This window comes from Bombus vancouverensis, chromosome 13 (assembly GCF_051014615.1).
Source record: "Bombus vancouverensis nearcticus chromosome 13, iyBomVanc1_principal, whole genome shotgun sequence".
NCBI classification, from domain to species: domain Eukaryota; kingdom Metazoa; phylum Arthropoda; class Insecta; order Hymenoptera; family Apidae; genus Bombus; species Bombus vancouverensis.
The window spans coordinates 6890661-7179018 of record NC_134923.1 but is presented as its reverse complement, the minus strand read 5'-3'; the positions used below and the strand labels follow the sequence as shown (position 1 = coordinate 7179018).

General features: G+C 39.7%; 10 protein-coding genes and 1 pseudogene across 15 annotated transcripts; 5 read left to right on the top strand and 6 right to left on the bottom strand.

Annotated features, from left to right (window-relative positions):
- The first annotated feature begins 58004 nt into the window (after window positions 1-58004).
- Window positions 58005-240570, top strand: LOC117160837 (uncharacterized). Of its 4 annotated transcripts, none has more exons than XM_076623746.1 (6): window positions 58005-58283; window positions 188546-188631; window positions 233799-234174; window positions 234508-237600; window positions 237984-238321; window positions 238649-240570. In XM_076623746.1, the coding sequence occupies exons 3-6, from the start codon at window positions 233883-233885 to the stop codon at window positions 239210-239212; spliced, it is 4287 nt and encodes a 1428-aa protein (XP_076479861.1). In that variant the 5' UTR covers window positions 58005-58283; window positions 188546-188631; window positions 233799-233882; the 3' UTR covers window positions 239213-240570. The 4 variants fall into 4 exon arrangements, with proteins under 4 accessions (XP_076479861.1, XP_076479862.1, XP_076479863.1 ...); XM_076623747.1 differs by lacking the exon at window positions 58005-58283 and adding an exon at window positions 150128-150398; XM_076623748.1 differs by lacking the exon at window positions 58005-58283 and adding an exon at window positions 150128-150419.
- On the bottom strand, window positions 191379-193252 carry LOC117161994 (maltase A1 pseudogene; annotated as a pseudogene).
- Window positions 198120-199988, bottom strand: LOC117161970 (maltase A1-like). Its single transcript, XM_033343760.2, has one exon. It carries the CDS (start codon window positions 199942-199944, stop codon window positions 198226-198228), a length of 1719 nt encoding a protein of 572 aa, XP_033199651.1. The 5' UTR covers window positions 199945-199988; the 3' UTR covers window positions 198120-198225.
- Window positions 240571-251731: 11161 nt separating the features above from the next.
- On the bottom strand, window positions 251732-268957 carry LOC117162546 (uncharacterized). 2 transcript variants are annotated; one of them, XM_033344407.2, is made up of 7 exons: window positions 268714-268957; window positions 266637-266881; window positions 264299-264430; window positions 259088-259190; window positions 258822-259014; window positions 254718-254799; window positions 251732-254491 (listed from the first exon to the last, which is right to left on the bottom strand). In XM_033344407.2, the coding sequence occupies exons 2-7, from the start codon at window positions 266787-266789 to the stop codon at window positions 254345-254347; spliced, it is 810 nt and encodes a 269-aa protein (XP_033200298.1). In that variant the 5' UTR covers window positions 266790-266881; window positions 268714-268957; the 3' UTR covers window positions 251732-254344. The 2 variants fall into 2 exon arrangements, with proteins under 2 accessions (XP_033200298.1, XP_076479920.1); XM_076623805.1 differs by having other exon boundaries at window positions 268826-268957.
- Window positions 268958-270270: 1313 nt separating this feature from the next.
- LOC117158699 (thioredoxin domain-containing protein) lies at window positions 270271-272071 on the top strand. Its single transcript, XM_033337885.2, has 6 exons — window positions 270271-270486; window positions 270812-271000; window positions 271087-271225; window positions 271314-271475; window positions 271590-271715; window positions 271807-272071. The coding sequence occupies exons 1-6, from the start codon at window positions 270357-270359 to the stop codon at window positions 271943-271945; spliced, it is 885 nt and encodes a 294-aa protein (XP_033193776.1). The 5' UTR covers window positions 270271-270356; the 3' UTR covers window positions 271946-272071.
- Window positions 271717-274221, bottom strand: LOC117158696 (ELMO domain-containing protein 2). Its single transcript, XM_033337870.2, has one exon. The coding sequence runs from the start codon at window positions 273774-273776 to the stop codon at window positions 272838-272840; it is 939 nt and encodes a 312-aa protein (XP_033193761.2). The 5' UTR covers window positions 273777-274221; the 3' UTR covers window positions 271717-272837.
- A 51-nt stretch (window positions 274222-274272) lies between these two features.
- LOC117158708 (uncharacterized) lies at window positions 274273-275802 on the top strand. Its single transcript, XM_033337914.2, has 3 exons — window positions 274273-274906; window positions 275000-275214; window positions 275291-275802. Exons 1-3 carry the CDS (start codon window positions 274602-274604, stop codon window positions 275752-275754), a joined length of 984 nt encoding a protein of 327 aa, XP_033193805.1. The 5' UTR covers window positions 274273-274601; the 3' UTR covers window positions 275755-275802.
- Window positions 275803-276318: 516 nt separating this feature from the next.
- On the top strand, window positions 276319-277620 carry twr (signal peptidase complex catalytic subunit SEC11 homolog C twr). Its single transcript, XM_033337900.2, has 4 exons — window positions 276319-276497; window positions 276595-276704; window positions 277031-277180; window positions 277267-277620. Exons 1-4 carry the CDS (start codon window positions 276450-276452, stop codon window positions 277499-277501), a joined length of 543 nt encoding a protein of 180 aa, XP_033193791.1. The 5' UTR covers window positions 276319-276449; the 3' UTR covers window positions 277502-277620.
- A 486-nt stretch (window positions 277621-278106) lies between these two features.
- Window positions 278107-280673, bottom strand: Cyp304a1 (Probable cytochrome P450 304a1). The gene is made up of 7 exons (XM_033337809.2): window positions 280520-280673; window positions 280173-280424; window positions 279912-280084; window positions 279567-279836; window positions 279197-279483; window positions 278868-279124; window positions 278107-278797 (listed from the first exon to the last, which is right to left on the bottom strand). Exons 1-7 carry the CDS (start codon window positions 280605-280607, stop codon window positions 278613-278615), a joined length of 1512 nt encoding a protein of 503 aa, XP_033193700.1. The 5' UTR covers window positions 280608-280673; the 3' UTR covers window positions 278107-278612.
- Window positions 280674-281042: 369 nt separating this feature from the next.
- LOC117158688 (TELO2-interacting protein 2) lies at window positions 281043-282853 on the bottom strand. Its single transcript, XM_033337857.2, has 5 exons — window positions 282317-282853; window positions 282111-282239; window positions 281872-282033; window positions 281593-281799; window positions 281043-281520 (listed from the first exon to the last, which is right to left on the bottom strand). The coding sequence occupies exons 1-5, from the start codon at window positions 282851-282853 to the stop codon at window positions 281251-281253; spliced, it is 1305 nt and encodes a 434-aa protein (XP_033193748.1). The 3' UTR covers window positions 281043-281250.
- Window positions 282854-283521: 668 nt separating this feature from the next.
- Window positions 283522-286907, top strand: Abi (tyrosine kinase Abl). 2 transcript variants are annotated; one of them, XM_033337832.2, is made up of 5 exons: window positions 283522-283662; window positions 284105-284770; window positions 284856-285185; window positions 285262-285519; window positions 285593-286907. In XM_033337832.2, exons 1-5 carry the CDS (start codon window positions 283650-283652, stop codon window positions 285754-285756), a joined length of 1431 nt encoding a protein of 476 aa, XP_033193723.1. In that variant the 5' UTR covers window positions 283522-283649; the 3' UTR covers window positions 285757-286907. The 2 variants fall into 2 exon arrangements, with proteins under 2 accessions (XP_033193723.1, XP_033193732.1); XM_033337841.2 differs by having other exon boundaries at window positions 283526-283662; window positions 284132-284770.
- Window positions 286908-288358: the final 1451 nt, after the last annotated feature.

Below are 288358 nucleotides of genomic sequence, written 5' to 3'. Positions count from 1 at the left end.
CGTCTTGAATTTTTCAGATGCCTTTTAGGTGGTCGGTTTTATGCACGTAACGTGACTCTGAAAAGCGTAGCCTCCATTACGAGGAAGCAACCGGAATCCTCTTAACCGTAACGGTAAGTCAAATTAGAATATTTCAACGATATCGACGATTTTCAGAATGGATGCTAATAGATGTTTAACGCTTGATACTAGGTAGACCAGGGTCCCTGCGAATTAATGTTAATACAGTCACGCTAATGGCGTGGTTATCATATGAATATGTGTCACAAAGACTAGGTCACTCCCGATTCCTGGCCTATAGTATATAATACCGGCCATCCCGGTACATACGGATTACTGTTAGAATGGAATTGCATTTGCGTAACACAGCCGCGTGTCAGAAAGCACCGGATGTGTCACTTCTGCAATGAGATTCTCCTACAAAGGACATTATCGTGATCACAATGTGATTTATATTAATTGTAACAAGATACGATCATCTTGCTATTGTTAAACCGAGCTTGCAACTTCCGATTATGCGGTGTTTCTAATTATTATCAATTTATATCAGCAACTTAGACTCCAGAATGAATTTTAAACCGTGGCATTAATTCAAACATATGGCGACTTGTTATAATTATTTCTTCTGGTTGTTGTGAACGCTGTTCTTTATCGTAATTTGGGCATGTCGTGAATCTTACGTCCTGGTTTCTATTTTTCTCTATTCACGTGTGACACAAAACGCGTATCAAAAATCTGAAAAATATTTAAGAAATTACGCTCTCATCGTTAATATGGCATGTTTTAATTATTCCTGACACTTATGTCGCTTAAATTGCAATAAATATGGAATTACAAATTGCTTCGTTAAAATTCAAAGGCTCCAGAGATCCATTGAAAACGCAAGGAGATTGATTTTGTATTACCCGTGTACAACATTCATGTACGAAAGAGCAGTAGGAATGGCAGACATCGAGGCAGAAACGCAGGTAGAATGTGTCCGCGCTCGGACTCGGAATTATAAGGACGGCCTATAGATAAATTTCCACAGAAGATCGCCTCATCTTGAAGATGTCCTAGTCAGTGAGCATGTTCAATCAGGATAATATAATACAATTTATTTAGACTCGAGACATGAATCGCGAAGTCTTAACGATACAAATGAGACAATTCTAGCGGTGCATACATACCAAACCGAGAAACTCTATTCCACGAAGTTCACGTTATCCATTGTTTCAGAACGAAAGGAGAGGACAGAGTTGAGAATTTTTCGAAGGTCAGGGCGATCATCGTAATAGGTAGCTTGCAAATGAGGACAAACGCAAAGAAAACTTTGTTAGCAACCTGGTTATTAAATTTAACTTCCACCAATTTACTGGCTAATCGCATAAATAACGGAGCAATTTCAAAAAAAAGAAAAGAAGGAAAACGAATCTGATGGCATTTTAAAATTGTCCCAGTATTATATATCCTATTTTATATCTCGAAATAACTTTTGAGGCAATTACTTCAAGAAAAACTACATCTTTCCTTTTGTATACCCGTAACCTGGACACCGCTGTTATGATGAAAATAGAATTTAGTGAAGCAAAAAGTTGAAAACAAGGACAGGTCCATATTACTGTACCATTGAATATAAATGTTATTTTGGGTTACAAAGTCTAGAAACAAAAAAGCTATAAGTAGATTGTTATTGCTGTTTCTTGTAGCCTTCAGCTAGAGTTGCACACCACGGTTACCTTTTTTTGGTCATGTCGTTTGCTATAAATGTATGAACGTGCTCCCTATCATATTCTATTGTATTGTAACATTGAGAGAGTGAGGATCAGCATACACTATACCTGTACTTACACGTATATCTATACTTATTTCAATATATTTTTCTATTACAAATTCATCCACTCGTTCCTCTATCAGTCAACCTCAGCAATAACTATAAAATGTAGAGTAAAATTTGTTCGTTTAAGGCTCGAAGAAATTTTTATTTCCACGACTGCCTGCGAGCATTACGAACGCAAACAGTGGAAAGTCCTGCTATTTCATCACGAGTAAAACTTTGGTGCTCCAGATTCAAGAATAGGAGAGCGTCGTGGAGGCAAGTTCCCGCGGGATGGAAAGCTTTGTGTTAGCCCGTACAAACTTACGCACCGCGTGAAATTACATAGCGCTAGCAAACGCCTTGTGTCGGGCTTATAGAGTGCAGAAAACAGCCGCGCTTTGATGTTTCTTCCCTTTGACTTATTTCTCCGTCGACCTTTCGTCTTTTCGTGATGAATCGATGTTCGTCTTTGGAAACGCGGTCGAGAGAAAAAGAGACGACAGATTAGACAAGGTCGAGCGCAATTGCCGAAGGAAAGAAAATTCTCGCCGTGACGAACGACAAGAACGGGGCAAGTTTTCCGCTCACGATTCCCACAGACTTCATTCCGATCTCTTTGGTCAGAAAATGCGTTCCAACCTGGTTCAAGGAGCTTCGAGATTGCTGTTACCTTCCTCGTGGATTGGCTCTCTGACGAATTAGATTGGTAAGTACCTTTCATTCCTGTCACGAGCTGCTTCTCCTCGCTCCTCCGCGTCGCTCTACACACTCCCATGGCGAGACAATCGCGGTCAACGCCACCGACATTCCCGGAAAAAATATAATAAACTCGCGTCGAGAGTGCCGTTGCTCGGATCTATCTCGTGCCAGTGTTCCTTGCCGGATATATCGCCGATTTGACCACGTGAATGTTGGTATTTTCCTCGCGAGACAAGCATTGTCGTGGGAATTGTACCTCCTTTCGTTTGTTTGATCGCGCAAGTTCATTAAAAGCGAGTAATGCAAGGGAAGCACGTGACTTTTTTACAGGGGAGAAATTTCAAAACTTAGTACGTCGTCGGTACCAAAATTTGCGAGCCGTTTCAAACTTTCGAGTTTTATCGAGACTGTGTTATTATTTTGTTAAAAAATTATTTGATAAGCTGCACTGGAAAATTTCTCAGTAGACTTAGACTATATGTGGTCAGACAATCATGGTCAATGAATTATTAACCAACAATACTGAGAGCGTGGAAATTTCTAAGTAAATATAGACAGTATGTAGCCAGGCGAGTGTCAATGATCTATTAAGCAATACTACTTGAATTTTATACAAATTTAATAGAAATAGATACTATATATTCAAACAAGCGCGATTAGCAATTTATTACTGAACGATTTGTTTCAACTTCTAAATGGAAATAGACAATATATATCCAAACGGCGATTAAAGTAAAAGAATCAGTAAAAATGTATTTCTGTCGTCGATCGCGTAAATGTTAATTTGAACTTTAAAATTTAGAAGTTTGGTTGGTTGAAACGTAGCAGCGAGAACAGAGATTCTGTAATTCATTCCTCGCTGTAACTATACAGCGTTGCACGCGTCGGTTGAATAATTAAGCGCGTACAATTCATTTCGCTCTAAGTCCACGGCCGTGATATTTTCAATTATTTATAATAATTATTTGTCAATTTTAACGTTGCAATAGCAGAACATCTCTCGGTAATCGAGATTCATTAGCGCTGGTGCAACCGTACACAGAGTTGTACATGTCGTTTGAATAATTAAATATATGTAATTCGTTTCGGCGTGCGCTTGCGACCACATTATCTGGAGGTTGTTATCGCGCGCACGCGTGCGTACGACAGAGCGAACGGTACACACGAATTTTTCCTTGGTATTTATGCACATGGGTACAAAATGAAGCAACCAGACGGCATGGTATAATGAGTAAAAAGTGCTGTTGAAGATGAGACATTAAAAATACTGCTGGCCGACGGTGACCCACTCGGACCGTATTTGAAAAGGGCGACAGATATTTCGTTCGAGAAAAGTACGGGCGGATGAAGCGCAATTAAGCGTATTTAATTACGATCGATGCGTTTGTCTAGCGTGAAAATATCACCGGGGAAAACTCTATTTCGGTTTAATTTCCCGACACCGAGTCGCGAAAGTAGACGCGTTCTCGGCGATCGCTGGCGGCCGCGTTAATTAACTCGTACTCATACGCGTACTAAAAATAATTCGTTTTGTCGCGACGAAACTCGAAGTTAATCAAACGATATTAGATCGAAGCACGCCGAGAGATTAAACGGATCAGCGCTGTGAAAACGGGCGCGAATGAAAATTACGCGGAAATTATGTAAAATAATGGGAAAGTACACGAGGAGGTAAAATTCTCGTCATCCGTCCGACTAATTTCGATTCGTGCTACCCGCTCGACAAAGCGACTCTTTGAGGAACACGAAGAAAAAAAGAGGAGAATTCCTTTCACACTTATTCTATCGTCTTTTGATAGCCTACGGTTATTCACTAAAGACACTTTCGTCTTTCGTTCTTCAAATACCGGAAAGAGCTACATGAAAAACATTTCGCTCTTTCAATCTTCTCAACATTATTAAAAAACTGATTTCACGTCGACGACGACGCCGACGACGGTGGATACGAGCAAGAAAACGAGCGATACTCGAGAGTGGAGTCAAGATGACGAGACAGCCGCATTATCTCGCGGCACGAACGTAAACATTGACACGAATTTTTGCAAGCTTCGCCGTGGTGAACGAAGGAAAATCGTGAGCGTGAACGAGGCGATGCAAGACGCAAGGGCTGCGGTACGTAAGTAACTCGGTTATGAGCCATCCATTACCTTGTTCAACTCCACCGGCAATGCTCTTACCCCTGGTTGGCTGGCCAAGACCCTCGCCTCCGTTACCGTCCCAACCCCCGCGTCGCATAACTCTCTGATGCCCTAAGTGCACCGGCGTGAAGGTCCCGCATACACTGTTTGCAGAGTTACCCTTCAACGGCGTCAAAGCAGCCTCTTCACCAGCCGACACGATGCCCACGTCCAACGGTGTAATTCCACGAATAACCAGAAACAGCGCGGTGTCCTTTTTGGCTTTTAACTACAGTAATCAGAACAACAAGGTTTTATGGAAGAAGGTTGAGAGAAACACTTTCAGTTCGTGTCATTTCTGGATTATGTCTATCGTTCCTGAATATTACACGTGTCATTTAATCGCTTTGTCGGATTTGTTATTAATTCGAAGAATTATTTCAAACGATAGAGACTTGGAATTGTGGAGAACTAACGAGTATTGGTAATCGATAGATGATCGTTCCTTGACTATACATAGTATTAGATATGTTCTACCTGTTACTCCGTAACAGTAAAGTTAAATTTAAGTTAACAGTTAAGTTTAAGTTTACATGAATAGTTGGTAAAAAATCTCCGCTACTCTGATTATGGGCGTTTGACCTAGAAACTGTCGAAGGCTATAGGTGAGAGAAATGCTAAAATCCTCGGAAAAGATTAAAGGGCGTGAAGAAGATCTTTAGCCGATCAATTTAAGCGATACCTTTCGTGTCAACGTTCGTGTAATCAAGCTTGAAGCAACGAGCTGTGCAAGTTTCATGGAGCAACGGACTAGCGTGAAATATTCATGCGATACCCGGAGAATAGATCGGACATTCCGTGGGGAGATAAATTCAAGTCGAACAGCGCAAGTCGCGGTCAGGTTGCCCTCGGTGCCCTCGGGGAGTTGGCTCATAAATCAAGATAACAAGCTGATTGATCAAGTAAATATAACGCGTCATTGATGAGAAGTGAAACCAAGAAATATTTCAGAAAAACAGCAACACTTTTCAATTATTTTCCGTACCATCTCGCTTTTTCCAAAATCTTTTCTTATTTTTTAGATTTACAACGTTTTATAACCGCTGATTGTTTCATCTGGAAAAATTCAAACAATATTTGCTGTCGACCCTGCAGTGCTCTTACATCATTGATCGTAATTATTTTCAGTCGTTTAATTTTTCATCGCGTTTATTGCCCTTCGAAAAACAAATTGCAGAGAGTTTACGTTTTAATGCGTTTAATTAGTTTCAGTTTAGAATTTATTCGGTTTCTCTAGGAGCTAATAGGTCGTTATTATTCCATTAAAGTAAGTTTCAGGCAACTTTGACGGGTCCCATTCTTTAGCCGTGATTTGTTTCACAGCCGGGTCCTCGCCGATATATTTCCGCGGAATCGGAGTTTTTCACGCGCAACAGTAATCGCACAGTGGCTGAAAGCTACAGAATTGCAACAGTTCGATTTTTCCTAACTACTGAACGTTCCCAAATCGAGCGATCCGCTTCCCATTAAAAGTTGCTGACCCCCAAACTATTCTCTTTAACCCTTTGCACTTCTATATCGAGTGTGACTCGACATCAGTTTTTATCTCGGGGGCTCCTTTGTCGAGTCCTACTCGACATTCTTTCATGTCCACTTTTTTTTGTGAAACGTGCGAAAGAAAACGAGGATTGCATCCTGAAAATTGCTTCGAGGTACATCATACAGTTAAAAATTACAAAATACAACAATAGTGTGAATAAAATTGGCATTTAAGTGAATTTGTTTCTTCCTTTATTTATTTAAATTGTCTCATTTTTTAGTTAAAGTAAATTTCAAATAAAACATTTAAAAGCGTTGGAAGCTGCTGGTAACGAAATTGAAATAAAATTCGGATTGCAAAGGGTTAACGGTGATCCGTTGCGCTTTGAATATTTCGCGAATCTCTTACGAAAGATTCTGAACTACAACGATTTTCCAAATATTGAAATAATTCCAGGTATTTCAACATTAACAATAAACATCGGACTAGTGAAAAATATTGCAAATTCGAAAGTGGAATAATTTCTGCAATGTCACAAAAACAAAACTACAGATTAAATCTCAAAATATAATACCCAGAAGTGTGCAAACTTATAACACAACTGATAGTGAATATTTTTATTTCGTGGAGAATCTATGAAAGATAAGAACTCGAAATATTTGCATAATTCGCGAGTACAATTCACCGAGTTAATGCACGGCTTTCCATTGTATCGCGGTGTGAATTACATTCCCCGCAAAACTCAGCTAACTTTCGTCCGACAGATTACTCGAAAAATTTCGCTCGCGCGAGTTAAAGTGTAAGCTTTTCGGCAGACATTGTGCAACTCGATATTAATTCCTTTCAAAACGCGAAGTATATAAAAATAGCCTGTTCACGTGGTGAAATGCTATTCTGTCGCGGCGATTCGATGTATTTGATTCAAAAACTTGTTGTTTCACATGTTGCGTAGCTACAAGCTTTGCCACACAGTGTATGAAAGCGTGTGACAGGGTCGATATTATCCTGGCCACGACACGGCTAACAATTTTCTGCGAGAGTAATGGAAAACATCGACACTTATTGGTCATTTCAGCAACGATTCCCCCGTTTTTCACCGGTTGCAACCTGTTTTTCATATGGCCAAAACTGTCGTGTTACGCGACGACGAGCCATCGAAACGCGTGAAACGCTGGTTGTGCTTTTTTCCGTACCCTATTGACATTAATTCTGGAAACGCTTTGTAGGATGCTAAACGTTGATCGGGAAAACAATACTGTATCAATGTATCGTTTATTGAAATGTAGCAACGTATTATGATTAGACTGCGGATTTTTACGTATTTTAGAGGCGCATAGAACGCACATAACATCCAAAAATGTATATAATATGTAAATATTTAGATGCTGAATAAGTGAGACAAATCTTTGCCTAAGTCTTACCTTTTTAACTGCTTGTATAAAAATATGAATTTGCGTGAATATCCGTAGACTATTTATGATATAATCGAAAATTTAAACAAATAATCGTATTGAATGATTACAAAGATACGAATACTTCTATGGTCCACTATATGGACATTTATCACGATGGAGCTTCGAAAAATACTGGCCAATGGATATGTGCAAATCTCTACAGGTTGAAACTATTAATCAAACTCGCCCATAAGATACAACCAGGAACCTTGGAAGAACGAAGAAACCAGGACAGAATAGAAGAGTATCGAAGAGGAACAAAACGACGATGGAAATGGAAATGGGGAGGAAAGTGACTGGGAATTGAACCAAGTGCGGAAAATGGATTACGCGTCACATGAAGAACCAGCTGCGAACGAGTAGAGGAATGAAAGGGTGACAAGACAAGTTAGAACGCGAGACACAACGAATCGCAGATGCAACGTGGAGAAAATTTGTGATACCGTCCCGTGTTAGAAAATTGGACGAAGCAAGAAGGCGAAGATCCCGAAAGACGAGATATAGATTTAGAAAGGTGCGAAAGAGAGAAGGAAAAATGACAGGAAGAGGCAGAGGGTAACTGTATAGGACCTTAAAAGGTTGCAAAGGAAAGGGTAACGACGAGAACGAGGGATGAGGTAAAGAAGTAACAGAAGGGGTTAAGAAGGGGTTAAAGCGTGGTGCGCTGGGAAAAAGAGAACCCCGAGAGAAGAGGACAGAGGACGACGGATAGCTAGAAAAAGGGTGAAGGGCAAGAATTACGATGGAAAAAGGATAGAAAGCTGTAGATGGTGGAAAAGGGGGAATAGGTACAAAGAGAAAGGTGAGCGATTGGTACGAGAGAAAGGAAAGATTGAAAGAGAGGAGGAAGGGGTGGTGGAAAGGGGTTAGGTTAGGTAGGAAAGAGGAAAGTGACAGCGCGTCGGAAGAAATAAGCGGAAAATAGAGAAAAGCGGAGAGAGGTCGTGATGGCCGTAGTATAAGTCGGCAATTTCTCGGACGCAGGAGCAAGAACTTTTAGCCCGTTAATTTTATGCAGACGGAGCTTCCTCTGGTTCTTCCTCCGTTATTCCTCCGTTCAATTCGACAAGGGTTCAGAGCACGGGAAGGGTAGAACGGAACAGGAAAGAGCATGCTACGTGGAAAATGGCTGTGACCGCTAATCCAATCGGCTTTCGCGAGAATTAAGGCTGCTCTTTTCTAGCGTCGCGTGTGGATCCAATTTGGCACTTAGGTAATTAACGTTGCCTACGAGGCGGCCTGACAACGAACTTACGCGCGTAATTAACGCAGTCGCGTAGGCTTAAAGCGACATTGCATTAACGTACGGGTTCGACCTGTTCGACCCGATGGATGCTGGATCTCGTGGATAGATGACGTGTTAGGATCTGTCTGAAAGGGTGACAACTGCGAAACTTACGACAGGGTATTATCTATCGACGTATGAAAACGTGAATGCTAAAATTTCTTTAAGTCAGCGTACTCCATTCGACTCTTAGCACGTAGAAGATAAAATTCGTTTGTCAAAAATAGGAATTTTGTGTATCATGCAACATCGGGGGAAAAATTCAAGGGACCCGGTAAAAATTTGTCTTCGCTTACGATGCGCACATACTCGCACGCCTGCCGCGAATTTCCCGCGGATTATTCCGGATTAAGCGACCAACTTTTAATTGCATTGTATTTTGCGATGGAATGTTTAATCAGCGGCGGAAAACGCGGAACAACGGCACACTTTTCATCGACGCTCGGTAATGCGCTTAGCCGAAAGTAATCAGAAAGCAGGACGTGCGTTTTCGTCGGCTTTTTCGCCGGTTGCTTGCAACTGAACACTGTATAAAGCAGTGTGCAAACTGGCGCCGAACCACCGAATTTTTTATGAAGAATCCCAATGAAAAAAGAAAGCCAGGTATTTGATGAGGTACCACTGGCTGTTATTGTTCATAACTAACTGGTGAATTGCTGTTGAATACCGGGATTGGGAGAAATTATAAACCGTGTGGATATTAATTACGTGCAAAATTGCTTGCACAATGATTTCTGGTAATCCGAGACGGAGGAATAATCCGTAAATATAAGTTGAATTTATATGCACCGTTGTTCGTAAGTATTAGCATATCTGCATTTTATACGCGTGACAACAGGTTCAAATAATGGAAATAATTCTTATGGCAAATACATTGTTCCCAAATAATTCTCTAATGTAAACCTCGTTAAAAAAATGTTGAACAATTTAAATACAAAAATCCAGAGAAGTTTGTATATCCAAAATTTGAAATTAAATAACAGCAAATACGATAGAAGCATTAATAATTTGAATGTCAGAATTGGTTAAGATAATGGTCGAAAAACGCAATAAATATAAACAAGAAAAATGTAATTAAATCTTATTACCATAAAGATAAGATTTATTATAAAACGTTCAATATATGGATTCTTTGCTTACGTAAGATTATATTCATAATCTCTGTTTGATCTGGGATTACAAGAGAGGCTATAATTCAAGCTTTTACCAACTCCCTAACAATATTTCAAGTTTATCTTATTTTCTGTAAACGCGCCACTGTGATACTTATGAAGAGAGGTGTACGCGTATTCTCATGCATCAGTGTTGTACGCAGAAAGGTAATTCGTTTCTAGAGAAGAAACTTTTTGACAAGCTACCGATATGTTGTATCCGCCAGTGATTCTGTTATTGACCTAAGAGGAGCATCGTGCTTCTTGTTTGCTCTAAGGATTCCTGCCGGTGTATGTTATAGGAAAGGACACAAAAGAGAACGTCAAACTGACTAAAATATTTCTCCAACTTCCTGTCGATAGTCGAATCTTTCTACTTTTCTTTCAACTTGAATTTCCACGAGTCAAGTTATACCCTCTTACTGTCACATTTTCAAAACGATCACAAAGACATCGACATTGAATGGAGACAGCTTTCCTTGCCGATATAAATTCTTCTCGAATAAACTCGTAATTTTGTTTAGATCCTGTTACGTCGCGTGAAATGGTCCGTGCGATGTCCTCCATTGTCTGACCATCAAGTCCCAAGCCTTATTAGAAAGACCCTCAGTAAACCTAAGGCCCCATCATAAACCGAATCCTATTAGCTTGCAAGAACCTCTAATCCTGCAAGTATTTTCGGTTTATAGCTGGCATTTAAAACAATACTTAGGTCTACCACGTTGGTAGGAGGCTTCCTCCGCATACCCTCAGGCATGAACGTGGGTCATAACCAATCGGCATCGCGGATCGTTACCCTCACTTTTACTAACGAAAAGTGTGAACAACGAATCCGCGTTCCTCGTGCAAAGGGCACACCCACACCGAGCTTTCTTCCATCATAACATAGGAGCGACAAGTCAGTTTAAATCCAATTTTTACACCAAGTTAAAGTCCAGTCAAGTCTAAGTTTACAGCGAGTTACATCCAGTGTTACATCGAGTGTACATCGGGTCTAGATCGAGTCTATATCTTGCGCTCTAGTCTATCTTCAGTCAAATCGCAGTCAGTCTAACTCAAGAACTAGTTACAGCACGACTCAAACTTCTGGACTACGTCATTCACGTTGCGCCATGGACTAAATGTAACGTAATAACACGCACTTTCTGTACATCACAATTAGCCAGTTTATCGAAATCGGTTCGAAGTTTTAACAACGTTTATCATACTTCAGTTTGGACATTGATTTACTCGAAGATTCTAAGACTCTAGCAAGAAGAAGAAGAATCTGACGAACTCAATACATCGCAGTAACGAAGTTCTTGTGGGTGTACGTATTGCAGTCTTCGAATAATTCATTGGAATACGCATCCAGAGCAACTATAACCTAAACATTGATCGATCGTCGCTTTACGCTTTGATCTTTACGCTTGAAACAACCAACCGATCTGAGAACGGAGATTGTATAAGGCGTAACAGGAGCGACGCAGTTCGGTCTCGGTCCGGTCGGACGTCGCGACGCTGCATAATTAAGATTTCTTTATCATCGCATTTGAATGCAAGAATACCCGACCGCTGGGCCCTTTTGTTCGTACACACGGCCAGAGAGTGGCGTTATCTCGCGGCCTCTAAATTTTCCTGAGTTACAATCGCGAATTCAGTCGGGCCCCTCGTTAATTAGCGACCGAAAGAAGAATTGCCGGAGGACTCGTAAATCAAGAACAATGCCGGGAAATAGCACAGTCGACAGGAATGGCTGCGAGCCTCCGCCAACGCCAGAATATCCCCGCTGTCTCCAACCCTCTTTTTCTCGCAGTTTCTCTAACTCCGACTCCTTTGACTCTCTCTTCCTCACCTTGGCAACTGGTGACGCGAGTTTAGCCAAGAGAAAAAAATTCCTCTCCCGTAAAAACGCGGCCAACACATCAGCAACCAAGACATTGGAGTGTCGCGGAGCATTTTTGGGTTCGCATAAAATTTAACGGGAGCTTTCATTTCCACGTAATCGGCCGATTCGATTCTTCCATTCGTCCAGATCCCTCTGATCAACCAGAATAATCCGGCCGGACAATGACGGGGATTTTACGAACTGGAAAGCAGCCGGAAACCGTGGGTCAAACGAAAATCTACCGATTTCTAACCGAATCTAGTGAAAACGCGAAACAAGTGATTTTTTCCAGAATATTTCGCGTGTGCGGTTAGAGTGACACGGTGCAGCGTTGAAACGGTCATCTGAAGTACGAAGAGTGTTCAATTTTTCGCCTCCTTCCAAAAATAACTGGCCATTCTCTCCTTTTTTTGTATTTTGCAAGTGAGGAGATTTTTACCTTTAGGATTGTATTTGTTAGGACAAAGTTAGTTCAGAGAAGATATATGAATTTTCTAAATTCAAAAAATGGAAGACGTAAAATATTGTACAAAAAATTTTAAATTCACTCAGTGGGATTTTCTATTCGGCAAGAGAAATGTATTTTTACTGTACGCGAATTTTAATTCATTTCTGTATTTCTGAATAAAACTCTATCGAGAATGCCTGTTTAGTGAGAACACTGTGATACACCGATCAAGTTATTTATTATTTATAAGCCTCGAACAAAATTTTTGTACCTAAATCCTTCTTATTTCTTTTGAGTTAAAAATTGAACTGCATAAGAAGCGTCCATATATTTTTCAAATTCCGAAGTGTAACTTTCTTTTGTACGATTCGAGAACTTGATAAACATTGCGTTTCGAACTTTCACAGAAGTTGGAAGAATTATACAGAATCGCAATGGTTTCGTTCATTCTCTCGATATTCTTTCCGACCAATGCACGAAAACTCGTTTCCAGGGACATTTTACAATACACGTTTACAGCACCGGACTGGTCGGTTATGATTCAACGTATTCGGTTCAGTCATCAAAACGAACTCGATTTCCCGCGTAATCGAAATTCCATTTTTTGTTCGAGAAAAATTCAAAACGTTAATGAACAGTGCATGTACATTTCCATTTCATTCCTTTTTTCTCTTCGAAAGATACGTTTGAAGATCGCACAGAAAAAACGGGACAAATCAAGTTTTATTTTTGTTTTTACAGAGAAACAGTTTAAAAATCTAATAAGTTATAATAGAAATTAACGTTAATCCCGTGTTACCAAAATTGTTCTTTTATTTGATCAAACACAGTATACTTTCCTACATTCTTCATACTTTTAAGAACATCACTCGTAAAATATTAGAATAGCGAAAATATTCAAATCTTGTATATCCGAACAGCTATACATTGGCTTCTACAAAATTCGTCAAAATATATTCCTTCTTGGTCATAAAGTGACATCAAAATAGAAAAATTAACCAGGACGTTCTTATTATTTTTTTCACCTACGGTTTTCAAATGTCACTATATTTTTCTGTGAACATTCTTTACTTCGTTTTAAATATTGGAGTCAATTTAATTATTTAATTAATATAATGTGGAGAAATGGAACGCGCAAATAGCCGCGAGATGTTCGCACGAAACGGTGTTCGAGCAACGTTGTTCAAGCGCCACTTATACTGCGCAAGATTGATGACTGCTTTGGGATTCAATTTGCGTGTCGTTTAATTACGGGGAAGTTCAGGAGATGTGTTGCTGCAGCAGCGATCGTGGAATTCCGTGGTACGTTTTAAACTACCTTTTGCGTCATTGAATTAACGTGTACCTCGGTGCCACCTTTAAAATTATTTTCTTCAATTTACAAAGTCCGCCAACACTCTATTACATTGTTGAGGTTTTTATTTGGAAACTCCGCATTATCTCTCAAAGAGTTACGAACTTCCTATCAAAATGTCGGAAACTGATGACAAATCTTTTTACTCAATTTGCAAAATATTATCCTTAAGATCGAAGAACCGAGACCCTCTTGAAACATTGCATTAATATTATTAGTGAAATTTTACGAGCCGGGAAATATAATCAGGAAGAAAAGAATCCTGATCAAATATCGAACAAACTGAAACCTCTTACATAATTCCATTAACAATGTTCATGGAATTTTTCATGTTACAAATTGTTAATTTTGATAAATACTCTTACACAACGATACCAAATTTGCTAAATAAATCAAACGAAGTTTCACAACCAAATTTTACAATCAAGCTATCTGAGAAGGGTACATTGACAATTTAATATGCAACCACGTATTAAAAACTACTGTGCAGATCATCCGATTACCCTGTTCAACGAAAAATTGTAAAATTATAATAGCGAAATTTATAACCTGTAACCTGTCACTTGTCAGTTCACCAATATTATTAGTTGGCAAATTATCGCGCAGGAAGACCCTGGACGTTACAAGAGCACGAAGTTAATTTGGCCGACGTAATTCCCGGTAGATCTCGAACAAGTCGAACAGTGGACGATCAAGAGTCGGAGATACGCGCAATTAGCATCGCGCCTAGAATGCCCAGACGGTACTGCATTATTTGTACCGTACGGAAGAAGAGGATATTGGGAGTAAAGGACAAGTAGGGTTCATGGTGAAATGCACATCGATCCGACCGCAGTTGGATTGCCAAACCGCCGACTGCATTGCAGCCCGTCCATCGGGTAGTCCGCGTCGACGCTCGTGCCGTGCTCGCGCCATGGGAAATTTAATTTCCCAGGCTACGGCTCTCGGATACACAAGCGCTGCCGGCTATGATCGCCCCCTCCTCTCGCTCTGCTGCGGCCTGCGCGCGCCAATATTCCACCGAAACACGCGAAAAGCGCACAGCCCGTGATTTCGGCCGAGACCGCTCGGTTTCGCCCCGCGAAAAACTCTCTAATGGATAACCGGCCCGTTTCAAAGCTACGGTTACATTGTTTGCGTGGGGGATGATCGCGTGTAATTGTCCGAAAATGAGATCTACGATTCCGTTTCGTGTTACATTGAGACTGAAAGTAACTAAATATTTGGTTAAGAGAACAAACGAGAAACGATCGTATGAAAATACATAGTGGTTCCGTATGGGAACATGAAATTGTATGATCAATGTTGCTTTTCTCCGTTTTCTATTACGTGTTGTCTTTTTTCTACTTTTGGTCAATTGAAAAATAAAAAATGTATTGAAGAGTAGGATAGCAGTGCGAGGTTGCCAGGAAGCAGACTGCAACGCCCTTTTGTATCGGCTGCCTGTAACAAGCAGCGAAACGCGCGTCGAATGTCACGTACGGTGAATTTGCAAAAGCAACGAGGACACGGTTGATCCTGTGAAGCCGTTGATAACGCAGATTCTGGAACGAGCTTGCGAAGCTACCCTCACAGAGGGCGAGGTGTTCACGTTTCGTTAGGGGTGGTTTCGCCTGTTGGATCGATAGAAACTGTGTTTGAATTTCGCGCGGAACTTCGTCCACTCTTGGCTGTAGCCGATTAAACATTTATCTTGGAATATTGTATCGCTTTTGCTTTTCCAACTTATTGTTGGACAAGTATGTTTCGAACAAGCACATCGAACGAGATTAAGTTTGTACAGTATGCAAGAAAATCGAAGCTAACAGAAGTGGTTATCGATTTTTCACACGTACATAAGTAAGTACATAATAACTAAGTTTGTACGCGTCAAAATAACTATTAACAATTGATCTTTTCCCCGTGGAAACTCGTAGACAGTGGAAAAATGGGAAACATGAGAGAACCGGTTAATTTAATGAAGGCCGCGGAAAAGAGAGGGATTAATGAACTTCACCAGAATTTTACGATCGCGGTGGCTCGACCCTACAAATGAATTAAATTACAATTACCATCCCCTCCCAACCTAACCCTCTTTCCGTGGTCCCTTATCGACTCGGTTCTTAATTCAATTGCGAGAAGTGGCCCAGATGAAAAACGACGAACCGAGCCGCGTTAAAATAACCATCTATCCCTCGCTGGCCCTTGGTAATTGCGTTCCACTCGGTGTATTATGCAATACGATCGCGTCACTCCACGATGGAATCCAGGAGATAATTCGATTTTTGTGGTCCTTGCGTCACAAAAGAGGCCTGATGTTTCATATCGTTGAAATTACTTTGACCTCTTTGATAGAAGGCCTTCCCTGGAAACTTTCGAATACCGAGATATGAGCGATTTTTTCTCCTAGTTAAAACAGATGTTAGTTAATGGCAAGTTTATCAAAGATTTCTTGTTAATTGATTTGATAAATACTATTATCTCGCTTGTGCAAAAATTCAGCCCTGAAAAAATTAAACCGGGTTCAACTAAATTACGGTTATCTGAAAGAAGAGAAAGGAAATGTTCAGTTTATATTTCTTTGAATAGAATTCATGTAACCAAATGAAAGGAAACAGCCGTCAGTTGGCCATGTCAGAAAGGAAACGCAGGGTGTACGGTATAAAGAAGCTAGCGGAGAATATAAAATGTACGAGAGGATAGTTATATACCAGTGGATATTCAGATTGCAGAGACAGGATGACGAAGCAACTTTCATGATTAAAAATACACACGAAATATGCAGCTTGCAAATACACAGCTTGCAAATTAATACCTGCATCGTGTAAATTAATTCGTTTTACCAATATTATCATGTATTAATATCGCAGCGCTCATCATGGAAAATACAGAAATCCTTGTTTTATAAAATAGATACATGTACTCTCAAAATACCCTCAAGATATACCTTGGATGTGTTGCAACTTTAATATCTCCATTTCGAAAGGAAATATTGCGATGAAATATAAATTTTGAACACACCGCGATCAAATATTAGTATTACAGAATATTACGAAATAGTCAGACATTAGAGTAATTTTTGCCAAATTGCATATATTATACGTATACATATCTCAAAGACAACCAAGATGGAGTGATATTGCAGTGTTGTTAAAATACTCGATAGAATTCAGTTGCGTATTTCGTTAACGTAATACGTAGAAACTGACGGTAGAATCATGATTGTCTTTTCATAAAACTCTGACGTCCAATTACATCTCTGGATAAAAAGTGGAAGCGTTATTACTATCGAGAGTTCGGAAGAAACTTAAAAACTGCTCATCGGTTACCGATCCGCCTGTTAACGAGACTTCGTCCACCGTTGAAGAAAAAGCGCTTCGTCGGTCTTTGATACGACTGTGACGGGAACTAGCTGGAACATTCGATAACTTACGTCAGCGACTCGATCCCTCGTTGGTTACTTTCGGCTATCCTGTGTATAAGATTGCCGCTGTCCAAGCGGCGAACTCGATTCTTGACAGATTGCTCTTTTCCAGCTTCGAGATTACACCTATGACATCGAAGGAAGCGTAAGTCGTCGAAGAACGGCTGATGACCTGAAGTTTTTCCAAAGAAACCGACGATGCTGCACATAGGCTCTGTCTACCGAGGTGAAATACGAACTGGAGAGTTCTAAAATTGCTACGTCGGTAAGTCTAAATTAAGTTTGTTAATAATAAATGAAATTTATTAATAAACTTGTTTATTAGTTTAAAACAAAAGCAGATTTTAGCGTAATGTGCTTTGGGCATACAATTTATTCATTGTATTCGCAATAAAATTGGCGCGATTATTAGTTTAATCATCTCATAACTGTAAATATATAAGCATATCGAATTTTGAGGTGAATTAAATTTGTATAGTTGGCAAAATACCTCATTAGTCGGAATTAACAGTATTATTTTGTAGAAACAACATCGTCGTTAGCGTTAATTTATGAATGAGTTGAAATAATAACTCACTTAAGTGACTTTATGGTATTAAAAATATTATAATGGTCCGAATTTGAAACGGAGTGAATCCATATGATTAATAAAATAATTCGTGTAATTGACATAAAATCACTTTCAAAATCAAAGCGTTGAGAAAATTTTTAATGCAAAAGAAAATTTCAATTGCGGAAGAGCGAAAAATTCTTCTGAATTGATAAATCTAATATTAAAAATATTATCCTTAAGGATATCCGCAGAACTAAGCAAAGATAAAGGAGTTCAAAAGAAGTAGTGAAAAAGGGACTTCCAAAGAAAATCCTCAAAATAGTTGAAAAAGGGAACGAAAAGACTAAAAGGGAATTTGAAGTGTAAAAAAGGTACACAAAATCCAAAAAAAAAAAATAAAAAATAAAAAAATCAAGTATGAAAGCGAGAGAGAGAGAAACCAACTTCAAAGAGAAAAAGTTGACCCCAAAAAAATGTAAAAGTGAAAAAATGAACGTGTATAAAAAATCTAACAAAGTTTCACTGTTCTGGCATAATAGGTTTAGTAGAAATTACTAATGCATGAGTGTTGTACCGAACAAGGCAAAAGTGTAGAAACAATACGTATGTAGTGTAAGACAAAACACCAACACGAATAGTTGAAACCTTTCCAGAATCGTAACAATGGAAGTTGCGAACCAAACAATTCAATGTACGAGTGCGAGATTCTCTTGACTGGCGTAATTAACGTGATCAACTTGTTGGAACAAACGCATCCATGATTTTTTAATGACGGTTCTAGTCACATACTACGTACACGAGACACCGATACCATTGATTCGAAGAGTATAACAATGTTCAATAACGTTTAATGTCCACTTCGCTCTGACCGATCTGGTGATAAAGTTGCCATTAATAATAGACAAATAGAATGGAATTTTAACGAAATCGTTCATTATTTGTATATCGTTCAGATATCGGATCTATATACGTATATACAATATATATTAGAGATTTTGTAATTTTTCAATAAAGAATATTTTCCAACGAATGATGAGAATCAATTTGAAAATAATGATGATATCGTCGATTTGATACAGCCGTGACATTTTAAGAAGCGTTAATATTGAGAAATTTACGGGAATGAATTATAAAGAAGAATTAAATTTGCGAAAGTTGATTATACAGTAGAAGAATTGTTAATTTCAGAATGTCAATTATAATAAAGAAAAATTTGCGAAAATTAATTATCAGGAGGACAGAATTATTAATTCGAAAAAATTAATTACAAAGGAGAGGAATTATCATTATCGCCTTTCTAATCCATCAATAATATAATATTTCCAAATTCGTATAAAAGTCTCAGAGTATTATTGCGAATGTAAGTCAAGTCGGGAAATGAAACTGCTTAAAATGGACGGCCGATCGCGGAAGGACAATATTTCGCTGCGAAGGAGGCGTTGTTACCATCGGGCCGAACTTCTTCCATTAATTGCCGAACTGGTCACTTGGCAAAATTAAAGGGCCATTAAACGTACACGTAGCACTTACACGGACACTCCTTCTGACCGACTGCCGCGAGTATTTCTGCTTGGCTGTGCCTTACATTCTTTCCAAATGCATTTGGAACGTGACCAGTATCAAATTGCTGGACACGAAGGTGCTTGAATCACAGCCTTGCGGCACGAACCTTGGCCATTGTAAGCGCCACGGAACGAGAAAATCTCCTCCGCCAAGAAAAGGGAAATTAATACCAATCATTATCGTGTTTTCCCGCGATATAATGCGCGATGCAACGCGCGCAGACCAAGCAGATATTCATCAACGAGCAAAGAAGTTTCCGTTTTGCTCGGCCATGCAATTACGTGGACGACCAAACGTGCGAATATACGTCATTAACTGTAACGACTTCACAGAAAAGGCTTTCTCTGCGAAGAAACAAAAAAAATGTCGAGCTTATGCATTCTAATTGTCGACAAATGTAATACGCAAAATTTTCATATTATGAAATTTCATTGTATAGAGGATACAGCATGTTGATTAGATACCTGGATATTTCGTTATTTTTACTGGAGTTTGTTGACCTATAATAAAGCCAGAAAACCGTAGAACTACATCATCTTAGCAGACATTTTGTCTCCATCACGAGATTGACGTTATTCCCGGCAGCACAGAGCTTAAAACTGGGTCACCGTGATATGTCCATTACTTATTCCATAAGTAGCTTACCGAGATGCAGCGTGGTTCGACGTCAAACTTGAAATTTTGTTAGTAACCAGTACTTCCATCAACTTTGATGCGCGACTATCTTACCGTGCTGGAACTTTTACCCCTCGCAGACATCTTTTAAATTAAGTCCGAGCAGGTATCTAGCGCGGAAAAAATCTTTTTCGACCAAGAGCTGCATACGGACATTTCGTGGTTCAATTTTTACTGTTGAAAGTGTACGAAGTAAAATGTGTATGTATGTGTGTGTATACATACAGAGAGGTGGGCCTAGGTTTATAATGCTCATTTAATGGCCGAGGTATAGGAACAATCGAGAAAAAACTAAAACCAATCGATCGCTTGGAATTACCAAATCAAAATAATCAATCTAGGCCTAGTACCAAATAATTGGTGGTTATTGACATACTTTTCCCTCGTATTCATGGTATAGCAGGATTTACCAGCAAGCTACGTGACGATCAAAATAGTTAGCCTGCATAAAAAGGATTGCGGTACAATATGAGTTTAGGTTCTTTTTCCCAAGTGACTAATACCAAGCGAACACGAATGACTAACTAGACTTTGTCATCCAGATATCTACACGCAATTTTGTTTTTACGTAGTGATAGATAAATAGATTCCCGAGGAACACAGTGCCTATAAAACAAAATTATTAAAATCACCTTTTGATCAGTTTCTTCGTGCAAATAGTCCACTATATGACGCGATACGTCAACAACTTTCACTCTGGTCTCGAAGAAGCCAAAATTCTGTCATGTTTGACGCTAGAGTATGTAGCATGTAAAGACGCGAGAGACGCTATGTAACGAGTCAATGCAAAACCGCGAAAGCTGGAAACGTCGCTAAAGAAGCAATAAGTCGGGCCATCGACTCCACAGATATACGTAGGTAAATGTTCACAGAAGGTTGCACTTACAGCGACGGCATAGTGAAACGAAGATAGTCGGACGAGGAAGAAAGTACATACACGCGGGGAAAGACGCCATTCTCTCGATTACTCGGTGCGTCAACGTGACATTTAATCTCGCGCAAGAGCTATTGACATTTCGATGGCCGACCTACCGGGGTATCTGGTATTTGCGTTTCCGGCGTGCATGCCGCGCTCGAGAGGATCGTCCCGGCAGAACGAACGCGCACAATGAATCGCGTGAATCACTTCCGAGTATTTAATTATTCAGTTCACGTGTTGGCAAACAGAACCGGCCGGTTTACAGCAATCTCCGTGATCGTTTTTCACCAGCATTGTCGAGGCAGAGGGGATTTGTCCGTTGGTAGTTATCAATTGGCCGAGTCTGGTTACGCGTGTTATTGTTCGATTTCACGCTCGGTGGGAAATTATGCCCGGTTGAAATATGCTACCACGGTTCCAGCGCCGCGTTGCAAACCACGATTCTTCGTCGTCGAGTTTATCTCGCCGGAAAGAATCGGTGTAATTGCTCGGCCGAGTTTTCACCTTCTTTGGCGCAGTCCGCCTGAACTTGATGTTGAAATGTTTAATGTAGCGGCTAAGTAGGAAAACTGAATTGCAAATGTCAGACAGGCCAGATGTCGCCTTTGGCGTTTGTTGTTGAATACCGCGTCGACATTGCAAGATATTTTCAAAAGAAAATATAGCGAAATTTCTTACTTCCGATTGTCTGTGTATTGTTCACGCACGTAATTCTCTACTAGTAACAAATAACTTATACTATTACAAATATGTGTAAATTTAAATATCGAGTTGGTAGGGAAGATTCGTCTTTTGACAGCCGATTTATTTTGTTACATTCTATATGTTGTACGGTTAATTGGATTCGAAGAGAATTATTTATTACGTACTTTTTCAAAATATTGTTTGACAAATATTTTTTCCTCTTGATCATTAAAAGTATCTACACACGATTGATAAAGTCAAGCGATCCAAAATAGATGAAGATGTTATTTGGTAGACAGATATCTGGATTTGTGACACATTTTTTTCATTTCAATATTTAAGTGTATGTATTAAAAATCCGGTTGTTACAATATCCGACGAATCCATTATATATCCAGACATTTTTGTCTCCCTATTAGTTCGGATATGGAGGGCTCAGCTGTACTTTGTCCTTTGTCTAGCTCGTTTGATCTTTAGAAACGTGCCAGTAGTAAATAAAAATGTCATTCGTCTGTCGAGACACGAGCGAAAATCACGATGAAACGGGGCAGAAACGAGCTCCTTTTTCCGGCCATCTTCCAGCACCCGTCAAGCCAAACTTTTCATCGGCGGAGGAACGTGCACGCGTAGCTACAGGTTCCCGATTAATCGGAGCGTCGAGCAAATACTCCCCCGGGTGCTCTTTCGTTCTCCGTTGAGTGTTCCGCGTCGCGATCGAGTATAAAACGGTGGGTTTCACGAGCTTCGAAGCTCCGCTTCTGCCGCGTTGGTTTCATTTCTCACGCCAACGGTTGTCCCCGTTTTTCGTTTCCAAGTAGTCTAGACCCAGCGGCGGTAGGAATATTCTCGCGGATCTCGAATTAATGGGGAAAAATCGCGGTCTGCTACTCGTAAATCACCCCTGAACCTGGTAGATTTGTAATTTTCGACGTTACGATTCCAGAATAGACTGTGAAAATTTCATAAGACATCAGGCCGAGTCACGCTCGTAGCCACGAGTTTTAAAAGATGTTTAAGCGTTAGATCTCGTGATTAAGTTTTGTGCGATTGGAATTCCCGAAGGAATTTCATTTGCTATCTGGAGTCGGCACCTTCCGCCTCAAGGGTACGTTAATTCTTGATTGGATTCCCTTGGTTCCATTCGTTCCTTGTTTCGTACTCTCAGAAACATTTCTTTCAACGAAATAATGTCCACGAAGAGCATTGACAAAGTTTTGATCTTCGGATCCAATGAAGCCATGCGACAAAATACTTAATTGAATAATAGTACATTTCAATTGTACGTTACTGCAGCTCTTTTATCAACCACACAGTACTTTTATAGACTTTGTAGACTTTTATAGACAACACTAAATCGTTCTTCATCCATCCTCGATCATATATTATTCGTAACTCTATCACACTCAAGTTTACAGTCACTTGATATATCATAATTTCATCTAACTCACTCTTGCTATTATAAAATTACATTGTTTCTAAATTAAAAGATTAAATCCAAAATTCTTCGACCATTAAAAAGAAGAAAGAGTTTCCTTCCTTTTAAATTCAAGCTCTATTCAGATACTCACCATCTATTCATTATATGGGTTCGTGAGAAATTAGGTAAAAAGAAATGGTTAATAGGCATCGTTCGTGCTCGTCTTTTTTCAGACATTGTCTTGCCGCGGCTTGCTGCTTCTTCTTTCTACGTCAGTGAACGATGAAACACATCGGAGAAGTGGCTGGCTCGGACCAAGGGGAGAGTTTGCAGGCGAAGTTCTTCGCAATTAAGCCGATTACGCCGGGACACCGATTGACTAGATAAAGCTCGGTGTCGAACTTTTTCTCGTACTGTTTCCGGGAGCTGATTGTTACGGAAACGATCACTTTCCTCTTTGCCTTTAATACGATCGAAACGATCTCACACCTTTTTTCTTTCTTCTTTCCAGCGTCGCCTTTGATATTTAATCCATTTAGGTTACTGTCTGATTCGATACATTATACTATATACAGGATATTCCAGGGTTGACGACACCTAAATTTCGTCAGTACAGTCTATGGGTGTAGTGAAACAAAGAAAGTCATGTATACATAGATTATTAGATAAATTCACGTATAATCGGTAAGTGTTCAAACTCGATTTTCTCGAGGATCAACTCTCCGATACAATTTCGTTATTCTCGAATTTCCTCTTATTTGAAACCAGGTAGATTCTCTCTAACCACGAATGTACTACAAATTTAGGACCACGATGAATATAATTTGTACACGTATCTCCATCTTCTTTTACATCGCATAATCTGCCGCTCACGTTATGAAACACATACATGCAGTCACGCACGATCCTTTCACGACCTTCCATTGTCAGTGATAATTTAATTGATACCTTGTGCGCGATTTCTTTCAGCCGCACGGCTCATTCACTGTATCCATACATTGAAGGCGCATCCAAGTTGCCGGTTGCTCGCTCGCGCGAGTGCAGCACGCTAGGCACACGCACCTTCGTCTTCCGTGCCTTTCATTAGCGGTGAAAAGCATCCGCCGTCGACGCCATAGAGGATTCTGCAATTACTCTTAGATGGTAAGTGCTCGGTGCAATAACGAGTACTTATCCCATATATACGCGTGTAAAGACCCACGGAGAAAGCAAAGTTCAGAGGGGCTGCTTTGAAGCGACGCAGCTCGTCGACGACGGCAAAGGAAAAATACCACGACAATTCTTCGCTTTGACGAGTTCTCCTGTGGTCGATTCTCTCTCTCTCTCTCTTTCTCGCGTAAGACTCGCTCCGGCGAAAGTGGTCTGTCTTCCGAAAATGTTGAATCATACGGATCGCGAGCTACCACTCCGCCCTAAGACTACTTCCTTTCCTTCGTTTTTCGCTAGTTCGCCTTCCGTTTGATCAGCCACGGCTTTTTGTGGGTTTTGCGCGCGGGGATAAACAACATGGTATACGTTTGTGCTTCAATTACACAGGATTCCTCTTCATTACTTAACGAGGCAGTCAATCAGCGAAATGAAACAACCTTGTACTCTCTGGCTTATTATACCACAGACACGTCGTAGCTCTTGACATGATTCCTATCTTTCACTTTTTAAATCCTGAATTATCTTAGCGTTGCTGATTTTCATTTCATGTTTACTCTATATACTTCAGAGTTATTCAAGCTTTGCATCTTCCAGGTAGAAATATTTTTACTGTCATTATGATAGAACTGCATATAGCGGTATAGCGATAGGTAGTCATGGTTCTAGGAAACATGAAACCCAAATAATTCATTTCACTGTACAGTATATTGTAGAAAATTAATTATGGCAGTACGTACAGAACTGTAATGTAATTTGAGTAATTATAATATGATATCAATGATTAGTGGTACCAAATTATAGTATTTTGGAGGATTTAAAAGTAACAATGTCTATACATTTTAATCGAATTTTAAACACATTTGGTTCAGTGGAAATAGTATATTCCATTGTGCATAATAAAAGTAGTATTTGAACGTAAGTGGTTCTGTAAAGTACCAAGACATAACAAGTTAAAAAACTTGATTGTAAAATAAATATTATTCGGTAGGGAAAGAGGTAGTCAAAGGCGTACAAAGAGGTACAAAGACATCCATGTCTAAGGGATACAATTTAATTGCAAAGTATAATTAAAAAACGAGAAGGCTGTGACGGTAAGGTGAGTATTCATAGGTAGAAAGGAAGTAGAAACGATGAATTAAAGGGGGAAGTTGGAACAGGTTATCGGGTAAGCGGTTTTTACGCTCACAGATCCTTTCGGATGGTATTCAGAAAGAATGGTAATTAAACTAGGTTTCGCGGCCTTTATAAACCTGTAGACCAGCTCATAAGCACCGTTCTAGTCAGGTCAAAAGTTTTGATTTCATTCTGTGCATCAAGGGGGACTGGAAATGTCAACAATCCTCCTACTTTCATCTAGATCGATCAAATATCTTTTTTAAATGGAAATTTAATTAACCTAAAAAATTTGAATAACCTATTATTAAAGTATTTTACACATTATTAAATTTCATATGAGGTATCAACTCTATCGATTTACGAATATATTCGATTTTATTCGCTATGGCTGCCGTTGAGGCTTGAATTACAGATCGCCGGCCTGTCTGACCACGAACGTCTATTACCACTGATGCCCCGACCTCGAATATATAACACACGCTTATAATTCCCATCGTCATTATTATCTCATTCCCAAATAATATTAAACAAGATTTGTTAAATTGAATTAAACATACTTCTAAACAACTATTAACCATATCAAGGAGTGCAGAAAAATAAAACAAATGTGGGCAAATAATTCTTGGGTGATGAAAATCTGAGCGGTTGGTAAAGGAAGAGCGAGATTTAAGCGTTTGAGAGAAACATCGAGCGAATGGAACAGCTCGATGAGCTTCGAACTTAGGGAAATGAAAACCTACTGTGCGAGGCGAGACGAACTCAAAGGCCATGGAAATCTCGCGGATGGAAAGAACCGTTCTCGAACTTCTGCCCTACTCCTCTTCGGTCGTGCGAACGAGATGGCGAAATGTGAAGTTTTCCATGGAAGTTTACTGGAAAGGAGGGCTATGAAATCCATAAACTTGCGATTCTTCGTGACACGTGTTCGAGAAATGGCTGTTATTCCGTTATTATCGTGCAAGGAAGGAGGGAAAGGATTTGCAGAGGTGTTTGTTCTTCGACTGTACAGTAGAAAGGGAAACAGAAGTGATACTAGTCTCCCGAAGTTCATCGAACAAAAGAAAGGAGCAGCGAAGAAACAGTCACTGTAAAACTACCGTAATTGAAAGAGTTCCTCCTGGTAATTATTTGAGAAAACGTCCCAGAGATCGTGGAAAGAAGGAAAGCCCGTGAACTCTGTCGCTTTGTGGATACTTTAGCCAATTTGTATTAATGATAAGCATGAATCTGGAATGGATTCTTATAAAATTATCAGATACATACAAATATTATTATATTCGCATCAATTTTTATCGATACTATATTAAAATTGAGCGAATGACTCGTCGAATCGGTTTTAAATTCCCCTGGCAGAAGCAATTACAACTCGATCAATTTCTATTAATTTGGGATATCTTAATAACCGAACGATTACGAATAATGAACTTTTTAAATAATAAAACTTCTGCATATTGTACGACATCTACAAACGCTCTGATCTTTTTGTAGTATACTCATCTTGAAAGAGAAATTTTAAATCATCCTACGACAACTCTGATTGAAACAAGGATTTCTCGTTTAAATTCTATGCCACGAGTTGAGAGGGCTGCTGCAATATGAATGCAGCTTCGCATTCCACTTATTTCAATAAATTTAGTGAAACAAACTAACACGATAAAATTGTATTCTGACTAAATTACATTCTGTCAAAAAGGGGTAACTGTCCGCGTACTATTGCCAGTTTATATCACAGAAACCAATGAACTCCCTTCTATTCTGGTACGAAAGATCCTATATGATCTATAGATCGAGGAATATTCGGGAGCATTATCGCAATTTTCCCGTAGATTGAGCGATAATGATTCCGCTTGCGATAATATTATATTAAACTGTACTCGAGACATTTATCGAGGATGATCAATCCTCGAACGTTCATCAAGGAGATCGTGGATTTTCTAGTGTTCCCGGAAGCCTTGCACGTGGTTATCTATGTAACTACTTGCCGGGAAGTGGAGCGTGTGCCGGATATACAAAGTTTGACGTTCGCGGATGCGCTAATGGCTTGGCTGAAACGAGTCCCTCCCGCGATGATAACACCGCGCCACTTCGCTTCGCCTTGCGCCGGATCATATCTCGCTGAAGGATCTTTCACGATACGACACTTAGCACACCTTAAGCATCTCTACGCGCTTGGAAACCCGGCGCGAAAGCTGCGCTCGCGTACCTTCCAGGAACAACCGGAAGCTGCGAAACGACTGTTGATTCAATTACGAGTTAAGCGGTAACGAGTTTCTTCTTGTCATCCAAACGCTTTTTTATTTCTTGATCTTAATTTTCTTCGGACTAAGGAATGGCAATTGAAATAGTGAAAGGAAGTAACTCCACGGTCCAGTAATTTGAATAATTCAATGAAAGACAATTCCAAAGCAATCAAAATCAAATGATTTTTTCGAACGTGCTACAAATTCATAATCGACTAATGTTTATCGCGATAAACTTTTGCGCGTTTGAACATGAAACACTTTAACCGTCAACATAAAACTACAAATCGATACCACCAGTGAGCCAAGTTAGATAAAACGTTGAGAATCTAATTGATGGACTTATGATGGTAAAAAGATAACGAATACTAATGGTTGTTCAGCGATTGCTTACAGATACTGTCCCCTATTCCATGTAATTCTGTTAATACTGTGAATGGTATTTGGAAACTTGCAACTATGTTCTATCTACAGTACTATTCAAACTCTCTAACTATAGTATTCCGAATATTGATTTGAAACTTTCTGTGTTATGTATGTACTGTGCTTCTACGATTCTATTCACAACTCTATTTAATCTTAAGCATCGAATGTTTTTAAGATCTCGTATTCCCATTCCTACTATCATCACGGTATGAGTGTTGAAGCTGAACGACAGGAAAGCTAGAATTTACTTCTCAAACTTATCTCAATCGCGCCTGAGCTAACAGCAAATTCTAGCAAATCGTAATTATTTGTTATACAAATAAGATTTCAAGCTTCGGAAATGATAGTAATATCAATTTGTCAATTTGAAAAATGACGGCCAAAAGCCAGAGTCCCGTTAACGTATCGCACAGATGTATCTCTCCAAAGGAAGCGAAAATCTTTCACGGTATCTTAGACCTCTTTACGACACAGTAAAGGAAATACAGGAGAATTCCAAGACCGTGGTCATTACCTTGGAATTTTCGAGTCGTCCCTCTGACGTTAATTAAGCAACCGACGTCTCTTCGTCTCGAAAATAGCTAGACATCCGTAACATCTGCAGCTGCCATTATCGTCTAATATTACAACGAGCGTAGAGTTCTTGTTGCGGTTGTCGAACAATCTGGGGGCGTGCACATGGAAATCACTTGCACGAATGTGTGTGGCAATTTACTGATGTAGCCCGGAATATGGCTGATACTCTTGGAAGTTACTTCTCGCTCGTCCAAGGAAATAGAAGTAAAAGACTCCCGAGATCTCGAAGGATTTGGTAAAGAAGACCAGGGCACATCTTAGACATCCGTCCCAGGATGCTTTTCCGAGTATTTGATTTTCATTGTTTCCAGTGTGTTTCCAATTCGGAATTTCTGTAGCGTACCGTTGTATCGCGGCTCCCGGCGTAACCCTCTGGTTTTCTATCGATTCAACTTCAAAGGGCAAACACGAGGGACGTGGCTAAAGGATAACGGCCAGGATTCGTTCGTGAGCTTCCTTCTTTCCTCCTGCTGCAGAATCTATTTCCTACCTTTCTTTATGGGAAGCACTTTCGAGTCTAGGACCATAAAGGTTGAACACCGCATGATATTCGTAGGATTCTGAACACATCTGGACAATGTATCCCTGGTAACGTCTGCGGTGCACCCACGCTCAATTGTTCTGCTTCCAATATCGCCACAATCTCTACGTGGAAGTGCCGTTTTTGCGGCGGACATTCTATGCCATCGTATCGAGAACGATGTCCAAACACGTTATCCAACCTACGATATCGGCTCTTTATTCCTCGCTTACCATACATTTAACAAATCACCACGACCAAACTTTACATACTAAGTTTCACGTTATTGGTAGATTTTCAATCCATTTATTTAGCTCTTAACTGGCATCGATGTATTATTGGTCATCTTAAATATATTCGATAGTAAACGGTATCGGTAAAAGAGATTAAAATATTAACAAGTGCAAGGTAAACGAAACACTTTGTACATTACCTTCCTTCGTGAACACTCATGGCCATGAGGCTCTAGCAGGCTCTATTCTATGCTTCTCTGCTCTTGCCAACATTGAAATTTCAATACTTTTGCGCAGCGCATGCCATGCCATCATCGCATTCTCAACAGTTAAAACACAAGATTAAAACACGTAGAAATAACAATTAAACTCTACCGACCAAATTAACGTTCCTCCGTAACCCTAGCTTTCTCTGTAGCTCAAAATGTTACCCAAAGCAATGTGCGGTCGTCGGCTAGCATCGTGTCGGACAATTCCCGAGAAACATCCGGGGAAACCTGCGCAAACGATTCAAAGCGGTCGGAGGTTGGGCTTACTTTCGGGCAAACGACCCGTTGTTAGCACAAACTACCCCCGAAACACCTCCATGCGCGTCTTGATTCAGTCCTGGCCAGATCCTGGGTCGCTTGCGAGCTACCAGATAAGAGGAATTAAATAGATAACAGGTGTATCGTTGGTGGGGTCGAGAGAATTCCTGGAAAGTCGATGCAGCTGCTCTGCCATCGGCCGATTGCCAATCCGGCCATTGATTTCTGGTCTCGCGACAATTACAGTTCATTAGGCGACGGTTTCAATCGAAGCCGCCCTGGCTATCCCCACTCTCCCTTCGATCGTAATTTAACTTCGCTGGCCGTGTCTTCTTGAGTGGCGCGCATTGCGATTTGCATCTCAAGGAAAGTTTCACCAGAAGCACTTAACCAAGGTCCGTGGTTCTCGCCTTTGCTCGGCAGAGGGAAGGAGGGAGAGGGGAGGATGGACCAGCTCCCGCATACTTTCGCCCCGTTCGACGAATATAAATCACGAGAATCCGAAATTTCGGCCCGATCAACCAGACTGTAGAAACTCTGACGGGCTTTTCTGCCTTTAATAACTTGCTAAGTGGACCAGCCAGACGGAGAAAAGGCCGATCCCTTCGCCCGGCTTTATTGCGTCGTTGAATCCGACCCAGTGAGGCTCGATACTTTGCATAAAGCTGCCTTTTAGAAGCTCAGTTGCTTTCGATGCGACGCTCGGATAAGGCACCGATGCTATACTTTCTACTGTAAAAGTGTTTTTGCAATAACTATATATTATCTAGTTACGGAATTACTACACACACGACTAGATGGTAGCTATAAGAATGTGAAAAATCAGTTTCTTTGTGTTTCAAATGGTTGTGGTTATCATTCGTGTTGACTTACAGTTATTGCAAAGTTGCACTTGAGTATAATATTTTATTTAAAGGATCAGTAATGTATTATTCGTGGATAAAGCGTATTAAAAATGGCAATAACTTTATATTATTATTAATCTTGCATTTTGATATATTATCGTTTAAACTGATAACGGAGTCATGATGTGAAAGTAAAATGAGTTGTAAAGAGAGATGACGTGAGAAAGGTTGGAGGGGGCGTTATAGAAAGAATAACGTAGAAGAAAAGGCGAGGAAGTTAGAAAGAAGACGAGAAGGTTAGAAAAGGCGAAGCTCGGCTAACTGACGGATAAAGTACAAAATATTTTAAGGAAGAAATATATATTCGATCCTCTGTAATTTGTAAGATTAAATTAGATTTGATTTTTATGGACATACCTGGATAGAGATCTCGACGGAATTGTATTAATTGAAATCGGATTACAAGTTAACGTCATCGTTTTAAGTTGTCAAGCAACTCTAAATAAAGTTGGGAACACGGTATGTCCCGAGTATCCTAAAATAGTAGGCAAAAGTAAGTGACGTATAATGTTTAATTCTTTCATCTTTTAATTGATGTAACGAGGATAACGAGAATAACGTTGCCAAATAGTGGATGAGATCTAAATTAATTGAGACACCGAGAAGACAGAGACAGTTATCCATAGTGCGCATCGTTACATCGTGTTCGAATTGTCAATAGAAAGTTTGCGTTCATTGCACAGGTCTGCTGGAATCAATTGAACAAACCGATTCTATTGGCAGCGTTGACGGTGAAAATGGTTCTCCACTGTATCGAGTTGTTCCCATTAATTTCTAGCTTTTCCCCGGCCGTTTCAATTGGTCTTATACGAAGCCAGTTCTAAAACGTGGATCGCGGCGTAGGATTGAACAGATTTTGAAGCAGAAGTGGTTTCGATCATCGATGCACAGTGCATCTCGACTCCGTGTCTTCCTTTCTTTTTTTTTATATTCGCCGTTATAGTCAAACTATTATTCGACGAACGTAAAATGCGCTTTAAAAATACCTATAATAAGAGATAACGGAAGCATCAATATTTGTGTTCCATTGTATTTGTTGCAGGATTTCGTATAACGTGTAAATAGAAGAGCAGTTCTTTTGGCATTCGATCATGGGGAATTTTCCACGAATATTACTATTCAAAATTCCATTTGTATTCCCTTTGTGCGCAAAATATAGAGCAAGATAGGATGAAATTATGCAAATTTGTCTAATAAGTGGTCTTTAGTTAAGAACAATTTTGTGAGTATTCTACATTTTCTCCTCTTAACAATCAAACTGGTCAAATCTATTTTGTCTGGAGTTCTCAATTCCATTAGTCAAATATACAATTAGTATTCAGCATCCCAGAAGAAATGTTTATTTCTTAAGGGAAAACAGTAGAAATAATTGTGAATTTCAAAGTAAATTTTGAAAAACATTGTACACATTTCTGTCGGAAAAGCCATGCATCCTAGAATCGAGGATTCAGCGTTCTATTTCATCGATCCGTCACGATGACAGCGCGATAAAGACACATTGGCGGAAGAGAGCGTCGCTGAAGAGGCCAGTTCATAAACCGATCTTCGGTTTACAGCGTTTCTCCTGTTCGATTGCTCGTTTTACCAACTTCTAGCTCTTCTCTTTCTTCACTGAAGGAGACGAGGAAGAAACCGATAGAAGCAATGTCTTCGTTCGTTCGTCACCGATTCTTTTTCCTCCCGAAGATATCGCTATAGTTGTAGCTTGTCACCGGCTCTCTACGTGACGAGCATCCAATTCACCGCCTCTACCTCCACTTCTAACCGACAGCCTCCATTCTCCAGTTTGAAACCGAAGCTCCTGAATCGGCACGATGCGGCGCTCATCCAAACTCCTTCGTGAACCCGCCATTGGATACGAAGCTGAAGAGAAAGAAAAAAAACTGAAAGCAGGAGAGTTGCTCGTCTCTCGCGATTAATCCGAGATCGGCTTCCGGAAGTTTCCGTTGAACTGAGTTCGAGAGGAAGCGAGAACAATACGAGCCGATCAGGCGCCGGAAGAAGATTTTTGTTTTCCTTTTAATTAGCCCCGGCAGAAGGAAATCGACACCGACGGACACGCGTTTTAATTGAGAAAGTTTCGTTCATTTACTGGGCTGAGACCTCGGGATTACTGGGGATACGGTGTAACGCGAGTGGCCGAGGAATCTCTGAGAAGGGGACGACGTTCCTGTTAAAATCGGGAATAGATTTTCTCGCAGAAACTTTATTTCTTTAAAAAATGATGGAAGGTTTCGATGTTGTGAGGATTTTATTTGTGACTTTTATTATATTATGAGCTTTATTACTTAGATCCGTAGTTAGTGTTTAACACGATCCTCTTTTTCACCTTGATCTTTAAGCACTTGGATCTATCTTTACCATCGAAACTCAATCATTTCCTATAAAAGATCGTCTAAACTTAGTATCTCAAACTCAGTACTAATATGTAGAAGATCGACAATATTTCAAGCTATGCTATTAATAACCTTACGAAGAGGAAATTGATCTCTGTGTAGACAATAAACATCATTCCTGTGGCTATAGCTGTTGGGGGACCGATAAAGCGAGGCGACTTATTCCATAATTTCAATCTTAAACAAAAAGTTCGTTATGGACAGAGTCTTAGGAAGTCAGTTAAGAATCGTGAGTACACACCAGGAACTTAATAACGTTTGGGCGAAAAAAGGAGCTACGTTTAAGAATTGCGTGAATAATTTATCAAGCTGACGGTCCATTAAACGAAGCAAAAAGGAAAAAAGAAAAAAGGAAGAAAATTTGTTGAATATTGATTAATGCCGGTCGAAAGCTGCACACGTTCGACATTATCAGCGACGATATTGAATGCAAAGTAGCTGAATATTTTCGGGCGTCGTAACACCGTCACCGGAGCAAGTGATGGCACCAAAAGGTGATGCAAACTCTTTGATGAAATACGTAACGTGCAATCTCCCCGAAAAGCAGCCTTTGACAGGCGTTTAGTGTCACTCGGCGCAATACGCTGTGATATTGATTCAATTCTCGTCTCGGACCCTTTCATCCGCTTGCTAATTTCGCGCCGCCGGATTACACAAGACGAACGAGCCTCGACGTTCTTTGAAACCAAATATCTTGCTTGCCAGAAACTGTGCCCCCCCCCCCCATCGAACGAAAAGCGTCGTGAAAGAACCGTTTTTCGCGTCGAACGAAATACTCGATAGACCCCTAGCTTTCTCTCGGTTGATCTAAAGCGTGTTGCTTTGCCATAAAAAGTTGTTCAATCTCACTAGTCTCCAGCGATACGCCGTAGATTTCACGGAAGAACGGAAAAAGAATGATTTATTTTACGAATTTACTGTCAATTGAAAATCTCTCCGAATAAGATAAAATAACGATCCGAATAAACTGGGAGGTTATTATTATTTGAATCGTCTTATTAAAATCGCATCGTAGGTTCATCATTCATGATTTGGTAGACGTGTACGTTCCTTTCTAGACAAATTTCAAATTTATTCATTACTTCGTGTAAAGATCATCATGAAGAATTAATGGATTAATATATTACAACGAATTTTAACGACCTGGGTTATTTATTATTATTGGTTTAATAGGTAGCAAGAAGTCCGATCAATAAACTGTCGATCGTGGCAGAAAGGAATATTTGTCGCTAGCTATTAGATAGCTGAGTCTGACTAGGTGGTCTTTTTCTAATGTTGCGTTACAAACTAAGGAACGAACCAATAGACGTTTAATTTTATTAAGAAAATTCTACCTAATTAATATATAATACGATCACGTGGACGAGTAAAAGTTTCTATGTAAAATAAATAGCGGTAGAGCGTTAAGACCGCGTCGAAAACCAGTCGATTTAATTGGAGCAGGGAATTTGCACATCTGGAGTTAATGAACGTTTCAACCCCGGAATATCGGTTATATATACATCTATATTCGCTCACAAAGTACTAGGATTTTTAGACCGGATCGATCTCGTGCCATTCACCTCCAGAGGATTCGACGTGTCTGAAAATAATTCAACTCATATTTTTTATAGCTTAATAAAAACGTGCCTTCTAAATTTGCCGGATCGCCGGCGAATAGTTCTTTTTACAGCCGTGTCTTATGCTTCATTTACACAGATCTAACTTGGTTCCTCTTTTCTTATTTACATATCATTTCTTATGCCCTCTGTCAGAGTTCTTTCCTCCTTCTTTTTCTTTTTTCGTCTTTGTGTTGCATCTTCTTTGTGTCTGCTCTATTTTATCCGTGGATCAAGAATTTGATAGAACAGACTTTTAAACAAATAATAGCCTACGGTGATATGTATGATTTCTCGGAACCTGGTATTACAATGCGAGAGGAAATAATGTAGTAGTTTTTAAACATTATTTTTAAATTAACATTTTCAACCATCACTTGAGGATTCATATTTCCGCTATTATTAACGCAACCTATTTTTTTAATTCTTCTTTCAGAACTAACCAGTTTTCATAGCGTTACAAACCTTTTATCTCTTCTTCCTAATAGTGCAGGTCGCGCGTCATAATGCATCATAGCTATCTCTTAACAACGTTATCGTATCTCCGAATTTACCAGAATTCGACTCTTGCCAAAATTAGATAATTCGATTTAAAATTAGTTGCACCGTAACACAGGTTACGGAATTCTTATCGTGGATTTCCACAAAGTGGAGCACCGTAAATTGGCCATGCGCGCCACAATGTCTCCGAACCATTTCCCGCATTCGCCGCTGATATAGGATTTATGGTATACGAGCGTCTCCTCCACAGAACAATACCGCACCCTTTGTCCCAACTTTTCTTCGCACGCGACTTCCTAAGGTAATTGAAACGAAGCGAATTTACAGTACAAAGGAATTGATTTAGCAACGACTTATTGAAAACGCCGTCCCAGATTTCGAGAAAGAAAATTTGCCTTTCGTTCAACGGAAACGTTTATTATTTACAGGAGGAATACCCTGTGCTGGTTGTTGTCTCGCGCAGAGACGAGTCGAACGAGCAATATCGCGGAACATCATAAGCAACCTGAGTTCGTTTTATTCCTGTTTCTTTCGTACCTTCAAGTGCATACGTAATTCCTCGATGCATATTTTGCGCTTTTATTTGAAAACGTAGTTTGCTCGTGCCCGTTTCCGTTTCATTCACGTGAGGCAAAGTAGGTCCTCCGAATTTAAACAAACGAGACAGCATGCCTACTCTTTCCAGAATCGTTTAATATATTCGAAGCTAGGATCATAAAAAATATCAGGGCTGTGTAATAAAATGTGTACTTTCTTTCGTATTACCTGTATGGGATATTGAATTACAAAATTTCGGGGCTGTGGTAACAATTTAGTTGGATGATTTTTATTAGATTTACAAACAAGGAGGAACACGAACAATCGGTAAACACCTCTCTCTCTCGATCCAGACAGAAGTTATCCGAGGCGACTAGTGACGCTGTTCTGGCATTTTAATTAATCTCCTCAAATCCTTTCATTAAAAATTTCTTTCGTACGCTCCAATTACTGGCCGCAAGAACTTCTAAATTTTAAGCTTCTGAAATTCTACGCTCTCCACCGGGCGTTCCGCTATCCCAAATTTCAGACGTTATTTAAGAGGCTAGCCATTTCCTGCAGCGAATTTTGAAAAGATTCTACACACTCCCAGGCACAATTGGATCAGAATTCCCTTGGTCCCTATATTTTGCTTTTCCACGAATCCCAGGCCAATTTCTCGAAGACACGGCAGTGTCCCACTCGCAAATTTAAATCCTACAGGTTACACGCTTTCGACAATTATCAATATTCATATCTCGCCATCTAGGGATATGAGGAAGCACTCGGTCAATTCTACGGTCCAACTCTCGACGACTTGAAGATCCATTCGTTGGCTTTGACGTGGCTCGAGTAGACAGAGAGAAAAAGTGAGAGAGATTTTTCAGACATTGAAAAACAGCCGGCATACGATCGTTGGCCATCGGACGCGGATTTTTATTTTCGCGGCCGTCAGCCGTCCACGGAACAATGGCGCTTCCTTCCCTGTCTTTGCCGCGCTCGCTTTCCAGACGAAGGGTTCACCGGGATTTATTTCTGGCCCTGGCTAGATCGCGCGAAAAAACTTGGACGTACAGATATCCTGACGGCGTACGGAACCGCAAACTTTGACGGAACTTTTTCCGACGTCCTTTCCCCTCACTCACTCTTCTGTCTCTGCGGGTTCTCTGTCCCTTTGGAACATTGTGCACGGCTATTAAGCGCTCGAGCGACAGGTGAATGTTATAAATCCTCTCGTCTTTCGTTCACGGCCGGCGCGGAGTTGATAAATGTCTCTTCGTGAACGAAAAGACGTTATCTTCTTTCGTTGTGGAAACTACGAGAATCGGATACCAGACACCTTGCTCCTATCCGACTTCTATGAATTATTTTCGTGGGTGAAAAATGTTATTCACGTGGAAGAGTATGATACTAAATATTGTATTTTCTATGTAATGTATAAAGTGAAGCATATGATGGCTAACACAACGTTTCTTTTCAAAGTTCTTCAAATATCGGTGTTTTTCTTTTAAATTAAACGAGTTTGAAAAGAATTCTTGCTTCTGAGAATTTAGAGCGGTGAAAGATTGTTCGATCTTCATCTGTAATTTCTTTCTTCCCTCGACGAGAATAGGAAATGTTTAAAACCCGATATATAGTAGCGCGTGCGCTACCAATTACTGTTTTCAGATTTATCGATTACAGAAATATTAAATATTGCTCTGGATAAGGTAAAGTAAGGCAGAATGTAAGATAAGTAGGAAAATTAGCTTTCCAATATATCCTCGTGGGATTTCCTAATATCGAATATTGGCGAATAATTTAATTGTTTGAGAATGTGGTTAGAATAGTAAAATTAGGATTACGGAGACTTAAGTGGAATGGACGTATATTCCAATACCTGCAAATAAAACAATCGTAAGACATTCCATTAAAGTCCATAGAAAAAAGCCAAGGATAAGAAAATTTCATCAACTTTTTTTATTAAATATAATGATCAAGGTAATTTATCAAATTTCTTACTATTATTCGAGGATATTTATTGGTTCTAGTAACGTGTAACTTATGATTTGTAAAAAGTCACTAAAATAGTATTAATTCCATTGTGAACGAGGATGCAGCTGTCGATCAAATTCTTTGCTGATTAATTTATTTACTTATTGATCATTAAGGATCTAATACGCGTCGTATCAGTAGAGATAGTGCGAGAAGAGTAGTTTTCCTAGTTGTATAAACCTTCGTCGAACTGTAGACGCGAAATTTCCAAATAGAGCAGGAACGACACCGGATTTTCGTGATGTTCCTTAATTTTCGTTCGCCCATTCCGGGCTGTTCGAGACTGTTTCTGAATCGATACGTCGTGCTTGGGAACGATACATAAATAATCGGTGGAACGCGATCCCGGTACTATGTAGGGCCGCGCGCACGAAGAGGCACGGGAAAGAGGGAAAGAACAGTCGATGCACGACAATAAACTTGCACGATGGCCCGTCTACCATGGTAAAAGGGGAAAAGAATGAAAAGAGTAAAATTAATGTCCATGACATGTATATCGCTGCTTCTGTGTCTTTCGAAGTTGGTTCCTTGTATGTGCGACACACGTATTCTGTGAGTATGCAGACCTTTTTCAATCAAGTAATAAAACGGGAGAAACGAATTGGAGGAGATATTTCTTCGAACGACGTAGAAATCGTTATTTCGCGGAATTTGCTTCCGTTCCACTTACAACGTACGATCCGAATGGGAAAGAGCCTGCCGTATGCCAATCGTTGAATGATTATCGATCGTACCGCATGAATTACGTTTTACAGCTATTATGCTGATAAGAATGAAATTTTATCAAAATATTCTTTCTCGGAGATAATAAGTACACATTGTCTAGGTAGATTAGGGAATGTTTGTTTTTTAGCTTTTTCTAAATGCACTTTTCTAGCAATTTTCATGAAACTTTTTCCAGATATTCTTAAGAAAAATCACACGAATATTCTGATTATTCACGATTGCCAAATAACGAATTATGGTATTCTATTATAAATTTTCTTAACATTGAACATATGGCATACTTCTTCTTGAATCCGATCGTTAATCGACGGCAGGACAAAAGTTAATAGATGCTATTACCTCGTCAAGTTTAAACTTGGAAAAAATGTTTATTTCATCAAACTAATATTTATGAATGGAAGTGTAAATTTGACTGAATTTTCTAAAAAGAGAAAGCAAGATTCGACGGAATACATTCGATCGTTTGACCGGATGAAAGCAAGGAACTGCCAAAGACAGTAACTGAACGCGAAATACAATCCTTATCCCTGGTTTCACAGAAACGAGACCTCTCGTCTTAGAAGCCTTTCAAGGATCAAGGGGATAAATTAGGATACGTATCTTTTAGAACGGAGAAGGATATCAAGCGCATTTACCACCACAGACATTGCTGTTCATCCTCTATATTCTAGACTGTTGTTAATCCGTGAAACAATAGCTGCTGAAATTCCTCTTGCTTTCCAGTACAGGATGCAACTAATTTGATTCCTTGCGTCCAATTTTTAACGAATCGCTAGTTTAGTGTTTTTGAGAAATACACTCGAGAGAATCAATTTTTCATTAAACTTTTATTATCGATGGAAGTCTTATACTCTCCTACGAACATTCCCCCATGGTTTTATTATCCCTTATGCCGAAGGCAAATCGTCCATACTGCCATAAATTTCATTGTTTCTAGAGGCAGAGATTGCGAAACGCTGCTATCATAAATCCACTGAACCCATGAAAAGAACCTGCTGACAGTGACAAGAGTCATCCGTCTTCTGCAGTGACATATCACGAAGTTTCGCTCTTTATTCGTGTTATCGGATCGTAAACACACGGCACGTCCCTTAACTTGATCTAGCAATTTATTTAGAAAGCTTATCGCTAAATCTGATACATTTCTACTTTCATACTCGATTACACCATTTCTGGCACATATGTTGCGTCGATTCAATTTTTTTTTTTTTTTTTTTTTTAGCTGAAAGTACCTTTACAAATTGTTGCATTTCGGTTCTTGCGTATTTCGTCAAAATAATTTCCGATAGCAGTAGAGCATTGAACAGTTCTGGAATAAACATTGTTGCACTAGAAACTCGTTTCCATTCGAAATCCGGCCAGATCATGGGACAAGCATTTTCGACAAGCTAGCAACTGCGACGATAAAGGTTATAAACAAATTGCGAATAACCAAAGTTCGTAGTCGCATTTCAGCGAAACTACCACATTTCTCTGAAATTCCCTAAAATTTCGAGAAATTCTCCAATGGTCAATTAATCTTCGGTGCAGGTTTCAAGCAAGTGTAATCCATTTTTATTGTACGTGTCTCGCGAAGCATCGGTGCAACGAGCTTCTGATATGACAGGACAGACGTAAAAAGGGCGAGATTTGAAGGAGCAGACAATTCATGAAAGAATTATACGTGAAACTTTCTATTTATAGCAGCGGCAAGTGGTGGCAGGGTAAGAATTAGGCAGGAGAAAATATTGTCTAGGAGGTGTGCTCCGCGAAAACTGTATGGCTTCGACTAGATTTCCCCGGGGTGAGCTTGATAAGCTTTTCCGGAAGTTGAACGTCACGGCATAAGTCTTGACCGCTTAAGCAAAGAGCTCACGAGAATTTTTGGCAGAACTTTTAACACACGATCGACGCGCAATTGAAAGAGATCTCTCGATCGAAAGTCCGACAAACGAAACCATTCGGCCACCGAAACGAAAAACGGTTCGATTGTTCCCCGTCGCGGTTCGCTGAACGCTTTCCGCGCTCATCTTAATCCGATTACAGAAGTGTGCATGGAAAATATTTCGGCCGCCTGCGTCCTCCGTAAATAATGCAATTTCGCGGGACAATTCATCACGCCGTGAAACCAATAAACCACCAGCTAATTCCCAGCGTTAATTACTCTTTGTCCTCTTTCTTCTTTTTTCGTTGGGCCGTCCTTTTACTGTTTGCTCATACTCCCACGTCTGCCGCTCTTTCTATCGAGCTTCAATCATGGAACACCGAATCGAGTCTCTGCAGCCGAACGATGCCCCCGGCCAATTTCCTAACATTCTCCTCGTAAAAGATATAAGGAGCTTCAACTTTTCTCGAATCGTCGTTTCATGCGATGTAATTGCTCGAACATTATCCGTAACACGTTGACTGCTACGCAAATATTATATATTTTTCCCTGGGATCCACAATAGATCGAGATACACTAATTAACATTTTGCAAAACGTTATACCGCATTTAGGTACTTTTTCTCCGACAATATTATTTAAGTCAGTCACGTTGTTGCATATTTGTTAGTCCATGGAATTTATCTGATTTCAATCAATTTAAAAACTTTAGCAAAACCTGCGTCACTGATGGTAGACAACGAATTAAAAATGTTTACATTTCTTGGAATACTCTCAGTTATCTCATCTCATAAATGAATCTTTTGAGGCAATAATATTCTTGAGAATTGAATATTAATCGTGTGCTTGCGTAACGAAATTAAAAAATGGATAATGAATGGTTTCTGGAAGAAATCTAAATAACATTCGCAATCCGCGCTGTAACGATTCTGGATAAAATGGACGATGTACGGAAAGCTAGGAGAGAAAGTATTGAAACATATTTCTGACATTCGATTGACACGTAGAATACGAACGCATCGAATATGCGCGAAAGCTTCTCAGGATTTGCTGGGATTAACGGAAGGGGACGGGGAGGACAGGAAAATTGTAACGGAGCAGCGAGAGTCGACAATTTTCATCTTCCAACTAATTTTCAGGCGCTTATCGAGCTCTTTAGCTTGGCAGAAAATAACAGACCTTTAATCCCTGCGGCACGAAGACTTCGATCGTTGAAGGCTTTGAACGTAGAACGTTGATTGCATTCGTTGAACTTCTGCACATATCCGTTTACAGCTTGCACGGTACAAATACTTGGGGTAGGATAAACTTTTGCAACGTCACGTGAAGGATAGGTAACGACAAAATATTGCTTCTACGATAACTTTTATACTTAGAAACTTGAAGCTTTAATACCCGCTCCGATCCATACCCTTTAATTATTGAAAAATCACGTTGAAATTTATTCGCCAAACTTTTCTTCTATAGAATAATTTATTCGATAATATTGGAATATTCAAACATAACCATAACTCAGCTAACAGACTTGATCGACGCGTAAACAAAATTAAAGGGAAGATATTCATCGTCTAATCCAGTGCTTAAAATTAGACGAACTCCAAGGGGATTAACATTGAGATCCGCTTGGCGTAAATCGGGGGAGGCCGTAGCTAGGTTGCCATGGCGAAACGTGGAGCGTGCAGCATGGCCAGCAGGCTCAGTCTTCCAGTAATATTTGATGTACGGGATCGTGGGTGTACGGTTGCCATATTTCTGCCGACTTTGCGAACCGTTTTAGTTTTTCGTGCTGGTTGGAAGCCTTCCAGTAGCAGGACGCGGCGAGAGAACACTCCCGCTCCCGTTAAAATATACTTCGGTTCAATATGTGTGAAAACGTACGGCTGGCCCGTATGTTGCTACGTGCTCTGCTGAGGCCATTCTACGCGTACATACGTATACACATACCCACACATGCGCTACAAGTAGCATCTGTATACCGAACCTGTATATAAGCACGATCGTGGTCAGGAGGTTGCGCTCGCGAGCACAAGCACACATATTTGTCCACGTAGTGACCTCATGCGAGGGTACGTGACGTTAAGTCCCTGCCAAAACTTGTTTCCTCGTACTTTTCGTGGCACTGGCCTGCTACCTTGCTAAACAGTTTTCCCCATAGCGCTCCATCGACTTCCATCCACCCTACGAGGGTGGGGGTTAAGTTCATTTGGAGACCGACGCCGAAGACTCGAGAGTAACTTCCTTTCTTAATGCCCCTGAAATTTGTTTCTCGTTTTTTGCTACTCGCCACTAGTCCGGCTGCCTGGACTCTCTACCAGAGACCGTATTATGGAACCCTTCCAATTGCTGCTGTTCGCGTTTGTCTTTTTTCCTACTCGGGTCCGGCCAAGGGAAAGTTTGCTCCGCGGTATTAGGTGTTTCGCATCGAGATGGAGGTTGGACGATCGCTTTACGTAAGCTCTAACCATCCTCTTCTTTAAAAAGGAATAATAGTAGCAACGATAAAAGTTCCTTAGGGAGCAACAATTTCAGATTCGATATTCTGTTAATCTATTCCATGTCCAAATTTTCAAAAATATTGTTGATCGTTACAACTATAATATCGAAGATGTTAAAATATCGGCTGTCTTATAACTATATCGTTCAAATATACATGTATCTACTTTCTCGTAATTTTACAAATAAGCTTTATTTTCAAATTGGAGAAGATCTGTCTTGAACTATTGAACAAATATTAATATTAAACAGAGGGAGAACATTTCAATAAAGATTTATTTTTCTAATCATTCTACCAAAATATCGCCATAAATTTTCCGATGTTCTGTTAATGAAGGTTGAGTAATACTATTCACCGCTCAATTCCAGGAATCGTTAAAGCAACATGGTCGACTCTAATAAGTTAAGCAACAAGATATCCTCGGTGTCGCTCGGCATTTACATTGTCGATCTGCATATCGCGTTAGCATCAAAGGCACGTCTTGCGTACGTACCCGCGAGCTTATCACCGGCTAATAACGGCCGGCCCATTATCATCGACTCTTTCCTCTCTCGACAAGTTACAGCCCCTCGAGTTCCCTTCGATTTTCTCGTGTTTCATGGCAGTTAGCGGCAACTCGCTTCCGCAACAGGCACGGGCAGAGTAATCGTGCCGCAGGCCTCGTTTTTCTCGAGTCACCAGCCATCGATCCGAGCTCTGCAACCCCGAGTACGTTCAATCCTGTCAGGATCGTGCATCGTCGATGAGGACAACCACGTCGCAGATCCACCATCGGAGGATTGGTCGTCGCGATGTTCCACCAACAGTCTGCTATTCACTCCCACCACCGATAACTCTTCAGGAATTTATTGAGACGCATTGCACGGACAAACATTTCCAGCTGTTTGCTTCGCATTGCTGCGTCGTTACCGACGACGAAAGGATTTTCACTTGCTTCTGCCCTCGTCGTTCTTTCGGAAAATCAATCTACATCCGTTCAGATTCCATAGACAATTTTATTTTGACTCAAGTTAAACGAGAAACTTTCGGAGTGGATAAACACTAAGCTGTTGAAAGTTTCACTTTCAAATATTGAAAGTGTCGCAAATTAATTTCGGTATTGGATCTGCGTCTCGGGAACGTTACCACGAAGATGTAATTAATAGCAAACATTTACTTCCAACGATAGATTCAGTTTTTCGAAATATATGACTGAGAAGGGTCGCGAAGGTAGCAGTTGGAAACACTTTGATTCCTTACTAAGTTTGTTTGATTGGTAAACTCCGAGGAAAAAGTAAACCGGCAAACATAAAGAGAGAAAGTCGAGCGTATCCCAATGCGCGCGTATATCAAACACCTTCTAAAACATACGTACAGCATTCGTAACCAAAGTTTCGACTGGTAAGAACTGACCAGACGTTGTTATTTCATCCTATAAACTATATTCTTATCTATTATCTCGTAAGCTAGAATTCAGTCGTCGGCGAGTCGATGTGTGACGTGATAAACAATGAAATATATCGTGTAAATATATTGAAAGATTATACTCTTCGGAGAGAGATACTTTTCGGAAAGAAAGTTTGTTCTAGCTAACCAGTTGTACTTATCACAATTCAGTATCTTGTGCATATCAGTTTATTTGTGGTAGTTATTTTATTATTTTGTGCAGTTTCTTTATGTCATTAGTTAATTATTCTCCCTTGTTAAATTCAAATTAAACGATATTGTCATGTTCTTTCGTTGTTACGTCAAGACGATGAATGGTGTCTGGTAATCGACAAGTTTAACTGTTCTTCGGAAAGTCACATTTTTAATTTTAAGATATCAAAGTTCGGCTGACTCGCACAGTCCTACCTATCGTACTTATGAAGAAAAGGGTGTACACGTAGATATGTAAAATCAAACGTACACGTGGATTCGAATGCTGCTCGCGAAAGCAGAAATTTCATGGCTATAGTCGATTGGTTTGCTGGAGTATGGCGGAATGCAGGCTGCATCTATTATGGGTACACGTTTCGGACGATAGTTCGACTGGTTGGGAAACGAGAGCAGGCAAGAAGCAGCAGCGTCTAGCCTTAAACTTACGAAGCCAGGAGGTGGCCTGGTTCCACACGGAGGCATCTTTGCGCGCGGCACGTTCCCGAACGTTCACTGCCACCCCTCTCGTTTTCCAGGTACCGCGCGCCGCACCGAGGAGAGCTCCAATTGTCTATCGGAATTTGATAATGGTTCGTCGCGGTCATGTAAAATTCATGAGGCGACTCCATCGCTGTAACGACCAAATATCCCCGCGGCTTACGCGGCTGAACTTGAGCTTTGTCGTTCGACTATCGCGTCGTGTGGGTGCTTTCGATCGTTCGTCTATCGATGGATTTAAGTTTCAAACCATCCTCGTTATCAGTCCTGGTAGATAGACCGTAGTCGTTGATTCTGTTTCGAATTTAGTTTGACCGTTGATCAATCGCCATTTCGCTTTAATAGATTGTCACGTCGTGTTTAATCGATAGCGATGTTAATGAGGAAGCGATGTGTGGTTGCTACAGATGGATGGAGGAAACCATCGCGACTGTGAACAGAGATGGGACCGGCTGTGGTCGAGGGATCGGTCGAACACCGGGGCTTCAGCCTCTGAAACGGTGTCGTTTGCGGTTGTCTCGGTTGATAGAGACAAAGTTTCGCTCGTTGGCGAAATATTGTTGCCTTTATATCAGAGGAAACTGTTACCTTTATTCGGCTTGAATCTATATACCGAGAAATTCCAAAAGGGGAGATCATGGTGTAGACGAACGAGTTTTGTCACGTGAATACGTCGGGAGTATGTCGAATTATACGGAGAAAAATACACAGGAGCGAGCACATCTGTGACGAATAAAAAATACATTACATTACAAAAAATACAGTACATTTGTATATATTATATTTACTCTTGTAATATTTATACAGAGTAATGAAAGAATGTTTCAGAATTTTAAGGCTAAGTAATACTGGAATATTGATAAAGTAGTATTTTCAAAGTTATAAATAATTTCTCGTTTTCTGTTTAAAGCTTCCTCGATCTCTTAATTTAAATCTGTACTATATTGTTTGCGATGTTATAAAAATACGAATTGCTTCAGAAAATATGTAATGAAATAGTTGTAGTACTGTTAGAAGTTGCTGAAGAAATAGTCTGTTCTCGACATTAATTCTGAAACCTTATTTTATATATATCATTTTTGATATCGTTTTAAAATTAAGAATATCTTTCTTCGTGCATGATATGCATCAACCTATCCTTTTCAGAATTCGGTGAAATATTTTTACCTTTTTATGGATCATTTCATACATTATTTAAAAATTATGAATGTTCTTTTTAATTTACTTTTTCTAGGATCTAATGAAATATGAATCGTTAAATATTAGAAGTTTAAAAATTAGAAGAACAAATTATTTTGTCATTATGCGCGAAAGAAATCGCTCGTCTGCAACAAACCTTAACGTACTCCGCTTCGTAGAAACTGCTTTGGTCTCCTATATCCCGAACATACTACTTCTAAAGCTGATTTTACAATTTCCTTACGCCTCGATAACAGTTTATTCGAAGGACGTCGAATCGCCTTCATACGACAGAAACCAAGATACTCCGGACTTTCGAACATAGTTTCCCGATTATCTTAACAATCTGGCGATCATAGTTTTTTAGCAGATCAACTTGTCACGGGAAATCTCGTTTTATTAGACGATTGACCCAAATGTCGATTAAGGTCCTTCTTCGATCGTCGGAGATTGAACGAGCGAGGAAAGTTTTCGAGAAAAGGAGTTCGATTGACGTCTTATTCCGCGTTATTGCATCGGTATCTCGAAAGTTATAAGAGGAAAAGTTTGTCATTTTCCCTGCATTTTCTTTTATCTTCATCTATTCTCTCTTTCACCGATCTCTTCTCTTTTTTGCTTACATATTCATTCTCGATAAATTAATTTCATTCCCAAATAAAATTAGTGAAATTTTGTTACATATGCACGAAACTAAATTAATAGGAAATACACGCAGCACGGATGGGAATATAAGAAAGAAATATCGAATAAATTACAAATTTCGCGAAATATACGTACATGGTGAAGTGTGATTCGCTCGAAGAGATCGTTCAATACGAATGTTTACGCTTCCGATTTTATTCCGATGGATTATCAGTTGTACAATATTCATCACAACATGATAGCCATGTATCGTTAATAAGATTGTATAAATTTGATCGAAATCCGCATACGACGTATCATGCGCGCAGTCTCACGTTTTATGCCGCGTCACAATGCGAAACGACGAATTAATCATTTTTATGTATAAAAATCAGCCGGTCCGATAATTTTTATATCTGCCGGACGGTGTAATCTGCTTTCCCTTTATCGAACGGTAATTCCAATATTCACAACGGCGTCACGCGTATAAAATCGAGCGTATATTACTCGTTGGGAATAGCAACAGCTACTTTATAACATGCAAATGTAAATGTTCAAACTTGAAAAACGTCACGGTGTATATCAACGGGGGACGGTTTCTCATAAGACAGAAAAATTCCCACTTTGCCTGGGCGCACGTTTCGCTCGTAGCTTGAAAAAATTTCATAAGTAGCAGGTCGTCAGCTACGCGAAATTCAATTATCTTCCGCCGGAAGCTCTTTGCTCCGGATGCTTTATTTCTTTCCTTAATTACCAGCCACGTGCGTGGCATGGCATATAATGGAACCAGCGCGCAATAGAGGTGCACCCTGTTCACGGCACGGAAGTTATCCCGATTGTTGTGCCGCCGTTAGTGGAAGAAGCCTCGAAAACCACGCCCGGCTTCTCTCCGCTAACCAGAAGAAGCCGACCAGAATCGAAGTCGCCGGAAGAACGAAAATGCAGCTCGAAGCGAGAGAGGATCAGGAAACGCGGGGAAATTGCGGCCAGCCAGAGGAGAAACCAAGAGGAGACCTACACCCCGTGGTGTTAGCAACCTGGAAATAGTGGGAATACCAATGTGCAAAGCAGCGGGGAACCGGAACATCGGTCTCGAAGACGAGGATGAGACGTTGTACAGGCATTCGAGACACGTAGAGAGTCGAAGCAATAGTCCGCTGCCAACGAAACGAGGAATTTGACCGGCACCCAAGTCGTCCCGCGACAGGGTGCATTCTTCTTCCTACCGCAGCGATATCTCGCCCATTCTATTCGTCCTTTGATCGCTCACCTGTGGATCATCGCTGTTCCGGTTATCCTGTGAAATATTCGTTTCAGGCTTTACCATCACGCGCCATTCACAGAATAAATTACAACACAGATCTCTCGTTAAAAATGATCGATAAAATTGCCTCAAAATTTCAGTTGAACATGCTCCGCTTGAATACACAAAGCGCTAAAGAGTAAATCGAATGACACACGATTGGATGGAAAGTTACACGCGAGCGGCGTCGATCGTGCTCGTATCCCCGCGAAATTCAGTCGCACACCGATTCCAGGCATCGAAGGTCTCGTTTACAGGATCAGTATAAGTAATATTGGAACCATTTGCATCGTGTTGCGCGTATCGGTCCGCGATGCAATTAGCGCTTCATCGAGGCATCGCAATCCATTGTACACGGATTGTTCGAATCGAATCTACGCGGCCGGAAGGGCAACGGGGGTAGCGCAAATGGAGAGGACGCGGTGTTACGCTTCGATTGATCGATGGACGGCCAAGTGGCCGAAGGGTTTCGCGCACATTTTAAATTGCCTGCATTATCGGAAGGGGGATGGTTGGCACTCGAGTGCGTTTACACAGCGGCTGGTCCGCGATACGATTAATCAGGTTACTTGTCGCTTTTTTTTTTCATCGGGATCCGACCGCGCAGCAAATGGACTTTGAACGACACGGAATTAAAGTCTCGTAAAAGTGTCGTAACCAGCGTGCGTGTTGCTGGAATCCGCGTAGAATCTAGGAGAGCGTGGGTAGTTGATTTACACAACACGGCCAATAAAATAGGTGAGTGTGCAGCGAGGCACGGGGTTTGCAATTTACACGTGGTCAAACTATCGGTATCAGACCTCATTTAAATGACATCGTTCGAGAGCATAATGCGATTAATGTATCGCACAGTATCGTTATTATTGCCGTGCTAATTACACAAATCATATTCGTTTGGCGCAACCGTTACTTCATCGTCTATGGTGCAATTTGTCGTACGGTTCGTTTGAATGTAGCTCGGCACATCGATCCGCGATCCTGTCCCACCGCAACCGGAAATCGAGCTCGTCCATTGTTTAGAATAATGATTTCAATACAATAAAATGCGATAATAAATGCCGCGATTCCATTGAAATTACGGACATCCCGTTCTTGGCTGACCAACACCCGATTTATACTACTTAATTCTCTCGCGGGGACCAGCCAACAAATTAATCAACGGTATCATGACGTGACGTCCCGTTTCGATCGCTCGTATTATCGAAACCATTCTCGCCGATGAAGCCACACACAGGAACAATACTCCCGAGGATATTACTTGAATTCTGTGTTTCGCTATCGCCACGCCATACCGGGGGATCTATACAGTGCGAAAACCGGTTGCAGCCGCCCAAAACGGATCATCCCAGTCTGGAAACAAAGGTTGCCACCTCTGCCATCCGATCATGAGGGGCATTACTGTGCTTCGAGGACACCGGTTACATGAGAGGGAAATACGCGTCCATTAATCCCGCATAATTGTTGCCTTGTGTCCGCGTGTGTGCGCCAGTCAGATATCGCGATCGACCAGAATTTGCCCTTTGAAACGTTCGCTCGAGCGAGTGCAAAGGGAGCCGTTCTCGTCTCTTTAGCTAAGTCCACCTTCGAAGGATAAGACCACTGTTTTCGGCGCGTGCCGAATATCACCGGACCGTTCACTGATCCACCCGTAATCAGTGTTCCAATTCTCTCTGCTAGCAACTCGGAGAAGTTCCTCGAGGATTACAAGCATAGCACGAGATTAGAGATACCGTGCAAGATATATTGGTTACGTCATAAGTCCTGGATATAGACGGTGGAACACGCGAATCCCTAATTTTGAGAAATTTCGGTTTGATTAAATGGAAGATATAAGAATATAAGAGTCGAAAATTGTTTCCAGGAAAATTAAAGACTTTCGGATATTTGCCTTACTCAGTCATCAAGAGTTTATCGATCTTGCGCATGTTGAGAAGGCGAGATTTCTAACCCATTAAAATCCTCATTCTGTGTAGAAGTTTCGTGGTATCAAAATAATTCATGGATTGTCTCGAAATATACAAATAAAATTGTTATCATTCGAAGAGAAATAATTGATAATAGCGTTAGTTTCGTTGAACTTCGTAGAATTGTAAAATTCGATTCTAGGAAGAGGAAATAACGTTGAAAAAGGTAATTAAAAAAATCCGTAGAATCGTCTTTCATGGCCTCGATGTTAAAAGAGACAGAATCAATAATGTAAATGGACTAAAATAAATCGAAAACGAAATGTTAGCGTAATGTTGTTTACTCTTAATGGGTAAAGTAGCAATTTGGGTGCAGTTCAACGATTCTCGTTATCCGACCTTACTGCCCAACAAATTAAATCGAACTCGAGACATACGGACGGACGTTGTAAATCAGCAGGAAATTTATCACTCGCGAGTCGAAGAATTTAGGCCGGCAGTAACGTCCCGAACAGAAGGGACAACGGTAATGGGAATTTTATGTAGGAATCCGACGATGTTTACTGTATCTTTAATTAAGCCGCGCCGCAACAGTAAGAGGAATTGCTCGATTTATCGCGTGGGTGAAAAGTTTCTACGATAGTGTAATAGCACTGCGGGCTAGTTAAACACCGAGAATACTCTTAATTTGATCTTTTTGCCCATCAAACTTCGCGCTACCGGCTTTATAAAGATTCAACGAGGTTAAGATTGTTATTAACGATCCTCTGCTAGTAATTGACCTGCTGTCGACACTGATTAATGTTCTTCATTGGCAACTCTTCGATGTTCGAGGAACGAGGTGAGATGAATCTGATCGGTGCGGATTAAATTCCGATGATTTCCGTATTACACTGAAATTGACTTATCCAATTGGACCGAACAAGAATCGATCTGCTATTTTACGATCGCTTCGTTATATACTTTTCTCTTTCTTGAAACCAGTATTTTCTTCATCGCTTCGTCTCGATAACTAATAGTCCTCGATATATACTTTCAGATTGATATCAAATTTGTTCGATATGATCATGAGAATCGTCTCATCGCTGCGCTAGTTTCAAAATATTTCATATAACACACACACAAAGTATATATATAAACGTTTTCTACGGTAAGTGTTTAAATATTTCAATGAGCCAGAGCATTTTGCTCGAATTAGAAACACGACTTTTTGTGGCAACGTTTCGATCGAGAAAGGATCGATAACTCTGAGGATAGTAAGACGGGGATATTTTTAAGAAAAACTGGAGAGTAAGGAAACTCAAAGGCGGTTGAAATTCGTTAGGTCCCGTGTCGAGTAAAACGTTTGGGAGAATTCTGACGTGTCACGGCGAGGAGTAGCTCGCCGGGCACAGTAGGTGGCATGAAAGGCATACCGTCTGATCAAATCCAAGACACCATTCTCCGTAATGGACTCGGCGAAGGAAATAGAAAAGAAACGAAGGAGAAGGAGACCTCGAGTCGATTCGACTCCGTGTGGAGATCGTGTGAAAATAAAGGATCACCGATTGCGTTTACGGCGGGCAAAGAAGTGGAGAGAGACCGTGTAATTTTTCGATACCAATCGCACAGCTACGTGGAAACGGTCATACGTGTCAGTGGCCGACGATGGATGCGAATGAGGTTAGCCTTTGCAATTCAATTTGAAGGGTAATTCCAAGAGCGCCGGCAGCAGTCACTTAGATGAAAGGATCGTATTCGCCCTTCTTCATTCTTGACACGCCGTCGAACGAGCCGCTTCCTCAGAAAAGCTCGTCGTTTTGTCGAGATCGGGGCACACGCGACGGGTCGGGACAAATGTTTGTTTCATGTAATCAACAGGGAACTTTTACGTGAGAGTATGTGGAACGAGGCAAGCGGAGGCCAGCAGAGGCCAGCAGAGGAATTTATCGAACAGAGGGAAAGATGGAATTGCAACCGGAACTATTGATATTTCCCTATTTTCATCCAGTGGTTTCGTGATTGTATCGGACGCTTCGAATTTAATTTTAGAATTTCAATGTTATTTCTGTGGACAGGGGAAAATATTTGCTGCAAATAAGCCTGTCTCGAATAAATCCAACTGATCGATGCGATTATTACGATTTAAAAAGATATGTAGTATAATTTTCATTTACAGCAAACTGCGAAGAAATTTATTCTCGCGAGTCAATAGCACGTTTGCAAGAAATTAACGTACGTGCTTGATAAGCATGAAAAATAATACAAAGCAGCGATTTATTAAAACGTTTCACCTACGGCTAAAAATTGTTTTTAAAATTCGGCATAATTGCAAAGGGCAATGTGTCAACTTAATATTATGCCGAAAAAGAAAAATTATTAAAGTAGAAGTATTTTTTGCACTGATATTTCTTCGAAACTTGGGAGTATTATATAGATTTATCTTATCTGAAAGCACAGATCCAAGCGTGACGAATCATAATGCGATTACTAACACACAGGATGCGTATGAATTATTCCAGTTATATTATAATTACGAACGTCGTGGCTGCACTTGGATCGCGAGTAGCGTAATCCGCCTTCATTACAGGTGCACCCGATAATTGCAACGTTAAAATTATTACGCGTTCGCGCGACGTATAGTGACATCAACACGCTTCAGGCAAGACTATTGCTGATCGATGATACTAACCGGCACCTAATTGACAGCATTATTAAATGCCATGCACGGGGAAATGGATTTAAATGCACTTATACGATTCAGATCATACCGCACCCGTTACAGTTTTGGAGATCTGTACGTATTAAACAAATATTAGGTTATTTAAAAAGTTAAATCTAAGTAAAAATCTGAAGGAAATTGTATTTTTATAAAATCCACATTCGCCAAATTCGATTATGAATAATTTTCGAGCGATCTACGTTTGAAGAGAAACTGTTCGGTTAGAAAAAATTATGTTCAAACTTAATAAAGTTGGAAAAGTATCTACCACGTGATGAAATTCATAACGTAACTTGATCCTCTTTTACCTCCATATATACGGTACTGTACGTTAACTGTAAAAATACCTTACAAACTTTCTAAATAATCTAGTACGCAGTTGTAATAAAATAGCAAATATTGCACTCACATAAATTTTCAAACGAAGCAACACATGTTCGTTTAATTTGTACAAACAAAATTGGAATATAATTACTCGTAAAAAGTGTATAAGCAGATAGAAGGCTAAAATTGTTACTCTATAATCTGCCTGTTTTGTTGCGCTCGATGAAAATACGCAAACATAATCTCGTCGGTATATACGATATCTCACTTTGAATCGCGGAGTATAACCACATCAGTGCACTGTGAGCGGAGCTTCTAAAGCTCGGTTTCAATACGGAATTCACTAAGCGTTGCCTCTGTTTAAATCTGCTTAAATTTCCGTCTGGATTATCAGATCAAAGGTAACCCTACATCTCAGTTGACTTCGACCTACTCTCCAACGCCTTCGTTGTTACTCCATACTTTCATTAACGATTTTCTTCGTATAGTTCTGGCTCCGTAATTCTTCGCGTCAAAGGACCCTATAGAATAATTGTCATTCCTTTTCTCTTTCTCTCTTTCTCACACTCTTTCCTTACTTCAAGATTATTTCATTAAATGCGTAAAATAAACTGGAGCCGTCTGATGCAGCGATTTGAGAGACTGTGGAAGCCGATAGTCTGGTCCAGGATAAAACATGGGGTGAAAGGTTCCCTTTTCCCATCGCATCGGGACGAAAGGATCACTTTTACGATCATGGAAGTAATTTGGTCGGTGGTCGTGGGCAAACGTCCGACAACAAAAGACGGTTTCCAATGAAATATCGGGCTGGTAGCCGGCGGAAAATGCCTTCGAAAATTGTGCACGCGGCAGACCGAACCGGGACGGCGGTATAATTAGCCGGCAGGAAAACTTTCACTGCTAGAAATCTAATCTAGAGCGCGGACGAGACCTGGTAGAAACAAAAACCACCAATTTAGATGAAAACCGCTGAAAGAGCAGCCCTGCCGACCTAGCCTCCACTTTGCCCCTTTTCTCCTTGAGTAACGCGAGAACCGTGTGTATTATGCGGATGAAGCCTCGGAGAAAGAGGACCTAGACGAATGGAAGGTTTTGCACCAGTTCAAGGTATACGCAGCTTTTTTCCACCATTCATTCGTTCCACCGTGAAACTCTGTTATTCCGTATTGCGAATTTTTCATGTAATTTTTGTCTCGCGGCTATCATCGCTTGTTCTCTACATTGTTCTTGGAGAAAAAGCTTCTCTGTTCTATTACTGAACAAATATCCACGGAGATACAATATCAGCGCTAACCCGTTAGTCGGATTATTCGGCAATTAGTAGTTTCTATGATCGAGGAATTAAACGTTGTAAAAACAGATCAGGCTCTTGGAAGTCTGAATACGATGTGATTCATTTCAAATAAAAATAGGAAATCTTTAAATGAAGATATTCTAATGTTAGTTCTTTTTTTCACTTCCTAATCTTCAATTCTAATTTTAAAAAATTCGAATTTCTAGGATAATTGAAATGATACGCGAAAAAAGATGGGGAGTCCCAAGTCAATTTAAGTAAATCGTCCTACCAATTAATAGATTAACACCTGGTTCCTAATTTTTAAAAAATTCCACTTCTCTAAAGACCACTGAAAAATTGTTCATAAAAATTGTTAAACCACCAGTCACCTCTAGGCTATTTTAGTCGAAACTCGCGAAAAATACGTATTCGTCAGACATTTCGAGTGAATTTCTCATTCCCGAGCAACAGTTCGTAGTAGGAGAGAACAGGCAAAAGACGACATCTTGCAGTTGCGGCACTTCCACCCTCACTCCCTTCCGGTTTCTCGATCCTCCGGCGCGGCTCACTTTCCGTTTCTCGCTTCCTTCGTTTCCGTTCTCTTAAAAATTATCCCCTATTCCTTTCCTGTTTCATTCGCCGTTTGCCACCAGTCTCCTCGCTTTAATTAGGAGCAAGCCCGGCTCGTAATCGCGTCCCTGTATTCGCGTGCGCCGCACCGATGTTTTTCGTTTTACCACACACGAAAGGAAAGAGAAGGCCGGTGCTCGCCTTGCTAATTTCGTTCACGGCGAAATGATGCGTGCGAGTTGTCGCAAATTGCCGGAGGCAAGCTGAAAATTGCAAGGGGAAAGGCAACATGCGCTTTAACGCACCGCCCCGCGGACTCAACCCTCTTCGTCGCTTTCCACCGGTTTTTCCACCAGTCGATTAATTATGGTAATTGCGTGAACGCGTCCACCTAATGTTACGATGATTGTATGGACCAGTGGTTCTCAGTTCGGACAGAATTACGAAAGGAGAATTTTTTAACAGAAGTTTAATGAGTTTAACTGCGGAAAGTGTAGAGACGAATGTGGATTTAGTGGCTATAAAAAGTATTAGCAGAGCATTTATTATAGCAGTTTCGTACTAATTTTCTGTGAATTATGACGTTCTTATTATACGATTAAGTAATAACTTAATTAGCTATTGTTCTGGGGAGTAACTTGCAGTAACTTGTATTAGATAGTAACATATATTCGTCCCGTTTTTTCTGTCTATATAATATAAAAGCTGGACGAAAGTTTATTTTACGCGCAAGTAAATAATTTACCGTTTCAGCAGATATATATTTAATATAATAATTTTTGCAGATATTTTAAAACATAAAATTTTCGAACCATATCGAGATCGAAAGATACTGTCAACATATTATATTTTATCTTGATTTTACAGTAAAGCCGATTACTAAATTGTAAATTATTTTCTCCTGGAAACATTTGAAAGGTATCCGCTTTTTCCTCTCTTCTCGATACGCTCTTTCAAACTTTTCCATAAAATACGCCAGGTTCGAGACTTTAAGTGGATATTATTTATGCTGGTTTTTAATCAAGAATGAGCGAGATTTCTGGTTTTTGTTTTCGAGGAAAGGAGTGAAAGATGAAACGTCACGGAAATTTAATCGTTCCGAGAACGAAATAACACACCGGAGAAAAATTTTATGATTCTTTTTGCCCAAGAATCCCGAGGCTTTTCTGCAGAATTCCTTACGTGCTCCGGGCAGTTGGAGACTTAACGGAGGTCGCAGTTTCTCTGAAAATCCGTGAAATTGAGCGATCGGTCGGATTAAACTCATCAGAGGGCTTGACAGCCGTGCTTCCAACGTGGAAAAGATTTCCATTGGATCGGTGTTGCTCCCGTGGCTACGGAAACTACATGAAAAACAATTTATCATAGTCTCGGAATAGAAGTCGAGAAGAAGGAAACTTCTCATGACTGCTCTCGTGTTCCGGAACGTTACACACAATCGTGCGGAATCTTCGTACCTACGCAAGTCCTTCTGTATGCGGGGACGTCGAACAAACTTTCAGGCAAGAAAACGTTACACGAGAAGGAACGAAACGAACACAAAAGGTCCTCGAACGGGCCGTTTGATAAATCGCGTTACTAGCGAAATTATTCGACCGGTACGCGTCCCCACGAGTGGTCTTAAGGATTTTTCGCTGTTACGGAACAAATCGGTTTCGTTGACATGACAAATACCCTCGGGAGAAATATTAATTAAGCGTAAATATCAGCGATACTCGTCAACACTTTGTTTCGGTAAATTTATCCCCGACGCGTCGTTCTCTGTACATACTTTGAACACGAAGGTACACTGGGCTAGTATATTCTTAATTAAGGATTAATCTCATCCTGTTGTTCCGATATAATCCCAGGCGTGTAAATAAGTTTCCACCGCCGGTATATCAGCTCCATTTCCTCTCGAGTATTTCCGGAACATAAAGAGACGTCGTCTAGAAAATGGATAACTAATTAAATGTAATTTTCGAATAGGATGCATGATTCGGTTAATTTTACGGACTACTTACAACAAGAGGGTAGATACGACGGCTCATTGTTGAAAGATCCGGCGATTCGAGTTGTTAAATTTGTGCCGAGGTGAAGACACGGCTTTAAATTTACATTTTGAGAAATCTCTGTCGCGCGAAACGGAAGCCAAACGGCGGAGCACGTCGGCTAACTTTTCCACCACAGTGACAGCCCCGACGTTTGAATCCCAGAAAATCCTGTGTAAACCCACCGACTGCTTTTCCCTGAAGAACTCTAATACCCGAAAGGCGGCGAACTGCTAAACTGACTGTATACTATAATGAACCTCGCTAGACTTACGGCTGGCTTCAATTCAGATTACCTTTCCCGACCGCCCGGCCTCGCGCCCGTGATACAATATCAAACTACCAACGTAAATGCATGGTTATTAAACCTTGCTGACTCTTAATTGGCTGGCAACGGAATTTTAACGAATTTTCCAGGATTTTCGACTCGACCTCTTGAAAAGTGGCGACGTTCGAGACTTATCTCGAGGACAAGAAATAGCAAGAGAGTGGAAAGGGCAAGAAACGGTACTTCGATTAAATAATTTCGTAATCTTTTTCCCCTCGCATTTTCTGTACAAATTAACATCGTGTAATGCAGTCTAATCGTAAAAAAAGAAAAAAATATATAAAGAGATGTTCGACTTCTGACGTACGAACTCACATATTGAGTCTATCGTCGGAACTATTACCGAACATAACGTATGAAATGGAATAGCAATATGATGTACGGACTTAGCGTACTTTGTCTCTCGATCCAGAAATCCTTCTCAGATCGTTATATTTTCAAAAAGAGTTACGAAAAACATCATGCACACCCCGAATGAGTTTCCACCCCCTCCCTTCAACGGAAGCTATATCATCGACCGCCGAACGCAGGCTTCCAACAGTCTCCGTCGCGCGACCGAACAGTAAACAAAAACTCGAATAAAATTCGTACTCGCGTTTCACGTGTGAACGTGCCCTTAATGTAACGTATTACACGTGCATACATCAAGATTACGTGTCAACTTGAGCGATCATCGAGATGAACTGAGAAAGATATTTGGTTGGGAAATCGAATGGTATGCGGTGGTTGCGTGAGACCACAAACAACGAGGATACGACAGCAAAACAAGTAACGTGGTTCCATTAACTGACCGTTCGGAGAACGGTGTCCAGGGTGTCGTTGCTACTTAGTCGTTCTCGTCCCTGCTCGCTACCTTTCGACTGCGCAAAGCAATTGCGCGTTGTAAGCACCAGTCGCGTGGTCGAACTCTCAAGTTAGTCGTCGCCACGGGCACGGATCGCGAGATACTCTTATTGCCAGGTCACCGAGTTCCGATTTCGCCGATTTCACCGATTGTACCGGCAACGAGGCGATTGTTCACGCGCCCAGGACAGTGTGCTAAATGTGGTGACCATGTGGTGACCATGAGGTGCGGATTTTTGCTCGAATTTCTTGTTTCGTTCGGACGATGATCGGTAGATTGGTATGAATCGAGGGTGTAAGAAGGATTTCTTTCTGTAGTGTAAGGACTACGCTTCAATTAACGTGAGTACACTTAAACAGAATATATAGAAATATATTGTCGCAGAAGCGAAGAAGACTTGGAATGAAAGACACGTCATGTGCCTTGGCGAGAAACTCGATAATTTGTATCGATTCAATTTCACAGCTAAGATAATATTTAACGAGAACTTCGGTTTATTCTTCGACGAAGTGTGTCTGTTAGAAATTCCACGGGGGATAGTCGTACGAGTAGATTCAATTTACGTAACAAAAGAGTGTTACGAGTTCCTAAAGCGATTTTCTAATGGGAATTGCCGGATCCCTTTCATCTTGATTCTTTGCTACGATCGTTCTTCCGTGTGTCTTGTTCGCGTGTAGATACTTGCCGAAAAGACAAACGAATTATTTGTAATCGCATTTTCAAAGTCGTGCTAACGTTCGTCGATGCTGCGAATTAAATATATTTACGTTGTATTTAAACAAACTTATATAATCGTAATTATAAGATGACAGAAATAGAAGGGATTAAGGATAGAATAGAACAAAGGAAGGGAATTAAGCATATTGACATTATATTTTGAGGAATAGATAATTCCAAATGCAGAGTTATATTGAGAACAGCGGTGGACAAGGAGATAAGGAGATTGCGAAATTCGACCAGTTCAAGAGACATTGTTCGTCGACATGCGTTTGACATGGTTTCACGGTGTCCTCTATAACCCGTTCCATACTGTCAGCTCGTGTTAACCCCTCGAGAACGTCCTGTGTAACGTCGTCGCGCTGTCGCTAGGGATTCCAGGATATATGTAGTGAGATGTGTAATGGAAACGCGACCGGAGAAAACGCGGAGGCAGGTGGAGAAAAGAGGCTGACGTGTATAGGCAGAAGATGATGGAAAGAGGGCGATTGATAGGTTGGCAAGAGTGGGACAAAAAGAGAATCGTTTGGGACAGGATGAATGAACGAATGAATAGTGGATGAGGGTTTGAATAAGTTACCGAATTAGCGGATGAGCGAGTAGCTACGCGAAGTTTATGGTGAGTTGGGAAACGAATGAACACGATGATATGAATAGAGGGTTCAGCTAACGAGTAGTACGCGAGAAACGAATAATAGTACTGAATAAAAAAAAAATAAGAATAAAAAAAAAGAAAGATGTGGAAGCGTGTGTGTAGAGAGAAAGGGGATGAATGGATTTGCGTAAATCGAGAAATACGAATTCAGAAGGGTCGGATAACTATATGCGAGTATAAATAAGGACAAAATGGGCAAATGAACGAAAAAGAAAGAAAATCAATAATACGAGCTGAATGAAACGGGGAACAAAAGAGTTAGCAGGCGTACAAATGGGAGACAGAGAGGCAAGACTAGATAGAGGAGTCTCATTCTAGTATTGACAATACCTATTAACAGGAATATTCCGCTTCCGCATCCAAATTGCGAAACTTTCGACGAATCGCTTTGTCTTCGTCCAGTAGCTCGTGATCAACGTGTACCTATATGGGGCAGCATGCAATTTCGAAAACAATCATCAGATTTAGCATTGCTTTTCAACGATGCCGTATATTACATCTATTATTTTTTGCTCGATAATCGATGACGATAATTCAAGCATGCTGTTCTCCGAAATTTCGCTTCATTCAAAACAATTTTGTCAATAATGAAAGTAATTAGAACTTCTCGCCCGCCGTGACGTTTCCCCTCGTTACATTTAATATTCCAATTTGCGAAGGGGGTGGAAGGTAGTTGATTGAAACAGTTCTCGAACTAGCCAATCAGGTATCGTTGAAGATTTTCTTTGGACGATCGATTAATCGATTCACCCTCATAGAATGGTCGTGTACGGCGTCTTAATACGACCGCGGAAAACCAAATGTCCGAGAAATCGATTTCCCTGTTTAAAGAGCGCCGCGAAGTGAAATATTAACTTGCAATCCGAACTGTTTGACGAATGAAATTGTAATCCAACGATCGAAATTGCAAGAACACGAATCTCGCTGTCTAAATTACTCCAAACGTAAAGCGAATATGCTATACTTTTTAAATATTCATGTATAATGACGATATTTCGTGTCGCGACAGTAATTTAGAGATTCATGGCATGTCGCATAAAATTTTTTATTCACGAATGAATTGCCATTTTAAAAATAAATATTTCTACGCGTACAAGTGTCGGTGAGTTTCCTTATAATTGTTCAAAGAATTTGAAATGTTAGCAATAGAAAGAACCAATGAACGAAAAAGAACAGGAAGCCTGATAGTACAATAAGTACAGTAAACATGTATAAAAATACTTTATACTAACTTGACTTTACGAAATGTTAAATTTCTCTTTGCACAGTACCTCTATTAAGCTCGCAGATTAAAAAGCTGTCCTTCCCTTTAATAAATCGCGTGTTAAATCTCTGGATATATCAGCGTATTCGAACAAGAAGAAGAAAATTGCTGAAGAAAAGTAATTTCTTCGTGAAATCTCTCCGCGTAGAAACAAAATCCATCGAATATATAAGTAGACGCGATCTATTCTTGACACAGTTCGTTAACTCGACACTCGTTAAGTCAGCCTGCATTCTAACGAAGTAATTACTCGAACCAGGTGCTATTTCTTGAGTGTTGGCTGCATCGTCTGCCACGGAGTGGCGTCATTAAAAACCGTAGATCGATTCCTCGTTATTTTAGGGGCCTTAACGAGCGAAAATCGCGGCACGTTCGACGTATCGAGTTCGATCTAGACGACGGGAAATATTCCGCGACCGGAAGTGTTACGTGTTGAGAAACGCGTTATCGATATAAGTGGAAGCGAGACACGGAATCGAGATCCACTTTGACGCGACAATTATCAGCGGTGGAGACGCGCGGGAAAGTTGCTGAAATGCACGTTCTCGTTCCAGTGTTTCTCTATTTTCTTCTTTTTTAATTCCATACGCCATAAAACACGACTCACCAGACTGCATGAATTTTCGTAACTGGAAACTATGGAAACTGTGAACTAGGAAAAGTTAAGCTCGCTCGAACAAACTTCCAAGAGGCCGTAAACGCCAACGACAGACATGATACGGTTGTAACACCGTCAAAGAATTTTCCAGATATTCCCTTACGCCGGGTCATCCGGCGAACTTACATAGAATTCGAATTTCAAATCGATGAGTCGTACACAGCTCTGATCTGGCGTCTCATGAATTTATTCAACCGCTACCTTATAAAACCGGGTTTCTTGGAAACAGAGAAATTTCACTTTTTGACAAGTAAGTCGGCTCTGGTTTCGTATCGTGTAAATAGTCCTTAGATTCCTCGGCTTTCTCGTGGATTTTCGAATAAACTATTCATGTATGTTTAAGAGCGTCCATGAAATACGTGAGTGACTTAAAATCAATGGCTACTGATGTAGTGGTCAAGAACTACGGTGGAAGTACAACGAGTAGTAGCTACCCAGTGGAGCAAAAGTTTTATCGAGGAAAATGGACGATCCGTGGGCGCGAACGTGCAGTATGCAAAGCACCGTTGATCGAGTTACTATATGTAACTTTGTTCTTCCTTAGTAAGTCATTATTCGGTTCTAGCACATGATACGTCCATTGAAAGCTTCAGTTTCTTTGTCTACATTTAGCAAGAAGTATGTCATTTATTTGTACAATGATTCGTATGAAATTGACTGTGAATTTATGCTCTTTTGCTTGAAATAAAGTTCCAAGTTTTTCAATGCTATCTGTACAATAGAACAATGAACACTCATGAAAGTCGAGTCGTCTTCCTTTATGATATTACATTCAATTATTTTACGGCTAAAGACGTATATTATATTATCATATACAGGGTGGTTGGTAACTGGCGGTACAAGCGGAAAGAGGGTAATTCTACGCGAAAAAAGAAGTCGAAAATATAGAATAAAATTTAAAAAAAAATTTTTTTTTTTTAATTTTTCCATCGAGACAACGATCTACAGTGAGATCCTTTATAACGTACCGCACGCGTACCGAGCGAAAATTCAACGTCGATTTTCTCGAAAACAAAGCCTCAAACGAAAAATTGTTATTCTATATTTTCGACTTCTTTTTTCGCGTAGAATCGCCCCCTTTCCGCTTGTACCACCAGTTACCAACCATCCTGTATATTGTTTTTGAAGAGAAACGTACCAGTAAATACAATCTATCGCTGGTCTTTCAAATTTTTATAAAATGATAATCTTATAAAATTCAAAACAATGATATTTTTCGAAAATAGAATTGGGATACGATTTCGATTCAACTCCTGAACTTACTTCGATGAAAGATAGAAGTATAATTATTTTAATCACGAAAAGCAGACGATTTGTAAGTTACAGTCTTTTATCTTGAAATAATTTTTCTTCGCTATTCGTGTTTCATACAGCGTTTTAATCTCTTCTTTGTTTCTCGATCCACATCCTTCGATTTTCAACATATGAATTCTTCTTTTCAAAATCGCTCGCTCGTCCCTCGTGAATACGTCAAGCATCTAGAGTGCGCAGTTGTAGGGAAGATTTCCTTTCCATCGCGGTGTTCCGATTTCCATCAGAGCTATCGACATCGGCGCGACGCCACTTTGCAGCACCATGAATAATAGACGCAGAACTATTCTCGCGCGTGACTGTGAAAATAAAAGAAGAAGCGAAACGAAAAGATCCGACGTTGTGTCTTCGATGAGGCGTCTGAGAAATCTCGGTGAATTTCTGGAAATACGTGTCGTCCTCACTTTTTTTCCTTTTTTCTTCGTTTCTTTTGTTCGCGAGAAGACACGCAATTCGCGTCACGACATCGTGAATCGTTTGCGAAGAAAAAAAAAATAAATAAAAATAAAAAGATCGTAAAGAAAAGATCGAGGAGGTTAACGCACTCGAACGGCGATTGAGAGTAGAGTCCTGGCAATGGATTGCCTGCAGGATTTCTGGTTGGACTGTTGGCTGGGGCGTGATAGCGTAGCACGGAAATGGGGAAACTTTTAAGGCGTCTCGAAACACAAAGTGCTACTTGAATTCCGTGCGGCTTACGCAGCAGGTGAACGCGCTCTTTCCAGCCGCCATTTCGATTGGTAATCCCTCGATCGAACTGCATGAAACTCAAACGAAATGGCTGACTGAAGAAATCGTGCGTCAGGTGCTTCATCGAGACGGCCGAGTTGAATTTTTTTCGGATAGAATACAAATGAAACGAGATAGAATTCTTTTTATTTTCGCATCGTGAAGAAATATTTCCATTTGGAGGTATCTTTAGATCTTTTAAGATGAAAAATTAGTGGCTAAGTGGCATACCAATGTGCTTAGAATTTTTTTTATGGACGAAAGGAAATAGGAGGAATGCCAATTTTAACGAATCTTGAGTTTAACATTTTTTCGTATGCTCCTATGTGTTCTTCATGAGTGACTATGTCGCATAAATTTGAGTAAAAATTTTCTGAATTTTGTAGTGCTTATAAGAAATTAAGACATACTTAACACCATAAAAGTTGAAAATGACGCAGTATAAAATGACAAATCAAATGTTTTATTTTGATATAATATCTATGAGACAATACGAAGTTGTGACATTATACATTGAAAAATAAATTTTCCTTTTCTGAGAAATGTTGAAACTTGTTCCCTCTTTTTCCGTGGGTGCTTCATATGTTTCGCTATTCTTTAGGAATATGCAGTACGAGTTTCATGTAATTATCGTTATTATTACATAAGTCGTTACATGTTTCCTGTTATCTTCGTTGATTCACATTGTTGTATTCGTAACTACACATAAGTTACCTAAAAAAAGATTTTTATGAAAATAGGCTATACATAGTAACTTCGTCTTCTTTAATTCATTTGTTCTACTCGAGCTACAGGTACCTACCCACCACGAAGTTTCTTCGTTAGTTATCGATACACGAGCAGTTTGGCCTCGGTGATCTTGTTAATCCGCCGAACATCGTTGTCCCGATTTTTGCAAAGCAAATGTATCGGTGGAAATTTCCGCAGCGTATTTATCGAAGTCACGACGCAACCATAAGTATCAATATATGAATAATGGAAGCCGAATGATCCATATTGAGATGCATGAATAATGGAAAGGAATGTAACTCGATTAAAAATTTAAAGCCGCGAATCGGGGGCGAGAAGTTTGGATAACGAGCGGTAAACGAAAGAATACACGACGAGAAAAAAGCCGATCAATAATTAACGAGCACTCTTTCGAAGGCTCTTAACGTACATTCACATCTTTCTAGTGCCCTCGTACGTCTGGATGAGACCAAACAAGTGTAGACACAGCTTAGGTATCTACATACTCTAGATTGAATCATGTTCTTGTTGAAGACAATCTTGAACGAGTATGATAAAATAATAAAAATCATCAATCGTTATTCTGATAACTACACTCGCTATCAGAAGCATTATCTTTGAAAACAGCTCTCGCTACTTTCGGTTTCGAGTCTCTCGGAAGCCAATAAACTGCTTAACTTCGATTTTTATTCATTTCTTAGTTCTATAACATAATCGTTGCAAGGAGATGACATACATAATGGCAGATTCCAAGATCAATCTAACAAATACTGTTTGTATCATCAACACTTCCTTCTACTTTTTAGTTTACGAAGACGATCAATGTGGCTTCTGAATAGCTTAAACGATCTAATTAGGGTCAGTGGCAAATTTAAATTTAAACATAAGCAAAGAATAAAAGAATCTTTCTAGAACCTTTAAGAAGAATAGGCGAGTCTCCGCGGTATGAAACGGTCGTGTGACAAATAGGAAGTCGGTGAAAGCCACCGACGACTTGTTGGCGATCGGATGAAAATGTACTCTAAATATATCGATGTTGTGGCTGACTGAAAGGAAAAAGAGAGAAAGAGAAAGAGATAAAAGCAGAAAGAGAAAGAAATAAAGACAGAGAGAGAGAGAGATAGAGAGAGAGGGAGAGAGAGAGGAGGCTTTCGTAGCGGCGGAAAAGTTTTCACGAGCTGGCCGTTTCATTACCTTTCACCTAGGTACAAGCAAAAGCACGAGTACGAAGACATTATTACGCGCGTATTTTAACGAACATGTACTGCACCTGTGTACAGAGTGTGGCCAACTCATTGGCGGTGAATTCAGTCTGCGAGAGAGGGAATCAAAGGCCTCCCACTTGCGAGCTTCCCTCGTCCTCCCTGTTCTCTTATTTTGCCTCTTCGCTGCTTGCCCTCCGCCCATTCCGTCTGTAACATCGCCAAGTGATCCTCGCCAACTCACTCAAGCTTGTAACGCGTGATTTGTTACTGGTACTTTTTCGCCTCGACCTGTTTTCCAGTTATGCGCTTTTAAATCGGAGAGGGCGAGTTTCGAGCGACACGTAGAATTTGACAACGATCGTCTGATCAGAAAAAAAATTGTAATTTTGATTATTTTCTATCGCCCAATTCTTTTTCTGGTTTTTAAATCTCTCAATCATTAAGGATCCTTGCAAACATCATCGAAATAGAGTAACGCGTAGGGAGAAGTCACGAATGATCTTCTTCGTCTAAAGATTTCTGCTTTGAATTTGATGACGTTTCCGAGGATATGTACAGGTTAATTTTCATATAGAGATGATCCTATATGAATAAATAACTACAGTAGGACAAATATTTTAGCGCCAAACGATGTTAGTCTGCATAGTGTCAAATGACATTTTGACATTTAGACAGTCGTTCGGAACACTGTGCGATACGCTGCTACAATCGCGATCTTTGTGGAATTCGTCGATTCCAGCCCCTTCCAGCCAGATCGTTTCTCGCTCGTATGTCGGGAATCCATCGATCGGAACGAAATTCGCGCGAATCTAGACATCAAAGGAAATTCGGAAGAGATATAGAAATAGAAAGTTTTATTCGATCGTATGCTGAAACGCTGGATAGATGGAATTTCGGGGTCGTTTTGTTTGAGCGCCGCTTTTCGAGCCACTCGGTTTCCACCGTTTCCGACAAATTTTTTACCCTATACTCTCTTTCCGGCTGTTTTCTTTTTTTTCCTCTACCTCTCGCCGCTCGAACAATACGAACGAAATTGTTAATAGGTTCGGTGGCCGTCGGTTAAACCTGAATCGAACGTCACTGGCAATTTCGCGGCTCCGTGCTGTTATCCGACGAATTCGATTTCAAACGATTCACGACCGACAATGTTTCGAAAAACCTACTTTCGATTTTTTTCGCCATTTTCTTCTATTTTTGTAGTTCGGAAACCATGCGTTTCCAATCAAATTCTGGCGTCCCCTGCCAGTGGCCTAGCGTTCTGTCGTTCTTCCTATTCTGAAGAGTCGCCAGCTCTATAGTCGTAGTTTATGTTTCTGACAGACCGAGTGTTGGTGTTTCTCCAAACTTTACATTCTTTTAGTATTGCGACTTGTAATTGATAGCGACAACTATATAAATAGAAAAGTAAAAGAGTAAATAGAAAATTTCGATAGGTCGTTTTAATGCAAATTAAAAATCTAGCACCTGGTAAATTTAGTTCTACATTACGTGTTTCAATTTATGTAACATTCATGTAATATTAAACGAATCGTGTACTCACGTAACACTAAAAATGTCAAGACCAGAAATAAACGCGTACGAGCTTGGCAACCGTAAAAAGGGAAACAATTACTTATAGACGAGCAGAATGTTTCATCAAGTAAGTATTTTTGGCGTGAAAGATGACTAAATAAATTCCTAAATGATACCTCAATATGTATTGAGAATACACACGTTCTCCTTCATGATGCAGACGTCGTATCACTCGTATACGTCTTCCGTTCGAGAGAACGTGGAACAATTTCCTTCTCGCGTGTATTCCAAGTTCAATTTCTATCCTGTTCGACTTCACGCTTGACATGGAACTCGTAACAGAGGCTGTATATTTTGTACTTGGATGCGCGTGCTTTCACAAGAAAGTTTCGATGAGCCTAGATACAGAACGTTAGAATTCCTACGACTATGACGAGATCTTTAAAAACAGTAGAATATACGACAAAAGCAATTTTCTTTAAAATTTAATATCTAAGAAGCTCCGCAAAGTAAAAAAATACATCATTGATCTTCTTCTAATAATATTGCGCTAAATCAAGATGAAAAATGTTCACAGCTAGTCAAAGGTAAAAGAGAAACTTTCATTATTCCCTTGCTTCATACTTTGGCAGATCATCTTCGGTGAGTTTGTAGATCAAAAAACGTCTACGTGTTCCAGGAGATACACTCTAAGAGTAAAATTATGCGACGTGTAGTGATTCTGGTTGGTAAAGAAAATGTGTGTGATTCGAGTTGCGAGTGATTCGAATTTACATCAGAGTGACTAGAAAATAAACGTCGGTGATACCGAACCGCGGCTGCAAAAGATTGAACCCTGACGAGAAATAAAAAACATCTAGTAGGTGAGCAGGGGTTGAATCGCGGTGTGTGTGCTTTTTACACACGTAAATAGCGGCCTGTGCTTGAGTCGCGCTTCATCTCTGGCGACCGGCGTGCATTGTTTTGCAGGCAGAGAAAAATGGTTTATGCTCGACGGTAAAATGCCGCCACGCTTGCCCCTCGTTGAACGACACACTTTTTCGCCTGAATTATGCACGTCCGCGCGGCAGACACGGCGACGAAATCCGACACCCTTTTACAAGGATCGAATGCACGCGATATAAAATCGTTTCGTGCGAGACCATTCTCGCGGCTCGCATCATTTGCACCGCGCGTCACAGTTACGATCAAACAGATCGCTTGTTCCTCTATTTACATCTCTTATCGTCTCAGATCTAGATACATGTAAAAATATACACGAGCTTAATTTATTCTTGGAAAAAACCTAGTCGACGACACTGCGAACAGAAATTTAATTTATTAAATAATAATACGTTTTGGTATTCGGAAGCGAAATTCATAATATAATGAAATCATTAAATGGAAATTAACTGGTTCCACGAGAATAACTTTTGTCACGAGATCCACGAGTTCATCGTTTAATTAAATCATTGTTCTTCCATCGTATAAGCGTGAATACATTCATAGCAGTCATGTAATAAATGATATATTATAATTATAATATAACGAATGTTTTAATAAAAATGATTGAAATCCGTCAATAAGAAATTAAAGACACTAGGGTATCCTTTTACTTTTCTTTTACTTCTCTGTAAAAAGACAAGACAGGGACTGTATCTATTACTATCTTTGAACATAGTCCATTTTTCTTGGATTATTATCAAAATTATGAAACGGTGACAATGTCCATGAGAAAGAGTAAATATTTTTAAACGACAAATAAGTCGTATAAACGATATTTATAGCTGGCGGCTCAATCTTGCAAGAGATTATTCATCCGGATGCAACCTGCAAACGGTGGGATTGAATTTTCAGTTCCATTTTCATTAATACAGGAAAATTTGCGCTCGAAACGAAACTGCATTCTGCTGAAATTTCACCAGATGAACGGTTACTCGCTAATTCTCAGGAGAGAAGATTGTCGAGCATTTACGCAATGAAAATTCTTGGAGTAATTGGCTTGTGTACTTGGCTCCGGAAGAACGTAATTCCCACGATTGTAGTATCTCCTCGGAGATAGAAACGCGACTTACAATTTTGACGCGCTTTCAGCCTCATAATTCATGAAAAACTGACACCGTATATCAGTGTTATGTAAAAGATATCGTTGCGACGCTAGTGGTAACTTTTCATCGTTTAAAGATCGTTTCTCGTCGTTGGCCGCGATCCAGATTGCTCCTTAAGCGAGACGTTTCTTACGACGAAACTGCCCATCGAGACCAAAGTGGCCTCTTGATTTTGCGTGAAATGTTTGCCCAACTCGATCGACCGTGTCGTCCCACATGTAGCCATTGTTTGAGCAATCAACGTGTCCCGTAACACTAGAAGTAGATTAGAGTAGAAGCATCTCCCACAGTCTCATTGGCATAGAACACGTTAACTTTCCAGTGAAATTTTCTACCATTTTATCTCAATAAACACGACATCTTATAGTGTCATATAAATAGACAGCTGACTATAAATGGGTAGCCTAAAATATATGAATGAACGGTAGAAAGATATAGTTTCAAATAACTTCGCTCTTTGCAAAATTAATACCAGAATCGCGATGCCAGCGTATTAAATGAGTATCTTGATTCAAAGCAACGTTATAAGGGAATTAAACGTAATTAAATCGAAAGTCTCTCAAACGATTATGTGAACGTCGTAAACACGGCATTAGATCTCGTTATATTCCTTTCGTGTCGTGTACTTCGAGTAAAACGCTTTAGCTAGTGTCTCTGGGGCTAATGAACATCGAAACCATTTTCTTTAAACGGAGCAATCATTACATCCCATAAGAACCCTTTGGTTTCATTCAAGAATCGCCGTCAGATTCCCAGATGAGCCATTGGGAGGTGTTCGTGTAACATAAAGACGATGATGTCGCTTTTCGTTCCCTGATCCGGAAAAGCGTGGCGTCGGGACGCTCGATCAGAAACCCGATCGCGCGTGTCGACGGGCGTTTGTCAACTCGCGGAAGCGTCCCGATTTGCGCTCTCCCGTCGGTTTAAAGCGGACCTAGTGACAGGACCATCATCGACGCGGTTCGCTTTACAAAGATAGATCGAGAACGCCATAGCTAACCGAGGGGATGATCGACGATCGGAATGATGTTCCTGTATATCCTCGACCAAGTTTCTCTGACGTATATCGCGCGTAGAGTCCACCAGAGGAAAACGAGATCAAACGGAGAAACGGGGACGAGAATCCTGATTCTGTATGACGGATGCTCGCCTTAAACGGGACAACGATTCGCGTATCACTCTTTTCGCGCGAATAATGGTTGTCTCGATACGTCCAACAACGGTTGACGAATGTTCGATCAAGTCTCTCGGCGGAAACAAAGCATTGAAAGGATCTGTTCGAGCGACCCTCCGGGTTAACTCGATGCTTTACTAGATACCGTTCTTTGTGAGAGGAACGAACGCGTAGCCGCCGCTGATTGCGTCATTGTTTTCCACGACTAGCTACGGAGTTATCGAAATCGTCGCTATTTTTTGGCCATCGGCGCTCTTTTGTCCGCGAATCGGTCAATTCTTTCCCAAACTTTTCTAGCGAACGCTGAAAAAACTACAGGTGTTTGACGATATCCAGGATTTTACGCACTTTGTCAACGCCATTGGCGGAATTTTGTGTTGAAGCTTTTAACTACCCCTTGTCGCGTGACTCGTAATCTTTCGAATGCCTCGTTGCTTTACACGTATTGTACTTCGCACGATTTTCATCAAAGTCGAGAGATAGGATCAAGATCTATAGTACGTACAACATTTTTAATTACATATTAATTATATATTAATATTTGTTCAGTAGATTCGCGTAAGACACGAGTATTAAATTGAGACTATTTTCCGAAACTTCGAACACGAAACTGTGTGCAACCGTGCGTCGTTCGATCAATGGGAAACTTGATCGGATCTGTTCGTTGCCCTCTGGGAAGTTAATTGGAATTCTTGCAATGCGAGAGAGTGACAATTTCTTGGTGGTGTTCACGAAAGCCAAATCATCGTCGTTTCGTCCGAATTCACTCCAGCAATTCAGCGGATTCAACTCTTTAAGTGGTCACCAAGCTGTTTAAAGAGCTTGCCAATTTCCGGCCGGTTGTACCTCAACGTGCGACCGCGGAAGTTATCGCGTTACACAGCCGGAACAAAGAGCTTCGAAGTAAACCGTAGAACAAGTTTAACTAACTAACCGCGTCGGTACAGTCGAATAAAATATCTCTTATCTAGGTGTATGACTTTAATCGGCCATTTCTTTTACGTAACTTTTTATTTTTTAACACCGGACTCTGCCATAACTCGATTATTTGCCATAACTAGCCATATTTTCTACATACTTTTTGACTATAAAAACTATGTGTGAGCATATTCTTGTTTTTTAATGAAGCGCTTTTGTATCGGATTCTACATTTCATTTTTATGGTATCAAATTTCTGTAATCGTGTAAGCGTACTATCATTCATATTCATTGATATCACGTAATTAAATATAATGAATACAGCGGTATGCAGTTACTTGTTTCAACGATTGTATATGGCTTTTAATTATGCAGGATAACATACGAAACACAGAGGTAAATTTATTCGGTTTTCTTCTGGGATACCGTGTATGTTGATTTTTAGATGCGATGCTTTATCTTACTCTCGAGGATTGTTAATAATTCTTCCTTGTATCCCAACGAGACGCGAAAATTACGAAATTAACGCGTGATCCTTAGGGATGGAGGTTGTTCCAGCTAAGAGATTCACTTTCAAGTTCTTTGAAAATCTAGTTTCATGCAAGATTCAACTCGCCCCGTCTCATTTTGTATGCCTTTTAGCAAATTTCCACGAGAATTCCAGGCACAAGATGATCAGATTTCATGTTTCATCGGATTTGCTGCAACTTTCTTCCCAGGTTAAGATTTACCTTCGATATCTGAAACTTCCTCCGCCCCTCCCTCTTTCTTTCTTTAGTTTCGAATTTTCTTTCCTTAGAAAAACCATCAGCGACACGCGCCCGCTTCCTCCGTAGAAAACGAATCCAAGAAAATTCGCTACCGTTGCAAACTCATAGCCAAAGGGAAAATCTCTCTCGCGATATTCGCTGAGACTCTCATTTTTTACACTCTGTGCTGATATTATATTTTGCCCTTCGAAATTTGGTTTTTTTTATTCCTGTGAACTACAGAGTACACGAAAGTCGCGGAACTCGTTTCAATATTTCAACGAAAGGATTCGAAATGATAAAATTTGGACGAATTTAACACTGGCTCTATGTCCGTGATATCTAGCGGTGGAAATTGACAGAGCCGATTTGACAGACTACATGAAAATTTCGTTATCGACTAAAAGTGTCATATTTATAAATCAGGACAAAGAGTGACGAAGAAAAGAAAATGGAAATAGGATACACCGAGATGAAATTTAGGTCTTTGACCATGGGAAAGATTCAAATTGTATAATAACTGAATGTCCAAGAGAACATTAGCGGGACCACAAATTTTAATTTTCCAAATCAAAAGCACGAAATGAAAAACTAACATGATAAAGGATTATATTTGTAATATATTCGGGAGGGTGGAAAAATTAAAAGAAATTAAACCGTGTGGAAAGCAGGATAAAATAAAAATTGAGTATATTAAAACCACGAAAGTACGACGAAATGCAACGCAACATAGTATTACAGAACGAAATTATAACGCAATGCGATACCAGACAACGAAATACAGCGCAATGAAATACGATACAACTTGGACGTGTATTTTCCCTGCAATATCCTAATATCAGTGGATTCTTTCTCTCTTTCTCTATTCTACCATCTCTTTCATCTTAATGATATTTAAGCATTTTCCCTTCTGTCTAAGGTCACACATTTTCAAAAGATATTCGATTACCCCAAATTTTCGATAATTATCCTTTCTTTTTATCTTAATCTCAAACACTCGTTCCATCCATCCGCACCTCTATCGCTTAAAATTTAATCACACCGTAACGCAAACAATTGTCCAAAAATTCTCGTTTGCCCAGAGATTTTGGTCTACTACCAGGCTGTACTTTTAATTTCGAACATTCGCGCGTCCACTTAGCCAAAAATTCTTCAACGAAAGAAGCAAACACTCGCTGACAGACACAATGACCGAGGCTGGCAGCGCTGTAAAGCGGAAGTTGGCGAGTTAGCGGTGGAGAACTCGCGCAGCGCGATTAGAATACTCGAGGATATTGCGTATAAGCCGAGTGAAAATGCTTGCAACTGAAGATATGCATCACCGGAGTCGGGTTGGAGTGCGTACTCCATCGGTCTGAAAGCAGGCGCTGCTGCGAGAGCCTCTTGACGGAAGGTAGAGCGGTCCTTCGAAAGTTTCGCGAGCACGTAGTCGGCGCGCTCGCGTGCTTCCGCGCCTCGCCTCTCGCTTTCGTTCTAAATTTTATTCGCGGGTGATCTCTCTGGAGATTTCTCCGGTCATCTGTATCCGGTCCATTCGTAAAAAAGCGACACCCTGTCACTGACTAGAATAACTACGGGATTCATGGTTGCATAAGAACAACGAGCCAACACTAGCTGATGAGCAACGCCACGTAAAACTTGGCTTCCAGAGATCGTAAACCGCCCCGTAAATCGTCTCTTACTTCGCTTGAACCGCGACAACTCAACAAATTTTCTCATGGGACTGAACGAGAATTCTGCGAACCCCGGCGGCGCTATAAAAATGGCACGAGTTCTGCCGGATGCTATTCGATTTCGAATTTTCGCGTTTTCCTACGGAATTTATATACGTATGCAGATTCCAGCGTTTGCACGGCCACTGGGGGAATTTTTTCGTTCGATGCGATAACGCGAATACTTGGGATATATTTCCGGAATCCTCCTAGTCATACTATACCGTGTAGAGAATTCGAAATCGTTCCTTAAAGGCAGTTCCGTTTGGCTAGGCAAGAAGCACGCCACTTTCTCTTCGGTCTATCGATCACCGTTGACCATTCAACCGCGATAAAATGGCCAGTTACTCGCGTGGCAAACCGCATGGTTGTTATTTACGAGGGCCATTAAGAAGCATCCGACGCGACGGTGGGTGAATGAAGGGTCAGCCAGTGCACCGGCGACAAGAAATTGAATCGTTCTTCGAAGGAAGCTCGTTCGTGACCATAATCGTCCGCTCGGCTTCGATCGGAACAAATGCAACACACAAAACACGAAACGTTTTCGACGGGCCAGAGTTTCCTCCCGTGGAAATACGTGGAAACTTCTCATTCACGAATTCGAGCGAACCTTCTTCCAGATGGTGAAAGATGTAATTTACAGTTAGCACTCGGGGCCAAAATGAACGTCAGCAGTTTGTCTGCGAATCTACTGCTCGCGGAACTTGTAAAAGTGGATTCTACTTTTCGTCGACGCCCCTCAATTATAACTCTGAAACATGTTTTCCGGAACGATAGTAAGACGCAAAGATCGCATGTTTGCTCCTCTTTCTACCGTATCATTTCTTCCCTGCATGATTTAACACCGCCTTGTTTCTTTTTCTTCCTTTTCTTTTCGACAAGTGAGACGATAAACGAATCGTTGCACTAGAAAGGGACGCGTGGTTTATTTTAAAACAACGAACACGTCGGTTCTGATATGAATTCGATTGCGTATGAAGATCACGGGATCTGATAAGATCGTTTTTGTCGACGCTTTTATTATTCTTAAATTTTGGGGTATTTTGTTCATGAAAAATCGCGCGAAGATTTATCGTGTTCTTGTTCCGCAGTCTTGATATGAATTTGATCTCATAGTAAAGAAATAAAGGGTACAAAAAAAGCCATTAATTTTAAAACGAACGTTTCGTTTATTCTTCGATAAGCACAGAACAGTCGGTTGAACTATCTAGGGGAATAAGATTGCACAACGTATAATTTCTCCGATCGATACGAACAGTGATACGAAAGTATACAATTTGTGGATAAAAGATATAACAGCACTTTCGTCGGTGATTGAACGGATAACCGAGGATGATAGATGAACTTAAAAATTAGATTTTTCTATTTTCTGAAAAAGCAAAAATAGACGTGGAATCCGGCGGCTGATCCATGTAATCCATCGGTGTTATTACCAGGCTGCAAATAGACTGGCTTAGCGTAGGTTAGTCTGCGATACACTGGCAGCAGTAGTGGTCGTTATAAATCAGCCCTGACGAGCGGGGATCGATTTCCCGGTATATAAGATACAAGAAAAATCGGTTAATATATTCTCCAGTTTCGGTTATCGATTCAATTCACCGTGTAAAAGTTCTATTTCCATCATCGCGATAACGAATTTTAATCTTACCAGATGGAATTACCGAAACTTGGGAGCAATTACGACGCATCCGAGGATATGACAAATTGTTCCACTTCGAGTTCGCCCAATAGCTTATAGTTCTCTGCTCTAACTCCATTAATAAACCAGATTAGAAGATTACAAGTTTAACTCTCTGGTAGCACGCCGATTTGATACCGGGTTTCACGCGGAATCTGAAATTTATGGACGAAAGCATAAACCAAAGTGTTCGATCAAAGGAACGCTAAACGGGCAAGCTGCATACCGGTGACGAGAAAAGCTGGAATGTTTCGTTCGTGTATACGCCGTGTACTGTACAACGAACGAACGTGTGCTCGAAAACGAGAAGAATAAAAAGTATACGAGTCGATATAAATGTACGAAGTCAACCCCACGCTCCTGTAGGACAGAATCACACGAAGCAATCGCAACAGACATTTTCCGCGCGACAGGTCGCTCGACGGGCTGCGCGACATTAATTATCGAGTAATGCAGTGTGACACATTAGCGCGTAAAGGGGGAAATTATGGGCATAAAACGGCAGGGACAAAAGCGACGAAGGCGACAAAGGGACAGCCACCAAATATTTTCCGAGTTGGGAAACTCTCTGATGGACCAGATACAGCCGAACGACATGACGGTTTTAATGAAACCCGATGATCGACTTCCGGTCCAACGATTTCGCGGTGAACGTTGAATAAATATCCAACAAAACGAGAATGTCTGCTTTTCCCACTCTTCCTACCTCTCTCTCTCTCTCTCTTTAAAATTTGTCTTTCTGTTTCATTTCCTCTCTTTCTGTTCGGAAAAACAAACGAAGTGAAAGAGAGGGCAGCTGTGGGGACAAATATTATAATTCATTCACCATGAAATACCGTGTGCAATGGCGCATTCGTCAAACCATTTCCGTTAATGAGTCACGTGATGTTATCAGGTAAAGGGTGGTCATGTGTCGTGTGATTTTATCAGGTTCAAAGTGCCTTCGCAGAATTAGAGTGATCCCAGATAATTAAATGGATACGACCAGTGCTGTGACGAGTTTCGTATCTTTCGAGTTAGGTTAATGACCGTGTCTATACGATTTTGTTTAATAAAGCTCAACCGTAAGGCGATTTAACTTGTCAGACGGATTGTCGATATAATACTGTCTTTATTTAACGACCATATAGTTCGCCATATATCGTTTTATGTTCTAATAAAATAATCAGAATTTCTCATAAGTCAAAACATATACCAAACTGCGAATGTTTGTACAAATTCATATTTTTATGGATTATATCTTCTTTTACGCATTAAATATTATAACGAATATTAAATATATCTTTCATGACGAGAAGGATCGACCCAATTCACGGTCTAATGCTGCCTTAAAAACTCCATTGAAAACATGAAAAAGCGGAATTGCAGTGGGCGTTGCAATACTTTGCAAAATACACCGCAGGTATTATAACATTTTTCTACTCCCATGCATTACCAATGCTCGAATTAAACGTTGTCAAACGCATCGGTGTGCTTCATCGCGAAGGTAAAAGTTTGATTACTCGTAACGGGAGGTGTGTCAGATTGTTCTACAAAGATAATCTACCGATAGAAGGGTTAACGGGCTCGTTTAATGTTTCATAAAGCGGTAAACGGTGCGCTGGGTGCAAAGATACGGAGAAAGATACGTTTCAACGCGATTGTCCGTATCGAGTTCGTAACGACGAACGTTAACAATGTTTCGTCCTCTTAAATCGCAAGTGTCAAGCGTTAAATTAGATAATGCGACATCCCGTGCGCGTTCCCATCGAAACGACGCAACAATGATTCCAATTGTCCCTTTAAATCGATGACAATCGCGGTGATATCGCGCTCGTACGGATACGTAGGATCGCAGAAAATACAATTGGAACGAACCTATCCACCACGCATCGACAGGGTATTATTATTCCAGTAACAAGCGACGCCGAGCAAGCGCGTCGTCCACCGATCGGGAACGGGAGGCGGCTGGTTGGAAATAGTAGGCGGCAGTGGCGCATAAATACATCGATAACCCACAAAACTCACCGCGTTGCAATTTGACCGGAACGCTATATCGGAACGGTGCAGTTGTCAGATGCAGGACGTTTAATCGTGGCATGCGAATGCGCTCACGATGATCGATAAATTATCGATACTGTATTTGACTTTTTTATCCGGTACTAGAGAAAGCATTCGTCCGGTCCCTAAAGAAACTTCAGGAAAGTAGGTCTATAAGAATTTCAGGCCAGACGAAATTTACGACAGGATCAGATTGCTATTTCTATGTGATAAATGATAGTTTTTTTTAATTATCTGGATATCAACTATCAGATGGTAGACAACGTAGCTGTGACTCGGCAAATAGCATGCATTTTCAACTTTTACTGTTTTCATCTTTTCTTTGCCGTAATAGCAAATATCGTGTCATAAGTTTCATCAGGTTTTTATCACTTTCTACAGTATTACACGCGACGTTCGTACCGATGAGTGGACAGCAAAATTGATCAGGTGAAAGAAAGTGCAGACCGTCATATGTTTGGGTTTTGCGATGGACGCGTAACCGGTAGCAGTTTCTTCAGAAGTATGTTTGAACCTGTCAAAAGCTAAAAAGATCACTTCCAGTTTTCGTAATTTTATTACGTAAGTAATGCAATTAATATTCGACTCTCGAAAAAGCAAACGATTTACTTCGATAAATTTACTTATCAATGTATATTTTCGATACATTGAGTCGATCAACGCTATGACTTCCGAACGGTTCGTTTATTATAGTCATTTTCGTGGAAATAAGTAACACGATAATCCAAAATGTATTCGTCATGTGGAAGCTCGGTACAGGTCTAGTGTACGCGCCGAAGTATATTTTTTTCCATTCTCTGTAGGCGCGACGTTCGATCGCAAAGGCATGTCGTTCACCCTCGCGGCACTTTCTTTATTGCGATACAATTTCACCTTATCTTGATCGATTGCTTCCTTCCATTATGCGCGTGTGCATGTGAGCTATGAAATACGTTTTCCTGAGAAACGCGGTTAGCCGAGCGAGTTATAGGCGCATTCCGGCGCGATTACGAGCAGGCGCAGACGACCGCCGCGTTACATAGAAATCGGCGCCGGTCTTCCGACCGAACTTCGACCGAACGCGTGTGCATAAACACAGCAGAAATTACGAGTGCGCGCGATAAAATGTCGATGGGATTTTCTTCGATTCCGCAACGCTTGTCGCTCTATTCCGACATCGCCATTCAACCTACGACTTCCACCTTATGTATAGTAGTTGCTCGATTTCCAGCTTTCACGTACGTTTCTTTTCACTTTATTTTTATCAAGCAATCTCTCTCGATCGAATACAATCGAATGCCACGCGGAAAGAATATGATAAGTCTGTTTTTCTTAGCTTTTCTCTTAGCTTTTCTAGTTTTTGTTTTCTTACCTTTGTGTCAGTCGATGATTAAAAAATAGTAGTTTGATGTAAAACAATTGCAGGAGAGAACATCCTAATAGATTCGACGTGTTGTAAGAAACGAGTAACGTTACGAACAGTTTGCAAGTGTTCGAAAAACTTGCAAGAACAAATATTAAACTCGAAAGACAGATGAGAAAGTGGCAACGTATCGAATTTTAACATTGCTCTTCTATTGTAAAAGATGAGAAATGCGACTCGCTATATCTCTCATCCGCGTTCCTCGATTTTTCAAACCATCTAACATCCGATAAAATCTTTAATTGTGAAACGAACACAGAAGTACAATTTTGTTTTTATCCCACCTTGGAACGACATTTTCTCAAGCACTAGCGCTCGACAGAGATTAATTTAGATTCGGGTGAAATATCGTTGCGCAAAATACGATGGCAGAACAGTATGATTCGAGCAGCTGCGTTCAAAAAAACGTTAAAGAATCCTCACTTTTTTCTTTCGTTTCTTGTCTAACAAGGGCGCTGGTTGGATATCGTGATAATTTAATACTGCGAGCACCGAGACGAGAATAAATAAATCAACGTGTGAGCGAATTTCGTCGGGAATTCCCCGCGGCAACAAAACCGTTCTAATAGCCGGTGCATGGTCACGTAGCCAAAACGTACTGCCTTATCACTGCCACCATGCTCCGCGGTTTACCGTGCTTTATTTAAAAGGGTTAGCAGAAATTTTTGCCGAATAAAAATTTTACGCGGCATTTATAACACCGTCCGTGAAATTGCCACCTCTTTTAACTCTTTCTTCTTCTATCTTCCACTTTCTTCCGTTTTATTCTGCGTAATTCAAGATAGTAATGAAACAGTTTTATATCATAGCGTTATAAAGTACTCCGATTTTTCCAAATTTAATAAAACTGTAACATCTAGATGGAGAGGGAAATAGATCTGTGTGAAATGTATGCGTCTAATAAATAATCCCGACGAATACTTTCAAACTTTAACAATATTATCATGATGGCCGTATCGCGTCGTACGACACACTATATCATTTGTACAACAGTAGAATTTTCTATATAAATATAAAAATATACTTTCGTGAGTCGTTACATCTATTTTCATATCCGAGTAAATAGAGCTCAAAATGGTTGAAATGATTAAATATGTTTATGCAGTTCATGCTAGTCACGATCTTTTCAAATAGCCAAAATCGATCCGTTCTTCGCGAAGTATAAAGTTCAAAGATCACGCAAACCGTTTCTAATATCTAGAATACGCTAATAAATGATTCGATCGCGTTGTTAAAGAATAATTTTAGAATGGAGCCGATTCAGGGATTGTAATTACCAAAATCTTCACACAGAGCGAAGAGCGTTTCAACAGCTGGAGCGGCGCAAGGCTTTCAGAGATTAATGTTAGATTTACAAAGTGATGAATTCCGTGTAAATTTCCCAAGAGGTGTATGACCCAGTTTAACCAAAACTTTCATCAGATGGTTCAGCGATAACGATTTTATGTGATCTAATTGTCGAGGAATTGAAGAACGATTCGCGGGACGAATTTGTTAATTGAGTCCCAGCTGCTGCACAGAAGTAATTAATGGATCAAAAGTAATTATAAACCGCATCGTAGTTAAGATACGTGCGTATGAGAAGGTTAACGATACATCCAAAATGTTGCGCGTGTCCCATCGAATGAAATGTTGAATTTTACTCGTTTTATCAGGCTTAACAATTCAAATAGACCGTACATTAAATGACGTTTATAAATAACCATGCTGTACGCGTTTGAAGCTTTTTGAAAAAATAACAAACAAATATAAAATAATTTCGTATTGTTTGTGTAAATACAAAAAAAAATATTTTTCATGCGAAAATAGCAGAAATAACAGTGTAACAGATTTTTCATTGTTATGAAATACACAATTCAATTCGAAATATATGTTAGAGGAATAAAAAGTAATCGTAGAGTTATTACATATTTAGAATTTCTCTTTAATGGTAAATAAAATCAGACTTAACGCACACCCTTGTCGCAGTACCTCCCTCGTCCAGAATTTCCCTGTTACATCACATTATTTGTTCCTTCATAGATTTTCCTCTTTAATAGCATAAATATACTGTATATAAAATTTTATTTTATATAAAAACATACACTGCCTTTCAAACCAGAAGTTTATAACTTCTGAGTTTCGAAGGTGTCTGATTCACAAATGCATCACCGGATGTATGATTATGAGTGAGGCAGTAAACATAAAATTCTAATAATTTATTCTGACACATAGCAGTTTCAGGAATTACGTAACTAATTGGTGCACAGACTTGGACGATAAATTTTTGAGAAATTTTCGGTGCAACGAGATTTGGAGCAGAACAACGGCACACAATTGTTACGTCATTGCAAAGGAGCGAATAACACGGCTCTAACTAGTTTACTAAATTAACTAGTTTGCAGTAATTAGTTAGTTTGCATTGTATTCTCTAATACATTATCCAGTAATTAAGCGTTTCACGGTTGACAGATTCTTTTTGCCAATAAATTCTTTACTCTCAAAACAGAGTTGGCTTTCGAATCGTATTTCGGTAATGTGTAATGTCACCTGGAACTCTGCATAACGAGGCAACATTTGTCCCGATAACGCAATGAAATTCCTTATTCGAACGCCGGTAAAATTAATTATCATGTCAGTTTAATACGGAAGAATTGTATTTGCGTCTGATTCGTCATGCGTTCGAACAAAGGGATAAATTTCATTTCTAAATGCATAAAACCGGTTTATCGTTCTTTGTTCCATTCTATTATATCGTATCGAAAAGAGAAAAAGAAGAGAAGGATGTAGCCCAACGATATGCACGAGCATTCGATCCACGCGTTCTAGCGATTCCTACGACAACGATAACGATAAAGAATCGAGTTACCTCGACAGAAATAATGATCGCTCGAGTACACGTGTGTCACGTTAGCCGTGGTTCTCGTGGTCATTTGTTTCGCAGTGAAATAACACGGTCACCGGACGATCGTAAATCGAGCGCGTAACCTGGGACAATAATCAGAAGTCGAAGCATGGTTATTAGGTGTGTTGAAATGGGGTCGCGGCCGTGTTCACCTTATCGCATCAATTCGCAAATCGAATCCTCTTTGCAAGCTAACTACGTTCGGCCAAATCGCTACGCGACACGATGCACGTCCTTTTTCGCCCAGCTACAATTGTAATATATGTTTACGAGCTAGCTAGCTCGTATTCTGCTCCACGAAATCCTAGGATTTCACGGTGTTAAATTGTACGACCTTCGTCGCGACTGATATTCGACCCAAGTTCAGACCAGTAAAGCTTTTCTAAAAAAAATTGGTCCGAATTGTTGACCGCTTGAAATGGAACTCACGATGGCTCATAAATTGTATCTAGGATTCATGTAGCAGCGCTGGTAATGATAATTGACGTGACGCCTCGAGATTAACCATGATTGTTACATGAAACTATATCAAGAACCGAAGACGATATAAATTGTTTCAATATTTTCCTGCAGCCTCTTAACATACAAATTTTTCTTTGGTTCACTAATGGAAACGAATTTTGTTTGTTACATAAAATATAGAATAACAGATTCATACGTTGTTTTGAAACACGCGAACGTGTTATTATCCTCGACAATGTATTAACGTATCGTTAAAATAACAACTAATCTGGTTATCCACTAGGTGGTTACTTCTTGACGATTTAACGAAACATATAATTCTATTTAATTTCACAGTGAAATTATCGCTGCATTTCGAAGGTTCACATTTTAGATAAGTTGACACAAAGAAAGTAAAATTCGAAGGGAGCTTGAAGACCGGCGATTTAGGCTTTCGGTGAAGGATAAAGAATGCGAACAATTGTTCGGAACAGATTCCGTTACAATGGATCTCGGATATTGTTCGATTCGCTTGAACATCTGGTTCGCGAGCTTTCGTTGGAGAGCGCGGTCTCTGTTTCGGCTCTGGCAATCCGCCGGACACGAAAGTACAATTGATTTCCAGGGCTCGTACCAGCCACCGTGTGCACTTGACAGCTTCGGAGCTTTCGTTTATTTTGGAAATTTAACGCCACGCGGTTACACAGGGGTTGCTCGGTTTCTGGCCTTACGCTTTTTCGCGGTAACTGTCGAAGGTTGATTCGAGACCGTGTTAAACGCTATGGCTAGCCGTCACTTCCGCTCTGAAGGAAGCACGAGCAACTTCCGCTCAGGCGAGCTTCTCTTCGTTAATCGAAACTAGATAAGAGCAGATAAACTCCACACCGCTGTTTGAAAAAGTTGCCTTGTTTGTTCCATCTTGTACAGGGTATCATGAAATATATTTATAGCATCGATTTTAAACATCGAAATCATAAAGAAGGTTCGTATACAAGAAGATAGATTTAATTGTCAAGTTATAAGGAATTTAATTCAGTAGTAGTCCAAGTCAATGAATTAACCGAAAAACCTATTTATTTCACTTACGCTTCATATTTCTTATTCTAAGATCCACAGACCGAAACGAAGGACATAATCTCTATTGTTATATCGACCTACTCAAGGGCCTTCGACTTCGATGATTGAAAAGTATAAAAAGTAATGATTTTAGAAACATTCATTTCGAAATAGCTTAGAATATCCACTTGCTTTTTCATTTTCCTCCAACGAACGAACTTATGAAAGTAGCTTGTTTCTTTCTTGAGAATTTAGTATTAATCGTGTACTTACGTAATGAAATTGAAAAATTAATAAAAAAATCGTATCGATCAGTTCGGTTGATTGAAATTGTTCATAGCTTAAAAAGAAATAAACCTGATACCATATTTTGGTATATGAACATTCCTCATCGTGTCTATTCTTATAAATGTCTCTCACATATTTTGTGACGCCCTGAACGCTTATTTGTATAAAATCTGTTCGAGTGAATTTTCTCGAAATATTTAAACGCCGCTGTACCGAGAAATGTCTTAGTAAGAAACACGTTAGATGAAGAAAAATCGATGCCATGCCCCTTTGAATTTCACGAACTCACTTTTTGGATGGAGAAGGAAGCAAGTTTACTAAGTTCTGGCTCGTAACGTGGAACCAGTTTGCGAAAATAACAGAGCGCAGTATTAAATGCGCGTTTCGTTCCCTCGAAGAACAATCTCGTGGGTTTCTTGCAAATCCCGCGAACGTTTTATCGAGAAAAGAAGTTTTAAAGGATCCGTCGAGTGGCGAAATCGCAACGCAAAAGTATTAAACGGCTGACATTCCGCTCCTAATACGCTATCTAAATGCTGATTCTTTCAAAGGTTCATTATTTGTTGTAATTCTTCGCTTAAATTGTGCTTAGAGGAGAAGTTGGATCCTACCCAAGCCGCGGGACACCACTTATCTTCGGTTTGCCTCGTTCCCGGGTGAACCACGGTCTCGAGTGGACCAAGAAGAAAGGTATGGGTGCTCGAGACCATGTGAGGAAACCGGGCAATCAGTATCACTGACTTTTGATTAAGGTTTCCCGGTTGAAAATTCCGAGGAAAGAATATCAGTATATTCGCGGAGAAAATACACTACAGTCCATGGTTTGGATACTTTGTACAATTCTGTAAAAAGGTTGATATTTTTACTGTATTTTCGACGTTGTTATAGAATAAGGCTTCTTTACTGTTTTTTACCTATCGTAAATTCAATTAAACGGTCTACGTTTAAATATGAAAAAATAGGAGAGAAATTTCGAAATAATTTCTGGCTACACGCTATACTAGGATCTCTTGCATATTTAATTCGGATAAATCTGTATTTAACGCTATTATACATTCAACAAATATTACTCTTAATTGGGCATTGAATAGGGTAATGAGAGGGAAAGATTCGGAAATTATCGATAAAAAAGATTTCGTCTGTAAAGAAAACGATATGAGACAGAAAAGTGTCGGACTATTTTTGACACATTCTACTTGGATATCGATCCAATGACGGAAGGAATTCTGGTCGTTCGTTCACGTTCGCAAGGAACGGCAAAGAAAATTATGCAATCGTCGCGAGCAAACACAATGACTGATTGAAACTGCATCGGTAAATACGAAAGAGGCGCAACGCGAAAAACGTGAGAAATCAAATCCTCCGGATGGAAAAATGGGGTAAATTTTCGTCACTTTTTCCACGGTTATTCTCAGGGGTATCGTAGAAGTGCCAATAATTGTATTTACCGGTTACCAAATAAAAGTAGAGCAACGATCGCGAGTAATTAAAACGAGAATTAATCGAAACGTCAGGTACGCCGACCTGCTATTGATCACGATGACGATACCGTTTATCGGTTACAGAACGGAAACAAAGCGAGTCGCGATCAACCTCCAAAGCCAGATTAAATTGTTCTACAAATGCCACTCTTTATTTTACCCTCTCGTAATTTCACGTATCCTGTTGTTTGAAAATATCTTTTATCATTCGCTGACGTCTGATCGTTTCTTCATTTCATATTTAAGAAATTTATCCACATACAAAAATATTGTAATAATTGTAGATATCTTTCATGAATATATTATATGCGTTATACGAAACATATTGAAATTTCATTAGCACCGTTACGAGTATGCTGTGGATATTTATGCAAATTGATATTTTTATGAATTCTATTAAAGAAATGAAACTTAAACAGAAATTTGATTTAGTTATTTAGTTGCAAATACTTTACTTTTAATATTTTATATATTTCTGCATTTGACCTGCGTTGTATGCATTTTTGGGTCTTTAAGTTTCTCGACTAGTTATAATATTCGACTATCGTGATTCTATCGGTGAAATTCAAACTAATCTGAAAAAAAAGAAAAAATACGTTTATATAAATTACGAGATATTAATATACATTTCGCAGAGAGGATAAAATTATTTAAATAGTCGATTATCCATTATGTCCATTAATAAACTTCAAAATTCGGTGGCGCAGTGCGTGGTAATCGCGAAAGAAGGCGAGGAATGCGAATACCGTTATCAATCGCCAACGCGAGTTACCTCGCAATATTAGCTTCGTGCGACTTTTAACGATTTGCATTCCTCGACGCGCTGGCAAATTCTTCTAGTCGACTTGGAAACGAAGTTTAACTTGCCTGAAATGAAAATTAATGTCCGTTGAACATCGCGTTCGCCCTTCAGTTATAAAACGCGCGTCCAGTTCCGGCTGATAAAACGGCGCGGCTATTTCGCTAAAGGAACTTCATCCTCATTAAATATTTTTTCCCCGACAATGGCCGTGAATCAGCATTTCACAAAGCAGCATTAACCACTGACAATGCGAAATCTAACTCAGTTCAAAGGGTCAACGAATGGAATCTCTCGATAACCGTAGCGTGAAAGTGAGCCTTTTGTAGATGACAGATTATAAAGATGCGGAGTACAAGATTTCTATTAATATGCAAGAAGAATTGAATTGCCAGAAATCCATAATTAATTACAACAGCAGAACTTTAACGAGACACATATACATTTCCATGTATATATAAATACATAGAAATTTCTATGTACCTGACAAGATTGTACGCTGTGTGCATGAAGTCTCTAACACGCAACACGATCGATAAAACGATAGAACTTCGTGAGAAACGAAAGATTGAAAAAATCATATGGGAATTCAGAGATGGAGTTTAAGAGAATCGAATCCACCTGATTTTTGTTATTTTATTGTATATTCAATAAGTGAAAACCTGCCAACATTCCTACAACAGTTCCCAGAAGTTGGTCCGAAATCGAGTTTCTCCATTATATACCGAAATCTCTCTGGAGATATACGTGCACAATAGGTTTTCCATGACCAACTTCTAGTTGGAACGTGTTAAATGCTGATCGCTGGACACGATACCCACCTTGGACCACGTCGTTGTATCAAGAGCCTTTGATATTAAGCGGGCAGAACTTAGAAAGCTATTAAGGCCCGTTTAATTCATCGTCCTTTCGGCTTTCGAATTTCGTCACCGGTGACGAGTGACGTCAATTTTCAGATATTATCGTGATACTAAATACCGCGTTACTTAGCGTTCCTTATCAAGACCAGGACGAAGGGCGTTAGATAATAACGTTTAACACTAATTAACGATATCTGTCGTACGAGGAACCATTTCCAGGGAAATGAAATATGCAACGACGAATCGAAACGTACACGCGCGTTGAAACGCTTATCGCTAGTAGCTTTGGTAAGTCACGTATTCGGTAACAATGAAACAAGTAGCTTAAGAGGTTGAAAGCTCCGTTCCCATTATTATGGGATAAACTAGCAATCTGCTTACTGTTCAAGGTAGCTTTCTGACACAATGAGACGACGGATGGTTTATGGACTATTCCACGAATAAATTTCTTCGTTTCCTTTATTGTCGCATTCGTGTCATTAATTAGCTAATTAGTTAATTACTAGGCACCAACGCGAGATTCACCAAGCATTCCGTTTGACCTGTATTAGTATAAAGGAATAACATTTATTTCAACGTATGTTTTACTCTAACGTTCCTTTTGGCCTCGATCATTACGAACTTACTCTGCATGAATTTTAATTCGAACGTTAATTGCTCGCAGTAGTAACAGTAAGCTTGTTGCTCTCTACTCTTCTATATACTTATTAATGTTTTAACGATAACAAGCATTTGCTTAATTGCCAACTAGGCCAACCGATTGAATATTAATAAGGCTCTATTCAACGCTATTATTTTATCACTGTACCATAATGTGTAGTAATTATCCTATAACAAACGTATCGTTACGAACACCAAGTAAATTTCACATAGAAGTTAATCTTGATCGAAATGCACTGCAGTAAAGGAAAAAATAGTAATTAAACTCTTTCGCTACCACGCGGCATACATATGTAACGCATCCTAAAAACTGCTTGGATTGTGAACTTGTCATTTTTATTATTATTATTATTATTATTATTATTATTATATATCTTACGCTAAATAACATGTTGATAATTTGAAACTTGGATTGTGGATAGCGACTTTTTTCTTAAACGGCCGCAGCGAAAGGGTTAATGAAGGAAGTATCCACTGTTTCTTCAGATTTTCTAAGAATATACAGGGTGTAATTATACAACGTATGGCCTTCATTTAGAAGCATGCTGCAGGTAACTTTTCTACGCGAAAAATATGTTGGAAATGCAGGAAAAAATTTTTCATTTGACGCTTCGCTGTAGGGAGAATCGAGTTAAAACATATTTAATCTACAGTTGGTTTAGTAGACGTGTACTCGACGAATTTTCAAACTCAATTTTCTCGAAAACAAGGATCGGTGAAAAAAAGCAACCATCCTAACAATATATTCTTCTTTTTATATCAAAAATAAAGTACGGCATATTAACTCTCAGAGAAACTGAATTTTTGCGTGCAGTACTCTATTTAGGATGCACATTCTTGCATTTACTCTCCGCAAGATGCCGCTGGTAAAACCAAGAGGGGGCCGCGTCGCATTGTCCCGAGCGAAATCACAAACCCGTATATTTCATCATGCTTATTACTAACGTCGCTGCATCCACGATGAGCCGACTGATATCGCGTTTTCATGGGAGTCCAGATAGATCCTGATTGTGTACGCTTGTCTAAAAGTCGCCAAGCTCGAGCGGAAACGAGATAAGCCGACACTCCGGGAAATAGAAGGTTCGTCGATGCCTCGAACAGCAAGAGGAGACAGGATTTTCGTCATTTATAATATCGTGGCGTCGTTGGGAGACGTATTCGTTCGGAGATCTCGATCCGGAGTTTCTCGTGCGAACGATCTCTCTCGAATAACGATCAACGCTGCTCTTTCGACACGGCGCGATATGCATTTCGATCAGCGTGTATTTTGAAACGCGAATCGACGTCGCGTTCTCTGGAATGAAGAAAAGCAACGGATTTCGTTGTATGGAAATCGCATCGTCACGATGCTCCTATCCATTCTCGAATTCTCGCAACTCGAGTTTTCACTCGTCCCGATAGCGTTTCTTGTTGGTTTCCGGTAAAATCTAAACTTAATTTAGTGTCTAAGGTTTTGATGATACGTTCGCTGGCGTTATCAAATGTCTTGATACTTGAACCCTTCTGAAGACATATCGATCGGGCTTTATAAACTGCGAAGCAGAAAATACGATGATGCTGCGAAGGTTAGATATCATTTTTCATTCATCTTGGAATTTGCCATTATTCGTATCGTTGTCTTGTAACAAAATAAACTCGTGGGAGTAAGAAATCGAGAAGAGTGAACAGAAGGTGGAGTTGATCAGCTTGATTTCTGAGAAATTCGCGCTTATGTTACAGTTTACTACGAATTCACCATAATAATCATATAAGAGTGAGAGATATGATCGTTCTTTTAAATGCTAAAGAAATCTATAGAAAGAGAGAGAGAGAGAGAGAGAGAAAGAGAGAGAGTAACGAGCACTTCTGCATCGGAGACCCGTTCTAAATTAATTTTTCTTGGGAAAATGCTGCCAAGTTTCATTGTTTCGTTCCACCTTCAGCTAGTATCAATCACTTACGAATACACTAGCCTGTCGTATACCAGAGACTTTTCTTATCCACGAAATTAGAACTGCGAAGGATCATAAATTACTCGACAACGTAGTTTGGCCTGGCAGCCACCGATTCTTCTTCCTGTTTATCTCCTTACTTCTTATACTACAGCCGCCGGTTTTAAAACATACGATAGATTCCAAATGCCAAACCTCTGGCAAATCTATCGATTATGTTTCTTTTTGTTTTTTTTTTTTTTTTTTTAATCAAATTCAATTCTATCTACGTTTATCCAGTCTCGCTGACAAAGCATATGAATATCAGAGTTCTCCAGAATACCAGAGTGCGATAACAAAGTAAATCTCCGTCAAAAATTCATCAAGTGCATCAAGTCGATGTTTACAATAGGCCGCTGCACCATGACGCATGTACTATTAACGAGTTAGCCCAAGTTTCAGCGAAATCATGTTTATCCAGTATCACCAGCAACTTCTCTCCGGCCAGAATTGTGCACAGGCTCGTTTGTATTCGCGGACACGAAAAAATAGAGGCGCGAGTATGCTGCAGGGCGTGCTACTTTCGCGGCATTCACTCGGCCTGATCGATACGTCGGAGGCCGTGACACTTGCCGTGCCGTGCAAAACCTCCCGTCGAGAATCGTTTCGCGTTTGCCCTCAGGCACGCTGTTGGACGCTCTTTAAAGCGTTTTCCAGCCATCCGAAAGTTTCACGAATTAAAATTTGATCGTTTTCGTTTTTAAATGACTTCCTTCTTCTTAGATGCTATTAAGTCTACAATTGAGAAGTTGAAAAGGTAAACGATGCAAATGTCAGAAGCAAAGATTCTTTTATTAGTTTTGGCCTTGCCATTTGAGCAGTTTGAAATTTTCTGCGTTCGCCACGTTTACAAATTTAGAAGAAGAATAAGTAGTTGAATTTACTTATTTATCTACAATCTCGCAGGAACGTTTGGAGCGTATTAATATTTCAGATTAACGGTAGCTTAAATTTATTTAAAAAAAGATAGCGAGTTTTGCTTATAATTATTAATTCGTCATTAATTTGTACATTTTGCTCGAATTGAGATATTATTAGTACGCGATGATGACATATCATATATCAAATAGACGAATAATCGATAGTATAGAAATATAGTACAGATCGAAGTGTCCGAATAAACTCTACTATTCCAACGGCCTGAATTTTCACCCGTAATGATATTTTTTTGCGAGCGCACGTCAAAATGGGGACATGTGTGGTGGATTGCGGTTGAAAATGCGGCTGCACGCAACAAACGAGCGATCGCGGTCGCGCTTCTTGTCTGGCTATAATAATTAAATAGTGAGAATGACGGGAGGTGCGAATGGGCGCGATCGTGCAAAATAAATTGATCAGTCGATGGCTGAATTCTCGCGGAGATTAACAAGGTTACCGAAGTCCGTCGATTAAACCTAATTTGCGATAAAACAGGCTCGTCCCTCGGTAATTTTACGTGCTCCTATGCACCGACAAAATTGCCACATTGCTCGTGGAAAATTTGGCTCGAGGACGCAAACCGAATTACCATTCCTTCCGTGTAACGATCTGATGGAAGATTAGGGGAGTCTTTCAATTTTTAACTTTGCACGTATTGATAAAACTCGGAAATGATATATGCAAAGCTTATTTTATACAAACATTGCGTGACATCAAGGCTAAACTGTAAGCCTGGCTATATAATTATTATAATACATCTATAACTGAGTCTGCTATGTAATTTTCAAGTAGCGTTAGTTGCATAGTCTAGATCACGGTAAATTCCCAAGTGTGTCTATACTTAGCATTAGCAGTTAGTCGTTATTCGATAAGGCAACCTACACACTGGTCCATAAGTACTATATACATTAACTTTATACGAGATGTTGGTAATTGTGTCAAATTATCAAGGAAATGATAAATGGGGTAAAATTTTGTATTCATGCGAGATAACGATCCAAAAATTTTGTAAAAGCCACTTGAGACAGTCATAACGAAGAGTTACGAACATTAAAAGTTAAGAATTACGCGTCGTTCTCGAGAATTCTCTCCATCTAAACCTCACCGAACAAATTTTACGGAGCTAAAGCCTAAAGCTAAGTAGACGACAAATCCAAAATATAATAACCAGTACTTTAGAAACCACTATTTTTCATGTCAATACTCTACAAGAAAACTCCATAACTAAACTCACTGGAAGAACGATTAGTTGAGAAGATATTGGATTTCGAACAAAAAGAAGAACACGATTCATCTAGTCTTTCTTCTACGATCTTCAATTCTTAGAAGTTTTATTAACCTCCTAATAATATTTCAAGTTTTTCTCATTCTCTGTAAGCGATCTAACACTTATGGGCGAGGAGTAACGTGTTTCTTCTAACCCGCATACATCCAAAACTTTCATTTAATCTCTCGCATACACGCGCAAATAGGGTGCGATTCGCAGACGCTCGAATTCCGCGCCAATTAATTCCAAGCATCCAGAGGGTCTCGAGGAACATAGTCCGATACGAGGCAACAAAACAAACCGAGGAACATTTACGAGCACGTACACCAGCTGCGAACTGGCAAAAGACACGCGGACGTTCCAGGCTCCATTAAATACCGCGAACAGGTCGTAAACTTGAATACGGCCTTTTCATCTTGCCTGCACGGCTGCGGCGAAAAGAGGGTGGCAGGTGCCGTTCCCGAGCTTTCTTCACCTCCTAGCCGCCCCTTCAGTTTACAGATAAGGTTCAAAAGCCGCTTGTCATCGGCATTGTCGAGATATTTTTCCGACGTCATCTGCTATAAGATACGAACCAACAATGTCGTTCCATTCTTATCGTCCTGTGTCGCCTTAGGAGTTGCTTCCCCGCGGAATCCTTTAGCTGTAGGTGTCCCATTTTCTGTCCCAAACACCCATAAAATTTAGTGCGATATTCGATACCGAATAGTCTTTAAAAATCTGATAGTAGTGGAAGCATTATCGAGTAACCTCATGGAAAACATATTAACATACACAGGGCGCGTAGTAAAATTGCACAGCAGATGATTCTTTATGTGAAAGTAAGCCGAAAATGTAGAATAAATCTTTCTTTAAAGGCTCGTGTTTGAGATAGTGGATAAGTTAATCGACAGTTGGTGTGCTATGTATTTTTGACGAGTTTTTAAACACGAGATTTAGATTTTCATGGCCGATCATCTCCAAGAATTTGCGATTACGTTTCCAGTAATGCGATTTTCATTTGCCTTGATAAATGCTCGTGAATTTCTTCCAGTAAATCGCATCCCACACAATAATTTCGCCGTCTGTCGATATCCGACAATGATCAAAGACGAGACTGCAGTTTGCAAATCGTCGATTCAAAGGAGCCGAAGACAATCGCCGTGTCACGGCTCAGTTCGAGATAAACTCGTAAACATATACACGCAGATCTCATCGTCTCGAGTTCGTGGCGAATCGCGAGACAAACTTACCTAAGATTTACTTCTCGCTGGCTAAGTCGGAATTAAAGTGCGGTTAATCTTAGCTAGGGCTAATATCTGTCAGCGCGCTTACCGATCTTCGATGACTTTAAGGACTTCTACAGATCCATCGACCCGATGCGAAGCCATCAAAGGAGAACTGTGTTCTTACCGAGAGATTACGATTTACGATCGCCGTGGATCTCGCTCTGGCTGACGATGGATCAGGATTTTTCCTCGGTTTACTCCAGTTGCTCAGTTTAGTTTACGTCCCATTGAAGGTGGAAGCGTTTCCGAATTTACGGTGACTGCTACAGCGAGGCTCTTTGTTACTCCCTGCTGTTGCATGTGTTCGATGCAACGAGAGTATCGTATCGAGATCGATCCAAACTGTATCCATTGGGATAGTGTTTTGGAGAAAGAGGATTTTTGATCAAACGGACAAAATTTTAAGTAATTTGACAGGTACAAGAAGTGAATTATTCTCCGCCTCGCGTTCTGTAACAACGATATCACCTGTAAGTAATATTTGTTCCGTTTACAGGGAAACAAAGTGTTTAATCATCGTACAAACTGTCTTGATAGGTTTCAAAGATAGAATTGCAATCTTGAAGATCAGCTATTTATAACGGTCTTTTGTGGAACATGTATTGTATAAAAGTGGTGATCCGTTACATGAAACAGGCAGTTTGTCGGTACAATCGATGCTTAAATTCTATCGTCCATTGATATATATGTACAAAGAAATAAGAATAAAACGAAGCTAAAAGAGATAGAAACGATATCTAAATAAGAGAAAAATAAACGACACGAACTTAGTGGACGAGCTAATACATTTATGTAAAAAAAAAAGTAGAGACAAAATTCGAAGGAGCGTTTCATTGGGTGTTTTCCACGAGAAAGCGTTTCGATAGAGGCAACATCGCGTTTGATCGGCCATTTCTCCCCAGTGCGTATGTTTCAATAGTTAAAGGTAGTGCGCGAGTGTCGCATTGCAGTGCTCTCATCCCTAAAATTGGAACTTGTATGTAGCCAGAACGACACGGTAGACGCAGTGAGTTGCCATTGTAAGGCGATGTCGTGATAATTTATCGCATTTCGAGCGCAAAATCAATTCGTTTCCACAGCGAAATAGCTCATCACTGGTTTGAACCACGGTAGAAACCATACGGGCCGAGATTCAATAACGAAAATGATCTCGCGATTATCCGTCTGGGGGCAATTACGAAAAGCAAATTCGAGGCTTGCCACGGTTTATTCGAGCAGGAACTTTAAGGGGAACAAATAACGTTTTAACGAGACGTTTAGCACGTGTTCTTCGAGAGGGAATATCATTCGAGAAATTACTCTTTGTGCAAATGAAAACGTATTCATTCGTGGCAGGAGAAACGCGGAGGAGTCTGGAATTAGAGCACGAAGAAAGAAAGAAATGACACGGACACGAGAAAAAATATTAATTAGGAATAGAAATTAGAAATATATATGTCGGAGATGAAAGAACATCGAAGCCTTCCCTTTGGAACTTCGGGAAAATCCCTTAACACCGTAATCTAGATTCTATCATAGGCGTAATTAAACAATTGTCGTCTTTCGATCCGATTGTATTTGTTCGAGATTTGTGATAATGAGCTTGAGCTCGAGGCGACAGGCAGTCGCTGAACGTAGTTACGGTCAGGGGATGAACGCTTTATCTAACAAAGATATGGAGTAATTCTATAGCTCTCCTTAAAAGAAATATTTGTGGCGGCACGCGACAGTAAACATTCCAATGGTTTCTGTTCCGTGGCTTGCCTATTCTTTTGCCTTTCCCTATTCTTCGATGAATCCTAAGATGATTGCCAGATGTCAATGCGTCTCCGCAGTACATGTTCAGCTAGCCTGAGGACCCGTTATAAATCTTAAGATTTAGCTAACTAAAGTTCTTCAAACAAACAGTCTTTGTCCCAACTACGAGAAGATAGAGGAGACCTATTTTTCAACGAACGACGTCTCCCACTAGCAACTTTCCCTCGAGGGCGGCTAGCATCTTTTTCTAACCACCGATGTGGGGATTGACCAATTAGCAGCAACGCCAATTTCCCTTACTTTCTGAACGAAGGCTATCCTCGACGAATCCGATGATCTCGTGTCCTTAGACACACCCCATTATAGTTTTCCTCTGTGGCATCATCGGGACGGAAATTCATTCCTTCTCGCGACCTCATCGACGAATAGAGTAACATCTTACGATCAGTGAAGATTACGCGTCCGACTTAGATTTTGTGAGCACGTTCATCTATCATCCCATCGACCGCGGATTCGTTATTGAACCTAGGATCATTGTCATTAGTTTCTCGAGTATCTAATTACCACGGCCACTTGTCCGATTCTATAATAATCGCATTTGCACTAGTCAGTGTCTTCCCTATTGCATAACGACAATGTGTATTCTAAATGAAGATTTGTTCTACGCACCCTAAACCTAATTCTAATGTTAACCCGACAATCCCATATTTCTTACTTCCACCTTTCATCCACCTTACCTCACGTAAATTGGCATTAAGAAACCAGGACAAATCGAAAGATAGTCGTCGTCCATCAATCTTCATTTTATATCCATCAATCGTTTCGTTAATATGTAACTGAAAGCAAGGAACGGCCGAAGCCAATATAATAAATAGGTCTGCCAGTGACGCGATTTTTCTTCCATGATATTGAATAATCGATGTTCAACAGCGTTCGGAATAATCTTTCATCAAGCAGAAAAGCGTTGTCCCCTTTTATTCTTTTAAACGAGGGGGTTTACCTTCCGTGTGCACCGCAAACCGAATGGAGAAGAGGTTCGCGTGATTCACAAACGAAGCCAATTACACAACTTAGCACGTAGGTTTGCACCATGCTTCGTTCGGCGAATGGCCGAATGTGAAATTTCGATGGCGCAGAGAAATTATCTTGTCTTTCCATCAGAGTTCAACTAGACGAGGATAAAGATCTGGTTTTATCGATTGTTTAGAGGAAACCACAATTTCCAAGAGCTTGTTTAAGCATTTCGAGGCTTTAGACTTCTCGGCTTCTTTTTGGATAGTTGATGTTTGAGTAGCTGTACGTTCAAAGTCGCTACAAAGTTGGAGATAAAGTTGCTCCGACGAAACAAGTTTCTTTGGACCAATATTCCTCGATGGCGATCGGTGTTTGATTGGACAATTTTCTATCAAACTTGCAGTAACTTTTCTCACTTATATTATATATACATATATATATATATATATATATATATATATATATATATATATCGTAACTGCTCTAACTTGTGGGCGAATTTGGGACGGTTTGCAAAACGCTCAAGCGCGGTTTATGGTATCGAGACGGTGCCAGGCCAAGATGGAAGCTTTTCTCGCGAAAGCTTAGAAAATGATGAATCGAGTAAATTTTGGAAGGAGCGAACGTATTAAAAAATACATTATACGAGGTATATATATTTATCATAGATTTATAGAACTTTCTCAGGTGAAACTTAATTATTAATAATGCAAGTATTCTCATTTACCCCTTTGATAAAATAGATCGTTTCCTCTCTTGCTCGTCTCTGTATATCAACTATTCATTCCTCCTTTATGAAAGCGTCGATGTCAGTGGTGGTTAACGATGATACGTTGTAATTTTGGAAATTTCAATTAACGTGACGGATTCGAAACATCCGCATAGTGGTGAACGTCATTATATAGTATAGAAAGTAATTAATATTGATCCAGCGAATATTGCCAGACTTAAACTAAGTTGATAGTAATTCACTAGACAAACAAATTATTCATATAAGCTCTCTAATATTCCGATAACGAGCTGCATATTGTTCAAATTTCCAAACTAATCCAATATAGATATCGATTTTCCTTGGTATTATTTCTTTTTCTGCTGTAAGCTTGCACGTGCATAGTAATTCGATAATAATTATCACTGATACTTTTAAGTCGATAAATTGCAACGTGAAATTCATGGACCCCGTAGGATATATATATTCGAGTCATATGCAATAAAACTATTTACATAATAATGTAGAGTGTTGTATATGAAACGCAACATTGTTGGTGTTTCAAAGTTAAAAAGAAAGGATAATGAGCCTATCATTTTTTGTAATTTTCCAGCATTGAGAAAACGAGACGCATTTGCATGCTTCTTGCTCGATTAAAAATAATTTTGCTCGTACACGAAAATGCTGGAAAACGTAGTCCGATAAATTCGAGAAAACTCCTTTCAAGTCTCTGATGCAACTCGTCTGTTCGAGTAAGAGGATTTGCAAGAGTGAATTTTCGTATTTGTAGAATTTCGCATTTCTTAAACGCAACTTGTAGTTCGTCTACGACAGCAAGAAGTCTCGTTGAGAGTAAATCCGTCTGCAAATCCGCACTTGGATGAATGAAGCGACTTAATCCCACTCGCGAAAACGCGGTACGACGTTCGCTACTTTGTAAACATGTCGTTGCACTGCGCTCACAAAAGTTGCACAGCCGAAGCGAGCACAGCGAGCAAAGCGTTAGCGAAATCGAAACGGTAGTAAAGTTTTTAACGTGGTCGAAGGTTCAGGATCTCTTTCGTTTCGAACGTTCCCGGTTTATTTTCATGTAACGGCTGAACGTACTTCAACAGGAACGCGACTTGTGCAGCTGCTCGTAACGGGACATAAGGCGGAATGTACTAGCTGATGTGTAACAGGACGAAAATACACAAGACGCGCTCGAAAGTTCGAGAGCTCGACGTCCTCTTTATTATTGCCGCGAATCGCCGAGTGAAACTTATCGAAGCGAATGAAACTACAGTGGTTTACAAAAGTATTTAAATTTAGAAATATTCAGACTTAATAATATAATGAATAACTAAAAGACATACTTGCAGTAAATATCTTAGAGTTTCCAAACTTTAGCGTTAAAACCATGACAGTTGGGGCTCGTTACAGCGATAGTGAAATTTCAGAATAGTTCGCATAATACGCATAATATATAGAGAAAAGGTTTCTACAAGTGTTTCTACAGTAGTTTCAAAAACTGTATATAGATTCTCATCATAGGCAATGTAGCAGAAAATATTGAAGTAAAATCCCTAGACGTCGATTAACGCGTTTAATTTCTACTGGAGGCACGAAGCAATTAATTCTTCATCCACTTTCATGAGATAGCATCCTCTCTCACGGTCGTAATTGAAATTCGATGGTTTATTAAAGGGTAGCTCGAGCAGCCAGCAACGACGCTGGAATTTTTATTAGCAATGTTAGCGCATACGGCTGCTACTGAAAACCGCGGATCATAATACTCCAACATCGCACCATAAAAAATTGATAATCCCACGTTCCGATATTCCGAAGGATATTTTTGAAAGCATCCGGTGGCTTCGAAAGGACGTCGTAAAGACGCCGTTGGAACGAATCATTACGTGAAAAGTTTTCTAAGAGCGCGGATCCCGGGGATGTAAATTAATTTCATCGCTTGAGCTTTCCGCTCTTTCCACCGACGAACTTGCCCCGTTTATTTGGAAATTTTCTGGCCGTAAATCACGGGAACGGGGAAATTAAGAATGTTTTTTGCGAGATCGTCTTTGCGTCGTCGACGAGAGCTTTCGCTATGACGATAATCGCCGAGTCTGTAATATTCCCGCCTACAGAATCTTCGCTCGCAGCGAGAAATCGAACACCAATTACGGATTCAGTTTGCTTATTAATTTTCACGCAGATGAATTCAATGTCGCAACAAATAAGGGATAAATTGGCGGAACATTAATTAATATTCATAGGTAACACAGAGCGCGGGCTCGAAATTACTGGCACGGATCTTGAATCCATTCGATTGTTTACGTGTAATGGCCGGTGCAACAATAGGGATATCTTCCACTCGGTGATCGCGCGCGCTGGTCTTCGAATAATGCTGCGAGCAATTAATTTTTTCTTTCCCCATTGTCTCCGCCTCTGCTTCGAAGAGTATCATTATCCGTGCCGTCTTTTCTCCGCTATCCGGAATGGAATATGCTTTCTTCCACTCAAGCCAGCCTCCTTCTACGGACAGTTCCATGGTGAAAAGCAATTTTTCGCCATTAGACGTCCCGTTTGACATGTGGGGAGCGGCAGGAAAAGGACATTTCCTTCTGAATTTCAATCCTTCTGTCAGTTCTTCCGCCTAGTTTTTACTTCGTCGAACGTCCAACCGGCGTTTCATCAGCAGAGTCATTTGATACTCCGATTTCACTAGCCGTCTTCCCCGTAATTCGATTAACATCGTTTGGTAACGAGAGCTGACCATCGTCATGGAAAAGTAATCCAGAAGACTCGAGAAAAGTAGATGCGCGAGTATCTTCGATCGAATCTCAGTAGTGCATATCGATGATATATCATACGAGAGCAAAAAAGTTTCAATTTCACGAATATTTCTCGCTTCGCGCAAACATAATGGATCGCCATATTTTCCAGGCGAATTGTCCCCTCGACAGCTTGAAATTTCTGTTTCGTAAAATCATCCTTTATTCCCCGGGCACACACGGTTGAAAATACCTTTCGCGCCCATGAATTATTACGACCGAATGCGTGCACTCTATGATCGATTTCCGGTTTCTTCCTCACATTTTCCAATCAACGTACAGTTCCATATTTTTCAAGGAGTTACCACCCCAAAGTGCCACGATTTTACGAGCGTTCATTTTCTGGCCCAAATAACCGGAACATTCCGATTCCTGCATATTCACAGACGATTTCCTTGAAATTACCCACTCCGCGAATTTATAGTTACTCGAAATTTCTCCTTCGGTTAAACGACCCTTTTATCCGCCTAATCCAATCGACCGAATAATTCGAGACTCGCTACAAAGAAAAAGAAAGATATCTAGAGATATACGATCGTTCAATATTCGTGTTGCTTGCGATTAATTCCGAAGAATCGATCGAGCTTGTAAAAATTTGTACGTACAATGACTCACGAGAGTATTTGAACGCTTATACTAGAAACATTTTACGGATGTATTATTCAAAAGATTTTGACATTTTATTGGCAATCTAACGAAACACGGCTGTCATTATTATGTTGGAACAATTTAAAAGCTATATGAAAATGTACATACAAGTTACAAGATATTTCGAAAATCCTGAGATTGATCACGTAATATCTACTAATAAGTAGATCGCGGATTATGCATTTTTAAATATCCACGAATGCAATTAAAGAAACAGGACCTAAAACGAAACTTGTTTCATCTACTAAATATTATAATCAAGACTTAACTACATATTTTATGTATTTTTGCATATTCCATGTACTTTACCAATTATGCGCCTTTGAATTTTCCAAAAATCTATAAATATCTGTAGTCCAATAAATATCTTGCAAGTCGCGTACCATTCAAGTTGCAAGGGAAGGCGAAATTTCTTTGAGAAACAGCAAGAATTGTCCAAATCGTGTCATAAATCATGCAACCCTTAACGATTCATATTTAGATACTTCTGTTTGAATCGTTTCATCCTTCGTCAAAGTCATCGTGCATCTTGTTGAAGATTTCGCTGTGGCAAAATCATTGGCCTCCTGTGCATCGCGTTACAATCGTGCCCTCTGCTGTGAATCAAGGCATTGGCGGAAGAAAACAGGTTTTCCCAGGCGACGCTGGGTTTCGTAGGCAACAAAGCCACGTACACGGGCTTCGCGTAATTGTTCGGGAGAGAGCGTGGCGTCGCTTGTTCGCGCTTGATTTATTTGACTTCCGCGCTCGAACGGGAGCGCTCGGTCACAGCACAAAGCTCTTCCAGATGAGCTCGAGCTACTTTCATTTCAATCGACGGCCTCGTTAATTTGCGATCGCGAGCTTCAACGCTCGGCTATCGATATTAAAGCTCTTCTCCAAACCACGACAAAAGTTGTGACGTGTGAACGCCACGCCGCCAATCGACGACTTTATTAATTAACTACGTTTTCACGAGCGAATGGGCCACGCAGCCATTGTTCGACAACGTTTGATTGATTAGACGTGTCGAAGATAACTGGATTACTAAATCGTGGAATATTTACGCGTCTAATGGATTCCGACGATATCGATCGTTAATCGAATTGAAATGTTTTTTTGATTAGGGTGTCTTTGCCAGGGGGTTTAAAGTGAGGGAAATAAATCGCCACAGGACTACAGACGGTGTACAGAATATTCATTGGTAATTTTGCCAGGTTTTCGAATAATTTCCGAAGCAATCAACGAGGAACCGTTTTACAATTGGGAACCTCGTCGGGGATGAAATCGTTCTCCGCTCGATATAATTTATTTGATCATTAAAGCGATTGTAGAAGTTGTCTTCCTGGCCGGTGCATTATCGTGCCGGCTGTATCGAAGGACGATAATTAATTGAGTTCGATTTTAATCTCCCGCCATAAATGGATTAGCGGTGCTTCATTTGTTACGGTAAATAAATTTTTCACCCTGCTTGTAATAAATAAACGCTCGATGCGTGAACGCGCCAGCATGAAATGCAATAACGGCCGGTTCGTTGTTCGTTACCTATTCGCGGTGTAGAATAATCCAATGGTAGACATTTTCAATTAAAAATTTCGAGATATTTACGAGCGCGAATTTTCATATGTTCGAGACTTTCCCCTAAAATTCGTTAATTCCGAAAGTTTCGAATAAAATGCAACGCTGTCGACGCATCCGAGCGAAATGTGGAACGTTTGGAAAAGGGGAAGCTCCGCGTACGCAATAAAAATCGTACGATTCGAAGAAATCACAAACGCGGAGCACGCAATCCTTGGGTCGTGATTGCAACGCAAACTTCGCTCAGAGAAACTTCGTTTATCGTTAGGAGAAACATCAATACAGTTCAGACCGAGTACTTTACTCGTCCAACAGCTTTGTTTTCCATCGTCTAGCTTCAGCGAATGGTAGACGGAGAACGAAACAAAGGGGCCAATAACAATCCTTCTTAAAAGTTTGCGAGACGCGAACCTAGCGTCCAGCGACACGTTCAAAGTTTTCGGGGTTACGGATGCGTGTTAATTGTCGTTCGTCTGACTGGCTCTCAACTTCGAAGCCTTCCTCAAAGAACACGAAACTCGGCTGCAAACTCACGCCAATTACCTAAAGTCTCGGTCAAAAGGTGTTTCTCTCTATAGATGACCGCGAGTCTCCTTCCATTGCGGTTCTCTGTACATTCTAGTATAATAATGAACTTTCGTCTATGCCCGTTCAGCTCCTATTCACTGAATTGCAGATATTAAACGCGACCAATTTCGCGGATCTATGCGACCTTCATTTTTCTCCGGCTTCTACCGAGTGAAAAATAAAATCGCAAAAAAGGGTCGCGAAAATTTTGCGGGCAGTTGCAAGCTTTGTAGTTTCCGATGAATCGAAATCTGTTAAGGTATTATTTTCATCGAAATATTCCTGACTTGATCGCTTTGAGGGATTAAAAAGAATTTTATTTTTCAAGTAAAGTTGAACGTTTCTTTCTTTTTTTCAAAGGATATAAAAGAAATCGTTTTGGAACGACCATTTCGGTTCGGATATATATTCCGTGCTTTGACGCTTGAATAAAATTAAAAAAAAAATTGTAATTTTGAAAAGAGCAAAGGGATCTTTGTTTTTTCAGAGAATAGAAAAGCAATCGTTTTGATTATTTTGGTTTAAGTCGAAAAAATAGAATCGCTAGTTCGATTTCAAAAGAAATAATCGAACAAAGGGAACCAACAGGAACCGATGGTTACAGAGAGGATGAATTCTGGCTCGTACAAATGGATCGTTCCACATCATTTACTGAATTCTATATTACACAACATAATGTCGATGCCTTGGCTGGCTATGCCACGGCGTGAGTATCCAATACTTGTCTACGCTTGAGTTACCATCCAATTTTACTGTGAGTACAATATCGACATTATTTATCGCTATGTGATGTACTTAGAACCGATCCTTTGTGGAGTGATTGACGCCACACCATAACCACGTACGATCGATCGCCAAACACCTTTGCGAGTCGAATCATGTTCGACGATTAATCGTGTCATTGAGAAGACAGTAATTTGTAAATTCATATTACATGGAACTAAAATTCTGATTTATCAGGACTCTGAATTTAGATGTGCAGTCTATGCAAATGATTTTGTGTGAAAATCGATTAATATTTTTATAAAGAGACTTGACTGAAAGGTTCTGTTTTTGTCTCTCGAATTTCGGGGCTGTTCTCGCCTCTAAATGTGAACGAGTGCCGATAAAAGAGATACATGCGTGGGATATTTTTGGCTGCTCCATGAATCTTTTAATTTTTGTCAAAATTGGCCTGTCACTCCTAGGGGATGTGCCTTATAAAATATATCGAATTTTCAGCTTTCTGTATAAATATTGTTAACATTTTCTATTGACAATTAAATCCACGAACATTGTCCAAGCTAACAACGTCCAATGGGAAAAAATAGTTTTCATCAAAATGGGTGGGACAACCTTTCATTTTTCAGCAGTTAAACGAGTTTTGCAAAATTCTCATGTGTCGTTCGATTCCCTCCATTCAATAACTCAATGAAATTCCACGTTATCATTCAATCGACATTTTGCTGGTGCAATTTTGTTTTCCATCTCTTTACCGCGGATCTTACAAGAGAATCTCGGTTACATGTCCGCCGCAAAAGTCGGCCGATTATGCTGTCTCGGGCGAATTCCCGCAGCTTCGGATATAGCGATAATCCGACGACTTAATCAGATTTTCGGTAATCGAATTATAGAGTCGGCGAGAAGGAAGATTAATCGAATGATTCATAGAAGCTGCGAGCGTTCATCGCGAACTGATTCTCCGCGTATCCGCTCTATGACCTGCTGGCTCGAGCCGTAATAATCGTCGAAATGAATTCTCGCGGAGTTTGGTTACGTAGATTCTTGCATCGGCATTAAGAATTCCGCAGGAAATTTTAGGTCACTCCTGGATTACGTATTTATCGACCTGAGTTCGAAGGTACTGCAACGAACAAATTTCCATTTGTGCGAGTTTTTCGAGCGAAGCTTCGTTCCTCTTAATGACATCCCGCTGATTCGAGAGAAGTCACGAAGAAGTATGATCTTCTATAACATCGAAAACGTCGTAAACGTCATAGAATATTCATAAAATTGGAAGACATTCTGAAATCTTGGCTCGCTTTTCGTCGTAATTATCGAGAGGAAGAAACTCAAATTGCGAAGAAGTAATACGTCTATAGTTTCACGGAGTGGCTTTCGTATTACGGAAACAGGACGAGTCACACGATAGCGTTTAACCGACTGTAAACCTTCGAAGTGTAATGTCTATCCGAAAGATAACAACGATCTTTCGAGGTTTTGGTTTGGGTTAGGTTAACCAACCGTTGGCCTTGCGCCAGAAACAAGGAAGCGCCAGGAAAGAATTTACTTCGATTTAAACTCTTGGCATATTTTATATCCACCGGCAACTATTTTCAATCGTGAAATACTTAATTGCGGATTAGTTAATTATTCGTCATTCTATTTCTATCGCTTGCTCGAACGAGTTCCGTTTCGACGCTTATTTTTATCATTGCCCGATGTTGGTGCTATCTCCTAGTACACGTGATTTAGAATTCACCGGCGAGCCAGACTGGTACACGGGCAAACAACGCCAAGTAAGGGCTTGTTCGGCGCTTTTTAACGCGTATGAATACTTATAACGAAGCACGAAATTGCTGTGTTCGCACGTGACGCTTCCCCCAGGTTCAACAAGGGGTTTCCGAAGTTGCGCGATTTTGCATAACTCTGTTAAGCAAATGACCAGAATAATAACTCGCTGCCAGGCATATGTGACAGTCGCGGGGGTGAGCGCGAGAGAGGGCGAACCAAACGAAACTCGGTTTCGCAGTTTACACGGTGATAGCGGAATAATTGTGGCCGGATGAACGTCTACGTGCAACTTTCCTACCGTAGCCCTCATCCGCTACGTCCCTCCTTTCCGATGAAACTGCTTTACGAATCAGTAGTAATCGAACGAGTTGAGCGAGTTGCGTGCAAGCGAATCGCGAGCGCTTGTTTGAACTATCAATCGGCCAGCTGGTGTTCCCCAGTTATGCAACAAGATCAATTTGCCTCTGACGAGAAGAGCAGTTAGAAACCGCGACGTAAAGCGAATTTAAAACGGCGGATACAGGGGTGGCGGAGTTTTATAGACAGGCACGAGGCTCGCGAGATCCTCGAAATGTAAAAGCATGGAAAATGAGTGAAATGTGCGAACCGTGAAAGATGTTAGAGATACGGAAGTGCAAAAAGATATGGTAAGAACGTGGAGTTTTTACGAGGTGTTTGGAAGCGTAGAAAGCATAACGAGAATGTACGTAGCGCGTCTGGTCGTGGAGATGTGCCGAGGAACGCGAAGTAACGCGAACAAGTATGGAAAATGTGAAACCGTGATAAACGTTACACGTAGGGTACAAAATGGAGAAGATTTTTGGAAATTCGAGTTTGGTCGAGAGATAAATACAAAGGCGATACCTGTTGTGGATACTATACGTCTACGAAAACGTCGACCAATGGACTGTGTCGCGTTCATTAAAATTTGTTTATGAAATTCAATTAGTCAGAATAACGACGACTGTAAAGCAGTCGTGAGACGAACGCTCCCACGGTTTTAAAATTCATCTCGCGAAATATTTATCGAAGCGAGAAACGTTCCAAGTGCGCAAATTAATAAAGCATGTTGTCGATGGAACACTTTACGATTTCCTCCGGTCTCGTTGATATCTGAAAATTATATTATATTATCGACTGACATCGATCACGCTACTGTACAAACAGATCGGCATGAATAAAAAAATACCGTCTACTTTGTCATATTTATACAATGTTCTGAGTAGCTATCCCTGTTTATAGAGTTCAATAAATATTGATGAATCGCTCGTGCAATTTTCCTTTGGAAACGTCGAATATTATACAAACCTTCACAGTGAACGGGTCAATAAAATAAACCATTGGACTTGTACTATTTGCCAACGGCGTTTTAAAATTGCAACGTACCGAACCAATTATATCGCGGAAAGTGACCAAACTATTTTCTACGTGCTCTATTACGCGACAGTTTCCATTGTCAATGGAAATGTTTGATCCATTCTACTGACCTATATATAGGGATTCGAATAGAAACACGCAAAATGATTGCTGTTTTAATTTCCGCCTACGAAAATTTTACTTCCAAATCCAGTGATAGTTATCCTGTAACTGAATGAATTTCTTGATACGATGCATATACAGAATGTTTCGCTCACATTGAATTTTCTGCTTCTACTAGTTGAACTTTCTATTTCAATTTATATTATTTTTTATAAAACAATAGTGAAAAAATGTCGACGATATTGGAATGACTTTTAAAACCTGGATAGAAAACTGTTTCACCTATTAAATATTATAACGTGTATTGTCTTTTGAATATTCTATATATTTTCCCGTATTACGTGTATTCTGTGCATTTTTGTAGCTTCAAGTTTCCCATAAATGCGTAAAACTCTATAATCCAATCGTTAGATCTCATATTCGTTTATCCTAGCTGCAGAGATAATTTAGGCGATCAGTTTAGCAGCGCGGATAATTTGGGCGACTAATTTAAGTTAGACACTCTATTATATGATACGACGATATAAAAAGCCGAAGCTAATTTTTCCACGGTTTAAATTTTCATTAAACTAGAACGAAACATCAGCACGAGTGGAGGCATAAATATTGATTAATTTGCAACCTCGTGAGCGAAGTTGCAACATTCATCCAGTTTAATCACGACAGTATTGAAGTTCGCAGAGTAGGTATTATTGCTACTTTTGCGAGTTTTCGTTGGCCAGCTTTCAAAGACAGCATGGCGCCAGAAAACTCGGCGAAACTTTCGATGCTTGATCAGAAAGAAAACTTTTTATCGTACATAGCTGGCGAATAACTTAAGAGGAAGAAATATCGCGGGAATGGGAATTCCTGTGGATGACGAGCGATATAGAACCGAACGAATGTTTATGCCAAAGTACGGTTTGCGAGCGAAAAGCGATTTGGAGAGTGCAAGAGTAGATTTGGATGCATAATGCCACGTGGAAAGGCTGCGCGTGACAAGAATATTTATTGTGCGTATGGAATTTTAAAAACTAAGAGAATTCTGTTTGAGTCGTTGAAGGATCGAGAGAAGCACTTGGAAGTCCAAATAGGAAGAGATAGTTTCTCTTCTCAAATAACAGTAACAGTTATTACTGTTTAATTCCTATCTCAGCGTTAACAGTAGAGCCAATGAACCAGTCAAAATGCTTATTATCGAATTTTTATGTCATGCGTTTTTGTTTTGTTGTTTCAATTCCAATTTACCGTTTATAGCATATTTAACTACATATTAAAGGTCGATAGTTGCAGCGTCAAATATAGTTACATTTGTTTTATTTGTAACGAGTAATCTGCTTGTAATCTGACATTCCTACAATATCTGGAGCCATATTGAACATAATGAATTATCTTTGGTCTTGTCCAAGGAAGGAGCTGTTCGTCTTCAATCTACGAACAACTCGATTCCATGCTTAGTGAAACACGTTAAACGTATGCGTTTGAAAATCACGGAGATTAGAAGGAAGTCAAACAATAGAGCAACTTGAAATCAAATGGTATGCTACATACTTCTCTGCTATCTAAAGAGAAGTGTCCCTTCCAAAGGAGTCTTTGACGCGTTTTCCGCGACTAGTGGAAATGTGCGATTTCTCCGTGGAAAATTCGGTCGATATGCATCGTTCGTTCACCGTAATCTAGCTGCTGCTGCTACGACTTTCAGAAGTTACCAGGAAGGGGATTTCTCGTCATCGGGACAGATTCGAAGTTACAACTCCGTTTAATTGCTCGATTCCTTAGACTACGATTATAAGACCCATCCACGATCCTTCGCCCCGAAACTTTCTTCCAGATTTGAAACGGAGAATGCGTATCATCGTTTCCATCGTTTTACTCTCTTTTTCTCCCCTTTCTTTTCACGACTCGTTCCTGGAGATCTCTAGGCTCGGAATTCAATCTAATTAAGCATTCGTATTTTAACGAATTCGAGATTTAACGCATCGTTGCAACACATTGACTCAAGTGAAGCGAGAATCGAGTGAAAAGTTTTCTTCGGTGTTTTGTCGGAAGTATTAAAGTAACAACAGTTATCCGAGCACTTTCTTTGCAATATCTGGTTCTAATATCCAACAATTTTATCATTCTACTTTCGATATTCTAATATCGTACTATCATGCTATTCTACTATTTTACTACTTCGCTGTTTTGATATCCTAAAGTTTCATATTCTAATATCCTAGAACCTCGCACTTCTACGCTTTTAAACATTTTAAGCTTGTGAAATTGCAAAATTTGTTAGTTCGGAAATTCTAAAATTCTGTTGTCCCATCCAATCTCTTAATGCATCAATAATTTTGACACATTCAAAACAATATGCAAACATTTAACAATCATCATTGCCTTTCCTAGTTTTCGGCGGTAATTAAATGTTGCTCCTATTAACGCTCTCTAAAGCATCCTGAAGGAGAACAGACGAAATCATCGCACAATGCAACGAAGCTACGAAAGAAACATTAACCTTTGGCGTTACACTTTGTTTGAACGTTTAATTAATGACGCTTTCCGCTCATTCTCTGAATCGTTCTTCTCGCTGAACAAAGAAGCTGCAAACGAAGATGAACGTCTTCAGCTTGACAATTACTGCATTATGCACAGACGACGAACAAGGGAAAGACGAATACGCACCTTTCAACTTGCTCCGTCTTTCGTCACGAATAATTCTAAGTTTCATAGCAAACAATTTCAATAGCCGATTGGATCGTGAAATCGATTAAATATCATTCGTATAGGACGAACGTTTACACATTCCTCGATTATTTTCAAGTCCAAACACCTCAGGCAATATTCGGATTGTTAAATGTTTGATTAAATTCTTCATTCGCGAACTGCGGCAAATGTGACAGAAGCAGAGAATGATCCACGCTCTATAGTTAACTCAAAGCCAGTGCCGTTAACCACATACATTTTCAGTTTACAGATTACACATAGCTGTCTATTTTCTAATACAGAAACGATTGTACAAATAGTGAGATATTTGCCACATGAAATTTCTCTAATTTTTTTGCTTTTCATATGAGAACAACTCTCAATCCCGATATCTTGACAACGAACCGTATATTTCTGGAATTTTTCTTTCATTAAATTTGGTTATACGGTTCCTTCCACAAATATTTATATCGAAAATATTGATTTTTCGAAAGTATTGGTCATCACATTGAACATAATAGGAACAAAATTTCAAAATGTTTCTCATAACACAATAATATATTCGTAGAAGGGTTCCTAGAAAGCGTTTTAATACTTTCATCAACTACCGTACTTTAAAGTTGAAATCGTTGGTTGGAAACCATCAGCCTCTGTTAGGGGGTAAAATCCTGACGAGCGTGGAATCAGCCCGATCATCGATTCAGGCAAACAACCCTCGCGCCGATACAATTAGTTATCGGTAAAGTAGGCGGCATAAAGGGTAGGAAGCGTGGATGCGCGAAGGGAAGGCTGAATTCCAACCAGGCGTTTCTTATCCGATGAACAGTCCCGATGGAGTGTGAAGTCGCTTGTTCGCAGACGCGTCGAGTCGTCCCTTCCTGGTCGTTCGCACTTTAACGAACCGAGGCCTGGTATTACGAGCGTGGAAAGTCCAGGTAGTGTGCATGCAGCGGTGCAGGTAGGTATGCGTCAGAGCTTGGCCTACATGTCGAGGTCGGGCCGCTCATTATAGCAACCCCTTGTGTCGCCGTAGCTGGGTGGTCTGCCTATATCATTCCACCGCGGCAAGTACAATGTACACGTTTCTAACATGGGCTCGTTCCACTTTTGCCCTGGTCTGGGCCAAATATCCACACGCGAAACATACCCGCCAACATTCTGGGAAATTTGTTGACCGACACTTGCTGCTGCTGACGAAGATGCTATACCGCACTGCATCTTTCACATCATCTTCCACGCATCTTATCTTTCTCTGTTTGAAGACTTCTTGTGTTGATAAGTGGAAATGTCTTAAAGATATCACGAAGTTGGTTTCATTGGTAGATAAGATAGATGACAGTCGATAGACGAAGTTATACGCTGCTGAGAATAATAGAAGGATCGTTTTCTGTGTCGCCTTTGTAGTTTTATATTGTCTCGTCGTGTTCGTACATTTTTAATTATAATCCTACTTCGTCTTCATGCTACTTTTTAATTCCTAGCGAAAGTAGCACAAAATCGATCTGCACTTCCATCTTTTGAATATTTTCACGCCGAACTTTATGTAGAAGTTATGAATATTTAAGCTTCGAATCTACTTATACAATTTTGAATAACCGCAGCATTATGATCGCTTGAAAGAACCTTTATTGCAATATCATACAATCAGCATGTCGATTTCTATTAATCCAATCAACATTTCTAGTTTAACATTGTTCTGGTAGAATACAAATGAATTAAAAAATCAACCACTTAATGTTATAACCAGCGTTTCATCCACACTTTTGTACGTATTCGTAGGTTGCATTGAAAAATATCCAGGAGAATAAGAGGAACAGAATACGAATGGTCGTTCGTGCGATGGAATACGCGGCTAAATGATGCGCGATATTTTATTCATACGGTAAGGAAAACGATAAAGAAGATTGGAGACGTCGATCGCTTCTCGTGTGACGTATCTATGAAAATTCAATAGCCGCCAGAGGGGAGGAAGACGCTTCTCGTTTTCCTCGCGTGCTTTTTCGACACGCGGAACACGTAAGGTAATAACACGTCGCGATTTCGAACGATACACAGACGGAGGCTGCGCCTCTCCTCGCGCAGATTTCTTTCTATGCTGTAACTCGGTTACACGTTGAAGAGACGCAGCCTCGTGTTACGCGCTTTTGCTCCATACGGACCGCGGAAATTTCGTGACGACCGCCCTCGTTGTCGTTCGACGATCGATCGTCGGGTAGGCTGCCGCGTTGCGAAACAACGAAACCACCGATTCCCCGTCCTCTTCTCCCTCGTGCGCCGCTTTTCATCGTAGGATCGTCCGGTGAATCATTCTGCGTGCCGGGAGATCGTCCATTCAACGTAGCGAAGGTACTCTTGTTATTATTTATCTTTTAATAAAGGAAATTTCTAAGGGAACGCTTCTTACCTTTTAAAACTTAGGGAATTAATATCGTTGGTTTGGTGGAAAAGTGGTGCACAATCGAGATAAGAGAATTATTTTGAAATAGTTGAAGTAGGAAATTATTAATTGATTATTTAACAATGAAAACTACCTTTCTTCTTTTGCAACTATTGGGTTTTATTATTTTGCAAATGAGATTAAAATGGAGAAAGTTTGAAATGGGAAATCACTCATTAATCAGTTATCTAGCGACGAGAAAAGATTGTGTTTTCCCCACTCTGGGTTTTAATGATCATCGAGGTAGAGTTGAACAATAGTTTTTGTGAATTGTACCATTCTTCTTGACAAATGTGATCTTATTAAGGTAATTCTGATACTTTTATTCTAGTAAATAGAGTTCATTTTTAGACATTAATCAATAAAATACTATTAATGAAACTTTCGTGCGTACATTCTTGCTTTCTTCATTTACATTCTAGATTTATTTATTTACATCTTTCGGTTAAATAGCCTGCTTTTAACGTTCTAAGTACGGTTGAACGCGTAGGGGTAATTTTGGAGGATTAGGATCAACAAATGTATCTCACCTCCGATGCACCAGCACATCGAGGGTGAAACGTTGGAAAATAGGGGCTCGGAGTTAGGGAGAGTTTCATAGCCGAGTTGCCTTAGGAGAAAACTCAAACCGCGCTGTGAACTAAAGTTCGACGTTTTCTCTTTCCTTTCTTTTTTTACCGTGCTACGAGGTTGAAAGAGACTATAATTAACGCCAGTCGATAACTCCTATATGAATATATCACACACATTACATAGATGAAGCCTATTTACGCGGAAAATCCCATTATATTTATCGAATCGATCGAATCTTCTCTCTATTATGCCTCTTATATAAATATTAAAACAACAACTAACATGCTTACGAGGAGTAAATGACAAAACCATTTTGTCACTTAGTAGATAATGATCGGGAAAATTACTCCTCTGATAAGATCTTTTCGTCGACAATTCGTATACCGGCCCGTAATTTATTGAAAGCTAGATCAGATAACGTGTTTATATTCAATTTCGTGATAAATCTGTAGAATCCCAGACATCTTCGCTAAAATCTCTCAGACCAATTAATCTTCAATGAAATTTAATAATAGAGAAATACTTGCTAAAAGTATACATCTTTTATCGCGGTGCAGCAGATCGTAGATTGATGTAAGGGAATATTATAAACAACAATTCGTTGATTGTTACTAGTGTATTGTTTGGACGTTCGATCTTTCTCTAATTCGTGGCGCAGTATCCAGAATGACCTAATTTAATTCAAGCTCTCGCGGCTATTGCTTCCTCTTCCTAGATTGGAAAACCGAACGACCGTTGAAAGTGCTTGAACCTTCGCGTTTTCTTACAGTTGTAACCATAAAAATTTATAATTGCAACCGCGGTTATTTCCTCGGTGGTTACTTTCTTTTCGCGTTCCAGGCATTTCGAGAAGCAGAAAATATTTCCTAATATAAATTCCCCATCAAACGATCGAGAACAGATTTTATTTAATTGCAACCATGAAAATTTTCATTATTTTCTCGATAGCCATATTCTTCAATTGGAAGAAAGTAATATCGATTGGAAAGCAATGGCAACAGTGATATTTTACAGGAGGACGGTTTCGTGTGGCTGCGAAAGGCACGTGGTCGCTATAAATACGACGTAAACACTATCAGGGGAGAACGCGAAATGATTAGAGCGAGCTCCGTTCAATTTGCGGTATATGTTCGAAGACGATGAACTCGATTTGGATGATGCGGCTAAGAATCAGTTACCATCTGAAGAAGTCAAGATTCGTTGAGCGAACGAAGCCGTGACTCGCAATAATACGAATTCTGTTTAGCGTGCGTGGATCAGAATCGACAAAAGATAGTCGAAAACCGTATGGTACCTCGTACGAAAATTATCGCGATTAAACGTCGAAACAAACACGATCGAGCTCACAATACGATAAATATTTTTTTCTGGCTAAACTTTTTAAATACGCGAGATAATATCGTTTACCATGAGACTCATACAAAGGTTTGACCCAAATTATCATCCGAGCATGCCGCGCGATTACCGAATCGTTATTCCACCGCTCAACAAATTCAAGCCCGTACACTTGAAAAGTTCCACTTCGCTCCACCCTCTTCCAAAAGAGAGCTTTCGAGAACTCGCCTACTTTACCCTCGTTACGCTTTAATATCACGTACAATTTCGTCCGCCGTTTCGGAACACCGAAAACAGCTTAGCTTAGATCGTGATTAGACAACTGCGGCCTGATAGAACAGAGGTTTCTCGTCTGTTACCGGTACAAACTAAATATCATCCCCTACGTCGACAGATGAGAACATGTAACGGATACGTGTAACTTTCATCGCGGATTAATTCTAATGAAAATATGAGCCAGGGACTGAGATTAGCGCGACACGGGCTATAAATCACTTCAAAACACTTTGAAAGGGGTACGTGGCCGGTTGCTGAGTGGTCTCAAACACGCTGGAGAGTCGTTCAAATTAATTTAAACCTTAAACCCGTCGTTCGTGAAAAACGGAGCCACCGAAACGTTGGACGCCGTCTTTTTGCGCGGCAACTTTCCCCTGCTGTGTTTTTCGATCTGGTTGCCACGCCACGACCAGGGGGAATGAAAAATGAGAGAAACGCGAGCACGAGAATTAATTTTGTCGTGGACGCGGAACATGAATTTACCAGAACATTAGCTCTTAATGCGACCACCGGTCGCAATTGCATTTCTGCGACAAAGAGGGACGATATCATTATTTTTGTAAGGACGCGTGGAGCTTCGGGCGTTCGATGTAGTCACTCAGTTTCTGTCATCGTGAGTTCTAAGAAGAGAAAGTGAAAACACTTAAATTACGCTTTTCGTGGTACTGCATTGTGAGCTAAACACTCATTCCTTGTAGAGTTGGACGAACTTCAATGCAGTCGTAAATATTAGGACACTTACTCGTTACATTTATTTACAAATTCTAAAAGATTTTATGTATAGGAGTCTTTTAGAAATGTTTAGATACTTTCGTACGAACCAGTGTATATAATTTACGATACAACCTCTAGTAAACATTTGAACATTTCTGTCTACGTGATAAAATGACAAGTTACCAGTTAAAGGTACAAACAAGAGCAGACAAGACTCCTACAAACTCGACGTATCCTTGCGATCTTTCCACGCCGAGTGGTTTCCATCGGAGTAAACGAGAATCGGGATCGAAATTCCGATGTGTTCGTGGCTTGAAAACACTCCCGTTCCGTCCACTAATTTTCGCGCTGGATTCTTAAAAGGCGCGTTACCCATCCGCCTCTATTCAGCATCGATCCCCTTTACGGATAACGAGTCACGTTCGACGCTGCCGCAGCCTTGGTTCACACACGACACTTTCCGAAGCGGCGAGATCGGCTTACGTGTCGTAACTTTGAAGCAGTTTAGTATCGCAAACCACCGGATAGGTGGATCGCTTGTACATGGAGGAAAGACGTCACGGGACGTACACGGACGAAGACACGTTCGGTTCCGGCAGTGGAAACTTTTCACCAGAGAAACTATTACCCTTTGAATATAAAGTGTATCGGGGGCTACCTTAAAACCGGGGAAAACGTAGCGCTTTCTAACACGCTGTCAAATTTCGACCAAGTTTCGTATTCGTCAAACTAGAGAACACGAGATTCTTGTTGCCCGCTTAATCGGTCCCTTAATCGATATTTTCCCCTTATGAAATCTGCAGCTATTCTTTAAAGGAATAGTTTCTGCGCGAGATAAATTTACATTGAACGTAGATTTTCTTAAATTTACCATTTCTAGTAAGCACATATACGTATACGACATACGTATGACGCGACGTTCGAAAGCAGATCAACTTCACATGCTTCAAACAGTATTTATTCATGTCCTGGCCTTTTATAGGCAAACGCTCGAAGTTTTACACGGGTCTCCTGTGAAGCCACAGAAATGGCATTGCAAATGGATGGAATGAAATCATAGAGTATAAAAAGAAATAGCGTCGCGAGGTAAATGAAGCTCCGCAACGCAAGTAACGAGAATTTTCGTCGACGTCGTTCAAGCAACTTTAATTTCGTCATTAGCAGGCTCGCGATTCCGCTTCTCGCTCCACCCTGAGAATCGTACGAGTTTCAACGAACCCGAACGTAATGAGTTCCATAGAACCCTTCAGAATCGAGTCGAACGGGGTTGAAAATAAGTGGTCCGAAGGGGGTCTCGGTTCATTTCATTACCGGTAATTGAAAAGTATCGTGATTTGGTGTTTCTCGATGATCTCGCGAGTCTATAATTGGATGTTTTGTAGAACAAGTCCCGGGGAAAAAAGTTTAGCGCAGGTAGGCTAATATTAGCATCGCTAAATTAAAATGATAAAGGTCGGTGAGCTCGAGAAACCTTATACTGTCGTTAAAATATTTTGTATAGATGGGTTGCAGCCAGATTTTCGTTCAAATGTAGAAAAATAATAAATAAAATTGTATTTCACAATGGACTCTAATTTTTCGTTTTTCAATCAATCAAACTCCTACGTACATCAGTCATACGTTATCAAACCAGTGGTTTACGAAAGTATTGGTTTCAAACTTTATCAGCATAATCATGAAAATCGAATCTCGTTCTAGTGACAAGAAAATTCCAAAAATTTTCACATTCGCATAAAATATTTCTCCAAGTGTTCGAATACATTTGTAAGTTACTGTAAATAGCGCCATGTATCCTAATTTATTCGTATATTCTTTGAATCACTCTTCCACCACTATCGATACTTTAATACGAACATTCGTTGCAAAAGGTATACCAAAAAACTTGGCTCAGCAGTAGATAAATCGCAGTATTAAACTTTTAGTTACGTGAGGCTGGAATCGCCAGGCTGCAGCTCCATTCCAGCCCGATTTCACCGACAAGCGAGGAAAAAGAGTCGACCGAGATTTTCGTCATCAAAGGGTGGAATAATGAAAGTACAGAGCCAGCACGCGTCGATCCGATGTAGCTACGATCAGGAGGTCCACCCTTTCCCTCCGCCCCCTCATTCGCAACACGAACAATTTCTCTTTCTCCGTGTTTCCGTGCATTTTATTTTATTCCAGCGTTCCTCCGCCCCCACGGAAAATCGCTTTTCCGGCCACTCGCGCCCATAAAACCGAAAGCGTGTTGCGCCTGGGTTTCAACTCCCATGGGACGAGGTTCGCGCGGCCATTTCGATCCCACCAATTGTCTAAATCCTCGCGCATTGTTTGCGAAGCTTTGTACCGTTCCGCGAAACCTCTCGCTGTCTGTCAATCCCCCTCCCTTCAACCATTCCCAGCTTTCGTTTAACCCGCAACTTTCGTCCTCTTTTCCGTGCATGTCCTTTTTTTATGGTTCGCAGTGTCGATTCGCAGTTTTCCTTGTCTCGCAGCGCGGCCGAAACGATGTGATGAAAGAGGAAGGCGGAAAACAAGGGGTGAATCGTTGACTAACGAGGGAGAAGTTGGGACAAAAAAACAAAAAAGGAACGAGATGGGAGAAAGAGAAAAAGTGGGTAGTGGCATTTCGGACAATTTCGCAGCTGGATAATCACGCTTCGCATGTTCTTTGTTACAGCTAGCATTCCTCTTATCCTTGCACTCTGCAACCTTCGTCTGGAAAATCCTCTAGCGTTGCGGATTCGTGGAATATCTTGAAACCACTGGGGGATAAGTTTATACATTCGAGCGATTATAGAGGACGGAATATATGGGGCAGTTTCTCGAGGGTTGGTTCAGCCGAAATGAGAAAATACGTCGACAGGAATAATTGCGATATCGAGGATACTAGCCGTTTGATACTTTTCAGAGACGTTTGTTTCGATATAATCGAGATATATTAGTCACGTTTAATTTCAATGGTTGGTTAAAGCTGAAAGTTAGTTGGAGGAGTAAGTTTTCGGCGTTTGTCCGAAACAGGATCGATATAGCTCTGTATACTAATTAAGGATCGGAAGATGGATGCGTGGAAACGCCGAAGAATAATTAATCACGGCTCGGTACGCCGGAAGTTTCCGTTTAATGACGAATTTGCCAATTCATGAACGCATTCCGGCTTAATTCGTTGTTTCTAATTACCGCGTCTATTCACCGCGTCTATCTTAATATCGATCGATAATTAATAAACGTTCTATTTGCATTCGATTGACAGTGTATGATCTGCGCCTGGGAAGATTGAACAACAGTAGCGTTTCGGTAATACGTGGTCCAATCAGTTTGTCCATATTTGGACGCTCGTGTCACCGTGTCAAAATACTCTTGCAGGATATAAGATAAGAAGGCCGTGAATTTTTCTATCACGCGAGCCATACTGACTCATTTCAGATTGATCTCCAACCAAAAGACAACCCCACTATTATTTCCAAGTCCTGATGACTCTGTTTCTGAACTGTTACTATTTCCTGTCTCTCGAGATCAATAAATATCATCTCTTCTTACGCGATCTTATTTCTTCGATTAGTTTTCCAGTACTAATTATTGATAGCACATATAACATAAATTCCCTCGCATAACGCATATAGCGCGTCGTCGTTAAAAAATCATAGGGGAGAAACATAGCAAGTACGGTTTTATTGATTTAGTAATTTCTATTAAACCAGAGGTTTCTAATATGATATAAAAAATAAAACTAATCTGACAAAAATAGTTGATATGCTAACAAATTTATGAAGCTGCAGCAGCCAATTAAATCAGGATCAAGCTAATAATAAAAATAAAAATCAACAGAAATAGGCTTATTTTATTTCTGACTATTGTCTTTATTTATGAGCAAAAAAAGATTGTTAAAGCAAGATTGTTAAATCGATCGAACTGTCTTGAGCCTGTTGTCTTGGCAGGCGAATCGTGGTTTCGCACGTTTCGAGGGAAATCTTGATTCAGCGTCATGGACACGAGGAAACGAGCACCAATTTGTTACAGACCCGCCTACTATAATGATCGATAGCGATTAGGCGCACCGATCGGAACGAGCATTCTGGTCGCTGCCGATGAACGCTGTACCAGCAGAAGGGCAACACTGCTCATCTTGTCGAGTGCAACGCACCAGCGACCCGTGTATACTTATACGAACATCGGCCTCCGCATGATTGATGACGCTTCCCTCGGTGCCCTATCGACGATGCGGCTGCAACCACTCCGCATTATTATTGCGAACCACTTTGGGACCATCGTACGATGCATACGGTCGCCTTGGGAAATTGGGACCATGCTGAACGGCTCTCAAGTGACTCGCATTCCTACGATCTTGCCACGTTTTAGAATAAATTCCCTGCTGTTGAGTATAGTCAACATTAAGAAACTCCTAAGAGTCGAATTTAAAGGATGTCGCGTAGCACGTGGAAGATATTTACAGGGTCGATACTGGACATTAAAACGATGGAGGAAAAGACGAAAATTCGTTTGAGGCTTAGTTTTCAAGTTACGAATAATTTAAGTAGTGCGCGTCAATAAATCAGCCGACAGTCCTCCCAATCTCTCTCACACGTCGTATGCTTCACTGTCCCTTGCGAGGAAAATGATTGAATGTGGCTGATTGATCGACTTGCTCTATTATCAGATTAAGAATCGATTCTATTAATATTCTCGCATATTTTGTGATACTTTGTATAGAAAAAACGATGGCTGAAAAATTCCTGCGATATTTCAAAATTGTAATTATGAAAACGTTATGGATGTAATATGGCGAGTTACAGAGTAACGTTTGCACGAGTAAGGGGTTCAAAAGGGCTCGAAGGAAGTTATGATCGTGCACTCGCGAACATTATCGTCGACGATTCCCCTGCGTACTCGTTTCACAGCACGGTTCGCGAAATTGTGTTACCAGTTCCACTGCATCCTGAAGAGGACTTATGGTTCGACGTAATATCTTCAGTTCGGGGGATCAGGCAAGCATCGTTAAACATACTGGGCCCAATAACTCGTCGTACGATGAGTATTAGCACGAAATGAGAATCGCATACCTTCGAGAGTACGTAATACGCCTGAACGACAATCCTTCCATTCACGTTCGCGTTCGGAGATTAATCAAACGTTAATATTCGATGAGAAATTCTTAATATCCCAATTCGTCTAATTGATCATAATTTAGGAATACAAGCTGGTTGATTGTTTGATGTTTCTCATAAGGTTCGAAAATCTGTTCGAAGATTTCCAGACATCAAATGTAACGACAGCTACAACAATTCTAAGAAACAATGAATATATTTGTGCCTGTGATAAATATTAAGAATTGCAAGGATTCGCATAATTTTCAATTAACATTACAAAGTTTCCGGTTACTTTTGCATCATTTATTTCAACCTGAATGTAAGAATTATTATTGACAGCCATGTTTTAAATCACCATCGTGTTCACCGACGTAAAAGTTCCCATCCAAGAAATCTGAAATATTTATCTTTGGTCTGTAGCAACTTCTCGAGTTAACGATCATTTAAGTAAGAAGATCCTACACAGTAAAAGCCATTTGGTCGTCGTCGTTCCCTAAACAATTCTATTTGTTAAATCTTACGAGGTTGTCGAGACGCCTGCAGGTATATGGTGGAACCGCCGAAAGTAAAATAAATTCAAGGTACACGGAAGGGAGCCGGCGAATGCCGAGGTATTTTTTTTCCGAGCCGGTGTCAAGTAATCAGGTGTAGCTGGTGGAATAATTTGAAATTGGCCAAAGTCTACGAATGTTTCCCCGCGGAGGCTGGAACGGCGGATTTACTCTCCGGCTAACTATTCTACCGGAACTAGACTCCACTTCCGAGCTATCTATCCAAGTTGACCCTCGGCCCTTAATTTAGATTCGCACGGATTAACTTCAATCTCTCTTCTCTGCTATTTTCCCTCTCGACGCACTTCTTGCCCCTTTCCCATCTACCCCACACTTGAAGATAACGCGACACAGACGTCGGATATTTTCCCTTCTACGATGTTTTTGCCTTTTCCTTTTATTTTGTTAGATTCGAAATGGTCGAGAGGACGTGGAATTGCTGCTGGAAATCGAAATACCTTACATTAGATTGAAACGTTATACTTGGAAAAATCTTTCGACCGTGGATATTGTATCGAAGTCGATATCGAAGTCGATGTTCTGTTGGAAAATCGAGAAGGTCAAACGGTAAACTATGTATAATACATGAATATCGGAAGTGAATATTCACAATGAAAATGAAAAAAGTATTCCTGTTTATTCTACTTTATATATACCGCCTTAATTTACATTATCATTACATTTACGTTAGATCTAGAAGCTAAAATAAATTATTTCAGAATGAAACCTGCTGAAGATAATAAACATTGAATTGCGTTATTCTCTAATTTATTTCCTTTAAACCGTAAATATCTAAAAAATAATTTTAATGCTTTTAAATAGTAATCTACATCGTTCGACATTTAAATCTCTCAGTCGATTTTTATTTTTCTCTTCTCATGGAAATTGTCGATAAAAGAGCACGTGATTTAAAAGGGCGAAGGATTAAAAAGATTCTACGATACAATTCGAATCTTTAGCCATCTCGTTCGACCGTGCGCAAAAACAGAATACGGAAGAGGTACACGTTCTGGTTTGATGTGGAAAAATCGTAGCTGGGTTGAAACGCGGGATCGATCATGCAAATTGGTTAATTAACTCGGGAATGGTCGCGTGCGTTTCGTCCTGCAAATGGTCGCGTTGATGATAACAGTCATTCGCTGTAAGTTTTATCGCTTTGTCGATAACGAAATGATTCGGTACATCGAACGAGTGTACTTTTTATGCAGGAATCCTGTTGAATGTCTTCCTTCGTTACTCGAACGGTTTCCGCAATTAATCAAGAGAGAATGAGCCCATTAAACTGGCTAATAAAGTGGCTTGCAAATTTCCTAGGACGCGGTAATTTTAAACGGCGTTGTTCCATGTCGAATGTTTCTCCGATCTATATCCTATTTCGTGCAGTAGCAAATCTCCTCGTGGCTCGAACTAAATCTGAACGATGGTAATTTAGCAAGTTATACCATCTTTCTACGATAAAATCTCGAATATCTACGGATATAGTAACGAACTTTGATGAAAGTTTCCCCTATATAGTAATAGATAACGATGAAGCGTGATTTCGAGACTAATAAATGGAACGGACTTCGTAAGACAATTCGTTAACGATTCAATTCGAATGCCGAGTTTCGTGGTGCCAGGTGACTAGAGAATATTCCTGGATCATGAAGAGATTTAGCTACGTTGTGTAATCGAACAGCGCACTCCGTATCGATATTCGCATCGAGTCACGCAGAACAAATTACAAGTTGTTTGAGTTTATCAGTGGTCAATTTCCACAGAAATTTCATATTCTATTAAACTGTTGAATCGGAATTTCAGCCGGTACCGCCCTGTCAAAGACACCAAACAAGTCCGCACACCCATTTCGCAAGTTATTGCCAATTTTCAATTTCTAACGAAACTATATTACGGGAATCAATGAAATCATTGAATATTCTATTCTTCGTTTGACTTTCGTGCGTACGATCTATTTTGCATCTACTTGATATTTATTCATATCCAGCCGTATTTTTGGCAACACTGACTCGGTACATAGAATCCATTTCAAACAAAAACATGTCGATGGAAATACAGAGTAGTTTACATGGAAGACCGTCATAAATTAACAAAGCTACGCAGTGAGTTACTCATTGCGCGCTTTTCGCCCCGGCCCGATAAGCGTGCTATAATATTCGTACGTCGCTCGCATGATCGAAAGGCTATTAAATGTAATTATCGATAATGGCTGCGCGATCTTTATATTCAAATTGATCAACATCTATGAGACAAGTACGAAGTTATGAAAGATTATACCGAACAACGAAAGTTCGTGTCTCCTACCTATCCTTCGTTCAGTCTTTGCGCTGTCTAACAACGTTGCGTTAACTATATAAGCCGTATTAATTAATTAATTCGTCGTTAAACGCGCGACGAAAACTGAACTCTTATACAATAAACTAATAAAAGTTCGTTAAACAAAGTTTCCTCTAAACTGTAACGTCTTTGGATCGCTTGAATTCTTAACGAAATATCCAAAACTGATATTCTTCGAATTAGAAACTTGCTCGACGCATTTGCATTCGACACTTTGGTACTTTTGGTTTGGTACTTTTAAAAACCACTTGCTTCATAGTTCGGCTTACTGAATAATAATCAACAACTATGCTTAGAATACCGCAGGCTGCTTCTGCTTATATTTTACCATCGAATAAGCTCGATATGCAAGTCGAAACTCGTCCACTTTGTACAAGGGGGTACCACGATTCTCTTAAACTTCTTCTATTTTTGAGAAAATATCATAGTTTAGAGTTTTAGAGCATAGACTATACACGGTTTACGGAACAATCTCACCGAGAAAGTTTGCGAACATCCAGCCACGCCGAGGGAACAAATTAACGAACCAGAATCTGGCACGTGAGCTTTGGCAATGCGTCGATCTTCTCGATTTTCTACCGGTTCATCGGATCGTGTTTGCCAGGCGATCGGCGCGTGCACATTGTACATCGAGATCGAACGCCAAAAGACTGGCTTGGAAATGGTATTAAAGAGCCTGAGGCGTCAGGTGGAAAGTCGCGTACACAGAAGCGGCGCCGCTCGAATCAGCGACGAAACCATCATGGAAACGCTCTGCTGGACGCAGAGAGCTCCGGTATTTATGGAGACGTCGCAATCAAGCGATCGTCGACGTGGCGACGATTACTTCGACCGAGGTCGACGAGATTTCTCGTCTGCCCCGCGGACATTTCGTGAATTAAACGCGCGTTCGTCTTTAGGCTCAATGCAGACTGACCCATATACGGGATCACGCAGGGATTCCGTGGTTTGCTGGAGAGTTTTGTTTGAAAAGAAATGAGTCCGGTTAATTGAACGCATTGTAAAAGGTTCGATCATATAGTCGATACGAATCACAGTGACTCAAAAATATTGAAAAATTTGTACAGTAAAACTCCATTTATCCGATACTTGCTCCAGACAAACAGGTTGCGTAATTGAAGTTCGCGTAATAGAGGATCACCGATATTCCCCGTTATCTATTATTTTTCGTTTATATAATAGGAGCTCGTATTGAGATAAGTAAGTTTGCAAGTTCAGTTAGTCGAACATTAACTAAAATTTCGTTCCAATAAATAGAGTTCCACTGTAGAAACTTTGTATGAATATATTATGTGTGTTATACGTCTCCAAATGGGAAACGTACATTGTGATTATATTAATAAAATTTGGAACCAATCTAAAAGTGTACATGGATGTTAGAAAGTATTTAAGTGGAAATTTATACTTGCATTAAATATCTTGTGGCTTGTACGTACATTTCCAAATTTGTTCCAAACTTTGCCGATGTAATAATGATAGTCGGGTTTCGTCGCAGTTTCGATGAAATTTTGAGAAATGTTCCATATAACACGCATGATAAGTATAGAAATGTTCGAGTACTTACGTAAGTCATATAGAATATGTTTCATGGAATATGTTATTTTTCTTCTAGATGTAATTACAGATTAGAGGCAGGGACTTTGTTTCTTTCATTTTTGTTATATTTTCAATTATAAACTGTTTTTATATTTACATGACACGCACAGAAACCATAGTTCATGGCAATAAATATCAAAAACGTTCGTTTAAAGGCCACTTCGTGTATACGAAACAATAAAATATATTGTGTATTTTTGCGCCAGCGAGACGGTGTACTTTTTTTCTTGTTTATTCATTGCCCATTTGCGTCCGCAATTTATATACATTGCAGAAAAAAATCCGTGCGGCAATGCGTTTTAAAAAAATCCTATAAATAACCAATGTCCGATGAAGCGGCGTAAAACAGAAGCCACGAGGAACAATCGGCCAAGAGTATACAAAAATGTTATGTACGCGCTGGGAAGCAACGAATTGCATGAAAGATTGAAGCTGCCTCGTGAACAGCGGAAACCAGACGAATAACACGAAAGAAAGGCGTGTAACCAACGATCCTAATTTCGTATACCTCGCTATACACGCGTATATCTTGAAAATTGAAAGAAAGGAAAGATCAAAGTATGTAAAAACTGATGTGAAAAATGAAACAAACTACAGGAAGAATTTGTTGCATCAGAGATCAGTTGTTTGAAGCGTCCTTGTAATTTGTATGGTCCGGAGATTTCTTTGACACCTTTCGTAACGTTACTCTTGGTGGAATGTAAACTCCTAATCAGCAGCGTCACAGAGATAACGCAGAGGGTGAGATTCTCGTGTAAATCCTTTGCCGATAATCACTGAAATTCCTCAAGTAAATAGAAGCTGGACAGGGTTTCTGGCAACTGGGCATCTTGCCAAAGCCTCGCCGCCGACGCAAATCTTTCCGTGGCGTGAATTGGTCAGGCACACGAGACACGAAAACATCCGTGAATACGGTGAATCTGTGTCCGTGAATCCGAATAATTCTAGGCTATCGATGTTCTGGATTATCCTCCGATTGAAACCAAATATGCTAAATCGACTATGGAAGTATTAAGTACTATTCTAGCTCGACGGCTATTATGTGTGAATTTAGTTAAGGTCTGCGCGTTTCATTTTTAATTACGCTGGTGAAAACTTCAAATTTTCTTGTGTTCTTACCGTTGCTATTTTAACTAATCTTTCTTTTCATTACTGTCATTGTTCTTAATTGCTGGAATAAAATCTAGAATAATTAATTCCACTGTATTATCGAGATTATTATACATTAGACTAAAGGAATGGATACATCACTTGCGTTGATTGAAATTACTCGAATCTCTTTTCCATATGATTAATTTAGAATTTTACTATATCATGACTGTTATACGCTAGTGTAGTGGGTAGATAGGGATTTCGCAGAGAAGATTCGCTGTCGTGACGGTTGTTCCATGGAAGGATCGTTAGTGATTCGCAAGGGACCTATCCAGCGAATGATGAAAATTCAGTAGATGAGATGTGTCATTCACTTGCGAAGCAAAGCTTAATAAACCGCTTCCTCCGTTCGTATCCTTCTTCTTAAAGACAAATCCTAGATAATTTTCAGATTCACCAACTTTGACATTCAAGTTTATTCGAAAGTACCCAGAAACTTCGTTAATTGTCCCTGATATATCTGAGATTTTTCCATATTATAAGCATTTTACATTAACAGTTTTGTGCTTGTAAATCTCGCATAAATGCATAAAAATCCACAATGTACTACTATCTCGTCAGAGTAAAAGATATATGGAATTGGGTAACCGACAAAGGAGAACCCTAACTTAAAAATCGTTTTGCCTTGCCAATAAGGACCTAACGGGCTCTAAAAGGTCGCTGTACGATTGTGAAGCTCGTAGGATAGTTGGCAGAAAATTGAAACGTCATGTTGAGCAGTCAGACCCGGCAAGAATAGAAACAAAGAGGATCGTGAAAGGGTGTTGCGTCTTTGAAGCATCTCGAAGCTGCATGTTTTCAAGATGGAACCATGCTCGGTTGATGTGGCCGAGCATGTATTGATGGAAGAGGGAAATGCCGAGACCAGCACGAGGAATGTTTCATGAAGCAAGCGGAATTGCACGCCTCATGTAGCTTGAAGGCGGAAGCGATCCATGGGAAAAAGAAAAGGGAAACAGCTTGAAAGGTTAACTTACCCGTACATTTTGATTCTGGCTACGTTTCGATGTTGGAAACGATATTGGATGATGCACACGGAAAAGTGAATTACTTTTATAGCGTGTATTATGGTTGGGCCATGGTTTTTCTTTTAGCAAGAGCAGCCTCTTGCGCTGGTGTTTGCTCCTCGCTTCCCGTAAACACCGTTCCGAGAATCCCGAAAGAGTTACGCGCCAACCTGAAGCCAGTTTCACCTCGTACGAACACGAATTGCTACGAACCTGGTTTTAGCTTCTGTCTCCTAACTCTGATCGTGTAATTTTCGAAATAGGAGACAGCGTAATGTTTCGTTCGTTCCGTACCGCGAAAGTCGTTCATTCTCGGGACCGAAACTTTAGATGCAAATTTGCTTCGATTTATAGACGAGGTTAATTAATGAATTGGGAAGTTGAGAATAATATCGAAGGCTGTATCATATGAGATAAATCGTATCTCCTAATTTTTACAGAGATGTTTTAGAATTCGGTACGTTGCCAATTTGTTTCTTGGACAAATTGTCTTTTGGGGTGAATTATCTTCTGATTTGGTTTCTCAGTTAAACACGCGTTTTTGTAAACTAAGATCGTTTTCAGTTTCAATTGTGTCACGTTAAAATTATTGGCCTGTTCAATCATAAGATGGCATTAAAAAATCAGAGTGTGCAAATATTCTCGTGAGTCTGCGAAGCATTGCTCGACTTATGAAGCAAAACCATCGAATAGATTCAAGAAGACACCGTGTACATACAACTACGAGCAAACCCGTTACACGTTAATTATATCAAACTCACGGGTTTTCCTATTATATATACCGATAGCATGTTCTATGCATAGCTCATGAATATTTCAGCTCGATTCTGTTCGAGTACGTACGTTCCGCGACGTTTTGGTATTATTCCAATCATCAAAGTTATTGCATGTAAATATAATTTGCCACTGTTTTCGGTAATGAAGATGTATAAGGTAATCGAGAGAAAGCACTCTCCGTTGATGTAACCGATATATCAAAACTTTGACAATCGGGTCATACGGTAGGAAACGAAGCTACGTAATTTCAATTGTATACTGTTAAACATACGTGCTAAATCAACAGTGAAGTTGACGATGCATCGAAAGAACAATGTTGCTTTTGGAGGAAGTTACTTAGAAAGTCTAAGGATTGTATACGTTACAGAACACTCTTCTTTCACTTTACAGTCACAACAATCTCAAGCAATGAATATTACGATATTACCATATATTCAGGATGGAACTTAGAGTGAATCCATAAATTGGTTCTTTTAAGGACAATTCCAAAGATAGACTTTCTGTGCGATACTTTCTCAAAGTCTAAATGCAAGAATTTTCTTTTAGAAAACATTTCAATTGTTACGTCTGATAAAGTATACAAAATATCATATAAAGAATAATAATTTAAACATTGGTCTAACTGTGCTAATATTTGATAGCCGTCTAAAGCTAACACACGCGTACATACTCGAAAGAAGATATAGTGGATTTCTTAGAGCCATGCGGTTTCCTAGACAAAGAGGTTCGGTCGATGGTGAGCTGCACGTCCAATTGGTCACATCTTGGTGGCACGATGACAAGCATACCGGCAAGCTGCAGTTACCGTGAAGCAAATCCATTCTGTTAAACGGAGAGATCTCTTGTATTTGGATTACAAAAACTTTAATCGGTTTACCGAACAGACCAGGTAAACTGATGGTAGATAATTGAAATCCACGCGGAAAGCTAGGGGCCTCCGGAGATTGCCATTAATTAGAGCCATAGATCACTCGAGGTGCTTTGTGACAACCGGCCAGATCCTCGACCCTCTCACACGCTAACCTGCTCCCTGGCTCGTCTTTACCGTGACGCTGCTTATGCAACCAGTATCTCCAGTCCGCGTTTACGCCATTCCGACCACCACCGATAGCGTATCTGCCAGGATTGCATAACCTATCCGCGATATCGTCTGAAATGGATCTCGAACTAGAGGCTGCGTCGGTCATAGAACCTCTATGACAAATCACCAAATCAACGATTGACCGACTTGTATATTACCTTGTCAGTCTCTACAAACAAGATCATCCAAACTATCGAAGGAAAGGTTATGCTCGATGGGTCAATTTTTACCCTCCGATGTATAGCGTTAGAACGTCTGTAGATCCTCAAAGATGAAATATCAATGGCAAAGTGGAAGTTATGCCTGCATAAATACGAAAAGTTCTCGAAGTTACATCTTAATACAAAAATATTTTTTTATATTCACGAGTATAAAAATCTCTGTGATACTTGACAATTATATAGAAGACCAGAGGCAATCTCTGTAATGGCGCTACGGAACATGGTAAATGATTATTAGAGCACATTCGTCATTAACGCTGCGCCATTCGACGTAATAGTCTGACCAGCCGGCCGAGAAGCCCGATACCGTATGTCTTCCTTCAACCAAAACGGACCCTTCCCGCGAATTACTACGTCCAGACCAGATATCGACAACTATTATCCCTATCAATGAGAGTTCACAGAGATTTTCCTATTCATAGGTCGACCCTCTGATCGATAACGTGAATTCATACAGGTCAATCTTGTATACGTTAATCCATCTGACGTTTGAGATTCGTTTTGAGAGACAGGAGCATTCGTTCGTTGATCGAATGACGTCTGAAAGGATCGAGTATCTTTGACACGTCGCATTATCAAACATACCTTTGATCATCGTACGCCGCGCGGTCGCGACAAGCAATTTGTACGCCGTACGATCAGGTCTGATCACTTTCAACTTAGAGTTTCTGCAGGAAATATGTATTCCGAAGCATTTTTACCAGACTGGAAATTTGTTATCAAAGTTTCTTCGCTACGAACTGGAAAGTTTCCCGTGCCGATTGTCGCTGAAACAGCTTCCTCATTGTTTCTCGTCGGCCGCTATCGGTAGACTACTTTTTCACTGGCGAGCGTGGAGAGGTGACAGGAAAAAAGTTGGCAAAACAGAGAGCGAAGCTGATACGGCTGAAGTTGCGTGGCTCGCGATTGCCAGGGGTATCAAAAGATGCCAGGACTCTGAATTCAAGATGAATCTTATATAAAAATCGTGAAGATATTGCTAGGTGTTCCGAACATTAGAGAAGTTCTTTCAGTCGTGGGAAGAGCGTATCAGAAAATCTGAGTACATTCATCAGCCACTGCAAATAGAAAGGAAAGTATAGAATGCAGGAAGGTGACATAAGACGAGAAAGCGCGGTTGGGAATGGAAAGAGCGATAAGAATGGAGACGAAGCGGGTTTATTTCACCTGCAGCAGGATATACAAATAGAAGGAAGCGCGGGGAGCAAAAGAGCAAACGGGAACAGAGAAAAAGCCCCAAGGAGAGAGGAGGAGTTGCGAATAAAGAAACGAAGGGAACAATCGACAGAGAAATGGGGGATTATAGAAGAATGTACGAAGAACGTAGACGCCGAGAACGAAGAATTCAGGAAGATCCTCCTCTTCCTTAATTTTCTCTGTGGGAACAAAGGATAGAACAGGTCAAACGTGGAAACATGTGGGAAACAAAAAGAAAAAAAGGAGAAGAGATATAGCGAGAGAAGGAAATCATCGTGAAGATACAATACAGAGAATGCAGAGAAACAAAGTCAAGTTACAGAGAGTAAAGGGAGAGGCAGGAGAAATCGGTGAAAGGATAGCGGAAGGTCGATGTTGAGAAAAGAAAATAAAAGTAACTGAAAGAAGAGACAAAAGAAAGAGGAAGAAAGAACGGAGGAAGAGGAAGAGGTCACGGAAGAGAAGATGGTGTCTCGAGTAGCGGCGGCCCTATGGAAAAGCTTTTTTCATTAAAGTACAGAAAATCTTTTTAAGGGATATAAAAGACCGACTCACGGAATTCCTTTGGTCGACCCGAGTCGAGACAGTGAAATTGCCGGCGCGATTCGAGGGAAGGAAGCGACTTGATAAAGGGAGAAACAAAGCCGAGCGAACGGTCCGAGGTGGGAAGGGGTGTAGCGTGAAGTGGCGACGACCGATGAGGCTAGGAGCTAGGTGGTAAGTGGGCAGAAAGGAGAAATAAGAGTGAAGTTTCATCGTGCCGGCGAAATTCTGTGATTATGTCATTTACGGTCGATCGCTGCCACGAAAGTCAGCACCGAAGCGTTGTGCTCTCAGAACGTCCTGCAACGTGTTCGTCTTTGCGTAATTTCGACCCATTGCATGTCCAATTACATCTTTTCAGTTTCCTGGCTTTCTCATTGGAAAAACGTCATCAGAAATTCTTTGCATTATTTGCTGTTCTGCGTGAATTAAAAATTAGAATAATGAAATTGGTAAAAGCTGTCTGCATTTACAGCGATTCATCGAAGTATTTGCACATTTTTAAAATACATTACACAAAACATTCTGTGATTTTATTAGCACCAATAACGAGACACGAGCATCATAATTATATCGGTAAAATTTTAAATGAATCTAAAAAAATATGTATATTTTTTTATGCAAATATACTGCAGATATAGCTATGATCACATCGTTACAGTACTAATGGAATTTAAAAAGATTTCGTATAACGCACGTAATGTATTCTTACAAATTGTCTGTGGTAATTGTTCGAATACTTTCGCCAGCCACTGTAGCTTGATTCCTCTCGTTAAATTTTATTGAGAAGCTTTTTGCAGCCATATTTTCTATAATTCGCTATGTTTTTTAGTAAACTTTCACCCGCTATAATCCTCTTTTTACGTTCACGTCGCGTTTTATCTCATTCCGTTGCAAATTTCCAACGTCTGGCCGTGTTTCGCGTGCATTAGGTCGCAGGATGACAGCGAGTCTCAGTTACCAGAAATTCGTCTCGACGTCTGCTGTCGTTCATCGACGTTCCCCGTGAAGCCTCGAATTTGTACTTCGTGTACGGAATGGCTGCTCCTCTTTAATTTTATTTCCAAAGTTCCTTCAATGACGGAGTCTACTCTACTGCCGCGAAGAATTCTACTGCTCCGCTGTTAGATAGTACAATAAATCGTACAATAAAACCGTACAATAGATCGTACACGATCTGTTTTTGAAATCTCGAATATTTGAATATCGTGGAATGAAAATAATAAATGAAAGATGAATAGAATGAATCAGTCAGCCAGGTCTAAGGAGACGAATAAGATAAGAAAGGGGATCGAGTACCTCGTAATTCGTCGCTAAGGTATTCTCAGCTTCACTACAACCACTATCACAGATTCGTCTCTTAAACAGCTCGCGATTACGATTTGCTTGGAATTCCATCTGCAAAGGTGGACGTTTGAGATACTTTGAAATGTCTACACTTTCATTTCGCTGGCTAATCAAAGTTAATGGCAATTACGATCCCGACAAATAGCTGAAGAAACCTAACGACAAATCTATTTCCGCTAAAAATTTTCTACGAACTCTCTCGTCCTGATTTATTTATTACTTCCTTACAAGCTATAAAATGGACTTGGTTAACGGGTCACAACCCTGTAATATCTGAAATTATTACGTCAGAAGCAAATTATCGGTGCAATATCGAAGCAAAAAGCTTAAATATAAAAATGATTAAATTGATTAGAGTTCATTCGTCATGAAAACTAATTACCTGTATCTAGAGATGAAAACCCAGAGAAGATCTATGTATATGATTGGTAATTGGACGATTTGCATAGTTACAAATCCTAATTCCTGTCGTAGAACGGCAAGGTACAATGGAAACTTTTTTAATGTCATATCACAAAGTAAAAGGCTGAGGCAATTAAAATTCTCGATACGTCCACGGCGCAAAGCAGCTTGAAACTCGACGATTCGATTTACGGATAGTGAAAAACTATTGATTGGCGACTGGACAGAATATGCACGGTTCTGTCACGGGAGCCATAAATCTCGATGGTCACGGTTAAAGGGTGTCTGAATTTAATTAATAGCGTCTCGCCCGGCAATCGGGGTAACGACGTAATTTGACGAGGTAATCGATATCGATGCAATACGCGTCAACGGAAACAGCATAATTCGCCGCGTCGGAAGCTGCGTTTTATCGATACTTCCCTCGTCTTCCGACCCCTCGTCCCGACCTATCGACAGCCGCGAAAGATGTATTGACTGGCACGAAACGAAACGAACAATGGATTGCCGTTCCGATCCGAAGCTCTGGTTTCTTTGTTGCGCGCGACGTACGAGGTTAAAAATTAATAAAACGGAGAAGAAATTCACAAAGGGCAGACGGGATGGTTATAAAGGAACAGATTGATAAAGAGAGACGATGTACCGAAAAAAGAAAGACTCGAATTGCATTCTCTTACAGCGGATTTCCACGGGCATCTTAACGTTTCAATTTCCTCGCATAAAAGCGACTAAGGATCCCTCTTCTTTCTGAGACCGCATTTTCTTCAAAGCCATCGCGTCGAACGTGCTGTTCGATTCCCAAGAATCGCGAAGGAGAAGCATTCGCGAACACGCGCACGGATCGCGAGACATCGAGACGAGATTTCCTTTTTTCCGGAGTGTGAGAAGGATCGCGAAGGTCGAACCAGGCGACGCGTCGCGACGTCGAGAAATTGAATCGTCCAGATGGAAATTCGCGTTCGTGTGGGTGGTTCTTTCAGCCGACGTATCCTGGCCCCGTGGCCTTGTGTCCGTACCAACCTATATCGTTTTCCATACACAAGTGCCACGAAAGTTATAGGAGTCCGATGAATACCATTCGAATCGCAAAGCTTCTGGACATCGAAAATGGGATCTGACGGATGACGGACCGGGCGAGTTTCGACCTTGTTCCGAGACAACGATCCGAATCTCTCCTTCTCTGTTTCATCTATTGAGCGTCCTTAGAATCGACAATTGCGTCCTTTCGTCGCTTTTCTTTCGCAGCAGAGTCCGACTTACAAACGAACGTTCGATTAATTTTGTACTTATCGCTGTTAGTGAAACGAAAATACGCATATAGGTCAAAAAGTTAGAACAGAAGGTGTTCAAAAAGATATCACTCTGATTCGTTTGATAAATGTTAATTGCAGTCGGCACGAGCAAATAATTTACAGAAACGTTTAGGAAAGCACAGCGTGTCTACCCTGAAGAGGAGGTAGAGCATGTTGGAATCTGACATGCAGACAGTCTGGCTGCAGGATCGCGGGGATTTACAAAGCGTAAAAATAGTGTAAATAGCGTACAGAGACGCGAAGTGCAAAAAATGCAGAAGCGAGGGCATTTCATGAATAGCTGTGCAAACGAGGAGTTAGCAAGATTCAGAGCTGTTTAGACGGGCTTTGGAATGGAATATATTTTTATGGGAGCCGACACTCTTCGGTTCTTTCGCAGAAATTTAAAACCGGTTGGGTAGCAGCATCCCTCGAAACTAACGTGCGTACACATATAGCAGGGACGCCGCGTCGTTCGAAACACGTATTTCCATGGCGTCTCTAAGGAGTATACAACAAACGCGTATATGAAAGCAGCGCGGGAAAATTAATCGAAAATGCCATGATCACGATGTAGTGATAATTTTCATAAAGCGTTTCAATTTTGTGTGCTAACGAAGCGGCAAATTATTATATTAAATAGCATACTGTTCTCAATTTAATTATATGTTCCCACATAGTCTTGACAGAGGTTTACGATTGATATAGTTTTTATAGTGATTTATTTATTCTAGTATATAGTATCTTAAAATAGTTAAAAATTTAAAATCTATGTTTTAATGGAATGAATTTTTATACACATTTATGTATAATGTATATATACAATTTATAATAAATATGAATTTGAACAAATATCCGCCGTTTAATTATAACAATTGTGTCATAGTTTTTGCAAAAGACACGTTTTATTTGCCATCTTCGGGAGCTAGATCACGGAATAGTTTTCTTTCTTTCCGAGAAATAAATGTTCGCGGATGCCCAGAAACGTGACAGCGCGGCACGAAGCAAAAAGCACGTGAACCGCGTAACTTTCGTGACACGTGTCACGCAACCCTTTAGGAATCTCGAGCAAAAATTCATTTAACAGTACAGTTTTATACGGGGATTCACGCGTTTTAAGCATTTCGCCGTGGCTTTTGAGAACTGAGCAAAGACATTCGAAGAACGAACGACCGTCCAAGTTTTTACCGAGTTCTGGTTCGCGTTAAAGACGCAGATCGCACTGACGAGATATCCAGGCCGTGTCGTAAAAATTACTCCGCTCCTATTAGTTATCTAAATGCGATCTTTACGAATGGTAAACGCTTTTTAAGGATCACGGCAGAAATAAGCCGTGGAAAAATCTCGGGATCCAGAACGTTTTAGAGTCGATTGAAATGGCAGTAGGATTTAATTTACCGTGGGAATTGAATTCCGAGAGAGAGGGAGGGAGAGAGAGAGAGAGAGAGATGTTTCGATGTTAACGGCGATTACTTTGTTTTTATGGCGAGGGTCTGAAAGTTTGCTCGTTACGTTAATTATAAGCCAAAGCTTGGCGGACAGAGAGCTGGATTAAGGCCTGCAGTGGAAAAATATGGTGAAACGGAAGAGGAGACGACGCGATGACGCGTGTAAGTAGCTACTCTTAACGAAGTGCCCTGAGATAATATTGAAGCAAAACTAGAAAAGTTGCTTTGTGTCGACGTTCAAAGTAGAATGCAAATTAGAAGTAATTGTCAAGTAGTTCTATATATACTGGCGGTCAAGGGTTTGTGATATGTGCTCCATAGAAATACAAAATTTAATCCTTCTACAATTTTCTTTCATCGACATAGTAGAAACGCAAGAAACTTTGGCAACAATGAAACTGTTATTTCTCAGCTTGTTCATTACAATGTCAAAGGGTTGACTTTGGAATTCTATTATTTTAAAAAATCTTTTCATAAACAATCTATCGAATTACTATCGATAACTATAACATTAATTCTGAGTCACCAACAACATTGATGGATAAATCGATATAGGTATAGAGATGATTAGAAATTTGTTAGAAACCGAAACATACTTTGTTACGTTTACGAATGCTTAAATGGCTAAAGACCACAACCATTCTTCACGTATGAGCGAATCGTCGTTATCTACGACCGGAAAGAACATGTAGTCATAATTGCTTCCTGTAATGCACCGAAAGCGCCGAGGGAGACGTCGAGTTTCCCCGGTCTCCGCGCAAAAGCAATCGTAGATTCTCCTACATCACGCACCCAGTGTTCGGAATGCAATCTTACCGAGGTACACGCTTGAGAAGATCGTATCAAGTTTTCTGAATAATTTCGCACTTAACGCGGAGGCCGCGAAATTTCGAGCTTTCCATAGAGGAAAGTAACGTTAGGGTAGTTTGCGGTATGGAAAAATAGTATCACGAGAGTACTCGATGCGGTGAAACAAGGTTGGAATGGTTTCCTGTTATTCGAAGCATCGTTTCAGAACAGGTTCTTCGCGGAAACGCAGAGTCTGATGAGTTTGGAAAAGAAATGGAATCGAAGAAACTTAAAGAGAAATTGTATCTTAAAAATGTATTGCAAAAAGAAATTCTATCGTTGTAGAATGATGTCTTAATTTAAATTAAACGTGTTCTTTTATATGCTGGTAAAATGATATATAATATTACAGAAAAAGAACACATTTCCATTCGCAGAGGTATAATTGTAAGGAAGACGTAATAATCTCCGTGGTTCAGTGAATAAAACATTTGTTCCGAGTTCGTTAAAGGAAAAGAAGAATTCCACTTTTAACTACTCACTATTAAATCGATTGAAATAATATTGCATTAGGTGGGTGTATGCACGAAATGTCGTTTATTCGAACGAAACTTTAACAGCGCGTCATTTCTTTAAAAGTCCGATTGAAACTACCCCTATTATTCCAGATTCGTAAGAATCCTCAATTGCTGCAATTAAAAAATTCATGGAACGAAAGTACGTTTCTGCTGATTTTCTTCTTCTTTGATCTTTGAAAATTTTGAAGACTACGAGAACCTGCGTTTACCTTCTAAATTAGATGAAAAGATAATTTTGATACTGGCAAAGTACTGAATTTTAAAACTATTTGCCTGCTATAGAAATAGAAAATTTCACTTATCATGTTCTTCCCCCATTGTAGGTCGTATGGTTCGTGGTCATATGCGTTGTACGATGTTAGAGCGATACAACAGCAGAATGGACGCAAGAATGGCCTAATCCAGTGACACGCGATCACACATATTCACGCACGCAGTGCATTGTATAACGTAAGATGTCGGTCAACCTTGCACCTAAGCCTGCATCAGAATAGAGAGACACGTAGACGCGCGGAACGCGTCTTACATCGTCACGCGTACCGAGTTTACGTACGTGTGTGCAATTTGGCGCGTGTGTGCATGGAAGGCATATATGCATATATCAAAGACCAGCGTGGAGCTCAGTCGACCAACCAACCACGTAGCAATGCATCAAGCCTGGTAATTTATAGCGGGGCGATTAACCCCTTCGCGTTTGCCGCCTCTCCCTTCCCCGGAGAAGATCTGAAAGTCAGATCTGCTAGCTTACTCCCTAATATACACGCGTCAAGATACACTTGACAAGCCGCATGACGAGTCCTTCGATACATTCCACTGTATCGAGCTTATTCCTCTATACTTCCTTCGATTTTGTACATAGTTTGACACAGAGTATAACCGTCATGCCATAGAAGGGGTTTCTTCTGTTAAAAGACGTAGGTTGTAACATCGAGACTATCGTATTTGTCAAAACGATCAGCTTTCAGACTCTTTGCTTTTGCAAATTACCAAAAGTACGCAGGTGTTTTCGGTAATACTATTGGAACATAAAATTTCCGTGTACTCGTGATATTGAATCGAGAACCTTCAAGATCGAGTTCTCCTCAAGCTCGCGAGAGAAATGATTTTTTATTAATTATCAAACTCCGCTAAATACAGCGTTGACTTTTATTGCGACAGAAATACGGTTATATACCTATTATATACCAAAACACAATGCATTTGAATACATTTAAATACATTCAGAGATCGATAAAATTTCACAAGCAAATCGTGAAAATAGCTGGAGTGAAAGAGTTCGTCGGATATTTTCATTCTACGGTCAGTATGGAACGATAATAGCATATTTTTAAATAAACTGCAAACATCATGCAAATCGACCGTTTACCAACGAACAGATTAGAGAAGAAATTGCAGTACTAAAGCGTGAAATCACTCCGGTAATTATATCTTCGGTTTTACGAGTTTAGCCAAGCATTTCGATCGAATGGAAAATAAGGGGCAGTAAAACCGACTTTCTACGTCGATAAAGTACGCCGTAGCGGTAAACCGGCTGTGTTATGCGTGAAATAATTCATTCGAAGCATTCGATCTTCAAAATTTCTTTGATAAATACAAACACGCATACTTTTATGTTAATTTTCTCTTCGCGTCACGAATACGCAGTCGCTTTCCATGAATATTGATTATCGTTATTGTTATATTCATGCCAGTGGAAAGCGGATGCATTACCAAAAAGAGGTTTCGCGGATGACCGCATTCTTCGCTCTTCTCCTAAAGCTGTTCTTAACTTAGGTAACTGATAACGATGCGAAGCCGTGCTTTGCGAAGACCTTCTTACAGCTTCGTCGAGAATCGCTTCTTAGGAAGCTAATATTCCTTTACACGTCATGATTTCCACTACGATAATTATTCAAAATAAACGACAAGATTTTTAGTAACATTTCGCTGTACGTTTAAACCGTCTGTTTCAATAACTCACGAAAGTATTAGGTTGTCCGAAAAATTCCTTTCGTTTCATAAGGCGATAATAGATGAACAACAATTTCTGTTTTATATTATTTTATTGAATTAGGTATGGTCCGTTTCGTTTTATTTCTATTATTATATTCGTGCATAATTCAATAAACTAATAAAAATAAAAAACATTGTGCGTCTATTATTTCCTTATAAAACGAAAGAAACCTTTCGGACAACCTGATATTTGTGAACCCTCACCATAAACAATTCCTATGAACATATCATCCGTATCAAATAAAATATCAAATAATCAGATCATACGATAATTCAGACTTCATACATCGCGTGTAACCGTGATCTGAAAGAGCAAAACATCTTATAATGCGAGCTACTGGCACCTAGATTGGCATGTTTTTCCTTGGCTTTCCTTCGGGACTCGTGACCCTGCGTTTGCCTGGTCGCTGTCGTCTCTAGGCGAGATACGAAATTTTACGAGGGAAAGTCCGCGTGCCGGTTCTGTTGCGAAAGCCGAGGTTGCGTTACCGGATGTCGTGGCACGACTCAGGCGCGATAAGGATACGCGCATGTTTGCCTTGTTACGTTGAGCGTTGGTGGCTTTACGTGAGACATCATCCCGGGCTACGTGCATCCTGAATGGAGAACGGAACGCACGCCGGTCGGATGCGAAATTCGGAGATGAAAATTATATCCGAGTCACCGATATGTTTCCTCCGAGCGTGCATTAGCCAACCCTCTTCTTTTTTTATCCCCCATTCGTCCTGACAAATCATCCCCGCTTTGTCGCGTTTTCCTTTTTTCCACTCTGGGGAATTTCATTTGCTCCGGCGAAAGGAACGGATTGGATGCTCTCTTTCACCGTAGATAAATGGTTCTTAATGCGTCACTTTCCACGTCCGCGATGGGCTACCGACGAATTTAAAAAATGGATCCGTTCCCAAGGAGTCTTGATTAAAGCCTGATTAAAACATCCATTCGTCTAGTAAAGTGATCGATCATTGGAAAGAATTGGAGGATAATTTTCGAGCTCTTTTGTAAACAGAAACGACGATAATTAGTCCAAATACAAGACAATTGTTCGATTTCTATGGCCTTGAAATGTGATATTAAGCTCGACATTCTAAGTAATTTTCGAACTGTACGTATGACTAGGCTTTAGTTTCCGGCATATTCGCAAAAAGAGCTTCGCTTAGATTTGGGTTAAGATTAGGCTACATTGTAGCGTTGGCGGTCTAAGTTTTACATAACGCGATCTAAATTTAACTCATTGATGATAATCAACTATAACGTAAATGATCGATTATGACTTGTCGTGTTTTTCAGCTGCCATCTCCACATTTTGTCAAACTTGTGTGTACAATCTATAGATCCTATTACATTGATCAAAGAAAAGCTCGTCACGAAGGGTTCAGAAACAGAAAAGTAGATTGAATCGGGAATGACCAAACACAGCACAGATAAGTAGTTCGTATAATCTGTGTTTGGAAGAAGGTTAGAGGAAGCTTTTCATTAAATATCTGAGATCAGTGAATAAACTCGCAGCATTGATAACCGGGCCAGTTGATACGTTATCAAGCCGGATGGTTCATTGCAAAGCAAGTTCTGAAAGAAGTGCCACCTCATAGAGCTAGTCGCTTCTTGCGACCGGTTTCCTTTCACTAGCTACGAACGTGCATAAAGCGAGGCTCATATATTTTCATTTGACACAGTTCTTCACGCGATATCAAGTAATGGAAGTTCTTCCGCAATGGGCTTTCTAGCACATCTGCCTAAACGATGCCGCTCGATGTCCAACAACGAGCTAGCGATCTTGGGATATTCGTTGAAAATGAGTACCGCGTATATGCAGCCATCGGAGTTTTTCACAATGTATCGGTGAAAAACAAAACGTGCTGCCTTGTTTCAGGCACATCGCTCCCTTGCTGTGTGCCAGCAACTTTTTAAATAATAAAAATGTCAGAGATTCGACGTATTCCAGACAGAAACAACGAGGCCGAAAGTTAAAAACCTAAGCTTAGATGTTTTCTAAATGACGAAACGAGTACTATGTCGTAATTTTGAGCAAAAGCGGCAGAGACGATCCGCGTGGAAGATTTGCGTGAAGCGATAGCGAAGTAAGTAATTCGTAAGTAGTAAAATAATACGTGTGGTGTTTATATTGAGCTATTGATCAAAATTGAGAATTTATTGAGAAAATACGTGAATTGATTTGGATGCAGGTTGCCACGTGAAGACTTGATAACAAAAATACAGTTTGTGTAAAGAAACTACTCACTGGTGTTATCGATTTCGACCGCCTTCCGGCTAAGAATATATTTTTACTCTGCGTAATTGAATCGAAGAACTTTGAATAATTTACGTCCCATCTTCAACTTTCGATTATCGGCGAATCTCGACAGATGCTGTACGCGAGATGAAAAATTCGAAACACGCTCTCCACTCGGAATTTTTTATTCGGAAGTCGCGTTGACATCTTTGCAGTTTCAGTCGAGAGTCATCTAATAAAGCGTCCGGGCCGTAAAAGCGGGGACAGAGCGAACGAAGTTGGACAAATATTCGTACGCGATATCGTATTCTTTTTCATCGTCGCGATTTCAAATACGCTGCTGGCCTCCCAAAACTGGAAGTTTAGTTGACTCGTTTAACGGCAGCGAAAGTTTCCGCTCGCGTCTGCAAAAGTATTCGCCACAGAAAGAGACGAAAAGGCTCGACTACTGTCCGTTGGGATTTGATTTTCCAGCATGGCAGTGCGGTCAGGGTAAATTCGTGGCCGGCATTTCCAAGAAGTTGTCGAATCCCCTCGACGTTCGGCCGTCACTTCTCTCTTTCTTAGACGTTTCCTCTCCGAAAGGAACAATCCAGTATTTCTACTTTCTTTCGTTTTTCTAACCTAGTTGGCTTTTGAGACCTTTGATCTGTCGTTACTCGATTCGATATACATCTTTTATTTCTTCCACCTAAGAAACTTCAATTGTATAGGAAGATAGTTTCAGCGTGGCATAGTAAAGAATTAACAGTTGCACAACACATAGAGACGTAGATTCACACAACGAGTGACTCTTACTCATATTCCAACACTACTAAAAGTACGATAAAAATTTAACGAGCCGTATCATTATTTACGTGTTATTCTCTTTGACGTTAATACGTACACGTGGCGAAGTGAATTGGTTTCGGGAAAATTTCAACGGTATTCGTTTAAAATGCGACGATTGCTGGTCAATATAAATCAAAAATTCCTTCCTCGTTGAATCGGTTATTCGATAACAACGGTGTCCCGATTGAATTTTCAAGGCTTTCGCTCACCTCTCAGCTATAAAACCTATACCATTACAGATCTCTTGAAGAATACTTGCAGAATACACGGTACATTTACTCGTCCCGTCGCGTCCTAGCCAAGAAACACAATGTAGACAACTATTCTCTTCCCTCTGAGCGTCTTCAGCTTCTCCGGATTCGAAGATTGCACTTTTCGGACGAGAATCGCCGCGAGCGAGCGCGGAATAAAGCGACTCACGAAATGCAGAACTTCACGGTGGATCTCGAGGAAATATCGGACGCGCGTGGTACGGAGCGATTACCATCGGCAGAGGGAAAGCTTCTCTAGCTTTCGAGTATAAGCTCGTGTAGCAGCTGGTTCATTTAATTCGCCCGATGCTTTTGTTTCCTACCGTACACGGTGTAATTCAATTATTGCCCCGGCTGGTACTTCGATTCAGCTGATGGGAGCAATAAGCCGAGCCGTTCGTTTGCTTAATTCTTCTCTTCTACCGATACTATCGGTGCAATTCCGAGATTGCTCGTGGTTGCTTCTAAGCTCACCGCTTTGTGTCATACGGTTGCTCGATCGGCGATCCTTTTTTCAATTACTATCGCTATTGTTAGCCTGTATAACAATATTGTTTATTATTCTTGGCCAATGAAGCTTTGGAGTGACGTTTTTTTTTTTTTTTTGTAAAAACAGTTCAGTGTTGGCCTCATTCAATGGTCAATTAAGTTGAAGCCTGTAAATGAGAGCCATACTGATTTATAATTTTAGTTTGTAAAACAGGAAAACGACGATACGAATATGTATGTATCAGCTATACGTTTGGTATTGTGTGTTATTTATGCTTGTGTTTTCGAACGATTACGAGTTTTATATTATAGAAAATGACAGATATGCTTCGATGGATTTATCGGTAAAACGGTACTACGGCTTATCGACAGAAGTTCAAAAGATTATTTTGAATAAACACGGTGCTTGGCTCTCGGTAGCAGCCGGCACGAAACACCCTAATTGCCGGCTACATGGTCATAATCGTTCCTTCGATCGTATCCTTCTAGCAATTTTTCTCGTTAGACTCACAAGATATTAAATTATTCTCCCATCGCGTGCACCTTACCATTTACTTATTCTCAACATTTTCAAATTCGAAAGAAAAAAAGGATAGGTCGAAAGAAAAGCCAATGATCTGTGAATTCGCGTGTCTCGCTACGAATGTCAGTCAAATTTCGAACTGTTTTTAACGCATACACATTCGCATTATATATTCGAGAAACTATGAACGAGCAACCAATCGAAAACGCAAACGACGAAGCCGCTTGCCATCGGATTACAGAAACAAGTTCCCAGGCGAAGTACCTTGAACGTGGAATGTTTGAAAGTCACGAACGAAGAAGTCAGCTTTCTGTGCTTTTTCCGCGCGGTGTTCCACGATTCTGTAAATATAATAGGAACAAAAAGCTGCAAGGTTGAGAGATCGAGCGTGGAAATAAGACAGTCGATGCAATTTCAAGGGTGGTCGTACACGTGTCCTTGACGTTGTACTCGGAACTCGCGAGCGCTTCAAGTTTAGCCAAAATTTCGCCTCGATCCTTCATGCATATCCACGAGAGAGGCCGGCTTGCGTCGGATGCCAGATGCAAATGCGTATGCAATGGCCGTGCATACGTGTGTACGTATGTTATCGGCGTCCAGATTTCGGTCGTTTACCGGCCCCGTTCTGTATATCCGTGCGGTGGAACGCATTATATATGATCCGACTACCGAGTACGCGTTAGATTGTTGCGATGACGTATGCGCCAGCCTGACGCGTATCCTTGACATCGATGCCGCCGAAAGCGCTAGCGGCGAACTTGCGAGAATATCGCACCTTTCGCCTTTCACCTTTCACCTTTCATCCTGTATCTTTAATTTTGAAGTGAATGGTTTTTAAAGAGGAAAGCGTCTACGAGAAGAGTCTCGTGTTTGCTGCGGTAAATTTAGGATTCAGGACTGTGGAACATACTTATATTTGGACGTCTCGGAATTCTGGTAGCGTTAGGAGTTAAAAGGGATGGGTTCGACGTTAAGAAATTGGATTTTATAGCACGTTGATGCGATGAAGTAAAGTTTAATAATTTGCTGAGATAAAATGGATTAAAGTGTACAGTTTCTTGCGAGTTGAAATCAAATTTGGGGTTTCTTGTGTTAGGCAACTGGATCCTGCGGTTTCCTGCGTTACGACCATTTTCAAGCGTACAGTCGATTGTTTAACAAGACTTAGGTGATTCATTTGAAGGCTCGTTAACACGTTTCTAGATGTTTTACATAAATTATCGATTTATTTAATTGCGAATGAAATCAGGCATATCCCAATTTTCTGTATCATTTCCTACTATATAGAACGTTGAAATATTATTATCCATTCCATCTCTCTTGACTCGCTGGCCACTAAGTCAGCTAACTGGCTGCGAATTCTCAGTAGTAAGATGCGTAGCTTTTAAGTAACACTATAATATATGAAAATAAGGAAATATAAATGTTTCATTATTTTAAACTACTGATGAAATGACATAACTTCATGCTCGTTTAGTAAATAGTCTGTTTGATATAACGTTGCAAATTAACAAAACAATTTACCTGTTTGACAATTCACTAAATTAATTTAATAAATTATTATGCAGAAGGAGTCAGATGTATAGAAAATATATCTTCGAATTTCAAACACGAAGAAGAACATAATTCGGACGTGTAGTTCACCTGATAACGTTGTTGATAACGGCGTCGTTATAATCGAGCTTCATCAAGGTGTCTACTGACAAACTAATATCCATCATACGTTGTCAAAGTGGTGCGACGTGCTGCGTGACTTCATGGAACAGGGTTCATTTGAGATACAATTAGGAAGGATTAAATTGATCAAGCAATCTCATCCTCAAAATATCGTCGCGCCTCTGAGTTTTCCCTCAAACATTGAAAATCTGAATGAAATTAAATCGATGTCATTGCCGTTATATTTGGAGGCTCCAATGGAATTTAACGATGTAATATAATCTCGAAACGATTTCCGATAGAAAACGAAAACGTATCCGATCAGTTGCAACGATCGAACTGAAAAATTGTAATCTTTGAAATGTTTTCCTAAATTCGTTCATTCCGAGGTATTATGCAAATAAAATATCGAGCTTGGCCGCACTCGATATATCGAACGATACGCATGGCGAAACGGGAACGCAAATAGAAAAACTACCTGGACCAAAAATATCCATCCATTGCCGAATTTGGAGTTGTAGTGAATTTAAACTGTCGCTTTTACTATTTTATATTCGCTCGTCCTGTCGTCCTCTTTTTCAAACATATTTTTTTCACGCGTTTTTGTATCTTCCCAATTGCCACATCATTTTGCTAAACGTGATTTAGCGTAAAAATGTTCACCACACCTTTTATGCGAATGTGGAAATCTTCGCGTCTAACAAATAGCGGCTATAGAAGAGAGAGAGAAAAATATACAGGAAGCTAAATGGAACGATAAAATACAATTCTCAGTAGGTATCGAGGTTATCGTGATTCGCTATATATTTTTTCGTCACGTTGCGAATCATTCCGCGAGTTTACCTTATGTCGCGGCAATTTATCTGTAAAGTGTCGCCGTGTCTGCTGAAAGCATGCTAAATTAAACACGAATCTTCAAGCAGATCGAGTCGTGAAATTCACCGTTAGCTAAATTTCCCAAGTGTTTTCGACGCAGTTATTCCCCGAATCCGTTGCCGTTACGACGAAATTTCGCGAGGGGCAATCCGTGTTTCCCGATATTTGGCGCATTAAAATTAAACTTCATCCGGGGATACAAGCCTACCGCGTTTAATGTACTTTATCGGCGCATATTCCCATGGAAAGTAAGGGAACTCGAAGAAGTTTCGTCGAGGAAGTTGTGCGCGGCGTTGGCAAACGAAATTTCATGGGCGCCAAGTCGGTGAATTTATATTTATAGACGATAAAACGAAAGAAAGAATCGGAGGAAGGAGAATGAAAAAGAAAGAATCGGCCAGAAAATTAAAATCGTTTCATTGTCTGGGTGTAGAGATAATTAAGCTACGTGAAGATTTAAGTAGAAGCTTTGGGGACGCGAGAAGACGCGAACGCAAACGATTCCCCTGTTTGTTAAGGATTAAGCTGTTCCAGTCCCGTAGCATCTTACGTAATGAGACGACGATTAAACCCTGCTGTTTGTATCCACATCGTAAGAATTCACCCGTTTACGACGTTAATTTGGCGAATGAAGATTTCAACAAAACTATTCAATTTGCCTTGATCTAACTAGGAAGTCCACGTATCATCCGTTTTTGTAGTACGATTCACTATATCTGGCCAATTTTTTGGATTTTCTCGTTAGAGAAGAACACAGCTTGGAATGCAACAGTTTACGCTTGGAAAATTGAAGGTCGAACAGTGTCGCGCAAAGGCATAACGATAAAATAACAATGCCGTAAATATTTATCGTTCACCGAGAGTAAATAAATACGTGCAACGGCCATTTCATATCCACAATAATCCTCAAATATTGATTAAACTCCGAGGCGCGTCAATTTTACATGGTAATGGTGCTAAATTGATTAGCTTTAAACAATGTAGCCAGCTGCACCCAGTTAACGAAAAATTGCATGCGACGCCAACATAAACGACGAACAGTGTGACATTTTTTTCAATACAGCCATCGGGGGACGGTAATTCCAATACGGAACAAGCACAAGTTCCTGTAGTTCTCGTACGAAGAAGGAAAAGAAAACGAGAGGAGGAGAAAGAAAGAGGCAACTAGCTTGAATCAACTTTTAAACGAGTCTCGTTGCGCGATCCAGTTCCAGCGGTGGAACTAATCAAGAGAAGGCGGTCTGGAGATTGCCTTAAAACCCGTGCTCTCCAGTTACAAATCCTTCTTAGGCTGGTTGTTTCACGCCTTGAGAAACAACCGCCAGCGGAGCGGTGCTACGGTAATCGATATAAGCCATAGGATTATCGCAAAGTTCTGCAGAGCGCATTCATTGGCCAGTGAATAGCGAGATGCGAGCAGCTGTTTGATCATGATCCCGATGTGGCCGTGTATTTACCGCTTTCAGGTTGTTTTTTCCGTGGCTTTCAGAGATACGCTGCTTTGAACCTTAAAGCCTGGCAAGGGAACGGTACACCAGCAGTGGCTGCACCGCCAGTTCCAACACGTCGTTGCAATCGAACGCCTCCGATGAGAGCGCCGATCCTTTCCATTTTCTCCTATGCTCTCTGTGCTTGTCACATCGAACGCATTCGTGCAAGGTTCGCGGACTCACTCGTCCAACGTTTTGCTCGTAATTAACTCGTATATCGAACGTTTGATCTGCTCGTGAAGCGTTCGCTAATATTTCAGCTGTCTCAATATCTCTCGATGACGGAGTACTTCTTCGTGTTAACGTTTTATAATATCGCGAATCATTCGCTAATATTTATCACCATTCAAGTAATTTATCATCATCGGCTATTAATATCACTCGCTGGCATCGTACTTCATCCTTCGAGTATCGATAGCAGCGTTAATTTAATGATAAGGAATAGCGAATTACTTGTTAACAGATCCGGAGTATAGTTGGCAATTTTTCTTCGAATACAGCTTCCAGAGTTGATGAGAACAGTTTGCAGCCCGAACAATAGAAAAAAGTGAATTTTGATTGACGTACAGGCTACATGCGCTTTTTCTCTTCCAATTTTTCCACGTGAAATAATTTCATTTTTGCACGTCTATGCTGGCTCGTTTAACACGCAATTTGCTACTTCACTAAGTTTAGTCGAGCTTCAGCTTCTACGATTAAGTAGATCATCTTTATGTTCTTCCTCGCTCTAGAGTTTCAGTATACGCACGACGAGTAGAATATTCGTAGTCAGACATCCCATCGAGCCGAGCCGACTATTTATCTCGATAGAAATTTTTTCCTTCGTTATAGCGCTAATTAAATTTTGAAATATTTCGTACAAGACACGCAATACGTGCGTAAAAAATTCCTACTAGCGTTCGAACATTTTTATGAAAGATTGTAAATCAAGGCATTAGTTGGTCGTAATCCGCGGTATTTCTCGCAATGGCAGATTTGAAACAGAAGGGGCCGAGTAAACGGCAGGGAACACTAAAATTCTCCTTTCCTCGAATTCCGCGATCGTAAATCACTCGGAGGGTCGCGTCGCGCGCCGTTAACTCGCGTCGCCGATTCGTATTCCACGATATATTTTCGATCTCCGGTCGGCCACCTCTCGCGATCCCCAAGGATCCCCATTAATTGTGTCGGCGTGTGCGTGCAGCCAGGCCACGAGCTAGCTCTCGCGTCACGGCCATTTGTCACGCGGCGATCATCGAGCCGCTTGAAATCAAGGCGTCAAACCGAGCGGCTCTTCTTCTGCCCCGCGACGGAAGTCTGGCAAAACGAACGCGTCCGCTCGCAAATCGCCGCGATTTATGGTCCGTGTTACGTTTCCTGAAAAACTGCTTCACACGCGATCATTTCCTGTAACTGTTTCGCCGCGAGTTTCTATCTATCTGTCATTCTATCTTGTTGCTACCAAATGATTTCACTGTGCTCCGGGTCCCATAGCTGAGTTGAACAATGTTTTGTGAGAACGTAGAATGGATTACGATAATGAAACTTCCGGGAATTTTAACACGAGCCGTATACTACCATTAATCAGACGAAAATCTTTGGCATATTTTCACTATTATTTTTTCGTTATCTGGATCTATAGTTTCGTATATTCTTTCTAAAATCTACGTTCTGCGAGTTCTGTTTGTATAAAATTTTCTTCTATAAACATGAATCTACTTACCACGATCTTTTGAAGTCCTCTTTCTCTATATCCTCTGCATCCGGCGATGACAGTGCAGCGAGGACTCGATATTTCACTGAAAGGGAAGGAAAAACGGAATATTATAAAATAGAGGAAATGTGGAAATACAAATTCTGAAATTTGTTGATTTTGAAATCGCAGCTTTATGCCTCTTATAATTGAAAGAACTTCGTATAATAATTATTCTAATCGAATCAACAATACAACGCAGTAAACAGGCAAATATTGTGAAACGTGTAAACGGTAACAAACATCCAGTTCTACAAACCGCTCTTCCCATTAACTTGTCGCTAGAGCCTTTCAGAAATACGAGATGCCAATCGTCGTAAAAATCACACGAGACGTTACTACGACGCAAAGAATTCTATTGCAAGGAATTTCTAAATTTCACGCGCTCGGAATATCTTCTTTGATGAACGAAAGATGACTAGACGATGCGACGGTGTAAGTCACCAAAGTATCCAAAACTGTAATCTAATCGATGCAAGGTCTAAGACCCCACCTTCTCCGTCATCGAACTTGACGTATCGTCGATACTTTATCGATTCTGCGAAACTCTCCGGTAGAAGCAGTCTCCTAGCTACCGACTTTAGTCGATGTAGCGTACGTATGAACAAAAGCCGATCGTTCGAAATACACGATATACGATCAAAAAAAAAGCGATTTGCGAGGAACAATCGCGATTGAAACGTCAGTGTGGAGCGCGCACGGCTTCTCATCTTGACGAACGACGCTGTAATGTCGATGTTAATCGACAGACACCGCGTATTCGCATGATAAAAGTTCGTGTATACGTCGCATCGATGAATCGATGTATCATAATAATTGCGCGCTGAATATTTCACGATCTTTTCCATTGATAATAAAACAACGCGGTTTCGAAGCTGCTTGTTCTGTCGGGCCGTTCATATTGTCCTGTCGCGTCTCTCTCGACGAATGGGATTTATCCTGATTTCGATCGCGCAACGGCGAGATTCGCGCGTAAAAATGCTGTTACTCGGCCGTTTTATCGTCCTGAAATTCTGGTTTAACGCGGAAATGAGCCTGGGTCCGCGATCGTCAATAACTTGAGAGAATTTTACAGGCTCCTGTGCAACGTAGTGCTCTGTATATCGATTCTCGTTCGTGTTGAAAATAGCTTCTCCCATATACGATGAATATTTTCGTTAATTTCTGATTTAATCATATCCGTTGCAGTGCGGTAAAACGAAAAGCTTCCGGATATGTTCGTATTTCTTTGAATATACTAATACTTGCCTGAGTTATTAATGTTTCTATGGATTAATTGTAAAATATTGAAGTATATTTGCACGATGTGTGTTATAAAAGGAACGAGAATATAAAATAAATACGAGTTATAATCTTGGTAGCTTAAAAATCTTCTTTGTCACAAACCGTGTCTTTCTCTGAAGCTTCAATGGATATTAGAATAATTTAATTCGGTGCCAAACATGCAGTTTTCTAAATAGAACATCCTGAAGTTTCGAAACGTTTCATTTTCAACTAGGTGTTTAAGTGACAAGACGATTCAAAACGTCAGATGTGCGATGAAACTCTTCAAGAGAACAAGATAGCAACTAAGACGAGAATAATTGAAACGATGAGGAAATAAAACCAGAATAGAATATATCTAGCTTGGTAGAGCTCAGGCAGGAATGTACAGTCGTTATTAACTCGGGTTCGTGTCTTCTCACGGTTAACTTAAGCCTTCGTGATATGGAAGACACGCGGCGTTCTTTCGTCTCTGCGAAAACCAAAAAGGTTAGTAATTGCATAATCGTGATTCTCTATAATTTCGCGTTATCGTGTAGCTGATTGCGTCTAATAGCCGCTATTAAGGGCAGAGATTGACCGGATAACTGATCGAACAAAGCCAGAAACGTTTGGCAAAAGTTAGAAGTTAAGAACCTCTTAGATCAATACGACTCGTCGTGCGTGAGTTAACGCGTAGCGACTCAAACGTGTCAAGCAGCTGAAAGTGGCACAGATCGGATGATAAGTTAGGTCGATCGACCAACCAGTGGAAGAAAAGCGTTGAGGAGTCGTGGAATAACAAAGGGGCTGAGTGACGCCAGACAGACAGGCAAATATTCTTCCGTGAGAGACTTCAAAGTAATGGGAATTGCGAGTTGAACGGGACCGGTGCATCAGACAGGCTAGTTTCTATTCTACGACTTCCTGTTCCGCTCAACTGTTTCCTCTCTGCCTCAGCGTGGTTAATTCGATGGAGATGTAGTCGAAAGAACCTTTGCGCTGGATAGTTTTCCGGCTCGTTGTGCGGCGATCAGAAGCCAACACAGATTCCAACAGGACGTAAACTTTTTGCTCGGTGGATAAATTATCAGGATCCGGATTTCAATGTGTCGCAGTGTCGATCGTGTGACTTTAATTAAACTCCGCTTGCAATAATTTGCATGCTACTTAATGTTGGGGTGTGAATTCAATGCAATCTGCCGCGTTCGCTTGTCATAGGGCAAGTTTCAACGGCGTGTCTATAGCCCACACTTACGGTAATAGAAGCTGCACTCAGCATCGCCGCAGCATCGTTGGAATTTCGCGAAACTAGATTTCAAGCAGCCGCGAGATCAAAGTGTCATTAAGTCAATTCGATCGCAAGGAGGAAACACGCACGAGGAGTCTCGACAAATCCCACGACGGTACGGGATAATGATCTGAATGATAATGCACACTGCCAAAGCTTCTCAGAGAAACTTAAATCCAACGGCGTATCTAACTCGAACTCAACCTCCTTCTCCCCAATTTAGGAACTGCTCCGAGCACCTTTCAGATTCCCGATGAAAAAATCACGAGAACGCAGTGAAAGATATCTTTAGGACGTCGGAATTGAAAGAAAGGAAATACGTGACTCGACTGTCTTCCTTCCTCTGCACGGCTCGGTTCGAAGGTACTCAGCGTCCTACAAAATGGTCGATAAAAAACGAGCGACGTTGGAAAATTTGCATTGAATGCTCTCTCTCTCTTTTCCTTTCTGCAGGAAAAGTCCAGTTAGCGAAGTTTAGTCCTCGACGGTGGATCGAATCGAAAAGTTTTTCCAGTAGACTCAAAACACGAGTGTGACTCTAACATTCAGCAGTGCTGGCCTCGGAGAAAACAGAGGGCCGACACGAAGAGTGGCGAGCAACAAGGGAAAGGGTTGTTCCGGCTAGCGATTCTACCATGCAGTCAGCGAACCACCCCGCCATCCAGCCGGTCGGCCAACCACGCAGTAGGGAGAGTCAGCGACGAGTCAGGCGGCCAACCGAGCGACCGACCGTGCACCAGTCTAGCGTTGGCGCACGTCGCGGCAACACGTGCACCTTCGCAATCGTCGATTTCTCCGTCGTCGATCGACACTGTTCCGTTCTCCGTCTGTCGGTTCGTTACGTCGAGATCGAGTTTTAGCCACGAGGAATATCAATTTTCTATCGTTTGCGATCTTTTCCTTGGTCCTTTTTTTCTTTTTTTTTTTCTTAAACGATCACGAATCGATCGTCCGAGTGGATGGTGCTGTGAGATTAATCTACGTGTGTACGCGAGTTTGCTCCGACCAACCGAGGATCGCTCAGGAGGTAATGGTTCCATTCGATGAGGTATCGATACTATTCGCGTCTTGCGAATTTCCTGTATAAACGCGATTTGATTGAGTCAAGGAAGGTATCGAAACTCGACACGTGCTGTGCAACTAATATAATTCGTGCTGCGCGGGAATAGAATCCAGCTAGCCGATGTTGTTTCGATCGAGGGGCGAGTTTGTCAAAGAATCATGGCGAACGCTGCCTGTTGTCGAGGATTTTTATTAAGAAGCGTGTAAACGGACAGATTTTGGTTGGAAATGAATGTGGTAAACGAAACTTGCGAATCGATTTGCGGTACTCGAGTGGAAAAACCGATTCGCGTGACACGTTGTCGCGGTTTTTGGTTCAACTTGGTTCGCGTTGGACCTCGATAAAAGGGGGAAGGAGCGACGCGGCGCAACGCAACACCCTGTTTGCGGTATTCTGACGCGTTTCAATTCGCGACTTTCTTCCCTCCTTTTCTTCTTTCTCCTGTTTAAAGAGGATGTAATGCTATAGTTGGAATTTCGCGTTCTTTCGCTTTTGTGACAAGTTTCGTGCTCTTGCTTTACGACTCGGTGCTAAAGGCCTTTCACAAGTGTAACCGAGATCTGAAAGAAAATAGCACGAAGCGCAAAAAGCAAAGCGACCTGCGATTCGACGAAATGGTTGAGTCGTACTACTTGCCTCCGCGGTTCTTCTATGTTTAAGCGTACTCGTGGCTGCTTTTTCAAACTTTCTCCACCTATGTTCGACTATGTACTATACGTGCACAAGCATTCCACGAGTATAACCCAGAAATCAATTCGGTACCGTTATTACACGTTACGTCTGATGCCACCTATTCGCCCATGCTCGACTCGTACTACTTAACCGTTCTAATTTTCAATCTGTCCCCGTTAGAATTATAGTTTTAATCGACTGACTGTACAAAATTCATCGTCATCCTTTCCTTTCTTTAAGAGTTAATGGCGCACGTCAGGAAACGATCCGATCGTTTCGATCGATCGAAGTTTAATCGCTCGCTAACCGTTCCATGTTCCTTTTTTCGTCTCTCCGTTTTCAACAGAAAATAATTACATCGCGTGATCGGGTCTTATTAAACGCAGCAGAAATATTCCGAGTAGTACCTTCGATTCGTTACACCCTCGATACTGGCACAGTTTCGTGACCGTATTCCCCGCGAGTTTCCTCCACTTCATACTTTTTCCTCATCTGGATGTTGCTTTCTAGGATTCCCGGAACTTTTCTTGGCGTTTATCGAGCACAGAAAGCGATTCGTTTCTCCTTGAAGAATTATTTCGATGGCTGTCACGCCGTGCCTGGGACCGTGTTATCGAACCGCACGCAAAAACGCAATTCTCGTGACAACAGACTGGTCTTTTCTTCCATTCGTTCTTTCGATCCAAACCGAGTATCGACTGACTGGTCCGACTAAGCCCGAGCAATTAGAAGTATCGGTTGGTCCGAGCGACGTTCCGAGCCGCTCGATAGAAAGGAACGGAGGTGAGTCTCATCCGATACCAAAAAGTTGACGTCGCAATTCCATCGACGACGTTTTTTGCTCGTTCTCCGTTACAGTCGATACGTCTATTCACCGTTTGCGTTCATTTTGGATGCCCCTTCGAGATTAGAAACACAAATCACTGCACCCTTTGCGCTGCTCTATCGCAGTGAAAACGGAGCTGAGTATTTTCCTCGATCAAAACATTGGCTCCGTCTCGTGAAAGAAAAATGTGCGGGACGTCACTCTGAGTAAAGTTTGATGAAGCTTGTAGAGACCTCTGGATATTCTTTTCTTTGCAGGATCTTGCGAGAATATTAGGCAGATATTGTTTTTTCAAGCTTGTTTTCGCCGTAGATTGATTTAGAAAATGGCCTCACGTAATTTTATAAATTAGTACGTGAATCTAACGTTTTACGTATTTCATGCACGTTGATTTGCTTCGAAGAAAGTAGCGATTTTGAGCAGCCTGGCGTTTCGTTTCTCGATTTGATAATTACAGAGAAGCAGATTTGGAATATAATAAAGAGCGTGCTAAAAATATATCCAACTGAAAAGTTTAGCAGCCGTCTCGTTTAATTTTGGAAATAAATGGGGACAGATATATATATAGTAAGGGACGCGTTGCCGTTAAGTCTGCTCCGAAAGTAGAGTAATGAAATATCTTTATCAACGCTTGTTACACTCGGTGTGTACCGGATGTCATGTTTCGCGTGATTCATTGCACCGAGCGCGTTATTGATTCGGTCGCGCCCGCAATTCGTGAATCATTTGCTCGAAGAAGTTTCGACGGAATGTTTGTAAAAACATCGTTAATTATTAAACTTTTGTGAACCTGGCGTATAGTGGCTGAGTCTCTTAGTTAGAACTCGAAACAACTGGTTTTCCACGATGGATTTATACACGTTTTTCCAGCGTCGGTAATTTTCAAATATTCCAACTAGTAAAATTCGGTACGGTCAATAAAGTTTTCAGGAACTTGCAGCAAATTCTATTTCTGCTCGATCAAATATTTCCGGTTGCGTGAAGAATGGAAATATTCGAATAATTGCCGAAGAATGGATCGACAGTTGACGCGAGAGATCAGATTTCTTCTCCGTGCTTCCTGGTTCGAAATTATTCATGGAAAGAAAAGAAGGATCGTAACGACGTCGCCGTAAAATAAACTCGATGTTACGCAGGGAGAAAGAGAGAATTACGAACATAGATCAAATAATACGACAGAATTTTATTTCGTAGCAAATTAATGATATTACAACGATTTATAGCTACCTCGGTGATCGTATCTTAAAATATTATAACAAATTTAGTTCTCGCTGTGTTCCACGTGGTAATAAAAGCAAACCGTACACCGTTAATCGACGAAGATCGTAAAAACACGGGTGCAGTAGGAAATTTCATTTTAACCTTTCGTAACGAGTAATTTTCGCCTGGGAACACGCGTTTCTTTCGATGAAAACTTTCGATGCGTGAAACGTGAATTTTTCGCGATATCGCCTCCGCGATAACAATAAATTTCTTGCGCCGTTTATTTCTCGCCGCCTCCACCGACCTGTACGAATAAGCGCATTCATGCGAAATTTTTTAACAAATTATCATTTCGTTCAATGACTCTATCTTTCAAAATGATCAAAGTAATTGTATCTTTCTTTCTCTCTCTCTCCCTTTTTCTTCTCTCTCTCTCTCTTTCTTTTGTGTGTAAAATCAATAGAAAAATAGAAACAAAGGAAACGAAAAAAAAATTACGATGTTAATGAACAAACAATCCAGAATAATGGTAATTACAATTACAAATTAATCACCGACATTCGTTACAAATATGAAATGCTGCTGTTTAAACGGCAATGATTTACTCGCTAATTATAAATATTCAAACGTTTTGCTGTGGTCCCCATTAATTTACGTAGAATGTTCTGCATATATTATACAAACGAGATATCATTGAGTTCTCGTTTTATTTCCTTATGCGAAAGGTGGTACTTTTTCAAAATTTACGCTTCATTCAACGTTATAGAATCTCACGTCAGCTACTCTTACGTAACTTCACCATCTGAATGTCACATTCTATCAGATTCTGTCAAACTAAAATTCACCTCGATAATAGAAGAAGTACGTTCTCCGTTGTTACGCAAAAAATACGTGGAAAAGTCATTCGTCATTCTACGTAAAAAAAAGGGACTGAAACAAAGCTATACAAACGTGATTAGTTCACGAACGAGATATTTGAAACAAGTGTCTTCATGGACGAAGACACTGGAACGTAAAACAAGAAAGTTTACGACGGCATAAAATGCCGAAACGTGTTTTATTTCATAAACTGATGCGTTTCGCGAGACAATGCACATGGATGCATTGGATGCACGCGTGCACGTTGATAAATGCCTCGAGGCAAAAACGAAGAAGCATCGTGGAACAAAGGAGTCCGGCTCGGCGAACCTCGAAATTAATGTTCATCGAAGAAACGTAATCGAACGTGGTTGGTATCGGTAAAGGAATTACAGGCTTGCAAAGGTGAGGAGGGAGAGGAGAATTCTGTGCCGAGGTTGTGTAACCAGATCAAATGCTACGAGTCTCGATGGAGCCATTCAAGCTTAGGTTTGCTCCGGTATCGTGTGCACAGAGGCATGAAACAGCGGATTTGTCGTGTACACGTCATGGCCACGGCAATGGGATCCTAACTCTTCATGGTTAATTGGAAAAATAACCCTTTGACAGACACGAAAATAAAGGGCGTGGAGAAAGAGTGCGCTTGAGACATCGATGATTCCTTTTTGATACTCGTTGCTGACTTTGTATCGATAAAAGAAAGCTCTACCATCGAGGAAAAATTCCGTGGTGTTTCCACGACGATGCAACAAAGGCAAACATCCAAGAATGCGTCGCTACGGTTTTCTTAGCATATTTCATACAGTTCGTTTGCCAAGAAAAAAGCGAGAAAGCAAATATCGAGCGGAAACAACGTTTTATAACCTCGCTATCAGCGATTCCCTGAAAAGGGAAGAATTTATTTTTTAATTTCAAAAATTTTGTGGTGATACGTTTAAATTGCGCGATGTCTAATGTGACAGGGTGAACAGTAACTACATGGTGAACATACACATAGCGAAACGAATGAAAAAAAGAAATAACGAAGGGAAGAAGGATAGGAGGAAGAAAAGGACAAAAATGAAATGAAAAAATAGAGAAGAAAAGGAGATAGGAATAATTCTGGTCTAGTATCGATTGCCAATTTAAATGATAATCCCACGAAAGACGGCGATCCTGTTCCCAGCGCCGTCCGCGCTCGATTTCGATGATAATATCGGCCGGAAAAGTGGCCTCGTCGTTTCGACACGAAAGCGAGAACGCTGCATTCGTTATGTCAACGACTTCAAAGAAATCGATCCTTGTTTTTATATTTTTCCAGCCATCTGGCAAGATTTCACGAGAAATTTCCGAATCGTCGAACAACAAGCATTGTTGTGAAATTCCCGTTCCTTAATTACTAACAAGCTATAGAATCACGTTCTTTCTTGAGAATGAAATCGTGAAGAAGGAAAATTTTCAATGGAACGCTATCGATTCTGTGAAGCATTGTTTTCCCTCCAGTAGAAATTATAAGGAGCTTACCGAGTGTAGACACGTAGCAGAAGGACAGCCGTGGTAGAGCCACGAGACAAATAGAGTGGCGCGGTGAAAAACGTCATGGTGAATTCCGTGGACTGACAATCGAGCCATTACTCGTGGGCGGTACGAGAAATTCGTTAAACCGTGCTCCATTCCGTTTCTGGCCGGCATAAAGGCTTCGCTTTAAGCAATTCGTCTCTGTTTACAGAAAAGGCTGTCCCGTTGCGACGAAAATCTCAATTGCAAGAATTTGCACGAGGGTCGCAAGTAAATAGGTTTACCCGTTGGTCTCTACCTTTGCGCGCAACTTAAAATGGCAGTCCATCGTCGCGTCTCCGTGAAGAATTTCTTAATTACACCACTAGACGGTTCTTTTCTGCGAGCCGCTCGTTTCCAGACTATTATTCATCGCGGTGCTGGTTGACGGGAATTAGCGATAATATCGAAGGGACAGGGCGTTATCCCGTTGAAAGGGTCGTACCATTGCGATCGTTTCTTTCCCGCCCGAATACGTCCGCACGTACGTGAACGCGAAATTGATTCAAAGAGAAGGAAAAGAATTGTTTCTCTTCTAACTGTGAGTTTCTTCTACGACGATTCACACGCGGAAACGCTGAGAGATTGAACCTCTGGTTCGCGCTTCTTCGTTACACGAACTGCGAGGATGCACATCAGAGACACGAGAATCATCCCCTGTGTCTTGTTGGAAAGAACAACGGTGATGTTTATCGCAGTAGCGTGAAACGAGTTTTGTATCAGACGGACGATGTATCTTTTACTTTCGACTTAACCTTTGACGTTCGCGACTGGAATTTTTTATCATATTAATCGCAATGATTTTCGAACGTTTATTTTTTACTTGATTTTAGAGCCAATCATTATCTTATGGCTTGGGTAATTCATTTCGCTAACTCAACGAGTTATTTAACTGTAATCCACAAATTGACTGGTCATGTAAATCCTTGTATATGACCCAGATACTGAATCCTTGGTTACTGCCCAGAGATATCTCCAAGATCGTATGTCTCAAGGTCTGCGTCTGTTTCGAATCGGTTAACAGAATATTAATTATAATTATAATTATACACTGATGATGGAGATCGTAGAATCGCTAAATCGCGAAATATCTTTCCAACAAATTATATAATAAGTTTCTGTCGCTAGTAGAAATTGCTAAAACGTTAAGTTAAGCTAGTTGAGGAAAATAATGCAACTAGATATTCATACAAATACGAATTTGCATAAACATTCGTAATGTAGCGATGCTTTACATTATAATTGATATTCGTAGGAATGTGATCAGAAGGGCGAGAAATTTTTTCGATAACGTGGTGCGACGCAAAATATTCAGCACCGTTGCTCTGAATGACGCGGGACGACAAAGGCGTTGCTTCGTTCGACGTCAGATATCGATGCGATATTGTCGATACAGCTGTCACGACGGCCGACATCGATATAACGGCTCAGAGCTGTCGCGAAGAATTCGAAATCGTTAAATCGGGGTCTATTGTCGTAATCGAAGGATAGCTGAAAGAATCGCTGACTAAACATAAAATTCCATTCGCGTCCTTTTATATCGACAAAACGAGTTATGCGGAAAGGGAGTAACTTTCGTGAGAGTAGGATAGTTATTAGGGGCAGGTAGTTTTAGTTGGCCTAGTTACTTGCTCCGTGAACACGATGGGTTTCTAATGTCGACCGAGTTTCTAACTAACTGATTAATTCGCTCTTCCGCGGCCAGTTCAACCTGCTTTATTCACTGTCAAAGACCGATTTCTAATATTAGGGACGGATCGTTTGCTGACTTATTCTACTCGTGGTCGATCGTGATTGATCGTTCGAGTCAGGAACGTGTTTACCGACTAATATCTCGAAAGACTTGGGATTATAGCGAAATGATAATTCTCTTTTGCTACCAAGATTCTATGAAGCTTTACGAAGATTAACTTCCAGAGATGAGATGACTTACACAATTATGATTTTCAATCAAATACGTGTAACTAAGGGTACCTGTGTTCCAAAAGAAACGACGTTTGCAACTACGAGTTGAGAATTTTTTCAACGTGGAAATCTTAAATGACTTGAAAACTTATTGAGACATAAAAAATACGAAATATATAAAGCCAAAATTTTTGACAGATTTTGCAAAACGAAATTTTTGTTATATATTTTTCGGCTGAACCATCAGTCATTTCGACCAGAACCAAGGGAAATAATAAGATAGTATAAAATTAATTCAAGAGGAGAGGTTGAAATGTGCAATCGATGACACTCAGGGAAACTCATAAAACAGAATGCTCGCTTGCACTCGACTTCTCGCGATTCACGTCAGTCCCATGATTTTACAACGAAATTTTCATCCACTTTTACATTTTTGCACTCGATTGCTACAAACTGCGCAACTCGGAGCCAACCGGCATCGGATACTGGTATTAAAAAAGAGGAAAAACCCATTGAAATTGATTGACGTGATTCGCGGCAGACGAGATAGAAGAGACATGCCGTTTCGATAATATTTTAATACCACGTCGAGAGAGACGTAACTTCGCAGCACGATACGAAAAAATTATTGAAAATCGATGGAACGGCTTCGAGTTACAGCCTCTGCTTTCTAACGATTCGATCGAGTACGTGTCTCTCGTGTTGTGTTCGCGTACGTGTTTCCCATTTTATGTATGGGGAAATCACAGCGATCTCGGAGCGCCATAGGAAGCAACGTGACACCGCTACGATGCGCCGTTAAAAAGTAGCTCTCGATAAAACCCTTGTCGTGGCACACGATTATTAATTGCCGTTACATCATCCGATGGAGCAACGAGAATCAATTACACGAAATAATAGCGACTGTAGCACGGCGAAACGTAAAAAAAATTCTCCCAATCGATGAACAGGTTTTACGTGCACCGTTGTCCGACCCAATTCTCTCGAAATCGTATTAATTAACGAAATCTTCAAATGACCACTGCCGCAAGGATTTAGCTACTTTACCCTCGAAACTTTCGCAGAGATCCATTTTCAAATTGATTCAATGCACTTTGACGAGATATTCTGCGAGATGTAAATAAATAAAGTGAAGTTTCTATTGGGAAGACTCTCGTACTCGAAGCAAGTGTAACGTAACGTTATATGGCAGCTGGGTTATAAAAGTTAGGGAAATTTCCACGCATTAACATATTATAACTTTGGACCAAGCCCCAGAGACATTGTGCGCGAGAATCGCGAATTCCTTTTAACGCTGTCCCGCTAAGCTCCTAAATTCGTTTTGAAATTCGCGGTCGGAGAAAAGAAAATATCGGGTTTGACATATATTCGGGGGTAACTGGAGATTAAAATGTACTTTGAATAGGCGAGAAAAGAATTTCAGCATTGTTATACGACGCTTAAACGATCCCGGTGTGAGACACTGAAGAATGGAGTCAGATAGAACCTGCGAGACTTATCCTGAAGAAATACGAGGTAATCTAAATTATTTAACATGGCGGAAAGATTAAAACGATTACGTATCCGCAGGAATGCTTGATGGTAGCCTGCGTCCTACACACGTATTGCGCCAAGCAACGTACCTATTCAGTTTCGTTAACGCGTTCATTAAATTTAATGTACTATGAACACGACGTGGCGAAGTGTGGTAAGAGTGATCCAAAAATAACGAACGCGTTCTGAAAGACAGCTTTCACCTCGATTTATGGCACGAAATCATGTTACACTCTGAGTCGTTGATCAATGATTCCGAAAATAAAAATTGCTAATCAATGGATGATTTAAACACGCTGGTACGATGAACAATGGTTCGCAGATGGTTCGCGGCTTTAACAAGACGGTGCAGCCAACTTTGCCCGAAGTAGACCAAAATAGGATCGAAGCACGGTCGTTTTACGATACCAGTTAGAATCGATGAACATATGGAGAGCCACGTGATCCAACGTGGTGGCATCTTCTCCACCTGGAAAGCACACCTTTGGGGTCGTACCTCGTCAAATATTCATGGCAATCTGGAGAATCTCGCAGACTCTAGCCAACTATATTCAGAACTAATCTGGCAAGCTCGTAGGCTGTTACGTTTCCCAGCGAATAACTCTTGCATCGAATTAAGGGCGGAAAAGAGGAAGACAAAGCGGCCGGAATAGAAAAACGAGAAATTGAGCCAAGGGAAGAAGAAGGAAAATTGACGAACAGAGACGCCAGAAGACAGAGGCGGCACACGTGCGACGATAATGACAAAGGTAAACGCATAGATTGCTTCGCTTTCCATTAAATCACCGAGACCGGATATGCTGCTGGCTTGAACGCGCGCCCGACCACCCGTTTAATGTGTACGCCCACACGAACGCACGAGCTGCAACGTGGTCGCAGTTAACCGTATTCCGCGGCGGCGATACAACGTGCTCGATTAACGTCGAACGTCAGGTTCCTTGGAAGAATTTGTCAATGAAGAAAACGAGCTAGACGATCACAGAATTTTAAGTGTGCAACATGTTGCCGGGTGTCGAGTTAGGTGTAAAATGATATATTATCGGCCATACATATATCGACACTTTCAAACTACTGGAAATATATGAAATGCTTGTACAATTGAATTCAATTGGGACTCCTTTAATATGATTAACGAGAAGGATGAAAAATTCGCACAAAAATAGAAAATATAAGAAAAATATTGATCTTTAAAAATGTTGGTCGAATTGCACCGAATGTGCAAATACGGTAATAGAATGCACTCAGTAAGTAATTACCAAATACTATTACGGACGATAGTATACGTTTCCATGTTGTGGATGCAGCAACGTGGGGAATAAAATAGATATCTGCGGCGATGTAATCGCCACTGCATTTATGGTGAAATAGGAGTAATTGTTAATTTAGACCTGCAGTGGATTGCCATCCGTATGTGACAAATGTGGCCAAATTGATAAACGAGATAGGGCAACAGGATGGCAAAGTGAGTCGAGTGGTTGCGAAGCAAGCTGCATCGATCTCGGATGCTTCATGCAAAAATGTTTCAACCGCTTTTCCTCACCAGTGTTGTTTCCATCGCAGTAAATGCGATTTTGGGAACACAAGTTCTGATAAAACAAAACGAAAAAAAAGTTATTGAAAATTTTCCATAAAAAGGTACGAATCTTTTAAAAAAAAAAAACGAAAAAGAGGAAGCTTTGACGTTGTAAATCTTTCGAGAACGCCGAGTCAAGAAAAAAATGTGTAAACTTTGTGGACACAGGAGAATACTGATGAATGTATAGAAATATATTCCAACTTAACTTCGCCACGTCGATGAAAAACGTTGACAAAAAATCATAAAGACGAGAAAACAATTCTGGAACTTTACAATATATCGAAAAATATAAAATATATCCAATCCTATACATTATTTGCAAAAGATTGTAGAAGGACTAAAGAAGAAAAATAGGTTGAATAAAAAATGTTACAGATTTTCCAAACGTGCCGACGGTCAGAGATTGTACAAATTTGACGCTATGGAAAGGAAATTAAATGAAAAAATCATGTTCGATGGTCGCGTCACTTGGCGATAACGAGCACGTTCGGCTTCGTTATTTATGTATTCGTCCATGTACCAGTTGTCGACAGGCTTCGGTTGAATTTAAAAAGTAACGACGTCCTCAACGAGAAAACTAATTTGATTTTCGTTGTCCACGCACGTTTCCAACGATGACGGCGCGACAAACGATCGGGTTTCATTGAATTTTAATAAAAGTTTGTTAAATCACCGTTTAATATCGATCTACTGGCTTTCATATCCTTCGACACGGCAGGGCCACCGTCTGCAGCTAAAAAACTACAGATTTCCCGTACTGTTTTTCCACGCCGTGCCGCACCGTCTGAAATGATTTGCACGTTCCCGGCCGTGCACGGGCGTCGGTTGAACGCGCAAATTGGAAAGCGACAAACGGTGCGGCGCCCCGATATGCATAAATCACGGCCAGATTCAATAAGCGAACTCATTGTTCCGTCAACACTTAGCTGCTTCGAACTGTTTGGTGCTTTCTGTCTGGTGAATTTCGACCCGTATCTCATACGCGAAGAAAAAACGATGTATAAGAATTGGGTAACTCACGAATGGTCTGCTTTGGTAAGAGCATAATTCTTGAGTCGTGTCAGCGAAAGGTTAGTGCACGACTAAAGGAGAGGATTGTTTCAGCCAATAAAAGGTAGAAAGCTTCTTTTCGTGTTGAGTTCCCGGCTTTTAATAAGTTATTACAGCCGGCCTTGCTGCGGAATATTCTCGAAGCTCGGTGCTTATATTTTTCCCTCTTTCGAGCCGGAAGACCATAAAAATCGCAAGTCAGGCACAATCTCTCGGCGAGTCGTATATTCGCGGCTCTGTTCGTCGTTCCGACGACAATCCGCCGGGGAAACAGGCGAAAGGCAGGGAACTATAATACGAATTCCCATTGTAAATCCGACCAAGATCCTTTGGAAGACGAGTAGGGCTTGCACCGGGTAGGGGATGAAAGACAGTCGAAAGACCTGCTCACCTCTTTCGCGCCGTCTATCGAGAATGAAGTCGAGAATAATAAAGAAAGAGAGAAAAAAATGAAGAAGAAGAAGAAGGAGAAGAAAAGAAAAAGACGCGGTCTGTGGAAAGATGGAGAGAAGTAAAAAACGAAGGAGAGAAAGGAAAACGGCGGAATCACAGATTTAATAAAGGCTGCTTGGAGGCGCGCTAAGCGAAAACCGATTTCATTATAATGTACCCATACCAAGATCCATCTATTCCTCACGGATGCTGACTGCCGTGAGGATTTTGCCTCGTCGTTCTGCTGTTTCTGCCTCCAAGGCCTTCCATCGTCACCTATCGGTTTCTTCGTCTCACTTTTAATTTCGTGGTTCGCAAAAGCGGGAAAAATCATGCGAGTAAGTTGCACGGTTACTTGGCCAGCCTCGATCCAGCGTTCGACCAACCTCCGAAACCAATACTTCCTCTTGTAGCTCATCCGCCGATAATTAAGAAAGTTTTCTCGAGGCCACGATTTTCCGGAAAGTTAGCGACAATGGTGGCAAGCGTAAATATACAGGGTGCGGCAAATATCGTTCGCTGGACGTGAACAATCCGTGCACGAAAGAAACTTACAACTTGAAACAAAGTTCTTGCTTTTCCTCTTGGTGAAGTTTTTTTCTCTCCGCTTCGAAGCTTTTATCGTATACGTGTACTTTCCTGCGTTATGATTTTCATGATTTTCACGGTGCAAACTATCGAAAATAACAGGCTTGACGTTGCGGAAATTCGCAAATCAAAATATCATTTATCAACACCGGGCGGGCGATTTATCCGCGCAGAGGCCAAATCGTGTCGTGAAATCGCGTACAATAAAAACATAGTTTGCAACGGTGATAGTTTTGGTCGCATCGCGTCCTGTTTTCGAAAATGTTCCGCTAGAATTGTAATTCCCTCTAGCCGGTTCACCATCGAGCTGTTTGAACGTACATTTTGCATATTCATGCGATGATCGTAGAAATTGCATCCGTCGTCCGGGAAATTCTGTAATAGATGAAGCTGCTAGCCAAACGCGAAGCTGTCTGGAGCATAACGACGCAGTTTCGTTCCTTCCAACATTCTGACCGTCTTCTTATGGGACTCCGCTTATCTATCCTGATTTAGAAGATTGCAAACGAGTCAACTTTACATTCCAACGATTAGGGATCGACCCTACAAATATTCATCACCCATTTTGTTACATCCTGTATATATAGATAATAAGCGTTATAAACTTCTTTTCATTGATAATCGTTGAATAATAAATCTATACATTTCCGAACTAAACGGCCAGATATTTGGTCCTATAAAAGCTGGTTAAGCAAAAGTACATATACTGTACGTGAGAAACGGTGTGCACGAAATTGACTTTACGATTCCTCGTATCGTCGTTATGCAAATATTCCTTCTGAACGCCGCGTCGCGCGGTTAAGCGTTGTAAAAGTCAACGAAAATATCGATCTCTGGCAAATATTGAAATTGCAGTCCTTGCGCCTACATGCATAATTCAGCACGACAAATTATAGACCGTCGGTATTTCCGATATGGTACCGTAATGCGGATAAGATTTAAGAAACACTGCCTGCCGAATTATAATATCAATGGTATCTCAAACATTTTTGCTAAACTTCCGAACCATCGCCTATCCATTTGCATAATTTCTCCTCTGCCAGTGACGAAGCGAGCCACATTTTCTTGCCTGTCCGACGCCTGAGCCTTCCAAAACGTAGGTATATCCCGGAACCGCAATGAGGATTAGTCAGGAATGAACAGGATAACGTTACTACCTGAGTTGCTAGAATTACATACTGCCTGAATCCTGGCGTCCATGTATTTCGCGCACGTTAAACCGGAACTTACAAGACAAGTTAAACACCGCGAATCCACCAACTTCCGATGGAAGTCAGAGAACAGAAAGAAACCTGTGGATCTACCAGTGGATCACACAGATTCGGAGATCTACGTGAGCTGGACGACTACAACCCCTTGCTTCGTCATATCGAGTGAAACCCGTGACAAATTAAACATTGCTGGATTTAAATTACGTATAACATTTCAATTCAATTTTTCATTCAAAATTTCTATATTAATCACAAAATTGGCGCAAATTCATATTTTTCGATTATAGCGAAAATTTCAGACGTCACTGTACTTTGTATATTTTATATACTTCTCCGTATTATGTGCACTCTGTGCATTTTACACCTTAAAATTTCCCATAAGTACATAAGTGTCCGCAGTTTATTAATCACTGTGTTTTAAAATCAAATTAAAGTTAGGTTTAACGAATGCAGTCGTAAAACGAATCACGAAGCAAGATTAATCGCTCTCACAATTTATATGCCCTCCTTTTCCCTTAACGTAAATCCTAAATATCTGCAAGCTGTCTTTAAATTCTTCCAAGTCATTGCTCTTTACATAACCACGTGCACCACTTGATTTGTATAGAGCGCCGTTAGTTCTATTTATGTCGTAATGAGAGCCTCGCTACGGGCTACAGCTACCACGTGAAAGTCGAATAGTCGACAATGTGTGTAGGAGGACACATCGGTCGATGGCCGACAGCTTCGTCCGGTCTCGCGAAAATAGCCATCCGGTGAAAAAGCTGGGAGGAACAGCCGTCGGTCGACTAGGTCGGGTTAATCCAATCAGAAACTAATTTTACGCTCGCCGAGTCGGTTATTATTGGCCGTGTTGCACGTCTACGAACCTAAACGACTTTCGTTGCTCGTCGCGCGGAGCTGGAATCGAGCTGAACCTCGGCAGTCGGTGAAACACTGGATCGTAAGAGGCAGGCAAATGAGATTTGACGGATGTCCCGGCGTGCAAGAGCTACTCCGTCGCATTAGTACCGGCTGTCTGGCTGTCAGAGGGGCAAGAGTCGTAGTAATTAGTCGACAGGAACTTTGACGTCTCTAGACGGATCGCGGCGTTGCCGGTGCGCGCTCTCTTTGGGCCGGTTTACATCCGCGTACGACTGAACTACTCGCGTTTCGTGGGAAACAGGAGATGCAGACAGATCACAAGGGTCCTTCGTGTTCGCATTTTCAACTAGTCGTTCAACGAAATCTGACGGAAAACGTCATGCCCGGTCCCTGTCGTCCCCTGGAAAAAACGCGAGTGTTCTCGCTCGGTTGACTGACGAACGAGCTTTGAAATCGTCGAGGACAATTAGCGATTCTTTAAATACCATCCTTTTCCTTTTTTTTCTTCTGTTTAGTTTGGCCCATTTTTGACCGTTTAATCGAGAAGAGCGAGTTAACTTGCTAATCGAACTGACAATCCTCGGGATATAATATTCACGTCAACCGGATTGCAAACATATTTCGTTAAATGAACGTAATCCTTAAACAATTGAGAAGATAGATGCCTATAAATTTGTACTACTACGCTATTTCGTCATAACAACTTTTATAGATGGAAGACTGAAACGATGATGCTTCGTTAAGCTCTTGGCCGAAAAATACACTTCATCGTGCACATCAGGGTCTAAGCTGCGTCATAATTCGATGCTTGGTAAAGTTAATTGAGCTGTCGGTTAATTATCTTGTAGTTCCTCGTTAAAGGATTTCCAGTCTCGTTCGACGTGAGTGAGACTCATCGGTGATTAAATAGAACCAAACGAGTTAATGAATAAAGAACGGTTCTCGGCAGTTTGTCACTCTGCATTTCGTTGACCTAAATGTTAAGATGCCAACACTTCCACGATCAGATATATTTCAGATGGCACTTTTGGCGTCCGCTTAGCGTGATGATTAATGGTCGTCTCGTTAACTGGGGAAAAATTTTCCGATGGCTGGGTCGAATCAGATACACTACGGAATCACTCGCACATTCTGTTCTTAACAGGATGGTTTGTAAATTAATAACGTATCGAAGATCAGCCGACGTTTATTGCTTGTCGCGTCATCCCCGTGGCATACAAAGACATCGCAAACAATCGGATAACAGAATATTCATACAATAGAGGTTCAGATACTCCATTGTAATTCCTTAGGTAATTTCGGAATTAGTATTATTGAAATATGTGAAATTTTATGTGCTATACTAGATTAGCCGCGTAATAGCGACACACATATATGAGTGTGTGGGAGTATGTGCGTGCACAGCGTCTCGTAAAACAGAAGAATGCAAGTGTTCTGTTGGTAGTGCGGTAAAGAAAATGGTGAGACAAAGAGAGTGCTGAGACGCGTGGAAACGCGTATCGATGAATATCTTGTAAATCACATATCAAATAAATCTGAAACTATTTTGGTACCAATTCTAAGTGTAATCGAAGTGTTCCTATATATTTATTTCGGCGATTAAGATCCACGATTCTTAACAAGTATTTTCTAGGAATATTTTGAAAGGTGTGCCGGTCGTGTTTCGGATTATCGATTAGTAGCGTAACACGCAAACTACTGGCGTGTGATTAAACAAGAGACGAATTTATCAAGCTCAAGAACATTTTCCGCGATTCCGTCCTCGGTGTGTTTGTATAATGACTTCATTTCGATAAAACTTGCGTTAAGAGGCTTTGGAGGTAATTAAGCACCCCGTCTCGAATATTTAGATGTATCTTTACACGGATCTTTTCAGTAACGGCCAGTGTTAAAGCGAATTACTCACTCTAATCGGTCGCTCTGGAATATTACGATTTTGGAATAGATAATGATAAAAGGATGAAAAGGAGATTACGCTGTAACTTATTGATGTTTTCATCAAGCTCCAGGTGTGCACCGGCAAAACGCTTGATCTTCTGTCCGATATAGCGATCTCGACGATTGCAACTCTCCATGGAATTAATCGGACCTAAAATATACAGTCGCTGACGATAATTTTTTTACGCCTCGTAGAAACATTAGTTTTATTAAAATAAAATGTTATAAAATATCATTGCAAAATGAGAGCGTATGTTTTATGCCGAGACCACTGAACGTAACTTTATTATTGCTCTTTTTTTCAATATTAAAAATTTATATATAAATATGTATATACGGTATTTAGTGCTAAAACAAGTAACTAATGTGCACTTATGAACATTATAAGAAGAACATGCGAGAAGAATATGACAAGTTCATTTTAATTAATTTAGACGAATTTGATATTTCCAGAGTAAAGTAAAATTTTAATATTTTTTGAGGTGTATAAAGAATTGCTGGCTGTAAGTTCTGTAATCTTGCCGGCCATGATATAAAGTCGAGAAATTTTTTAAATACACACCTCGTACGCGTTTTACTTTATATTCCACGAGTTGACCGGCGGCGTGCAATTATTTAATCGATACGCGTATTTAGACGACTACCGAGATATGAGCCAGCCCATTTTTTCAAACACCCTAAAGATGTAAATTTAATAAATTACAGCGCAATCTGCGATGTCTCGCGTAATTCACGGAGACTGTATCATCCGAAGTAATTATTAAAGCATGCGTCTGCGAGAGAAATGACGTAGATACTTACTCTATCTCGTCTAACACGATCTCCCTCGTAATATTTCAGCAAAATTAAGGAAAAATCTTTGCCTTGGAGAGTCATGCTTCGAGTCTCCTAATCAAGTTGAGGTAGAGAACGTTTCTTATAAAACTTCCAGCTGTTCGGTAGTCATGTATATCATTTAAATATACAATTTAACGCATCATTTGCATAACCAAGAGAAAATTCCAAATCTAATTTTCAAAGGATTAATATTTTCCAGATAGAAACGTCCTCGAGAAGAGATTGCAGGTGATGCCGTAATTATCCTTCGTTAAAAGTTCACGAAGAAACAATTTCCAACCTTCTTCTTCTCGGGGACAATTCTTTATCGCGTCAGAACAACCGCATTTCGAGGAAAGAACAAAAATTAGTCGAGCAGTAATTGCTTTTTGCAAAAACTTTAACAACTTCCCGGCTTAGGAGAGTAGTCTGAGAGGAACCAATGCGCTCGAAGAATTCCAAAAATCTCGAAAATTGCTTTCGAGAGATACCGTTTGGATTTCACGCGGTTCGTGTTCATGGTTTTTGCACGTAAGCCACCGTGCAACCGTTTTTCCCGATGTGAGATAGTCGAAAAATACGTGCCAGAAAATTGGGTCGTTCGTGTTGACCCTCGTAAACGACGAGTTTACGGATCTCATATAAGATCGTTTAATTTTCGGTGCACGGTATTTGATCGAGAATGAGATCAGGCAACGTTTCCACTGGTGACGAATAATACTGTAATTGGTATGAATAATCGAGGATAAGTTAATAACGTTTCAGGAAAATAATTGACGTGAATAATTAGGAACACGAAACCGAAATATGTCGAATCCGAAAAGGATGTAACTTGAACTGGTTTTCTTCGTCGAACCGAAGCACCGATACAGTGCATCAGCTTCAATTAAATTTTAGTAAAATTTTTATCTTCGTTTTCACGAGAAAATCGAATTTCTGTGTTGTCAGAGTTCTTTGTTCGGATAATCCTGGCTCGATGCTTGTGTCCCTTTTTACCTCGTATCGGATATACGGCGATCTTTTTTCCATTTTCGAGGAGAATATCGGATTTCCTAGTTAACGCTATCCAACGTTACGCGATATATCTTGCTACTTTTTATTTTTCTTTAAATCGCACTTATACGTTTAATCTTCGATTGAAGTGGTTTTATTAGGTCAGAAAGAGATTTACGTAATGTTAGGAACGGATGGATAGATTAGGAGCAAAATCTACATATTAAGATTTCTGAAATTTAAGCGATAAGGTAATCAGTTGGCAGTGTATTAAATTTTAATATTTTTATAAAAGACAGACGTGACTTATCGTGTTTGCCCCCTTTAATCTTCGCTTAAAGAAATATCTTTGCATCTTATAATTACTTTGCCAAAGAAGATAAATCTGCTGTCACTGATTCAAGGAATCAAAACTCCCTTAATCTGTAGCATTGAAATGAGCTCAGTACCCGAGCGACTCAACTTCTTCCTCCTTTTTCTTTTTTCTTTTTCTCTTCTTCCCTTGGCAACTGATCCGTTGCAGTGAAATACACAGTAGCGAAGTAACGGCACAGACGGATACTGTTATCGCAAACAACGTGCAGTGAACACGACCCCTTTTGTTCACACGATTCTGCTCGGAACTGCTTTGGAACAATGACATCTCAAAGGACCTTGCTGCCGGACAGTTTGTGAACTGTAATATCGCAAATGACGACGTGTACGATGGTGAAAGAGTCACGATATCACGCTACGACGTGAAGCTCGAAGCCACCATCTCCTGTGAAAGCAGGATCGTTGCGTAAATAGCGAAAAATGCACGTCGTGCATACGACGTTTCTCGTGAATTGTTTTTATATAACAATAGGACAAATAGTATTTTCCATCGTTCCTCACCATCGTCCACGTTGTCGCTGTTCTTACGAATTCTGAAGAACTACCTCTGCGTTAAAAATGTTATTTCTTTCTCGTACCTTTCGAAATGTTTCTATCGTTATTTTATTTCGATTAGTTGTTGCGAATAAAATCGTCGACCTTCTAGCACTCATTTCACATAGTATTGTGTTATTCATTTCATTGTGTTATATACACATTGTGTTAATATCTATTTCCTATAAAAAGTTTAAAATAGCTATTTTTACTATTGCAGAAGTCAAAAGCAATGGATGATCATTTTTCAAATCGTTCATTTAAAATTCTTTCTCATGGAAAGTTAAATGAGACATCTTTGGTATAGAAATCGAAGCTACTTAAATTTCGCGATTAAGATATCACCGCGGAATAGAATCATTTCCATAAATAAATTATGGAGCAAACACGAATCGGCGGACGTCATACATGTAGAATCGGGTGGGTACAAGGTTCGCGCTACTCGTGCAGGGGTTGCTGGAGGGTGCGAGGCTCCTTCCGATCAGCCACACCTCGATCAGCCTTAATAAGCACCATTATCAAGGCATCGTCGCTCATGTAGCAACCCCACGAAATTCGAAATCCATATTCCGCAAACACATGCAAGAAGCCTAACAGGATCGATCCAACCCCGGATCGGTGGAACGTGACGCAAACCTCGTCGAATTAATTACACACGACATTATCGCGTTTCACCAGCTCCCGGGCTGTAGACATTTCTCACGAAGGTACAACAAAGAATCTCCAACATACTTGTCTGAAACAATCGAGTCACCCCTTTCACGGCCATCGTGTCTGCTACATATTTGATTTATCCGGAAGTTGTCGACCCCCAGGGAGACGATGGCGCGCTCGAATTGGCTGAAAAGTAAGCAGCAGGCAGCAAGCAGCCTGCAGTCATTGTTTTCCACGCCGTGTTACCTCCGTCTCGATCCTGCTGTTTGCTCGACTCGTTTGCGCTTCGTTAACGACGATCGGCTTCCTACCGCCACCTCCCATCCATCTCTTCGTCCGCAATTTAATGGCAATTCGAGGTCCTCGATACTCTCGCTGGCTCTAGTCTCCTTTCCTCGTTTATTCGCTGATTTATTTAAGCGAGATCGATCCCATGCCTCGTGGAAACAACTCTGTCGACGTGATTATTGTTCTCAATTGTTCCACGATCCTTCGACTCAGACGGAAAATCGCAGAAGTATAGGAAATATTACGCGTTTTATCGACTGATAGGAATGAATTACGTAACTGCCTGTCAAAGCAATGAATATAGAAGGTACTGTATTCGATCGAGGGCAGAGATTCGTTTAAACGTAATATGCTTGGGGATAATTCTCTCTCGATTGAGTGGCGAATATTTATGTAACAAATATACACCAACGTTCGTAAATATCGAAATTGCAGAAAGCTAGTTATCCTTGAGAATGATTAGGAAACTATCTATTCAAACATTTGAAGATTACAAAAGGAATATAGAAAAAGAATACGATAATTTATTAATTTTGTTAATTTTGTTCATTTGTAGCACTCTGTGAGACCAATTTTTTGGAACAAATAGATATAAATGCTTAACAAAGAATATCTTTTACTTCTACTAATTGACTATTAAATTACTTTCTATTTATCAAAGAATTTCTCGTGCATGGTGAAACATTCATCAGCATAGCTACTTATACAACGAACCTCCGCGGAATGTCAATTTGATCGAAAAGTATGCTGGCAGTTGTGCTTGATCGATGGAATTCTGAAATTATTCAAATCATGCGAGCTACTTTATCCGGCCGATGGTGGGGGGATCCGCCTGCTGTGGAATATTAATAATGGAATAAGCGAAATTTAATACGTAATTTCGTTACATAAACACATCTGAATTTCATGAATTACATTTCAACCGATGCATTATTCATAGGCCGCGACAAGGGGGCCCGCGTACTAAAGTTTTTTCTATTGTCTTGACTGCGAACGTCATATCGCGTAAATTACTTTCTATCGCGTTTATGCAAAAATCGGATCGTCGTAACGTTCGCAGGAATCGAGAAACCTTTTTCCGAGGGAAATATAGCAATCTGACCCGATAAGGGAATTCTTTCCGTGCGCGAAGCTGTCACGAATAGAGGGACCAGTTCTCGTCAAGGTCTAAATAGTCTACGTAATACAATATTACTCTCGCTCTCTCTCTCTCTCTCTTTCTCTCGTTTCACGACGCTCCAAAGTATGCAGAGAAGCTACATTTTCAGCTCTATTAACGCGAAACGGTGAAATTCTAACAAGTGGAAATAACATCGCTACGAAAAGAGAGTGGTACCTTTCTGGATATACGAAGCTGAAAGAAACAAGAACAAAAGAATGGAGGTAATCGAGTTTGATTTACGACGATTCGATTGAATTTAATTCGAAGTGGTACAACGATTTCCGAATGCAGCGTATGATTGATTTTGTCTTCCCTTCGGCCGATTATTTGAAGTATCAATCGCGTAATTGAATTTGTATAATTGAATTTCCGGGATCGATAGGCGCAGGGCCGCGATTAATATTACGCGGCTGCTTCATTGATTTCCAAACAAATTTCAGCTAACCTAGCAATCTCCTGCCGCTTAGAGGAGAGGATCTTCGACAAATTAAACGAGAAGACAAGATTGGAACACCGTGTGGAAAAAATTAAAGAAGCGGGGGAAGAATTGAATTGTGAAAATTCCATGTCGATTCTGGTGGCCATTAACTCCTTTGAGATTGTACTGAATAAAAAATTAGTATACGATGTTCAGAATGATATAAAATCGGTACAATGTTTAACGAAATCTCCAAAAGTTTCGTACAACATTCATAATATATTCGAATACTTTCGGGAGCCTGTGTATCTCCAAAGTATATCGATGCAGGAACCGGAAGCGAACGTAAATCACTGAGAATACTATCGAAATAGTAAAAATGTTTTAACGAGCGTAGTAAACGCGTAAGTACACTGTGATTGCAAATAGTTAACTTCTCATGCTGTAGGAATAACTAGAAGTCGGACGAATTTCAGTAATTGACGCCCCAGAAGCATAAACGAGGTGAAGGTGCATCTGACAATTCCGTGGCCTATTTACACGGCGTATAATTCGCTCACCGCGAAAGCAAGCGTCTCTCGCGAGGGGAGTAAGAACCCTCGAGTTCTCTCGATGCCCCTTAAACATCACTCCCATGCCGACCAATTTGGCCACGAGATAATATCGCGGAAGCGGTAGCCGGGTAATTTCGTTGGTAAATAATTTCTGGATCGGTCGAAGCCGCGAGAATTATGAATATTCCACGTTGGGAAAATATAAACGCTGTATTCGCGCGTTTTAGCGCGACAATTTAATAGGGAACGTATTATTCAATCCGGCATGCTTAGTTATTGTGTTAGGGCTGACTGTGCGTTTTCGAATCGTGAATCATTATATTTCGAGGATCGATCCAGATTATGCACCATTATATCGATGATCGGATTTCAAGCGGATCGGATTTCGACCGGATGCGGTCGATAATCCGCACTGTCACTTTCATACGTTCACCGAAATTTTTGTCGATCGTTCGTTCAACTTACACGTCGACTGATATTTATTCGTTCCTGATCTATTATTTTTTTATTTTGTATTAATTAAATTAAGGGTGAGAAGGAAGAAACAACTATTGAATAGCGCAAGATTGATGTTTGATTGAAACTGAACAAAGTGTTGCGATTGCATTCTGGGAGACTAGCGAGATTCTCCATCCAAGTTTCCGCCATTCTTGTAAACATACCTTCAGCAGAAACATAAGGATCGATAGTGGCCGGAAATTACAGACGTTTCATCGACTTGGTAGCGTGCATCCGCTGAAACATGCGGCACACTGAACAAAATGACCGAGCCAGAAACGTTGTAACCAGAGTGACCTGAATCGCAGTAAACGCCAGTAACTCACTAGAATCCGATGATCGATCAGCGAAATAATTTCGCAATTATTTCAAGCTGTCCCTTACATTAATAATCAAATATATCCTCGAATTACTAGTTATTAACGAGTTAGGTGTATAACAACTGCTTCGGGTATTAATTATATACTAGTTTGTAAATGTCACGTCATTCCCTGAGTAATATCCTGAATTTCTAGAACCAGATCGAACGACACTTTTCGAAATGTATGACTGGCAATTAGAAAGAAAGATTACGTACGAATTAATAGAGAAATCTGGTAAATTCAATAGTGACGTATTTTCGATCATTTCGCTCCAAGGACTGCGAATCTTTATCTTACAAAATAGGAACTCAAAGATTACGATACTTATTAATAACATATCATGTAGTATCGTGGAAAAGGACCTGAGAAATATCAAGTTAACCATAAACAATGTCGCGAGACTCCGTCGGGTCTATCAATGTGTCGTCGGCCCTTCAATTGAATAGTTTCGTAGAAAAGGTCTACGTGACACTGGCAACGAGTGTCTGCGGAACACGTGCGTGATGGGCCTAAGAAAAGACAAAGGGATGCGAGAACAGTCAGTGTCGGTGGAGAAGGCAGTATCAGTTGAGAAGTCGGAGAGAGTCAGTGGAGAAGCCGCAGAGTGTGAGTGGAGGAGCCGGAGAGTATGAATCGGGAAGTTGAGAGCCGAGTATGATAATAAGACGTACGGCGATATTGTAATCAGTCTTTTGTATTGAGTATTGCTTGTTCAACTAAACTTAACTCCAAATAAAACATCATTGCTTGTCCTTACTCTAAGACCCATTTAAGTTACCACATATCATATATGAAAATTATGTATTAGAAACGTTTGAAAATTCCGTAATGTCACGTATGCAGTGTCTCAATATTACGTTTCACTTTGAAAAGTTATAATTCAACTAACATACGTAAACACGAAATTATTCATGAAACGATTCAATACGTTACTTATATTTCTCATGAAATATAAAACGTGAAAGCTTATAAACAATAAAACAGGAAAATTCAATTAGTAGCCGAAGGAAATTACGTGGAGATGTTCAGTTGCTGGAAGAAGATGGCACGTAAAATTTTCACTGCCACTCGCGTGGTATGTCCGGCCATAAACCTTCGCCGTGAAATTTGCGTACGTACACGCGTATGAAACTTACGCGCGCTCTATAAACTATACTACAAGTGGCACACGTGCAGTGAACGCATTAGCTCCAGGTCCCGTCGATGAACACTTCCTGCCGATCCACGAAGCTCATCTGGCGACTGCTAGCTCTTGCATATACGTTCACCGCGTACCACAGAATCAACTTCTATCCCTGACCCTTTCACGTGAAATTGTGACAGAAGTCACGGCCCCATTTGTATCAAGTCATTCGGAAATTCTCGCTTAGATAAGGAGGAGCCTGTTTCTCTGCCGGCTCGTTCCGTTCCAATTGAAAGCAATTCACCTTGATAAACGCCCCTTCCGATTGCCTCTGATCGGGTTACGTCGGGCCAGAACTCGTTCCTCATGGAGCACGTTTAAAAAGCACTTCTTCATTGATGAGAATTTTCAACGACAGAATAGAAACGGCAAGATAAATCGAGGATTTCCCAGGTCTATGTAATAAATAACTGGTATATTTCGAAGCTCGTCTCGAGTTAGTTTTCTATAATTATAAATGAGACTTCCTCCATTTGGAATTTAAATCTTTATTGTGACTATGTAACGAAGGTAATGCAGTCGGGATATTTTTGTACAATCGAGAAATTTAATTTCACTTAATTCTCATTTAATTTACTTAATGCGTTTCATTGAACGGGATGTTCAAAACATAATATTCGAAACAAAACCATGTTTCCAGATTTGCTGGGGGGATTCTTTTTCCTTTTTTTTCCATGCTGCATTGCCTTCAACCATCCTGCTCTCGAATTTTTATAGCTGAATCTCGCTTTAACAAACAAGAGCATGTTGAAGATTTTAAGGATATTTCTAGTTATCGGTTGAAACGAAAAATATTACATTTCCGTAACGATCTATCATTTCTGTAAGAAAAAAAAAAAATAAAAAATTTTTTGGCGATCTAAAAATACGATTCGTTTGAAACTTTCAAAATTTACGTTTCATTTTAATGATTAGTGTTAAATCAAAGTATAAATATTAAGAGAAGTAGAATCCGGTTCTCGAACTGAGAAAAAAGTAATTGGAAATGAAAAATGTGCTCCATAAGTCTAGATTCTGGTTACTCGAGTTGCTCCCAACAAATCAATTTCGCCCACTTCTTCCCGGAGTTTTCCTCGTCTTTCTCTTTCTCACTGACACCTCGATCTTCCGCCCTCGAAGAATGAAACTTGGAACAAATGAAGTCTTCGAACCTGTTACAGGCCCGGGGAGAAAAGAATTTATCGTTGGAAATTCAGGTCAAAAGTCCATCGGGGAGGAATTGAACACTATCGAATTAAGGAGTCCGATAAGAATATCGGCGGAACAGTTTGCGTCTCTACCCTAATGATGAGAAGCAAGTGGCTTCCGCAAAAATTGATATTTTCATTCAATTTCCTCGCACGGTTTCCCGCGTCGCGTGAAAAACATAAATATCAGTTCGTGTGTTGCTTTAATCAACGGGCGCGTTCTGAATCTGTTATATTTTCCAACATAACAAAGTGTCCTATCATTATTTCAAAAATATCAGAAAACGATACGCTATAAATTCTTTATTTAGGTAATATTGGTTTGTTCGAAAAATTTTCACCGTTTTTTTTATCACTTGAATCATTCTGTTGTATTTTGTAAAAACTGCTTTTAGTTGCACATCAAATGTAGGAATTAAAGAAAAAAAATTCGCGTTGCTCAAAAAAAAAAAAAAAAAAAGAACAAGAGAAAGACCTTGAGCAAAGAAATAATACTTTTAACGATTCCTTCAATTTCCCTGCAGACGACTCAATGGTTGCGCTTCTGGCGGTATAAAACAATACGGTTCGTTTCTTCCACGCTGCAACCCTATAACTGTAACACGTCCAATAATTTCGATGGCTATCGTTATAAAAATCAGAAAATTGTTGAATCGTACAGAAATAAAGTTGAAAAATGATGGAAAATTTGGCCAAAGCTGTCACGGACGAATAGCGCGGTTAAATAGCGATCTCGTTGAACCGGAAACTGGATGATGACGTGCAGATCAAAGCCCCGACAATTATCAAGGAATTAGTTATAGTTAACTGAGCGGGACCACGCCTGTTTCGCGTTGCGCGCAATTTGACGGTGATTGTCATAGCCTAGCCGATCTACGGGCTCGACACGCGCATGCAGCAGCTCGCAACAACGCTTCAACGCTGCAACGCGTTGCATGCACGCCGCATATAGATGCACGCGTTAACCTGACTGCCGATAGAACTTGTCCAACTTGCTACACCGATGTGTGCAACTGCCGTCCCGTTCCTTACGTGTACCGGCAGTTCGAATTTCGTATTGGATTCAGCGAAATAGTTGCCGCCAGTGCTTCCCATGCCCGATTTGTGTGCCCCGAGATTAACGAGAAAGCTCCGAGAGGAAAACAGAATTTGCATTTGATAGGTGTTGGATTTTAGCTAATCTAACGGATATTATGATAACGTGTTTTATCTATTAGTTATATCTATTAGCGGAGTGCGGGTGTTTGCGGCTACATTTACGGGAAATTTGAGATGGGAAACATATATAAAGATATATACGTATATATAGAATATCCAAAGTAAAGTATGTACTGTATATTTTTGTCAATATCACAGATATGTAGCTTTTGGATTAGATGCTTAGTAATTGCATTTATTACACCGCAATGTAGTTCCTGTAGAAATTAATTTAATGTAATTATCTGTGGGAGAAGGGGGGAAGAATGTTTCTCTACGATTGAAGATATATAAATGCTGAAGCTTCTGATACTCTTCTCCATATTATGACAATGATGTTAAGGTTCAGTTTTCTCTAAGAGATAAATACAATTTTTTAGTTGCATTCGAAGAAATACATTAAAAAATATAAATTTGTACACACATCTGATATCAAAAAGTGTAACCGGAGGAACATGTATGTACTTTATGAAAAGGGTTAGCGTGATAACAGTAATTTAGTAAGAATCATATTTTACCACGACGGGGAAGTATCTGAATTCATGTAGAATTTCATGCCAGACTGTAAGAATCATATTTCTTGATTATGAAAAACGGAGAGTCCATAATCTTCTCTCTAAGAATAAAACAAGTATTTAGCCGAGATATCTACAGACTATCTCAAAAAGTCTGCTACCCTTAAGCAGAATTTCTAGTTGCACCGTAGGTTATCCGTTCTCTCGAAAAATTTCCCGTAATACTTGTTCATGTTTCATTACCTTTGCACGATATTTCATTCCACAGCGGAGGAACTCGAGCAAACGAGAAAGTATCCATTATCGCGTTCTCTGTACAAGCGCGATTTGTAGCGAGAAGCTACTTAACCGGGCCTGTATATCTCGACCGACTTTGTTGCTCGATGAACAACCGGTTTCCTTAGACCACGTCTGGACTTTCCGCTTATTCGCTCTCGTGTTCCGTGGCACATCGTCTGTAATTTCAAATGGATAAACGCACCTCGAACACGCATCCATCATGGCCATCATAACCACCTTTCCTTCGGCAAGAAGAAAGAAACTAAAGAGAAAAGAAAGAGAAGAGTGGAAAAAAAACGAAGAAAGAGTGGAAAGTGGTTCGTACGTTTCCCATGAAGCTCGTGCAGAATGTGGCGTGTTCTTAAAAGCAGGAACTTTCCGCCGCAGCATTGATTGGCAGCGTGTCGGAAGAAATTGTCGACAGGCGAGGACCTCGCACCCCCGTTTTCTTTTCTCTCGCCAGCATCAACTAACACGCCGCTCCTTCCAAGGCCGCGATTACCATTTTATCGGGTCTGATTTGCGAGCACTTTACACGAACCCCGCTACTGCCACCGAACGACTGCACTTACCACCAGCCTCGTCGCTCTTTCCACGGTTTTACCCTGGGCACCAGGTGCCACGTATGCGTGCCACCCACACATTCACGCATCTGTCGAACTGTTCCAGTCGTTCTCAGGGAAATCTTTTTTTTATTATGGACCCTACTTCTACTAAGCTGCGCGCCATATTCAGCCAATGGTAGATATACGACGTCACGAAGAAGATTAGTCTCGAAAGTGTAAAGATAGTTTAGGGGTTAGATTGATTTATACAAATCGAAGGCGTTTAACGTATTTGCTGAGAGTGGTGAGGTAACAACAAAAAAGATATTTAGCGATTATAACATTTGTTTTATAGAGAGTGTTAAGAGAAAGCAAAATTTTACAATGATCGTTTCTCCAACAATAGCCGTGGAGCTTTAAAATTAAACCGATCGAAATTCTCTTTTCATCAAACAAATCTCGATATACTTCCGTGCGAAATTTTAAATTCCCCATATTTCTGTACGTTACTTCGCGCAACGATGATCAATAAAATCAATATTTATGGACGCGAACAAGTAGTTTCAGCTATCAGGATCAGCCCAGTAGAATCGACATGCGTAAAAAGGAACTACGTTTCGAAACGAGCGGAACGTTCTAAATATTAACGAAATCCATTGTGATTGAGTTTTGAACACATGCAAAGGGGTAAGGTGATCTTTGTCAAACAATTTACAGTACTGTGTTCTTTATTTATCTCCTAGACGTTGAGGTTGACTAATAGGCGAACGAGTGGATGAATTTGTAATAGAAAAATATATTGAAATAAATATAGATATAAGTATAAGTATAGGTATAGTGTATGCTGATCCAGATCCTCACTCTCTCAGTGTTATGATACAATAACATATGATAGGGAGCACGTTCATATATTTATAGCAAAGGATATTACCAAAAAGTTAACCTTGGTGTGTAACTCTAACTGAAGGCTACAAGAAACAGCAATAGAAATCTACTTATAGTTCCTTTGTTTCTAGACCTTGTAACCCAAAACAAAATTTATATTTAAAGGCACAGTAATATGGACCTTTCCTTATTTTGAATTTTTTTCACTAAATTCTATTCTCTTCGTAACAGCGGTCTCCAAGTCACGGATATACAAAAATAAAGACGTAGTAATTAATGTTAGTAATTTTACAACCTCGTATTCGTAATAAGAGTATCGAATAAAAACATAATCGAGGGACTTTCTGGGAAAGCGGTTCGCCGAACAATATTTTGAGTGAATTAAACGTTTTCCCGGCTTTTTAACATTATTTGTGTTCAGCTCTTTATATTATATTTAAAGAATTCCATGATAATCCGATTATTTGACTAGCAACTGTACGTGTATTACACGTTTTTTGATTGATTCATTCATAAACCGTTTTTCAGAAAGCTTTTCAATTTATAAAAGGAATCGTATGTTACAACTGCGTAAACGAATATCAAACAGTGTAATTTTATAACTTCATTCATACTCTGTGAAATCAGAATGTTTAGCGTAGATAGAAAGATCTATCGCCGCGATATCGTTACGTATTTTTGTTCGTTGAAACGATATATACTATGATTGTGGCCAGTACAAAATCAGGTTAAACTGATGCGTTGTGTCTACCACTGGTTTGTTCGCTTTTGCTTTCATTCAAAAATAACCACGAATTAGGTCCGATTTTAAATGGATTATCCTGACGCAATTTCGGATATTGCAACAGTGGCAACGCGTGGCCGACCACTATGTTACAGATATGACTGAAAATCCGACGATCCATTCGCGACGTAATGCTTTTCGTGCATTTAATAGGGGCCGATGTTGCATTTTCACCGTGGAAACCAGCAATCGATACGTGGTCACGTGTATATTAGAAATATCGTATGTACGTGAAAGTCAGCCCGCATTTCAATTATCTCGGTTATTTGTATTACATTGTAGAACCACAGGCGTAATTGTCAAAATTTATGTCATCGGGGCATAAATTTCAAACGTTATGCGATATGAGATATCACAGCGGAACGATATAAGTCAAAAATATTTTGCAAAATTTTGATTTTCACTCATTCCAGCGATATCTATTTCAAAGATACCGATTATCAAATTTTTTATATTAGGCACGCCGTTAGTTTTTTCACAGAACATTGTAGATTCGTCATTCATTGTTAAAATCGAAAGAGTAAAAGACTAAAAGATATGTTTAGACTGGATAATTCCACTATTGTATATTTTTTCTTCTAATTTGCATATACGAATATAGTTTTTCTAAATTTCAACAACCTCGTTATCAATATTTTCTTTAGATTTCAATGGATAAGTTGAGGGGTCACTATCGATTACAGGAAGTAGTTTGAAATTCATTTTAATTGATAACATACAGTGGCTGGTATTGGCGCAAACAGTGTAAGATCCCTGTACGATACTGTATCAACTATAATGGAAACGCTATCGCGGTGATCTTTCCACTGTATTGTTTATTCAGCCAAACGACAAACGGGGCCGATACTCGTCGTGTTGTTGTTACATAAGTGGTGTGTTTGTTATCGAAAACACGGTCTGATCTCGCGTATCGCATATTTTTCGATGACGCGGTCGTTATCAACGAGATGATCGATCAGCAAAAAAAGAGAGAGAGAGGGAGAGAGAAAAAAGAAAAATCTGGCAACGCATCCCGTTAATTCCCGTTTTTCATTCAGAGTCAAAATATTCTAACAATGTACCGTGCGTAATTACGTTGCGATAGTTTGCGAAGAAATCCGTAAAATTTGCCCAAACAAAACGCGCAGCCGAGGAATTTTGCTATTGATTCGCAAATGATAAAATATTAATTTGATTAATTTGCTTCAACGCACTCGTAATTATTGGAAATTATCTAGGTCGTACCACTCACGCTTAAGGTCATTTTAAAATTGACAAACAAAATGTTCATTGCGGCTACGTCGTTAGTATTTAATATCATTTGAAGATCGACGGAAGTTGTCGAGATTGTGTCACAGGCGATTAAAGTCACTCTTAATTAACATTCTGCTATTATCGACTAAGATCACCCAAAGATCACGGGATCATTTCAATCATAGTTATTATTATCGATACTTATAGATAGCTGCGGACCATTTAAGGGAAATAAATGCGTGACACGGTCTTTCAACGTCATTTTCCACATCCAATTTGTTATTTTATATAAAAGCAATGGTAAAATCTATAGTGGTAGATATATATAAACGTAGGCCAGACCAGATTTATCAACCATTTTAAAGAAATTGCATCACATCGGCTTTGATGGATTAAATGCAGCACACAAAAATTCTATAAAGCAGAACGTTACTATTTTTTCCGATCTGGGTCGGTGCTCGAGCGACTGATCCTATAATATTCTTCAAAGGAAGGCCGCTTCTCTCGGAGCGATCATCAGCCTGATTGAATATAACATGATAGCTTGGAGCGTACGATCCGTATGTCCAAGCGATGCTGATAAAAATTCGTCTGTTCCCCTGTATGTATAACGTGTGGGCGCACACGTTCGTTGTTAACGACTTATTAAAATTTCACCGAACAGCAGCGGCGACAGTCGCCGAACGAAGAATTAATTGCAGAATTCTGCGAATTCGTGACGCTTTGTCAATTGCGCCGAAAGCTATATGCACAAAGCTGCGAGCTTGTCTATCATGTTTGACGTTTGCAAGAAACGATAAGGCCTTAATTTGATAGCGCGTCTCTGAATACAATCGTATTTGATTCCTCGCTACAAAATAAGCGAAATACGCTTTGTGAAATATTCATTAGATAGTATTATTTGAAGAAATTTTAGTGTCATTATGAATACATTTGCATAACGATAGGGTTAAGATTTGATAAGATTTGAAAAAGGTCGTGTATGACAAATTTCTATTCCTTTCAAATGCACCTAACGTTAGTTCCGCAAAAAGAAGCCTTGACATTTTTCTTGTGTCTCGTTGCAAACAACTCGATATTTATAATTTTTATAATAAAAAGAGATCGAATGTAAAAAAGAACGAGTTGACATTAGCGAAGGCTAGAACGAATATGGATTAGCGCGATATAGAGAGAAGATAGGAAATGTTTATCGGTAAATCAAGTGGCGATAGACTCTGAGAGTTTGGTGGCTCAGGTGGCGCATTATCGCGTCGATGCCTTTCAAGATGTCGGTAAACGAGGCAAGACATCAGCTTTCAATAGAAGGTAGCTCGTAAGACGCGTGCAAAGTACGAAGAATGAGGTTGGAAGAAAGAGAGCGGTGTTGGAAGTCTGATCGAAAACGAGCGGCTGGGACGTGTAAACATCGAATTGTATCGGAGAATTTCAATCCGAACAGTCGGGGTGAAGGCAATGTTTGCCGATGTCTCGAGCACAACCGCGCATCGATCTGGTTTATCGCGTATTCGATATGACGCCATTGAATCGAATTCGATCATAAACAGAGCGTGCCGATGGAAGAAAGCTCTGTGTAAACAACGATTTAATTCGATTCTGTAATTTTCGCGGTTGGGATCGCCGGATTAATTGGGATCCCATGGCAGCGCATCCGCGCTTAATCGGAATCGTGTCGCGTGACAATCGTCCGGATTGGTGGACGCCACCGATGGATCGAACTTTTCTGGCTGATACCTCGTCAAATTTTTCCCCGTAATATTACCAAAGGAAATAAGAATCTTTTTTTCGTTTCCGACGTCCGGTAGACCTCCGCTTTTAGCTTTTAGGAAAACTGAATTCGATTCGATCATCACGTTGGATAAAAGAAATCCATCACGGGTCTTGCTCGTTTTTCGCGTATAGAAAATCGGTTTCCAAACGCAATCAACGGCGTTGAACGCGCCTGGACCGGACCAAAAAGTCCCTGGAGAAAAACCGCACGCATGCCGCGATGAAACTGTTGTTTAAAATTAACGAGGCAATGCGTGCTACTCGCGCAGATGGCTGCTAAACAATTATTAGCCCATTATCCCGCAAACATTAATTGCCCCGATTAAACTATAAATTTCTGCCTGTGTAATTACGTGGCCAGCTTCCAGCGAGCGAGGAAGACGCAAGAAGATCCAAATTGGCCGCAATTTTAAAAACACTTTGTTTATTATGACGATAAGAAAACAAGTAATTCACTGTATGAATGCCTTAAACGGGAGCACCAAATAATTGGTCCGACGGGGAAAACTGTGAGACATTAACGTAACATTGCACATGCACACGTCGCTGCTAGCAATAAAACGCACGAACTACTGTGCATGGATGCAACTAGAATAATCATCCAGGTGGAATCTCATTTTTTCGAGTTACGCGGCCACTGGTCCTGCAAGATGCGTAATTACCTTGTGTAATTAGCAGATAGCAGAAGAGCAGCAGCTTTGCTTTATCTCATATTTGTTGCCTACGCCATATTTTGTTGCTTTAAACTTGAAATACTATGGCATTTGATACGAACATAACGAAACTGTTTCTATTACCTTTTTCACAAACAGTAAGAATTCAAAGCGTCACATACAGAGATCTTTGGTCCTGTGTATATTTATTAACGTGCATTTTACAGAAATATCCGCTCTGGGAATTACGGTATTTTACAAACGCATGTAAAAGGAGAAGAGAAGCGCTTACGAATATTCTATCATCACTCTATTAAACTAAAACCATCCTGTGTGTACACAAACGATCTTCATTTTCTAGTCAGCTATAAGCCCTCTAAGGATCAGAAGCGTCCCCTTGATGCATGTCGTTCGACAACCCTAATTTCCACGTTGTCAGAAAGTTTCGCGACACAGCCCATTCCCCATACTCCGTCCGAACTTGGGTCACAGCCAGTCACTGCCTTAACCGATATTTAAGCGAATTTCCAACGGAATATAACGTAGAATCGGGTAAAAAGAAATCGAAGAAATAGTAGACGAGGGACGGTCTGCAGGATTCAGAGTAGCTGCAGGCCGGTTCGAAGGCTGGACGATCGTTTAGTCGGACCAGTGGGTGATTACCGAGCGCCCTTTGGCTGGGTGGTTCGCGATAGAATCCGATTAGACGATTTAAAATCGATGAGAGACTCGACTCGTGACGGATGGAAAAGGGAACAGGGGCTGATGGAATGGGGTAAAGGGGTGGAAACGCCACGGCGTGAGACGAACGGATGGACGTGCGACCGGATGGCGGCTCGCAATTACCATTCATTACTTTGTTGGGGCCAATTGACATAACTGATTGGTATTCGGCTGCCACACCACCCTCAAAGGACCCTCCGGTCCACGGCAACGAGCTAATGCAGTTAGCCACGTCTGCGTCCAGTTACACACTCTCCGGCCTGCGTCTAGATCGGACACGTTCCCGAATTTGTCGCTGGACTCGGGTTACAATGCTGTTTTTTTACCAAACTAATGCAAACAACCTCGATGCTGATGGCTTTTTGAAACCACCGCAACTGGATTTGTTGTCCAGGAAAGTCCATACTGGACGTGTAACAGCAATCGAGTACGGTGATGCACGTGCGTGTTCGTAGAGGTAGTGTATGAAGTATGTCGTGGAATGGTAGTGGTTTCTATGTATACTATCTAGTGTAGTAACATTTAATACAAAAATCCGGCACAGTTCAACATCAACAAGAGTAACTGATAATTAGGCTGCGGATTTTTATGATTCGTGAGAAATTTCGAAGATGCACAAAAGCGTAGAGTTTTACAATCAAATGAATAATCAAAATATTATGCTTTTTCTGTATATAAAAAGTAAAAAATTAACTTGAGAAGAGAACGAGGAAGGTGGATGTTTCGTGATTACACGGAATATTCATCGATTCGTGATTAAAGCAATGGAAAGTGGAAGAGCGAAATCGTGGGCTGACTTCGTCGGAAGTTGCTCGTTCGTGTTTCGAGCGGGACAATCGGCTACGCGACGTTCAAAGAGAGACGTTTCAATGAACGGTCGTAACTTCGTTACAGAGCGTTTAAAACAAAAGTTCCTCGGCTGGAAACTCGCTGGCCCGGTCGCGTTTATGATAATTAAATGACACGCTATTAACCATAAAAGCGTCGCAGCGACAATATCACGACTCGAAGTTACTTTACGACATTACAACGAGCCAGAGCTGTAAAGCCTCCGACTGATAATGTTTTAACACGATAGGGAAGTTCGTTAACTTCTCCAGACGAATACAGCAAACACGCCGGACAGGCGAATTAAAAATGGTACGTTTGATACTATCGTTGCCACGTTTCCACTTCTCATTTTCTTGCCACGTTCAACCGAGAACACCACTGAATATCTTTAATTAACTGACTAATTGGATACACTGTACGTGCCCATACTGACTAACGTTGTGGTTATATTTGGTTTGCAAACTTGTTCAACGACATTGGAGTACAACCAACTCGAAGCGTGATTAAATGACTAGAATGCTGCCCGAAACGCTATACTATACATACTGAATTTTAAAAAATTAGCACGCGTTATTCACTTCTGAATTCGCATAAGTAAATATTAGGTCGTCCGAAAAGTTTCTTTTATAAGGAAATAATGGATGCGCAACATTTTTCGTTTTATATTATTTTATCGAATTACGTATGATCCATTTTGTTCTATTAAAATAAAGATCGCAACGTTCGACAGATTAGGTTACATGTTTGTATAAAGATGCGTTGTTGTAAAAGACGTGTCTGTAAAAGAAAGATACTTTTCGGACAACCTAATATGTATGTCGATATTTTGTTATCAGAGCAAACAGACCCAATGAAAGAGCGAACGAAGCGAACGATGCGTACCAACTATTATTCATTGCATGCAACGGGCCGAAGCGTGTAAACACAAAAGTTAGAGCGTAAAAGAAAGGAGGTAGGCGACGAGGGAGAAATCGAATTTCATTAAAGGAAAACATTTACGCGCGGCGAAATCGCTGAAAAATCACTGACGCGTTTTATTAGTTATCGCGTATCCGCGAGATATTTCGATTCCCCGGAGTATTTTCAACGCAGATGGAAAAAATCTGTTCTATTTGTCGAATGAATTTAGATCGACAATTTAGAATTCGCTTCGATCTGAATTCACCTATAAATAGAATAATTGGAAGAAATATTTCACGTAACGAAATAAATAAAAATGAAGGAGAAAATTCATTGACGGATCGTTTAAATGGCACCCATTGAAAACGTGGTTGAAGCTGGTGGATTTAATTGTTTATTAACTAGCAATTCCGTTTCGTGCTGGTAAACAGAAAATGCGTGACGCAGAAAATGTTAAATTATGGATTATAGGAAACATTTCAAGTTAAAGTATAAAATATAACAAAACTAACTATAGCGTATGGCGTGAGCAAAGCGAGGATTCGCATACGGTGGAAGCATCGCTTGCTGACTTTCCCTCATTGGGCTCGTAGATTAAAAAACCTGTCTATAGTAAAACTGTATATTTCTTTCAATTCGTTGGGAAACGTATATTAAAAGTCCACGAATAGAATAACTAAGCGAAATAAAATAAAAAGTTTGTCTTAAAATAATTAGAAAATAAAATTAATGAAAAGCATTCGATGTGTAATAAATATCAGTAGATATTGTCACGCTTATGGTCGATAAATTGATTGTTGCATTAAATCGAGTTTTACGTACATTCTTTTATGCGTCATTCTCGGACAGAAACTGTTCGAAAAAATTGAACCTATGTTTTGCAGAAATCCATCAGTTCCTCGAAGTATCTTCCTGACGTATAAGGGAACAGTCTGGTAGGAATCATTAAAACTTCCCGAACCAAGCTTCCGCTGCGGTGTCAAACGAAAGAAGTCCAAAGATATATCTCACGGAACGGTAAAGTTTCCTCTCGAGCTCGATTCTTAGCTTCCCCTCGCGTCCCTATTCACCGACCTGAACCCCGACCAGCACTGACTAAGCGATATTCCCTGGGAGGTGTCGACCAGAACGGAAAGTTAACTGATAAATAGCAGCTAATACTTTAGGCACATCGGCGTCTGTTAGAATTTCGGAGCCACTTAGACCGGTTTTCCTCGGGAAGGAAGCCAGGTTTCTCTGAATTCCGCTAAAGTGTTTCCCGTTTAACGCGCTCGGTGCATCCGTCGCCTAGTTTTTGCGCCGCCGCCCTGTCAACGACGTTGAACGATCGCTTCCTCGCTCTGTGAAGCTTCTTGCACCCTCGGCGGAATAGGTTTGCCAAGATGACGAGTGATCTCGATGAACGAGCCAGGATCAAGAAGAAGAATACTGCTCGCGATTTCGCGATAACTAAACAAAGCTTTGATAGATATGGCGGACGTTCGATCGGGCAAGTCGAAAGAGGATGGTACTCAAAGTCAATTATGGATAAAAAGAGCATCAGAGTGGAACATTTGATAGAAAAAACGCATGATCGCGAAAACGCGGATGATTCAGTGGTGGGATGGATGGCGTGCGATGGTAGCCGATCGAAAAGCAATCAAAAACGCGAGAACACGAGGTCGGTTATCGTGGGCGTCGGTTCGAAAATGCGCGTCGACAGCCGTACAACGCGTATAATCGAACTGGCCGGCGTGCCGGTCCGATGTAAAAATGGGAGCTTTATCCGCGACATGAATACTAATTGGCGACAGAAACGTATTCTCCCGCGGTACTGGTGGTCGCCGCCGCATTTTTCGAAAGCTCGCTTAATTCGGCCCGATGTCATTAACGTTTGTGATTCGTCGATAAATTATTCAGGATAATTGGATTCGAGCCGAGTATAAAATCCGCCGGTCAATATAGGATGACCTGCCCCCGGTCGCGATCGGGAAAACCAATACACTCGATCGACGCTCTCACGGGGGACATTTCACACGCCGGCAAACAGGGGAGAACAATCGGGATCCCTGTTCGCTATTTACCGATGGAACGATAGCTTATCGCTGAATCGTGAGCAAGGCGTCCCTGAATCCTTGGAAACGCACTGAAGCACGTGCTCCTCTCCATAATCGTCCTGATGCATTCTACGCTGATTGAAAATTCCCCTTTAAAGCGAGACGGTGAAGTACGTGTAGTACAGAGTGACACAAAAACAATGTAATCTTCGGCCTTTCGAAACTGATTTCTTTCGATTTATCCTAACCTAAATAATGATTGTTTTTTATTGATCGACAATAATAGAAGTACATCTTCGTGGATGGTTTCACGATACGTTTCAGATAGGTTTCACGATGGTTTCATGATGGTTTCATATCAGTTTGATCGAAAAGTACATTTATCGCTTATTGTATGCTTCGTATAATATATAGTATGTCAAGTATGGAAGTATTAATTGTAAATTTTAATGTCTTATTAAATCAATGTCTACCTTAATTCGTTTTTTTCGGTATTTAAAGAGCAAGGAATATCTTGAGGTTATACGTTACGTTAACGTTCCAGGTACATCGACTCTGTATCGGGCAACGAGGCTCGTTCAACCAGTCAAGGATAGTCACCCCCGAATAGAATTCAGGCGGCGAGCAGGGGTGAGTTTGACTATTTTTAGTTCGCTCGTTACGTGTTTCGATTTTATGATAATGCAGCCTCTCTTATGCTAACGAGGCAACGTTCGTCGCCCGATAACCGTAGCCGAGGGTTACGACGGCGACGTCGCTCACGAAATTCGATTCTCTTCCCTAACGGATTAATTAAAGAACACGCGGAGAGCTCGGTGTTCGCGTGATTCTCACGTGACACTTGTGAAACGTACGCAACCCTTCGCCATGCAACGTGCTTCTTTCTCTTTCCCTTCTTTGCATTGCATCGCGGGACAATCCTTTGAAACGGCGACCTGAGTTGTGCGCGAAAATTCACGGTCCGTGGATCGAAAGGAAGGAAACAGGCGTCGAAAGCGACTGCAAAGAGAGAAGGACGTCGCCGGAAGACGAGGGAGTAGGGAGCCCAGCAGAAGGCCGCGAATTAATTAAGAGCCTGTGAGTTACCGCGCGGCAAATAAGATGAGACTTCTAGGATGTTCATCGTCAAAATATTTGGTACAGATTGCTGGGCGTACACTGGAACGCCAGCGATGTCTACGATGCGACCTAGCCGGGAATGAAATTTTGTCGGGAAGTGTTTTAATATAGCTCGCGTGCTTCCTCGAAAATCGAGGACTTTCTTATTCGGTATTCCGTCAACGGCTGGAGTATGACTTTGCCTCACGACCAGTGACGAAAACTGATTAAATTTGTCGTTATCAGCGTCGTTTTCTTCGTTATACCGACGAGTAATTGTTTTCGTGACAATACGAATGCAAGCAGCGTCGTAGATAACGAAAATTGGATGCTCGATGCACGCGTTAATATCAAAATAGGACAAACTTCTCGTTCACCATATCAAGCACGGTCTATTGAACGAGGCATGACAGAAATGCAAATGGAATACTCGCGGATCGGTCGACCGCGCCTTATCACTTATCGCGACAACTGTTCCTCAGCTCCTGAGAGGCCAGAGAGAAACAAACCACCGATGATTGATCTTATCGTGCAGAAGTGGCAGCTTAATTCGTATGCCGGAAGAACAGAGGCCGGAGGGAAAGAAAGAGAGAAAGATCAGAGAGGAGAAAAAGATGTCTACGTCGATTCTCAACGGGATGCGAAAGCACGTTGCGAATACATACAACGTGTGTATACAAATGAAGTCGATGGTGTGCGCGAGGGCGCACCTTTTCCAAGTGTCTCGGCGACGTCTGAAAGAGGAAGAGAAATAACGGGAACAAGAGATAGGAGGATAGGTTGAAGAATGTGCACTCAACGTGATTGGTGCAGCGCCGCGGCGGTGCACACTGGAGGCTGTCTGCATGAAAACTTGAGAATTTCCACTCAGGCACTCGTATGCGTATACGGCCTCCAACGGTATGCTGCCTCTCGCCGCCCCTCACGCCCATCCCCTCTTACTCACTACGTCTTCCAGAGAACGACCAAACAATGCTCTCCACTTTCTCTCTACCAACTTGACGGAATATTTCTAGGAATTGAGTCTGTTGTTACCAAGGTTGTTAGCTGCGAATCACGCGACACGACTTATTCGAATGGTTTATTCTACCCTGCTAACGTCATTAACTACCTGAAAACGGTGCACTTTACGAGTCAAGGGTTTGACTATGAAATCTGACAGAGGGCGAACGCTCAAAGGGAGAAACGTTCGAAGATAACAATTTCCGGAAGTGAAGGAAGCTGCTTCTCAAGTAATAACCAAAAGAACTTCGGATTATATTAGGAATTAACGGACCAAGTTGGCGAACTAATTTTTTTTCGTTTTCGCCCTATGGAATCCAGCGAATTCCAGGTATCGCGGTACTTTTAATTGGAACATTACCACGGAAGATAAAATCTCTACCGTGATCGTCTCTTCCCGCGGCTTGAGAGCGCCACGATGTAATTATTCTATGAATATTCGAAAATTCATGAACGAGTTCCGCCGCGCTAAATAATGCAATCACATTAAATCCGTAAATGGACAATTAATTAACGAGCTATGGATCGACAGCCGCGATGCTTTTTCTTCGTAGCTGAGGAAATCGGTGAAAGAAAAGAGAACAGAGAAAGTCTATTTTAACCACGTCTAATTCATCCATAATTTACGGCATGGAAAATTCGACTGGAAATGCCATCAGCTGCGTTTCTAATTAATTATTTTTATCCGATACCTCGACTTAGTTCGCGGTCGATTCTAAATTTATACTTTAACGATTTCCCTCCCCGTCAAGGGCTGTCGTTTAAAATGCGGCGAAATTTTCGATTCGCTGACGATACAAAACCAACGTAATTCGTCACGTTTTAAAAATGTAGTCATTGATTTACTCATTGGAATGCCGCAGCAGGGAACGGATATGCGGTAAAAAATCGCGAAGCTTGATATTGTACGCGCGAGCGGAGATTGAGATTTTTAATCGGACGAACGTACAACAGCGACGGTGCGGCGCGATAAAAATTGTAATGTACAATTAACCACTTTGTTTTAAACAGTCGTGATCTTGTTAACAGGATTTTGCATTTAATATTCGCGTAGTTTTGCCATTTCTGGCGCAAATAATTATGGAAGTTCGCTACTTGTGATGCTGGAGGTTCGTTAAATTTTCGTAAAAGCTGCAGGGAAGAGTCGGAAGTTTATTGTCTATTTCGAACCGAGGTTTATCGACGAATAATTCTACGTAGAGATGGAAAAATCGCTGGAAAATAACACCGAAATAGATCTAAATGGAACTGCACAATTAAAAAATTCCAACCATAAAAACGAGATAAATAGAATAAGGTTTATTAAAAATTCATCGTCAATACATCAATAACATGGTACAGGTGATTCGTCAACGTTGCCAAAACCCGTAAAAAATGCAAAATCAAAATTACTCATTCATGGAACGATATATATTAGGAGAGGTATACATGACGGAGGAAGATGCAGGAATAGTTATCGAATTGGTGAAAACCATGGTACCAGGACGAGGATAGGAATCAACATCGGCAGCATAAACTACCAAGGCAGGAGGAACTGACAGGGAAGCTCTAGCATTTACTTTGACAGGTTCATTGCCGAAATTGAGCATAACAATTACAGTTTCGCTTCCTAGAGTACGAGTAATACCCAAAACCTGCTTATCCAATACTGAAACGTTTAAAGAGCCCCTTGCGATTACTGGTCGTTTCTTTATGTTCATTAACTGTTTGAACAGCTGATATGGGGAGCTAGTTGCTCTCTTCTGAGCTGCCAGGTTCAATGTCTTATAATTGGGATGCACAGGCAACCAGGTTTTTGTACTATTGGAGAATCCGGCGCTGGTGGTACTGTCCCATTGGAACGGTGTTCTTTCTGGATCTCTGGATTTCAAGTAGTATCTGGCAGGACCAGCGTTGCAACCGGCTGGGTCGACAGTCTCCTTGTACGTGAATGGTCTGTCTACCATTCCGATTTCGTCTCCGTTGTAAATAACCGCTATACCTGGTAGGACCATCGCCATCTGGATAATCATATTAGCTCGTCCAGTGCCGAATCTAGACGCCACGCGATGGTTATCGTGGTTGCCCACGACCCAATTCGGCACGTTGCCACTCGGCACGCTTTTCACCCACTTATCTATCAAATTTTTGTAGTCCATCGCGGTAGATTTGTTGTTCAGACTCGTAATGAACATAAAGTTGAAGGGAACATTGGAGCCAGCTGTGTAGTATTTCATGGTACGTTCGTGAGTGGTGTATGCTTCCGTGAGAATTAGCCTAGGATCGGAATTGGTACGGTTGGAGTGGTCGTTCATCAGCTTTCTCCAACTGTTGAGCGTGCCGTAGGTTTCGTTCTGATCTAACGTGTAAATATGAAGCAGACTGTCGTGATCGTCACTAGGGATATCGGTTCTGTTTGCGCTCGGTTCATCCCTAAAATTGGCATCCTCAAACATGAGATTGATAGCGTCAATGCGGAAACCATCGACCCCGCGGTCCATCCAGAATGTGAACACATTCTTTATCTCTTGATTCAAATCTTTGTTGCGATAATTCAAATCTGGTTGACCTATAGCGAATTGATGCAGATAGTATTGCTTACGGACGTTGTTCCACTCCCAAGCCGAGCCTCCAAAGCAACTCAACCAGTTGTTTGGCGGTTTTCTGGTCCCGTTGACGATCTTGGCGTCTCGCCAGACGTAGTATTCGTCGTATGGCTTGATCTTTTGAACACTCTTCTTGAACCAGGGATGCTCGGGAGAACTATGATTAGGCACGAAGTCCAGGATCACCTTGAGCCCGAGGGACTTGGCCTTGGCTACCAGTTTGTCGAAATCCGCTAGAGTTCCGTAAGTGGGATCGATGTCGGTATAGTTGGAGATGTCGTAACCAAAATCAACTTGTGGACTCTTATAAATTGGTGATAGCCAGAGAGCAGTGGCACCGATGTCTTTAATATGCTCCAGCTTGCTGGTGATACCGTTCAAATCACCGATACCATCTCCGTTGCTGTCTTTGAAACTCCTCGGGTAGATTTGGTACACGATGGCATTTTTGAACCAGTTCACGTCTACTGCCGCGCTTAGCGCGAACAATAAGAAACACGATGTAATCGTTAGTCGAAACATGATGGACTACTGCACCAAGATGAACGCGGACGGCCCTTTATAGTACGCGACGATATTATACATCTATTTACTTGCACATTTCGATTATCTAAAATCGCTTTTATCAAATCATTTTTATTCAATTAATCAAAGATAATACCATTTCGAGTAGCTATCAACGATAACGAGAAGATAGTTAGATACTTGACTTTTATCACAGACCATGTATCAATTTATTTTTTTGCCTTCTGATTTTTCCTGAGAAAGAAACTTTCTATATCGAAATTGTTTTCTATACTTTCTTATATCTTCAAACATTTTTTCACACTCGATAGCAGCTTCCTTTCGTTGAAGACCACATCGAAGCTTCGATTTCTTATCGTGAAAAATCGCAAGCTTTTTCAGTGAGTGGAGAACATTGCACGGAATGCAACTCACGATAATATTCCTCGCAGTGCCGAGCTACTCGAAAGACGGATAAACACCTAGAACCGCACGATCTTGCGTGTTCAAGACATTTATGCGTGCCGGTTTCGTTTCTGTCGTGTCCCGACTAATTATTCGACCAGCTACGCTCTAACAGATCAGTTTCTTACTTTCTTTTTACCGAGACCAATTTGAGGCCCGAAGTCCGCCGTCGCGAATAAATTCGCCATTTATCTGCGTCACGGCAATCTTCTCCCTTTTTTTGTATCTGTAGGGAATCGATTATCAACGACGTGAAAATGCGTAATTCTTGTAAAATTTCCAAATACCATGATCCTGTTCTAATTGCTATCATTAACTCGATGTTAATTAATTAAAGAATCTATATAAATGATAAAAGATTATTTTTGTTAAACTGGACGATTTTGCCAGATGGCGATACGTTTTCTAAGCCGCGATATCGAACCGATACGGGTATCTATCAAAACAGGTAATCGAAATCGCGTTGTTTCGATGAAAAAGAGGAGTACAATTTATTAGCGAACAATGTTAGTTTCAACTTCAAATAGAGATCAACTTCAAACTCAACGAGAAGAACGCGTAACGAGGAAAGAATGACACAACATTCTATAAAATGTTGCACGCCACAATAGATTGAAAGCTCTATGTGCAAGCTATTTCCATACATCGTATTGGAAACAGAATTTTTATAACCGGCACCCTTGATAACAATTCTTCATAATTGAGAAGAAAAGAAATGCAACTGAGCCAGCCATCGGTATTATTCACAGGGGAATAAAGAGTCGGACGAAAGTCAATCGAGGAATTGACAGGGTTTTATCAATTTCTTTTTTCTCTTTTTGACGGTTAAAGTGTGACGTGACCTAGTTTCCTTTTTGGATCCACGCAATGAATTCGAAACGATTTATCAAAATTTCAAACTTCGATAACGCTGAAATTTTCAATCGGTTTCTGGTGTGCACGCACGCCATTAGCAACGTTGGTTTGTAAAACAAACCGCGCATAAAGATAATCAACCAGAGCGCCTACCGACTGTCAATATTCATCAAATTTGAATGATATCGCTGTCCAGCTAGGGGAAAAAAGCGAGTCACAGCCTATTTTTTTCACCGATCAATCCGGCTCGCGCGCCACGGATAAAGGAAACGTTTTCCGGATCGGTCGCAAAAATGTTCTCTGACACGCATTGTTTTGGTGGTACGCGGCCAACGATACACCGCTGAAATAGAACATGGTCCGCGTCGATTCCGGAACCACGGTCCAGTATCCGATTTTTGTCAGAAAAGTGATCTTTTTCCATTATCAGACATCTATATGTAGATTTCTTCCAGGCAAACGCCAGAGACGAAAGAAAAATGACGAATAGTTGGTACACAAGGAGGCGTACTATGCTTGGTAAACAAGAAAGTTTTCTTCGTTTAATTAGAACTTTCGTTTAAGCTTAATTAATGCTTGAGATTACGATGGTTCTCTGTCGTTTAATAACGCGGATAGAACAAATTCTCAGTAATAATGGCTGAATGCAATACTTCTGCTCGTGATTTACGCTGGAAGATACATGCCCGTAGATTTCGCAACAAGCAAGGACTAACATGGTACTCGTGTAGAACCGGCACCGCGCCACAGGAACAAAGTTTCGCCATAGCATTATTTCTGCGTGTAATTTTCTTCTTGGCTTATTGCGAACTGCATTCATTCATTGTTCATAGCGGTGCCGGGGGCAATTTCACCGAAACAATGAATTATTCATATTGTAAACATTCGTTCTTCCCTCGTAGTTATCAGTCTCTTCAGTACCATGTTTCACTTTTTTAGACCGTGTTTTAATCGCAGTCGTTTCATTATTTACCATAGAAATAACTATACCAAACTTTGTAGCCATTTTTCCATCCCTGCAATTAGTCCTGTAGGACAAAATAATTGCGGTAAGTAGTATTCTCTGTGAGAGCTTTATAATCACCTACTAAATTGAAGCTTTAAGTAGAATCATCCTTTGATCTATCCGCAGTGAGGCTCGTACGCGTTAATTTTTATTTAATACTCGTAATTCACAATGTCTGTTACCATCAAAGCTTCGAGAATATAAGTTAGTAATAAATTATAACTAAGCTTATGCTACATTGATACATGTTCCTCAACGAATCCTTATGTTTGATAAAAACATCTCAAATTACTTGGTTCGAACGGAGCTTTAATCTCCGATCGAATTTACGAACTTAGAAGGTAAATGTATTAAAGAATCAGATCACAAAATGAAGTTTGAACATGGAAAATAATTATGAGAAAGAGTTGCAGGTGTTAGCGCGCGGTTAGCCGTAGGTTAAGTCGGGGTTTCGAGTTAATTTCCATAGGTTTGCGGCACGCAGGGTGAGAGGGTGTTTTTCACGATGTGCGATCACTTCGAAAGGGCAATGCGAGACGAGGGATTAGCGCGGCTCTGTTATAACGAGGCCACGTTATGTCAGCCACCCTTGCTACGAAGGGATAGTCAAACAACCCCCTTGCAGTTTACGGCCGTAATTAACTTCCTAGGTTATTAGCCCTCGTTCGCGGTTGTAGCTCACTACTCCATAGGACTTTGTCTCACAACTCTTTTCAGGGATAATCCTCTCCTTGTCCTTCCTGCATCCACCTCTTGCAACTCGACTTTCATTCGACTCAGACCAGCATTTTTCAACGAACATACGCACCAAGATTCGTCCATTGTTATCTCAAAAATCATATAACAAAAAACTAATAATAAATTCTATATTATGTTCGTTAAAAAAAACAGGAATGTATATACGTCATATAGTCGATCACTATTCTATGAATATTCGAAAACTCATGAACGAGTTCCGCCGCGCTAAATAATGCAATCACATTAAATCCGTAAATGGACAATTAATTAACGAGCTATGGATCGACAGCTGCGATGCTTTTTCTTCGTAGCTGAGGAAATCGGCGAAAGAAAAGAGAACAGAGAAAGTCTATTTTAACCACGTCTGATTCATCCGTAATTTACGGCGTGGAAAATTCGACTGGAAATACTCGCCATCAGCTGCGTTCCTAATTAATTATTTTTATGCGATACCTCGATTTAGTTCGCGGACGATTCTAAATTTATAATTTAACGACTTCTCTCCCCGTCAAGGGTGTTATGTCGCGTAACACTCTACCTGGCCCAGGCCACACACCGCGGGCAACATGGCAACCAGATGTCTTCGGATACTCACTGCGTACGCTCAATAGTCTCAAGTATCTTCCATAAATCTCAGGAATTTCCTAGTCGAGGTCCTTAAAACCAAACAAACGTCTGTTTCCGAAGCATATGTAAAGACCTTTGTCTACTACGGCTTGACAAGGGAAAGTTGGTTTTTCTAGCGTATGATGCAACTTTCCTCCCACGAACCACTTTCTCTCGAGGGCGGTTAAGACCCTTCGTTTAACCAATTAACAACGAAGACTATTTACCTCACTCTCTTAGTCAAAATCGTCACCAACGAATCCGATGGTCCCGTGCGCTAGACACACCCATCCTTAGCTTTCCTCCGCCACAGCATCGTCTCCGAACATCACTGATTTTACATCCTTCGAACAGTCAACATCCCTCGACCGGGTTTACACCCGAAGATCAGTCTCAATCAAGCATCTCGTCAAGCGGTCAGCAATTCGAATACAGTGAGTCGACAAATCCATCAGTATACGCGATAATCCGTCTAGAGACTCAGGTCGCACTCATTCGTAGTCATCTCATAGCAAATATTCATTTTGTGTTACACCGAAGTTGTTGGTTTGTGAAAATATATAATAACCTGTTAGCAACAGCGTTATCTTTCATTTAACTACACTTATTATCCTAAAAGAAATAAGGGATCGAGCGATTCGCGGCGTCGATTAGCAAATCGTAACGGGAATTTACGACTCCCGTTGGCGCGCTTCTTCGAGATCGCGTCTCCACGCGAACGTGCGAAAACAAAGGGCTGCCGTTTAAAATGCGGCGAAATTTTCGATTCGCTGACGATACGAAACCAACGTAATTCGTCACGTTTTAAAAATGTAGTCATTGATTTACTCATTGGAATGCCGCAGCAGGGAACGGATGTGCGGTAAAAAATCGCGAAGCTTGATATTGTACGCGCGAGCGGAGATTGAGATTTTTAATCGGACGAGCGTACAACAGCGACGGTGCGGTGCGATAAAAATTGTAATGTACAATTAACCACTTTGTTTTAAACAGTCGTGATCTTGTTAACAGGATTTTGCATTTAATATTCGCGTAGTTTTGCCATTTCTGGCGCAAATAATTATGGAAGTTCGCTACTTGTGATGCTGGAGGTTCGTTAAATTTTCATAAAAGCTGCAGGGAAGCGTCGGAAGTTTATTGTCTATTTCGAACCGAGGTTTATCGACGAATAATTCTACGAAGAGATGGAAAAATCGCTGGAAAATAACACCGAAATAGATCTAAATGGAACTGCACAATTAAAAAATTACAACCATAAAAACGAATAGAATAAGGTTTATTAAAAATTAATCGTAAATACATCAATAACATGGTACAGGTGATTCGTAAACGTTGCCAAAACCCGTAAAAAATGCAAAATCAAAATTACTCATTCATGGAACGATATATATTAGGAGAGGTATACATGACGGAGGAAGATGCAGGAATAGTTATCGAATTGGTGAAAACCATGGTACCTGGACGAGGATAGGAATCAACATCGGCAGCATAAACTACCAAGGCAGGAGGAACTGACAGGGAAGCTCTAGCATTTACTTTGACAGGTTCATTGCCGAAATTGAGCATAACAATTACAGTTTCGCTTCCTAGAGTACGAGTAATACCCAAAACCTGCTTATCCAATACTGAAACGTTTAAAGAGCCCCTTGCGATTACTGGTCGTTTCTTTATGTTCATTAACTGTTTGAACAGTTGATATGGGGAGCTAGTTGCTCTCTTCTGAGCTGCCAGGTTCAATGTCTTATAATTGGGATGCACAGGCAACCAGGTTTTCGTACTATTGGAGAATCCAGCGCTGGTGGTACTGTCCCATTGGAACGGTGTTCTTTCTGGATCTCTGGATTTCAAGTAGTATCTGGCAGGACCAGCGTTGCAACCGGCTGGGTCGACAGTCTCCTTGTACGTGAATGGTCTGTCTACCATTCCGATTTCGTCTCCGTTGTAAATAACCGCTATACCTGGTAGGACCATCGCCATCTGGATAATCATATTAGCTCGTCCAGTGCCGAATCTAGACGCCACGCGATGGTTATCGTGGTTGCCCACGACCCAATTCGGCACGTTGCCACTCGGCACGCTTTTCACCCACTTGTCTATCAAATTTTTGTAGTCCATCGCGGTAGATTTGTTGTTCAGACTCGTAATGAACATAAAGTTGAAGGGAACATTGGAGCCAGCTGTGTAGTATTTCATGGTACGTTCGTGAGTGGTGTATGCTTCCGTGAGAATTAGCCTAGGATCGGAATTGGTACGGTTGGAGTGGTCGTTCATCAGCTTTCTCCAACTGTTGAGCGTGCCGTAGGTTTCGTTCTGATCTAACGTGTAAATATGAAGCAGACTGTCGTAATCGTCACTAGGAATATCGGTTCTGTTTGCGCTCGGTTCATCCCTAAATTTGATATCCTCAAACATGAAATTGATAGCGTCAATGCGGAAACCATCGACCCCGCGGTTCATCCAGAATGTGAACACATTCTTTATCTCTTGATCCAAACCTTTGTTGCGATAATTCAAATCTGGTTGACCTGCAGCGAATTGATGCAGATAGTATTGCTTACGGACGTTGTTCCACTCCCAAGCCGAGCCTCCAAAGTTACTCAACCAGTTGTTTGGCGGTTTTCTGGTCCCGTTAACGATCTTGGCGTCGCGCCAGACGTAGTATTCGTCGTATGGCTTGATCTTCTGAACACTCTTCTTGAACCAGGGATGCTCGGGAGAACTATGATTAGGCACGAAGTCCAGGATCACCTTGAGCCCGAGGGACTTGGCCTTGGCTACCAGTTTGTCGAAATCCGCTAGAGTTCCGTAAGTGGGTTCGATGTCGGTAAAGTTGGAGATGTCGTAACCAAAATCAACTTGTGGACTCTTATAAATTGGTGATAGCCAGAGAGCAGTGGCACCGATGTCTTTAATATGCTCCAGCTTGCTGGTGATACCGTTCAAATCACCGATACCATCTCCGTTGCTGTCTTTGAAACTCCTCGGGTAGATTTGGTACACGATGGCATTTTTGAACCAGTTCACGTCTACTGCCGCGCTTAGCGCGAACAATAAGAAACACGATGTAATCGTTAGTCGAAACATGATGGACTACTGAACCAAGAGGAACACGAACGGCTCTTTATAGTACGCGGCGATATTAATCATCTATTTACTTGCACATTTCGATTATCTGAAATCGCTTTTGTCAAATCTTTTTTATTCAATTAATCAAAGATAATACCATTTCGAGTAGCTGTCAACGATAACGAGAAGATAGTTAGATACTTGACTTTTATCATAGACCATGTATCAATTTATTTTTTTGCCTTCTGATTTTTCCTGAGAAAGAAACTTTCCATATCGAAATTGTTTTCTATACTTTCTTATATCTTCAAACATTTTTTCACACTCGATAGCAGCTTCCTTTCGTTGAAGAACACATCGAAGTTTCGATTTCTTATCGTGAAAAATCGCAAGTTTTTTCAATGAGTGGAGAACATTGCACGGAATGCAACTCACGATAAGATTCCTCGCAGTGCCGAGCTACTCGAAAGACGGATAAACACCTAGAACCGCACGACCTTGCCTGTTCAAGACGTTTATGCGTGCCGGTTTCGTTTCTGTCGTGTCCCGACTAATTATACGACCAGCTACGCTCTAACAGATCAGTTTCTTACTTTCTTTTTACCGAGACCAATTTGAGGTCCGAAGTCTGCCGTCGCGAATAAATTCGCCATTTATCTGCGTCACGGCAATCTTCTCCCTTTTTTGTATCTGTAGGGAATCGATTATCAACGACGTAAAAATGCGTAATTCTTGTAAAATTTCCAAATACCATGATCCTGTTCTAATTGCTATCATTAACTCGATGTTAATTAATTAAAGAATCTATATAAATGATAAAAGATTATTTTTGTTAAACTGGACGATTTTGCCAGATGGCGATACGTTTTCTAAGCCGCGATATCGAACCGATACGGGTGTCTATCAAAACAGGTGTTTGCTCGACCAATCGCGGGGAGACGTAGTCGCTATTAGAGACGTCAACGGGAGTCGTAAATTCCCGTTACGATTATAACAATCGACACCACGACTTGGTCGATCCCCTGATTTCCGTTGAGATAATAGGGGTGATTGAGTTTGTATAACACTGTGATTCACAGAATTATAAATTATATATTTCCAACACTTAGATTACACTGATGAGCATAGATAGATAGATAATCACTTATCGCACGTAGATAAGATAGACATGTACGTTAGAGCAGGGCTCTTATAATTGGATTTAATGTATTAGTGGACGTAGCACTATAAGATATTTAGGAGAGGAAATGTATGCTCGACAATACCGAGACCGACTCTCGCGTTATGCTTAGACTGCCCCGATAGGCATTAGCGTTAGACTTAGTAGTTGACTTTTCCAACGATGTAGAAGAAGTGAAGTTGAGTGACGATGCTGTGTCGGAGGAAAGCTAGTGATGGATGTGTCTAGCGCACGGGATCATCGGTTTTGTTCATGCCATTTTAGGTCAGTAAGTGAGGGCAGTATACATTGCCTCGGATTGGACAAACGAAGGTTGGTGGACTAGGAAGGGTCTTAACCGCCCTCGATAGAAAGTTGCTAGTAGGAAGCATCGTACGTGAGAAAAACTAACTTTCCCGTGTCAAGCCGTAGTAAACAATAGTCTTTGGAAACTGATTTAGAAAAGACATTTGTTGGGTCTGAAGGACCTTAGCAGGCAAGTGACTCGGGTTTATGACGGGTGCTTAAGGCTATTGAGGGTACGCCGTACGGATGAGCGGACATCTGGTGTCCGTCTGGCCCGCGGTGTGTGACCTGGGCCAGCCAGAGAGTCGCCCGGCGTAACACTTATGCTACATTGATACATGTTCCTCAACGAATCCTTATGTTTGATAAAAACATCTCAAATTACTTGGTTCGAATGGAGCTTTGATCTCCGATCGAATTTACGAACTTAGAAAGTAAATGTATTAGAGAATCAGATCACAAAATGAAGTTTGAACATGGAAAATAATTATGAGAAAGAATTGCAGGCGTTAGCGCGCGGTTAGCAGTAGGTTAAGTCGGGGTTTCGAATTAATTTCCATAGGTTTGCGACACGCAGGGTGAGAGGGTGTTTTTCACGATGTGCGAACACTTCGAAATTCACGTTATGTCAGTCACCCTTACTACGAAGGGATAGTCAAACAACCCCCTTGCAGTTTACGGCCGTAATTAACTTCCTAGGTTATTAGCCCTCGTTCGCGGTTGTAGCTCGCTACTCCATAGGACTTTGTCTCACAACTCTTTTCAGGGATATCCTCTCCTTGTCCTTCCTGCATCCACCTCTTGCAACTCGACTTTCATTCGACTCAGACCAGCATTTTTCAACGAACATACGCACCAAGATTCGTCCATTGTTATCTCAAAAATCATATAACAAAAAACTAATAATAAATCCTATATTATGTTCGTTAAAAAAAAACAGGAATGTATATACGTCATACAGTCGATCACTGTAAATATAAAGAATATATTGAAATTAAAATATGATTTTCAAGTAATATTTATCTGTCATATCGTATTTATTTATATTTATCTTTTCGTAAGGTTTTTAAAACGATAACTAATTTATTTCCACAAGCTTATTCACATAGATGACATAAATAATTGTACAATTTTTAAGTAAACGTTAAAAAATATTCGAAACATTATCGCGTTCCTCTATTTTTCCACTCATGGAATTGATCAATATGGCTTCTGAGCGGGTCATTTGGTAAATCATATAAATGAAAATTAATAACCAACGCTATATCGGATCCGTTAAAAAATATTTGAAACACCACCGCGTTCCTCTATTTTTCCATTCATGAAGTTGATCAGTATGGCTTCTGAGCGGGTCATTTGGTAAATCATATAAATGAAAATTAATAACCAACACTATATCGGATCCGTTAGAAAAAAAACAGAGAGATAATAGATATAAATGTAATAAGAATATTAAAATAGATTTCTTTTTCCAAAAGCTGTACACGTATTTTTCAAATGATTTTTTATTTCTTTGGTTCGTGGAGTGCGTAAAACGCATTGTACTTTCCGATAGGCATTGAACAAATTGCCGGGAATGAAAGAGAATAGCCCGTACTCGGGCACAGGGGAAAGCGTCGTTACACACGTAATGCTAAACAGTTGCGCATTCGGGACTGCAAATTAATTAACCCGCGCATGCATTATTATCGAAAGCACAACACGCGACCAGGCAATGCGATTCTAATTAAATTTTCAGTACGCAACAGTCCATCCGGTAAATCAACATAGTTGGAATACCATGAAATTAAATGAAAGCACGTTCTTCGAATAATTGTCGCGACATACGCGAGTACGCAATATGTCATCTATGCCCCGTGAAAATGGAAAAATTTAATTTCACGTTCGTGATCATTGCCCCGTTATGTTTAGTAACAAACATTGAAATTGGACGGTGCGAAGAAATCGTCATTCGTTACTCGCATTAGAATAATAGAAACAACGAATTATTTCAATAAATATAAATTATATCCCTCGCCGATCGTCGCCTAGAATTTGTCATTTATTGCTGCAACACACGGGTTCGAAACACCACCCTTACGCGAATAACCTTTTTCTCTTTCATTTAACCCCGTTGTTTCATCAGGGCCGATGCATGTACGTAAAAAGCACGAATTACATTTCATTGAAACCAGAGAGGTCAGCTCCGTGTCTGTATCTCGTGAGGGACAGTTGGTAGTCGTTGTTCTGAGATATTTCGTTGGGCCGGTTCTAAGTGAGTCTGAAGCAATGTCTGGCAGCTCATTACACCGGGTCGTGGAGTCAGACAAGCCGTGAGTCGGAGCTGTAGCAGAATCTCATGCGAGGAAAATGAGATGGGAGCACGATGGTCGGCTGCGCTGAAGGGTTTTCGTTAGCTGTGAAGAATTCGCCCGGACAAAGGCGTCTCTAGCTTAGACGTAACATTGTGCCAGGAAAGTGGCTACGGTCGGAACAACGTGCGTCCACTGTAATTCCGGAATAACGTTGGTGGCGGTTTCTCGGTAAAACTGTGAAGATTGCCAACCTTTATGCACTCCCACATCCCGAATCCTTCTTCGCTCTCGTGTGTTTCAATTCTGGCCCTTGCTCTCCTCCGTGGATCTTTTTGCTGTCTTCCGGACGCTTGGTGTTTCGGCGAACAAACTTCGCGTACACTGCCCGAAGTTAGACGAGAATAGGAAAAATTGCTCCGAGCGGCGAAAATTGAAATGCAAAGAGCGACAAAAGAAAACGGTTCGAAACGATTGTAAAGTTGCCGGCGTCAATCTTTCCCGACTTCTCCCCTTCGCTCTGATATCCGCCAGGCTAGGATTTAATTAAGGACGATGGAAAGGTAAAAGTAAATTAGATTCGATTGACAAGAATCGAATGCTTTTTCCGATGTATCCACGCGCCGAGGAATTTTTCATGGATATTTCTTGAGCAGGAGACTCGCAATCTCGAAAAGTCCAATTTCCACAGTGGCTCGCCAGCGCGTTCGACGCGGTCCAGTGTATATATAAGTTTTGCAATTCATATTTTCGACTAAAAACTGTCTCTAAAGGCCGCACCGCCTCTCAAATGGAAATTGCCCCGGCCAGTTTTGTAGGTACAGCTGCTAGATATAAAATTAAATACGGCCGTGGTAGAATCTCGCGCGAATCGGGAATAGAAATGTCAGCGGTTCGAAAAATTAATCGGTAGATAGCGAAAATATTCGAACGCGAGGTCGTTCTAATAACAAAGTCAAGCAAAATTACCGAACTGCCACTGTTTCCTTCTTTTTCGGCCATTTCGACAGCCGTCGGTGCAGCTACCGGTGCAATTCGTAGTGGTTGTACGTGCGTACCACTTCGCGAATGATGTACAGTAAAATGGCTGTTCCAATTAAAACTGTTCATTAACGGTGAGTAAAAAATGTATCCGTGTCAGGCCGTCGAGCAAATATACGTAGGTGACGTTTCTTTAAGGCTGAATAGTTGACAGTAAACAATTAACGTGAAAATTGGGCGACTCTGTGAATAATAATTTACTAGATGTCTAACGAAGGACAAGGAAAAAAGACTTTATGCATATTTATTTCTCGCTAATGGAAGACACGGCTATCCGACACTTTCCTCTCTTTCAATGAAACTCGTTCCTCTGAACGAGAGATTAAGCTTTAAATTCACACTTCAAGTGATAATTCTCAACTATTGACGAGTAGAAATCGTACAATCGACACGATTGAAAAATACCTTGCATGCATCACGGTATATCATCGGATGAAACGGGGAGCTTCGTCTCGACCGTCAATTTCTTTGTAGCTAAGCACGGCTAGAGAAACGAGGAAGAAACCACGGAAAGACGAAGATATTTATAAGCTACCGATGAAAAATGCTACACGATGCTCGAGGGATCGTGCAACGCAGCCTGTCGCTTATTCAAGGGGATGGAAGTGCGTCTGAATGACGAGCACGATCGCTCGCCGAAAACGGGGTGAGATATTCTGCGAGATAAAACGTTGTTTCGTCGATCCCCGAGTTGAGTTTCGCGTCCCCGGAAACTCGAGCGTCGCGGAGATCGTGATATATCGATTTTTCGCGACAAAATTTCGGCTGACTTGGTCGACGATCGATTGATCGGAGCTTCGTAAATAGGGGAAAATTTTATTCACCGTTTACGACGATATTCGATGCTTGGCAACCGTTCTTGGATCGATAGCCCGTTAATATCGGAGAATTTTAACGCGGCTGTATACCTGGAATGAGCATTATACGAACTTTCACATTCAAAGTACTTCTATTTCAAATATGAAACCGACAACAAAAAAATTGAAATATGAAATTCTCAAATTTTTTCCAGTATTTTTATATCGGAATAAATGACACGAGAATAACGAAAGTGGAATATGAAGCCATGCGCGCAGCATATTCAACGCGATAAATTTAATCCACTTTGGCTAATGTCCTATTAAAATCGACATCGACAGTGTGTATTTAACGTGAAAATGGTCAGCGGGATGGCAATATACACCGCTTTAAAATACTATATCTTCTAGCCGTGAATAGATCACACGGGGTCCGAGAAACGCGTAATTAAGAAACTTCTTGCATTGCAGCGCCGTTATAACGCAGGAAAAGTAATATCGAAGTAAAATCTTATCTACTACGTGCTTAGTGGCTTGTAACTCAACGTTGAAACTTTAGGCTTTTGTCGTTTTACTTGACTTATGGCTAGTGAAATATCATATAAATTAAAACGTATCGTTCCTTTCGAAAACTTTCATTCTCCCATCATAAAAGGTACAGCCGTGCTAAGTGCTACAAGTAGCAATGGATTTGAAATACAAGACACGAGCGAGAGATAGTAAAATCTCATTGGTGATGAAAATTTGTATTACAACATTGAATCTATGGACTCTTCGCTTATCGAAGTTCATACAACCTCTCGCTCTCTTAATTCACATAAAATTTCAGTTACCATAATAATTCATAGAGATTCTAGTAAGTATTCTGCAAGTAACGTTTGATGGTTACTTGACCTTGTCTAAGCGTCCTAAAACTTATAAGAGAGGGGTGTACATTGGGAGGGAAAAAATTACGTGTTTATCTCGTATTGTGGCTATTATTCAACTCGAAATTGCCAAATTATACGCGGTCGCCGGTTTTAGCTTAGCTGTGCCGTTTGCAGGCACGCGTAATTAAGATAATTAGTAGGAATAATCTCGGGTCTAATAGCACGACGTGCTTGACGAAGGTTAGAAAAGCAGGTTGGCCATAATTAAAACGCACTGCCTCGACACCACTTGAATCCAGGTCTACGCTGTTCACGCACTTCTGCTGCTCGACAAGCTCGCCTAGCAACTCCGTGAACGCTTCTCTCCCCTTTTCCTTCTATTTTGCAAAAGAGATTTTTACCGTAGTCGAACGAAACTCGTCGCAGCTGAACGTTCTCAAAAACCGATCTTCCGTTTTCCTGCAAACCTTCCACTCGTACGTACGTTTGCCAGTTAACCTATCGTTCCGTTCAAGCGTTCCATAGATCGAACCATTCGCATCTGGATTTCCTTAGAACGAAAAAATGTTATCACTCGAATGAGTGGCTCTTTCCTTGAATCTTACGCGATATTTAATAAAAAAGAAAAAAGATGTGGCGACTCACGAGTTATCTTACATTGTAGAGATTAATCTTATTTACGTTAGATTAAGCGCTATCTGTTATAGTATAACTATTGATCGCACGCTTGCTATAGAATAACAAATATTTTTATCCATTCGCTTAACTGCAAAAATCTGACGAGAGGTTTTGTTTGTACATTTATTATCTTAGTCGAGGATTTACGATCGGTGGTCAATACGGTGGTCAATAGAAAAAATGGCTGCAAAAATGACTAAACGATTACGTGAATGTACTGATAGTATGAATCGACAAATTACGTTAAAGGTGTCTGTAAAAATGTAACTTTTTGTCTGGTCAAGAACAGAAAATTATCATCACGCATTTGTCACTATGCACAGAAGTATCGAGAAAGATCGATTTCTTTTCTTTCGAAGAACAAAAACAAAGAAACTTTCCATCTAATCTAGCATAACGGATAATTCCACTTCAAGTTACAAATCAATAACGACCATGGAATTACCAGAACTTTCTCTCGTAGATAGTCTTCGATCGAATCTTAATCAATTTCGTTATCCGATTAGCAAATTTATCGGAAGCATCGTTGAACGTAAGCTGTCAGGATCGTGATCCGGTGAGCTATGATGACTGTCTAATGTCACGATCGAGCTTGCGATTACTACTGTAGCGTAAAATGGCCGGATTCCAAACTGTTGGGGGCTCGCATTCCAACAGTAGGTGCGTCAAACGGAATTCACCGTCTATCCGTCAGATTGACGAACATCAAGGCAATGTTAATGCCGATTAGAGAGAACAAAGCAGTTCGAAGCAAGGACAATTACGTCGAACCGGCTACCGATTCTGCCTCCGGTTAGGTCGTTGGCATCGTCCTCGAAAGATGCTCGATTCATTCGGGTAGAAGGCAAAAACCGAAAATGGTTAACGAGGCGTGCTCGATTTGAACCGTTCCACGCTACTCCAAGCTGTTGATTGCGAAGCAGCGCATACCGAGAAACGTTTGTTAACAGCCAGCCAAACGTGGATCGTTAGCAATTATATTTTTTTCCTGTCGACTCGAAATTAAAGCCTTTACTTTTGCTTCCTCGTCCGACTCTAATTTAATCTCCTCCTCTCTGTCTTTCGCTTTTAGCTCTTTCATTTGTCTCATTTCGCTTCTAGAATGAGAGACAAATGCTAGGAGTTGATTTCGTTACGAATATAGACGAAAATTATCGGAAGCAATGTAGATTATTCGAAATCGTTTGCCTTCTATGCAATGCGCGTTTCTCGTCGGTTTTCGATAAAATCGTACAATCATTTGCCACGCTTGCGTCGTTAGACAGCGATTCTAATAAAGGAATTCGCGAGTTAGTGTTCTAATTAGACGCTATCATCGTTGGAACGCTACTGGCAACCTGTAGCAAATGGCGACGCTTAGCCAGCCTGCAGTGTACGAATCGAGATACTAACTGCAACTGTCGTCTTGTTATTACGAAAATATCTTTCACGAACACGGCATAGTTTCAAATGCAATAATACGTGTACCCACGTAGTTCCAGTTTCGCGTGCCGTTTTCAACCGCCACTGGGAATACGTGCAAGTTCCAACCTCGGTACTGTCATTCTCTGGTCCACATACCTCAAACACTTGTGTTTCGTTCGATTTCCACTGAGCCACGATTACGTACACAGCGCTTAAATTACACAGGAAAATCGCAGGAAATGCGCCTGATAATTCCATTTTTGTACATTTTTCTCATTGTAATACTAGCATATTAAAAGAAGCGTTTCGTGTATTATAGTTGTGAGGTGGTTTATTAGACGTGTTGGGTTATTAAAGAGGCGAGTGACAAAATTGTAATAGTCAGTGTATATTAAAATATACGCTCAATGCTACTGTTCAATACTACGCTCGCTATTCGACTGTATGACTCGCTATAATAACTCGCTATAATGATTGTCCTAGAGAGCACGTTCGTCTATTTGTATCGACTGGTGGTATTATAAAAAGCTGCAATGTAATTCCGGTTGACGATTACAAATAACAGCGATAATATTTTGTCCGGAGTTCGTTTACCTTTGAATCTAACAAGCCAAAACAACGTTGACACTCAAAGGCATAACAATATGAGTCTCTCCCGATTCGAATCTTCCATTGAATCATGTGCCGCTACAGTTGGAAAAGGAAACAATGTATGAAAACAAAAAAAAAAAGATGATAATAAATTCAGAAGATTTGCATAAAAAAACCAAGAATATTAAAGGACACAAAAATGCCAACGAAAAAGAAACGAAGAGTATCTTCTTCGTTTTAAAATTACTGCCTTGTAAGAAAAAGCAGAAATGTGATGTACTTTGTCTGTGGTCTTCGCATCTATCGTGGATAAACTTGATACTTTAAAATATTTAAAAAAAGGTATGGTTCTTTATTACAATGGTGGAAAGCACGGCGTGTGCTAGAGGCTTCCATGAAAATCCGTTTAACCCAAATGAGTTTACGACGTAGAGAAATAAGGAGCGAGGGTTTCGTGACGGCGGAATCGTTAGATCACCACGAGGCTAACCTAATTTCGGCCTTTTAAAGGCTGCAGACGATTTGCATAAACGTTCAGACGCGGTTGAAGTTTCCGCGTGAAAGAAAATCGCGATCGATTATCCGAGCCGGGTCGTATATATAACTTTGCGCCAAAGGGGAATGAAAGAAAATTAGTTTCACGTGAAAAAAGGAGAAAATAAGAATCGTAAGTTTTAGACTTCGCGCTACTAAGTTCTTTAGAATTCGTGTCTCTCGTTAACAAATTTCCAATTATATTTCTTAATCACAGTTTCGGTAAACGAACGTTTCTAACCGATTCTACTGCGAGATATCCGTATACATTCTCAGATAAATATACTTTGCGATCTCCTTAATCGAATCAAAAGAAATTCAATTGAATGTTTGAGGAACGAGCACGGTTAACGTCAAAAGCAACACGGCTGCGTTTTCTCGCAATCTTTACCAGAAGCAGGAAAAAGAGTTGGAAAAATACTCGAGGTGCTTCTGCTTGAGCTGTCTTCCTTTTCTTCGCTGATTCGTTCGTCTTCGTGAAACGTTTGAACAGAAACCTCTCGAGAGTCCGAAGTTCGGAATCGGATTCGCGGAAAAAGCTTGCCGCGCGATTTTCATTCTTCTACCCTTTCCGGCCAGCGGTTTCCGAAGGCAAACTACTGTCGGCGACGGAGATCAGAGGGCTTCGCAAGATAGATAAAGTTGTGTGATCAAGAAGTAGTTGTTGTTAACACGCAAACATCCCTTTAACTCGATCCGAGCAAAGAATCGGCTGCTTTCGTGGATTTTCCTTTTTTCGATGAAACTTCTCTGTTAACTTTGGCCGGGGGCCTGAGTAAAAACGCGAGCTAGCTAGCTTTCTGAAGCCACGTTTCAAAAATAACAACCGAGAATCTTGTTTAAATTGAATTTTCTACAAAGTCTTTCTGAGTAATTAGCGCCTGATTAACGAGAATTTAACGCGTTATTACTGTAGTATTTATTTTTGTACCAGGAAAGCCTAGAACAATATACATAGATCACTCGCTGATGATAAGAGATAACGAGAGAAAGTTAAGAGAACCGTATTAAAAAGTTAGCACGCTGCGATATTTCCTCGAACGGCGTTCCATTCGTTTTTATAGCTGGAATATCCGCTCGCCATTGTTACGAATTGATTCGCAATATTGATTAAATAGTCGGTAAAATTTGATAAATAGGGTAATACATGTTTAATACCGAGAATGAAGCGGAAATATAAATGCATACACAATGCTTAATAAAATATGCAACGCGTTATCCATATGTTGCCGGACATATCCGATTAATCGCTATGAAATCTGCTAAATTTATGAGTCAAACGTTTATTAATGAAACGTTCGATGTCAAAATTGGTAAACCAACAAATAAAAGACGGGACGAGCAATGTTTTCAGAGAGAAACATTTCCAATGATTTATTTATCTGTGTCGTGAAATATTTCGAAATTGCCATTGTAACAAGGCTATCTCGTATACGGCTAATTTCGATTATCGAGTTTATATCGATAAAGTTTGAAACAAATCCGAAAATGTGTATAGAAACTACAGAGTATCAAGTCCGTGTATATCCATATTTCACAGAGATCACGAATGTTATGTTCCTAACATATTTGCACCAAACAATGTAACTTCTATATAGATTTTCAGATTTACAGATTTGGCCAATGTAATCAGAAAGAGTCGTGTTTTTTCTACTAGAGAACAAAATCTTAATAATCGATGGATTCCGGCCTTTTCTTCGTACGAGAAACAGTATTTGTCCAAAAGCTTAGTATCGAAATATATGGATAGAAATTTGACGTAGAATACGCGTGTCTATTGTCAAAAATGCTGCCAACTTTCCAAACAACCTAACGTTTGAACGCTGACCATAGCAAACTTATGCGTCTATTGTACGCGTTTCATAAAACATTTTGAAATGGCTCTTTCAACCCTAGAAAAGATAATAAAAAAAATGTAAAAGAGAGAAAGAGTATCCAAAAAAGTTATTAGCTCGCAAATACAGGAACAAAAGGAACTATAAAAAAAGTAGTTCGTTGATACGTGGTAGAATAGAAATAAAAGAGACGGACGATATGAGAACGACACAATACACGTGCAGTAGTCGGGTTCTCTGCGAGTCAACTACAGGCACCGAAGAAATTAATCGAATCCTGCGGAAACATTAACCTAAGGAGGCAGGAGCGAGATGGCGAGGGGAGCGAGCAATGCTTTCGAGGCGGATCCCGCAAAGCAGGCCTCCTCGTCTCCCGCAGTTTTAATGAAAACTGTCTGGGATTAATTAATTTGCGATAAAAGAGAAGAAGCCTCCCCCGTGATGAAGTGCGCTTTATACAACGGCGCGGCGTAGCCCAGAACTCGTAACGACCATTTATTGTTCAAGTTGGAAAATCCTTAATGGTTGGCGCAATTAGCGATACCGATGGTGCGTGACACTTACACGTGGCGAAACTCAGCCTTCGGTAGGCTGGTTAAAGCTCGAAAAAAAAAAAAGAAAAAAATAGTGAACGATGATCGATTTAACTAGGCTTGTCCTAGTCTCTACTCGTCAAGCGGACCAGCCAGCGTCCAACGATACACGCGCGTGCAGGCTTAACGGTAACAATTGATGTCGATGGGATCGATCGATCGATGGATCGCCGGCACGATAATTACGGAGATTGGACGCGATGAAAATAGCAGCAGAAAATAGTCGACTGCCAGAGAACAATGCTCGTTTCATTCTCAGCCTCTGATGTTTGCAGCTGGTCGACTCGATAGCTTGGCCATGAATTATTCGCAATTTTTTAGTGGTACAACTTGGCCGTCGATAACGTATCGCCCACTCGACCGGTGAGCGATACAGCAGTTAATATTCCGTTACCGTTCCCTTTTCTCGATCGAGTTAAATTGCTGAACATTACTCTTCAACTTGATCAGCCAACAGCTCGTAACGTACAATAAAACTTTTCAATTTCTAAGTTGCAGCGGATATGCGTCAACTGGTACGCGTAATTCTGAAAAGAGAAGGGTGAATTTGAATTATGCGCAGATATAAATACAGCGCGTGGCTCGGCTCAATAAACTTCTTTTCTTTATAGTTACATTTTTCTTGTTTGCATATTAAATAACGCACGACTTGACCAGGCGCTAATCTCCGCTTACACCGGTAGAATTCTTAATGATCGTGTGTCGGCTTCTGTCGGTGGAATTGCACGTATTTCGAGCATGAGGGTCGCGCGACTCTAAAGCGTTATTTATGCGAGTGGTAAAAAGCTAGGCGGGAGCGAATCACCAACGAGAATCTTTCCAATTAAAAGTACCTTTAAGTTGGAACTTTGAATTGCGAGAGCTTTCGCCCCGTTGCGATAACGAAGAATTCATTCATCACGAAAATAGAAGAATTTTTATCGAGGTAAGTCGTGCTTTGCATCCCTCCAAGTTTCAATTCAATGGGATTTTCGACTCGTGCGAACTTCCTCTTATTTCAGCCCTTGAAATTGTTCCTTCTTCTACGAGTTCTCGTTGAAGTTTCACTTGAACGCGACATTGATCGCGTCAGGATCTTACCGATAAAAACTTCTGTCGACGCTACTTCCGGCAGGGCTACTTTAAAAGTAAACAAAATGTACACGCTACCCTCTTATTCCATGTTCCAAGTTTACCACAAGAGTCGCAATTGCGTAAGCGATATTTTTATCCTCGCAAAGAATTGAGAACGTAGAAGTCCTTGAACACTTGTCCTTTTTGATCAGGATGTGATTCGACTATGAGTTTATGCAAGGCAAGATTTCCGATTATTTTATTCTTTATGATTATTTTATTTTTTATTTTACGATTAAATCGAGTTTCACAACTTCGTATGCAATTAGGAAATTATCGTTCGTAATTGTCGAAACTCGTGGAATTATTTCTAACCAGAATTCGTATCATGGATATTGCACAGTTAACACGGTTTAATATTCTCCTTAAAATTCGAAGTAGCAAGTTTGCATTTCTTTCGCAATACGTGTAAACCTGGAATTGCGTTCTCACGAGATAAAGAGGAATGTAGAGCGCGGTAACTTGCCCGCAAAAGGTGGAAAAGTAACGAGTTCAAATACATTTCGAATATGCAAACTGCAACCGCGAAACAATGGCTGCGTAAGCTTTGAATTCGGGAAACCGGGGGCTCATAACAGGAAGCAAACTCGAGGTTAGAGTCTTCGGGTCGCTAGACCAGCCGGAACCGCACATTCTGAATGCAAAACACCCTCCACCTCCTTCTACTCGCTCTGAATAGATCCGCATTCTTATTCTCTGTTTCGTTTAACAGCGATCGTAAACTGTGCATTCTCATTCTGAATATTCCCAGGTTTGTTCGCTGGGTGTTTGCGGATTAGCCGTATATGCACTTTCTAACTAAAAATTAATACGTATTAATAATAAAATAACTAGAAACCTGACTAACTAGTAAAGAGAATAAACGTTCGTTATAAATATGCAAATAGGCACGCTCCGGCTCGATACGAACGATGAAAAATGCTCTCGACAAAAACGTTATTGTTTCAGGTTTATTGTATCATTGAGAAGGGAATATTATGCAAATGATCCTTTTGTGCACGGAAGTGTTATGATATTCTTTAAATCGTAGCTGGATCGTTCATGATCACGATATTTTATGCGAGTCAAACCTCGTATTTTTCTAGGAACGTTTGCAGCCAGCTTTGTCAGGCTGTGAATACGACGAACAAAAGATCGGACTACACCCAGAGATTTATGAGATTCGCGTAACGGTGACAGTTACAAAAATAATTCCCGAGACAGAGCGAAATACGGCCCGTTCGTGTGTCCGTGACAGATTCGAGCTCCGTGCAAATATTGACCGTATTCGTGTAACGTTCGACTTTTTCGCTTAACTTTTTACTCGTACCACGTACAGTATCAAAAATAGTTCACGCAGACCAGCCGCTAGTTTCCGATGTTAGAGGAATTACGATTTAAATGAAACGAGTTTTTGGATCAACTTAACAAATCGCCATCCGGCTAGAACTGGAAGCTGCACCGAAACGGATAAATATTTTCGTATGAGGAACAATTGGAAACGGGCAGAGGGCAGCGACGGAAACTATAAAGCAATGGCTACTAATTTAATACAGACACGGCAGAGTAGAACCGCGATAGCACGACACTGAGGCGGAACAGTAAAGTGGCTCTGGAGGCTCGTAATGGCTATGCAAACTATACCTACAGTTTACAAGGGGAAATTTAATTCCAGCCGACGGCTTACCAAGATGCTATAGCATCCTTTATTAATCCAACCTTGCAATTCATACCTCGTGAATAATTAGCCGTTGTTTTGTTAATCGTTCCGCGCTGATGGCGTTCTCTTGCTGAATTACGGCCGTCAAACTTTTCTAAACTTGATCAATGTACGCGGTAAAAGCACCTAACGTGGCATACTCGAGACGTTGTTTCGCCGTATGCTTGTTGAGATTCAAATTTATCTCTTTCATCGACTAAAAGATCGAAAGTATCTGAAACCATGACATTACAGTGACATGAAATATCTGATACAGCAAGAAATCTTGAGGATGAAAAAACAATTATTCGAATGTTTTATCTTTTGATTACATCGTCAAGGAGTTAATTTCATACTTGTCACGATAACGCACGACGATGAATCCGTAAAGCTAATCGAATCTAAAATCAGTCTTTCGTCAATTTTCTCGAACTTTCGCATGATCGCGCAACCCTTTTCTGCCTTTGCGAAATAATGAAACGTTGAATCGTCTTCGATGCGAAATCGGTCCTTGCAATTAAATTAGAACCCGGGAAGAATTTTAAAAGGAGTTCAAACACGAACTGATCTTTCGATAATAATTCGAATAATCGCTCCCTGTCCGACTTGTTAAAATTCCTTGGTATCATTTGCCACCGTCGATGAGTTCTTTAATTGCGCGCCGAATGACATTCAATTGTGAGAAGACGAGCACGAATCGTTCGAGTTTCACATCTGAAGCAATAAAACGGTTAATAAAGCTAGCGCATACCGGTTATCCATTATTTTACAGCGCTCCAGATTCGGTAGGGGATTCGAAAGAGTGCTGGCGCAGGCTGGTCGGATTATATAACCCCATAAACCCTTTGTAGAGGGTTACCAGAACGCCAGCTGGGTAATCAAAGTCTAATACGAACCAGCCATATATCATACCAGGGATTATTTCGAGTGAGGCATCGGAGATGATGTTAGGATCAATATAGATCCTTACGAAAGTCGAACACGAGCTTCGTTTTAAACTTATTAAAATAGAACTTGGTGTCCTATATCAATGTTATAATTGAATTCAGCGGAATAACGTGATATATACGAGAGAAGCAAAGTTCGTCAAGAACGTCAAGTACAGGGTCGCTTCTCCAGCTACGTATCGGCTATCCGTTTTTGTCGCGTAAAGGATCTAGGCCAAACGAAGTGGCTCAAGACATCGCCAAAGGTAAAACCACCGTACGATCAGAGTAAGCGCTTTAATCCGCCAAGTATTCTCCAACGTCTCACCAGAACGTCGGCGGGTTGGCAGACGCAGCGAGGTTTCACTAATATTAACTAATTAGTTGGCCAGTGCGAGAAGAATTTTCCAACTGGGCTGAGAGAATTTTTTCTCGCGCCGACTTTCGGGAGTTTGGTTCCATGGCACTCGTAAATCTCGCGACCGTGGCTCGCATATAAATTAAAGACATGCAGTGCGTATCGCTACGAGCCGCCGCTGTGGCTCTTCGCAATTTGCATTTCCATGTCATACCTGGAAACATATGGCGCCGATAACGCTTCTTACATCCACACTGATAACTTATTCGTTGAAATCACATCTATCATAAAAATCGACGGTAAACGCATTCAGGAATGTCAAGAATCTAATGGGAACGTTAACGATAACCCAGTTAAAGAAAATGTAGCGAGCAAAAGTTTTAGAAAATACAGTTGGTTGTAACAACAGAATAAAGCACTTGGAGATGGATTTGAGATTGCAAGAGTTAACGATTTTTTGGTATGCGCTTGACAGATGCTCGGGCTAGATAGACATCAGACGCGGTTAACGATGATTTCGCAGATCTACTTGAAAGATTGGATTAATTTTCGCTCGATGTGTTTGACGATTTTCAGCTATTCTTTAAGTTAGATTTGCCTCTGATAATTCGGGAAAGTTTTTGATCATTTTCGGAGAATTTTAAAAACGGGCTCGCAAATTGCAAGATTTTCTCGAAGAAGAGACTGTTGTTGTTTACTCGACGTTTTTAATTCTAACCCTTAAAAATATTACCCAAATGTTTTAAACGAAATAATCGCCATGATGCGTGTCCTGGTTTCTCTATCATTTAACACGCTTTGTACGTGCCCGTTAATTTTTCGATGCGTCGTTAATTTGAACGATGAATCCAATAACAGCGAGCGCGGAGATCAGAAGACAGACGGTAATAACTCTAATTAATCGTTTTTAATTGAATAATAACGCAGGTCGCTTTGAGATCAATAACGCATCACGGGATATTTAAATTTTCACGCGAATGAAGCGTACCGGATGAAAATCGACTCATGTCAAAGAATATCTCAAAAACTCGTTTATTCGTTGCCCGATATACAAGCGTGCATCGTTTAATTTCAGAGAAGAAATTAAATTTTTGTCAGGTTTCGAAAATCCAACAGCTCAAAACGATGAAAGCTACTTGTGAAATTGATCGATTGCTCGGCTAAATGTTCGAGTCCTTAATCACGGTGTTGATCTTAATAGAAGTTACACGATAAGAGTCGAGCCGCTTTTAGTACCACGATTAATTAATAAATCCCGTCAAGGTTAACGATGATTGAATCTACCTTTCATCGAGCCTTCTTGCGCTCCTCGCACGTAACCGTGATTTGCATTTTCTGGAATAGCTCTCTTACTCCTGGAGCAAGAATTCTAAACTAAGAACATCAGCCCTATAAATCTGGAAAATAATTTCAAGAAGAAATTTATCGAAATCGCACGGAAAAATTTCATTTGGTTCGGTCCTTCGCTATTTTTGCTATCTTTAGAAATAAAAATATTTTTCTTTCCGCAGCCGTGATTCAAGATTGAAAAAGCAACGAAAAATTGAAAATGTTAATCCTGGATTTTGCGTGAGTTTAAAGGAAAAAGGCGAGGCAAGAATTTGACAGATGAATAAAATGGAAAAATATTTTTTTTGTCTAAAATGCGGGATTAGTAGCACCGTTGAAATGTAGCGATCGATAACGCGTCTGCGGGTTTAAATTAACCTGTATACGAGCATCAAGCATCCGCATTTTTACCCGCGTCTCGTTAACGAGATCAAAGGGATACGGTACGATAATGATTTTCGTAATTTTCATTCACGAACGAACCAGAGAACGAGTCTATCCTCCACGAAAACCCGGATTATTATCGAATGGGGTGTTAGATTTTTCTAGTGAATCCAAATTTTAATGGAAAAATGTAAACGTTCAACTGAAATGTTCGTTTAACGTTGAATATTGAAAAATGTTTTAATCGTTATATATTCCGCTGCTACGTTCACATGACTGTCTAGAAAATCTTAATCAAATCCAAAACGTATATTACCAAAGCCAGACTAAAAAATAAGTTTTAACGAAACCAAAGCTTAAATTAACTTAGCAATTTTTATTCTTAGTAGTTTTAATGTAAAATCTAATAATAAATTAATTTCCACGAAAACTTCATTTAAATTAATATAGATCCAAATTTATTTCACAGTTTCCTTAAATTCCATAAATCGATTGGTTTAAGTATAAGAAAAAAAACGACAAAAATCATTGCAAAAATACAGCGGCAGATTCTAAGGACTCTTGTCTCGATATTTTTATTCGACCTATCATCACGCGCAAGCTCGATGAAAACACGTTATCGCGGCAGAAATCGGATGATTTCCGGTTCGGTGCTTACGTCGCTCGTATATAAAAGACTCGAGCCGGATGTTTCACGGATGTTTTTTCATGCGGAACGGAAGGGTGGTCGTGAGCCGAGGTCTCGACTTCGCCTGGATGTAGTTTTTCCCCTCGTTCCTCCTTCTTTTTTTTTTTTTTTTTTTTTTGTTTTTTGTGAAAGAGGCCTTCCCCCGTGAAGTTGAAGAGGAGATCGTTTGCTGCGGAGATAAGCAACGTGCAAGGAAACAACCACGCTCACGATAGACGTCCGAGCATCGTGCGTTTATCGCGACCTAAATCTGAAATGAAACCGGATGCTAGGAAACACAGACCGGCCATTTTTTTCGTTAGTAACGCTCGCCATTGCGAAGACACCGACGGAACAAGAATAACCCACGCGACCACCTGATCTCGCCTGTTGATAGAAACAGATCCTCTGCTCGTGGCAGGCTGCGACGGACCACCCGCAGCCAGCTTGAAATCATACTGAAACGGATGAAAGGCTGTGCATTTAGGGACGCTCTTTCAGGATTGTTTGAAAGCTTGAAAAGGATTTCTGGCGAAGAATGTCTCAGCTATGAGGGCAATGCAGTGTTTATAATTTCGTGCCTCTGTTTTATACGTCCTCTCACGACAAGTCGAATTTACACTGGACTTCTTGAAATTCTTGACAGATACCTACAGTTCTTTTTCTTTTAATGGTGCATAGATCATGAAGCAGTTCTTAATTCTCGTGATAATATCCGAAATTTCCGACGTTGTTCGAGATCGTTACGCTGAGTTCTCGGAAATTTTACGACAACTGATCAAGCGGCAAGTGTTAGTGCTATAAAACAAAATATTTTGAATGAGAGTGTAAAAAGGAATTCCTATTGACATAAAGATAACTGGAAAATCACGTTCTTGGCGTTAAATTTTAATCTCCATAGCTCGTATCACGCTCATAAAGCAGAAGAAAGTATTAGGTTGTCCGAAAAGTGCCTTTCTTTTGCAACAACGCATCTTTATACAAACATGAAACCTAATCTGTCGAACGCTGTGATCTTTATTTTCAAAGAACAAAATGGATCATACGTAATTCGATAAAATAATATAAAACGAAAAATGTTGTGCATCCATTATTTCCTTATAAAACGAAAGGAATTTTTCGGATGACCTAATACATAGTTAACAGTCCACTCCATTTTCAATGATTCCGATAGATCGTTCTTAATCATATGTTATCAAAACACATTTGCGGAATTCAAGTGGAATTTTGAAAATTTCGCCATGCGAATTCATAAAATTGGAACGTTTTTTGGCAAACCATGGGAAAGCACGGGCAGCAGTATGCCATAAGGATTCCGAATCTTATTCAGAGGAAAAGTTCGTGAGCAGAGACGATGCGAACTTCTAATGAGCGTGAATTTTTCGACCACAACGCCGGGTGACGTGTCATTAGCGTTAAACGAGCGCAAATAAAAAGAGGGCACCGTATTTCTCGGACGAATTTAGCATAGAGAACGAAGAGGTTGAACGTTACGAGACTTGGACGCGCGTTAAGCAGAAGCAACTTTGCTATACCGAGTAATTAACATGTGCGAATTGAAACATACTGTTCAACACACGACGGAAGGAAGAAATTCTATGAAAAAAAGAACATTTTCCTTGCGTCTCATTTAACCGCTCGCCCGAAATTTTCTTCGGCGGTATTCGCCACTTTTACCCACGCGTGCCAGGTATAAAAGTTTAAATTACAAATCGTCCGGTGGAAGTTTTAATTAAAACGCGCTTAAATTGCGCTCGCATGAAATAAATTTTTGTGCTTTAATCCGACACTGACCACGTTCACATTATAAATTAGTCCGTGCTCGCAAAACAATTGCAATATAATCGCGTTAATTATTCGGCTCTCGGTCGCTCTTTGCTAGTCGCAGAATTCAATATTTCTCGGCTTGACGGTGTACGAGTTTTATGATAACCCGTTCATTCCACCTGCATCTCTCTCCTGTTCTTAACTTTATCGCGCCGGCAATATTCCTTTTTCTTCCACTGACGTAGAAGAAAGAAAAGACCTTCGACAATTTCGACGCAGTTGCTCGTGGAACTTTCAAATGTTCGCTTCTTTTCCGAATCAATGAATACAGATTGAGCTTCCGCTGTGTAAATAACTTCATAGACGTTAGACTTCATAGAGGGAAGAGGTAATTTCTGCCAGAGTGTATCAAAGATACGTCTGGTCGAAATCGAATCACGAACGGGCAAAGGATTCCAACGAAGGCCATCCTGTTTCGAAAATCCCTTTCAATCTAACCGGGAATCTCGGATACCGAGAATCCCTTCGTCGTGAAACAATCCTGTTCGCTTCTAACGACGATCCTTCGCCGTCGGGGATATTTCTTTTCCCGCGAGTAAAGTCCTTCCCATTATACCGAAACGTTCCTATTGGATCGTCAACTGCTGAAGGAAAAGCTGGCAAACACGGGAATTATCGAATTATAACGACGAAGGTATAAAAAGGATGGATAACGAGGCAGGCTGAACTATCGGAATCTCTCAGCCAGAAAAAAGCGACGGTTAATTGGATTGTGCACCTCGTCGATACTTGATCCCTCGAAACGACTGATCGCCGCTAGAATCGATAAAACGTAGCTTCGTGTTTTGCGAAATACGACTGTTCCCTTTAAAAGCGCTTCTATTGGGAGTTACGCGGAGAAGCGTAATTTCACGAAATTACAAGTTAACTTGCTGAGAAAGATGCATCGAACCTCGTTTTACGTTATTTTCCACCATATGAACTTCGGTTATAAGAATTATTACGTCCGTGAGTTCGATTAATGGAGTTTTACTGTACTTACAACAATCTCCTCATTAAATTCTTCTTTACATCGGCCAACAATGCAATCCCTATATAAACAAGTGTTGAATACAGTTTCTTCAGACTTCGTCACGAGGTTTCTCGGACGGCTGCAGAAAAGATTATTTCTAGCATCGGAGTGGTCAATGGGAAAGCGGCCGGATCCTTAGAAATTTACTGGACAAGGATTCGACGTCGTCGGACTTAGGAAGTTTCGATGGATAGCTGCAGTACCCTGGTTCCCCTGTTGCACTGTAAAATCGCGTCGGAGTGTACGTAATCCATCGAGATTGCGGGTCCGTCTCGGATTTACGAGAGAAGGAACGCGGCAGAGAGAGATGGAAGAAAGATGAGATACTGGTTCCACACTGTGTGGCGTTTCTGCTTTTACAAGCAGATTGGATCCGGTCCTTCCAGGATTTCACGCCTGCCTAGTCAGGATCGCGAGACGCTACTAGTCCTGTTTCTTAAGCCCGAGCTTTCACTCCCGGTTACGAACACCTTCCGGGGAAAGTTGAGAAAATTTCCGTCGATCGTAAAGAAGACGAATACATCCTGATCAGGAGTGAATGCGGATCGCAAAGATGCCGCTCGAGAAGAAAACTTGCTGAAACCTTTTTTCTAGATGCTGCATCTAATACCAGTTCGTCTTTCGAGAGGTTTGGCGAAGAAGCAAACGAAATGAACGTGTGGTTCCTCGTGAAGTTCCATTCTATCGACTTATTTCACCGAGAGCTAACATCTTTTCCGTGATTAGAATCGGGCAGCAAACATGTTGATGCGAAAATCTGGAGGTAGATGGAGAAGCAAGAAATAGAAAGATCTGTGTGTATATTCCTCGCACATAGATCAACAACCTCTGTTCAGCCATAAATAACTTGGCTGGAAATATAGATGTTTTTCACGGATTTATAACAGCATTCAGAATCTCCATTTCATTGTCAGTTATACGAAACTGTATTTCCAGACGATATCGTGTTATAGTCATTCAAATTCATTGTTATTCGTTACTCATTGAAATTCATCTGCATCAAGGAAACATATTGTAGTAATACAAAGTATGAAAAATTATTACCTTTATTACTTTATATTATTCCATTTTTACATATTTGACATCATTGATTGATTGATTTTATACGATCGACATGTGGTAGAATCAACGAGACCTGCTTCGATTCGTTCGTTCAGTTATTAAAAATAATTAAAATAACTTGGAAGAATTGTGCTGGAATACTCGCTAATTTTATTACGTCCGCCATGACGCGGTATGAGAGTTGAATCCCCAATGAAATTAAGCATTCATTCGACCGAGCTACAAGTTGCAGCCCCGCTGTGTTACGGTTTCCATGGTATCTATCAAATTCCGTTAAACTATTTCAAAAGCATCTTCTGAGAGATCATCGGCCTCGTAAATCGACCATACCATTCAGTGGGATTATTTAAGACTTGTATCAAACACAGATAACAGGAATTACGAATGTGTATGTTCTTAATGTGTCGGAGAATAGGAACCGCTATTGGCGATGGTATGTACATGTATTTGGCATCGGTTCTCAAGGTAGCCACGTTAGAGACATTGTGCACGGAGAAATCGGATATAGTGTAAATCAGGATCCTCGATCCTACCGCTGATATTCCTACAACTTCTTCCAATCCTTGCGTGTATCGGTGTTATTCAAACTTCATCCCTGAAAGCCGTGATCATTCACCAGAAACCTGATCAATACGAATTCTCACTATTCCGTGTATTTTTCTATTACTATTTTTTATTTACATCATCTCCTATTTTTTGAAATATTATTTTACTACACTTACTATCTTTTTACTAACAGATTCAATCTAAAAAGCATTTTTAAATATTCAAATGTTCGTAATCCATTTTCCGATTTTCTGTTTACTAAACCATACATTGCGAATATTTGCTTTATATTTATGATCCCTATCTAACATTTCTCCTACACGTTATTTTTATCCCATATCTGTAGCACGCTGCTATCGTATATTATATTTTTAACGCATTCTTTCGTATTTTTTATTTTGGTATACAATCATAGAATTTTCAACGAAACGCGTATAAAGTTTCCAAACTTTCTACAAACTTAACACGCTACCAGCTTCATATTTGCAATATATTTCTTCTGCGTGCATCTACAGCTCCTGTAACAGGTGTTCATGGTCCCATATTATTCTACTATTAAATCGTGTAGAACCTGTGTCGAGTATTGGCGAGGACAGTCATTATTCAAAGCGCATCACATACAAGGATTGTTTTCAGCGTAACACGAGGAACACGCAGTATCAACGTGTCACAATCACAAGATCGGTTGTGCAACTATGTATATCATGACACGATTATTGTGTTACCTGGTTTAACCTATCATCGTGTCCACTAAAAAGCAATATCTCAAAATTGAACATTCGTCCTGTACCACGATATAATGAAATTGAGAGACTGAGAAAACATGGAGTTGATCAGTTTGGCCTTATACGTCGATGTATTGACATTTCTTGATTGCGAACTTTAAATTTTCTTCTCAGAATACGATTAAACTTGTATCAATAAACGTAAGACAGAAGTTTCCATGAATATTTTATGGAACGAGAGATATCACAAGTCTGCTTACATTATTAATATATGCCCGAAGACACGTTGGAAAATCGATGGAGCTGGTTACTCAGCGTTCACCTGGCTGGAAGTTAAAGAAGCACTTCTCCAGACTTGAAAATTCCAAGCTCCATTGAACCAACTACGACGAAGTCATTGTCGATCACGATTTTCTCATGCTAACGTTCAAATCATTCTACTTTGACGAACAACAACGAACACGACTGTAATACCATTATTCAAAAACGAGAAATACAAAAATTATTCGAAATTGAACGAAAGCAACGAATATAAAGAGACGAGTAACTGGATGAAACAGTTTACTTGAAAGTTTCAATGGAAAATTCCATTATTCTGTAATTAGCGTAAAATATTCGCGCAAAGCATGTGAACCGAAAGTTATGCAATTTCCATTTTATACGATTCAGATTTGTATTTCATTCGTATTTGAAATAATGTTTGCACGAAGTGAATACTCAGTCGTAAACCGTGTTCTTGCATAACGTTGAAACCTAGAAAAAGTAGGATATATGTTAAGATAAAAGGAAAAAATTACACGGGTTGCTTTTTCTACGTTTGAATGTCTTTTCTGTAGGGAAATTAACGAACGGCTGGCAGCGACATAAAATTGCATGCGCACGACGTCGATAAAATCGAACTTTCTTCCGAGAACGACGTTGTTGCAATTTGCAATATACCAACCTACTTCGTCTACTAATTGCCTTTAAAATTCTCTAATTATCGGTAATAAAATCTTTTCCACGTCGAAGATTCTTTGCTCGTCTCCGGCATACTAATTCTGTAGCAGGAGCCTTTTTATAAGATCAACGATGTTAAACGTTCTTTGAAGACATCGGCTACTTTTCTTTTCTTGTCGAGTTACATCCTGTTCTTGGTGGTCGATACAAGGTTGAAAGTTCACAAAACAGGATATTAGCTGCTCGTTTTACGCCACGAAACAATCGAGCAGAAAGGAAAAAAAGAGAACATTAACGAAGAATGAGATATACGTGGTTTAATGTTTGAAAAAGCTATATTACTTCTTCCGTGGCAAACTTTAAGAGCCATAATCCTTCGAACAACATAAATAAAAGCCTACGTCTGACTAATGACGGTTTTACTACTAGCAGCTCTAGCAAGATTTTGCGTGTCTCGGCAAGTTTTTTCCGAAACGGGAAGAAAAGAAAGGGGTGATATCGAACCGAAGGAGTCGTAACTCGACGATAAAACACGACGAGGATGCTCCAAACTTTTTGTTTTCCGAAGAAAATACGGGATCGATCGAGAACTCCGCGCCGTAAAGTACGAATCATTTCTTCGAATGCTGATAAATGCTTCTCCCGGCGACAGTTTTAATTCGCCTTTTCCCAAGTTCCGGTCTCCCTAAGGGGAGTGATTTTTTTATTTATCCTTAGCTAACGACGTTCGCCATGACGAAGCGGACTCGAGAGGAATCAAGAAACTGTTCTCGTCTTCGCGCGCGTTGCACTTGGAACAATTAATTTAACGTTCTTTTCCTTTCTGCCACAACCACTAGCTTTTTTCATCCTCTCCAAAGGGAACAAAAAATTTTTCAATTAACAGTATTAATCTACGCTAAATGTAATTTCCTAAGTAAATTCTGTCGTTAACGTGGAACGTGCGCGTACGGTATAGCTCTGAAAAATTCTTACGTAGCACTATCGTTTTTTCGGTTTAAATTATTCATACAAGAATTCCTCTTTCCTTGAAATCGACGTTCCCTTTCCTTTTCAATTATCTCGCGAATTACCTATCGGGTTGTTAATTTTTCAAGAAACACAGAACCAACGGTTACTCGCTTTCTCTCGTTTCATCTCGGATCGACTTCGAACCTGTTACAGAGTTCACAGCAGAGCCCAAGAAAGATCGCCTTTCCAATAGACTATCTTCTCTCTTCTGGTATCCCTCTCTTCTTATTAAGCAGAATACACAAATTTTTTTCCCGTGCGGTAAAGAGATTCGCGTATGTACTTGGTGCCTGCGTCGGCCCTTTGAAGAATCCCGAGTAGCTTTTCCATGAATGCCGCGACCGGCACGGATGGCTAACGAAAGGAATATTTTCTATAATTCCGCGCGGCGTTTCCTCCCGATGGAATTCGCCGCGTCTGACGAGTGCCTCGTGTTCTAAGAGTATCAAAGGCACCTGTTCCCCGACCTCAAAGACCGTATAGCAATGCTCCTTCTCAATTTCCAACGCTACTCGGGATCTCCGTTTAGTCCTTGAACTTGTTTCAAAACCGTTAATCCTTTCGAACACGTAGAATGTATTTTCCAAGTTCAGTCGTTGTTGATTTTCCTCTTATTTCGAGCCATAATATAATATCTCCCTCACTTCAATTGTGTCACGAAATTAGAATCAACGTGTATGTCGTTTCCACGATAATTAACATATTATTGGCAATACCTATGGTAGCATTTCTTTAAGCATCGAAACAAGGCAATATTTCGCAACTTTCGTCGAATCATCGTGCTCCTAGAGATCTTTGACTCGATCCTAGAATAGCGTAGTTTGTGCCAGAACATAGAAATGGAAGGGAGAAATAACGCACGTTTACTTGTTAGAAATCTGCGTCACAAACGGCAGGTTCTCGACGATCGTCGTGTCTAGAGACTTCAACCTAATTATCGTACAGGCGGCGAGGTTGAAATTCCGGCAAGAAACCCTCGAAACTCGGCGGTACAAATTTTCATTGTCATCATTATAAATTCAGAGTCGTAATGTTCCGGCACAGTTTCGAGGATTTCGAGGAACTGCACCGGCAAAATGAATATGATTAGCTTTAATTTTATGCAAAGAGGTTAAAGAGGTTACAGCCCAAATCCCCACCTCCGATTTTTCTCCATCCTGGCCTATTCTCCTTCTTTCTATCTCTTCCTTTCTCTCTCTTTCATCTCCCCGTTCTCCCTGCCCTACCGTCGGAAAGTAAGGTTTAACTTTTAATAATCAGGCAGCTGGTATAAGCTGCTAGCTTCGTGTCGACGTTTGTGGAAGCTGCTTTTCGCCCGCGTTATAAGGAGTCGTTGCCCTAAGAGGATAATCATGTCCAGTGGCCTGGAAAGCGTTTTTCATCATGGCTTAGCGGCGTGTCTGTGATATTGGCTCGCGGCACCGTCAACGATGAGACGAATCTTTGAAATTTCGTTTCTGAAATTAGCATAACCGGGAGTTTTTATAACACGGCAGAGGCTAACACTGCATTCATTACCGTAATTTTAGATTATAGCAATATTTTCGATCGTAAGAGAATCTAGCAGGTCAGTGTTACGACACGGAACGATTAATCACTTTGAGACGTGTCCAAGGCTCTTTGAGTTAATTGAGATCAGGATTGAGGGAAATAGGTGATGGATTATGACATCGATGATGTATCTTTATAATGCACGACAGATATTTGTACAAATGCATATTTTTATCAACAAGGGTAAAGAAATGGAACCAAGGCGAACATTTATTTCGTCCACTAAATATAATAAACAGTATCGTACGTTGGACATTTTATACGTTTCTTAAGATTACGTGAATCTTGTCTGTTTTCTATGAATTCGTAAATGCTTGCAGTCTTGTTATTAAAAGGAAAATGGTAGCTTGACGATATCAAGAATATCTAGGCGCAGTTCTACCAAAGTTCGTCCGAGTTCCGACGTCTCCATTGATATTTTACAACCACGATTCTCAATTAGAAAGAAAGTACCAAGACACGTGTCCCAAGGAACCAAAGTCCTGGAAAGGGAACCGCTCCCTTTTATTATTCCGTGACGTGTGCAGGAAAGCCGGCTCGGTCGTGCCGTGCCATTTGCATTCTCATTACCATCGTCGGTGCTATTTAAATAGGTGAACAACTGCAAGCCTCTCGGTGGCTTATTAGACGTGGCTCTTTGGTTCGTCCCGAAGTTGGCCGATTCGACGAGGAGTCGACTCCAGTGCAGCCGTGCTTTGTCGTTAAAGGACGAGTTTCGTTCGTTCATTTTCAACGAAAAGAAATGACCTGACAGCGGTAGAAAACGCGTGGAGCAATTAAACTTTTGCTTGGTACGCGTACGACGAAGTAATTTCGAGAGCGCCTAGAGATGCGCGGCTTTTTACGGAAATTACAGGCACTGGAAAATTGAGTAACTGACAGAGTGTGAGGTGGCAAGGGGAAACAAGCGAAAGGGGAAATCGTTAATGTGACAAATGGGTGATTCGGTGCCGACGTTAAGAACGATTATGGAACGACAAATTCTCAAATATTCCATTCACGCGCGATAACGGTCACACCTAGTCCTTCAATTCGAGGGTTGGAAGCTCGAAAAAACTAAAAGGTTCGGGCAAGAGGCAGGGTTAATTGCGCTTCCTTTCGACAGCGGTAGACAGGAGGATGGCTGGAAGATGTCGCGGGAGGGTCGAAAGGATTCTGTGGTATCCCTTTTATATTCAACGCAGCGCGCTTCATTAGCGAACGCGGTTTCGTCCGTGCACCGCAACGATTTAATCCGAGCTTGCGCGCTCGCTGTCGCGCCGGAATTCAATTTTCTTGTGGTCTTAATGGACCAAAACGTTCCAGACCGCGAGTTCTACGATGGCTCGTTCCGCCAGCGCAACGACGAGAATCAATGTCCGTGATCCTGCCAGATTGGTCGAATCGTATGGATCCTGTCCAGATTACGGATCTTCTAACCCGCCACCGGCTTGTGAGGTTTGATCGTAAAGTAATCGAGAAGCTTACACGCGGATGTCTGTGGTCGAACGTTCCACTATATACAATGAATCAACCCTATTCATCCGGGATGCGAATCCAAGTAAAAGAGGATTGAGAATTTCGTATAACCGATACTCCCCCCGATCCACCTTATTGCTTCTCTCTCGTGCGACTACGATCGCTATAATCACCTTGATTGGAAATTTTATGGATTAATCGAAATATTGCACATTTGGACCGCTAGAGTCTATGGTTTTTAACTAAAATTATAATCGTCGTCTACATTTGTCCGACTATGTATCTGTAAGTATTGCCCAAGGATTGTAAAATTATATTTCTTCCACTTATTATGTCTTCAGAGTGTTGTGTTTTTGAAAGAGAAGAATTATCTTTTCCGTGGAAGAAGATAATTTTGATAATCGTTCATCAAGTGATACATTGTAACGATCTCGTGATAGAAATTCCTATACGCGGTTCGCTAACATCATCCTGATTACATAGGCGCTGTGAGTTATTTCGCGATACGGAATTCTAATAATCTATCGTTGCTGAAACTAGTTCACTGAGCACTGAGAAGTAACCGAGAAGTTTGCACGGCACTCGACGCACTCTGGATGCTGAAGTAGCAAAGATGAGCGGCGTGTATTGTGGGTAACGCTCTGGGATTCAACTGTACGGGATCAATAAGGGATAAAACAGTGGATAGTAAGAGGATCCAAGTAACAGAATATCAGGCAATTTCTATTTAAATATTCGAATCTAGTGACCTAACAAATGCAGAAGGATTTAGGATTTACGAAAACAATTTGTTGTATCGCTCAACCGACCGTTATTTGTGAGTGTCTATAAAATTGATAAAATATTTATTTAGATAGATTTATGTCAATCGATCGCATGTAGTTTCGCTAATATATTCCGCACTCATGAATGTAAAGGATCTATCTCTGTACCCTAATTCTGATCTGTTTGGAACTTGCTCCTACAACACAAAGCCAATTCTGCTTTGCGAAACTCGAGTAATGGAAGCTCAAGTATACTTCGGCTCTTCGGGATTCACAGCCGAAATAGAAATTACAATTTGTTCCGCGGTCGCAGATTTCTATTTGCCACGCTGTTTACCATCCTTCGTCGTTGATTTTCGCAGACGTTGCTTCATAGACAAAGCTCCTTCGTTTGAAGACAAATATATTTATTTTCATTTTTCAACATAAGCTAACAAAAGGTAATTAAAATCTGTCGTGTTCTTTCCAAATGCCTTTGCAAAATAATTGCTCTCATTTCCTTCGAGAGGAGCATCTAGAAAAATGTTCGCTCTGCTCTGCCATCTGCACGTAGATCGATAAATTTAGTTGCAGGACAATGTTCGTAACAGCGAGATGAAGATTTACGAGTTTATGAAATACGACATATTAAAATTTACATTTTAAAAACCGTCAGTAGAAAACAGTCTCCGGAAAGACACAGTCGTGCCAGTATTTCCTGTCAATATTTATCAACTTCTCTATTCACAAACTCATGCATGGGATTCTGAACAGATAGTAAATCTAGGTTAGATCCGCGGGTGGTCTACGGACGAATCCTTTTTCCATGATACAGCGATAAACGGCACAACGTAAGATGCGCACCACGGAAAGTATTCAATTTCATCTGGCGTATTTCGACTTGGCGAATGCAGTTTGAAGATTAAGCGTCGCTGCGACGCTTAATTAAATGCGGCACGAGTGTCTCTCGCAATGCAGCTGTGCTTGGGTTCGCAGGGAAAGCCGGCGTCCTTTATTAAACCCTGCCATATTTCGGTCCTTCCCCATACGAGGCATTTTCCACGAGAAACTAGCTACGACGAGGCTCTCTCTTCGTATCACACTACCGCCACGACACCTGTACGCTTTTGAAGGCATTAACTGGCGAAACGAGGAAAACAGTAACACGATCATTACGATAGTCACGTGTGTAGAATCAGCGCACGTGCGTGCTACGTCTGTGATGCTCGTCGACGATACACCAACGGAATTCTGCTTAAATTGTAATCAATCTTCAGAGACTCAAAACGTCAACTACACGCGTGGCGATCAAAGAAATCCACGACAACGAAGCACGCGCTTTATGGAAACCTAGTTTGAAGCGGCTCGCCGAAGACAACGAGAAAGTTAAATAGTCCGCTTTCGAGATACTTTGGCCGGAAAATTTTTACTCGAAACTGGCTGATTGAGTTGAGGCTCAGGCTTAAACTTTAAATGCTCCAGAGGCAACGTTCTTCGGAGAAGTTGCGGATCTCTCTCTCTCTCTCTCTCTCTTCTTCAGTTACCTATTCCGCTCAGACATCTAGCAATTGGAAATTAATGGCCACCGATTTATCGCCGCTCAGGATCTCTTCTATCTCGCGAGAATACGAATTCGTAATTTCTAATGTCTACTAACAAGTCAGTTAGTCTATGAGGTCGTATAAACTTTACGAGATGCTATTCCAAGAAAGCGCACGCGAATAAAGGAGGAATATCGAATCCAGCTCTGTATTTCCTGCTTCAACTCCACGCAGGCACGAATTCCAAAGAAGCACTTATATCGAATTGCGAACGACGTGAAGCATTACGAGCACGAAAGACTCGCGAAAAATCATATTAATAAACAGCGCGTTGCTGCGAGTAATCAGGCTCGAGCTCGAGCCGGTCGCACGCGATCGGTAATGATTAAAAATCTGCATTACGCATTAATTAAAAGCTCAAAGCCGTGGCTCGTAACGCCGAAGGAAATATTGATTTTTCTGCTTCACTGCCGTTCTCCGGGCGTCTAACCTGCGGTAAGCGCAACCCCTAACAAACTTGTTCTCCTTAACTAGATGTTGAACATAACCTGCAGGGAACTTACCAGTCCTGACGCTTCTGTATTTCCGAACACACCCGTCTTACACACGACCGGCTGACTACTATCGAACGTCTATTTGAAAATCCTGTCCAACAGTCAGCCGATCCAGCCATATTTTTTCAAACGTAGCGGGTCATTGCACGCCTGACGACATCCGAGCCCCGAAGATTTACCACAGACATTAAATTACGACCGGCTGATCTTGGGGATCACGACTCTCTTTGTACGAACTGGAGCAAGCCAAAGTGCAGAATCCCGTGTCTGATATATGTAACTTCTGATACCCATTGGAACTGGTATCGTTATGCAAATAATAAATGAAAATATTGTACGGAATATACGTTTGGTGAAAAACGAACGAATAATTATTTAGTTGCTTTCACAACGTAACTGTAAATTAGATAAATAACTTTGTCGTTACACATGCCATAAACAATTATACTTTCACAATCTTATAAAACTTATAGAACAAAAAATTGTAAAATGATAAAAATTTCAGTATCTTCTAGTATTGTTTCCTAATCATTTTATAGATTTGCTTCGTTTTCCCTAAATGTCCTAATACTTATAAGCGGGGCCGTATATATTCGTATTATGTGAGAACATACATATTTAGATAGTTTTTACTACGATGCACCGCAATTTTGATATGTATTCGGAGTCATAAACAGGTCTTCTTTACTCGCTGAATCAGGTTCAGTCTGAGTGTATTTGCGTAACGACGAACGGTTATACTCCACCTGGCCGTTTATGCTAGCTGGCAGCGTATTCGCCCCTAGAAGACCGTCTCGTTCTACTTGCTGTGTCAAGTGCAGCCTCGCTATATTTGTCTATTCAAGAACGGTACGATTCTACTTGCTGAAATACCCATAGTCGGTGTATATTTACTCGCGCGCTGACGAACCTATTCCGCCTCTGGAGCATGATTCAAGTTGTACATCTACAACCGGAACTTCGTTGACCAAGTCGCGAGCTGTTCTCGCCTTTTAATCTAGTTATAATCAATATTTGTCCGCGCGATAACCCTATTTTACTTCACCGAGTAAACTCGCGTCCCGATGTCTGACTAGTAACCGACCAGTTCTACTCCCGATTTACGCACGATTTAATCTTGTATTATTTTGCATCGCGTCATTATGCAAATGTGCGTGTGATAAGAATACTATACTATAGCAGAAATTACACACTGCGGTTTCTAAGCTATCTTGATCATCGAAATGATGATTCCGCAGGAGCTTACGTAACGTTGTAAATGTTCTGAGAGTATTTACGTTGAACGAAGTACGCGAATAGTAGAACACAGGTATCGATTAATCGTAAATGTAATCCACTCGCAAGCATACGGAATTACGCATGAAAAAGTTCGCGTGCGTGAACAACCTCCGCTCTTTTATCAACGTTTTACCGACATTAACATTTTCTTGGAATATTTCTTCACGCACATCGGCTAACAATCTCGAACGTACGTGTTCCATTTTTCGGGTCACACGAATTACGTATGAATCAAAGAATATTGTCGCGAAGCGTAGAAGTTTTCATCCAAGTGGATAACGCGTATTCTTTTGGGACTCCATACAAACGATACATCGCCACATCGTACGAAGAATCGATTATTCTAATTCAAACATGGCTCGATTCTTAGTAATTTCACCTGTTATTAAATGTATTACAAATCCCTCGTTCTCGACTTTGATACGAAGAAACACACCGCCAAGATAAAGTATAAGTGAAAAAAATCATAAAGTCCGAGGGGATATTTCATAATACGTGGCACGCGACTGAGCTATTAACCTACCATTATGAAAGAATCAACGCTCCACGTAGCGTTTTGAGTTAGCTGTTACGTGTACGCGAGTGAACGCCACTGAACGCGTTATAAGAGGAAGTTCTATACCTGAGAATTTGGCTTAAGGACATAAAATTCTGATAGCCGAATTCCTGAATTTTTTCCACCTAATTATCTCTCATTTCCAACGACGTATTTTTACGGGCCATCAAAGACAAACTAGCTCAAAGCTATTCTGCATTCCGATGATTTATGGCAGGTACTTAGAGTGCGTGTGTGAGATTATGCAGATGCGTTACGATGATAAGTGACTCTAAATCACGCAATTATCGGCTATCGAAGATATGATTATTAGGCGTGAGAGAGATTAGGAATAGCAAATAGCTAACTGCTACGGTAATTATTTTATCATGTAGATAGAAATATTCAGAAATTTATAAAGGGTAGTACTGTGAGTTATACATACAATAGAAATCATTAAATTATACACTGGCTAACATATTTCCCAAATTGTGAATTACTGTGCATTATTATACAACGAATAACGCATTTGTGTAGGGGCACGGCAGCAAGATCGAGCGTCGTCAAAAGAAACGATGAGAGGATTCGGACGAACCTGGACCGGAACGGCGCGATAATAATATGTGGACGACTTGGCCGCGGACGAGACGCAAGTGGCGGGACTCGGACTCGTCGCGTGGCGGACACGAGACTCGTGGTAACCGCGACGGTTTTCGTTTTATCTATTCGGTGGTGTTGGCAGCTTGCATGGCAGCACAGGAAGCGAGGAGCGCCAAGTGTCCACCGCCAGACACGATACCTGGCTGCCCTTGTTACAATTTCGAGGACGGGCTGTTCCTGGAATGTGCCGGGGCCACCGAGGAATCCCTCAGGACCGCTTTGTCCAGTGTAATACACGCCGCTGGTGGAGAAGGTACGTACTACGCGAGGCCACCATCTATGACGAGGGAATACATTAGGATAAATAAGGGATTTCGTTTCCGCCGGACGGGATTTTCTTCTCCTTTGTCCCGAGACCCGATTAAGCGAGCTTGTATTCAACACCGCACAGAATAATTACCCGAATACGTTTAGATTGTGTTCTCAATTAAGAGATCTCGAGTAACTCCTACGTTTATCTCGCTGAACTGGTTTTTATGCAAACAGATATTACGTCTCGAATAGCTTTGAATCCATTATACCACATATTCAATGTATAATCTACGTGTTTTGGTTAAGTAGATCGAGCGAATTACGACTGTTCCAGGAGCGATAGTTCAATCCCTAAGCGTTTACGAGCTAGACAGAAGAGTGGAGGAACTTCGATCTATCGCCTTTCCAGCCGGTTCTCAGATCAGGCATCTGCAGATATCTCATTCGGCAATTCGCGAGATAAGCGAAGATGCGTTTAAACGATTAAGCAAAAGCTTAGAATCCTTGGCGCTGGTGTCTGGTCGACTTCCACACGTGCCGCAGAAGGCGATGGCAACCTTGAGTTCCCTGAAAGCTCTGGATTTAGAGGCGAATCTGGTGCACGAGCTTCCTAGTTACAGCTTCTACGGACTTTCTCTGATTAAATTGAACCTGAAGGGCAACCAGATAATAAAAATATCGGAATACGCGTTCGCAGGCTTGGAAGATACTCTGACGGATCTAAGTCTGGCTGAAAATAAAATCCGAGTATTTCCTATGACGTCTTTAAGGAGATTGGAACACCTAACGTCGCTTAGACTAGCCTGGAACGAGGTATCCGAGCTTCCAGAAGATGGATACTCGAGATTAGACGCTCTAAACTTTCTCGATCTAACCAGCAACAACTTCAAGAAGATCCCTCTCAACTGTTTTCGTTGTTGTCCGTCCCTCAAGACTCTGTCTCTCTACTATAACGCCGTCGAGTTCGTCGATAAGGACGCGTTCATATCACTGATCGATCTCGAGTCCATCGATCTAAGCCACAACAAGATCGTGTCACTGGATGTATCCACGTTCAGAGCAAACCAGAGGCTTAGGTCCATCGATCTTAGTAACAATCACATTCATTACATCCGCGGCGTGTTCTCCAAGTTACCAGAGCTGAAGGAGCTATTCCTGGCGGAGAACAACATCCTGGAAATACCCGCTGAAACGTTCGCTGGAAGTACAAGCTTATCGGTGGTGTATCTTCAACAAAACGCTATTAGGAAAATCGACGCGCGCGGTCTAGCGACGTTAAGCCACCTGACACAGCTACACTTGAGCGGCAACTACATCGAGAAAGTGCCGCGAGACTTTCTCGAGCATTGCGACAATCTCTCGACCCTGTCTCTGGATGGAAACAACATCCGCGAGCTGGAGGTGGGGACGTTCGCGAAAGCAAAGTCGTTGAGAGAGCTGCGACTGCAAGACAATCAGATTACCGAAGTAAAGAGAGGCGTTTTCGCGCCTTTACCGTCGCTCTTGGAACTGCATTTACAGAATAACGCGATAACGGACATGGAAACCGGCGCTTTGAGATCCCTACACAGTCTCCAACACGTCAATCTTCAAGGTAATCTTCTGGCGGTGTTGGGCGATGTGTTCCAAGTGTCGAACGATGTCGGACAAAATGGAAACAGCGGCAGCTCGTTGGTCTCCATACAGTTAGACAACAACGGCCTCGGTGTCCTGCACAATGACTCCTTAAGAGGCCAAGCGTCGGTCAGAATCATGTGGCTCGGCCACAACAGATTAACCCGCCTCCAAGCTCCTTTGTTCCGGGACCTGTTGCTGGTCGAGCGATTATATCTAACAAATAACTCCATCTCACGAATCGAGGACACCGCCTTTCAGCCGATGCAGGCGCTCAAGTTCCTCGAGCTAAGCATGAACCGCTTAAGCCACGTCACAGTGAGAACTTTCTCGGAATTACACGAGCTGGAAGAACTTTACCTGCAGGACAATGGGCTGCGTCGCTTGGACCCTTATGCATTGACCGCTTTAAAGCGACTTCGCGTACTTGACCTAGCCAACAATCATCTGAACGTGTTGCACGACAAGATCTTCCAAGAGGGCTTACCGATCCGGACGTTGAATCTCAAGAACTGTACCGTTAGCGTGATCGAAAACGGAGCGTTCAGAGGGTTGAACAACCTGTACGAATTGAACTTGGAACACAATCATCTCACTGCCTCTACGTTGGATCGTCTTGACATTCCTGGACTCAGAGTGTTGAGAATATCGTACAACAATTTTAGTCAGATCAATGGAAATTCTTTAGACGGACTACCGTCTCTTCAGCATCTGGCTATGGATTCTTCTCAACTCTACAGAATGCCACCAGAGATATTCTCGAAGAATAAGAACCTTGGTAAAATTCTGTTAAGCAACAATCTCCTCCGGATGCTACCTAGTCTTCTCTTCCTTGGTTTGGACTCGTTGAAAGAAGTAAAACTGGACGGTAACAGATTCCAAGAGATACCGTACGACGTGTTCGCGAACGCTACTACGGTTGAGTTTCTGTCACTGGCTAACAACGTGATTGTAAACGTAGACATGTCAAAGTTAAACGGGTTGACCAATTTACGGGAATTGGATCTGCGTGGCAATTACATCATGACTCTTTCTGGGTTCGCCGGCGTAAATCTCTCTCGATTGATATCGGTAGACCTGAGTCACAATCATCTAGCTGCTCTGCCGGCCAACTTCTTTGCCCGATCCAACTTACTTCGCAAAGTCGAGTTGGCCGCTAACAAATTTCATCAGATCCCGGCGGTCGCCCTGTCCGCGCAGAATATCCCAAACTTAACCTGGTTGAATGTCACGGCCAATCCATTAGTCAGGATACACGAGATTAGTTCAAAAGCAAAGTATCCTGCTCTTCAGGAGATTCATATTTCTGGAACGAATCTGACGATCGTTACGAGTCAGGACTTCGAAGCGTTCCCAGCATTGATGCACTTGTTCATGGGCAACAACATGATTTCGCGAGTGTCGCCGAGCGCATTCCGCAGTTTGCTCGAACTATTAACCTTGGACTTAAGCATGAACGAGCTCGAGCTACTGCCTCAGGAGAGATTAAAAGGACTGGAACACCTCAGGATACTTAATCTCACGCACAATCGCTTGAAAGAACTCGAGGATTTCCCGCCTGATCTAAAGGCCCTACAAGTGCTGGATCTCTCGTATAATCAGATCGGCGGTGTGGGTAAGAGCACGTTCCAACATCTCGAGAATCTCGCTGAACTTCATCTCTACGGGAATTGGATATCTTCCATTTCTCCGGATGCGTTCAAGCCCTTGAAGAAACTGAGAATTCTCGATCTGAGTAGGAATTATTTAGAGAATTTGCCGTTGAATGCCTTCCGACCACTGGAAACGCAAATACGGAGCCTTCGTGCAGAAGGTAATCTACTTAAATATTTTTTCCTACTTACTCTTTTTAGTTACAGTTATTCAAAGAGTTGAGACTTTCATGCTGGTATCATAGAATTTGTAGAGTCTAAGATACGAACTACGTTTCTAAGGAAGGTGAATGCGATGGTGCTAACTGCCATCGCACGATCCACTTCACATTCAGAAAAATTCAACGATAAATTCTAAGATTCTCTGAAATTCTAAAATTCTCTGGATAATTATGATTTAGATAGAGAGCACGTGTCGTAAAACTAAAATTGTTATTAACATTCGCGAGGTATAGCGTAGCAACCTTTACTTATACGACAACGATATTCATCCATCTCTCGCGAAACAGCAATTATGCAAGATTAAACGTTTTTCTGGATATAGAGAACCCACTGCACTGCGGTTGCGAGTCTCAAGAGCTCTGGGAGTGGCTGCGTGATCATCAGAAACTGGTGGGCGGTGGCGTAACACGGAATCGAGGAGGTGGATTGCGAATGAACGACATGGACAGCGGATTACTCAGGTGCCAACAGCCACCGGAATTACAAGGATTGGTGTTCCTCGAGCTGGACCCGCACGCTTTCTGTTCCGCGCCTCTCGTCTTGAAACTTGCGATTCAGGATATCCAACCGTTCTCCGTTTTGGTATCGTGGCAGAGTAGAAATCACTCGGGTATTCGCGGTTATCAAGTGGCTTACCACACAATGGAAAACATCGATGAGGTAACACCAAGACATTGTCTTTACATAGAAGTAGCTAATTTATGGATCCTCGGCCTCTATGGGATTTCTCAATTTGTACAATGTTCAGTGATTAATTTTCATGTGCCTCTCTTTACATCTTCGTGTTTTTCTTCTCGATCATTCTAAATACCTACACCTACACACGAGAGCTTATATCGATTAAAAACGCATGAAATCCTGACTGACACGATCAGATTCATAGAGGTACATGATCTGCGAAAAAGTCTCTAATATATTATGAGTATACCGTATCCTGTCAAAATATTCCAATCTTGTTAATCTTCTTTTTCTTGATAAAATTTTCAGATCCGAGCAAAGATCCTGGAGCCAAATTCGCGTTCGACGAAACTCTCAAAGCTCTCCCCAAACACTCGGTATTTGATCTGCGTATTTGGCTTGGGCAACTGGATGGGCCAACGTCTCGAAGAAGACACGATGGACCAATTTAACTTCTCGAATCACGAAACATTCGAGTCGCCGTCGGATATGCAAATGGCAGATTCGTCTACGAGTCGTTGCACCGAAGTGAAGACCCTGGAATCACCGGACGCGGTAATCAGCAGCGATGGTTCGTCGATGGGCGACGTCGGTAGTGTCAGCAGTTTCCTGACAAGACGTTTGGGTTTGATAGTCGGCTGTTGCATGGGATTCGTTGTGTTCTTGCTTCTCGTGTCCGTTCTCGGCTATCTGAAGGTGAAGAAGCAAAGAGAGGCCGTGAAGAGGGAACAACCGATTCCTCCGGAGTACATTTCCTATAGGCACTTTAGCATTCAGAGCGGAGAAGCTGGACACGCGGCCAGACAGGCCAGCCAAGACGGTCAACACTCGAACTTCATCAACAGTATGGGCAACACTAACTTGAATGTATGAGACAAGTTAAAAAACTCCCGAGGCGTGGAGGTTTCGAACGTTTGAACAGATCTGGATGGTTTTTCCTCCTGGGTTCTATCGTCAAACGCGTAACCTTCCCGACTCGTGGCAGTTTTCTCCTTCTCGATCGAACTCGAACCTTCAAATCGAAGTTAACTAATCAACCGAAACGGAAAGCTCTCAAGGAAGATCGTCGACTTTGAAGCGACGAAAAGAAACTTCAGCCAAAAAGTTTGTGTCGCGTTTGTGCAAACACTAAAAGTGAACGACCTAGTTAACCGAGCATTTTATATGTGAATTTTCTACGAGTCTTAACTTTATTCGATGTAGCTTTACTCGGTGGACCGTGAACGTACATAACAGGCTCTGTACGGCAAGTGTGTTCGGTGCATCGTGGTCTGCGTAGGATCGGAGAATTTCATTACGCAGCAGTCGCGTTCTCTGGACGATTTACGAGTATAAACATGGTACGCAAGGACCCATTCGGACTCGCGCGAAGCATGGTGTATTGTGTTTTCTAAATGGCTCGGCAAACCGGTCGCGTGGGTAACGGCGTAACAGCGGACAATGCGACGCGTCGTTTCGTATAACTGCGTTCTTGAATTTCCGCTAGCAACGCAGCAAGGGGCCAGTTACCCTGTCAGACGATGATGAATCGCGTAGCGGAGGTACGACACTATCGTGCGAGGATCATCGTTCGTGGATCGTTCGTACGCTGGTAACGAGACACGTTTGTACATAAGTGAACAGTTTCGAATCGTTGTTGCGAGATGAACAGCGACGTTCAAGAAGAATTCAAACAATTTAGGCGAACAATTTCAACGATTCTTCATTTAGCAAAATGTAGCTCAGTTAGGCTGAAAGCATTGATTCCGCTTGGCTCGACGTAGAAGTTAAAATCGACTCGCCAAAAAAGAAAAACGTCTTTTCGCGTTCGTGAATTAAGCAAAACATACAACGCCGGTATTGATTCTTCGAGTTCGCGACTTTTCGAGTATATCGTTGATATCGTTGTTGCATCGTGGAAACGTGCACTCGTGGAAACGAATATTTGGTACTGTGGGACTATCGCACCTCTTTGCTGTATCATAGGCTAAACGGCACGGATGTTATCAGAATATACATTGGAAATTAGGTTGCGTAATAACCAGCGAATCGTAGTTCAGGTGACAAAGAGAAACTGGGCTCTAGCGAGAATGTAACTGCGATAGGCCATGTTGCTCGTTGCGTTGAATAGAACCGGATACGGTCGATAAGTGTGTATCGTGAATGTTCGAATGCATCGTGAAAGATCTCACATGCTGTGTACTGTAACATATACATATGTCACTGTAATAAAAATGCAAATTCTTTTTTAACCAACAACTTGTTGTATGAACATCCCTTCTAAATTATTATCGTCCAAAGATATCCACTTTCCAAAGAACAAAAGATATCCAGCTATCAAAAATTCCCAAGGATAATTTTACGTTTCGAATGACTGACGAATCTCCGACAGATAAAACAGAATAAAATATGAATTCCATAAATAGAATAGAATGTTAAAATAAAAAATATTAAAATTGTTCAAATAAATAAATATTGAAAGCAGGAAAATCTACAGAATACTCGGGACGTTTCGGATAATTGGAATCCTTCGAATAAGCCGCGTACTCCCAACTATTTCGGCTCGCTTCTACCTCTTCAACCCGATTCTCCGTAATTTGTATAAATTTTCCAGCGTCTCAACGAGATGTTCCCTGTCCACTTTATCCACTTGCATTAACCCCTCCTGACAATTTTAACGTGATTTTCTTTTCTTTTTCTGCTTTCCTTTTTCCAGCAACCGGAAACTAACCACCGATTCGTAATGTAATTGATAATTGTAATTTGCAAATTAATCACAATCGATCTGTCATACACACAAAGAATCAGAGCTTCTACTAAAAGATGTCAAAGACGAGAAACGCGAAGATGTCGGATAACCGCGGTGATAGGGCGGTGGGCTGTCGTTCACAGAGGACACGAAATTGCGTGAAATAAAGGACAAAAACGTAGAGTGGAAACTATCCACAGCGTACACATTTTTCTCGGCTGATAGAGCTGTCCAAACGTTTTTCGTTTCGCTCTTTAATCCCGTTTGATGCACGCTTCACCAGCCACCTACTGTCCTACAGTTACGTTCTAAATGGAGACCATTAATCGCGGATACGATCAAATGCGCGAATGCTACTGAAAAAACCTCGCATTAAAAGTGGCCGGCTCGTTTGTTCGAATCACGTTATTACAAACAAAAACACCAGCCCTTTGATCAACCTGCAAACTTGACTGAACAAAAGATCCTCCGCTTTTCACAATTTCAAAATTAAAATATCGACCGTTTAAATAGCAAAGTATCTTCATCGAGGATATCTAATTATTAATTTATTTAGTAATATCAGTCACTCGGGAATACTTTAATATATCGTAAAGAAATTTTTAAAGTTATGAAATTAAAAATCTGGGCAGTTTCCAGAATGACGCGTCTCCAATCATGTCGATGATTCGGTATTAGCCATATAGTAAATAACATTAAATGAAATTTCGAATTTAATGAATTTTTCAGATTCTTAATTCGAACTTGCTGATATTTCAATACAAGAGAAAGAAAGATAAAACGCGATGGAATTGTACGTTGCATTTCGATTATTTATACAGCTGTTGCTTAAAAAGTTTACTTAAAAGCTAGACAAGCTTCGGATTGAGCGCGGTGGATGTGACTGAAAGAACCGGGAAACAGCCTTGGAAAAAACTTTCTCTAATCTTGCCACTTTAGAAGCGTCGCACGGAAAGACGAGCAGAAACGGGTAAAAACACAACGTGTCTTTTACGACAAAATGTAGAAACGTGTAAAGGTACAAGGAGTTGCTTTCAAAGAAAACTTCTCTAAGACGACGCATTCAACGCAAATTGAAATTGTTTGAATCATCGTGCCCTCGTAACTATTTTCAAAGCGGTATTTCGATAGCTACTCCGTAAAACAATAAACGACTTCTTCAGAACGTTTAGAGATAACGTTGAAAATTCTCCGCAGTAGTTAATTCTTAAAAAAGCTGCACGATTACATTGAATTTGTTGCCCAACACAATCTTTGTATCGTTTTAATCATCTAAATTATGGCTATTAGACAGCTACTATCTATATTAAATATCATAGTACGCAATTCAATTATTAATTTTGTTATCTACAAGAAATTAAAGACACGTAGTTTTTGTGTCTGATAGCGATAGATAGATATGCGAAATAATCACTTTCAAAATTATTAATTCTAAATTCTTGCTGATTTTGTTGCATTAGCAGAGGATTAATTTCCAACATATTTCATGAAAATTCAAACGAGTACCGATTACTCTAATAGCGATAGCGCCTCGTTTAAAGTCGCTCTTAATTACTTGGTCCGAATAATGACTGAAGCAGGACTAATTGTAAGCCGGTTTATCGTGCCGCGGGTTGGATGAACTGATAGAAATGTCTGTGATAGTGGGAGCCGCAATGCCTATCTCGACATCTCGTCGAAAATAATGGTACCTTCGAGCGCTCGATTCTCACATATTATCGGTCGCTATCGATGAAATTTCGATCTCCTCCAACTCTCTCCTCTCCATCGTTATTTATCAGAAATATCGAGTGCCATGCATAAATCGATCTTTTCCACGTAATACTCAGTGCCTTTTGTTAAAAAAAAAAAAAAAAAAAATAAAATTCGTTGGAACAGTTTTCACAGATTGCTTGATACATCCTTTATCGAGTAACTATAGCCGTAAATAACTACTGTTGCGAATTAAAGAAAATAATCTACAAAGTTAGCTACTTGTTTTCAGGAATCGCGCGTCCGATTAAATTAATTCTTTCTCAACCCTTCTTTTTTTCTGTTCTTCGAAGCTAAAGAAGTCCGAGAAACTTTTTAAAGGTCCTTTGTTTTTAGTTAGAAGACGGAACTTCTTTCGGAAACAATCCTGAAACCGCAGACAGAGCACTAACGCAGTGGCCGATTGTCCTTGCGTCGGACTTGCGCCAACTCGGTTAACACTTCGAGTACCGCGGATCGATATTACTCGTTCGTTTTCCGCTCTCCCACATAATTCTCTTCTTCACGATTCCGATTACGTCCGAGACTTTTCCGATTCGACACCAAACGGTTAGCTGAAAAGCCCCCGGCTGAGATTACGTAACTCGCTAAAATCACGTACTTCACTCGTTTATCATGATCTTGACTGCGGTTTCAAGCGAACCTATTCGCTTTCTAACCTTCTTCTTTCTCTATCGACTATTAAAAAGCACACAAATGGAGCAAACAAGGTTCATTCTCAAAAGCCGTACTCTGTCAAGGCAGCTAGCTATCGCTAGACCACGAATTTTTATATATTTATAAGAAGCTTAAATACCTACAAATGTATAAAATGCACAGAATAACAATATTATATTAGAATGTCCAAAATAAAATACAATAGTACGTACTTTGTTCATTCGAACAAGTTAATGTTCAACGTCGGTTAATAAAAATATGAAATTGCGTAAATATCGGTGGCAATCCAACTGTCGCGCCCAGAGAACCAAAGGAATCAAAGAGATCCTGGCCAAACAACCGGAAAACTAAAACCGCAAAATCAGCATTAAGACTGATTACAGTTTCGCTGCCATTAGTTTACCGCTAGAAACCAAACAATTTTCCCCCGCTTTTACTCCATTAAATGTATTAGTTCGATTTAGAGCTTCGAATTTGCCGACTTCCAAAGTTACTCGTCACGAGTGACAAGTTAGACCACCGAATTTCATCGATGGTCCATCTTTCCGTTCGAAGGAGAAGAGAAGGAGAGAGAGAGAGAGAGAGCGATAGGTAGGGAGGGAGAGAAGACGGCTCGTTTCCTTGAAATTCGGCGTGGAAACGGGCTGGATAGATGTTGTTTCGATCGCAACACGTGCTTTGCCACGATTAAGTCCCGGCGACGGAATTACCCTTCCACTGTATAAGACGGATTCGGTCTTGGTTGAAATGTTGAGCTCTTGGTTGGAAACGGTGTTACATGCACGATTCGTAGCGTCATGTTCTGCGAATGGGAATCGAGGTTGTCGATAACGACAGACAAGATCCGAGGAACTCGTGAGATAGTTGAGTGTTCGCGTGCTTCCATAGTTTGCAAATAATTGCATTTCATCGTCAAATCTGCATGTTGTTCTTGCGCTCCAGTCTGATTAAATGATCATGTTTCTATTTGTCAATCCTGCTGTTTTCTGGATTATTTTAGAACCAATCGTATCTCTCGTTCCTTAGGTTGGAAGGAAATATCGAAGTGGATGCTAATGTATTTCTTAAAACAAAATGTTGATTTACCGATCATCGGTTTATTGATTTCCATGGAGACTTCGATTAAAATGAAAATGAGATTGGATATAAAAGTCCGAAGACGATAACAGAGTTACAGATAGTCGAGAGAAGTTAATTTATAATTTACAAACGCTACAAACAATGTGCCATTGAAAAGAGAGATATTACATGTAGAATGCACAAAACGGAGAACAATTGAACCTTGAAAGAATTGAAATATCAGCTTTCAGCCATATACCGGCTGTTCAACGATGCGATCGAAAATTTGCAAACATTCCTCTTTTGCCATGAGAACTCGTGTTCACTTGTAAAAAAAATTGCCTCGTAAAAATTCAGCCGAGCGACAAATGGAGGAAGAAATCGAAAAATCGATGACAGCGAACAAAAAATTTTCGCTCTGACTTTCGGCAATTTCAATTGATTGTTGGGCGACAGCAAAACCGCGATATGCTGCTCCCCATGGGCAAACTTTACAAGAGAGCAACATTTCTCGACGCGATTTTTCATTTGTGCAATGGATAGAAATTAACAAATTCAACGTCTGCTGCAAAGTAACTCTGTTAGGTTAAATAAAATACCAAAGGACAAAAGTTAAACTCCTTGTAAGTTAACCACTGAGCCGTCAATTAAACTTAATTAAATTATCTTTATAACACGATCGATAGATTTCTCTCAAAGAAATTTTTCTTGCTCGATTTATGGAACCTATAGAGCGTTATCATTTTTCTATTGAAACTGAATAAACAAAGATATCGAGCGTTATATCTAAGGTTTATTATGATTAGCAAATATGATAGCTTGTATGTCAAACAATAATGAGAACGATAACCGTGATTGTATTTTCAATTAATTTCCTGGTGAAATGGGAACGATCAAATGTACAGTGCAGTGCTAACAATACACGGATCGTACATTATCTTCGATAATTATCGGTCTCGTGACTATTTATATTAACATTGTAATTACTATTTCTAGTAATTTAATTTGAATTTACTCGATACATTAACATCTTTCTAGAAGGAATTAAGAAATAACGAACATTTAGTACGACGGCACGTTGGAATAAAATTGTATTGGTATTTACAAAATTTCCAATTTTATTGCAATTTCTTTGCACTTTTGTGACTGCTTTGACTTTTGTGGCTACTTATAAGTAACTGAAAAATCTTACGTTGGATCTACGTGCAACGAACGTTCGCGAATGAACGACACATTCGATAATTCATAAGCGTGGCACGATTTTCGGGCTCTTCTCTTTCCAGCTGGATTTCCAGTGGAATAATCCGACGAGCATGTGCCGGGGGTTTTATTTCGTTTAATTTCCTCCCGGGAACAATATCTTTGGCGACGCGTATAATCAGTGCATTTGGGTAATAGGCTACTAAATACTATCCCCGGAGTAAAATTTTTCTCCAAAATATTTTTTAATGCAACATCGTTGGCTTTGCATCGTTCAACCCGGAATTTTGTTCCTCGTTTTCTTTTTCCCTTCTTTCATCTTTTAGCAGTGTATTTTTAACAATCACGACGAATAAACCATATTCGAATATTTTTAATAATATTATATCGATGCAATGACACAAACTTTACAAAAGAATGAAAATCAGATTTTCCGGCGTTGCAAATAAGAGTAGAAAGCCACATGGAACTTATAAATTATGACAATGATGATGAAATCGGATTAACATGAAATTATATAATTCCCTCGGTCATCATTCGCCATCTTAGTAAGGGAAAATTTATGCACATTATTCGTGCGCATTTTGGAAAATGGTAGATGAAACACGTTTTAATCTCTATTATTTAATATTTATCTGCACTTGGATATTTCGTGCACAAAGAGCTTTTGTGTTTCGTAATACTGAAACATCAAACGGAAAATGATTTTATAATACTTTATTTTTATTAACCAGTATTTTAATTAAACTCAGACGTGTTTGCCAACTGATATGCACACATACACTTCCCTTTCGCCGCATTTCATCCATTATTATTTTTTATAACACACACATTATTTATATTTCCAGAACGAAAAATCAACCGCATGTCACATTTTTTAATTCAGACGTATTAAATTTAGTCGGAAAAGCATAGCTTTGGTATCGCGATAGAACGTTCGCTTTTGATGAGATTTCTAGTGTACAGCGAACGAGAATTATGTGGTTTTATTCGAATCAATCGAAGCCATCCATTCGCTATACCTGCGCATCAAATACCCTTTTCATATTTCCAAGAAACAAGCTGTCTTTCTGTTTCGTAATCCCATTCTCGTTTCTACTGTTACAAACATTGAAATGTGTTTGCGATCAGAAAATGGAAATAATATTAATTAAACAATAACTATTTTCTTTGCTCTCGTTGAACGAGCTGACTTGATCGTATCTAAAGTAACACTCGTTCCATCTCTCGTCGTTGTTTCGATAAAACATCCATGTATTATTCATACACCAGCGTGGCAACAGGATTTTCCAGCAAATTTCGTGATGCACGAAAACTCGAGCTGTCGCGTGCATCGAGACGCGACGATGAAACACGTAGGCCCACGAATTTCACTTTGAATCTTTTTAAAAATAAAGAAATTCTACCGCCTGTAAATATCCCGAAGTTCTTGACCCTTTTTCGCAAAATAATTCACCGATCGATATTTGTGACCTACAGAAATATCTGTGAAAGTTTCAGAAAAATATACCACGTCGTTCAACAACGATGTAGAAACCTTGAAATTGCATATATTCCATAGTCACTTTTTAATACCCATCAGTTCATTCGCATATGTTTTTAATTAGTACTCTTTGTTACGGTACAGTCTTTTCTTATGTTAAATTCTTTTAAACATTACAATTCATTTCCTATGAAAAGCTAAAAGCATCGATTGTTTAAGATGTAAATATTGTATTTAATGCCTGACTAAGAATTTAACGCTTTATTATTTATCAGAACGACGCAATAAACAATTTCCTTCCAACCTCGTCCAATACACAATAAAATCTATCAAGCATAAAGAATAATACAAACTTTCCGAACGACCCAATATCTGATGTAGATATACAGAGAATTTTCAAAATAAAGAAGTAATTATTTTTTAAGTCATTTAATCTGAATTGATCGTCATTGCATTATGTCAAGAGGTAAACACGAACTGCAACATTCCGAAACACGTATATTGTTTCTTTTTAACGGATGTTTGTTCATCAGCCTCAACCTGCCGGATGTAACGGGGAAATTCGTATTCCAGCGAGATAAATTAATTGGAGAATGTACCGCGTTACTCGAAATGCCGTGAATAACTCGCGGCTCGAATGCATCGGGGTTAATGTAACTTTAGCAAAATCGTGCGAGTGTTTTCCGTGGCGGTGGCTGAATAACACAGGCTGATGTTTGTAACGTTTTGCCTGATGAAATTCCTGTTACACCATTCCTTCTTTCGTCATTGCGCTCTCGGCTATCCAACTTGCCGGCCGTTGCCAGAAAAAGCTCGACCGCATCCAAAGTTTCGTGACCTTTTTCATTTTTATATCTGTGTAACTGTTATCCCCTCTGGCTGGGGAAATATCAAATTTGAGGAAACGAGCGCCGAACCAAAAGGGTCGATCGATCGATATTACAATCCCGACGCTTAATCACGATTTTCCATGATAAAATACCCATTCAGCGACAATAGCGCGCTTTACTAAGCTTCTAGTCATCAACGCCCTCAATAGCAGCTGTCATACAGGTATCGGATCGTATCGATTCAACAGTTTGATAGCTTGCAAATTGTTGCGATCCATACAGCTATCTCACTCTTTGAGTCGCTTTGCTTTCCCATCCCGTTTATCAGCGATTCGTTGTTTCGTTCATTATATTTTTTTTGGAATTTTGAAATTCGTAGGATTTCATCGAATTCGAATTCTACGTACAATATATAACGAACAGATAGGCGAATATTGGGGATGAAACACACGACTAAGGTATTTTCTGAAATATTTCCTGACACTAAGAAGATTTATTGATAAAAGATCGAACGAAGATGCTGTTTCTGTAAAAAGAGACGATCTTGCATTGTGAAAATCATTGAATAAATCTTGATGCATTTGACCATGCTCCTCGCGGTTCGACACGTAACTAAAGATGGGCAAATCAGTGAATTTTCCTTCTCGTCGAACCATATTATCCCTTAATTCATTTTACTTACATTTGAATAAGTCAAATCGAATTGATCTAACTCAAACGTCGTGTAGAATGTTATTAGACAGAAAAGAAAGGATGCAGTAAATTTGAAAATCTTTATATAGAGCACTGAAAACAATTAGATCAGTAAAATGGAGCTTCGTAGATTGAAGGGAAGGCGATAACAAACTTACTCGGAAATAGAGAGATACGAAGAAGAATAATAGAATATCATTGGAAAGTAATCTCTGATTTCCTTGAAAATTAGTCGAATCAGGAAAAGTTAACGGCGCTAGCCGCGAACGATGAACGACATTGATCGTGCAACACGCAGCTCTCTTCTAACTAAAATTCAATTGAACGGTATTCCGCGCGATCTCGAACCGCGAGCTCGTATCTACTTGAATTCCGGTTGCACCAGCAAACTCGATAAAAATAGTGGTAGAGGCACAAACGTGAATACGAAGACAAATGGACGAACGTGAAGCCAACGAGCAGAGATGAGAATCAGAATCAGGGCCGTGTCGAAATTTAAATTCACCGGGTACGTTTCGTGACGTGAACGAGAAGTTTTCTAGCCGCGTAAGACGAGCACGTGTACAACTCCTTGCCAACGATCGTCACCGATAATTTATGTTTTCTCTGTCGCATTTCTCACGCGAGCGAAATAGCCGCGAAATTAGAATTTACTATCGCAAAGTAATATATACCATTTTAGTTCACGTTATTCTTGATTATCGTTGATTATCGTAAATCACATCCCAATAAAGCGCACTAAATTTGAATAGCCAATTTTGGAGATTTTATGACCGAGCTCCACGTTGACACGAGGAGATTTGAACAGCTAACAATCACGCGAAGTACATGAAATAAATATCCTGACCTATAATAATGCGATCCTTCAGCCGTATTACAAACTTTGACATTTCTATCAATCAAAAGACTCTTCGATAGAAGAAATAAAATAATCACTTGCATTACATCTCAGCAACCAATCGAAACGCGACAAAAGTTATTTAACAAACTGTCATCTTCTACGTTTGAATTTCGTGGAACTGATCAGCGTGGTTTCTGAATGCCTCAATTATTTTAACAGTTCTTCATACTTGGATCGATTCGTATTTAATCTGAGTTACGGTTTTCAAACAATAGTAATCAATCATAGCAGCGAGTTCTAAGCAACTCTCGAATCGCGGCAAAACAAATATTACGTACGTTCCTATCCATACGGTTGGAGAAACGTTCGGTCGATATGGGCTTCGTGCGCCAGGCGAAAGTTTCGTGATTTCGCGATCTATTGCTTGCACTCCGGAGCCGACGATTTACAAACAGACAGAAAAGGCTTTGCCAACTGAAACTTGTAAAATCAATTATCGGCGTTCGCGGTAACTCCCGGTTAGGAAAACCGATTTCGACGCAGATCTCAGCAAGACGAAGATCGATCTGTCTGCCAGCCCGTGGAAAAAACCTACTAGCCGAGTGGAATTGCGATTCGACCCACTTATTTTCAGTTCGCGTTCAGGCTACTTGAAATTCGGCCGGCCTTTAAGATAGTTCTCACGTATTTACAGAAAAAACTTCGTTTTAAGTTGTTTGCTCGGTCAAAGAGAAACAATAAGAAACTCGTTTAACTTCATTTAACGGCCAATAATTCCTCCCTGACGTAATAAAAATCCATGGCTATTAAAAATTGATCGCGTTTCTTGTTTATAGTGGCAATATTCTCGAGAGCAACCAATTCTGTCAAAAAGCTTATCGACGATACAATAGAGAATCTCCTATCGGTTCTAAAACTAATAAATTTCACAGCGTGCAACGCAACGGGCTCCTGAGAGTGGCTTTTCATCGAATAAATTTGTTACGGTAGCTCTTACAGAAATTACTAGTTGAATCTCGATAAAAAGGGCCGCATCTAATCAAATTAAAAGTTCTAATATAAAAGAAATATTTTATATTCCTCGCCTTTACGATGGCTAGGAAAAACCTACCTGCGCTTTCTTTGTTCGTATTGATCAAGCAGATCGATTCTGCCACGTGAACAAAGAAACCGAGTTCTGTATATAAAACAGCGGAAAATAATTAATCGCTGCGCCGCCTCGCCCGTATGGAAAGGTTCGCGAGACGGAAATTTATTACACTTCTTTAAGGCCGCGGGACAATTAACGGTGAAAAATAAAAGTGAGATAGGGGAGGAAGCGTTGCTACAAAGGAAGAAAGGAACGTCACCGGTGAACGTGAAACGCGTCTGCCGTATAAATTACCCGATCTCTAATTAAGTAGAACCGAAGTGCTCGTTAAGGGCCGAGCTGTTAATCATCGGACTCGTGGTCGGTGCGACTGAAATTTTTCCGTCGCTTGCACGGTCACGTATCTCTATATGAGACAAAATTATTCGTGTTTGTTGGCAACGCCGTACGAAAATTCAGTTCTATTACTGGCTGTTGATAAATTTCCCGTGCGCTGCTATTAATTTTTATTCGAACTCGAACGATACGCGAATAATTATCTACGAGACACCGAGAAAAAAAGAATGAGAAATAAGAATTACGACTCACCGTTCGTAGACCATAACACGATGTTGCTTCAGATTCCTAAAAGTATCCCTTTAATCTAGATTTTCATTTCGTTCGCACGTAAAAGAAGAAGGTAACGCACACACGCGAAAACTATATTCCACCCACACCGAACTTCGATATACTATTGCGATACACGTGCGTTTTCTATGCGCGGAGAGTGTCACGTGCAAACGGAATATACGAGCATGTATTCGTATCCATACACGAAACTGTCAAACTTGTTATCGATGTCGCGTTCACAATCCAACTGATATGGAAGGAGATGGTGTATGGCCCAGAATGAAGAGGACATAGGAAAAATGATGACGTGTCTGGGACGAGTGGAAGAAGAGCTGGCAAATTATATCCGCCATTCGACACCATTACCTGTGTGATTATCGTAAAAAAGACGTTTTAAATATAATTTCCAATTAAATAAATATAATGGTAAATAAATATACATTGGAATTTTTATTTCAGGACTGCTGAACCTTTGTTAATTTTTAAAAGTAAATTCATACGGTAGCTTTGCAATCCCTGTTTAAGAGTACAATGCCAAGTACACTTGGGATACGCGATCCGTGGTTGCGATTCGGCTCTCCTCGAATGTTCAGCCGGAAATTAAAGAGTCTTCCACGAACAACTAACCGGAAAGAAGGGCGATGTTTTTCCATTCTGCGTCGCTCCCTAAATACGCGTCAAACAGGGACGCGAAAGAAAGAGGGTACAAAAAAATGGGAGGGGGAAATGTAGGAGAAAACGAGATAGCAATGACCAATTTTCACCGACACCGACACTGGTCGCGTATCTCATTTCAGGCAAGCGACCGACCCAATTTCGCGACAATGCGCGCTCTCTACGAAAAGAGATAGAAATGAATAAACGATATAGAAGAGGAGGACAACGAGAGGAAAAGGGTGGAATACAGGGGTGGATGTGTTGAAGGGAGGAAGGGTTTGCAATGCGCGGCGGTTTTACGCGGCCGTGCGAGTTGCAATTCATGCGGCGCAGGAACTGATATTTCGCGGAAAATGAATCACTCTTATACAAACGAACGGACACACAGTGGTAACGGAATACAATAGTCAGACAATGGGGAAAGCGTAGCTTTCGGCCGGCGGTGGCTGTGGCTCGGACGGAGAGATCGTAACCAGAGAGATGCGCGACAGCGCTGGATTCCGTGGCTTTCTAGGGGGAGGAAAAGGTACCCTGGAAAGGATGAAACTAGCGTTCTCTATGCCCGGCGGCGGAACAAAGGTACACGTTTAGGAATAGAAACTGCACCGTGCTGTCGGAACAACATCCAAATTAAATTCGAGGCGCCCAGTAGAATCGAGCGGATTCTGTCTTTTTTCTCAAATTGCCCGCTAATTGATCATTAATCGCTAATTTAATTAATGTATTATTGTACCAGTGTTCAATAGAGAAACCTGCAGACGTTTATTGTTAGTTGACCTTATTGTTAGTTAGGTTCATTATACTTTACATGTGCTTTCATTAATAACAATCAGTGTTTCTAACAAAGAAATAGTTCTCATATATTTTGTACTAAACTATTTTCGTTCGAGTAATGTGCAATATCTTACCAATAAATATTCAAATAAGAAGAAATCATCTTTACAGGAACGAGGAAACAGACATAGAATTTGCAGGATGTGAAAGGTACACACTTTATACGATATTACTTCTCCCACTTTGTATCTTGTTTGTAAAATAAAGCGAAAATTTGTTTTTTAATCATATCTGTATTTATGTATCCCAGATCGTTTAAATGCAATTTCATTTAATTTCAATGCAACACAAGTAACGAGAGCATTTCAGGTTGAACCTCTATCGAGTATTTTCCTGAAATATTATAGAACACTGGAGATCTTTGAACGTCGTGTTCAAACGCACAACCATTTAGCATGGCATGTGATATTGCAAACTGTTTTATAAGCCCGGCTGTTTCTCTTTCCCCTCTCCTCTCACCCGCTAGCTTCCGTCCTTTGATGCTCGTGAACCGAAGCAACCAATAAAGGTTTTCGAGGACAGCTGTATCGACAGCAGCGATTCATTTCTTTTGACTATCTTCGAAGTTGGAATCCCTGGATCAGTCAACGCGTTTACGCGCACAAAACACACGCATACGAATAGATCCAAATTCTTTGACTTTCATGAAATTTAGAAATCATCGGCTTGAAGGGTAGTCACGTTCTCTCGAGATTGCTCCTTTGAAATGTGGTCAATCGTAGCACGTTTCTACCTTATCAAACGTCTCCCGCTCTTGGAGAGCTTTCATAAAATTTAATAGCTCACCCGACATCTCTTCTCACTCGATTCGACATGTATTACCTTGCGAAAACCACGCGTACTGATTTCTCTTCCATATTTCTATGGACAGACGAAATATTTAAAAAACAACTCAAAATAGAGCGTCTCCCGTACGCGTGTAAACACGGCTAATTCGAGCTAGTTCGATATACATTTATGGCGACGTGTGTCTAATACGCATGTAAAATATTAAAACACGCTATTTCTGGTGTTTTTTTTTTTCAAGATAACGAGATGCAACGACAAATAATAAAAACGTGTATCTGTGTGAATCTCGAAAGCACAATTAAAATCTTGTTAACTAATTCTACATTCCCCGCGGTCCATTCTCCATTCTACAAAATCTCTAATTAATTTCGCAGTATACACTGCTTCGCGTATTATCATACACATTATCATCATTTCCATATTTCCACCTATTAAGTTACATCGTGTTACGTTGAACGCTTCTGATCCACAACTTTCGATTCATTCTCTTCTTGTTTTATTGCAAACAGCTTCAAACTATTTCATAACAACCCATCATTTCTCTATCAACTCGAAAACTTACTAAATTCCATTCTTCCTAGATCTATTCTCCTAGGAAACCTGCAACTCCGTCGTTCTATCGTCGTATTGTATTGTAGAATCGCGAACCTATTATCTTTTATAGTTGCTCGTCCTGTAGCAATTCTTCCCGTAACATAAAGAGATTTCGTACAAGTTCCTCCATTGCACGAAAAGAAAGTGGAAGATGCAGTTCTGATTTTGCACAGTGCAGCAAGTAGAAATTCAATAGATAGCTGAATGGTAGAGAATGTTGTAGAGATTGTTACGATGGGCGTGATCTATGGGTGCACCGTGACCCGGCCGACCCCACAACTTTCTCCAGGTATCGAAATGTCTTCGACAGCTTTCCAACTCAATCTTTTGTTCCTCCTGGAATAAAAAGCATCCCTTTACAAACTACATCGTAGAATCGAATCAAATTAAGCGATTGCGGATCGAAACTTGATGAAATCCCAAAATAGCTAATACATTATTATTCATTCAAAAATTGGAAATATTACTTTCGAACGCAGTACGCTATCGTTTGATTTTATCAAGTCATCTGTTGATTAGAGATCGAGTTAGCTTGATGTATTATCGATTGCAATACACTTACCAATGCTTTCTCTCGTTTTCGTTGCACTTGCTCGGCGAGTTCGGCGATGTATTCGCGATTCTCAACCTCCAACGATCGCAATCTACAAAAGCGACGCAGATAAGCTTGGCAGATTTCAATATTTTCAATATTATTCGACTCGTTTGTCATTTTCATTACGTCTTCTTGCTTTTCAAACACATTGATCCGAATGACTTTGGCAAATGAAAAAATATGTGACACGAAAGCTCCGCATTGTTTTGCTCCTGCATCCCGGACACGTGTCTCGTGTAACGCAACAAATCGAAGTTTCGTCGAAACGAATCACGCGTTTTAGGTCGTGTTCTGAATTTTTGGTGTACAAAGAAAGCCACTCGTGCGTGAACAACATCTTTTCCCAAAACGTTTAACCGGAAATTATAGTTATCGATCGAACATTCGATCAGAAACGGCCGAAATTGTGGTCTATAATCGCTTCGCACATATTGAAAACTGCGGTGAAATTGCGGATAGTCGCAGGTGAGGCTTTCGCCTGTACCGGCTGATATAAATATTCCGACGATAACTTTTGATTTCGCTGGTTCAGATAATGGCCGCAACATTCATTACGATTCGTATGGGAAGTTACGATAATACCAGTGTTGTGAAATTCACTTCAAAATGAACGCGGGCTATTTTCAAATGCTCTCAAATGCTATTTTCAATACAAGAAAATAAGTTTTAATCCGCTGGAATGGATTTTAAAATCCAGCGCAGAAAACAGACTAATATTTTGACAAAGTAGAGTATAAATGGCGAAAAAGGAAAAAGGAACGACTCTTGAAACAGCTTTCTTGTTGAAAGGAAAACTCTTCTCTATTTCTCCGATAAACTTCACCGGAATCTATAAAACTTTCATCGAGTCACGTTGTTGAAAAAGTTGGCAAACGTCACGGTGTAATGTGAAAGCACGTTAAGAGAATCGTAAGAAGCAAGAAAAGTGTCTACAAAACAATGGTCGCCGCAACGATAGCAGCCTTTTTTACGACGTTAATGTATGAAGCAAACACGTTTGCCAACTACTTGTTACCGCGCTTCCACTTACGAGAGAGACCTGCCGCAATACAAACTTCTACAGCCCTCAGAAAACTATTGCAATATTGTTTGTGAACCATACTTGACTTTTTACGCGAATATTATCCAAGTACCGTAGTTTCGTGCAATTTTATCAATGTTTTCTCGCGAGCAAATAAATTTCATGCAGTAATGTAAAACTGATGCAATATGAACTATTCAGAACCCACATTGTTCGACTTCATAAACTGAAAAGCAGAAAGAATAATGATATTACCGCGAAAAGAATTTTGTTAATTTATCTTGGAATTTGCTGTGCAAGTTGAACTTTAGTATTTGAATTGGAAATCGTGGAAGTAAATTAAGAAATTGTTAAAAGTTGATCAGTTTGATCAATTTACAGGAGGCTCGTACGATGACGCAACAATTCAATAAAAGTAAATAAATAAAATTCATGATAAAATGTAATGAAACGACTTTGCTCTTCGTTTTCGTGAAATGAATAAAGTACTATAAAAAATTATAAAATTATAAAAATTATAAAAAAATTATAAAAATCAATTTACGTTCTTTAAAAATTCAAGCGTGAATTCGAGATAATTCCTTGTCCATCTGTCCCGGAAGATTTAACCAGCCTCTCAAAGAAAAGATAAGCGCCATGTTACCCTACGAGACTACGTCGGACAGCGATTCACTGAGGGTATTTACTTTTTAATAGTTACTAGCGTGCGAGACATTATGCAGATAAAAGTCCAGAAACTCCGATGAGAGTGCAATATTTTTATTCTACAAGGGCTAATCCCTCTTTTTTGCGATTAGGATGTGTTGGCTTTTTACTAGCTGGAAGAAATCTTCCTCCATGTTATAAGGAAGAGAATAGAAGATAAATCGAAAGTAGACCAACGAAAACAACGGAGGTTATAACGATCAGAAAACTTTCGGAATAAATTGAAGTTCTATCGAGTTGTTGGAAAATGGCAACTTCCAACTTTCCAGATATTTAGAATCTGCATAACTGAAATGGAACACGAACCACTAATTAAAAGGAAACACGCAACGAGCCAATGGAAAAGAATTTTTTTATCTTCCAGAGATACTTGTTTTAAACTTGTAACTTTATAAAGAAGTTACAGAAGATCAAGGTAGAAACTGTTGGAAGGTTTGCTGACCGTGTCTTTTTGGCTCAACATCAAATTTTGTTTAGTCGCTGGACTGACAGTAGAAATAAGTGCGAGACATTGTTCCGCTGTCTTTTCTTTTCTCAAGAATCGTTCTGCGAGATAAGAGTCCCTTCATTAACGAACGCAAGAATCGAATTAGAACACCCATTTCTAGAATTTTCCTTCTCTACATATCTTCTTTTCTCGCTGTTATTTTATGAAGGAAAAGAAAACAATGGTGTAATAGATTAAAAATGATCGATTATCGAAAGGTTCATTTTAGAACGTAAAGAAAAATATATCGCATCGATTCTGTCACCTTTTCTTCTACGAAGGAATCGATAATCAACGATGATTAATTGCACAGTGTTCCGCTGACGTCCAATCATATTATAAACAACGTAACACGCCGCTAGCGGCTGCTTCATACAAAATTCCATTAAACGCTATCAAAGTGTCTCGTTATACATTAGTCTCTCAGTGCTCCTATCTGTAATCGGTACAACGACGTCATGATAAAACAATATTCCCTATGCCCTCCACTACATTATTTCAATGAGCACAGAATGGCAAAACGATTAATTGACAGCGTAATAACGCTACTTTACAAAATTTCATGTGCGAACTTTGACGGAAGTTCGCGCTGATCCAAAAGTCATAGACGTGCATGATGTCAGCGAAGAGAAACATTCATCAATATACCAATGATAAATCTGAAACGTCAAAGACTGAAAAAATTATCCTCTAAGGAATAATGGATCTTGAATCTAAAATTATGGAATAACTATAGGATATAATTTTAGATTCTGCAAATGTAGTTCTATAATTGTAGAATCTATGAAAATATTATTATATAATTCCATATTCTACGGCTGACATTTGATCGAACCAATAAAGTAGTTATTATCGTGATTAAATTATTCAAGACACATTATTCCCGAGAGGAAAATCCTCTCAGACTTTGATATTTCAAATTTATAATTGATATATTGGTATATAATTATAACGCGAATATATAAGAGGATTCAAAAAACATTTTCAATGAAAAATATTTATGATCGATCTGAAAACCGCCAAAACCCTCAAATTCTAACGAACAGCGATTTAAACTGTCGCAAATAAATTTTCTTTAAACAAGCGTGCGTTTCAAGTAGAATTAGTCGTGCGCTTACGCTCGTTTCGTATTACACAAATCGAGTCATAATACGAAACGGAAAGCGTAAGATCACAGAGGGGCGGAGAAGAAAAGCAATATCTTAAAGTGCAAAGAGAGAGTAAAAGGGAAATGACTGACGTGAACGACGATACTCGACGAGGCAGCCGTCTCGAACGATTTTTCAACACTTAGTTGCCGAAACACCTTGAAACTAGTGGAAAATTAGGGAGAGGAGGGAGATATTGCAAGCAAAACTGTTGACGAACATACAGAGCGACAGACTGTAACATTGACAAACATTCAAGAGGAAGAGGGATGCTAGAGAGGAACCGTCAGCTGAACTTGTCGAGGTCGAGAGAGTTCGGGTCAATGGGTTGATTACTGCTGTAATGCAGTTACATCCTCCGAGTAGCGTAACAACGCTAACCAGACCTGCATTGTAGGCTCATGGTTCGTCGCATTTTGATATGGCGTGTCTTTCGACACGTCGAGATTGAACTCGACACGATAATGAAACTTTGAACACCTGGCGAGGAAACTGAAAATTATTCATTACCAAGCAACAGAACAAAAAATCATGAATGGGGAACGTATCCACAGATCAAAACGATCCATAAGATAAAAAGCTAACGTACAATAACAACATTAAGCATGGACGAAAACGTATAAAAAATCGGATATTAGAAATGAACATGATGCATGTAATAAAGCGTTAACGAGTACCTAGAAAATTCATTTTCAAAACATAATACGTACGGGTCTATCGTGTATCCAGGTCGAGTGGCATCGGTGGCAACGTGACGATTGTTTTGCAATTGCGATTGCGAGCAATATCGTCTGCTAGTTAAAAGAGGGACCAATTCCACGCCCCCGGTCAATTCGTACACCTGAACTTCCTCGTTGTAGGGATTTTTTGAGTCCTGTATCAGCTGCATATCCGTAGCGATACCTAGGAAATAGACTGACCTAGAAACCGGATGCTGACCTTCCCACGCCGACACCGAGAATTTCCATCCGTTTACCTGGTTCTGCTTTATCATCAAAGAACTTGTTCATATTCGTGACGGGCAAAGGATTAATACTCCTTCTGTGTAGCCTTTCGATGGTCGAATTGCTCGTCCAGCCCTGAAAGGATTCAACGTGATGACTCGCTGCAACCGATGCAGCTTGTGCAGTGCAAATCGAATCGACTTAAGTCAGACAGGAGTTCATTGATATTCGCGTCTTCGATTCGAGTTCATCGCTTCTAACATCTACCAACGTAGCAGTGTTCCAACAAAGTGCCATTAGATATAATCTTTCAAACTTTTTCTAGTCTACCAACTCTTTGGATCTTGTTAAATCCATCGCTTTCTAGTTAGGATGCATCTTGATAAAAGTAACAACGCCATTTATTGAGTATCGTTCGTCAAAATCTGATGAAGCTGAAATTAGAATCGTATCTTGATTCGCGTTGACTTAACCACTGAAAATATCGATCGTTCAATCTGCAATGTCGAGTAAAAAAAAAGAAAAGAACGAAGCTCAGAAGGTTGAAAACTTAATTAAAGGGAAAAATTCTTCAAATAACTAAAAACGAATAAGAAAATCAAAGAGTAAATCACGAGGAAGGGCAATAGAGCTGACAAGAAAAATCTATCATCAGATAATCAGTAATCGCTTAGCTAGTCTAGGCTTGACTTAACGCGGTTGCATCGTTCATTCATCAACGTCATTCTAGTTAGCTGGTTAGTTACAGTAAGGCTGTGTAGTTTATTAAGAAGAAAAACAGAAAACCTTCCATAAATTCATGCCCGGAAGCAGCTTCATGCCGAGAAAGAGAGAAAACGTAACGGTTTTGAAGAGGTGAAGGAAGATTCACGCGCTGAGGGACCTGCAGTGGAAAGGATGAAGAGAAACAGGGAGTAGGAAGGGTGATAGCGAGAGGACGAGTTTACGTACAGGAAGAAGTAAACTTGGCTGAAGTGGAACGCGCTAATAAATTTCAGTTTAAACTTTCGGGCTATGGAAGCTGGTCAGAGGATCGTTCAATTACGCAGTAACGTGGCACAGTTATGTGTTTGTCGTTCAGGGATGTTACAGCGGTTAATTAAAAATTAAGAGTTTCATCCTTGAGGATGGTTGACCAGGCTGAGGCTAAGAGGCAGAGGAAAGCCCGAAAGGAGATTGGGTTGGATAGCGTGCTCGATTGAAGCCGCGTCTCCACGGAAACGCAACCGCCGTGCCTCGAAAGCATGTTCATATAAGCGCTAATTTCCACATCAAACGCTGTTTACCAACACCCACTGTATACGATGATATTCCAGCTCGATAGAAAAACCTACAGCCGTTCCTACCGACACGGTACGCGTCGTTGCATTCGTTTCTATCACGGGACTTTAACCTGCGTATGCACAAGTCGTAAAAATTCAGACGGAAAACCCAGCACGCCTTGATCTCGTCTCTGTACGGTTCGAAGGATTCAATCTCCCTTTGCTAATGGCTCATGCAATCCCGATCTACAAGCTCCATGTAAGTGTATAAATACGAACGAAGGTGTACGAACAAAGCCTATGTACAACTTTCCAGCCAATTTCCAACAAATTTTAACGTTCAGGTAAGAAGAATCTATGAACAAGTGAACGATTAGTGTATGCTAAAGTGATTCCTAGCTATAAATGAAAATCAAACAGACCGGGGATAAATAAACATAAATGTGAAATTTATAAGAACACAAACCCAAAGTCCCTAATTACAAGCAAATTTGAGAACGAGAAACAAAGCCTGACTAACAAGCTGATCGTTGATGGGTCCTAGTATCTAACGCATCGAGGAATATGCGTACCAGAGATTCGAGGAAGCGCGCACCCAGCAACTTGGGATCCCTCCAAGGAACTCCACCCGGACCAGGTCGACCCCACGGCCAGAGCGGTGCCAGCTAAGCACACGGCGTCATAGCATATTAAGCAGTTTCCAAGGTTCGTTTCCTACACCCACAAGGTGGCTGCTTCGCATTCAAGCACGTGCTCGAAATCATTGCACCTTGTATCCTAATATTCAAGATGAATTCACCACTTGAGCATTACGATAAACTTTTAATAGACCATTTACTTGTTACACATTTAGACACCTTTGTACACATGATTTTTCCGATACATGTCACTGGAATTTTTTTCGAAGAAAATACGAACGTTCGAGTGTTAAATTCATCCCGCAACATTATCAAATTTTCGATTCTTATTCATGTAATTTAATTTCCCAAAAGAAAGTTCGACAGTCGATTCAGAATGACTAATGTCTAAAACAAAGGGACAACGCGACGTTGCCGTCTATTTTTCGTCGGAATTTTCCAAGGAAATTTTCGCGTCTCCTTGCAAGAGAAATTGACTTTCTTGTTGAAGCTAGTAGAAACGTTTCTAACTTTACGTGATCGGGGAACGATACGTCTACGGTCTGACCGGAAACGGACTATGTAGACGTTCTGTCTTTATCGACGTTATTGCCACGAAAAAGGTGTTTCGCGTTTAGCGTACAAGGAAAGACCATTACGAAATTTCTCTTACGCAAACTACTACGATTGGACTTTGCTCATTTCGAAACGTTTGTAATATTACATTATTATCGCACGAACTTTTCATCTTTATAGAAACTAGAAAATATCCTGAACTTTTAATGGATTACGAAAAGTGTCGTTAATTGGAAACGTTAAGTATTATTATTTAGGACTAATTACTGTTTAGAAGAAAGGATTTCTGAGAATCATCGAGCTTCTGCAATAATAAGTTTCTCGATGAACGTAAAGTACTCAATTTCCTGCGACCTAATACAAAATTGTGAGAAGTTATACAAGCAAATTATCTTACTAATCGAGAATTATCGTGGAGAAAGATCTACTCGAGGTTCGTTAACTAACAATCGTTAAGCATGTAAAGAACATCAATATGATCCGATCGATAAGCCATCGAGATAGCGGAAAGGTTTCGTGCGCGAGGCAGCTTGAGATGTTAATGAAAGGCGTCATCGAGGTGATGGCGATATCGCCGGATCTTATCGGTACAACCGCGATAACGATGGCTATTTTCCAATTTTTCCACCACCTCGTCATCAACAAATCTTTTTTATCAGTCACTCTCTATTACGACACCTTCGTGATATCAATCGCAATGGAACTGATTTTCGAAGGATTTATTCAACTTTTAATCAAAGAGAACATTAACGGAAATGGTGCTTAAGATATGAAATACGACGATTGGAAACCAAAGACAATTATCAAGACAAGCAATATTTTAACATTATGACAAACGATACGTTAAAAATTATGAAGAGTATAAAAAGATACATGTTGAATTCGAAAACTAAATAAAAAGACAATTTATTCCTTATCTTAAAATAACTTTCCTATGAAAACTAGGAAATTTGTCTTATTCTTGTACTCTCGTCTTATTGTCATAGTCTTCTTCTCCAGTCTTCATATAGTATTGAATGTATTCTTGAAATGATCAAAGTCATTTGTTAGTCGAAGAGGCTATAAAGAGAACTGCTATAAAACACCCACTCCACGATCACACGTTTTAAACAGAAAATTGCAGACCAGTATATGTGAGACGTAACAACAGTCGCATACTATCTTTTTTTATCATAACTTTGAATTGCAAATAATCTTCGTGAACTAGATCCCGAATCACGATCACGAACGATCGCGGGTTAGTTACGTTACTGGAAACATATCGGAGGCAAACATTTGCACGGTTATTATCGGGCAACGGCGAATGCATCCTTACGATGATAATGGTTCTCGTAATTGGCAGGATAATAAGGGTTAGAACGACATCCTTCAACGCGAATTGCTCGCTGTTTTCTGCAAACAAGGGCGCCCTAATTTTCCCAACAATCTTCGATTCTGTCCCACTTTCTCCTCCATCTGTATTTGTATATAACGTCACGTCAAGGAATAATATTATTCGTAGATTTTCGTGCCCGGAATTTCGTGAACTCATCGTCCTTGGCTTCCCGCGCGGCTTTTGCTTTGGTAAGTTGTTGGTATGGATAACATGGTAACGTTACTTCAGGCGAGCGAAACAAATTTCATTCAGAATTTCAGGTAATACAGTGAATTATAACATTCAGATTGGATTAACGGAGGAATTTCAAAAGAATTTCATTTTCATTAAAAATAAAACAACTTTGACTTTCGTCTGCTTCGTATGATTCTGTTAATTTTTAATCAGGAGAAGCTCTTTAGTAAAAATAAAGCACGTTAAATGTAATGTTAAATTAAATGTTAAAAGGTAAGATATCGCTGGAAGAAAAATGAGATTATTTGTTCTAATGAATTAGAAAAGTATAATTAAATATTTACTTGCAACGACAAAATCACTAGCACGAGAATAATAGGTTAAATTATTGATGATAATTAACCGTGTCTACTTGAAAAGCTGGTTATGATTAAAACTGTAGGTTGAGAATGATTAATTCATGTCTTTGCAAATTGTGGCGCATTTCATGCATTAATATTAAAATACTTAATGAAAAAGCAATGAACATTTTCAAAAATGCCAAGCGGTCGGTTGATTAAAACTCTTTAATTTAATGCAAAAATTGAGTGACTGTAAAAAATCAATTAATAAAATTTAAATATGTGATTGATTAATAAAAATCGGAACTTCGACGCGTGTGTTTTCCCCGTGAAATCGATTTACAAATTTTTGTTTTTAACGCCACTCATAATGAATGAATAGCATCCAATTTGCGAAAATATATTCACTATTATCGCGATTTTGTCCATGTCTGCGATGCGGTAGGAGTGGCAAGTTTTTTAATTCGTCCTTAATTGAAATTTATTACGAACATTGAAAAGCTCGAAAATCGGCAAAAATCGTTTAAATATTTACGCTCGTGATTAATAATTTCATTCATACTTTGGATTATTTGCATGTATTTTTAATCATTAGGTTAGTAATCCCAGTATCTATGCGAAAGATATTGCGCATGCAACAAACTTTTTATCAAGACCAGAGAATGTCATTGATTGACAGAAATCCATTGCCTGCGAATCGACAGTGTAGCAACGTAAAAATGACAGCAAAAATAGCAAAAAAGCAGGGAATAACCACGTATCGCATAAAAAATGTCAATGGTTATCTAGTCAGAGACGATCGAATTTATGTCAAATGTAGTGAAAATTATGACATATCTCTTTATCCAAGTTCGATATTTTTTTATTTAAATGGTACATAAATTGTTTAAAACTTTACCTGGCTGAAATTATGACACTTTGATAATTCCGGGGGTTCTAGAGGAACGTTTTTCTTTCTAAGGGTTGCAGCACAAGGAGCACCGCCACCTGGTTTACCCCAAGGCGAATAATTCTCCAAGATTTGCTGGAGCTGTAAAAAGGAAGAAACAGTTATTTAATTTATTGCTTGATTGATTGATTTACAAATTTCTACCTTTTAATGATAAAAAAGTGTAGATAAATGTAAAAGCATATATGTGAACTAATTAGAATTAACATGAAAATAAATGTATCCAAAATAGGCAACACTGTTGGGAATACTGCACTGGCGCGTTCCGCTTGTCTGACGCTACACAGATTGATTCTGCTGAGCGCTTATCGAGTCCATATTGTCCGCACAGTTTTAAAGGGCGAAGTTTCCTTCAATACCGTTCAGCGTGGTTTTATAAATCTGCTGAAGATTTGAACAAAACTGAACTTTCTCTTTTCACCAGCTTACCGTGGATATCAATATTTCTCCAGTGAAATCTTATGAGATAATAACTTTTCCCAAAACACGGTTGCAAGTACGTTAATATTTTGATAATACACTTTAGCAGATGGAAAATTTAAAACCCGAATATATTCCGTTGGGATAGCATTAAACTAACTTTAATATTTTGCGTTTAGATTACTTTAATGCTTAGTGTAACATTTTATAATATTTTCCCACGTAATTCTAGGTTAAAGAATTACGGAGTTATATAAGAAAAAACTTGAATAATGCTAAGCCTTAATAAATGCCATTTAAAACAAAAAAGAAAATGAACCGCTTTAAATTCCTGTTCTAACTTGGTTTTAGCGAAACATTTTCATTAGAATGTCGAGTAATCCCTTTCTGTGAGCATCGCAATGAGACGTGCCTTTTAACGCACAAGAAGTACAAGTCACGGATTTTGGAATTCTCTGTTGATTCATCACTGTAATCTACGGATAAATGCTCCTGTTTATTAATATTTAAAGAAAAGTTCCTTGGCACAGCCTTTATAGCATACTACTAATATTCAACTGTTCTTAATCCAACGTTGGCGCTTCAAGATAAGTAATTCGGATGCACATTACAACCCTGAATATTTTAATCTTTTATTGAATTTCGCTGGCTAGCCACTACACACATATGTATCTCCGACCAGAAATTCTTCCCTGTAGTAAAAAAGAAATTCGAGCTCACACTGATAATACCCATTTCTGGCGTTTTTGTAATAAAATGGATATTTACAACCCTTTTAAAGAAAAATTCCATCTTTCTAAAACATGCATTAGAACTAAAATAAAAAAATTTTAGATTATATTAAAAAAAAAAATTTGAGCCTTGCAACTATTTTGTTTTGTATTTTTATTTTTTATTTTTTATTATTTTTTATATATCATTAAAACCCATAGGAAATTTAGGAACGTAACTAAAGGAGTTATTACTTTCATCTACTTTTAATCATACTAAATAATGGTCTCCCATTTTAACGTAATAGAAATTTCTGCCTGTCAACCCAGTTGTCGTTTAACAGTTTGCGATTCATCATAGCGAAAGAAATATAATCCATTTACATTGGATATCGTTAGAAATGATGGATAAAAATGTAGTCCAACTAACAATATCTAAAGGTACATGCGAGTTCCATTAAAACCAGTGAAAACATTTGCGCTCGTTAGTGAAATATTTCTTACAACTACCAAGGCAAATATACGCAGTAATTACAGCACAGCTACTAATGATACGGTTTATACAAATTACGCTCAACGATTCGCTTTAACATTCGCGAGCTACGTAAAAAAAGGAATAACATTTCAATTGCAACGAAATCTAAACCGTAGCGAGGTATAAACCACTTTACTGAAAATTTTAGTGCCTTTTAATAAAACGTTCCGCTGTAAATCATTTCCATTAAGTTGTGTATCAAACGTTGTTGGCAAAATTTACAGCCGAGAGAGAACCAAAAACATACTGTTTTACTCTTCGACTATTTTCGTGCAGTAAACTATGATGACAAGCCTAAGTGCCATCTAGCATTCTCGATATTGTTCCCCATTTCTATTTTACAGGGCTTGAATGGCTGTGACCACATGAAATCCCATTGTAGCGTGAAAAATCTTTTACACAGCCTCGTAAATCTCCACGGTTATTGCCGAGCTTTCGAAGAAATGTCATCAAAGGGAAAAAATAAGGGTTGTTGTCGATACGAATGTGTACTGTTGATCTTCATTCGATCGCCGACAACCACACCAAACGAAATTGGTAAAGCCAAAGAGGCTCATGGTCAGCAAAGGCCAGTGACGTGAACGGTGCTCGAGTTAACATAATAGTCATTTACGACGCATACTTCTCGTTGTTCACGGTGCTTTTGACGTAGCAACTCCTCCTTTCGTCGTCTCCACGAGGCCATTCCCTCTTCAACAGCCCGCCGTTCTCGTTCCTTTCTCGTATCCTCCTCCACTTCCGGTACGTACGTCGCCTCCGGGATATCCTGCGCCATCTCGGTCCCGGTGTCTTCCTCTTAATAAAAGGACGAACAAATCACGAGCATCGTGTGTAAGGGAACACGTGCTACATACGTGAGCAGTTATGCTAAAAATCAAATGGACGTTGCTCAAAAGTGGTTAGAGAACGAACAAGCTTGCTTTATCTATATCTCTTGCTAAAACTGTTGCAAAACTTTTGTAATTTTCCTAATGTACTAATCATTAAGATTACGAAAAGATTTTGCTTGATAACTGTCGAGTAATTATTAATTGATTAGATACTATCAAATAATTAGTGATAAAATTACGTACTTGATAACACTACATTGATTCCTAATGATAAAACTTGAAATGTCTACTATTTATCTTTAAGTAGACGAATCGAGAAAATTACAGATGCAGATATTCAATATCAAGAGACAATATCAAAACAATGTGACAGCATCGTGTCGCATGACAAGGCACTTGGTTCCGTTATCATCTGTTATCGATTTAACAAGTTATTATTCTATGAAAAAAGACGCGATACTAATCTGCATGGCTATATAATAATCTCTCTCACGTAGGAATATTAACGCCTAGAGTTATTCGCTGATTCGCGCGATACTTTTATTTCTATTCTTTTCCAGCTGAATGTTACAATCGATCTTTCAATGTTTTTAATAATTTTCAATTACAATGAAAGTTCCCGGACTTTTGTACGATATAGCTCAAATTAAAACATCAAGTAAACATGTTTTACGTGATGAAACATTTTACTAACAATAAGTGAATTTCTGTATGATCAAAATTTATCTCGCGACTCGTACGAAAAATTCATTTATTTCATTTTTTAACATAGCATAAAACATATTCGGTGTAAAAGTTTAGGTAATAACAACGCTAATTTGATTGGCTTGAAACAGAAAATACGACGAGAAGAACGATTAGTGGACGGGCAAAGTTCATTTCCACAATATAATCATTGCCTCCTACTGTTAATTTTAATATACATATATTATTTAATTTTTTAATTTATCTTTGAAAATTGGTTCCATTCGGAACACATTCAATAGAAATACGAGTAACATAAAAGAATGTTACGTTCGATTTATCCATAAAAATATTTTCATAACGTACTCGAGCGGGAAATGCGAATAGCTGAGAGTAAAATGAAAAAAAACTTCAGGATATGTTTGCATAAAACCATCAATATCATTTTATGTGGAAACAACGATCGTATTACGAGGTGCTTCGAAAATTTAATTTTTATAATGAAAGATTATCATCGTACATTTGAATTTTTCGGATCTAATGAATCTTTTAACAAGAGAATTTTCATATTTAAAAGAGCGTAATAATTTTTCAAATTAACGTAGACGAGTAAATTCACGAGGAATTCAACGCAACGTGCTTTTCAATATTAAGACCATTAACAATGTATATACAATTGTTGCGATCTGTAATGCTAAACATTTTACTTTCAAATAAGCCACAAAATCGTTTCTCTCTGTCCCGAATCAAACACGGTAAGAAAATACATTCGATTCGAGATAACTGTTAAAAAATTAAATACCTTTGAATAAAACATTCTGCATAAGATTACGTAGCGACAAGTTCCTCCCCAAAGAAGGGGAAAGAAATTCCTTCATCATTGAAGAAGAAATATACTACTTCTCATAACTATAGGAAACAGTGTTTTAAGCACTCAATTATTATGAAAATGGGGAGAACATATGTAAATTACGTAATCACATGACTTATATAGTTTTCGAGTAATTGTCTCCAATTGTCTTCCTTAAATGCAAGATAATTCTTTAAATGTTCGAGGGACGCTCATTGATTCGATGAAGTGCACGTTGCCCTCAATTAGAATCAGACCGAAGCTCTAACATTCTTCTGTTCTACGAGCTCGTGCACCGTTATTTTGCAAAAGGTAACATTAACTTTAATACTCACGACGATGCAGAAGTTTTGCGTGTCACGGAGACGTGGCTAGATCCCGATACGGGTAACAGTAACTCGGAAAAATATTTGGTAAACCGATTATATCCATACAAAAGTTGTTCACCTGACGATGAGAGCACGCGACTACCAACCACCCCGTGAATCCACCCTGACGTCGCGTCGCTTCGACGAAGTCAGCCACCCTGTGCTGGTTCCCGACGTCGATTCTCTACACTCCACATACCAGTACATCCCCCTCGACGTACACTGTTACTATATGCGTCACGTTTCACGTCGTTACCATCTACCACTATACTACTCGACCTTCGACTGCTGGTTCGTGACCAGGGCCGTGAAGTTTCACGGAAGCACCCCTAACATCAAGACAGCGATTACAAAGGCAACCTATGAGCATTGGTTCAGAATAAAAAATATTTAAAGTATGCTTACTCAAGAAAATAGTTTGCGTCATATGATGAGGACTTATTTACTAAAATTGTGGGTGTGGATTTGCTAGGTTAGCTACTGCGGTTTATCAAGATCTTAATTATCAATTATATTATTAATATAATTAGGCTGATTTAAATATATTAATCGAGTCAATTTTTACTTAGGTTTGCGTGCTGAGATTAGTTCTGATTTCGACTTGTACAATTCTGCGGTGTACAATTTGTGGAATTAGTCGATAGTAAATTATATTGCATATCTCAATGATATTAAATTTCAACAGACGTTGCATAATTAGATATATCATATGTCATTAACCTTTTACCATGGTATCGATCTATTAAGTACGTGTGACTATTATGTTGAAAAATACTTCTTTAATTATATGATTGCCATATTTACTGTTGCCATTCATGATATAATTTATAAAAAAAACTCCGAGATTATTTAAATCTAAGTGCGTAAATTCAGAGAACGGAAATAAATTCTTGTGATTCATATTATGCAACAATGGAATATCATCTGAAACTGTTTTACGACAAAAAATTGAAAAAACTATCGCTGGAATACAAGTATTTGCTCAAAATTACCTGTTCCCTTTGCTAAACGTACTACGCACGAACATGCAAAGCATATTTTTCTGCTAAAGTATCTTTCTTGTATTTACTTTACTGTCATGCTACTTGCAGAAAGGGATTTACAAGCATATGTATACATTTTTAAGGATATGAAAAGCAAGCAATGTGAGCTTCAAATTCAAATTAAGAAACGTTCGAAAAATAAAGTACAAAAAAATAATGCTACTTGTTCTGAAAATCTTTTAGCAAAGATTTGAAAAGAACATGGATACATTTGTACACATTAAATCTTAACCACCTTTATATGCAATGAAATAAGGTGAAATATTATTATTTCGTAATTCTTTCCCTGCTTTTATACATCATGTACATTAAACACTAATATGTAGTATTATGAAAAATTATTTATTATAAAGATTTTATAAATCTTGAGAAAAGTTATGAGTGACAGCATAATCTACTTGATCTTAACCCGTTGGCAGAAATAGAAAATAAATTACAATTTCTGAGATTTCAAACAATTCCTCCAGAGTAGAATGAAATAAGAAGTAGAACATGTTAACCTCTTTGGCGTAACAGATTGTCGGTAAAAATATTCCAGCCAATATTGTTGATCTAATTCAATACGAAATGTTACAAATAATATTTTTCATATTGATATGTAGTTTCGTTGGCGTTCGCTCTGCCAATCTCGAAACAGTGAGTGATGAAGAGCTTATAAATCTTATAAAAACTGAGAAATATGTAGTCGTACTTTTTAGTAAGTTTTGATTAATGTTTACACGTATTTTTTCATTTATCAGAATGAAAGAACGTTTTTCATGATAATTGATATTAAGTTTATTTATAATATAAATAATATCTAATATTTAATTATATAATATCGTAATAAAAATAATATTTTTAGTGAGAAATTTGATAAAATTCATTCCTTTAAAGAAATCTTGGCATAACCTATTGACTGAACTTCTATCTTTTTTTAAATTTCTTTTTCCTATATATTGACTCTTTCATGCTAAAAATTATAATTCATTTAACTAGCAGTTCTTATATGTAAAATGCTCAAGTACGGATAATATTTACAGCAAGCAAACAGCGTCAATGCACAACGTGTGATAACTATAAGAATGAAATGATTCATTTAATACAAGATCTAAATTCTTTATCTACTGGGGTTGTGGAAGCTATTGACAGTCAATTGCTTCGTGTCTATAGTGACGATAAAGAACCAGCACTTGTGTTCTTTAGGCATGGTGTGCCTTTATTATATGATGGTATAGTCATTAATATTAAAAACAATATATCTTAATAAAAAATGCTTTTATTAACCTATTAATTCCCATTTAATCACCTTTTTTAGGACCTCTGAATGCTGAAGAAATTTTAACTATGTTCAGTGAAAACAAGGAACCTACAGTGAAGGAATTAACTGATGATACGTTTGAACATCTAACACAAGCAAGTAGTGGAGCTACAACCGGGGATTGGTTTGTTATGTTGTAAGTCTTAGGTTCCCCATAATGTTTTGTATGTATGCATATTTCTTATTTGGCAGATATTTAAAGTACAATTCTTTTATAAAAACAGTGGCAGTACAGACTGTGTGGAATGTAGTAGACTGATTCCAAGGTGGGAGGCTGTAGGTGCAAAACTAAAACGAAGGGTTAATGTAGCACGTATCAACAAATACACAACTGGAGCATCCACGGCAAGAAGATTTAATGTTTATAAAACTCCAGAATTTATATTGTAAGTACATAAGAGATAAATAGTAAGCACGCCATAAGATGCTATAATGATAAACAGAATTAATGATACAATTTGATGTTTTAATATTTAACATAATTTATTTTGTACTTGTAGCTTTAGACATGGTAAAATGTATCGTTATCAGATTCCAAAATACGACGTTAATTCTTTTACATCATTTGCAAAAGAATATTACAAAAATGCACATGCTGAGACTGTCCCAGTACCACAACGACGACTGTAAGTTTGAACACATTTATTAGTAGATTCAAGTTTTTGTACACAGATATTAGTGTAATACAATTATGATATAAATATGTTCCCGTTTCAGCGATGATCTTGGAGAAACAATTGCGAATTTCTTACATGAAAATCCATGGATCAGTAGCATAGCGATCGGCGTATTTATTATAATTTCCATAGCTTTTAAATTCAGACGCACAACTGAAATGGCACAAAAAAGGGACTAGCCATTTCGTGTATCAAAGACATATATTATGGGTACTGTATCAAGTTATTATTGATCATGATTTTATACAAATCACAATATATGTATATACATAGATAAGATGAATAAAGTTTTTAATTACAGTGAATCTCTTATTTTTATACTTTTAACAACTCGCATAATTTTTTATTTTCGTAATTATATATATATTTGATCAGTTCCCGTAATATGAATATTCTAAAGAGATACAAAAACATATATATATATATATATATATATTTTATTTCTAACAATTGCATTTTTTATTTCGTATAAAATATGTATAATAATCACTGCAAGTCTAATCTTTTTTTAACACAAATGTTTTCTATGTTTTACAATAAATACTTTTGAATAAAAATTATTGCTGTTACACACATGATGGCATCTACTAAAAATGATATGCATTTCCCCAAGAAAGTCATCTGAATCCATATAACAAAATTATAATAAAATTTTATATTTACATATACCTATTTAAAAAATTAAATAAAAACAGATTGAAAGTAATATATTTATTTGGGTAAACGTTGTACTTTAACTTATTTATGATAAATAAATGATTTTAAATGAATTTATATGTGAACTCCTTCACATTCGTTAGGTAAGACATATACTTCCTTTATTACTAGTAGAAAAATAAAGTAAAAATATAATATCAAATGCATCAAGATTCTTTGTATTTTTCTGTAACTTAATGATTTCAGAATATTTATGTTTTGCTTTATATTTTATATTCTTCATAATTTGCAATAATGATGTTCTATTCACTCACAAGATACTCCGTGCTACTAGTAGCTTTGTGCATTGTAATGAGAAAATGTTCACTCTCTGTGATAGTTTTAGACTTATCAATATAAAATATTGCATCTATTTTAAACATTATCAATTGATATATTTATCCTAAAGACAGTAGATGAATCAGTTAATGCCATTCTGATACTATTCTCAAACTTTTCTTGTATGGATGAAAATTCCATCATATTGCTTGGCTTTGAATCAATCCAAAATCCATCAAATTCATAAAAAAGATAACAGTAAAGTTGATGAAATGCGCGAATTGTTGGAAAACCCTTTGAAGAATTATAAATATGAGTCTTGGCACTTCCATCCCTTAATAATCTTAGAGCCATACTTGTTAAATTTATGCCCACTATGGCAAAAGCATAACCATAACGTGGATGTGTAGAATGTGATAACACGTGTGTTGCAGCACTGGGATACTCTTGAGCAAAATAAACTAGATTTTCTAATCCCAAAATGCCCATTCCACGGAAATCTGTTTTTGGATCATCACCCTGAAAGCCGATGTGTTGCCACTGTTTGGTAACTCTAGCATCTAAAGGCTCATAAGGCATCAACAAATTCCATAATTTTAATAGTTGGAACTCATGCTCAGAATTGTCAGCATCATATGGTGTTTTTCTAAGCTCTTCACATTCCACACAAAGTTGTCTATAACCCCAAATTAGTTCTATACATTTACCAAATGACTTGGCAAAGTCAGGGTGAGCTGTTGGATTTACTTTCTTAGTCACCAATATGGTTATAATAGCTTCCTTCAAAATTTTTTGCTTTGTCTGTTTTGTGATTGCACGCTGATCAGCGAGATCATTCAAGTAGACTATAAGAGTTTTAATATTAGCATTCCTAGATAACTTAAGAGATTCTTCTACAGCTAATGTTCTCGGTGCTCCAGGTAATTCTCCATAACAAATTCTTTGAAGTTCACACATTCGTGTTGTGTGCCTTAATAACCATTTTACAATGGGTCTGAAATACCAGCACACCAATGACCAGAAGTATATAAACATGTTTTCTGATAATTAAGAATCTTGATACAGGAAAAATTCAAGTACAAAATTTTTTTATATTCAAGTGCTAATTAACCTCATCCTGTCATCGTATCTCGACATATACAGGTTTTGTCACTAATTTAAAATAATGAGACTTGGAAATTAACACTTTGAAACGTATTTCGATAAATACGTTTTCCTGTTTTCACCATTACAATTAAAATCAATGCACATAACCTGTGCAATAATGTATTTAATATACATGTATGACAGAAAGTTTAATTTTGGTACATGAAAAATAAACTAATCTGTTCAGTTTGTTTATAATTAACAAACTTTCGACTTCTATGCTGCTATTACAGAAAAATCATTGAGATTTCTTAAATATTTAACTTGAGTAAAGAGAAATCAATAATAACCTATTAAATCAACATAGTACCGATAGCAGAAGAGGTCACTCACTACTCACTACCGGTACAGTCATCCTGTATCAAAAATTCAATATAACACACATACCCACGTTGTATAGAGTTAGGAGATTTTCTTTTAGAACGAAGCATCATAGACAATCGTGAAGTGACTTTAAATATTTTTATCTTCCTTATAAGGCAATTGGTATAAAATTACTATATCACCTTCAATATCTACCCTTACAAATGTACGATATTTATAAACATATATGGAATCAAGTTTTTTATAGTAACTTAGACATAATGAAAAAACAATGTCATATAGAAAAAATGACGTATGTAAAGTGAAATAACTTCAGTCAACCAGAGTTTTAAATAATCCATCATTGATTAGAAAGTTTGTCAAATCAGTAATTTTAAGAAAATATCATAAATGGAAAACGAGCATGAGTCTTCGACAGAAATTTCAACAGATAGCTCAAGTAATACCGACAGCATTCAAAATGTTGACAATCAATGCATAGAATTATCCAATGAGGAGCAAAGGATAAAGGATCAAGCGGACGTCGATTTAACATTGGATCTAGGAAGCATGTTGCCAAATTATGATCGTGTTTCTGAGAATGAGAATGATGATTCATTAGAAAAGCTCTCAGCTGTTCTTGAACAGCCAGAAGACTCGGTGATTTTAGAGGGCGCGCAGTCAGTAGAAGATGGCCAAGATGATAAAGATTTAAAGTACACACTATGTTAAAAAAAAACCTTTGTCAATTAAATAAAAAAAAAAAAAAAATATCACACGTTATATTGAATAATTTTCGTAACTAACAGCTACATTCTTCGGGAGCGAATAGAGTCGCTCAGTGAAGTAATGAGGAACTTAAAGGAAGAATTAAGGAAGGAAATAGAACTTTGGAAAAAAGAAAAAGGGGAATTGCAATTTTTACGTGAAAAGGATGATGCATTGGCTTTGGAAGAAGCAACTGCAGCCGCACGTGCAGCTGCAGCAGCCTATGCTGCCGAATCGCCATTATCTAACAATCTGGGTAATTTTTCTTAGGAAACGAGATGTAAAATATTTGAATAATGTTTTAATAACGGATTCATTAATTTATGGTACAGGGGATGTTTTAGATATCTCATCAGAGGATGCGTTCAGAGAATTGACAATACTCGAATATGAGAAACGTTTGGCTAAATATCAAGACGAATACTCATTTATTCAGGCGGAAAAGCGTTATAATGCCCGATGGAAAATGATAGCAAACGCGTATAAGCAGAAATTGATGGAAGTGGAACGACTCTGTAACGAGGAATTAGAGAAAGTTCAAAAAAATGTGAATCATTTGCAACCGCTGAAAGAAATGGTATCACAATGGTATCTCGATGAAGAAAACCATGGTGATTCGATCAGAAGAACCGATTTTGCTGCAAATGTCCAGAAACTCAATACTTTCAATGAGAATAATATGCTCAATCGTCACACATTGCAAAAGATAGACGCGGAAGTCAATATGGCACCAGAAATATTCGTTGCCCGATTCAAATCCGACGATCCAACAAAAATAGATAAACTTTATGGATAAATCTCTTCCCATACTTATAATAATACTTTTAATTCAACGTTTTCGGGATACATTTGATATACACATATTCGTATTACTTCTCACATATTAGAAACAGAATTACAATTTACATAAATCTTAAATTTTAATTTTAGACGCCATTTTGAATAAATAAATAATCTATCGTAAAAAAATATACATACCTTTACATTATTTCATGTTGTTACTCCGTGAAGGATATTTCCATTCATCATGAGAAATTTTGATAATGCAGTTGCATTCAAATTAAGGCAAAATGTCTACGCTTCTCTAGGGGCTACGGATATGGGAAAGTGATTGCAAAAGTTTTGAAGAATTACCGATACATACTATATAATTTTGCAAGACTACAATTGTACAACAACTTTGATGCAAATTGGTTTGTTTAAAACAATATTTGAGAACTAATACGTAAAAGTATATCGTTTATTGTGAAAAATATCTGAAGTACGTTATTCAAAAGTGTTACCGCGCGCGTTCCTTCGTTCACTAACGGATGTGGACTATACCATTTGGACCGTTCCAATTGTTCCAACGTTCCTTATTCATTGTTTACGTGACGTGGTACGTTGAACGATACGTTTACTGGTTGTTGCCGGTTGTGTTCAAGCAGAGTAAAGTTGAAATTGTTTTGTTTAACTTGGTTCTCGTAATTTTTATAAAAAATAGTTGTGACAATGTTGCAATCTATATTCGACGATGTGCGGCGAATGAATAAACGGCAGGTAAACGAATTTCTTCGTTCGAATTACCATAGATTCTTAGAGTGAGCACATATGGTCGATAAATAGGCTTTATCACTGTTTTCGATTCCTTTTACAGTTCCTGTATCAGATGTTAAGTTTTGGTATGATCGTTACATCTGCTCTGATGATATGGAAAGGCTTGATGGTTGTAACAGGTAGTGAAAGTCCGATCGTGGTCGTTCTCAGGTATTTGAATACTTAACCTAATAGTTACATTTGACGCATCTTTCGCGCGAATAGTTCTAGTTTTAAATTGTAATGTTATTGATTTTCTATTAAATTTTGTACACACTGTCGATTTCTTATATATTATTAACAATATTTTGTTCAATGGATCATTACGTATTGGAGTAATTATACATTTCGTATTATTTAAGAATCATAAGTTGTGTGATAATATTAATAATAGAGAAACATTAAATTTTATACTTTTTGCATAATTTATAGATTTAATTTAGCGTTTCAGTATTTTAAAACATGATTTTTTATGCATGGAAATTTTAATATTATAGTGGTAGTATGGAACCAGCTTTCCATAGGGGAGATTTGTTATTTTTAACCAATTACCAAGATGAACCAGTCAGGGTAGGAGAAATTGTTGTTTTTAAAGTTGAGGGTAGAGATATTCCAATTGTACACAGAGTACTTAAACTACATGAGAAGTAAGTATCTTTTAAATATTAACGACAACAAGAATAAAGGGTAGGTATACATCGAATTATTAAAAAAAATAATTTATGTATTTTAGGGGCGATCAAAATAATACTGTTAAATTTCTAACAAAGGGTGATAATAATTCTGTTGACGATAGAGGTTTATATGCAGCTGGTCAATTATGGCTGACACATAAAGACGTTGTTGGCAGAGCAAGGGGTTTTTTGCCATATGTAGGAATGGTTACAATATGTATGAATGAATATCCCAAATTTAAATATGCAGTATTATCAGTTTTGGGATTATATGTTTTGGTACACAGAGAATAAAGGTATTTCATATGGGAAGTTATGAAATAGACTATCTGAACATTTACAAAAAAAGTGCATTGTAAATTTAAATCCTAATTCATAACTCAAATACACATGTGAAGCTATGTACAATGTGATTTTATGTCTTGTTGATTTCGTACCACTTGAAGAACCTTTTGTTATGCAAGAGGTTAATAATATAATAGTTTTGCAGAATTGTATGTATATTTACAATAGTAATAAGAAAATATTAAGGTATATGTGTAAAACAACAGTACTTTTGTACTGTATTAAAAAATAATGTTCTGCCATTATTGGCAAAATTAAATGTACAAACGTTTTTATTTTCAATTAATACTAATGTTGTTTTTCAAACATTCATTAACTCGTTTCATAAATTATTTACAAAAATTTTCGTTAACAATATAATATATTATACAAATATCAAGAGTTTCAATATTTTATATTTGTAATCGCATTTACAGTATTTTCTAATTATAATGTAAAAATTATTATATCACTGAACAGGTAGGAAGTGTAATTAATTTACGCTTATTTTCGATATTGGGAAATCATAAAATCAATAAATATTCTGTATAAAAGATAAAAGAAAGAATAAAAAATTTGGGAAAATAAACATTAAAATGTATATATTTAAGTAAGCTCTTAATTTTTACAGCTCATAAGATTAAGCATATCTTCTCTACCTTCTTCAAAGTTGCAATATATGTATATAAAGTTTTTATTTTATGGGCACTGAATATTTTAAAAATATTGACAGTTTTGTAGATCGCTTAACATAGTATAATCAATCATCAATGAAACTTGTTTGTAGTCAACTCTTATGAAAATCTTTGTATATTAATTACGTTTATTCAATACAATGTAACTTTTGTCTCTGACTATCTCAGATTATGAAATAAATTTATAGTACACAAATTATATACGACTTTCTATTTTTAATCCTTACAGTTTCGTAGCTTTTATCATTTCAAATTAGGATAAAAATTGTTTCAGTAAGGTTAAATATATGTTAGTGTGTTATGTGTTAATAACAATATTTGAATAAAAAATTATAGAGAAATAGGTATTTAGATTGTAAAAGAATATGAAATGTATTATATATCAATCAGGTATAACGTGGTTCCACTCGAATCCACATTTCTTTTGGACTAACAATTAAACCTGGCATTTTATCTTTGAGACTATTTGGTTCATCCTCTATAAACGAGAAGTTAAAGTTTTGCATTAATACAGCGATTATCCCGAACATATTATATCTCGTAAAAGTTTCACCCACACACACACGACGCCCTAATACAAAAAGAGATAAAACGCTATTACTGGTAATGTCGTTAAAATATGCTAAAAATGCTTTACTTACCAAATCCAAAAGGAAATGTGAGATCTTTACGCAGTTTACCATCTTCTGTAAGAAATCTTTCAGGCCTAAAATTATGGGGATCACCCCATAAATCTACGTCTGTATTTAGTCCGTCTAAATTGGTAATTACTATTGTATCCTTGGCAACATCAAAACCAGAAAGAGTGGTTCTCTTTATCGCTTTATGTAATACGCTGAATGGTGTCAGTGTTTCGTATCTGAGCGATTCCCGTATTGTTGCTTCGATATATGGTAAACTAAAACATTTTTAAGATTTTTTAGTGAAATATTTTCTGCCACATAATAATTACAGTACGAATAATGTATACTTCTTCCTGTCTTGCCACGTAATGAGTCTTCCAGTTCCAACCACTTTATCTATTTCCTCTCTTATATTTTTTATTACTTCTGGATGATGCATTATAAGCTTGATTGTGTGTAGAAGAGCACTTGGCACCGCAGATGAAGCTGGAAACATGATATCCACAAGAATCATAATAAGTTGTTTCTCGGAGAATGATTTTCCTTTAGCGTTTCCGTTTAAAACCTTTAAATATCGGTCTATTAAACCTTTATCGTCCTCATTATCTGAGTATTTTCTCTTGTCTAAATGTTCCTGTAATAATCATGATATTTTATAGTTATTTAGTATATTAAAATAATATAATTTATAAGTATAAACGTAAAATTGATATGTACCTTAATGAAATCTACCATACGATAAGTTCCTAGCATTATATTTTTATATCCAAACATATTTCCAAAATACTTTAAGAACCAAAATTGAGAAAGAGCTCCTCCAGTAGTGTCAAGTGCTCTTTGAAACATCATAGCAGATTCACAAAAATATCTCAGTTTATGATATTCTGAACGATCGAATTTTTCGCCAAACATTATATACCATATAGTATTCGCAACATATGGATACAGAATATCCGGAAATCGCGCGGAACCACTTTTTAAGATTGTCTAATAAATTCATTGAAACGTCAATTAGTAATCAATTTTTAATTTTAAAATATTTCTCATCGTGTCCTGAAGTACCTTTTCTTTGTCGTTAATGGGACCTTCTTTCAGCATGTCAATAAGAATTGCAATTTCTTCCATTGCGATCGTTTCAAATTTTTCTTGTCTTCTACCAAATCCAAAATCTCTCATATGTCGAAGAACAAATCTTCTTTGTTCTTGCCAAAATAAACCTTCGACGAAAAAGATACCTGGAATTTCATGCAATTACAAATGTGAAGCATTATTTTTGGTATTCCTCTTTCATAAACGTATCAAATTTTTTTCATGAGGAAATACCTAATGATTCTCCAAAGGATCTTGCTAAGAGAACGTCTATATTGCCCGCTCTTCCGTCAAAATCATCTTTCGTTAGTACTTCTTTAATACTGTTATAATCATTCGCAACTACAGTCACAATACCACCAAAGTGGCATGTCAAGACTTTAGATTTCAACTTATTTGCATAATACGTCACAGCTTTAAAAGGATATTTGTAATTATACCATAATAAATACCAATAAGATCCTACTATTGGCAATCGCGGAATGCCTATTATGGTAAAATATTTAAATTGTAATAAAGGAGAACGAATGCAGATAATTTAAATACGACGCACGGAATTATTTTAATCCTGTAAAACTTACATGGTGGTGTATTTGGAAGTGTACTTATACTTTTGTAGATTTTATATCCTACTAATAAAACTAGTATTATAACAAGAAATGGTGACATTCTTTCTTCAGTTCTGAATACAGAATGATCATCGATAATTATTTCTTCCCCTATTTAATATCTCCCTAATAACATACGTGCATATATATATATATATATTGTTTATGCATATTCAGATGAATCTGCATACATATCTTATCTCTTGGTACGAAGTCGAGAATTTTAGTTTCTTCATAACAAAAGATGCAAAATAACTTAAAGTAAATAACTTGAAAGGAAAATTGTTTTTCACTCATTTTTCGTTTTTAGAAATAGTATTGATATAAAGATTAGACATAAGATAAACGTAATACTGATTATATATGTAAGCAAATATCAATGGGAATTAAAATTACAAAGTTTACTTAGGTACCAATTTTGTGATTAAATATCCATCTTATTTATGTAATCTAATAATGTTTTAAATATGAGGTATAAGAGTAGTTAAAAATAAAATTTCTAATAAAAATCTCTATTTTACAATATAAAGTATCATACATTTTTCGAATTTATTAGATCACAACATAAAACATCTAAGTACATATTGTTTATTATATTTTATCATACTATATTCTACAAAACTCTTTCTCTACAAAAAATAATCTTTTCTTTTCTTAAATAATATATTTATTTTTAGGTTCTAAAACAGATTTATATAGTTCATTCACTGAAAATACTTAGTATCACCTAAGCACACTACTTGCAAACTATTTTTTATCACTGAACGCATTCGATCGTCATTCATTACTGCACAACCTACATTTGGGGATAATTTATATAATAAACAAATACAGTCATCCAAGTTCTGCATTATTTCCTTGTCAAATACTGGAGTTTTCGTTAAATCAAAATGCAGTTTTAAAAAAGCAGTATACAGAGGTACACAGTGAGCTGCCACTCGAAGATGAAACATCAAGAGGAAAGTTTTTGCAGTCTAAAAAATTATATTTAATATGTAATAAAGGTAACATATAATAAAAGTAAAATATATAATGAAGGTATTTACCTCCAATGTTGCTTTTAATGTTTTTAGATCTGTATGATGTTCACAATACTCGGTAAGTATTCTTGTTAATCTTTCACACCACTTGGCACAACCAATATTAGTCAACAGTTGAGGTAAACTTAACATATATACACATCTTAATTCCACATTTTGTTCAAATTCCATATTATCTAGTAGAACAGCTAAAATATCATCCCTCTTTGTCCACTGTAATAATATACAACATTACAAGATTTATTCTTAAATTAATACATATAAATACTAATTTTTTAAACTTACTTCAAATACATTTAATGTATTATCCCAATGTTCAATGGTAGCTAATAAAATTGTTAAGCATTTATATATCAAAATTACATATTTGGCTTCTCTTTGATGACTTAAGCATTCTAAAGCATGAAAAATTACTTTGGCATATCCGGTGTCAATGAATCCTTTTTTCTAAATATCCAAACAAAATTAGTAACCTATATTGGTAAACAACATTATATTTGAAATTATATAATATAAATTTTTACCAAGTGAGTATGTTGAATAATTTGATATAAACATTCAAGACCTAGTACAATGTTTTCTGGCACATAATCATCAATAATTATTAAAGCTGTTGGAAGCACGTCACTAATATGATTATATAAAGTTGGTTTCTAAAAAAGATAAATATAAATTATAAATTTTAACATGTAATTACTTGATCATTGTTTCTTTAATTTGGTTTACGAACCTCAATTTGATATAAAATCCATTTGTAACTTGCTACAGCTGCTGGATAAGCTTTCCAAGTATCTTTCAGTAACTTAGGCCTTAGCGTTAATAATACTGTAGTAAAGTTATCTTGTTCCGTTAAAAGTTGTGAGATGTTTTGATATCTATATAACTCCAAGATTTTGCTAGTCAAGTCTTTGGAGATGAACACAGATTCTGTTGTGTTCCAAACATTTTGTTCATGTTGTTCTCCAATGAGTAGTAACAAATTGATTGTAAAAGTTTTTACTATCGATGAATCTAATTTTATTTGCATGTGCCCTTCATGACGACAGTAAATGACATGCTGAAGCATAGATCTGATATCTTGCAAATTTCTATCTATAATTTGTCTATACCCTTTGAAGTCTTTTTCTTCGCATGGTCGACTAGTACCGTCGATTCTTTCAGGAACATAACTCACTTGTATAAGATCATTGTATTTTGCCCATAAGTCTTCCTCATAAAATTCGCCCTTAATTTTTAAAGCTTCCAATTCTTTTAAAAGACTATTCATTTTAAGTATTATACGTTAAGGAGTTCGACAAGAGATAATGATTGCTATGTTGCGAATCAACTTCTTCGCAACGATTTATTAGTTCCGCAAGTACACACAGAAAGTATCATTTTTCGAATTACTGTGAATGATAGTACTTCAGCCGAATTCCTTGTTTCATACTTTTAATCAACGAAATAATTGTTGACTCTTTTACGAATTTGGCTTCGAATGATCTGAACACTCAATCAAAAGGGAGTATATCACTTTTTATCGACCATACTTAGATATACAATAATTTGACAAAAATCTTTATTCGTATTTTACAATATTAATATCTAGTATTTCAATCGCAACGAATGTTTCTTCTACTGGCCTACCTTTGTAAATTTACGATATAATTACTGTATTTTGTAATATTGTTCGATGCCTCGAAAGTGTAATCGATACGAACCACACGAGGTCTCGAAGAATCTGTCATTTTCCCCTTCTTTTAACACTTTACCGTCAAAAGATAGTTTCCTTTCTCTTTTGTACAATCTTCCTTCTTCAATCTTATCGTTTAATATGTCTTTGCTAGTCAGTTACTATACGAGTATACCGCGATCGTATTCGTGCTCCAACTTTAACCAAAATCAAGAACATTCGTGCTAACTACATGGAAATCTCAGTGTACGCCGTTACTAGTGTTTCGGTGCATCACTTGCTCATACTGAGTGTCGTGTCGCGTAACGTAAATCGTTATTTATTTTTTATCAGTTTCTGAGATTCTTGGTAATTATGAATTAAAGAAGGTGTAATAGCTGGTAGTTACGACATGGCTGAGTACCGTTAGTTCATTTTCTATTTTTTTCAAATCATTTGTTGTATCGCCGTTTCATTTTCCATGATTAATCTTTAGATTTAAGTTCCACCTCCATTTTGCATCCTACATACGGGACACCGCCCTTCAAACAATTATTACATAGTTAATAATTCCTTATTTTTTCGTCTGAACAACATAAAATTATCAAAAACACACTTAAAATATTATTCTCGTTATTCGGGAAATCTTTCGCGAATTTCTCATGAAAGTTACATAACCTCATTCTTCAAAGTTGAACGAATTTCTTGACTCATAACTTTTTGTTTTACTTTCTTACTTCGATTATTGCATATAATATCATTTAAAGTATATAATAATTTCACGATGTACTCGAGAATGTCATCTACATCAAACATAAAATAAAATGTACAAATCTTCTTAAATACAATTACTCTGGTTCTCTTAAGGATCCGGTTCTTATTGTGTATCATCAGGGGTAGGCAGTGACTCTGAGGTTATGGCAGAGCTAGCAGCATTTCTCGGTCAGGAAATTCCTGAGGGAAGAAACAACCTGGCTGATAATCATATCAATCTTGAACGGGTTGCTGATTATTGTGAAGCAAATTATTTTCAAGCTGAAAACAAGAGAATAGCTTTAGAAGAAACCAAAAATTTTACTACTCAGTCATTGGCTAGTGTAGCCTATCAAATAAATACCCTTGCTTATAATTTTTTACAATTATTGGATTTACAAACATCTCAGCTTGCTGAGATGGAAAGCCAAATGAACCATATTGCTCAAACGGTTATGATACACAAAGAGAAAGTAGCTAGAAGAGAAATTGGAGTATTAACAGCTAATAAAATTACGGTACGCCAGTACAAAATTATTGCACCAGCAAATCCTGAAAAACCAATTAAATATGTAAGAAAGAGTATTGATTACACAATCTTGGATGATATTGGACATGGAGTACGTAGTAGTGGTACTCCAAGAAGTAAGCAACGTGGTGGAAGTCAGGGCAGTGTTCAAAGTTTAGGTGCAGCTTCCACTGGTTCTGGTTTAGGTGCTGCTATGGTAGGACCAGCTCCTACCACTAAGCCACCTACCCCTCCTCAGACAGTAAGAACTGGTAAATATAAAAATTATATATACACATATATCTACTTCAAAGTGACATTGGATTATTTAATATGAATTTCCTATTTTACCTCTAGGAACATTGAGCAAAGGGTCCCGAGAATACAGAACACCACCTGCAGTTGCTCCACCTCAAGTTCCTAGTCACTATGCTCCTAATTATCCACTAGGTCATCCAAGAAGAGAACGTGGTCCTGGTTATAGTACTCTACCTTTACATGCACATACCACATCTCATGCAGTACACAATACCAATCATAATACACATACAAATACTACAACCCAACATACTTCGCCACCTCAAGTGGGAACAGTTCATCCATTGCAAAGTCATCCGCAAACACCACCACCAGCTCCACCTAGCGTAACAGCAGGGTATGCCCAGGAACAACACAATAGTATGCCTCGTAAGTTCTTATTTGATAGGACTTAGATTTAACTAATAAACTATGAAATTATATAATTATCCGTTTCCATTTCTAGCGCCACCTTCGCCCTTAGTTGGCATAACTGGTAATACGTTAGATTTTACCAGTTATCACACTTTGTCAGAAAGATTGAGTCATCAAGTTAGTCGAAGTAGTGGTGCAAGTAGCCCACCATTACCACCACCACCACCACCAGAACAAGAAGAACATCCGCAATTTGGTAGACCTACACAATCTAGTGGTGCTATTATGCCTATTGTACCGGATGAGGAAGATCTCCCTGGTTGGGTGCCAAAGAATTATATCGAAAAAGGTATGTTGTGATACTTTTTAGACCGTAGAATATTTAAGTAGTATTAAGATGTAATCAAATATTACCATTTTAGTTGTTGCAATTTATGATTATTATGCCGACAAGGAGGATGAGTTGAGCTTCCAGGAAAGCTCTGTAATTTATGTACTAAAAAAGAATGATGATGGGTGGTGGGAGGGGGTCATGGATGGTATAACGGGTTTGTTCCCCGGAAATTACGTAGAACCTTGCGTTTAATAATTTGTCCAATATTGCATTTAGATATATCAAAATTGTGAATATTGGTGGTTATTCACAAAAGACTGCAAATTTAAGAGACAGATTCTCTGATTTTAATATCTTATTTAGTATTAATAATAATAAGGCTATACTAACACGATCGATACAAAGACATAGAACGACGTAACAAAATATGAGGTGGAATATGGTAAATGTGTAAATTATAGATTCTTCCACGAATCTCAAATATCATGCGAATTTTCTAAAAATCAAACTAACCAATCTTTATATCAACATAAGAAAGTGTATTTTTTGGTAAATAGTATTTCCTCCAGTGGATGTTATTTTATCTCGACTTCAATAGATCATATTTATATACATATATGCATAAAGGCATGTAGTTACTATGCTACTATATAATCAATTAGCTGTTAATTGTATTTATGTATCTAAGGTGTAACTAATACGATGTTAGTAGTAGGTTAATAAGTAATCAAAATACCAAACGTCCTGACGTCGTGTAACGAGAATCTTTGCGCCTTATACTAAATATAACATCATAATATAAATTGCTTGATAAGTTTATTGTAATAGTTAATGGTATATTGACCTCAGGATTTTAGTTCTCATAAAATGAAGTCGACGAAAGTAATCCTTGTTTGAATGTTTTAAAGAATATACCAAGTCGTAGCATATGCATTATAGAGTCAATTAATGTATGCAATTTGTTTAAGATGTAGTGATTTCATTTAACCAAGTAGTATCCTACATAGCTGTGTGATATTCATACTTTGTATGCTGCTATTTGTTAGCGCACTATTACCACAAATATAAGTATCTTTTAATTGGCCAAGTAATTCTGCGGTCATTTTTGCCGCATTTCTCCCTCATTAAAAAATTATCCTTTTATATAAGCTAAAAAGCTTGTATGTATCGACAATAAAGGTCTCGTTTTCGTGAGGATTACATACTTTGGAGGATTATCACAGAATTAGTACAGGAGAATTAGAATAGGATTTTCAAACAAATAAAGAGCTAGTGGATAGAAAATTGAATCTTTAATTTTAATAGAAATTTTAATGAAAGGTTTTATTTGTCAATAGGGAAGCATAATGAAATGTACGAATATAATTGTATTTAGAATCAAATAAAAGAATTGTAATATAAAATTTCGAATGATATTCATCCAACAGTTAAGGTTTCTTCACAAGTTCTTCCTAATTCCACGTTGTCTTTATCCATAACCATAATCCATTTTGCTGTTGCTTTAGTTCAATTAGTGGACAATTTATCTTACTAGCTTGTAATTCCACGTTACATCATGATTAGTAAAACACGAGTTCGCGATTGTCTATTATATCAACTAATTATAGTATCATATACTATAAATTGAGCGAGAGGAACTTGGAACGATTCAGATCACAAATCTAGGATGTTTATTTCCTTTGACAAATTTCCTATTACTCCTTCTTTAATTTCCTATTAGGATAGTTGAAAATAGCTTCTTATAATGTAAATGTTACGCACGGAACCGTTTCAAACGGATAACGAAAGCATTCCTTCCACGGTGAATTTTTTCTGCAGTCGGTTTCAATGTTCACTTAAATTATTTGCTAAGTTTAAACCGTGGAAACTTTCTCACTCACATACGTACAAGAAGCACAAAGTTGCGAGCAGTTCCTCGCCACAAATGTTTCCTCTTGTAACACGGTAATGACACCCACGGAATCCAGTTTTGTAGAGTAACGTACGTAAATTCTTACAGCAAAAGATTCGTTCTCCAACTAGTAGAGAGAAAATGGGAGAAAGGTACGGTTTTAGATGAACATGTTTTGTATATCTAGTATTTTCGTGAATTTTTCCATTTTCCCTGCGTACGTAGTAGTAGGATGAAAACAGGGCGCAGCTTTGAAAGCGGCGCACCAAGCTATCCTCGTATATCACGCTTAAAAGAGGTCGTGTGAAAATAAGACTGTACTAAAGGGAGAGAAGAAACGTTATTTTTTGTTATTATTCATCCTCGTAATACACTGCGGCCAAGATGCTTCTGTGGCGTTCCTCTTTTCAACACGTAGAAATTGTCGATTCGAAATTTCAATTTCAGGAAACTTTTGGAATCTACGTTAAAGTAAATTAAGGAGAAGAAACAACGTACAACTATAACTTTACTCGATATTTCTGAAATGATTTATACGCTTGGAAAGAAAATTTAATAAGTGATAAAATAACATTTCAATTTGATGCTACAAAAAATAGCATAAAGCCGTCAAATTGTATTGACAGCATGATTATCTAAGCGTCAAGCGTAAGTTGATAAATTTGCTGAAAGCCGCGAACGATTGTGCCCATCTGATAAGCAAAAGCGCAGAATTTATTCGATATCGAGGTAGCGCAGCGTACTTTATCAGGCTTCTTAGCGACTGGATAAATCTAAGGAGACGGAGTTGGCTCACGTACAACCAGCTATCTGATCTAATTCTCCAGATTGATTATCCCCCGGGTACCGGCAGGCAGCTCAGACCCATCTTCGCCTCGCTTGTAACAGAAACCGCTTCATTTGATTAATACCATCTTCCGGACCAGCCGCGACCATCTTCCCGACACCGACATCCCTTTCTAT

Bases quoted from the DNA above. Each gene is read 5' to 3' on its own strand.
- twr (XM_033337900.2), top strand. From the start codon at position 276,450: ATGTTGCAATCTATATTCGACGATGTGCGGCGAATGAATAAACGGCAG. The intron at 276,498-276,594 runs GTAAACGAATTT...TTCCTTTTACAG, and splicing joins GGCGAATGAATAAACGGCAG to TTCCTGTATCAGATGTTAAG. The intron at 277,181-277,266 runs GTAAGTATCTTT...TATGTATTTTAG, and splicing joins GTACTTAAACTACATGAGAA to GGGCGATCAAAATAATACTG.
- LOC117158696 (XM_033337870.2), bottom strand. From the start codon at position 273,776: ATGTTTATATACTTCTGGTCATTGGTGTGCTGGTATTTCAGACCCATT.
- LOC117160837 (XM_076623746.1), top strand. From the start codon at position 233,883: ATGTGGACGACTTGGCCGCGGACGAGACGCAAGTGGCGGGACTCGGAC. The intron at 234,175-234,507 runs GTACGTACTACG...CGACTGTTCCAG, and splicing joins ACACGCCGCTGGTGGAGAAG to GAGCGATAGTTCAATCCCTA. The intron at 238,322-238,648 runs GTAACACCAAGA...TAAAATTTTCAG, and splicing joins CAATGGAAAACATCGATGAG to ATCCGAGCAAAGATCCTGGA.
- LOC117162546 (XM_033344407.2), bottom strand. From the start codon at position 266,789: ATGGCGCAGGATATCCCGGAGGCGACGTACGTACCGGAAGTGGAGGAG. The intron at 259,191-264,298 runs GTAAAGTTTTAA...GAATCCTTTCAG, and splicing joins AGTGTCATAATTTCAGCCAG to GGCTGGACGAGCAATTCGAC. The intron at 259,015-259,087 runs GTAAACGGATGG...TCTATTTCCTAG, and splicing joins TGATGATAAAGCAGAACCAG to GTATCGCTACGGATATGCAG.
- LOC117161970 (XM_033343760.2), bottom strand. From the start codon at position 199,944: ATGTTTCGACTAACGATTACATCGTGTTTCTTATTGTTCGCGCTAAGC.
- LOC117158699 (XM_033337885.2), top strand. From the start codon at position 270,357: ATGTTACAAATAATATTTTTCATATTGATATGTAGTTTCGTTGGCGTT. The intron at 270,487-270,811 runs GTAAGTTTTGAT...TAATATTTACAG, and splicing joins ATATGTAGTCGTACTTTTTA to CAAGCAAACAGCGTCAATGC. The intron at 271,001-271,086 runs GTATAGTCATTA...CACCTTTTTTAG, and splicing joins TGTGCCTTTATTATATGATG to GACCTCTGAATGCTGAAGAA.
- Abi (XM_033337832.2), top strand. The intron at 284,771-284,855 runs GTAAATATAAAA...TTTTACCTCTAG, and splicing joins TCCTCAGACAGTAAGAACTG to GAACATTGAGCAAAGGGTCC. The intron at 285,186-285,261 runs GTAAGTTCTTAT...TTCCATTTCTAG, and splicing joins ACAACACAATAGTATGCCTC to CGCCACCTTCGCCCTTAGTT.
- LOC117158708 (XM_033337914.2), top strand. From the start codon at position 274,602: ATGGAAAACGAGCATGAGTCTTCGACAGAAATTTCAACAGATAGCTCA. The intron at 274,907-274,999 runs GTACACACTATG...CGTAACTAACAG, and splicing joins CAAGATGATAAAGATTTAAA to CTACATTCTTCGGGAGCGAA. The intron at 275,215-275,290 runs GTAATTTTTCTT...TTTATGGTACAG, and splicing joins GCCATTATCTAACAATCTGG to GGGATGTTTTAGATATCTCA.
- Cyp304a1 (XM_033337809.2), bottom strand. From the start codon at position 280,607: ATGTCACCATTTCTTGTTATAATACTAGTTTTATTAGTAGGATATAAA. The intron at 280,085-280,172 runs GTATTTCCTCAT...ATGAAATTCCAG, and splicing joins ATCCTTTGGAGAATCATTAG to GTATCTTTTTCGTCGAAGGT. The intron at 278,798-278,867 runs GTAAGTAAAGCA...TTTTTGTATTAG, and splicing joins CACATTTCCTTTTGGATTTG to GGCGTCGTGTGTGTGTGGGT.
- LOC117158688 (XM_033337857.2), bottom strand. From the start codon at position 282,853: ATGAATAGTCTTTTAAAAGAATTGGAAGCTTTAAAAATTAAGGGCGAA. The intron at 282,034-282,110 runs GTAAAAATTTAT...TTGGATATTTAG, and splicing joins TTATTCAACATACTCACTTG to AAAAAAGGATTCATTGACAC. The intron at 281,800-281,871 runs GTAAGTTTAAAA...ATATTATTACAG, and splicing joins ATACATTAAATGTATTTGAA to TGGACAAAGAGGGATGATAT.